Here is a 243,956-nt window from a genome sequence, read left to right on the forward strand (position 1 = left end):
CGTCGTAGCATTTTGGCATCTTCCTTTTTCTAGGCAAAACTGGTTCATCAATGTTCAATTCCTCCGCTTTCCTCATGGTTTCATTCCACAACTCAAAAAAATATATCCCTTTATGAAGCTAAACTTGCATATAATTTCCACCAAAGTTTTGATTTCTCGGTATGACAATGATTTCTTCTGAAAAGAAGAATGAAGTTGTTCAATCCTGCCGAAAACTGAAATTAACATTTTCAGGAAAATAAGAAATCTGAATTGATGTAGGTTTGAAAAATATCCACTAGCCTTCCCACCAAGTTCACTTTTTTCTTCTGACAGATCTTCCAAAAATTTCAAGAGAACGTCATAATTACTTTCCAATGATTGTAGTGATTTTACCCTCACACACCACCTTGGTGGACAGAATGATCGCAAAGTCAGTCTGGAAATGTTTTTTACAACACAATCTTCGTTGTCTTCTTGTAGTGATTGAAACACTGCTAGCCTCTTTGGCGAATGTCTTACAAATGATATTAATTCACAACGAATCACCAGAAAGTCTCGCACATAACTGATACCTTGCATCGCATCTTGCACTACCAAATTCAAATTATGCACCGAACAATGAACAAATATAGCTCTTGGCTCCAACTGAGTAATCCTACTTTGTAATCCTGTTAAATGTCCACTGACATTACTTGCGCCATCATAACATTGACCACGACAGTATTTTATGCCGAGAGATAAATGTCTTATGACATCCTGGATGACTTCAAACAATGTCCTAGAACTTATTGAAGCTACTTCATAGAAGCCCATAAACACTTCTTCAACTTGCAGATTTTCATCGACAAATCTGAAGCATATGGATATTTGTTCCTTCACTGATATGTCAGAAGTCTCATCTACAATGAGAGAAAAATATTGTGCCGCCTTAATAGATTTCACAATATTTTGCTGTACATCGCTGGACAATTTCATTCAGTATATTGTGAGAAACCCACTTATATGTAGTTCGCTGCAGCCAAGATTTCAACTCAGGAGCATCTTCTGCTCTAAGCAGCAGCAACTGATGAATATTTGATGCTTCATCGGTGTGACACCGAATTGCTATTCCTTGCTGACTTAAAAATTGGAGGGACGTTATTATCTTTAAAATCGCCTTGCGTGCATTTTTCATATCTCCTAATTTATGTGTTGAGATAAAAGATGACACATTGGTTCCTTGTTTCATAGTTGCCAGAGCAGCCACGGACGAACGATGAAGTGTACATTTTTCGTGAATCCTGAAACATTCAATTGCCTTTTGCCACTGGGAAAATCCATTTCGAACAAATGCATTACACGAATCCCTGTCTGCAGAAGTAGCAGTTGCGGACGGAAGCACTATACTGGAATGAAAAGCGTTTTTACACACACTACAGAACACTTTGTCCAATTCTTTGTCATAATAAATCCAAGGAAATGTCTTTTTCCATCCTTCATGGTATGACCTGCCTGACAATTTCTTGACTTTTGTTGCTAATGTACAATCAACAGCAAATGAATTAGGAGAAAAAAGATTTTCTCGACAAAAAATGAGTTGGCAATGCTGCGAACACCAAGGCATTGGTGATAAGACGCTTGAGGAGCCTCAAGCAAAGTTTTCTCAACGCACAATTTCAGTACCGAAGGTCATGTCGATTGGCAACTTTCGGGAGCATGTTGTCTGTCTACCTCTACACAGTTCTCCCCAAATGCGTGTTTGAAAATGATCTGGTGTTCACTATTTTTTGCCAACGTAGTTCTGACATTGCAGTAATGTTACAATATTTTTTTTTCTTATTTTGCTTTGTTTTACCATGACACATTTATAATTTGTCGCAACTATGAGGATGGATGATAATTACATTAAATTGATAAGGAAACACTGCAGAGATAGAACTCCATGCTGAGACCAGGCCTCGAACTCTGAAGCAAGAGCGGGGAAGTTTAGTCACATCGTTCTAACTCTCGGCCACGAGTTAGCTTATAATTATTTGTAATTGCTAAGGAGTATTTCATCGTATATTTATACCTAATATCTGTTTCTAGACACTTAATTTATGAGTGGTATTAGATCCAAAATGTGTTCGTCGGGAAGAATCCGCTTTTTGTTTGACGGGGCGTTTGGGGAGGCACATCTCGTTCATATCCGAGAAACAATTAGAGTAAAAATTGACATGTGTGAAAGTTGAAGAAATGTGTGAATGACGGGGATACTACCGAATAGGTGTATTCCTTTTTTAAAAAAACACCGGCCTGGGCATTGTTTTTTGTGTGCTTTTATCATATCATGACTCATCCTCATCGTCGTGATTCTTTAACCAGATGTGTTCACCCTCGTGAGGGCAGACCTCACCCTCACCCTCCGGAAGACTTGTGAGGGTGAGGGTGGGGGAGGGTGAGGGCTACTGCGATCTCGGAGGGTGAGGGAGTTTGATTCCAAATGAACACCTCTGCTTTCAACACGTCTAGTATCCGCATATTCTGCAACAATGCAACATGCGATCAGTAACTAACTGTCACAAATTTTGACTAAGTAATTTTTTTCAATCCACGTTTTGCATAGAAAAGCTAATCGGGACTGGACATACGTTGTAAAGTGAGATCCGAACAACTAAGTGCTTCCACCGGGTATGGAACCCTGGACCGAAAGAAGTAAATAAAAAAGAACGTGGCTCTACAGCCCTGGAAGGGCCTTGGTCTATCTCCCGGCTGCCAGTCTCCCTCCCACAATGAAAGAAGTAAATAGATTAATGAATAGTTCAAAACTGAAATTATATACACAAGTATTGCTTTCAGTTATCTTCACATGCTCTGGAGCAAATTATGGATCTGCATTACAGGGAAGATTCACGAAGACCCACACTCATTTGATATGCAATGATCGAGATGAAAATTTCTGTGAGGTGGATGCTGGATCGATCCTTGAAAACAGGTCGGGGGAGGGGATGTTTAGTGTATTGTTTCGCATAATTTGTAGGTAATTACAAGAGATCTGAGATACAAAAGTAAGTAAGTAATCTCCATAGGTATAAAATACAAATCTATCATATTCAAATTTTACGATATCACGTGTATCATCAGAAAACCAAACATTCCAAATTTTGGAAAGTAGGAGCTAGTAAGTGAAATATATTTCAAGTTGATGATTTATATTTGATATAAATTATATTATGGTGTCAAACCTGAAGCCCATAGTCAAGTTGTATGATGAAAGGATAGAGGATAAGCTTCAATCAAACTTAGTATATGCTCACAAACAAAAATGGCGACTGAGTGACCTAGAGCAACACAAAGCAAAGAAAGCACTCGATAATTGGAAGAACCAATGAGTTACAAGGGCGAAAAAGATGTATTTGCTTTTGCAAACTCGACTTTAGTTTGCCTGTTCCAAACTGAAATGCCATATTTTGAGACCGTTGTCTCACATGCTAAATTAATGCAGCCTTGTGAAAATCAGAAAATAAATATATCGTCTCTAGGGAAAACAGAAAGAAAGAAAGGACACACTCATTCATTCAAACAAAAAATAAACTTGATTTTAAATGTTTCAAATAATGTTGACGTATGTTCAGTAATGAGTCCACCAGCCATTGTTGTCGATTTCCTCACGTAATCTTCTGGGCATAGATTCAACAAGTCTATGACAAATACGTGGCCTGTTCTGTATAGTTCTCCATACGTCTTACACATCACGTAATTCTTCTCTTGTTCTTCCATAGCCAGGTTCCCATTCTCTCACCATAATGGACCATACGTTTTCAATTGGATTGAGGTCTGGTGATTTTGCTGGCCATTCGAATGGCTGAATGTCAGAGTGATGTGCAAGCCATTGCTTTGTTCCTTTGGACGTATGGATACTGCAATTATCATGAACGAAGTTGATGATGGGCATTTCCTCCCGAGGATAAATAACGCGAACTGTCGGTAGCATATGTTCTTCAAGCACTTTAATATATTCTTCGGAATCCATCCTGGAGGATATTTCTACGATATCTCCTGCACCAGCTGCACTGATCTTCGATTGCTACGAACATATCTTGGATCATAACGAGTTCTGTCCGGTCGCCTCAAATTAATTTGGCCATCTTCATCCGAACGAAACACTTTCTCGTCAGTACAAATTACTGTTTCCCAAAAGTCATTTGTCATGGGTAGATATTGTAAAGCGAACCCAAGACGAGCATTTACGGTTTGCGCTGTGAGTTGCACTTTCTTCGCTGGCGTTCTGTGCCGTATCCCCGAAGCTTGTAGACGCCTTCGTATTGAATCACTTGAACACTGCAGTTGTAAATGTCTGGCAACAATACTGGATGGAGAAAATGGATGATTTGCAATGTGTTCCACAATAGCAGCATCTTGCTCTCCCGATGTCACTCTGCGGGGCCCTGTTTTCCTTCTTGTTTTCAGGCCCTCTTCTCCTTCATGTTGAAAACGCTCTATCCAATGACGAACAACATGTTCATGCCTTCCAATGGCTATTGCGATATCGAAAATTGTGCGGCCACATTCGAACATGCCAATTATACGGCCACGAATAGCTTCAGACGTGTATGACATCTTGACTCCGTAGCTCCAATGAACGATTTCTCGTCCTGGCCAGGTTTCCGACTACCACATCGCAAGTCATTCACTTGGTCTTCAATTAAGGGTTGATAACCCTATTTTCAAAAAAATATCGTTGATATGCAAGGAAAATATCAGGGATGGTCACGACATTACGATCCAGCAATTCAAAAACTGAATTTTTCATATCTTGCGAAAGTTAAGGTAAACTAATGCTACTGAATTTCTACTTACGAAATTTCATCGCCGATTCTTGTCATACGAAGTGAAATCTGTATTTGTTTCGGAAAACTTACAGGTGTAAATTATCTTCCCAATAGAGTAATCAGAGTGCTAGGCACGATAATTGTCATTATTATTGTTCCTTAACTAGTAAATGTTAACAAACCTGAAACTTTTGGGGCCAAGTGTCCCTCTTTCAGATGCTAGGATTTGAACCCTAAAATAATAATTCTGAATTTACGAATAGTAGCGTGTTGAATGGCAGTGGGTAATTAGAGGTGCTGTGCGTATTATTGCTTTACGAATTCATTTTAGTTCTGAAGAAAGTTGCCATTTCGATACAGACAGAATATTTCGAAAAGTCCTTAATCATTCTGAGTCTGAGTTTATGCACAAATAGGCAAACCGGGACGAGATCTACAGTTTAAATTAGAATCCGAATCACTATGTGCCTCCACCGGGCATCGAACCGAGAACTCCTTGATTACAATGCGGCGACGATTTCCTTGCGCCATCGTGGAGGCTCTCTTAATCAGTTGCATATGAATAAATTAGAATAAATTAAAGTATATTTCTCATACTACATAGAATTCATTATAACCACAGTCGGGGAAAGTAGTTTTAGAGAAAATTGAAAATAGAGGAATATCTATCGCTCTTCTCGTTTTACTATTTCTTATAAAGTCAGAAGCATTTCATATCGCTGTCACAATCTAGAGCCACTATCGAATGCAGAAACAGCAATACTTCAAACTTTGAAATCGACACCGAGGGTGATATTTTTGTTATTTCACGTCACTGTTCTACCAGTCTCGGATAATCGCAATGATGAAGATTGAAGATGGAAAGATGGAAGTAGAATGCAGACAATGACACATCCTCACCTTACTTCGAAGCGCGTGCGCTAACCAATTAGCCACGGGGTTGGCTTTTTTGTGTTTGTCAGTTCACCAAATTAATTTATTCGTCATTCAAGATCCAGAGGTAGAAAAGCAACGTAAAATAACGAAAACAGAAAAAATACCAATCACTTATCATCCATCACCCAACAATTTCATGCTGACCAAATCCACACACGAACCTCTTTTGTCATTCGTTTTGTACAATAGCCTTGGGGATTAAACTTCGCCCATTTACTGGTTCAGCTCGAGACAATCCAGGTGACCATGTTATCGAAGCTTATATTCAATCCTTCACACAACTTCGCTATTTGCTTCTTACAGGTTTGACATCTTAACAGAACTTCTATCGAACATCGCTCATGGAGTATATTTTACCTATCAGCTCTTAATTAACCTTCTAATTTTCACATATATTTTTATTTTCATTTAGCGTCGCTTTTCTTCCACTTTTGGGCAATCGCGACGACGAAGATGAGTGAAGATGAAATAAATAGAACATTCAGAAACAACACCAATGCCCAGACCGGTATTCGAACCTAGGATCCCTGACGTAAAATCGTCTAGTGCTACCACTCAGTCAATTTTCATATAGAAACTTACACTTACACACCTCTTCCTTACATATGTGTTTTGTTTTACCTGCTGCACTTCTCTTATGATGAATTCTAACCCCTCATTTCAGGTTTATCTCATGTTTATAGCTATTGCTTTGTAGTGAATGATAATCCTATTACGCCATGTGAATCTTACTCCAACAAAAACCCTGTTAGAGGATGGAAACGTTACGGGTGTAATGTTGTTAAAAGTCTGCTTTGGTTAGCTTTTTTAGTGTATTGAATGAATATTGCATTTTCATTTCGTGTTGAGGCATATTTTCGTCACCTAGATTTTGCATTTAAAATATGTAGGTCCAGTATATATTAGTTATTGTGAATTCGAGTCAATTAAAACATTTTGCGTTGTTGCGAGATTATCTATGAAGCATAATGAATCTAAGTAGAGAAAATGCAACTTGTATATCAAAATTGCTATGTCCAACTGATCTCCGAAAGTATTGTTTAGCACGTCACATTTCAAGTATAGTCCATGATTGTATCTACTATATCAACGAGATGTATCCCTCCTCTCAAACAATACGTGGCTTGTCCCCACCGAACGAAGTGTGTCACTTATAAATTAAGTGTATTAAGCAGGTATTAGTCATGAACAGAACAAAAAATACTCCTGAGCAATTACAAATTTTATACTCCAGTTCATGGCCGGGAGTTAGGTTCCGGGTTCGAGTTCTGGTCTGGCAATCTCTTTTTTAAGTGTCTCTTCATTAACTTAATCTCATTATCATCCATCTTCATAGTTTCGATTAATTGTAAAGGTGACATAAAAGCAAAGCAAGATAAGAACAAATTCAAATAATTGTAAAATGACTACAACTTCAGAACTACATTTGAAAAATAAAATGCGAGCAGAAGGTTCATCTTCAAACAGGCATTTGGGGAGAATTGTGTAGACAGACAGCATGCTCCCGAAAGTTACCAATCCACGTGTAGCATGACCTTCGATACTGGAGTTGTGCTTTTCAGGAAAGTGTGCTCGACGCTCCTCAAGCGTCTTATCAAGATTGCCTTGGTGTTCGCAGCATTGCCAACTCATTTTTCGTCGAGAAAATCTTTTTTCTCCTAATTCATTTGCTGTTGATTGTACTACAGGAACTGGCAGAAGACACGTTCTCGGGTTCCTTATTTTTTGACTGAAGATGCTTTTCACTATGTTCAGTGTCAGTAATATCCACCTGTGATGACGATGACAAACGTATGACGAATTTATCCTTAGCGACTAGCAAACCTACTGTTCGAATTCGAAAGTATGTAAAGAAGCAATACTCAATATTGTGTTTCAGCTTTTTACACGCATCCCGTGCCACGTTTGAAAATTGCGAAAATTTTTGCCCGGCGAAGAGCTTTTGCTCCACGCATCCGGTCAGTAGACCCTCTTCTTTGTACTAACTATTAACACAGTAACACCCCTTCTTTCTGAAAATGATAACTTCCCAGTCTAGAATCTAAGCTCCCGCATCCCTTCCAAGCCATTGTCTCTCGGAGAACAAACAAAACGATAACAATCCAGATTACATGAAAACAGTGGTGGAGCGTGACCTTTCCAACAGTGTAAACCTATCATGATGAAGGTTATTTCCCGTTGTGCTTATTTCTGGGCTGACATGGTTAGTGATTTATCCACACACATCCATCCCCCCCCCAAATTTTTTGAGAACACTTCCCTCGAATTTTTCACCAAATTAAAAATTCTGGATAAATCCCTGGCATTGGTGTTTTCTTTGCTAGGCTGTGTATCTCCTACATTTCAACTGATAATTAAGTCAGTCTAATTCCTATCACAATGACTAACGTAACGATAAAAAATATGCAAAGTTAGATAAAATGAATAATAATAATAATAATAATAAAGAAACGAAAACAGAAGGAAACAGAAAAGCGCTGAATACTTTTTACAACCGCATAACCAAGTATCAGCTTCGTACCCTGAATCACAAAATCGGCGCACTTTATTTTTCGTTTCTGTTACTATGCCTGCTAGAGAAGGAAGGGGTGGGCCTACCTACATCCACAAAATCCTTGCTGGATAACGGCGTCTTCAACAAGTTATCCACCCCACCGCACAATCACACTCATTTTATTCCATAATGCACTTCACTATCACACCACAGCACAGGGCCAACAGTCCGCTTTCAATAGATGGAATTCGCAAAAGCATTATCTCGACAACAAGAACGGGGAACCTACATCCACAAAATCCTTGCTGGATAACGGCGTCTTCAACAAGTTATCCACCCCACCGCACAATCACACTCATTTTATTCCATAATGCACTTCACTATCACACCACAGCACAGGACCAACAGTCCGCTTTCAATAGATGGAATTCGCAAAAGCATTATCTCGACAACAAGAGCGGGGAAACAAAAATAAACCAGGATCTAAAATTGGTCACTGCTCAAATCAGTGTTCTTTCAGACTGTGAGGGGAATATCCCTTTCGGATATAAATAAATTCCCTCTCTTGCCTTAAAATTCCCTATAATTAGGAAAAAAATAATTACAATATTATTTTAAAAGAAATGCTCACTAATTGTAGGGACATATCCAGAAATTTCTATCAAAGGACAAGTAAGTGCTTTGTTAGGATACTGTAAAAGCAAATCTAGTACCTAAAAGATCATACACAGGCTTTTCGAACGCTGTTCAAATGCTGTTCGAAGAGTGTTTGAATCACAGTGTGCGTAATTAATAATACTTGGTTCACATTTGACATGAGGTTTGTAAAATTGGTTCAATCTTCAGCTTTCATTAACATTTATTTATTTATTTATTTTTGCACTTTTTAGCTCAATTATTACCAGCTGAGTTTATATAGGGTGTTTTTTTTAGAGTGATAGAACTTTGAATTGAAATAAAACACATAAAAAAATAAGTTTGAAGCCAATTGTGTTTTCATTTGAAAGATAACTTTCTGACATTTACTTTTTCAAAATAATTTCCGGAATATGTCCACCACGACTAGCTGCGATGAACCGGATTCGATCAGTCCAATTTTGAACCACTTTTCCAAGTAATTGGGGATGTACGTCGTTAATAACATGAGTTATGTTGGCTTCCAAAGCGTCAATTGTTGCTGGTTTATCAGCATAAACCAGAGACTTTAGATTACCCCCACACCCCCTAGGGATGGAAAAGTGAGAAAGAAAGAGAGAGAAGAAGGGAAGAGAATAAAAGAAAGAATGAAGAGAGAGAGAGAGAGAGAGAGAGAGAGAGAGAGAGAGAGAGAGAGAGAGAGGGAGAGAGAGATGTATGAGAGAGAGAGAGAGAACTCTCTCTCTATATATATATTTTTCTCTCTCTCTCTCTCTCTCTTCCTTCTCCTCTCCTCTTTCTCTCCGGGCATCGGGGTCGTTTCTCTCTCTTTCTCTCTCTCTTTCTTTCTTTCTTCTTCTCTTTGTTTCTCTCTCTTGTATCTTCTCTCTCTCTCTCTCTCTCTCTCTCTCCTCCCTTCCATCTCTCTCTCCCTCTTTCTCTCAGAGGGAGAGAGAGAGAGAGAGAGAGAGAGAATAGGACCCTTTCTCTCTCTCTCTCTCTCCGCCGAAAAGGGAGGGGCTTTCTCTCTCTCAGCAGAGAGAGAGAGAGAGAGAGAGAGAGAATTTCGGGGGGGAGAAGAGAGAGAGAGAGAGAGAGAGAGAAAATCTCTCTTTCTCTCTCTCTCTCTCTCTCTTCTCTCTCTCCCTCTCTCTCTCTCTCCTCCCTTGCTTTCTTTCTTTTTCTCTCCTTCTTCCTCTTCTCTCTCTCTCTCTCTCTCTCGTCTACCTCTCTCTCTCTCTCTCTCTCTACCACTCTCTCTCTCTCTCTTTTTATAGAGAGAAAAGAGAGAGAGAATAGAAAGGAAGAGAGAGAGAGAGAGAGAAAGAGAAGCATTCTCTCTTTCTCTTCCTCTCTCATTCTAATCTCTCTCTTATCCTCTCTCTCTCTCTCTCTCTCTTACTCTCTCTTCCTTTCCTCTCCTTTACCGCGCACCACTACGACCCCGATGCCCGTGCAGAGAGAGAGAGAGAGAGAGAGAGAGAGAGGAAAGAAAGGAAGTTCCCCTTCTCTCTCTCTCTCTCTCTCTCTCTCTCTCTCTCTCTCTCTCTCATGGAGAGAGAAGTGGAAAGCGAGAGAAAGAAGAATTCTCTCTCTCTCTCTCTTCTTTGGTCATAGAAGAAGAAGAAAGAAGAAAACCTAGAGAGAGAGAGAGAGAGAGAGAGAGAGAGGGGGGAAGGGAGGAGGAAGAAAGAAGAAGAAGAAGAGCAAAGAAAATAATCCAGTGGCGTTAGGTCCCATGATCTTGTGAGGCCAATTCACTGACAGCACCGATATTTCCGAAGTGCTCTATACGTTTGGAGAACAGAACATTGATTTTGGAAATATATTTCCACAATTTGTAAACGATGTTGCGGCGTCAGTCTTTCCATGATCATTTGCCAATGCTCACTGATATGAAATGACAAAACAACATGTCATCAAAACAAAACAAATGACAGCTATCCCTATCGAAAGTTCTATCACTCTTAAAAAAAACACCCTTTACATAAACGGAAAACAGAGATCTTAATATTTCTGATGTTTTGCTCTCCTACAAGCTAAAAACAGAAACAAGAATTTAGCACATCAATGTGTATCTAGTTTTCCCATATCCTGCTCATTTTTAGGTTTCTCCTTTTTCCCCTTCCTGTTAGATTTTTTCTTCAGAATTCCCTGTTCCTGGAAAAAACCTCCTTGAAGCACCACCGGCTCAAATTTCCTTTGCAGTCAACCATTCATACCCGACAACGCTGGAGCCCCTCCTCTTGCAGGACCTGTCTCTCGCTGGCGCGTATACAGTGAAGCCAACCCAAGCATAATGGTGCTAAATCTCGCACAAGTTTAAAAAGTCGTTTGTAAGTTGGGGATATAAATAAAACAAGAGGGCCACTTTTCGTTGTGGTTGAATTTTCTCAAACTTTTCACGTATAACGTTGAACCCATGGCGTTGGTTGAACCATTCGAATTTATATTTATGTTTTTGTTATAAATTAATATTAATAATTTGAAAATCACAGAACAGTTTAGTAGTATGTAGCATAATTTCGGAGTTTAAACGACACCAGAAGAAGCAAGGCAAGGAGACACTTCCTGAAAAATGAATGTCAACTATTTTTACACATATAATTTCATTTCAGTCACATCAAATTGTTAATTATTGTAAGGGCGTTGCAGATATTTTGAGAAGGGAAATATACCTAGTTGACCCCAACATCTGAAAAAAAAAATACTTTGCTTAATCCTCCCTGGTGGAAAGAAATACTGCGGACGTCCATGAACAACACTTTTTCTAAACATGAGGTTTGCAACACTGCTGTAAGCCTGTGGCCGTAGGTTTACAAATCTAGGGTTTGGTTCGCTCTTCTCCCTATATTCCTTGCTCTTCTCCATCCAGATACGGTAGGCACTGCTCCTTCATGGTCAGAAATTTGTAAGGCAACATTCAGACGGCTTACAACTTTCCGCAAGCAGAAGGCGGGAGTTCCCATGTGCCCCTGGTGCTTAAGTGTTGCAATCTAACAAACAGGATCTCGAAGACTGATATCGGGCCGAATTGAACTTTGAAGTTTTTACGAATTTTGCCATATAATTTCATACATTTTACTAGAACTAATAAAGTGTAAGCCCGGCTTACATGGATGCTCCGCGCCTGCATGAAAACAACTTCACTGAAATCGTAAACCATGCTGCTCTTATCTGATTGAAACAACAAAAGAAGAAAAAATCAATTATTGAGGAAGTCGGTCACAATCGGCTTCCTTGTGTTTCGGTTTATTCTTTATTACTGCTCAATATCGACAAGTAGTTATTTTAAAACAATTGTTGACGAATGAAGTGGGCGTATTGTAGTGTGTCACTTGTAAGGAAACATCAAAGCAAGCCGAAAACATGGGATACTATTCACAATACAATATACTTCCATTGTTATTGTGGGGACTGCCTTTGATCGCCAGAGACAGGCAAGGAAGGGGAGAATATGTTGCTTGGTTGCCTTTGCACAAACACATTTGAAACAATTATGTTTTAGAGGTTAGAAATTTTAACTTCCATCTCAATGTTTTAATTGCTTATTATTTTTTGATAATGGCAAGTGAGAAATATTTATTTTATTTTGTTTTTATCAAACGCACCCACAAGATTATTTATGTGGGTGCTTTAGCCCCGGAGCACCCACGTAGTCAGAGCGCATGGCTATCTACATATAAAATTGGGGGGAAATTGAAGGGAGGGCATTGCACGAAATTCGCTCTTGAAGTTAGTAATTTATTCCTCTAAAAAATACATGAAACTATACATAAAAATACATGGTTATTAATACAATCATCTGAAAGCTTATTTAAATGAAAGGTAGTAGTAGTACTTGTGCTATTACCAGCTCGATAAAGGAAGAGCTCTTCTCTAGCAGAATTGTCTACACTTAAAACTAGCTCAACATGCATATATGAGCTTTTTGCTCTAGTGTGGAACCCCATCTAATCCAAGATTTTTGTAAAAAAGCCCTCATGGATTCCATGAGAAAGGAAGAGCCCCTCAGATTGATGTGCCTATACTTACAAAAAGGCACTTTTGTGAGATTGTTGTCTATAAACTTGTCAAAAATTGATATTTTTTGGCCATACCAGAAATTAAGCTAAACCCATACCTACCCATACATATTTACTTCAGGTTTAAGTTCAATTGGATACCAGGTTCAATCTAATATTAAAACAATATAATTCTTCTAGAATTGCTCTGTGAAAAAACCCTTGGGAAATTCTTGTAAAAAACAAATTCCCGTGAAAAATATGCCCCCTCGGGAAATTCTTGTAAAAAACAAATTTCACGGGAATTTCCCGGCTGATGCAATTTTGTTTGCACGCAAAGCTTCAATACTCAGAAATTGCATCAGCCGGGAAATTCCCGTGAAATTAGGGTATATAAAGAGATTTTGCATTACATCAGCCATTATTGTGAGAGTGGCTGAGGAGAACAGATGTGTTTTTACAGTGCTCCTCATACTTACAGGCCTGTTTGATTTAATATTCATATTAAATACAATATTTTGCCTGATATTTGTTACATCTAGCTTATTTGTTGTTATTTAGGGTCAGGCCTATATCTGTTACAGCTTGTTATACAAAAATCAATACATAACACTCAGTGCTGGGTCATTGCCATTCAAGATATGCATGTTCGTGCAGGCATTTGTGCTAGGTCAGTGTGAATCAATATTTATTCTCTTTTTCCACTTGTGGGCTATTGGCCTTACAACCTGTCATAAGATAAGCATAAAGATTAGATTTAAAAACCCAGGAAATTTTATATAAATACCAAAGCGAGAAATATTAACACACACACACACACACACACACACACACATATACAGTACAGTGCTGAACCCAATTGATATTTTTTATTCAGTATAAAGTTTTGAATTGAAACCCAGGAAATATATATAATAAACAACAACAAAAATGCCGAATCAAAAATATTGTGACCAATGCAATAAGAATATATTTAGCTCTAATTGGGCCAGACACCAAAAAATTTGTAACCCCGGCAAATACAGAACTCCCACAAAAATATGCCCCAAATGCAATAGAAAATATAGCATGGAATATTTCACATATAAACATAAAGATACTTGCTCTGCACAGTCATCAACATTGCCCCCACAACCATCTACATCTGGTCTCAAAAGGAAGCATGAAGCACCTCTTAATGCCAGAGCAGCAAAGCAGCCACGCTATGAACCTATCCATAGCAGTTTTAATGCTCAACTTAGGGATTATCGGTTTGTATCAGAGCCAAGATGTGGTATTCAGAATTTCTTGAACAGTGTAAATCCTGATCTGCGGGCAATTCTAAATGCACAAATTGGCTCTTATAAGCTCTCTCTCAAATTGTTTGTGCAATATAAGAAGCCAAACGGCACAAAATTTACACAACCCCACATGACAGAAACTGTACCTGTATATTCAAATGCAAATTCAGACATAATAATAAGCAGTTTAATAGATCAATTGAATATTAAGCACTCTGAATTTGAGGCAAAAGAGTCTGGATGGAGCCTATGCGGCTCTTCATACAAGTTATATGTTAATATTTCTGAATTCAGCCCATTACAAGGTTCCACATATTTACCATTACCTATCAATATTAAAAACAAACAAGCCGTGGTTAATATTGAAAATAATGATGAGAAATGTTTTTTGTGGTGTATTTTAGCTGCTTTGTATCCGGTTTCAAGAAATTCTCAGAGAATAAGTTATTACAAACAACATGAACATGATTTTGACGATGCAATGGAGGGTTTAGAATATCCAATGTCTGTTCAGCATATTGATAAATTTGAAAAAAAAGCCAGGGATATGAATGGCAAACAATTATCTATTAATGTATATATTTGTTCCACTGGCCGTGACAATTGCTTGATAGATCCTCTCAGAATTAGTACATTTGTTGATGATTCTGCTATTCCGATTAATCTGCTCTTAATTGAAGGGGATGGCACAAATCATTACACTCTGATACATAATCTTGAAGCTTTAGTCAGAACACAACTAGACAAATCTAATAGAATATTCAGAATATGCGGAAGATGTTTAACTGTACATGATGGTAGAAAAACAGTAAATGGGGTTTGTAAAGTGAGTGCAGAAATTGCCAAAAACAAGTTAATTGAGCATCTGAAATACTGTGGCAATCATAAACCTGTTCATATGGTGATGCCAATGCCAAGTGAAAATTGCAAATTTAAAAAATTTGAGGCCTTGTTGGAACACCCAGCATATATTGTTTGTGATTTTGAATCGAATCTCAAATCTCTTGCATCCTGCAATCCGGATCCTGAAGAATCTTCAGTTACACCATATCAGCTACATGAACCTTCCAGCTTTTGTTATGTGGTTGTACAGGATGGTGTTGTTACCAAAGAAGATTCATACATGGGGCCAGATGCCATCAAAATATTTGCACATAGAATAGAAAATGAGTGCCGTGACATAGCATCTAACATCTTATTAAAATCAAAACCCATGTTGCCTTTAACAGAGAAACAGATTGAAGATTTCAACAATGCAGAAAAATGCTCGCTATGTGATTCTGAATTTTCAGATACAAATATCAAGGTGCATCACCATTCTCATACAGATGGTCGATATAAACAGGTCCTGTGTAATAGCTGTAATATTAAGATCAAGAGACCAAGATTTGTCCCCATATTTTGCCATGGAGCATCCAATTATGATTTCCATCATCTAATCAGGTACGAGGGGTTTGAGAAGCAGAATTTAAATATTTTAGCTGAAAATGATGAAAAATATATATCTATTAGCAAAACAATTAAAGTTAATGGATTTTCTATTCAAATAAGATTTCTTGATTCTTACAGATTTTTATCTGCTAGCGTGGCTACACTGGCCACTCAATTACCTGATGATCAATTCAAAATCACACGTGCATTGTTTCCAAATCAGTACCTGGAATTAATTAGGCGGAAGGGTGTATATCCATATGATTATGTTACAGATTTTTCTAAATTTGATGAGTGTTCTTTGCCACCACAAGAAGAGTTTTACAGCAAAATCAGAGGATCTGGAATTACTGATGAGGATTATCACCATGCCCAATTGGTGTGGGACAATTTAAAATGCAAGACATTTCGTGATTATCACATGGCATATTTGAAACTTGATGTGAGCATCTCAGCAGATATAATGCAGGCATTCAGAAAATCTTGTATGCAAAATTATGGACTGGACCCAGTGTATTTTTACAGTGCCCCGGGCCTAGCATGGGCTGCAATGTTTTTAAACACCAAAAAGCCATTGGATCTGATCCAAGATCAAGATATGTATCTGTTTATGGAGCAAGGTATAAGAGGAGGGATGGTGCAATGTTCTCAGAGATATGCCAGAGCAAATAACAAATATATGCCTGATTATAATCCAGAATTGCCGTCAAATTATATAACATATGTGGATGCAAACAGCCTCTATGGTCACGCAATGATGCAAAAACTGCCATATGCAGGGCTTGAATGGCTCGAAGATTTCAATATTGAAGATCTTCAGAACTATGATGACAGAGAACATGGCCTCTTCTTAGAGGTTGATCTGACAATTCCTGATTATTTACACAACAAATTTTCTGATCTGCCCCCAATTCCCGAGGTTCAGTGCTCACCTGGCTCTAAACAGAAGAAGCTCATGATGACACTGGAGTCAAAACAGGGTTGTGTCATATATTACAAGAACCTCCAGTTCCTGATGCGTCATGGTGTTCAAGTAACCAAACTTGGAAAAGTTTTGAGGTTCAGGCACTCAGAATGGTTAAAACCATACATTGATACAAACACGGAGCTTCGAACATCTGCAAAGAGCGAATTTGATAAGGGCTTGTTTAAATTGATGGTAAATTCTGTATATGGCAAAACAATTGAAAATGTCAGAAAACATACCAATGTTAAAATAATTACTGACCCCAGCCTGAGCAAAAAATTGGTTGCAAAGCCTAATTTCAATTACAGAAGAATTTATGATGAAGATATGGCTCTTTTCAACATGAAAAAAACAAAAATTAAGTTTGATAAACCTATTTATGTAGGGGCTGCAATATTGGAATTGTCCAAATTACATATGTTAACATTGTATTATGATGTGTTGAAACCTTTTTATGGTGATAATGTAAAATTGATGTACATGGACACGGATAGTTTTGTTCTTGATATTAAAACAGAAGATGTTTATCAAGATATTGCACAGCCTGAATTGTTTAAATATTTTGACACCAGTGAATTGCCAAGCCATTTGAATATTCAACCCCACAACAAAAAAGTGCCCGGCAAGTTAAAAGATGAGACACTTGGTGATGTTATTGTGGAATTTGCTGGGTTAAGTGCCAAGATGTATAGTTTTAAAACATGTAATGCTGTTGTCAAAAAAGCCAAGGGCATTGGCAAAGTAGCTGTGGAAAAAGAGCTCCAATTTGAAGATTACAAAAATTGCCTCAAATCCCAGAATTTAATCAGAACATCGGAATCCAGAATTCAGAGTGTGGATCACTTATTGACTTCAAATGTTGTAAGAAAAGTGGCTCTGGACCCACATGATGATAAGAGACGCATTTTATCATGTGGCATACATACTTTACCATGGGGTCATTGTGATTTGAAAAATGGCAATCAATGCCCAATTACAGAGCATGATTTGAAATAAATAAACATGCCTATGAACTTATTTGGGTTCAAAAAACGGACTGTTATGGACCTGCCAACACCACAAGCCTCTCCTGATATAATATCTAAACTGAGTGGCTTTTTAATTATTCATCTGAACAGCATATTTACAGATGTTGATGAGGAGACAGGCAAAATATTGTACATATTTAACAATAATTTAAATCATTACCAATTACCTGTAGGTGGGCAATTGCAATTTATTACAACTCCTGAGGGTGATGTCAAGATTTCAGTAGGGAGAAATATTTATAGAATTAAGCACTCAAACATGATTTCTGGCACTGTTTATACTGTTTCTGCTGGTGACTGCTTATATATTGAGGTCCCTGGATCTTATGACAAGCTTATACCCTTTTTTATAGAATTAAGAATCAGATACTCTATAATAAATAACTACTAAACAAAATGCCTAATGATATTTTTGGCCATACAAGACATGAAGATCACAGTGATGAGATTCTGATGCTTGATGTCAGAGTCAAGAAATTAAGAAGTGATTTACAAGCTTTACAAACCACACTCAATGCCAGTCTTCAATTAGAAATTACAAATTTACAATCACAATGCATGGACCCTCTTCTTAAAATTGATTCTGAACTCAAGTTGCTGCTTCAGAAATATACTGATCTGGCTACATTGGATAATTTTCAAAGTTTGGAAGAGGCTGTTGCAGCTCTTCAAGCCAAATTTAAGACCCAGGCTAACAACTCTGAGCAATTGAAACAGCAATTAGAGGAGCAAATAAATAATGTCCAGACACAGCTCCAAACAATTGTCAAAAGCATAAAATCACAAGAAGATTTTGATCTAGTGATTTCCACTCTAAAGGAACAGATTCAGTCACTCCAAATACCTAATCTTGACCCTCTGAACAATGCCATAGCCGAGGTTAAAGAAAAAATTGAGACACTTGAAAATTTTATGAACAATTTGCCATCTTCTGATGCTTTGAATGCAATAACTCGGAGTGTAGCAAATATTAAGCTGCAACTTGAAACATATGAAGATTTTGGAAAAATTCAAAGTTCCATAACCCATCTTGAAGGTACAATAGCAGCAGTGCAAAGTGATTTGGCAAATGTACTTGAATCCAGATTGCCCGGGATTGTAGATACCCTTGTTAGTGTCCAGCAACAAATTACAAAGCTTGAAAACCTCAACACTGAATCTGAACTATCTCATTTTCATCACTTGATCGATGATATCCAAACAAAGCTTGAAATTTTACAACAATCCACACCCTCTCAGGCAGATATAGCCCTGCTCCAAAATGCAATGCAAAATGTGGCCGATGCTTCTGAATTACACAATGTAAAATTGGCACTTGAATTTTTGCAAAATACAGTATCAAATCTTCCTACATCACAGGAACTTAAAAATATAAAGAGGGCAGTGAATAGGATATTGAAATCAGAAGATATCAAGAATATCCAGGCAGAGATCAAACATCTCACTCAGACAGTGGCCACTCTACCAACAAATCAACATATTAATGAACTGCATGCCCTGTTTGAGGATATCAGAAGACAGGTCCATGATCTTACAGCTCAAAATTCAAAATTGGCAGTTGTTGAAAATTTGCAACAAATTGTAGCTAATATCAAGCAACAGCTAGGAACCATGGAATCCAATCAAGCAAATGCTCTGTCTGTTTTTGCCACCCAGCTCCAAGAAATTGTGCAACAATACAAGAAACTTGCTGTTGACATAAGAATCAAGCCTGGGCACGATGAGATTGTTAGAACCATCAATGAGCACCTTGAATCTGTAACAAGCAGATTGCTTACAGCAGAAAAAGAAATAACAGGCATAATCGAGAATCCAAAACATTCAGTAATTCTTGAATTGTACAGCATCCCCAACAAAGAATATGATTCTCCATTTACACCAGGAGGCAAAATATATATGCTGTCCCCTGCACAATTTTATTACCAGTTTTTTGTTGGGGGCACATTGAGACCAATCAAGATCAAATATTGGCTTCAGCCACAGGCACACCACTACCCCACCTTATCAATAACAAATGCTAACAACAAAGTGAAAATCACCAGTGTAGAATTGGAGGATTTTACAGATCCCAATACATTGGAAACAGCCTATACTGAAGATGATGGCACTTTGGAATTTAAAATACAGATAGGGGACAAATTATATTTAGAAAATCCTGCAGTCTCAGCTGCTGAACACCCCATAGTTGCAATATTCTTGTTTACATATTATGTCTAGACAAATTATTGTTGATGAATTACACAGACAGGCCCGACATAATTTTAAGAGACTCCCAGTAGTCACAAAGGGCATAGATGATTTATGGCAGAGCGACTTGATTGAAATGGCAAGTGGGCAGTTGAAAAACTTAGACAAAATCAACAAGGGCTACAAGTATCTACTCACTGTAATAGACACATTTTCAAAATTTGCCTGGGCTGTGCCACTCAAATCCAAGACTGGAACATGTGTTACAGAAGCTTTTAGAACAATCATCAATCAGAGTGGAAGATCACCGCGCTATTTGCAAACAGATAATGGCAAAGAATTTTATAATTCAGTGTTTCAACAATTTATTAAAAGCCAGTCGATAAAACATTATTCGAGTTACAGTGATCTCAAAGCCTCAATTGTAGAGAGATTCAACAGAACCTTAAAAAATCTTATGTATAAACAATTTACCCTCCAAGGTAATTATAAATGGATTAATATTCTTCCAGAACTTCTACATAAATATAACAATTCTGTCCATTCTACAATCAACATGAAACCCTCTGAAGTAATAAGCTCATCTGATGAGCAAAAATTGATCAGCACTGTTTATTATCCTAAATATCAGCCAACAATAAGAAAAGCCAGATACAAGATTGGGGATCAAGTAAGAATAAGCAAATATAAGCACTTATTTAAGAGAGGCTTTACAAGAAACTGGAGCACTGAATTATTTACAGTGGTTCAAGTTAAACCCGGGACCCTTAACACATATATAATAAAGGATCACCGAGGAGAAATTCTCAAAGGCAGGTTCTATGAACAAGAGCTCAGCAAAACTAAACAGCCTGACACATATCTCATAGAAAAAATCATTCGCAGAAAAGGCAACAAGTTATTTGTCAAATGGCTGGGTCATCCGGAAAACAGCTGGATCGATGCAAACAAAATAATAATATGAACACCTGGGATGTTATAAAGAGGCTGCCAGAACCTGAACAGCAGAATAAGAGAAATGGAAAATTGTTACCTGATAATATTAGGTGTCTTATTGTTGGGCCATCTGCTTGTGGTAAAACTACACTAATGGTTGATAATTTTTTATTGGCACCCAACTGGTTAGACTGGAAAAACAGGCACTTGTATATCTTCTCTAAGAGCTTGGAACAATTAAAATATCAGCAGCTGATGAAGCTATATGATGGACTGGATATAGCCACTTTTGAACCAGATGTTAAGCCACTTGATGAATGTCTCGATAATTCTGTTGTTGTGTTTGATGACATTATATTGGATAATCAAAACAAAGTTAGAAATTTCTTTACACAGGGCCGACACAAAAACATTGATTGCTTCTACCTGGCACAGACTTTTTCAAAAATACCCAAGCAACTGATCCGGGACAACAGCAATTTTATATGTGTATTTCATCAAGATCATACCAACCTCAAACACATACATGATGAATATGTAGGTGGGGACTTGAGCTACAATGATTTTTCTAAGTTTTGCAGCAGGTGCTGGAACCAGGACAGTTATGGGTTTGTTACAATTGATATGACAAGAACACCTAATACTGGTAAATACAGAAATAAAATCAACAATTTTCTAGACGTTGAAACGTATATAAATAACCATGAAAAGGCCAATCATTGATGATCTTAAGTTAAGAGATTATCTTGTAAAAAGATTTAAGGGATGGAAATCAGAGAACCGTGGAATTTATGAAAAACACAAACAAACAGAACAGCCTGTAATTGATGCTATTAATAATTTAGGTAAGAATATCAAAACTGTTACAGAGCAGAATCAAAATTTACTCACAGAGCTTGTACCTGTAGCTGCTAGGAACATATTAGATTATCCATTCACCCCACTTTCCAGTATTCATACACCTAGTCCTCCTCGAAGAATTGAGGCTAGTCAGGATCCTATTGAATTGGGTCTTCTTGCTCAAAAATATTTAACAACACCTAAAGACAATAAAGATGAGGTTTTTGGCTTATATGCTGACACAGAGCTTGATGGCAGCATCATACATAGAATTGGCAATTTCAGAGTAACATTTATGGGAGATGATATAATTGTTTATTCAGAATCTCGTCTCGGAGAAAAAGGTGCTTTTGTTAAGTATCTCGGAACACCTGGATTGTGGGAATTGATGACTAGGAAGAGACCTGGCAGCTATACAGATCAGGATTATGAGGATTACAAAGAAATATTAATAAAATCAGATGCTCTATACCAGAACAATGATCCCACACAAAAAAGAGTCAAGTCGAGCAGTGGGGCAAAATACAACAATTTAATCAAGCCCATATGGTCACAGATCAAGACTGGCAGTGGAATCAAACAATACAACACCCTGCCTAAAGAATTTGTGTGGGTTGATGATGTCAGGAAACTTGTAGATAGGTTATTGGTGATAGCTGGGGAGGAAAATGCTGGCAACAACAATTTTTACAATGAAAAAGTTGGAATTATGGACATGATAAGCACAAAATTGTCTAATTTTATAGTGAATGACACTAAGGGGATTGGATATCTTATAAAAATTATTAATACTCTACCACCTAAATTTTGGAATATTTCTGAGGGTCGGGGGCTTGTTAATGACATTATAAACAAGCTGCCATTTGAACTACATATTCCAGGTTATCAGTATTGTGGTCCAGGCACAAAATTGGATCATAGATTAAACAGAGGGGATCCTGGTGTTAATCCATTAGATGCTGCTTGTAGAGACCATGATATTGCATACAACACACATTCTGATCTTGACAAAAGACATGTTGCAGACAAGAAATTAGAAGAGGCTGCATTTGGTAGATTTGTAAGCAAAGATGCTTCTTTGAGTGAAAAAATAGCAGCATTGGGGACCACCATAGCTATGAGCACCAAACAAAAACTGGGGTGGGGGTTGTGAATATGTATATAATAAACCTACAATGAAGGCCAAGGGTGTTATGTATCAAATACCTTATGCAGGTCTCAAATCTCTTAAAACTATTGACAGTCTCTTAACAAAAAAGCAGCGCAAGAAAAAAAATTCTTGTATTGCCAAGGGACATGGTATGAAATTGTTGCTTAGTACCCCCCAATTAAAAAAATTACAGCAATCAAGAAAAAAATCACATGTGGGGGGATTTATATTTACCATCCCTGCCATCTTAGCTGCTCTCGGGGCTGTTGGGAGCTTGGCTGGGGGTTCAGCCGCCATAGCAAAAACAGTAATAGATGCCAAAAAGAATAAGGCAGAATTAGATGAGCAGAGGCGCCATAACCTGGCAATGGAGAAAAAAGGCAAAGGTATTAAGAGAGCCATGAATAAGTTTAAAAAAAACAAGAGCCGCTTACAAACCAAGATATTGAAGCTTTAATCAAGCCATTGGGCATCAAACATTTTAGAGGTGTGTACATGTCTGATTTTTTGCCAGAACAACCACTCAACAAAGAGTGTGGCATTGTTAATTTGGATAAGTACAAAAATCAGGGCACTCACTGGATCTGTTATCTTAAATATTTAAAAAATGAGGCATTTGTGTTTGATTCATTTGGAGGTGTTCCACCTGAAAATTTAATAAAATATCTAAATTCAGCTAATCTTTATTACAATAATGCCCGTGTTCAAAACTTCAAAGATGTTAATTGCGGTCATTTGTGTTTATCTGTTCTTAGATATATGTCTCAAATAAATAAACCATCAATTGAAGATTTTCAAAAAGCCTTGTGGTATCTGAAACATCATGGGGGTATTCCATCTCACCAGCCAAAATTCAATATTGAAACTCAAATTACATGATGACATTGTATATCCCAAAACAATAGCTCTCAGGGCATTTTATGGCATGTACCTAATCCCCAATATTACACACCACAACAACACAATTGCAGTAGGGGATGAAAAAATTGTCATCACTCCAGGGCAATATAATCTGTCCACTCTAAATGCTCAATTACCCAGAGGTGTAGTGTTAAGTCAAAATTCTGTCACTCACAGGGTAGAAATTGTATCTGCTACAGAAACAGTGGATCTGGCTACGATAGGAGAGCTGTTGGGCTTTGAGAACAACACAAAACTTGAAGCAGGCATTAAACACACTGCTATGAATATACCTAAATTCTTAGCCATAGAGACTCTGAATATTCACTGTAATGTGGCTGAGGGTATGATCACCAAATCAAATGGCATAGGCACTCACAAACAAACAGGGATCATTGCAACATTCAAACCTAATTCTGAATTCATGGAGCCCATCATCTACAATCCATCCCCAACATTATATTTTCCTGTGTGTCATAATAGAATAGATTATATTGAATTGATGGTCACTAATGAAAAAGAAGAATTAGTTGATTTTGCTGGAGCCACAACAACTGCTATCATAGAGATTAACATTTAAATAAAAATACATACAATGGAAAATATTGAGAGTTATGAGCTACAATCATTCCCCCCAAACAGGAGGACATTTGCAAATTTAAATCAACCCAACACAGAAATCGAGGTTGATCTTGATGTAGGGGATGGATTTATACACCCCCACAGAGCAGATCTATACATCAAATTTGATGTTGTAAAGCTCGATGGTACAAATTATCCGGCAAATTCAAATATAAGACTGGTAGACAATTTTGTGCCGCATCTGTTCTCTGAAATTGAGATCAGAAAGCATGGTGTTGTTATAAACAGAGTGGATTATCCCGGCATTACCTCCACAGCTTTGGCCACACTGAAATTATCCAAAACCGAGGCTTCATACTACAAAATAGGAGGATTCGAGGCTGGTGATAAGATATTATCTAAGAACCACACAGTGCTGTTCCCCATGCGCCTATTGCCAGGATTCTTCTCAGATTACAAAGAAATTATGTGGAAGGGTGGGTTAAGAATCACATTTAGAAGAGCTGCAAATGATAACAATGCTTTGATGAGGTACAGTACAATAAACCCCACAGGAGAAGCTCTGCCCAATACCCTACCAGATGCAGGCAAATGCATTATTCAGACCATGGAGCTAAGAATCCCTGTTGTTGAGTATGAAGCCAGTTATGGTCTTAAATACAAAGCTGATATAATAAAAAATCCACAAATTCCTCTGCAATTTTATACATATCAATGCGTACAGAAGCCCGCATCTGGTACATATTATGAGTTTGATGCTACAAACTCATTCTCCAGCATACAATTTGACATGCCTGATTTTGTGGTAGTACTGTTTCAGACTGGGAGACACAATAATCAGGAAAAAAATTCAAGTAAATTTGATAACTGCAACATCAAGAACATATATCTTAAAAATGGCAGAAATGAGGTCTTTCCTAGAGAAAATTACAATTTAGACATGTCCAAGGATGACTTCCTGAAATTATATGAAGCTTTTTCTTCCTTCAAGCGTGTCACTACTGGCAATACTGACATGTATTACACACCTGATGAATTCAAAGCACAGAGACCCATGTTTGTAATTAACACTTCAAAAAGAAAACAGGTTGTGGTGAATGACAGAACAAATATTAAAATTATCTGTGAATTCCACGAGGCTTTACCTGATGACACCATATGTAGTGTTATTCTCATAGGAGAAAAATCATATGTTTATGATGTAAGAAATGAGAGAGTCACAGAGCAATTCTAGAGGGTCTCTGCATATTGCATTGTTTTTAATATTGGATTGAGGCTGGGGTCCAATTAAACTTAAATTGGAAGTAAATACGTGTGTGTATGGGTGTGTATGTGTGTGTGTGTGGCCTAGTTTTAGGTATGGCCAAAAAAAATATCAAGAGGGGCATATTTTTGACAAGTTTATAGACAACAATCTCACAAAAGTGCCTTTTTGTAAGTATAGGCACATCAATCTGAGGGGCTCTTCCTTTCTCATGGAATCCATGAGGGCTTTTTTACAAAAATCTTGGATTAGATGGGGTTCCACACTAGAGCAAAAAGCTCATATATGCATGTTGAGCTAGTTTTAAGTGTAGACAATTCTGCTAGAGAAGAGCTCTTCCTTTATCGAGCTGGTAATAGCACAAGTACTACTACTAAAGGTTACACTATTTTCAACAAAAGAAAAGAAACATGAAGTTTCTACGGCAAACCTGAGGGAAGATATCATCATTTATAACCTAATGCATGTCATTCAAAGTGGAGCCGCAAGTGGCATATACAGAGATTTTAAAAAGCGTGTAACTTCTGAACCCCTTGACCAATCTAAAAAAATTGTCATTTTTGTAATCAGCATTAAAAATTCTATAAGTATAGCAAATTTCATCAAAATCAGGGATGGTGGGTGGCATGGTCTGGATGAATTGATGTGGAATGACCCATTTGTGGATTGATTTGCAGTCACAACATTTGGAGAGAAAAGTTAAATAAAATAAACAAACAGTATGTGCAACACAAACAACATTGCAATGTGATGCTGGACGTCATGTGCTAGGTTATGTAGATAGTTATTTTATCTATGTAGATACAATAGTATCCTGAAGGAGAAAGTAAAAGTTTCATGTAGTACGCAGGATGAAATAAATTTCCCAAAGTGAAGATATTTGAAAGATTGTATATTCCCATTCTAATTTAAAAAGCTGTCTATTATCCAATGGCCTTAATTAACTGTCATTCCAAAGTACCATGAAAGACATGCCACTTGAAAATGAACCTTCAGAAACAAATGCAACATTTCATCCTGAATTGAAATGACAAGTTGCACGTCACTTGCGTGCCACTTGGACTGGGTCACTTTCTTTAATTTCATGCAACAATCGTCATCATCATTGCAATTAGCTAGAAGTGGAAGATAGCAATCAAAAATACATCTACGTCAGTGTATAGGTCTTTAAAAATTGGCCAATAATTATGACACTATTTGTATACTGCATAAACAATTTTGATTTTTGAGTCAAATTCCCATATAAGATTTACAAGGAATATTCCTTACCTACACTTTCTCCCATATTTTTAATTAAAAAAATACTGCTGTTCAGAATGCCCTTTAATATCTTTGTGACCACTGTGTCAAATATGGCAATTTTCATATTTGTAGAAATGTTGAAAGGGAAAGAATCAGACATTGCAAAGATAACTACATTTACTTCCATTGTAAACAGACAAATTTCTCATCCCATTAACAATGCCAGTGTGTGTATCAGATTTAATCATGAAGTGGTAATGCCAGAAAGTACAGAAGTTTTCCGTTGCCATACAAGCCCCTTGTAGACATTGAACTTAGTGGCATTTATTCTTTTTCTACTGACGCAAAGAAATTGATGATCAAGCAGTATTGCTACATAAAAAAATTACCTCAAAATGATGAGGAAAATTTTGCTGTAGCGACGCTTATTCATTTCAACAAGAAAATAAATAAATATATTAGAACCTACAAGAACTCACTTTAAAAGGATAACTGGGTCTAAAATTACAAAGTTTTATTGTTTCAGATTCAACAAATGATAAAAACATGAAATTGTGTCCACTGTGAGCATTTCTGTCCACGGAGGGGACAAAATGTTTTCATTCCTTGCATTACTCCATGGAAATACAAATTAGGCAAACATAAATTTTCAGATGAGTTCTGTACATGATGTTTATCACTCAAATCATAATAATTAATGATTTGCAAAATTTCTCACAGTGGACATAAGTTCTCAACAAAGTTGGAATATCAGAAGTTAATCCCAAAAATCTCGCACAAAAGGCAAGACAAGCACCTCCAACTGTCCCTTGAAATTGGAATAGCTTTCAGTCCCTTCAATTCCTGATGTGGAGTTAACAGTGCTACACACTGGATTTTTATAGGAACTTTTTATCAGTGTCCATGGAGTAGAAAGCTCCCCATAGGACATTATATTTTAATATTTCATTTTTCTTCATTAAATAAGTTTTTAATATTCATTCTGGGTTCTATAATGATTACTGCATTAATCATAATTTATTAAAACTTAATTTGTGTATGGGAAAATATATTATAATAATCTACATCATAAATTTTGAATTCGGAGAGTCCACAGAGGGGAAAATCTACATATTCTTTGTAAAATTCTGAAGAGAAAATATTAATTTCTGGAAGAAAAAAAGATGATGAATCTTGTAACTAATAAGTAAATTAACTCCTCCTGAAAAAAAAATGTGTAAATATATTTAAAACATTTTTTATGACTCCCGGACAAGGTTTCTACTCTTTTTTATTTTTATTTGAGAATGACCCATATACACAGAGATATCATTTTATTCTTGAATTAATTTTGTTACTCGTATCAGAAAGTGTATTGATATAGTTTTTTTCCCCCAATACCGTGAATGGTTTCAACAGTTTCTAAAGTAAGAATCACGAACCTTCCGACCTTCTGTAAACAACCCTCTCACTTCGAGTAACGTATCACTCCGCACCAGCTGTTCGTGAATGGTGCGGCCATCATATGCTGCTCACTTGCAACCTTTAATTTTACGTAACATGGAAAAACATATTCTTATTTTAACTGATAATCTACACATTGAAGTATAATACATTTTCTACAAGTGTTTAAATACGTGTTCTTGTTCAAGAATGAACATATTTTTATATGACAAAAGTTCAAATTATCTGACACTGGGTTAACAGATCCCCCTTCCCCCCTCCTCTCTCAGTATGACAGCGCCAAAGTTATACAGGAGAGAGAGAGAGAGAGAGAGAGAGAGAGAGAGAGAGAGAGAGAGAGAGAGAGAGAGAGAGAGAGAGAGAGATATTCGTTTCAGTAATTCAAGCCTTTTGGTTTTATTTCCACCAAATTATTGCCCAACATTGTTGACATGTAGAGTATTGTCTTCTCCTTTGTGCAACAAATATACCACCAGTTTTAGCAGAAGCTAAACAAAGATAAGCCGGGGAATAAAAAGAGATTGTTTATCTTTCTCTCGGTTTCTTGTACACTACAAAACAAGAAGACGATAATAAGCACATTATATACGGCTCTTTGATTGAAAGAATACGAAAGGCATTGTATTGAGCTTATCTCAAAATCGGTGTACTTGTTTATACGAGCAACAACGTGTTTTTTTTCGCGGGACTCACAACTTGACCGGTCGTTTTCCTTTCTTTCACCACACCGAAAACACAAAGATGCAGACACACAATTACACTTGGACACCAACTTCACTGCTTGCTCAGGATAACACCGACACAACGTCACATAAACGTTAAGAACAACCTGCTTCTTGCCACTTTTCAAACGGCTGTATTTCCGAAAGACTACTCTGAAAACACGGGAGACCTTCCTGCACACATGGAAGTCGCCATGTTCGAAACTGGCGCTATTTTCTTGCTGTTCACGTGATCGATTGTAATTTATACAATAATCACGTATTATTATTATAAACAGAAACCTTTAATGAAAATATATTTTAAAATGTATAATCCAATGTAATTTACACGTTTTTCTTCCATTAGCGTACTTTCATAGGACAGACTACATGATGCGGAAGAAATCCGTTATTAGGCTGTTGCCAACCGCAATACTTCTCACTAAGTCAAGTACAGAAATGGAAGTGTCATGTCGATTGTCTGCATATGATAGTGTGATTTCACATTGTCAGTGACGATCCTCCGGGGATGGGGAAGGGGGTGGGACGCAGGAGTCGATCTATAATCCAGAGGTATTCACCATCAGGATGGTGACATCCTCACACTCCGGAATACTTTTGCGGGTGAAGGAGGGCAGGCCGTAGGGTGAGGGAGGTTGATTTAAAATGAACACCTCACAACAAGAGAGAAGAAAAATGTGACAATATTTAAAAATTCACCCCCAAATATGCATTTTATTTTATATGTAGCGTACAATAAAATGTGATAAAAAAACAAAGGTAAAGTGCTCCCCTGTGCTTAGCACCATGCCATGAAGGCCCCACACTTTCTTGATCCGGTCGTGAGTTGGGGTGATGTGATCAGCATCATGCCCCTGACCGCCTTTACCCCCCAGGGTTTCCCCCAGGTACCCATGTCATTCGACGCTGGGTGGGCACCGGAGCCGCTTCCAACGTTAGAAAAGTTACCGGATTTGAACCGGCCGGTGATCGAACCCGGAACCCCTGGCATTGTAGCGCGCTGTGCTAACCACTCCGCCACGGAGGTCGACACTGACTGATCCACCGCGGCCAAACAATAAAATGTGACTGCCTCAAAATATTTCTGTATTCTACAGTCTTCTTTCCCCACTTTTATGTTTCTCTAAGTTGCTGTTTTAGTTTCCCTTGGTGTCTGCTGCATAATTATTATTTAGTCAATCAAATCATATGTATTAGCTTACTTTCATTATCTATAATAATAAATCATAACACTTTCCAACATCAAATAAATTTAATGAAGAAACCCCGGTTTCATAACGTAATTTATCTCATGTGTCACATTCTTCTAGCAAGGTTTTTTTTAGTAAAATATGAGAGAAAATTAATCCTTTGGTACGGAATCGTCTTACCTCTGGGGGATAAGATGTACATTTTGTATTTTTTTAATTTACCCTTGCTTTTCTTCCACTTTTGGCTAATCCCGTCGATGAGAATCAGGGTAAAATTTTCGTATCCCCAAAACGTATTTCTTCAATTTTACAGGAGAAAGTACTTACCGAAATGGGTTTATTTATACTTTAGGAAGGTCTTGGAAGTTTGCTTTCAACTCGTTGAAATTTTTTTGCCGATAAATCATGTAATTTTCGACATTAATGTCGCTCGGATGCATGAAAGCTGTTCCCTTGATGTCCGTCTACTACGTGAACCAAATATTTGCGAGCGTTTCATGACGTAACAACCGGTCAGTGTTTCCAAATGCGTGGTTTTGTAACTGTGTAACAGTTCTAGAACGTAAATAAACGTGAGTTACTGTTCATCATTTCTGATTACGAACTTGCGACAACATGACGTGCACAGGATCAGTGGCGTGCTCAATGTGAGGTTGATGGGGGTGACAACCCCCCCCCCTTTCGCCCAGTATCTCTAAGGCTATTTATGAATGGTTCGTGGGCTATTTATGTATGGTTCGTGGGGCTATCCGTGAATGGTTCGTGGGGCTATCTGTGAATGGTTCATGGGGCTATCCGTGAATGGTTCGTGGGGCTATCCATGAATGGTTCGTGGGGCTATCCGTGAATGGTTTGTGGGGCTATTTATGAATGGTTCGTGGGGCTATCCGTGAATGGTTCGTGGGGCTATCCGTGAATGGTTCATGGGGCTATCCGTGAATGGTTCGTGGGGCTATCCATGAATGGTTCGTGGGGCTATCCGTGAATGGTTTGTGGGGCTATTTATGAATGGTTCGTGGGGCTATCCGTGAATGGTTCGTGGGGCTATCCGTGAATGGTTCGTGGGGCTATCCGTGAATCGTTCGTGGGGCTAGCGCCAATGGTTCGTGGGGCTATCCGAGAATGGTGTGTGGGGCTACGAATATTTTTTTCGAAACCAATTTTTAACTATTGAAACCTTTGCGTGGCCCTACTAACCTATCCACGCGCCAATGGTTCGTGGGGCTAGCGCCAATGGTTTGTGGGGCTAGCGCCAATGGTTCGTGGGGCTAGTGCCAATGGTTCGTGGGGCTATCTTCTTCACTATTGAAACCTTTGCGTGGCCCTACTAACCTATCCACGCGCCAGTGGTTTGTGGGGCTAGCGCCAATGGTTCGTGGGGCTATCCGAGAATGGTGTGTGGGGCTACGAATATTTTTTTCGAAACCAATTTTTAACTATTGAAACCTTTGCGTGGCCCTACTAACCTATCCACGCGCCAGTGGTTTGTGGGGCTAGCGCCAATGGTTCGTGGGACTAGCGCCAATGGTTCGTGGGGCTATATTTTTAACTATTGAAACCTTTGCGTGGCCCTACTAACCTATCCACGCGCCAATGGTTCGTGGGGCTATCTTTTTCACTATTGAAACCTTTGCGTGGCCCTACTAACCTATCCACGCGCCAATGGTTCGTGGGGCTTTCTTTTTCACTATTGCAACCTTTGCGTGGCCCTACTAACCTATCCACGCGCCAATGGTTTCAGTTGCTTTGTTTTATTTCAATCACTTATCGCACAACACTCTTGCTACGTATTCTCCATACTAGTACCTAGATATTTTGCTATGAAGAAGGTCGCAACACTGCATAACCACTGATCATGGACTACGCTAGTCAAGATTTCTCCGCCATATCGCGTGTAACGCAAGCAAAAGCGAAGAAAATAAAAATACTCCATATTTCGAAAATTGAGATTATTTGCGTGCAAAAAACGAAACGCGAAATAGAAGAATCCTTACCAATGCAGAATATGTAAGTATCAATGTGAAAAATACGAAAATAAGGGAATTAGACACGTTTGGTGGTTACCGAAATTTTAATAGAATCAGTGATCGTCAGATGAAATTGATGAAGGGATACTCACAAATAACACCCATGCCGGGATTCGAGACAGGGAACTTTGGTAATGAGTCTGAAAATCGGCCACCAGGCAAGATGTACATTTTTTTAAATTTCTTTTTAAACATACATTCAATAACTTTCAAAAACAGATCATCACTCAGTGATACACTGCTTATTCTGCATCTGTTGACAAATGGAATGTTTTTACACCTTGTAGGCTATGTGGATTATTTTTTTTCCATAAGTTTGCAACACTGTTAGGGTACACGTGCTTTTTTTTACAGAAGGTCTTAAGTTCTATGATTCTCACTTTAGCGGACAATTCTGATGATATTTTGGACTATGTTTTCTATACCGATGAGGCATGTTTCCATTTATCAGGGTATGTGCATGCACAGAACTCATGTTTATTGTCTGCCAACAACCTACATGACAAGAAGATTGGGGCGTGGATTACAATATCCAGGAGAAGAATAGTCGGCCCAATATTCTTCACAGAAACAATAAATTCAGCTTGTTATTGTGAAATCATTCACAAGTTCATGGGAGAGCTAACCGAGGACGAGATTAATAATGCTTGGATTCAACAACAATGCACATACAGAAAGGCAGTCCATGAAGTTACTGCAAGAAGTTTTCAGAGATCGAATCATTTCTAAGGGCTTGTGGCCACATCATTCTCTGGATTTTTACTTCTGGGGTTATGCAAAAGTAATGTTTATCGAGGAAACCCCCACAGCCTCCAGGAACTTCAAACTGTTATTCGTGATTTCACCAAGAACATTCCACATGAACAACTGATGCGAGTCTTCGAGAACAAGAAGAAACATGGGCAGATATGTTTGGATATTCATGGGAACCATTTCCAACAACTACTGTAAGGTAAGTCTATGTTATGTATTGTTTTACTAGAGCATGACAGGTGTATAGTTACTTTTCGAATGCACTGTATAATCAATTTATAATAGTAATGTATTGTGTATTAAGTACTCTGGAAAAAAATTGAAAACTCAGGAAAAATACATTTAGAGTTCATGTAGAAACACTGGACACTGTATCCACCTTTGGCCTTTTTAGTACGATCAAATGATTTTTAATTAAATTTTGCAAGATTGTAGGTCCATCATAGTGTTACATCCTAACATTTTTCTATTCAGTTCAGTTTTTTGTGGGAGCCACAAGGACTTGCTGAAGGTTTCTTTTTAAATTCCCTTTTAAAAAACAACTCACGATGACAAATAGATCTTACTTTAGAATTAGTTTTGTACATATTAGGGTGGTCCAAAAATATATTTTTTCAAATTTAAATTCGCATAGTTGCTAATTTTGTTCCTTTCCCATGAACATATTTTTCTGCAAAAAATCAGTCCAATCAGAAAAAAGTTAGGTCAATCAAACAACCTAATTTTTGACATAAGGATGCATATGTAATGTATATAGGATATATGGGACACTTACAACATTCAGTAATTAATAAGGAAATTGTACTATTTTCACTATGAAATAACTTTTTATCACAAAAATACAATTATTTATTACAGAATTGCAATTCCTTAAAAATTTAAATTAGATAAATTTAAGTATTCAGTCGGTGTTCATTTCAAAATCAACTTCGTTAAAATCTAAAGATAATCCTTTTAAGGATGTTGGTACATTTTTAAAATACCCTTTCAAGCATCTAAAACATGACTTCCATGGTCCCCGACGACCTGAATTAGGCTCTGCATTCACTTTCTTTCCTTGTTATTGACTCATATAAGACACATGGAACGTTCAACAGTATCGTTGACAACCTTCAGTGACTGAACAATTGTTTTGACGTTTTAGAATTTGTGAGTCACTCCAGATCTTGGGTTCATTTTGGAACCTGAAATCAACATCAGTTGGAAGCAAACCTAAGGTGCAAATTGAATAGACGTTTTATATCTAAGCTTTGGAAGTCTGTCATTTTGATGCATATTGAATTCTTCATCACAAGCGTTAAGATGGGTTGTTATTTCTTGTTATTCCTTGGAAGGTACATTCTCTCTAACCAGCTCAGCTCCAACATACAAGTGGGCCTCAAACTTGTCCCTTGTAGTTTCCAAAACTGTTCTGTACTCTTAGGTCGACCTGAATATAGGCAAGTCATTGACTGAGGGAGTACTTACCTTGGGTCACAAAATCCACACTTTCACACAGATGAGATGTGCAAAGAGGTGCATTTCCCTTATAGTTTTCTTCTCTTTGGATGTAAGCTTACACATTTCACTGAAAAGGTATATCTTGAAGCAATATATTACATTTTCCATCCAGGGGGCCATATGGTAAGCCCTTGGTGATTTCTAATTGTACTCTTTTTTTCTGGAAACTCGCCGAATACCAACAGCCAAAGTTCTATCATTTCTTATAGTCCTCACAGGGAATGTAGTTATCATCATTGTTATGTATAATATTTTGCAGATATTCTTGTATATAACAAAGATAATATTTGTATCTACTTCATCTCAGCTTTTGTGCATGTGGCATGTTAAGTCGTTCGTCTCCCAGCACCTTACAATTATACTGCCCTGGAAACATTGCAGAAGTGTAATGTTAGGAACTCTGCTAGACCCAAATAATGGGCAAATACTGCAAAAATGAAAAGTTAAATAAAGTAAAGTAAAGTAAAGTGCTCCTCTGTGCTTTGCACCACACCATAAAGGCATATAGGGAGTGTGGGGTTAGGGCCCCACACTTTCTTTTCTTATCTCAGTCGAGCTGGGGGTGATGTGATCAGCCCCAGAGTTTCCTCCAGGTACCCACGTTATACAATGCTGGGTGGGTGCCAGAGCTGCTTGAACAGGTTGAAAAAGTCCCGATTCTCCTCCGCCGGGGATCGAACCTGGGTCTTTCACATGGTAGTCATGTTAAATGAAAAATTAAATACTACAAATTTCTTGCAATATATTGTTCCAACAGAATGAAGATACTTCTCATCTGTCCTGTCTTAGAAGTTGTATCGAAACAAAACTCACACCCACAATGTCATTCAACACGTCTCAAAAGAGCAGCAAGCTATTTTGTCAACTTCATAACCTCAAGTTGTGACGATTTTCTACGCGAACTTGATTTTCAAGTATAATGTTAAAAAATCCCGCGTCGAATATCCTCACATTTCTCCTCATGCATTCCGGTATGCTTCGCGTCAGTGTGTTTTTCAATTCTACTTAATTGATTGACCGCTAGAGGTCTCTAGTGAATTCCCCTGCTTTATGAACTCGATCGACGAAAACGGCAGTTCCGTTTCAGCTCGCGAGTCGCGAGGGATTTCCTGGTGTGACGTCATGGGCTACGAGAGAAGTTGCGGCTCGTGGAACTCAGTGCTTCTCTCTCTCGTCGATCGCAAATTGTAGCACGGCACGCACTAAGTTCTTCGAACATTACGAGGAAACGCTGGATTGTTCGCGTATAGTGCTAGTACGGCTGGAAGGTGTTGGAATTTTTTGGAACAAACGGACGTCAAAATACGTGGATGGCAAATTGGAAGTTACTTGACCGCTGACCATTTTGACCGAGCACGACCTTCTTTGGTTCACCTGGTGAAATTCGAAATACGAAGGACAAATGGATCGGTTGCTGAGAAGGAAGGACAAGAGGGAATAGAGGACAATACCATTCAACGTGCGTGAAAAGCGGCCAATTGGATGACGTTCCAGTTTTCCCTTTGATCCAGAGGAAGTGTCCAGTTAACAGAGGTGAACCGTTTCCAACGAACTGAGGTATGTACCCAATGACTCCTTTCTAATAAGTGAACTGTGAATGCGTGTTTTGGACGAGAACGTCACTTTACCCCTCTTTTTCTATTCTTTTGCCACGGAGTGATAAATTGAATCAACAAGTAACTCATGACGAACGAAGAATGAATTATACGCAAAACAACTATCAATTCAGTTTTGCATGGTTAGACGTTGTAATGTCGCTGTCGGCATAGTGGAGAAAGAAAGTGGCACTTGGTCACGCCCCCCCCCCCTTTCCCCCCATTTTGCATAAAAGAGAAAAAAGACAAATCGTTCAATTTAGGTTACATGAACACAAGTTGGGGAATGCGATTAACATGACAGCAACCTGAATCACGAGCTGAGATAACTTTCGCGCAATGTACCGGATGGGTTTAGCAGGAGCACCAAAGTAATTAATATGTCAAATGGGTGTTTTTTTTTTGGATAAGCAGAATTGATGAAAGAGTTGTACAAAAATGCAATTATAGATTTGTCTTGACGTATTTTAATATATTACATTGTTATGTCATTCGTAGTTGCCGGATTTTGTTCCAGTTTTATTATCTTGTTGATCTACCGGTAACAAAGAATTGTTGATCTACCTTTAAGTCAGTTAGGTGGAATGAAATAATTGTTACGAACCATATATGTATATGTTGTTCTTGGAAACGCCCGCCATTCTACGCTGCGAGGTTTGGCGTAATAAATTTTGACTTGGGTCGTAAAATCAAATTAAGTGTATGTAATTATCCCTTAATCCACAAAATTGGAGAGTGTTATCTTAAATTTTGATTAAACGAGACGGGAAAATCCATGCTTAGACGGACGAGCGGTTTACCTTCATTGATTGAGAAAAGACTTAATTTGACTTCAGTATTTTTGCGTGTATTGTTCACGACTTGTTTTGCCAAGGTCAAGTTGGTTCTCAGTAGAGACTGAGGTGACGGTCCAAAATACTGTCATTAGCCTCAACCACCCCTGACTATTGTAACTGATAGGTTTGTTTTCTTAATCGTGCGAGTAATTGAATATCCACGGACCTCTACGCTTTCCTTTCAAATCTTGACTACTTCGTTACGCACGCAACCATCAGGTTACAAAGTCAAGTTGGTGTTTTAAAGTCCACTTTATGGACAGTAAAGCTAATTGGGACTGGACCTACAGTTTAAAGTGGGATCCAAACCACTAGTCTCCACTGGGTACCAAACCTGAGACCCTTTGATTACAAGGTGATGATGCTACCACTACACCATTGGGGAGGCCATGATTTCATAACCTGTAACAGGTATGTACTGAAAGTCTATCCACAGTTGCTTTCAAATTAGTTTGATCTTTTATCAGTTTACTATCCCAGTGCAAAACTAAGAGAAGTTCTCCGGTGTCACAAAATTCCTTACACACATGTTCTGTTAATGATTTCTTTACAGGTAACTCGCTTGTGCTTTCTTTGGAACCTTATAGTGCTCCGTTGTCAAGATTCTGGACATTAGCTGTGCAATAACAGAGCTGCCGTGAGCATCATGAACTTTTTGTCTGAAAGGTTGATAGAATTTAAGATTGAAAGAAATTCAAACACTTCAACCCATTCCTGCTCCACTTGTACAAGAAATAAACATACAAACTTGAAACAATGAAGTTGTTGGTAGATGGAGCTCATTAAAATATTTACTTTTACAGAAACCTCTACCTTTATCCTTCTTCATAACCAGTCTCCTATCTTTGCTCTCCTTGAAGCTTTGACTCAAGAGATAATGATGTCAATATACAAGGGTCGTTCAAGGTTGACCAGGACTTTCGTGCGTAAAATATTAATGAATCAATGTAGCGCTGCATTACTAGGGCAGGACAGACCATGATTCCTTGCGAGTAACCATGATCCTTTGCAACACATTTGGCGCATGCGCAGTAGTGTAAACAAAGATGGCGGCAAGTAGTGTATCTGTTGCTGTGGAACAGCGGTGTATAATGAAATTTCTCGTGAAGGAGAAGGTGAAACCTGCTCAAATTTGGCGTAGACTGCAAGCACAGTATGGTGAACAAACACTGTCACGGGCAAGAGTGTACGAATGGTGTCATAAAAGTTCCCCTCCACCCAAGAAAAGCAAAGCGCTGCCGTCTGCCGGTAAGATTTTGGGAACAGTCTTCTGGAACATGAAAGGTGTTATCCATGTGGATTTTGTGGAGAAGGGTGCCACAATTAATGCCAAGTATTACTCAACACTGCTTCACGGTGCTGTACGTGGGTCTGTTCGGAAGAAAAGACCTGGAATGTTGTCGAAACACGTCATTCTTCTCCATGACAATGCCAGGCCCCACACGGTCCATTTGACTCAAACAACACTGGCCAGCGTGCACTGGGAGGTTTTACCACACAGTCCTTACAGTCCAGATTTATGCCTCAGTGATTTCCACTTGTTTGGGGCACTTAAAGAGCATTTGGGCGAGACGCACTTCCAGACAGATGAGGAACTCAAGAACGCTGTCCTGCAGTGGTTACGACACCAACCTACTTTTTTCTACGCCAAAGGCATCAAGGAACTTCCACAATGACGGCAACGGTGTCTGGATGTTCAGGGGGAATACTTTGAAAAACTGACATAGTTTGGTTCTTCTATGTATGTATATTTCCTGTCTAGAAATAAAAGTCCCGGTCAACCTTGAACGACCCTTGTAAATGTTACAGAACTTTTTATCCAGAGTCGATTGCATTGCACAATTGTTTCATCTTATTAATAGCCCAAATAAATTTACTTGTATGCTAAGAAATAATACAAAATAATCAATTTGCTTTAAGTTTTAAAACAACATGTTATTAATGTATGTGAAACGTTTGCTACTTCATGTAGCCGGTATGGAACATTTTTGAAAGCTTTAAGCCTCTAAATATTGCCACAAAATTTTGTACATAGTATGTGTAGATCTAACGAAACAAAAATAGCAACTATGCATTGAAATCGGAAAACATTTTTTTTTTGTTTTGCGCCCATGTTATGATGGACTACCATATGTATGCATTTGAACAGCCTGCACTTTGAAACAGTTTTTTGATGGGCATATCATACGTGAATTGCATTGAAACTCAATCATGCCAAACATTTGTGTGGATATGATGGAATATCAGTAGTAGTTTGAAGAAATGACAAGTATCATAGTCATGTGGTCTTGGCCAAATATGTACCAGATCTCCATAATGCAATTACACATACATGACAGCATCTCTTCATAGTGATGCACATGAGTTTACGATTATAATTTTTTCTATATAATTTGTACCAGTGGTGGCTCGTGGTCTGGGTCTATGGGTGTGCACTTCAGTCTATTGTCCAGAAGTGTTATACCACCACTGTGCAATACTTGCGTACACAATGAAGCTTAATATATTGGCAACCCAAGTTTTGATCACCTTTCACTGAAAATGGGGCTATGACAGAGTTATATGTATTTCATGATTTTTTTAACACAATTTTTTTTATAAATTTCAAATATTTCGGAAATCATCCAGCCAATCACGAGAAGAGCGATGTTATTGTGCAGTATGTAATTCAGCATTCGATAACCTGACAAAATCACTCAAAACGTAGAAATACCGATCTACAATATCAATACTATTGTCGATTTGCAAAATATTTCGTAAAAACTTTCTTCCCGACTCTGCTGATATTAATGAACAAAAAGAATAACAACATTGGCATACACCAAAGAAGCCAATCCAACTACCACATGGAGGAAATCAGTTGTAATCTATCTAGCTGTTGTTTATTTCTAATGGCAGACTGATCAAACCAAGCAAATCAAGTGAAATCAAGAGAATAATAAATGTTAAAGCAAATAACAGTACTCACTAAGTTCACACTGCCCTGCTTCGTAATCGTACTTCAGAATTTTCATTCTTTTTCGCCATATCCATATACGAGGGGAGTTCAACAATTATTGTCCCTAACATAGAAGGAATGATCCGAAACAACTGAAATTTTTTGTGTCATGTATAACTCTTTGAATGATTACACACAAAATTTCAGCCATGTAGGGTCCATAATGTTAATGTTATGTTTTTCAGGACAAGGTGAGGCCTGACTGAGAAAATGGAAAAATTGGAAGTGATAGCCGTCATTAAGTACCACTGTTCAGAGACAAATTTGGCCTTGTTTAAGAGAAGTCTGGGTAACTTTCTTGGTAGATGTGTGACCATAGATGAAACCTGGGTACACCATTATGACCCTGAATCAAAATAACAGAGCATTAGTTCCATCTTTCTCTCTTAGAGAGAAAACACCTTCCTCCACCCCCTCCCAGGGGGATCCATGCAGTGGTGGCACCATGATTCTCTGCCCCCAAAGAAATTCAAGACAATGCCATCAGCTGGCAAGCTTATGGCCACCATTTTTTGGGATGCCAAGGGAGTATTGTTAATTGACTACCTCCAGCGCCAAAAGATGATCACAGGTGACTATTATTCGCAATTGATTCCAAAAGTGAGGGATGCAATCATGGAGAAATGCAGAGGGATGTGTCACAAGAAAGTACTGCTGCTGCAGGACAATACTCCAGCTCACAGAAATCAACTTACAGCTGCCACTGTTGCTGTATTTGAACTAATCAAGCACCCTCCCTACTTTCCAGATCTTGTCCCGAGTGACTTTCACTTGTTCCAAAAGTTGAAGCAGTACTTAATGACGGCTCTCACTTCAGATTTTTTCATTTTCTCAGTTAGGGCAGGGCACACCTTGTCCTGAAAAACATAATATAACATTAACGTTATAGAGTCTACATGGCTGAAATTTTGTGCGTAATCATTCAAAGAGTTATACATGACACAAAAAAAAAATTCAGTTGTTTCGGAAGATTCCTTCTATGTTAGGGACAATAATTGTTGAACTTCCCTTGTATTACTGCCGTTGCTAAAGGCTTTGTAGCTAACTTAACTCCAAAAATTCTGCTTTAGCTATGTAGAGTTTCCCTATTCATCATGAAATCAAACACTTTGCACTGAAACAGGGATGACCTTTTGACAGCGTTAAACAATTTTGTAATGTAGTAACAGCCACACAATGCAAAACAGCTGACTATTTGATGCACACTTCCTCTCGCGGGTTGATAATTCGGCTACTGCACCACAGAGGCCGTTTATTTTGACCAAGATGCACAAAGCAAAGGCATGCTTAAAACACCCATTTTGGTTTCACTTGCCTTCCCCCCTCTCCTCCTTTTCTTTCCCTGTTATGCTCGGGACAATATACCATTGAAATTTTCCTTTCATAAAAAAAAATCCCTCATTTTGTGATGATGTATGGGTTGCATTGACTGCGTCACACGATCTCCAATGGAATGGGTTTGCAACACTACGTTCGCTCGCACACAGATCACTGCATTCACAGCCTTCCTACATGATGCAACCTCCCCTCACATGGCGCTCAAGCCAAAACACCCAATCAGTGTCCTCTACGCGACTGCTGCAACAGCGTCATAGTGAGCGAAACTTCTCCACCATCTCTCTTGGTGGAGCAGCATGGCAACACTCGATGTTTCGAAGGAGATAGAGTTCAATAAATAAGTATAATAATAATGATTTGCATTACAGATTTATTTGGGTGTGGACGTGCGAATAGGCAGAAGCCTCTACTGATTTGTACCAATTATATTAATAAATAATGTAAAGCACATAGAACAAAATGACAGAGTTCCGCTATAATCTATACTTTCTGATTAAATTTTTTGGACCCAGATTGTGAGTAAGTATCCTTTTTAATGCTTTAATAGCAAAATGTAAAGCAAAGTCACTTAATCGCAAAGTAACAAAGTCACATTAGCATTTCACACTACATTCTGAGAAAATAATGCACTGGCACATGATTTGAGATCAAAGTTTATTGGGTAAAAAAATATACATTTTCAACAACAACATTCATTCATTAGTCATACAAAAATTCAATTTTTCATATACTGTAATTTCACACACTCAACTACAGAATGTGAGGTTTTGACTTCTATACTATATTTACCAAAAATACATTCACCCAATATTTCAGTGAATTATACAAAATCACTGGTTAACAATATCACAGACTTTTGATTAAGCACCACTTTAGTAGAACGAAGGCATGGAAGGCCCACTTTTAGTTTCTATAATACAAGGATACAAGAAGGAATAAACATCACAAAGTAAGTAAAACACCAGATCTCAAAGTTGACAATCAGAATTTATAAATAGAGCTTGGAACACAATTTTGGGGGAATAATAACTAAGTCGAAAAAAGATATAGGAAATTTTTGAAGAAAAAAAAATACAGGCACTGATCTATTTCAAAACATTTTACATGGAACATAGCAAATGTAACACATGAAATATCCATGTAAGCAGACAAATACTTAACTGTAGAGATGAACAAATATGAAATATTTGTAGACACTGACATAAAAATTACCAATACCAATTCAACCTAAAATTGAGAATGTTCCATGAAGAAACAGAATGGGTTTTGGCTCTGAGCCTATTTTCTTACATTAGTTGTGTGCATGCAACTTGAAAATGACAAATATTCTTACCTCAAATGTTTCACAAACATACATTAAAATACACACAGCAAAACTTTGTCATTTTTTAAAAAAAACAAACCTTACAATGACAACGTAATTTTGAAAACTTGCAGGTACAGAAATTACTGGTAGAATAAATAATATGAATTCATGTACCAAAATGTGAAATTTTTTGTTCTGTAACAAAGGAACATAAAAATACAATAAAATTACAGATTAAAACTAATTGTGAACTTTCTCCAGTTTACATCAAGCAAAATGCACATTTTCCCTATTATTACTGATAAGTCTTCGCGACCATCAAATGTCCTTTCACCATGAAATTTTATGCCTTTAGATCTCAAAAGATCTGGCAGTGACCTGTGTTCTTGCAATGGCATACTTATTAGTAAACTGATGTCTATTCAAACTTTTAGTCAATGAAAAAAGGAGAGAATATTACAATGACATTGTAATTAAAAAAAAAAATTGCAGATACAGTAACCACAGATACAGTAATACGAATTAATGTACCTAAATGTAAAAGCTTTCTTCTGCAACAAAGAACTAAATCTTACAATTAAAATTTAATTTTTGAAAACTCAGTAATTACAGGACAATTAATTAAAGTATCCAAACATGAAAACCTTTTTCTTGTAACAAAGGAAGAAACATAAAACAAAATTACAGATGGTGAACAAGCAAAAATCAGCAGGTTCACCAGTACAACTATCAGTCTTCCCCTGCATAGCAAACAACTTTCAATCAAATGTTCTTTAACCACTAAACTTGAAGCCTTTAGACCTAAAAAAGTCTGGCAGTGACCCATGCTCTTGCATTCTCATTGCAATTAAAAAAAATGTCACTCTAGAGGGCCATCACGCCCAGCCACAAATCTGCGGTAGATGATGGTAATATATACACATATCAAAAAACCAACAAAGGCATCATCCAGGAATCCAAGCACTCCAAAGACAGTTTCTGGGATTATATCTAAAGGAGAAATCACGTACACAAATCCCACAACAAAGCAGAGAATGATTCTTATGCGGAACATAATCATGAGCCCTCCAATTGAGAAAAATTCATTCCACAAATGACGAAGGAGAGTGGGCATATCTCGTAGGTAATCCAAAAGCTTTATGTAAAGAAAGAAAGATAAGAATTAGGAAATAATACTACTTTTTAAATATTTATTTTAAAATTCTAATTCTAATCCTTATACAGGCTGGGAAAAAGTTACAAATTTTACTTACACACACACACACATACCTACTGCCACCCACCCCATGAAAGTTTGGATGTTGTTAATTACAACTTTCAATAGGCAAAGTTGTTTTTGTCATGTGTAGTCAATGTTTCTATTTGTGTTTTGTAAGACAGTGTTGATCCAGAATCGTCTTGGTGTGGTATAAAGTGCAGGTATGTTATTTCATGGTGGGGAAGAGGGAATGGATAGATAGGCTTGCTGGTGAACTAAATGCCAAATATGAGTAAATTATGGTGCTTTGGGAAAGTGCATTACAATGGAATCCCAATTTTACATTTTCCAACATTATACATTCAATCTTCATGGTCCTCACATAGCACAATATTATAAATTTTCCTGGATTTTACTTTACATTTTCCCACGTTAAATCTTTTCAAATTTGGCCCCTGAAAAACATAAAACCAAGGGTTCCTGCTTAGCCTAATGGTTAGCACTCTTGCCCTTGGTGCAAGTGGCCCTAGGCTCAATCCCTGGTGGGAGCTCAAAAAAATGCCTGTTGTCACAGCATCATGAGGGCAATCGGAGAGTTGCTTGAAAAGAAGCAGCAGGCTCCGGTCTTGAAACCAGAAAACAGAAGCAATGGGACTCAATGCACTGACCACGTTTTACCCACCAAAAAGCTGCTCTCGAAGGCCCATGGAGTTTAGCCACAGATAGGCTAATCAGGACTGGGCCTACAGTTTACAGTGCCTCCACCAGGTATCAAACCTGAGACTCCATTTTTACAAGGCAACAATGTTACCTCAAGATATTGGGAAAGCCCTGCTGGCAGAAAACAGGAAAAACAGCACAAGAAGCCATGACGGCAATTACCAAATCAAGAATATGCTTACGGCTCACTCCATATCAAATCATACAAAGAAAGTAAAAAATGGTTTTCTTCAAATTTGCTACATTTGTTCCTTACATGGTCCATACAAACATGCAAAATTGTAATATTCTTTGATATTAAGTTTAGGAGATATAGGGGTTTAAATCACTAATCCAACAAAAATTGGAATCATGCATTTATTACTTCAAGACTTCATTGCTGCTCACTCAATAGTTAGAATTTGTTCAAAATTTGCATTTGTCTTCAGAAATGAGTGAAGTTGCTTGGAAATCTATAATTTAATGAAATTTTGAAACCTCAAAAATTCTCTGTAGGACTAAAGGAAAATTTGTGAATAATTTAGGGGTCAGTTTCAAAATAGTTTTCCACCTTGAACCTCACTTTAACAATTGATGTAAAATTGTTAGTGATGGCTTAATATATGTATGCTAACAAGGCCAAAATGCACAATGGAGAAATGTGGAGAAACAAAACTGCACTTCAGCTCCCCCCAGTGTGGCAAATGAGGACCTAAACACTGAGCTCCTAAAGTGGTACCAAATTTATTTGGATGCCTTCCAACTCAGTCACCTCTTATGTTGTATAACAATTTACAAATAACTTTCAAGTGAATACATCACTATTTTTCTTGTTAATCTTATTAAATCATTATGGATTCTTTAGAGAAATAATCACTATAACATAGGTTAGAGGTTCATTCTACAACCCATAATGTTAAATATTCCCAAAAGTGTCTTTATTTTTTTTTTTGTTCTTTCCTAAACCCCTCTACGGCATCAGTAGGTGACACAATCTATTATGAAAAACACATTCAAATACAATTGTAATGCCACGTACGTATTGTCTGTTTGTTAGATAAGTACAACATTCAGGGCATTCATACGGGAATTTCACTAAGAATATTCATTGGCATTTACCCCATCCTTGAAAGACCCCATTTACTTTGCAACCTCCTCAGTGATTTAATCATACCCCTGTAACCAACCACCTCTCAATTATTTCACACCACCCACCCTTTTTTTTCATTACCATTACTTGTGGTAATGTTGGCTCTACATTTACCTTTGCACTTTTCTAGGAGCATTCTTTTCAACCTTCTAGAAGTATTATTTGTGCAAATAACATTTACCAACTTTGCCACTGTAAAAATAACTCCTTTTTAAGCTGCATGCACTATGACCAAACCCGTCGAGTCCAAAAGTTGATATTTTTACTGAGTTAGAAACATGAAACGCTTCCTATATGCCCAATTTTGGACTTTCTTGTGAGGACCAAGCTCATATATATTTAAATCCGAAACCTGGCAAAATCCAGTAACTGCAATGTTTGGGTCCAAGCTGAAAGGGATGTATTTCTAAGCAACTATTTTGTTATTTGCAGATACCGTGTAAGGAGGTATCAAGCCTTGGATAAACCAAAGGTGCCCACAGAGGGGGGGGGGGGGATATCTGGAAAGACTTAATATAATTCAAATGGTGAACTTGTGATCATTTGATTTTGCTTATTTTACTTCACTTTTATGCCACTTTTGGCTAATTGTGAAGATGGGGATGAGTGATGATATGATGAAATTGATGACAGGACACTCCAAACACGAGGGGTGTCATGAAAGACAGCAGATTGAGTACTTATACAGATTATCCTAGTGCTGGGGATGCCTTATGAGAATTCTCTTAACTGGGGGAAAGCATCACCTAAATTTCCCCACTTTAAACACTGCTGTCACCCGAAAAAATCCTGCAGTTGGTCTAGAGATAAATCCCTTCATTTAAAAAATCTGGGTTAAGGATTTAATTTTATAACAATTATTTCATTTCTTGCATTTCCGGGATTCAAACCCGGGACCCCTGGCATCGTAGCATGATGTGTGCATTTAAAACAAATACATGAGTGTTCACGTGCTCATGTGAACATTATTAGGCGACGCGACATGCCTGCATGAAAGGCCTTTGAGGTGGTATTTTTAACTTACTTGGTGGATCTGAAAGATGGGAGGGATATGTTCGTGAGACTATTAAAAGTTTAAATGATAAAAGTGTATTGAGTGACATCTTGTTTGATATCCATTAATTTCAAACATCTCGTATGAACAACCTTTTCGTACTGGCTACGAAAACCACTTTCTAGTTTCATTGCACACAAAATTTCATTCAAAAAATTTTACAATTTTGTGTTGCTTTTTGGTCACTTTCGGATAACCTCGATGTTGGTGAATGATAATTGGAACAAATTGATGAAGAGACACACAAATGAACATTCTTATATAAAATCTAGGACTCGAACTTGTAAATATTTGTGGAGAGATCATGAAACAACACATTGGCTATCTAAGCTTTATACCTCATGAAGAGTTTGGTAATATTCTTAACTTGTACAATGTTGCAATTATTTAAATTAGGAATTATTGTTCTGACCACCCATTGGAAAATTGCTATCTATATAATAAAAAAAAAGGAAATCCCAAAAATGAAAAATATAATAGACCTATGTCTTATCTAAACTAATAGAGTTGTCACTCCATTCTGTTTACTATTTAAGGAATTCAAAGTGTCCCTAAAAAAGTTCTAGGTTATCACCCTGGAATTTGTACTATTGAAATTTAATACAGCAACATTGGAAATTTTATTGTTTTAGAAAGTATCAGCTTGCCACAAAATCTCACACTGTACATATACTCATACTGGATTCACCATCTTGATACAGACAGCCTGGTCTGAGTCCTGGTTTAGGCATGAGTGTTCTTTGTGTGTATTACATTGAATCCAAAGCACAGAAAAAGATGTGAATTGGATGTATTAAGGATCAAATTTTCAGCAAGTAACAAGTTTAATTTTATATCAAGGAATATAAATCAAGTGCATATAAAATGAAATAAAAACACACACACACATACTTTATGGTTATGATTCAATGATAATGCTTAAACATTTTTGTACTAGCAAGTAAGTTCAATGTTCATTTTCTTTCGCGATGTATTATTATATTGTGCTCAATCACCAAATTCATTTAATTGCCACTCATCCTTAGAGTATTAATTGGACTATATAAACAGCAAAACAATGTAAAATAAGAAAATTTGAAACTGGAATTCGATTCATTGTGCAATGTGCCAAAATATCTTGATTGCAAGGCAACAATATAAGCCAGCACACAATCGGAGAAGTTCGTGCTTGTAGATTTAATTGAATTGAAAATATACTAACTAGCCAATTATTATTTATTATTTTACAAACCAAAGAACCAGAGCTTTAATATGATCAAAAGAAATCCCAGATACAAGTCCACACATGAAAACCCTCCTAAATAAATGCTGCACGAAATAATATGTGCACCGCTAAACAATCTGCTCTATGGCCTGGGCTTACTCGGGCAGGCTGAAAGTTCCGGAATGAACCACAAAATATCTGTCTGCCTGTACATGACTCACTATTTGTCAACAGCTGGGAGGCCATGGCTGACGCTGTGCTTGCTTGACACTGGATACCGGAAGAATAATTCATAGCATGAACACGTCTGGATATTCTGAGCAGATCAACCTGCACACTGCAGACCTCTTGTCTTTTTATCAATTTTATCTCATCATCACTCATCCTTGCAATTATCCAAAAGTGCCAAAAGGCAATGTAGAATAACAAAATTGCAATACAGAATACAAGTACAGTGAAACCCCGATTTTACATTCCTCGATTTTACATTTTTCCCCATTATACATTCAATCCTGATGGTCACAACATAGCAAAATGTTAAGAAATGTTCTTCGATTTTATGTTCTCCGCATATTAAGTTTTTTTCAGCTTAGTCCCCTGAAAAATGTAAAATCGAGGCTCCACTGTAACCAGCATATTGAAATTAAAATTTTAAAAATATCCACATATAAACTTACTGGTCTTGGGGCACCAGAAAATCGCCTGTTGTAGTGGCCAATCCTCAGAAGCAAGTTCTGGACAACTTGCCCTTCTTCAGTTTCTGGGCCTGGTAACATTTCTTCTGCAGTAAAACACGCAAACAAAATGGTGACCTAAAATAAACATACAAAAATGTATACAGCTACTGATGCCAACTTAAGGTAAATACAGCACAACATACTAAAATGCAACAAGTGACGAAAACCAGTTGAGCAACTAGCTGAATGTATAAGGTGACAGTGTTAAGACAAGTATGCAATAATGATTCTTACAATAAGATGGAAAAATGTGTATATTATATTGAATCTTTATAATGCAGGAACATAAAATATTTGATGTTTCAGATAATTTCCTTTATATTTCTTGGGTCAATCAATTTTATACTTCTCTAGCTTGATTGCGACCATTAGTATAGATGTACTCCTGAATTCAGTAGAGAACAACCAGGAAGAATTGTAATGTAATTGTAATTTAAAATGGAGGCACTCATTCCTTATGTTGCCAAACAGCATACTGTGATGTATAAACAGGTTTTTGAAATGTAATGTTGACAAAAATAAATATTTCAATGCAAAATGAAGGAATGTCTAAAGTAAATTTAGACTGTATTAATTTTATTTCTCATGCTGTGATTCTAAAAAGTGTGATAAATAGGTTTCTGATATACACTAATTTTTGCATTATTATGACTAGAGACCGGATTTTAAAGGAAAACTTTTCCTCTAGAAAGGACAAAAAAGGGAAAAAAAGGATGGTAATTTTTTTGCATTCCACTAAAAATACTATTTTTAATGAAAGTGCAATATATACGATTCATATATAAAATACATTCATATTAATGTATCCCTTTTTATGTGAATGGTATATATTGTGCTTTCATTTTAAATAATATTTGTAGTGGAGTGCAAAAATAAAGTATAGTCCTTTTTCATTTCCTTTTTTGGAAGGTAAAGTAAAATGAATAATCTTACCATCCATTTCAATGAAATCTACTTTGTAACAGCTTACCATATTCCATAGCTTGCTGCCACTTGTACCTGGCTTTGCCATTTCACTGACACTCAATACTGTCATCACTGTCACACAGCTAAGTTAAAACTATTAAAAAAAAAAACTTCACAATAAAAGTCTAAATCTAGCAGATAAGTATCGTTCAACCCAACAGGGGTGCTGTTGTTGCTGCATAAGCAGAGATCACATTGTTTCAACAATCGCTGCAACATACTCCCAACACTTATGGAGGGAAGGTAAGGTAGAAGGCGCTTGTTCTTTCTTTTTTCCTCTAAACTGCACCAAATAGACAATTGTTGAATGATTTGTTCATGGAAAAACAGTCTTACCAAATATTTGATATCTTGGCAATAAAGGGACCAAGGAAGATGTTTAATAAAAAAGGGGGGAAGGAATATAGGCTGAAAAACTAATCAATAAAGAGACCAGAAAGGAAAAAGTTTTAAAAAAGGGAAAAAAAGGGAATGTGGGCTGAAATAGGAGCTTCTGTACTAGACCAAGTAATGCACAACAAGAACAACCAACAAACAAACCTGGAACACCCAGACAACAAAGAAGAGAAGATAGCCATCATCCCATACACTGGAAACCTCTCTGCAGTCATCAGCCACATTCTTTCAAAACACAACATTAAGACGATTTACAAACCACCACAGAAAGTCAGAAGCCAACTTAGAAACCCTAAAGATGACCTAGGACAGAAGACACCCGGGGTTTACCATATCATCTGTACCTGCAGTAAAGCCTACATCATCCAGAAAAATCAGAGTTAGCAGAACATTCCATCCAAGAGGGCCATAGAATCGACTTCACAACCACCAAGATCATCAACAAGTCATCCAATTACTGGGACAGAATCATCAAAGAAGCAATAGCCATCCACGGGGAAAAGGAAGAAAACCTCAACAGGGACACGGGACTAGAACTGGGCCTGCTAGTGATAGTCGACTGGGAGCGTGGGCATCATAGAGATGACACCTGATTGGCCCCCTCCCACACCAAATACATATAACCATACCCTAACTATTCTCTGCACTTCAATCCCTGAAGATGAGAGTGAAGCCTATCTGGAAATCACCTGGCTGATATCCCGAGAAAACTTCTTCATCACTGTTATTATTTATTCCATGATCCATGTTGAAAAATAAAAAAGGACTTCCCTTTAAAATCTGATCTCTAATTATGACATATTCATATTGAATCACATTTAGCGACTAAGTTGTCAGCTTTGGTACCTAAATATCTAAGTTCAGGTGAGAACACAGAGTTCAGCCTAAATGGTCAGATATCTTGTGAGGTGGCAATGCAGCAAAATTGGGCTTCTTTTGCAGTATTTGCATACCCTTATGGTGAGTTACAATGAAATTCTTACACATTATAATACATGGTGTCCGGCTTAGCCCTTTAACATTACAAAAGAGCATAATTTTGCAGAGAAACACATTTTTTTCTTTTTACCAAAATTTACATTTTGGTAGAAAAACTTGTGCATTATTATGTCCCAGCACCAGCACTTCACACAACCTCAATATGCACCCCCTGTGGAATGGCGGATGTCGAACCGATATTCCAATTCTGTACAGGTATTCACTAGTATTTGAGGGGTCACATTGTTAATCGCCTGACGTATTCTGTTACGCAGATCTTTCAAGTTTTCGACAGGCACACTGTAGATTTGGTCCTTGATGAATCCTCAAAAGAAAAAAGTCTAGGGGGGGAAGATCTGGCAAGTGCGGAGGCCAAGCAAGTGGTTTAGATCCTCTTCCTATCCATCTTCTAGGAAAATGCTCATCGAGAAATTCTCGTACAATGATAGCAAAATGTGCCGGGGCTCTGCATTGTTGGAAAATGGTTTCTGGAGGCATTTGAGGCACAGCGTAATGCTGAAGAATGTCTAAATAATTAGTTCCTCTCACTGTTTCTTCAGCAAAGAAGAATGATCCTATTATGTTCTCTTTCATTAACCCACACCACACATTAACTTTTGGCGAGTCTCTCATAATTACACGAAACTCATCAGGATTGTCACTTCCCCAAGTACAGCAATATTGCTTGTTAACTTTGCCACACGTGTGGAATGCAGCTTCATCAGAAAAGCACACCTTGTCAAGAAAAGCATTGTTGTTGTCAATTTTGGTTAACATTTTGCCCGAAAACGTCTGTCTTTTAGGTTTATCATCAGGAAAATTCAGAATTTGTACTATGCACAACACCATAGTAGGCCAACCAATATTGAGCTCTAAACTTGCACGTCTTATTGATTTTCTTGGACTTCTTATGAATGCAGTGCGAATCACTTCAATGTTTTCCTCTGATACCTTTCGCTTCGCATACTTTCCGCACACTGACGCAACACTTCCAGTTTGTCTTAGTTCTTTATCCCACTTAACAATACTCACATAGGAAGGAACATTGTCGTGATGTTGAAGATTGAATTTACGCTGAAAAGCACATTGAACAAGCTTCACAGATTTGTTTTCTGCCAATGAAAGAACGCAGTACACTTTCTGCTGAACAGTCCAGTCTCGCCATCTTCGAATTTATGTCTTACAGGTGCATGCGCATCACGTCAACTAGAAGTACTGCTGTTTCTCGCAAATGGCCACAGTTGCCAGTCCCATACAAACAATAAGTTTAATTTGAAATTGAATGTAACTAAAGTTATCCTGTTTTGTAATGTTAAAGGTCAAAGCCGGACACCCTGTATAACTATTATTCTGAACAACTTTAAATTGCTACAATGTTCAAAAATATGTATCAGTAGGAACTGGCAAGAGTTACCGGCACTGGTATCAATTCAGCCAAAATTCTAAAACATAAGTATTGTGTTTATTGTAGCTTAGGGCTTAATAAAGCACACATTGTTGAGTGAAAAAAAACAGCATCTAGTAACTAATTTCACATGGCAGTGATAGAATTTTGGTCAATACAGAATTCCATCAATATTATCAAATACTATGTTTTACCTCACATTGCCATCAAAACTGGTTTCACTCATAAAATCAACACTGCAGTGAGCATGCATATAATGTATCTATGTGCAAGTGCCAACTTGAACTTTCAGCATAAAATGAGTACAAGCACATGCATATTTCTTTTGGTGAATGCATATCTTCAATAAGAAGGTTCAAGAGGTAAAATATTGGATTCATGGAACTGCACATATTAGCCAAATTATGCAAACACAGTACATGATAAGCAGAAGCAAAACACTGGCTGGATGTTTCCACATAATACCACTGAAAATAAAATTGCTGGTATTGCTTAGAGTAAAAAAAAGTGTAAGAAAACAAGGAGGGTGCAGATATAATCCTTGACCAATATCTTGAAGCTGGATATTTCCATCAGCATGCCAAATATTGGAAGAGAAGAGTTTGATATTCAGAAACTACAGGGTAAAAGAATCTGCAAGAATTAGTTAAGGAATTGCTTTCATACTCTCTTCATTTTGCCACATGATGATAAGAGGTATTGGACAAGAGATAATTATCTGGAAGTAAAAGAAAGGGTGCAGGGGAAGAAAAATGTAGGGAACCCTGTCACCTTGGCACCTGGATTTTCAAATTCAGTTCTGAAAAAACATAGTTTTTTTAACATTTCAAGTTTGCTTATGGAAATTTCATTACTAAAAAAAAAAAATAAGTGCAGTATTTGTTTTTTTTAATGTTGGTTTGTTTTCTGTATCATGTGTATCATTAAATCAGAATAATAAATATGCCATTATAAAATGTTGCACTGTAGCTACTGAATTTTAAAATCTGTGGCGATATGGTAGAATCTGCTATATACGTATTAGGATGTATTTCATAGCTATTCAAGCTGTTACCAGTAGAACCTTATTTAGGAGCCCATTCTGGTAAAAAAAAAAAAAAAAAAGTGTTCCCCTGTGCATAGCACCATAGCGTATACCTGACCGCCTTTACCCCCCAGGGTTTCCCCCAGGTACCCATGTTATTCGACGCTGGGGCTGCTTCCACCGTTAGAAAAGTTCCCGAATTTGAACCGGCCAGGGATCGAACCCGGGACCTTTAGTATGGTAGTCAGACGCGTTACCGGCTGAGCCACCGCGGCCACCTGGATTTTCAAATTCAGTTCTGAATTCTGGTGCAAGAATTAATTACTTTTAATCAAATCATGTATTAATTAAAGGAAAGATCATCCACAGACCGCCACTCAAGACCAAGGCTCTTTTCTGATCAGTCATGGATAACCTGGAGCTATGGATTCCAGGAGTATACCGTATTCCTTGTGAGTGTGGGACGCCATACACAGGCCAAACACGACACACCATTGAACGACGACGCAACGAACATCAGCGCAACATCAGATATTCCAACCTGAAAAGTCAGGACTTGCAGAACACAGCATTACAGAGGGACACAGGGTTTTATTTGCTGACATCAAAATAATAGCCAAATGTGCCGGTTACTGGGACCGACGAGTAAAAGAAGCCATAACCATATCACGGGAAAGCACCAATCTCAACAGGGACGTGGGACTCCAGCTGAGTCACGCCTGGAATTCGCTCCTCCATAAAAACAGAGCTGCAGCCAATAAGAACAACAGGATCCAGAGCGAGCCAATAAGAAGACAGAATCCAAATTCGGCACCACAATTGTCATATATTTAACCCTACACTGGTCTCTATTTCTATATTCCCTGATGATGAGAGCAATGTATATGCTTGAAATGTTGGAAGCCAACATACACTTAACCTGGATGGTAACCCGAGAACACTTGCTCGAATAAATTAAATGTTTTAAATCATGTTTCAAAATATGTAGCTTTACTTTAGTTAAATTCATGGGTTTCTAAGATCACATTAAAAAAAAAAAAAAAGCTGGCTCCTGAGATAAAGAGGCTGGCACCTGAATTAGGTGCCAGAAAGGATGCTTGGAATTAGAAACCATAAAGAATGGATGCCAGAAAATGCACAGGAGGACATAAACATTAGACAACAAGCAAAGAATCAAAGTAGAACATAACAATAGAGGGTAACTGCACAAGCAGAGTAAGGAATGAATAAAGGAATGGAGATTTTTAAAAAAAGGTCACATGCACAGATGGGATCTGAACCACTATATGACACCAGAAGGTATCAAACCTTGGACCCTTTGATTACAAGGCAATGACATTAGCACTATGCCCTCAGGGAGGCTAAAGGAGTGAAGAAAATGTGACGTAAGACAGGGAAAGTGACCAAGCACAGGCAGCAGAACAAGAAATGAGAGGTAAGAATTGTAAAATACTTCATGATGCCAAAAAAAAAAAAATGGCATCAAGATCAGGGCTCTCACAACACCTCAATATCACAATCCATTCCATCTCCAAATTCTTACTCAACCCAACTGGTTCCCTCATGGAGAACATAATCAAAGAAATGCATACTATCATCCAGCAGAAACTAACATTAAACTCAGACAATGGACAAGCTCAACCTGACAGCCTGTAATTTACATAATCTCAGACAGTAAGAACAAATGTGGACTGCCCATACAACACCCTATCACCTGCCCAAGAAACAAAAATCATGTTGTGGCTTAGCAGCACAATGCATCAAACAACCCAACCTGCCAGTCACAACCCTCCAATGCCACCACACAACAGAAATCAGAACAACTGTCAGCAGAAATAACAGCTGAGAAACAACCACCAGCACAGCTCGACAGGAGAAATTGGAATTACCACCACCCAGGAACAAACAAAGCAGTGACACACTACGAACTCTGGCCCCAGATTCCATAACCTACATTAATGAAAGCAGTGATCCTTTGAAATGAATCAGAAAAACAAATTTGCAATGTGGAAATACAAACATCAGTTATGCAATACTAAAACTGGATTTATCCACTCAATGTCTGACAAGATTCAAACAAAAAAAATCACTGGAAACAAGTTTATAAGCATAACCTACAACTCAAGACTCCATTCCTCAGGATACTGATGGCCTTGTCTGCAACAACCTTCCTTCCCTGCAGTCTCTTATCAAAATGCAAGAGTAATGAAGTGTTTCCAACTCATTAACACTCCCTTCTGCAAGAGGGGGGATGTTCTTGTAGTGCTACATTTTTTGGAATTTTTCTATTCACTTCAGATTAATGTGGGTGCTGCAGATGCTCCCAAAATGGATTTCTTGAGTAAATTACCAATTTTCCAATTTTGCCTGTATTGAGATAGAATGTCAATATCATATCTTCTGTGAAAGCCTTAGCCATTCCAACCAAAATAAAGCAAACTCTAATGCTTTATGATTAATAGTTCTTATTCTAGGAACTAAAAAAAAAAAAATCCAATACTTATATTGGATTGAAATCCAAGTACGTATATATCACAACTTCAAATATATATATACATATGGGGGAAAAAATTAAATATTTTCTTTGGTCTTTGAAAAATGATGTGTTAAATGTTGCCACATGGCACTGGGACAGGTGTAATTTCAGCCATCCTGAAGGAAAAATTTTCCTGGAAGTACTGTGGCCTGAGCTGCCCACAAGAGGTTAAGATTATTGTTGACGTGCTATATTTTCAGTGCTAGTAAGGATAAAGGAAGGTGAAAAATTCCCAGTACAGTGGAAGTAAAAGTTGACTTAAAATACCGGTACCACAACAGGATTTACCACCAACTTTACTTACTCTTTTAACTATACAATGTAAGGTCCTTTCAAGAATATTTTTTACAAAGAGTTAACAATAAACAAACCACAAGAAACTTGGTAGCTTCTGTCAACACAGTAGCTATGTAGACCTTAGTAGCCCTTCTGTTTCGTAGTGTGTTGGACATTAACTTTGCTGTGCGTGGCACATGTAACGCTCCTGCCTGTGAGTCCGACACTATCATTACCTGCTTGTGGTGCATGCAGGACCTTTGCTTGCAGCCTTACTATGCTCCCACCACGTTACTATGCTGTAGAGTGACAGCTGTGTCATGTGCAAACTTTTGATGGAGTTTCATGGTCTCTGATGACATTCAACTGCCTCGAAACTCAGTCCCCCTTCAGTTTGTCTGTCTCTGCCTGCATAACTTGCAGGCGTGTGCCCCACTTTCTACACCCTGTTTGGGGGGAGGGGGGATTGCAAGCAATTGCAAAATGCCAAATGTTGCACTTATTGTTTAGTAGTTGGTTTATACAGTGCATTTTAAAATTTCCTGCACTCGTACTTTAAAAAAAGGTACCGAGGCAATCATCTTGATGAGTTGGCAAGCCTGCCTGTAGGTATTGGTATGACCATGAAGAACGAGTTTATGTTATATTTAGAGCAGTGCTGCAGTTACAGACCTCGGTGTGAGATGTACAATCACAGTTTGTCAAAAAATGCCTTTTAAGCACATCCCCCACTGAGAAGTAAAGAAATGCGGCAACAGAACTTCTGTTGTCTGCTTCTATTGAAATCAAATGGTGTAATGCCCACTACACGGAAATGTGCAGAACCAAAGCACGGAATTTCTGTGCCACAAGTCTGCAGGTTATCGTAAAGATAATCCTGGAAATGTGTCAGTTGCCACATTGGTCCACGTCTCAGTGAGCGTCAATCTTTACGCGCCCGCAGCAAATTGCTATGTTGGAAGCATATTTTGAGTATGTCATATGAAAGATGTGTGGAGACATGGAGAAGTCTATTTCTCGATGATCTGGCACCAGCTACAACTGCAATAGATGATTGTTTCAAATTTAGTTTCAATATTCTTTTTATGTATTTCAATGAGTGGAAAGTGGTCTGCCATCTTGTCAGTGTGTTACCTACCTCAGAGATTGCAGTATTATTCACATTTAGTTTACAAATTATGTATTTTTTGTGTATTTCAAAATATAGTTAACAAATGTATGTAGTCATTACACTGACAACATCAATAAATTATAAGCAAAAAATTCTCAAACTTTCCGCGCGGGGACTTTTCGAACGCTCTGTATTATTAAACATTTTCTGTATTGACATTGATTTATTTTACTTTGCTTTTCTGCCACTTTTGGCTAATTGCAAAGATGAGGATGGGTAATTTTTTGCTGAAATTGATGAAGACACACACTGACAAAGACGACCAATGCTCAGGCCAAGATTCAAACCTGGGACCTCTGGCATTGCAGCATGCTGTGCTACCCACTCTAAGGGTTATTTTTAGGCTGTGGTAAAATTTTGCAATGAAAGATAATTCAAACTTACTTTTTAAAAATGACCCAGAAATCAATACAAAGCTCACCTGCTGCCTGCAGAAAGGGCACTGCATTGGACTGAGGGCACTACCAAAATCATGGTACTGGAAAATACATTGACCTAGAAACAAATATGAAACACATGAAACTGAAACATGAAATAAACAGCAGTTCATTTTCAAAATATCTTCATGATAAAATATAGCACATTCATAGATGTGAAATTACTACCATAACTATTGTCTCTCTTAAATGAAAATGGAACATAGAAACATACTGACAAATTGTTGTAAAATTTAGCATTATTATAGGTTAATGTGACATTAATCTTACATCTACATTCAAATTTATATATTTTCCAATTTCCGTCATTTCTGATGCAGGTGGGCAAGGATTGATTGAGTTTATTTTAATTCGCGTTTTGTGCCTCTTGGCTAATTTGCGAAGATGGGGATGAATGATGAAATTGATGAATGGACATTCACAAACAACCAAGCCCGACCAGGATTCGAACCCGGGAGCAGGTGGGCAAGGAGGCTGTCAATATGGCCATTTGTCAGTTCAGGAAGCAAGAAATCCATTTGCATTGAGTAATTGCAATGAGGTCTATATTTACTAATCAGTAGGGTTCGGAAGTTGATGACCTAAAAATGGAAAAAGATGACCTAAAACTAATTTTTGCTCCGAAAATGATAGTTCGATTTTCTTGTAAATGTCAAGACAGTAGTTTACTATAAGACCCATTGTTTGGTTCTTTAAACTACTGAAGCAAAGGGGAAAAGCAATTAAGTGTTAATGTAGTTTTGCTCAGCTTTAATTCTTTACTTTACTACATAAAATACACTGCAATGCTTTTTTTTCTTCTGTAAAGTCATTCACCTCCTTTCAGAGTGGGGCTTCCATGATACAGTAGTCAGCTACCATCTGGAAATACAGTTGTGTTTTGCTTACATCAGATATATTTACATCATATATGATTGTATCTTATTGATTCAATTGATTGCATATTCTGTGTAACAATGTGATAATACAAGACACTGTAAATGGGCATTTACCTGTAGTGTCATGTTTATATATATATATATACACACACACACACACTCATACACACACACACACACACAGGGTGAGCCACATAAAGTTACCACCAGAAATATTTCGTGAACAACAATAAATATTAAAAAAACTGCTTTCGCAGATATAAAGGTATGAGAGAGGCTCATGAAATTAGTGAACCCAATACATTCAACTACATAAGGAAGTACGATTTTGAACACAAACTTAGTTTTTTTAAAAATGGAAACCCCATTTTATTTTCAGCTCATTTGAAAGTATGGAAAAATTCATTAAGAATGGCATTTGTTACATTGTAATATGTCAAGTAGTTACCAAGTAATTGTAACGTGAAGTTGACGCTTGAAACACACATTCTCACAAGTTGATTTGTTGTAACATACATTTCCCCCCATTGATGCCATTCGTGTATTGTAAAAAACATGTTACCCTTCTGAATACTATGCGTTGTGCTTCGGAAAGTTGTTACGTTCCAACAACTGCGGGTTACCAAAAAATGCATAGTTTGTACTTAAGTAAGGTTTGGCAAATTATCTAAAACGTTCCGATAAATCTTTCTGAGTTAACAATTATTTGTACATTAAAAAGTATAATTTTTAAACATTCCACCATCAGTTACATACATAAAGGTTAGTACATTAACATCTTTCTAATTTTTAATTGGTGTACATTCATTTACGGCATAATTTTTAGTACATTGGAAAAATGAACTCTTCTCGTTTGGTCATGACAACTTTCAAACTTTGCACCTATACATTTTTCTTTCTTTCTTTCAAAGTGATTTATCAAATTTATCAAATAAAGGAAGGGCGTAACAAAATACACTGATTAACCAGATGTTTGTGATAAGTGTACACACGTTAGAACTGTTGCTGAGAAAATAGTATTTTCAAACTCTGAAAAGGCAGAGATGATACTTGTCTATGGCGAGTGTAGAAAAAATGCAGCACAAGCATGCAGGCTGTATGCATGACGGCATTTGCGCTCAGCTTTGCTGACAGGCATAGTGGGGATGCATCTTCACGCTCAACTTCACGTTACAATTACTTGAGAACTACTTGACATATTACAATGTAACAAACACCATTCTTTATGAATTTTTTCGTACTTTCAAATGAACTGAAAATAAAATAGAGTTTCCATCTTTAAAAAAACTAAGTTTGTGTTGAAAATCGCACTTCCTTACGTAGTTGAACGTATTGTGTCCACTAATTTCATGAGCCCTTCTCATTCTTTTTTATATGCGAAAGTATCTTTCAATATTTATTGTCGTTCATGAAATATTTCCAGTGGTAATTTTAGGTGACACCTGTATATATATACACACACACACAGGCTGTCATTTTAATGGCACCCACAGACCACAGACCCATATAGACATCAAAACAAACAACTTTTCTGTCACATTTTTCTTGTTGGTGCATCATTTCGGAGCTACAGGCATTAAAAAAAGGCCTGTTTTGCCACCTGAATGCTGGCAACCCAACACATTTGATCGCATCCATGAAGTCATTTCCTGCAGCGAAACAGTGCATGGCAGTGTTGCAAGGAACTCACAACTTTTGTGAAAAATGACAGACTACCAACCAACTATGAGCTATAAAACGAAGATAGGAGCACGTCCAGTAGAGCGAACATCTAGGGTAGAATGGCCTACCAGTTAATCCAAAGGAAGAGGGAAGTGAACCAACGATACGAAAAATGGTAGAAAAACAACTTATTCAAAACTAAGTAGAAATATCAGATATTGTCTCTTAGCCTACATGTCAAATATAATCATCAGTACTAAATTTTATTCGACTTACAGTTTACATCTGGCTGTTTACGCCCAGCTACATGTCAAATATTTGCAAATCTCATTGCAAGGTTGATATCTACAGGTTTGTATATTCATTTGTCCTAATACACGTGTTGTGGTGTTATGGTGATAACAGAAGTACCAGAGGTTCACATTGTTACATTATGGCTAAGACACGTACAACCACAGTAATAACCTAATCATGAATCAGCAGCAAATATACTGCCATATTCACAGTTGCAAACTATTACATGTGTATCCGGTGCATAGATAAACACAGTCATCAGAGAGCTTGTTTCACTACTACTTATATCCCTGTATTTTTAACCATTTTCGTCCTTTGCCTCATAATGCCCTGAATATACATTACATTACCTTTGTTACTTACCTTTGGAATTTTGAGTTCTTTCATTTCTATTTTGTCAACTGTTCAGTGTCTTCCAGACAACCAGTATCAGAATGACGAAGTGGACAGACTAAACTGTAGATGGCAAGGAGATCTGAACATAGGCTGAGATAAAATTTGATATTACTACTTCCTCTTTAACACGTTGTATCTGTACTATTTTTCGTATCATTGGTTCACTTACCTTTGGGTTACAGAATGCATTTTCACGCTTTGTTTTAAGGTACAAAATGTGGCTGATTGTAGCCATATCGCTTCACGACAGGAAATGACTTCTCAAATGCAATCAAACGTTGTGTTGGGTTGCCAGCATTCAGGCAGCAAAATGGGCTTTTTTAACAACTGTAGCACCAAAATGATGCACCGAGAAAAAATGACAGAAAAGTTATTTATTTTGATGTCCTCTACACATTTCTGTGGTCCGTGGGTGCCATTAAAATGACACCCCATATACATATGTATATAATGTACCTAGTCTTACCATAAATACTGTCCCAAAGTTGTAAGTAAATAGACACAAAATGGTGAGAGATATTTTAATATCAGAATAACATGAGGTGTATGGATGCATTATGAACCAAAATCACAAATAATTATTCGAAATGGCCACTGACACACTTCTGAAGTCTTCGTGGCCACTCATAAATGGAATTACGCAACACATCAAGTGGAAACTCCGCTGCTGCCTTCTGAAGAGACTGCTTTAAACTGTCAATATTGGATGTCTCTTCTTGCAAGCCATCTCCTGAAGCTTGGACCACAATTTGTAGTCCAAAGGGTTTAAGTCTGGACTGGCAGAGGGCCAATCTGACGTGGAAATGAAGTCAGGAACATTTGCCTCCAACCACTGCTGGGTGGTGCGTGCTTTGTGTGCTGGGGCTGAGTCCCGCTGGAAGCTCCAGTTCTCTCCATGGAAGATGGTGTCGGTAAGATTCTTGCATAGTTTCTCAAGCACTGTCTGCTGGTACACTTTGGCTGAAGTTTTGACCCCCTTTTCACAAAAATGGAGATCCATTGTGCCATAGTAGCTCACACCCCACCACACCATGACTGATGCAGGATGGTGACCCCTCTAGATCCTGGGGGCATTGTCAGCAGCTTCCCGAGAGGATGTGGCATACACCCTGTCATTTTGGGCATTGAAAGTCTCCTCAACACTGAACATTTTTTCATCAGTGAAAAGGATTCGACAGTGCCCATTTGCCACGTAACGCTGAAGTAACTGCTTTGATTTCCAGAGCCTCTGGAGCTTCAGTTCACTTGTCAAGAGATGTCCTTTGCGTCGTTTGTAGGCATGGAGTCCCAGGTCACTGCGTAATGTACGAGACATCGACATTTTTGAAATCTTTAGCTCACGAGCCATCACTGACTGTTTCCGTACAGGATTTCGTCGCACTCGTGCCGCCACTGCTTTCACAAGTTCTGGTGTTCATACTGTGCCTGGTCTTCCTTACTGTGGGCGATCTTTAACAGTACCAGTCTCAACAAAGTGCTGGATAGTGCGGTACACAAATTTCTTGGAGATTTTCAGCTTTTGGAGGGTTTTGAAAATCTCCCCTGGTGATTTGTCTACCTTGTGCAACGCTACCATGGCCACACGATTTTCGTACTCACCCCATTCCATCTTCAACACTTACAACAGACACCTTTCCACTTGACCAGCTCAACAAGCAATGACTCACACTTCACGCTACCGCTCTTGCAGTCTCTCGCTTGTAAAGGGTGGAAGTACAGCCACCCTCAAACATTGGGACAGTATTTATGGTAAGACTACATATATATATTAGGGATGGGACCAATTAATCGGTACTCTATCGGTATCAGCCGATATAGGCATATCGGAGTATCGGTAAAATTACCAATTATTTTACCAATCCAATATATCAATAAATATCTGATAATTTAGTGCAAAATTCTGCCATTTTGTTGTAATTTTTATGGATAATCTAAAAGTAAATGTCTAAATATGCAATTTCTTTTCTACTGCAGTCACCTTAAAACATTTATTAAGGTCAATGAACCTTTCAGGTTATTCAAGGACCATTTCTAATTTCATATCGGATCGGTAGAATATCGTTTATCGGTATCGGTAAATTTTAATTTTATATCGGTACTTTATCGGTATCGGCCAAAATTTCATATCGGCCTATCCCTAATATACAGGGTGTCGCAAAACTCTTTCAACAACGCTTGGGTGCTGGTAGATATCATAAAAACAAGTCACTTTTCCGTATAAAGTTTACCTCGAAAGAGCTCAGTTTCTGCGCTATAAGCGCTTAAAATCTATCCTGTACGTATGCAACCCAACACAGCAAACGCTTGCTCTGACATAACTACCAGGGGCACGTGGCATGGTTGCCACTAGCGTTCCTCGTTAATAGAGACGACTTGAAAACAACAACTTTGGGACTCTTGCCTGAGCAAAATCCAAAACATTAATGATACTTGCGATGTTGTAAGAAGCATTGACAGTATTTATAAACTGACCAAGACAAATAATGGGCAGACTGAAATTCAAGATTACTTACTCATTCTAAAATATCTCCATAATTGATCGATTGATATGGTTTATTTTAATTTGCTGTTCTGCCACCTTTGGCTAATCACGAAGATGAGGATGATATGATGAAATAAAAAGTGAGACCAATGTCTAGACCAGGATTTAAACCCGAGACACCTGGCGCCGTAGCGAGCTGTGCTAACCACATCACCACGAAGTGTTTCGTGTGTCATGCAATATCAACAATTGCAAGGGTGCTTATTAAGAACCAAAGCCAAGAAATGGATACTTATATTAAGTGCTGAACTGTAAAGGACACTCGTATTGCACATTTGCGCATTATTTACATTTGTTCGTTCGTGGATTTTCCCAATCTCACGTGTCCCTTGCAATTGTTGATATTGCATGATACACGAAACACTCTGTGGTGATGTGGTTAGCAAAGATCGCTAAGTCGCCAGGTGTCTCGGGTTTAAATCCTGGTCTAGACAATGGTGTCATTTGTTATTTCATCATATCATCCTCATCTTCACGATTAGCCAAAGGTGGCAGAACAGCAAATTAAAATGAACCAAATCAATCGATCAATATGGAGATATTTTAGAATGAGAAAGTAATCTTGAATTTCAGTCTGCCCATTATTTGTCTTGGTCAGTTTATAAATACTGTCAATGCTTCTTACAACATCGCAAGTATCATTAATGTTTTGGATTTTGCTCAGGCAAGAGTCCCAAAGTTGTTGTTTTCAAGTCGTCTCTATTAACGAGGAACGCTAGTGGCAACCCTGCTACGTGCCCCTGGTAGTTATGTCAGAGCAAGTGTTTGCTGTGTTGGGTTGCATACGTACAGGATAGATTTTAAGCGCTTATAGCGCAGAAACTGAGCGCTTTCGAGGTAAACTTTGTAGGGAAAAGTGACTTGTTTTTATGATATCTACCAGCACCCAAGCGTTGTTGAAAGAGTTTTGTGACACCCTGTATATGTGTGTGTGTGTGTGTATATATATATATATATATATATATATACATATACATATACTAACACACACACAGAGGGTAATTATAAATTATTCATTGGGTTTGAAAGGGCTGCATTATTAAATATATAACACATACAATAAAGAATGATACATGAAAATAAACAGAAACTGTAAAACTTTCAGACATACTTTCACAAATGTTCAATGTGGCTTCCTTTTGTCACACGACACACATCTATGCAATAGTCTAGTTCGCTCCACACACACTTTAGCATATCCCTACTAATGGTCGTAAATGCAGCTGTAATGTGATCATGCAGCTCAACCAAAGTTGTTGGTAGTGGTGGCACATACACTGTGCCTTTCACATGCCCCCAAAGGAGAAAATCACAAACAGTTAGGTCAGGAGATCTGGGAGGGCATGGGAAAGCAATAAGTCATCTTCAGCACATTGTCCAATTCAACGGTGTGGGGGTTCTTCATTCAGGTAGCGATGCACCTCAGTGTGCCAATGGGGTGGTGCCCCGTCAAGTTGGAAATTATTAGAATCCTCTTTCACTTGTGGAAACAACCACATCAGCAGCATATCGAGGAATGACATACCTGTCACAGTGTTCTATGCAAAGAAAAAGGGACCATACACTTTTGATTTAGACACTGCAGCAAACACATTCACTTTTGGAGAATCTTGTTCACGTTGCACTCTAGCATGTGGTTGTTCAGTATCCAAGATATGAACATTATGGCGATTAACCTTGCCACTCAAATTGAATGTCGACTTGTCACTAAACAGTAGAAGCTCAAGAAAACCAACATTCTCCATAGCATCCTGCACAGAAATACAAAATTCATATCGTTTGACGAGGTCGTCCAGTTGTAACATTTGCAATAACTGTATGCGGTACGGTTTCAGTCACAATCTCGTTCACAAAATCTTCCAGACAGTTGGCTGCAGAATATTAAGTTCCCGACTGGCGCTGTATGTTGACTTCTGTGGGCTACGCATAAAACTCACCCTAACTCACTCCACTGTTTCATCAGAAGTGCTTGGACATCCTGTGCTTTTACTTTTACACAGGTAACCTGTTTGTGTGTGTGTCAGGGTGGCTACGAACAAGCAGAAATCAAATTCCCTGACTTTTCCAGGTTTTCCAGGACAAAATTTACATTTTCCCCTGACAATTACAAACTAAACTAAATCAATGTTTTTGCAAATGAAAATAATAAACTCGCACAGATCCAGGTATGGATTCGTTAAGTTCCAATATTATCTTCTATGAAATTTACTTAATTTCTTCATTCTCTATGATTTGAACTCAAAAAGCAAAATAGTGAATTTGGAAAATTATTACAATTCAAAGATAGGGAAGGATTACAGAATTTTATCATGCGCAGTAAGTTTAAAATAAAATACTTGATTATTTTTAAAGTTACGACTAAATGAGATACGAGTGAAGAGTGATTGATTAAGAAAACTACAGAGAAAGGCAAAAATAAACCTCAAAAATTAAGAAAAATGCAACAAAAATGGCAAATAATGACCTAAAAGCCAAAAGGGCTGAAAAATGAAAAATAATGCAAAACAAAAACAAGGTTTTCTGGTTCTAACTGAAGGAAAATGGATTGTTTTCAAGGCTCAGAAAAAATATGATTTTCATCAACTTCCAAGTCCTACTAATCAGTATACCGAGATATTTATAACTCACATGATGTTGTTTTAGTTTCCTCAAGACATTTTAACTCATCAAGATGATTCAAAAATACATGAAGAAAAAGAAAAAAATAGAATTGTAGACTGAAATGCAACTTATTCATACACTGTAAACAAAATTCAAAAACTAGATGGCTTACCACAATACACATGTCCACAATTTGTTTCAACAGCCAATGCATGAGGTTGAAGGCAGATTGGGCAAAGTTCTGAGGTATATCGATGAGGCACAATTCCTTCTTGGTCACCAGCTACAAGTATGAATAATGTAAAAAAGAATTAAAAACAACTAATAAATGGTTCAAATTGGAAGATATTAAAAGAAAAGAGAGTAAAGCCATTTCATATCTAAATTAATCTGTATTGTAATAACTGTTTATGGGATTCGGATAGCTGTAAATCAGTGGGATAGTTGTCATCAAGCTTTATATTCTTTGCTTTGAACAATGACCAACTACAATCCAACTCTTTATTAAATTATTTCTTCATAGAATTTAGTGGATTTTCATATATTACCCAACACCCAATATTCTCTATGTACATTTTCTACCCGAATCCTATTTTAAAAAAGCACTGCATTGTATCCAGTCAAGGTGTCCCAGGTTTGATCACCAGTGGAGGCACATTGCACAGTGATCCGGATTATACTTTGAACTGCAGGTCCAGTGTTGATTAGGTTAGAGCATAATGGTAACATGATTAAGCCTTGTTCCATGAAAAAAGTGATGTTTCAACCCTCTATCAGGGTCTTAACCATACTCAGAAACAAAACAAACTTACTTCTAACTAGTTTGGTTCGGAGTTTGAGGAACATCCTGATAGACGGTTGAAATGTCACATGTTAAATGTTTTTTTTTTTTTTTTTACAGAAATATAGACTTCCTTGGTCAGCATATTTAGTGTTTAGAGCATAAGTGCAAAGCATAAGCAAAATTTACAGATGGGAGGTTTTCAAGTGAAAGCTTTTCACAAAAAGAATCGTAGAACAAAACTACGCAGTTTCTTTTCCCCTCGTGGTATCACACACTTGTGAGAAGGGAAATTATGGTATCTCATTCCCAAAATATACCGAATTAGAAGAAAATTAAAATTTTACATTAAAAAATCTATTTGAAAAGCCCCTGAAAGAAACAGATTGATTGATTTTTGTTACAAGGGCTATCCAGAAAGTAACTTACGTTTTGGTGGAGTGGGGCGAGGCTAACACAGCCATCTTGGTGTCAGAGCATCCCCTCACTCAGTACGCATCCAGCTGTGGTAGTGTGCAATTTGTGTTCTTTCTGCTGTGTTCACTGTGAATGCTTAGAATGTGTGCTGCAATCGAAAATCCTGCAAGTTGTGAAGTGCGGTCAGTGATTAGATTTTTGTTGGTGAAAAACCACAAACCAATTGAAATTCATCAGCAACTTTGTAAGGTGTACGGAAATGATGTAATGAGTGAAGGCGGAGTGAGGCAGTGGTGCAATATGTTTATAAATGGCCGCACTAAGCGAGAACTCCATAACTCCATAACTGTGAAGCTGCGGTTTTCACGAATCTTTGCATTGATTTTTGCCACCAGTTCATCAGTCACAATGCTCGGTTGGCCACTTCGCTCTACATCGTGCACATCGTACATGACCAGCGAATGTATCCATATTATTTTCAATGTGTGCATGGTCTTTCGCCTGCTGATTACCCATTGTTTGTTGTACAAACTGCCAATCTGTTGTTTGTCTCGTCTGTCTTGTTTACAGATGAGGCAACATTTGGAGGAGATGGAATAACAAATTTTCACAACCAACATTTGTAGGAGTTTGAAAATCCTCATGGTACAATTCAGGCTAGACACCAGCACCAGTTTAAGATTAATGTGTGGGCTGGAATTGTAGGTGACTGTCTAATAGGTCCATATGTTCTCCCAGCACGTGTTACAGGTGCTATCTACAGGGACTTTATTCAGAACACTCTTCCAGCCTTGCTAGATGTGCCCTTGCAAATACGAAGAAGCATGTGGTTTATGCATGATGGGGCTCCAGCACATTTCAGTTGCATGTTCGAGATGCACTGGGTGATATCTACCATGACAGATGGATAGGTAGGGGAGGACCATTTCCATGGCCTGCATGTTCTCCCAACCTCAATCCTCTGGATTTTTATCTGTGGGGCCACTTAAAACAATTGATTTATGCAGCACACATTCCTAATGCAGACACACTTCAACAACGTGTCATGGAAGCCTGCGGAACCGTTCGACACAGTGTGGGAGTATGTGAAAGGGTGCGCCAGTCCATGATCCAATGCGTGCATGCATGTGTAGTAGCAAGGAGGAGGATATATTGAACATTTATTATGACTTTTTGAGTTGTTAACAGTTTCAACACTTGCTAATAAGTTGATAATGTCTAACAGATGTGTCATTATGTTCTTTCATTAATAACTGAGAAACTAAGGATTTTCGGACATATGTATATATGAACTTTTTTTCTTGTTTTGGTTTGAGGAACCACACATATTTATAAACATGAAGTGAAAAAAAAACACAATAAAACCCAGTTTTGCCTGGGTTTTTGGGTTTTATCTAAAAAAACACAAAAAAAAAAACAACCCAGGTTGTTTCTTCTCGAAAAAAAACCCCAGGGAATATGGCAATCCTGCAAAGAACACCCATGCCCAAGCTGGGATTTGAACCAGGGGCCACTGGTTGTCACATTGTGAAAACTACAACATAGAGGTTGGCTATAAAAATAAATAGAACGTGAGCAGAAATTTTCAATAAATATTTTTTTTTTTTTAAAATACGTAGTGACCATACAATTGCATGAAAGATTTCCCACGGAGAGGCAAGCAAAGTTTTTTTTTGTCCAGGGGGCAAACAAAGCATACTTATCCTCATACTAGCATTACCCACAAAAAGAAAAATCATTCCTAACACATTTAGTATACTATTTGCCTTACGAAGCCTACAAAATCATGTGAAACTGTATAAACGGGGTAGTCTGCTTTTCAGGAAGGACGTTCAAATGGACGACCTTGTGCAACTTGTTGATGAGAAAGTGCGATCCAATTTCCGTTTCACCATTACTGATCCAGGCAAGGAGTTTCCTGAAATGTCTGATAAAACATTCCACCGAATTGTAATGGACAATCTGGGTTATCACAAACTGTGTGCGAGGTGGGTGCCAAAAATGTTGACAACCACTCACAAAGATGAAAGAATGAAATTAGCACGTGATTTTTGGCCCGCTGGGAGAAGGATGGTGATGACTTGTTTTCTCACATAGTGACTGGAGATGAAACCTGGATATCGTATGTCACTGGTGAGTTGAAGCAGCAATCCATGCAATGGTGTCACTCCGGTTCACCGAAACCGAAGAAATTCAAGTAAACACCATCACTTGCAAAATCATGGCAACCGTGTTTTGGGACTAAAAAGGTGTAATCCTCGTGGAATTCCTGAAACCGGGATGAACCATCACTGCAGATGTGTACTGCCAAACACTGCCTAATCTGCAACGTGCCATCCAAAACTGGCGAAGAGGAATGTTACGGTATCAAATTCTGCTTATTCATGACAACGCCCACCCACACACAGCTGACCGTACTGTTGCGACAATTCAAAAATTTCCGATGGGAACATTTTATTCACCCACCATACAGTCCCAATCTTGCCCCAAGTGATTACTTTCTGTTCCTTCACCTCAAAAAGTGGCTTGGTTCGCAATGTTTCGATGATAGTGAAGTTCTCAAGATGTCAGTTCTCGACTGGCTGCGATCCCAGGCGGCAGATTTCTATGCAGAGGGTCTACATAAACTTGTTCCATGGTACCAAAAATGCTTGGAGTATCATGGTGACTATGTAGAAAAATAGCCAGGGCATGCACTTGTATAGCATCAAAATAAAAATTATCTCGCTCGATTTTATTCTCTGTAATAACCAATCGGCCCTTTTTTTCACATGCCACTTGTATATTGAATTATGGGTCTCATGATAATAAACAATGGAACCTATTTCCTAGTAAGTACAACTGCTAACTATTTTGAATATCTATATGATGGTTGTAACTCTCTTATTCAAAAGTAGTGAGTAGTGTGCACATTTAACAAGCTTGAGGGGCGATCTCTGCAAGAGATACACGATTTATGCAGTTTTAATCAAATATTTACTGAGTAAAGCATATAAGGTGACATAAATAAACATTATTACTCAACAGCTCGGCGCAGAGCGTGGAAAAACAACAGTATGCTGTGAATCGATCTTCCAAATTATAAATTGTCGTGAAATTTAGATGATGTTGGCAAGAAATTTAACCAATACCTTTGCGACTTTTAATTTAAATACTGGTATCTTTTCATCCGACGGTCGATCTTTGGAGTCCTGGGTCGATGATCACTCACACATATAGAAAATTAACAGTTGTATACTGTACCATCCCGGCGTTCTAGACATTCCAGCGACGTTTACTGTAGTCCTTTAAACGGTGGTGTGACGTCAATCCACGGTCCTCCTTGTGACACTAACACTTCCCCACGTTACTTCTTTGTAGCGGCGTTTCGCAAACTTCTTGGACACGCCTTCCTTCTACGCTTCGACATCACGGCTATCATAGATGACATCTTGTCTGCCTCGTGGTGGAGCGATTAATTGCTTCGCATTGTCTCTCTCTCTACTCGGGGGATGGTGAAAACTGGCAAAGTTGCTTTACCGGAGGTATTCATGGTTTCTCACTGCTAATCTTACACGGGACGTCGGCGTCATCTCAAGACACAGTAGGTGTCGCTTCGTCTCTCAATCTTCTCTTCTGGACGGTAGGTATAGGTGAGGGCTGGTGCCACTTCATCTTCCCATTCCTCTCTCTTTCTCACTCTGTAGAACTTTTGTCGAGCGTCGGCATCGAAGTACTCAAGGATGCTGATTCGGATGGTGGCTTTCGGCAGTATCATTACATGGCTTCTTATCGGGCTGTGGATGTCATTTGTGTTGGCGAGGCATATGTGGCATTTGTGGCGGTGTTTTAGTGGTGTGACGTCGAGACGCTGAGCGGCGATAGCTTCATGCAGGCTAGGAAGACCCAATCGCAGAGGTGTTGTCGGATCGAAAACTGGCAGTAGACTGTATGTGTTTGTCCGTTCTGCCACTATTTAAAGACAACTTGAAATTTCGAATTCCACAGACTGACAATTATGTGCAGAAATCTGAAGTTGCGTCATTGGTGGTCAAGCGTCCCTTTTTTGCTTGGTCCAGCGCCTTCAGGCACATGTGTTTCATTAGAATGGAGTGAAAAGAACAGTTCTACCCTCATCCGGTACATAACATGTTCCTCCACTAATTAGCCTCCCAAGTGAAACTTCCCGTCGCCAAATGCACAAGAGTCGCTCAAACAGTGAAAGATTTATCACAGCACATTGTTAGTTCCCAGCTCCTCTGACCAAATGGGGGAAAAGTCGACAAAAGCAGAGAAACACAAAAGGTTCAGAAACGTTGTGTTTTTCTTCCCAAGCTTCAAGAGGATACGAAGGTACAGAAAAATATAAAATAATGAAAACCTAGGATATAGAGTAATAAAAACGTATATGACAAAAACTGATTGTCACAACTCTCTTATTCAAAAGTAGTGAGTAGTGTGCATGAGTCGCTGTAGCAAGCTACTTTTTGATAAAATGTACCTGTAGCTGTACCGAAGCTACATCTTTAAAAGAGTAGCTCTGATGAAGCAACTTGTAAAATTTAGCATTCTGATCCCTGTATACATTACTAATATGAGTATAAAGTAAAAAGAATGGCATTAAACTTAACATGAACTAAGTTTTTGTTTGTACTTACAGCCTAAAGGTGCACTTGCTGGCATAACTCCTCTGTGTCCAAACAATGAACTAGAAAAAAATAAACTGGAAATTAGAAAGCAGAAACATCAGATACTATATAATTTCATTTTATGTTTCAAACCAAACAATAGCACTTACATGGTTGAAGAAAATATAGCCCATTCCAAGTCAAAACATAGACCATCTGACACCACTTCAATTTGGACCAAATTTGAAGCATTTATTCTCTCAATTCCCCTGAACATGCATAAATGTATTTCTTTTATGGGAAAATGCAACTGTTTTGATATAACGGCATTTTTTTAAAATGATATGTTTTTGGAAAACAAGTTACACTTTTCATTTACAATCTCTGCTTCTAAGTGAGACACAAACCTTAGAAAATGTTCATTTTGTTGCTCTTAGACTTGTGCATATTATCTGAAATTTGAAATCATTACAAATTCAATTTCATCCCTAGATATCTCCTCAATACATTCAGAGCACTGTAAAGTAGGCCTTTTGCCTACCTGCTGCATCTTGCCCCTCAAAAACAGGTTAACCTGTTCCCCGGCCCACAGCAACGAGTCAACTTGCATCTTTACCTGGGTTCCTTGTCTTCAAGGCACTCTGCGCTTACAAGGTAACTGGGCATTCAACAAGACCTGGGTGCCTGCAAAACCTGCTGGAAGGAAACAGCCCTCCTGCAGTGTGTTGCTCCAGGCGTTTCTTCACCACGTGGACAGCTGCAGTCAGTGTTACCTACTTACGTAGCTACTAAATCCTCCAAGGAGAATTTATATACTTAGCTATTTCAGTGTAAGCAGTTTTCTTCTTATTTCCAGGAGGAAATTCATGCAATATTACAGCTTCATTTATTTAAATGAATGATCGGGCAAACAAAAAAACTCATCTAAAACTAATTGCTTTTCATTGCATGGTGTCTTAACAAGGCACGCAGTGGCGCAACCACAGGGGGCATTGCTCATTAACCTTGGACAGAAATTAAGTCTAGTGGGGGTGGGCAAACATTAAAGTACAAGAAAAATCAGGCTAGCAGAATTTAAGAGTAGCAGGGCTAAAGGATACTAAAGATTGAATTAGTTTTCATATTTTTCTTGCATTTTCCTTCCAGACTGTGAAGGGCAGCTGCAGAGTGGGATCGGAGGGGCAATTGCAACCCCTTGATTTCAAATTTTATGAAATTAGAAATATATTATATTATGCAGTCTCATCAAGTTCAATGTCGTAGCTAGGGGGTACAGGGATTCGGCCCTGGGCACCGAACATTCTAAATGAAAAAAAAGTATTAAAGCAGAGAATGCCATGGTGGCCCATGATATAATTTGCTATCAATGTTGGTTTGTTACGAGATTGATGAAATGATTATGTAATGTAGGGTGGAGGCACTAGTTAAGGCCATCTTAAGGAAAATGTACAATAGTATACAACTTTTATTTTACTGATGGCTTATAAAAATGACGATCACTGCTACAGAGTCGGTACATTGTGACTAAGCATTAACAAATACATACAAGTTAGTCAGTAAAAAGTTTTAAAAATAATAACCAAACATGACACTATTCTTCAGTTATGGTCACTTAAATTCACTTATGGCCACCCATTTTCCCCACTTATGGCCACCTTGTCTATGAACAAATAATGAAGTAATACAGATGAAACACAATATGTTAAAGGTATATAACATAGTTCTCAATGGATGAACATAGTGTAAATGTAGCTGAACAACATAAATTAACATTTCCAGACTTCAGTCACTCGATAGTAAACAAAACAACAAAATGTCAGTTCCAAAAATAAAAGTAAGGATATGAAAGTTTTCACACATTAGATAGTTGCTTCATATCACAAGGAAATTTATGTCTAATGCAAGTTCACTGGCAATAATGTTAACAGAAAATTACTTTTTTTTTCCAGTGTGTTAACAGGACCAGGAAATTTTGTTATAGTGTTGCCCCTCATGTATTAGGATAGGCTTCGGCAGTTTTCCCATCATGTCATTCACATTTGTTGTTGAAAAATCATTTTCTACATAAACAAAGCATGTCTTTTGCACATTTACACTCTTCAGGCACTGCTGTTTTTCATATTCACTTTTCTTCAAAACCTTAAAATAACAGCCACATACAAAAATATGGTGGAACGAGGAGATTTTTTCCTTTTGCAACTGAATTTAACGAGAAGCTTCTCCCATGCACTGGCCAGGTGGCTCCTATCAGCCGCTTCGGAAGTTTCTTTTATGAAGTTTTAGATTGTGATATGCACAGTTTTAGATTTGTGTGTGGACCAAATGACTGTTTTTATAGCTACAATGCGGGTTCTTCAGTAAGTGTTTTTTACCATAACCTTTAACCTGCATACTCGACTAACACTTTCTTAACGTGACAACATGTTTGGTGCCTAAGAATATGCATTAGCCTGAAGAAGGAGGCAGTCCTGACCTCTGAAACGTTTTGATCGACAAATCGTACTCAGACATGTAAGTAATTGATCTTAGATCTTTTTAAAGTTCTTCATTATTTAGCTGTGAGCAATACACACATCACATTATGTTATTTCTATTTCAGGATGTAAATACAGCAATCCTAACATATGAACTTACCTCTGAACAAATTATATGTTCCTGATATATATAAAAACTGTGGAAAACATTATTGTAGCTCTCTTTTCTTACGAAAATGCATAAGAAATTCTATTGTAACAAGCAGCTTCTTCCTTACAACAAGCTTACTTCCTACAAGAAGTACAAAGAAGAAACATGGATATCCAACTGGAAAGCTCATTTTATACTGATTTATGTAAGCTGTTCTCCGATTGGCTTTAGATCACCTAGGTAGCTACCAATTAAATATGAACAGCAAAGTGGCCATAACTAATGCCTCCACCACATTTAAATAATATATATGCATTAAAGAAACTTTGAATACATACACAATTTAGTGTTAACATGTTGCATATGTATTTTCTAATTTTATGTCGCTCCATGTTGCATATGTGAAAAGAAAATATTGTACATGAAAATTTTACATGCCACATGTACATTCAGAATGCATTTATCATGCACTTTCTTTCTTTCAAAAACAGTTTGTGTGCTTGTTTTCCATTATTAGCTAATGTGAAATTAACGTGTTGAAAAAATATTTCAAATCCTTTGTTTCAACACAAATGCGTTAGAACTGACTTCTACCCCCTTTTTAGCATGATTTATGAGGATAATACTGCCTTTCATGCTACTTTAATACTATTATTGTTACTGTTGTTGGCATGTTTATCCAGGTACTTGTGCCCCAAACGAAAATTTGTGGTTGCTCCTACGCAGGCTCGTAGCCAGAATTGATTGCCTGGGGGGGGGGGGGGGGGGGCACTAATGTGTTATCAGGGAGGGCTTCATAAACCAAGTCAATTTTCAAAAGTTTAATACTGTTATATGAAAGTACATTGTGTGTGTGTGTGTGTGTGTAATCATTAAGTTAATATAGGACACAGAAAATCTAGAAATATCTTTCAAATACTTACAGTATATTTTCAATAACTTCCCACTCATAGCTGAAGCTGAGAGAATATATTCTAAGTACTTCCTGCTACTTTGACTTCGACTTGTAAATCAGATGAAATAATTTTATGCCTATCTGTTCTTTGTATTCTGTGAATTTAAGCTTTATCAAGTTTTGAGCAAAATAATATCTGCAGTCTACATTTTCACCTGTCACTGCAAAGAAATTTTTTAAACTTCAGAAAGGGGGGGGGGGAGGTAATGGCAATGCCCCTGTCTGGCTATGACCCTGGTGTTCACAGTAGAACAGTGTGTTGTTCTACTCACGACCTCGGCATCGAACGTGACATGTTCCAGTCCTGCCCTGGATTATTGGTTGTTAACGACATATTTTTATGGAGCCTATACCATGGAAAACCTATTTCAATGTGTGTAGGGGGAAAAATAGCATTCTTAAATTTCAGTTTATTGGCGATGTGGCTTATGAAGCTTTGAGTTCCCTTTCTAAGTAGTGGAAATCTATTGCAGTTGGTAACACTGCAGAGAAGTGTGCAACCGGTACGGTTTCTACTCAAAGAAACTACATAATCCAGATTGAAAGAACGCATTGAGACCTACTAGGCATCATAGGACTGCTGGTACCCGGAAGGTTTACAATACCTGCCAGGAACGATCTGGGCAGGTGGTCCGACAAGGTGCTCAAGTGAGGGTGTTGCACAGATTGCATGACATTATAGGAGCGATGTCTGCTTCAGGTCTTGTGCACGCCTCTGAATACATTCACAGAGTTTGCTGAATGTAATTTTTATTTTAGATTTAGATTTAGACCCCCCCCCCTTCCATATACTCTATTGAAAGGTCCTGATGTGGAGATTCCGATTCTGCAATCGCTTTCACTCTAGCTCAATTAGGGGCAGAGTGTCCATTTGAATTTTTTTGGGGTTTTATGAAATTTTCAAGTTTTTTTCTTCTTCTTCTTCTTCTTCTTCTTTTTTTTTTTTTTTTTTTTCAAAAATTTAAAATCGCCATATCTCCATTTGTAGTTGAGTTAGGAGGATGGTCGATAGTTCATTGGACTCAGAATGAAGTCCTCTTTCTGACTCTACAATACAAAATGGGGGTTTACATTTAAAATTTCACAATTGCCCCCTGACCCACCTGCAGGGGGCGGGGAATCAAGTGTGATATCACTGAATAGCTTTCTTTCACTTATTGAACACGTATTTTTTTTGTTTTCCGATTCGATGTGTATTTCTCATGATATGTGACCGTTCCGGGACTTTTGGACCACCCGGTATATGTTAAGGTGTGGCTATACAGAGTGTACTAGGAGCAGGAACGATTGGTGTGCAGTGGCTGTACAGTGTGTTGAAAAAAAATGTGGCACGAGAGAGAAGTGCCAAGAGATTGGACAAAGGACTAATAGTTCCCATATTCAAGAAGGGGTACACAAAGTAATGTAAAAACTACAGAGGAACAGAGGCCACCTGTTACCTACCCGCTGCCCGCTTGCACGCGAGGACAGGTATACCTGCTTGCCTGCCCACGGCAACGAGTCGACTTGCATCTTTACCCGGGTTCTTGGTCTTCAAGGCACTCTGCACTTACAAGGTAACTGGGCATTCAACAAAACCCGGGTGCCTGCAAAACCTGCTGGAAGGAAACAGCCCTCCGGCAGCGTGTCGCTCCAGATGTTTCATCACCACGTGGACGGCTGCAGCCAGTGTTGCCTACTTACGTAGCTACTAAATCCTACGAAGTCCTAGGAGGAGCTTCTTCTCCAAGGAGAATTTATATACTTAGCGATTTGAGTTCAGCGTAAGCAGTTTTTTTCTTATTGCCAGGAAATGCACGCAATATGACAGCTTCATTTATCTAAATGAATGATTGAGCAAAAAATCTCCTCACTGAAAACGAATTGTTTTTCATTGCATGGTGCCTTAACCAGGCACGCAGTGGCGCAGGTGTGGGTCCAACATTAAAGTACAAGAAAAAACAGGCTAGCAGAATTTAAGAGTAGCAGGGCTAAAGGGTACTCAAGATGGAATTAATTTTCATATTTTTCTGGCATTTTTCTTCCAGACGGCCAAGCGCACCTGCAGAGGGGGAATGGAGGGGTAATTGCAACCCCTTGATTTCAAATTTTATGAAAGTAGAAATATTATTATAAAATATTATACAGTCTCGTCAAGTTCAATGCCGTAGCAAGGGGGTACCGGGAGTCGGCCCTGGGCGCCGAACGATCTAAGTGAGAAAAGTTTTAAAACAGAGAATGCCATGGCGGCCCGTGATATTATTTGCTATTAATGTAGGTTTGTTACGAGTTGGATGAATTGATTATGTAATGTATTTATATAATATATATGCTTTAATGAAATTTTGAATATGTACACAATTTAGTGTTAGCATATGTATTTCTTATTTTACGTCGCTACATGTGAAAAGAAAATATTGTAGATGGAAATTTTACATGCTATATGTATGTACATTTGGAATGCATTTATCATGCACTTTCTTTCTTTCAAAAACTGTTTGTGTGCTTGTTTTCCATTATTAGCTAATGTGAAATTGACGTGCTGAAAAAAATATTTCTAATCCTCTGTTTCAACACAAATGCATGAGAACCGACGTCCACCCCCTTTTTGCATGATTGATGAGGATAATAATGCCTTTCATGCTACTTTTATTACTATTATTGTGATTTTTGTTGTTGGCACGTTTATCCAAGTACTTGCCCCCCCCCCCAAACGAGGGTAACGGCAATGCCCCTGGCCGGCTACGGCCCTGGTGTTTGCAGTAGAACAGCAGAAGAACAGTGTGTTGTTCGACTCGCGACCTCAAAGTCGAACGTGACATGTTTCAGTCCTGCCCTATATCACTATATATCTATACGTATATTGGTTGTTTACGACATGTACTTATGGATCCTGTGCCACGGAAAACCTATTTCAATCTGTGTGTGTAGGGGGGGGGGGGGAGTAGCAACATTCGTAAATCTCATTTCATTGGCGATGTGGCTTACGAAGCTTTGAGTTCCCTTTTCTAAGTAGCGAAAATATATTGCAGTTGGCAACACTGCAGACAGGTGTGCGCCCGGTGCAGTTTCTAGTCGAAGCAACTACGTCATGCAGAGGGAGGGGCGTGCAGTTGATTGAATGAATGCACTGAGACCTACTAGGTATCTTACGACTGCGGGTACCCGGCGGGTTTTCGATACTTGCCAAGAACGATCTGGGCAGATGCTCAGTCAAGGTGCTCAAGCGAGGGTGTTGCGCAGGTTGCATGGCATTTCAGGAGTGATGTCTCGTGAACGGGTCTGCTCCAGGTCTTGTGCAGGCCTCTACAGAGGAATAACACTTATGTGCCACTCAGCAAAGGTGTATCAGAAAATATTAGAGAAAAGAATAAGGGAAGTAGCAGAGATGAGCATGAGAGAGAAACAGTATGGATTTAGAAGAGGCAGATCAACAGTAGATCTGATATTCACTATAAGGCAATTACAAGAAAGACTGATTCCATGTCAAATCACCCAGGCTTTGCAACCCACCGATTCAGATCTTAATGAAACTTGGTGTATTTGTTAATACTAACAAGGTATGAACACACGCATCGGTCATTGCCGAGGCCATGGTGATGGCTGAGTGCTTAACAGAAAAAGTTATTTCTCTGAGTCAAATCGACATATCACATTGAATTATTTTTTCTAAAGTTCATAGATATATGTGTATTCCATTTAAAAAGTTGTCCTCAAGATTCCTTTGCACTGAGTCAGAAAAAATATTGTATTGTAAATAATGTTGATTTTTTGCATCAACGTCTGATGTCACTATAATTTCATTATCACTAAAAAGCACTGCAGTTATGAAGCCATTTTTTTAAAAAAAATTGAAGCTTAAAGTATGTTCTAAAAGGCTATAAAATAAAATTAGTAGCTTTCTCACTGCTTGTATTAATACATTTTCATTACAACAAATTTTATGTACATTTATATGGGTTATTCCATGCCAAATCACATTTCCACTGTCAGTTTTTGTACTTGTGCAAGGTTGATGTTCTTCATTGCTTCTTCGTTACGCACAAGATTTCTGAAAAACTTGTAAACATTTCCACTGATTATCTTACTTGGTTTTTTAATGTCCGTTCAGCAAGCATGCACAGCACCATTACTTCCACCTGCTAATGTAACACACGTATTATGCTGTTCCCCATTGTTATTCATAATGAATACAAAACCAAATAATCCTTACACAATGCACCAGTGAAAATGAAATTGACCACATACATACAACATGTAATGTGTCAAATGAGCAGCTTAGAACAAGTGTGGCAAACTTGGAGAACCATGGGTGTGGAGGAGGCAAAGGGAAGCTCCGAAAATGCGTGACCTTGACTGGTCTACTTTCGTGGTGAGATTGTGTCATGGCTTGCAGAAGAATAGAAAATTTATTGGAAAGTAAGTTGCAAGTGGTACCAAGCCATTGCTCTACCAACTGAGCTACCATGCCAGCCCCAGTTACACCTCATATTTCACTGCTGCTGGCACAATTAATTGCATGAAATCATGCCTGCTGCCATGATTCTGGCAAACGTTTCAGAGTATGTGAAAACACTTGATAAGAATTGCACTTAGAGTATTTTGTGGCAGTGATTCAGGGTACAAATATAATGAGTATATTCTAAATCTAGTAATATACATTTTGCTTAGCTTCATAACAATGACCAAAGTATCTGAAAAGATAATATTTGCCATAAAACAACAATGTATAAAGGTATAATGTCATAAAGAAATATTGGACTAGGGAGCCTATTGCAGTCACAAGGGATGTCTAGTACTGATTAGTCCATCTGAGCTTAAAGTGAATTATAAGCATTTTCTTTTTTCAATGCACATATAGTGAAACGTTTTGCACGTGTACTGAGATAGACATAAAAGATTTACTGACAACTGCATTTGAATATATGCATAGTGGGAACAAATCCACAAGCAAACTTCAACTATTTTTTGGTGAACATTATCAAGATCGCAGAGCAACCACATACATTACAAAGTATCAGGATGTAAAGAGTATCATAAAATTCATATAATGCTAGCCACAAATGCAGTACTTGACTGTCAAATAACAATTTATACTTCACCCTGGATTGGAAAAATTATGCTATCCTAACCACTGACAGAACTGTATGAAAGTATGATCATCTTTCACAATTAATAACCCCCCAAAGGTGCACGCACGCACGCGCGCGCGCGCACACACACACACACATATACACACACACACACACACACACACACACACACACACACACACACACACACACACACACACACACACACACACACACACAAAAATGCAATAATTCATCAAAAGGAAACTTCATTTTAAAATATCCACTTCAATAAGACCATCAAAAGTGTTAAACAGTGGGTCTATTATCATGCACATAGCATTTGTTTATTTACACAATTGTTCTTGATTACCAGAACATTTAATCTGAAGTAGGGATGGCCAGATCCGGATCCTGGCGGATCTGAAATCCAGATCCGGTTGGTTCCGGATTCTAAAATTTTTCGGATCCGGAATTTTCAAATCCAGATAAGTTTGGCCATCTCACATGAGCACTTCTTTGGAAACTAATACGTAAATATGTCATGGGAAGAAACCATAGGGCCCCTCTATACAGCTGGCAAATTTCATGGAAATCAGAGGGGGACACAGGGGTCAGATACCCACGTCAATTTGTCCTCATCTTGACATTTGAGGCAGGTTTTGCCCCCTAAAAGTTTTTTTTAGCTGAAACAAAAAAAAAACACTTATTTCTTCCTTTGGGCCCCTCTATACACCTGCCAAGTTTCATGGAAATCGGAGGGGAACACAGGGGTCAAATTCCCACTTCAATTTGTCCTCATTTTGACATTTCAGGGGGATTTGTCCCATAAAACAGTTTTTTAGCCGAAACAAAAAAGCACACATTTCTTCCTTTGAGCCCCTTTATACACCTGCCAAGTTTCATGGAAATCGGAGGGGGACACAGGGGTCAGATCATCACTTCAATTTGTACTCATCTTGACATTTTAGGGGGATTTTGCTCCCTAAAACAGTTTATTAGCTGAAACAAAACCCACTTATTTCTTCCTTTGGGCCCCTCTTTACACCTGCCAAGTTTCATGGAAATCGGAGGGGGACACTTAGATGACTTCCGTTGTTAGTCTTACACTTTGTAATTATATAACACTGCATATATTATAATGTTTTATTTTATTTTTTAAAACTGTAACTGTAGATCAATTGTATAATTTTTGTATAACATTTATATCTTGTTAAATGTGTTAAAGGTTTCATCCTGGAATGGAATGTCTCACATTTATGTGTGTTTCCATTTCCAATACATTCGAATGAATACATATTCATTTCAATGGCATTTACAAAATCACCTCTGACATTTTATGTTCAACAAGTAAGATTAATTTTGTGCACAAGTGTGTTAGCTGATGCGTAGCAAAGTATTTTAGGAACAACACTTGAAAAAAAAATCTTGTAGGACTAACTAATGAAAAATTTGGCCATCCCTAATCTAAAGCAGTCATGCAAGTGAATATAGAATGTGACACAAGCCCACTGCTTCATACGTTTTTAGGTTAGGACTTTAGGTTCAACTGATAAAAAAAATCGCTCTTGTATTAGGTTAGGAGTGCTATCATTTACACATGTTTTTTTCACTATTTGAGTGAGCATACAAACTGATTTTATGAATAAAAAATGGTGAAAGTACTCCAAATGTATTTCTTTTTTGTTTATGCAGGCCATATTTTGGGGGTCAATCTCCGCCCTGAAACATATTTTAGAGGCCGTTAACCCACTGTACCCTCTCAAGAATTATGGTGAATTATTTTTAAATCAACACATTTTGAGGTTTTATGAGGTTTCCAGCAGGCGGAAAACACAAATAATGAAGATATTTGGCCATCTCAGAGTACTTTGACTGCTTTTTATTAGTAAAAACTGCCCAAGTTCCTTTTGTTTTATTGCAATTTCATCATGCTACAAATGCAATTTTAACATGGTTCGATTTCGGTTTACTTCTGTTAACACATACTGCGGAGTTTTAGCGATTACTTAAGATTTTCCTGAATATATTCTTTCGTAGTTAGGTTAGGATGCTGTAGGCCAATCCCCTGCACATTCGAATTTTACATGATTAAAAGAACAAACAGAGAGCTAGCCGCACGGATTACAAAGAAGACAAACTGGAGAGAACATGGTACGACAACTTTTGGAACATGGAATGTTAGAGGCATAAATGGTAAAGAGTGTGAGTTAGTTAAGGAAATCAAAGAGATAAAAATAAAATATCTAGCCCAGACAGAAACTAAGGAAAAGGGTAAAGGAGTAGAAGAAATAGATGAAGGTTTCCTTCTGATATATAGTGGAGTAGATCGATAAGAACAAGCAAAAGCAGGGGTGGCATGCATGATTCACAGAGGCAAGAAAGAATATATAAAGGGATGGAAATATGTCAATGAAATAATAATGACTGTAGATATAACTGAAAAAGAGGAAGAGATAAGATTAGTTATTATATATGCTCCAAATGAGGATGAAATAACACAAAATAAAGAACAGTTTTAGGAAACTTTGCAAAGAACAATAGAAGACATGAATGCCAGAGTTGGAAACAAACCAGAGGACTGGGAAGGAGAAATAGGAAAATTTGGGGAAGAAACAATTAATAACAATGGAGAAAGGTTGCTAGAATTTTGTTTAATGAATGACTTAGTCATTGTAAATACTATATTCCCACATAAGCATATACATAGATATAAACTAAAGAAGGCAGATATACAAGAAAAGTATAGAGAAACAGTAGAAGAAGAACTCAAAAAGTGTGAATCCTGGGAGAGAGAAGAGGCCTTAGTAAAGTTATGGAGTCAGCTGAAAAACATACTCATTAAAGTAACAACAAGTTTGTGGAACAAGTAAAATAAATGTGAAAAGGAAAATGACAAGATGGTGGACAGAGGACATTAAAAAGGAAGTGAAAGGTAAGAAAAAGAAATGGAAGATATATTTAATGATAGGAACATTGGAAGCATTTGAGGAATACAGAATTCAAAGAGATAGAGTAAAGAATATAGTCCAGGAAGCAAAGAAAGAAATGTGGGAAGAATTTGGAAGAGCTATGGAGAAAAATTACTCAGAAAATCAAAAGATGTTGTAAAGGGTCTTTCATTAAGAGTGATACTTTTTAAAATTTGAAAAAAAAATAAACCACTCAATGTATCAAAGTAAATTGTGCTTTATTTTGAAGCTTAGACATTGCAGTTATGTTCTGAACAAAATACCGTTCAAATGTCCACCACGGCTTTGAACACACCGACGCACACGATGGCTCCACTGATCCTGATTTCAGTGGAAAAATCATCTTCTCAGACGAGGCGCATTGTTGTCTTAGTGGATTCGTCAATACACAAAATTGTTGTTATTGGATCGAGAAGAACCCACAAGTGGTCCATGAGGTGCCATTGCATTTAGAAAAACTCACTGTGTGGTGCGGTTTATGGCGTGGCGGCGCCATTGGACCTTATTTCTCTCGAGATGATGAGAGAAGAACCGTTACCGTGAATGGCAACCGCTACAGATCCATGTTACGCGAATTTCTGTGGCCAGAACTTGACACCATAGATATTGAAAACATGTGGTTCCAGCAGGATGGCGCTAGGTGCCACACAGTTAATGTTATGCTCGATTTGCTGAGGGAGACGTTTGGCAACCGGATCATCTCAAGACGTGGATGTGTGAATTGGCCGCCAAGGTCGTGTGATTTAACACCCATGGATTTTTTTCTTTGGGGCTACATCAAAGCCCAGGTCTATGCTGACAAACCATGAACTTTGGAACATTGGAGGCGAACATTCGTCAGGCTATCGCAGACATAACGCCACTAATGTTGGCCGAGTGATTAACAATTGGAGCTTCGTGTGCGTCAGTGTGTTCAAAGCCGTGGTGGATATTTGAACGATATTTTGTTCAGAACATAACTGCAATGTCTAAGCTTCAAAATAAAGCACAATTTACTTTGATACGTTGAGTGGTTTATTTTTTTTAAAAAATTTAAAAAGTATCACTCTTAATGAAAGACCCTTTATAAATCCTTAAAATCTATGAGAAAATCTAAAGAATGCCCATTAAAATTTATATATGATGAGAGGAAAAAACTACTAACAAATTCTGAAGAGATGGAGAAGATATTTCCAAGAATTATTGGAAACTACTGATGAACTGAATAATACAGATGATGGCAAAGATTATAGAGAACAAATAGTAAATCAAGAAAATAGAAGAGATGAAGAACAGGAAATCACTGGAGATGAACTTCAAAGAACTATAAAGAACCTAAAATGTTCAAATATATGGGACGAGGAAAACAATTATTATTGAAGATAACAAACATATGCTGGATGGAGAAGAGAATAGTGAAAGACTGGGAAGTCTCAATTATAATCCCTATTTTTAAAAAATGAGACAACAGAGAATGCAAAAACCATAGAGTAATTTCGCTATTGAGTGTCCCCAGTAAGATTTATTCTAGAATTCTAGAAAAAAGATTGAGGAAAGAAATAGAAGATAACTTGGAAGAAACGCAAAGTGGATTTAGGCCAGGAAGAAGTGTGCATAACCATATATTTATTTAACACAGATCATAGAAAAAGTCATTGAATATGATAGAGAATTATACTTATGTTTCATTGATTTGGAGAAAGCCTTTGATAGAGTTCCTTGGCATGTGTTATTGAAAGAATTAAGAAGAAAGGGAATAAACCAAGAACTAATAAAAGCCATACAAAGTTTTTACAAGGAATGCAGAAGTTATGCAAGGACAAGCAATAATAATTCAGAGGAATTTAAAGTTACAGCCGGAGTAAGACAAGGCGATATACTATCACCTTACTTGTTTATAATTTTAATGGATGATGTGCTAAAGAAATTAAAACAAAAATGAAGAAGTTCCAAGTAGGATATTGGAGAATGAAAGCAGTAAATATTTCAGAGCTGCTGTATGCAGATGATATATAGTTCTCTTTGCTAACTGACAAGCAAATTACAAAGAAACTTGAATATTATAAATAATAGCCTATTAAATAAATCAATGAAAATAAATAAAGATAAGATAAAAATTAATTACAAGAATAGCCAAAGAAGAGAAACCATGCATAATAGAGTTTGAAAATGAAGAACTGGAACAAGTTAAGGGTTTTAAATACCTCGGAATCACCATCAACAGCAATGGAAGAATAGATGGAGAATTAAATACAAGAATACAAAACACAAACAAATTATATTATGCTATCAATCAGGGGTATCTAGGAATGAAAGATATCAGCCAGAAAACAAAAAAGCCAATATATAAATCAACGTATTTACCAACTATGCTACATGGGAGCGAATCGTGGGTATTGACAAGTAGGCAGATACAGACAGTGGAAATGAAATATTTAAGAAGAGTGATTGGAAAAACAAGAAGAGATAGCATTAGGAATTAAACAATCAGAATAACCCTAAATTCAAATGAGATGGTTTGGCCATGTTAATACAATGAAGGATGGAAGAATATCAAGGAAATATGGGAGGCAAGATGGTAGGTAACACCTTATTTTAGCTTATTTTGCAATTTCTAGTCATTTCTGACAACTTTTAACTTTAGATTTGTGATTAGGAGGCCTCAATTAGTGAGTATGCCAAATATGAAGAAATCAGAGAGGGTTCGGTCATCTTAAGTCGTTCCAAAGTTATTACTATTTAAGTCTATTGGATGCGCGACCTAAAGGTGCGGTTGGGCTACATAATCAAACTTGCAAATACTTTTTACTCCACGCATCTTTTAGTTCCGGCGCACCAGGGATCTTGATACTCAACAATGTTGGGTTGCAGAGTGATCCTGGAGGCGCCCATTCTCTCACGAAATTTGAACCTTCCTTAAAGTAATGAGCACTATCTGGATTTCGAAAAAAAAGTTATTTGTGTGACAGTAGTATCGTAGAATAGTGGGAATGAATGTAGAAGTAATTTAGAACCATTCCTTACAAAGCATTTAGGGATATTGTTCTAATGCTAAATAACTACACCTGACCCGCCTAACGAAAGCATTCGTTCGTAAGCAAGATGATAGTAAACGAATGGCTGTTGGCAAGTACATAATTATGTGGAAGTGAAAAACCAGTGTCAAGGAAACATGCAGTAAGTAAATGCTAAAACTCTGCAGTATTGTTAACAGAAAGCAATCAAACCATGTAAAAATTGCATATGTAGCATGATGAAATTGCAATAAAACAAAATGAACTTTGGCCAAGAATTCTTCCTTGCATCATTTTGAGTTCTTTTCATTCCCATTTTGGTACTACTTCCGTTTAGTCAAAACACCTATAACTCATTAATTTAGTCCTTTTTAAGATTGCTACTTACTTATTCTGCATTGCGGAACATTCTATAAGGTGTAATTATGAATCTCTCATGAAAATAATTTCAATTTTTCATATAATTATTGTTGTTTGTTTTCTTCACTTGTGTGAGACACAATATGGCGTGAGCATTCTGGATCATTGCGTGTCGTGCTTGTGTTTTGTCGAGTGATGCAGAGTTTCCAACCTTCTAAACCAAAAAATGCCTACTTCCATGTTATTAATTTTCTATTTTTTCCTGGGTAGCCCCACAAAGCATTCACGGATAGCCCCACGAACCATTCACGGTAAGGTTAGGTTAGGCAAGGATAGCTAAAATTTGGTGTCACGTCATCTTCTTGAAAAAACACAGGGTGGTTGGAAACAGTGACAGGGATTACAACATCAAGCGCACGGAACATCCGGTTCGTACAAGGAAGCGACGACAATTGCGATATTTTTATACATAAAAACATGAATTATCTCTAAAAAGGATGAAACTATGACAGAAAATACATTCGGGAACTTCAACAATGCTACAGAAAGTGATTTGCGAAAGTATTTTCTTCTGCAAAAATGAAGAAATCCGTTTTGTCTAAATGGAAGTGTTACCCCATTTTTTGGTAAAATTTTAGTATCCGCAAAACGTATTTCTTCAATTTTAGAGGAGAAATTACGGTAACGGTTCCGATTGCTTTACGATTTCTCCTAGCACAAAGACTAATTATCGTAGAATTTTGGAAATCATTGTCACAGGAAATTTGAACCTTCCTTAAAGTAATAGTTATTTATGTTGAAAAAAAAATCTTGAAAATTTCCTTATGCACTTCACATGGACAAGATATTCTACGTCGACAAGCGACAGTAAATATCGTAGAAGCGTTGGAATGAATGTAGAAATAAATTGGAACCTTAGTAGAATGCATTTAGGGACTTTATTTTAATGCTAAGGGAACCAAACATAACCTGCCTGACCTAAATACGAAAGTATATATAGAATAAAACCTTAAGTAATCGCTAAAACTTCGCAGTATGTGTTAACAGACGTACATCGAAATCGAACTATGTAAAAATTGCATTCGTAGCATGGTGAAATCGCAATAAAACAAAAGGAACTTGGGCCAAAATTACTTACCGAACTGACTTTCTGTACACTTTTGAAAGGTCGTGGAAGTGTTTTTTCCCATCGCTTAATTTATATCGCCGGTAAATCATATATTTTTGAACATTAATGTCTCTCCGATGCACAAAAGCTGTTGCCTCTATGTCCTTCTACTACGTGAGCCAAATGCTGCGTGCGTTCGATGATGTAACCCCCCTGTCAGTGTTTCCAACCACGCCCTTCTTTTTGCAAGAACATGACAATTTTAACTATGTTTGCCTAACATAACTGAACCTAACCTAACGTTGACGTGCATGGTTCGTGGGGCTATCCATGCATGGTTCATGGGGTTTTTGAACACGAAAAAATATACAAAATCTGTAACATGAAAGTAGGTATTTTTCGGTGAAGAAGGTTGGAAACACTGCACACCCAGAGATTATGGACAACGCTAGTCAAGATTTGCCCACCATATTGTGTGTAACATAACCAGAAAATGAATGAACAATAAGTACTCGATATGTGGAAAATTGAAGTTATTGTCGTGAAAAAAACGAAATGCCACCTTCCTGAATCCTTAGCAATGCAGAATACGTGGTAACAGTTCGTTATATCGGAGACACATTTCTTCATTTTTACACAAGAAACTACTTACGGAAATGAGTTTCTCTAAGGTATCTAACATTCGTCAAGGTATTTTCTTTCATCGTGGAATCTATTTGACCGGGAAATCATGTATTTTGCAAAAGAAATAGCTCACCAACGCAGAATTGCCATTGCTTGCGTACGTGAACCGGATGCTCCATACGTTTGATGACGTAACCCCCTGTCAGTGTTTCCAACCCCCCCTTTTTTTTAACTATGCTTGCCTAAACTAACCAAACCTAACTTTATCGGAAATGGTTTGTGGGGCTATTCGTCAGCTACCCGTGCACAATGTGCAATTTGCACATGTAAAGAACACGATAGAAGGTGTTTTTCGGTGAATAAGGTTCGAAACACTGCTTACCAACAACGGCAGTCAATGTGCCCCCCCCCCCCCATATTGTGTGTTAGGGAAGCAAAAAAAGGAATAATAAAACTACTCTCTATGTGAAAAATTGTGTTCGTTTTCGTGAACTACGCTCCGCAATACACAATTCGTAAGTACGAATCATGAGAAACACAAAATATCCGATTTTAATGTGTCTCCGATATAAAGAACGGTTACAGAATTGGTAAGTACCAATGTGAAAAATAAGAAAATAAAGGAATTTCAGACATTTGGCGGATACTAAAGTTTTGGTACTACTTTACTATACCGGAGACACCTATCAATGATTTTTTTCGCAATTTTTTACATTGCTAACGTACTATTCTGCATTGCGGAACATTTCTTTAGGTGAAATAATGAATTTCTAACAAAAATAATGTCTATTTCTTGTTCCTTATTTCCAACAAACCATCCACGGGTAGCCCCAAAAAACCATTGACGTTAGCCCAAAAATTCACGATAGCCCCACGAACCACCACGGGGACGAGGTGTGCCTACTAGGTTAGGTTAGGCCTGTTAGGTTAGGTTCCATTAGCACTCCTTTTGTTTAATTTAGCATATACGGACAATACGAGAGCGTAATCTGCTCTCGTGCAGAAAGCAAATGGCAGCAGCAGCAATAGCGCGTTGGAAATAGATTTTCGTAGAAAACCACATGCATTCGCATTAAATGGATGGTAAATATGCGATATCGCCCGGACGGATTTCTTCAAATATACAGGAGAAAGTACTTACTGAAATGAGTTTCTTTAGCATTCTGGACATTCTTGAAGGTATTTTCTTTCACGGAAAGTAAAAACTTCGTAGTTTAATGCTGCCGAACAAGAATTAATCACTTTTTACGTAAGAAATTGGCATTGCCTGCCACATTATGCCGTTGTTTCCATTGTGTGCGTGCAGCTGGTGAGAGCATTGAAAGTCACGCGATCTCTGCACTGTTTCCAAACGTGCCTTCTTTTTACGAAAATTTCTATTTTTATCTATGTTCGCCGCGCGTTCTTTTTTCGATGAATTTAGGGGTGAAATGAGTGCTAATGGAACCTAACCTAACCTTGTGTGAATGGTTTGTGGGGCTAACGTGCATGGTTTGTGGAGGTAAACATGAAAAAAAAATCGAAATAGTACGTAATTTTCCGTCATGAAGGTTTGAAACACTGCTTGCGCACTGAAAATCGACAAAACACAAGCTGGCGCGTCATGATCCATTACGAGTGCACGCCATATTGTCTAGTACAGAAGCGGAACAAGTAAGACAAATAATCAATCGTAATATGAAAAGTTGACAGTATTTTATGGAAAAAGGCATAACTTCACCTTAAAGAATGTTCCGCAAGGTAAAATAGGTAAGTACCAGTGGTAAAATTAAGGAAATAAATGAGTGAAAGGTGTCCGAGGTTATCGCATATTTACTAAATGGATCAAAACTATATTCCCGAACATCAACAACGCTACAGAAAATGATTTGCGTAAGTACTTTCTCCTGTAAATTTGAAGAAATCATTCTCCGGTATAGTAAAGTGTTACCAAAGTTTTACCCAATGTTTAGTCCATATGTGTGTACACAAATGTTAGTGTACATTAACCGCAGCCCTGTTTATTAGTATTTTAATTTGATGCCTAAACCATTCCCCCCTCCGGAGGAAAGAGGTTGGATTCAACACTAAGTACTTCCTAATACTCAATAAAAATTGCCAAAAATCAATAAAATTTCGGAACCGTTAACCCTTATATTTATTATTAATTTACTTTCAAACGATGTCTAAAATATTTCAACTTACAAACGTCTGCTTATGAAACATCCACCGACAGCCAGAGCGCAAACTGTGATTGCAAATACCAAAATCTCATCTCCAACTCCGTATATCATATTTTGATTCTCCATTTTGTGTTTAGTCCAACCTCTGGCAATACAAAAGTTTAAAAAAATAAAGAAATCACAGTACACTATGGGTCCTTCATGCTAAATTCCCACTTCTGTCTGCACCGCCACATTTGCTGCAAAAAGAAACAAAAGGTGAACGGGTTTCCCTCATCGCACAACGCGAATCCAACATTATGTTCTGACGTCACGTTATAAACAAAATTATTGTGAGTCTAAATGCCTAGGATGTTAAGTTGCGATTGTTAACTTTAACTATTTTATAATAAATAATACACTTTAAGCGTATACATGCTAAGAGAAACAAACCTAGCATATCTAACCTAACAACTGACGTTAGAGCAGCAAGGTGTTCTCTCGTTATGCGATAATGGAGACCCAAGGTGAACGGAGGAAAAACAAAAGAGTATAGATTTATGACAGTATTGCCAACTTCCTTATCTTGAAGGACGCTAAGGCGATGTAGCAAGGGGGACCAGTGCACTTAATCTAACCATTATTTTATACCAATTATAAATAAGGTAGTGATTGCTACTACAACTTTGTCCCGGGACGCCAAAACACAATGCTTTTATAGTGTTGTGCGATAAGGAGACTCATCACCACTACCGAAACCGGAAATTCGTTCACAGGCTACTACAGCATATGCATTGAAATGTAATTTTATCGCACAACACTTGAGGAACCATTTGTTCTAACGTCAGATGAGAAATCCCTACGTTGTTAGGTTACATCTGTTAGGTTTAGTTCTATTAGCATAAATACATTACAAATTTTTACTTATGCTAAGAGAAGTCATTCTAGCTAGCCAACATAGCAAGTTAGGCATTTAGCCCAAAATGAAAAGTTGTCTATCGTGACGTCAGAACACAATTTTCTCAAGTGTTGTGCGATAAAGTAGACTCATATGTAATCTGTGGAAGTGTGGAATGGAGGAAAAGGGACATAAGTAAAGATATGTTTTAGGTGAACCTAATTTTGTGCTAAAGATCTGCTTGACCAAAGAGCATAGATAATTTAGCCTCTTTGTGTTTGACCCGTAGGGTCTCCCTATAGAGGTTAAACAGGATTTCACGTTTGATTGCACAACGTCTTTCAATCACTGCCAATATTTAACGCGGTGGAGATCAATTAATGTAATGAACGAAGAGAAATGATAGGCGATGAGTAAATTGGCTGGAAATTTAATTTAAATGCTATAATCAAATGACTATATAATCTTTACCTGAAAATTATGGACAGGGAACCGTTACGGCTTTGTGAGAGTTTGATGAAATGGGTAAGTATATCTGAATTTTTGCACTTTGTCCTTCTAGAAAATATTTCATGAAATAATATTGCTCTTAAAAATGTACTCGCGAGTTGGTTAGGAAATTTAAGTAAAATTACGAGGCTACGATAATATTTCTCTTTTTAACATTTTTGGAAGTCTGAAACCCATTGCAGCAACTAAAATTTTAGGGGCAACGTACTTATTTGGTACGATATTTCGCCTCAATTTTTGTTTCTCGCTCCTTAAAAACTGGCAGGTTGACATTTCACAAGTTATAACATTAGTCTACACTTTTTAAAAAAGTCAAATGCGTTCATTAGCCTTCTGCACATCCAGCATATGGAAGTCTTGTACACCCTACGGCAAAAGAAATTAGACAAATTGTCCATCACTATTTTCATTCACTTTGTTCTCCCCACCATGATGATAATGAATTGAAATATGAATCAGCATAGGATGTGGAACATAGAAAATGAAAATAGTAATTGACAATTTGCCTACTAGGTATGTTCGCCCCAGTCTGTACACTCACCTCACTTAGTACTCTTCACAGTTTGTTCCTTTACACAACATATTTGCAGAAGATACAATTAAACCTACAAGTATATCAATATACCCTGTTTAAAACACACCTTATTGGGTCATTCCATATCAATTCAACCAAAAAAAAGAGGTTTGGGAACCCACCATCTCAGATTTTTGTGAAACTTGGTACATTCAATCCTTCCATGGTGGTAAGAAACCACATAAAATTTTTCGCCTCTAACTCATCTGGTTTCAGAGTTATGGCCTCTCAAACTTTCAGCCAACTCTCGTTTTCCTTCATTTCCGAAGCCCTCATTGATACCTGCAGTGCTTTACAAAAAAAAAATTTATCTCGCTCACACATGATTCAATCCTTTTGAAATTTCACAACAATATTAACCAAACAATAGGCATTTCAGAAAAAAATATGACATCACATGATATCAATATTTTAGTAAAACAAAAAATTAATAAAAAAAATATTAGCGGGATTTTGTTGCCGAAAACATGCCTTGCTAAAATTTCAATTATCATTAAAAGGGAATGAATTAATACCAGCATAAGTATTTTTAAAATTAACCTGGATATGAATTCTAAGTTACCCAGCAATAAAAGTTATGGTTATTTTATTCCTCCTCTAAATATAATATACTTATGCCTGATATTTGGATGAAATGGCTTCCGGAGTATTAAAATATTTTGGTTAACTCAAAATCAATCAAATAATGTGTTATAAATTAATCAGTGAAGCAAACTCGAAATTCTACACTTTTGTTTATTCTTTGAGCATTGTTGTCTTATTATTTCCTTGCTTATTTATAAAATAATTTATCCATATATAAGCAAAATATATATGGTTCAAAAAAATCTTTGTTTAATGTTGTGTTTTTTGTAAGCAGGAGTTTGTTGATATGTCAACATTACCTGAGACAGAATAGCAATGAAGATGACAATAATGATAATAATAATAATAATTTATATTATTTTATTAATATGAAATCATCATTGAACAATATCAGTTATTATGGTATCCCCTCCTGCTTCAACATTTGGTGTTTGATGATTTATCCATATAGATATTTAAATGTGATTGACCAAAACACAGGTTTAAAAATTACTGAATATTCCATATATTGCCTATATATTAGGGATGGGACCGATTAATCGGTACTCTATCGGTATCGGCCGATATAGGCATATCGGTGTATCCGTTTATCGATAAAATTACCGATTATTTTACCGATCCGATATATCGATTATTATCTGATAATTTAGTGCAAAATTCTGCCATTTTGTTGTAATTTTTATGGATAATATCCATGCCCTACTTTCTAAAAAAGTAAATGTCTGAATATGCAATTTATCTTGCACTGCAGTCACCTTGAAACACACACATATTAAAGAGGTCAGTTAACCTTTCAGGTTCTTAAAGGACACTTTCTAATTTTATATCGGATCGGTAGAATATCGGTTATTGGTATCGGTAAATTTAATATCGGTACTTTATCGGTATCGGCCAAAATTTCATATCAACCCATCCCTACTATATATATTTTTTACCTTTCCATATATGTGCATGCAACATATACAAAAATTTACTTTGTGACACAAGTTGTATTCTTTGACACGTTAGATTATCTTGTCCATTGAACTTAGAACCTTTTGCCATCCAGATTTTGTTTCTGGTGGATCAACAACAGCCAGCACATGGGGAATTGGTACTGCACATATAGCTTTATGTCTTGGCCAATAGAATGATGGGGAAGGAGCATGGGGGTGAAGAAACTTTACAACAACATCTCCTTGATCTTCATCCACTTGAGATACCATTCCAAAATACCACAACTGATCATACTTAGGAGCAATGTTACATCCAGGAAAGAGTTCATGTACGGTTACAATAAAAGATTGGCAGTTTTTCAAACTGTATGTGAGAGATGGGGTCTCATCTTGACTGATTCTTCTAGCCACAATGGTGCCTGCAGAATCCAGAGGTCTGAAATTGTGGAAACTTCTAGTGCCTGGAACTGTTTGTACATCTGTAAACCGGTTTTGAAGTGTCAAATGGGTTGAATGAACTTCACCTTTCTCAATAAAGTGAAATGCAATATTTGTAATTTTTTCCACACAGAAATTGTAAAAATCCCCTGTTGTTGTGATCTATCTCTCTAATCGTCTCTGTAAACTCTCTTTTCGTGCCAAGCGTTTTGCTGTTCTGCCAATCCCATTACATTCTGATTTCCCATGGCTTGTTGCAAATAATGACCATTATGCCTCTAGCTGGAAGTCCTCTTTATGCAGACACAAGTTGAGAAAGTTATATATTTGTATTGAGCAGCACTCCTGTCATGAAAATAGTGTATTTTCTTGACATGTAAAAAAATTTTCTTTCAGAAATTTCATGACTATTCCTCGAATTTTGTAAACCATGTTCACATCATGCTTCAGGTCATTATATATGATGCAGTGTGATGAAACAATCTTTTCCCCAACAGAGTTCTTACAGTAGACTACCACAGGATGTACAGTACATGACTCAGAAGTCCAGTGGTAACCTTGGGCCTCATCTTGGATTGTAAAAGACTGGATTCAATATTTTATTGTAACCGTACATGAACTCTTTCCTGGATGTTACATTGCTTGTAAGTATGATCAGTTGTGGTATTTTGGAATGGTATCTCAAGTGGATGAAGATCAAGGAGATGATGATGTAAAGTTTCTTCACCCCCATGCTGCTTCCCCATCATTCTATTGGCCAAGACATGAAGATACATGTGCACTACTAATTCCCCATGTGCTGGCTGTTGTTGATCCACCAGAAACAAAATCTGGAAGGACATACCACTTCTCGGACATCTGCATGGTGTCAGTGCAGGAAAGAATCATACATTTGGATGGCAAAAGGTTCTAAGTTCAATGGACAAGATAATCCAACGGGTCAAAGTATACAACTTGTGTCACAAAGTAAATTTTTGTATATGTTGCATGCACATATATGGAAAGGTAAAAAATATATACAGGCAATATATGGAATATTCAGTAATTTTTAAACCTGTGTTTTGGTCAATCACATTTAAATATCTATATGGATAAATCATCAAACACCAAATGTTGAAGCAGGAGGGGATACCATAATAACTGATATTGTTCAATGATGATTTCATATTAATAAAATAATATAAATTATTATTATTATTGTCATCTTCATTGCTATTCTGTCTCAGGTAATGTTGACATATCATCAAACTGCTGCTTACAAAGAACACAACATTAAACAAAGATTTTTTTGAACCATATATATTTTGCTTATATATGGATAAATTATTTTATAAATAAGCAAGGAAATAATAAGACAACAATGCTCAAAGAATAAACAAAAGTGTAGAATTTCGAGTTTGCTTCACTGATTAATTTATAACACATTATTTGATTGATTTTGAGTTAACCAAAATATTTTAATACTCTGGAAGCCATTTCATCCAAATATCAGGCATAAGTATATTATATTTATAGGAGGAATAAAATAACCATAACTTTTATTGCTGGGTAAGTTAGAATACATATCCAGGTTAATTTTAAAAATACTTATGCTGGTATTAATTCATTCCCTTTTAATGATAATTGAAATTTTAGCAAGGCATGTTTTCGGCAACAAAATCCCGCTAATATTTTTTTTATTAATTTTTTGTTTTACTAAAATATTGATATCATGTGATGTCATATTTTTTTCTGAAATGCCTATTGTTTGGTTAATATTGTTGTGAAATTTCAAAAGGATTGAATCATGTATGAGCGAGATAAATTTTTTTTTGTAAAGCACTGCAGGTTTCAATGAGGGTTTCGGAAATTAAGGAAAACGAGAGTTGGCTGAAAGTTTGAGAGGCCATAACTCTGAAACCAGATGAGTTAGAGGCGAAAAATTTTATGTGGTTTCTTACCACCATGGAAGGATTGAATGTACCAAGTTTCATAAAAATCTGAGATGGTGGGTTCCCTGGCTTGGTTGAATTGACGTGGAATGACCCTATTACTAACTTCATTATCCATACAACTAGAGTAGAGGTATGGTTCACCTATAATATAACTTGTGGAATTCCAGAGTTCCTTCCAGGTTCATATTCTACAAGCTTTCTTATTAATCTACACTCCTTAAAAAAACTGGTAAAAGTTTAGGTATAATTTAACAATACAGGGAATTTCTCGAATTTGTTTGAAATTTCGGATACTTACTAATTTGGGTCTCCTAATCACGAATCTGCACTTAAAATTTGGTGCTCACGTATAGAAATTCCTGAATTATGGCTAGCCCCACGGACCATTGGCGCTAGCCCCACGAACCATTGGCGTGTGGTTAGGTTAGGAAACATAGTTTAAAAAATTTAGGGTCGTAGTAATATCAGGAATATATATATTTCGTTCTTTAAGTATTCGCAACGGAAAATCTTACGATAAATATTGAGCAATTGTGCATTGTCGGTTGCGATGACTGACCCTCTTATTTTGCAAGTTTGACACGTGAGCGCTAAATTTTAACTTCAGATTCGTGATTAGGAGCCCTAATTTAGTGAGTATGCCAAATTTCAAACAAAATGGAGAAATTCCCGGTATTGTAAAATCGCTCCCTCCCTATTAAAGGCATGTTAGAAATTAGCCGGAGTCACCTCCCCCCAAATGAGCCCCAAACTTTTAAATTTGAATAAATCCGTTTCCAGGAGATGGTAAACTTACCTGAATTTCACATAAAACACCTTCCCGATGTTAGACAATACTACAGGAACTTATTACGGTAAGTAGTTTCTTCTGTAGAAATGAAGAAATCTGTGCGACGGATAGTAGACAAGTACCAAAATACTTTCATTAAAATTTTAGTAAAACGTCTGAAATTCCTTTATTTTTCTTCTTTTTCACATTGGTACTTACGTATTCTGCATTGCTAAGGATTCTTGAAGGTGGCATTTAGTTTTTTTTCACAAAAATAATTTCAATTTTCCACATATCGAGTAATTATTGTTCATTCGTTTTTTGGTTCAGTTACACACAATATGGCGGGCAAATCTTGACTAGGGTTGTCTATGATCAGTGGATGTGCAGTGTTTCCAACCTTCTTCACCGAAAAATACCTACTTTCGTGTTACTGATTTTGCATTTTTCTCTGGGTTCGAAAACCCCATGCACCATGCACAGATAGCCCCATGAACCAATCATAAATAGCCCCATGAACCATGCCCAGCAATATTAGGTTAGGTTAGGCAAACATAGTTAAAATTGTTATCTTCAAAATTGTCATGTTCTTGGAAAACAACGGTGTGGTTGGAAACACGGACTGGTTGGGTTACATCACATTTTGTTCGTGCATTGGAGACACATTAATCTTCAAAAATATATGATTTACCGGCGATATAAATTAAGCGATGGGGAAAAAACACTTCCACGACCTTTCAAAAGCAGAGGCGAAGATATAGTACAAGCAATGCAAGCACTGCTTGCATAATTCGAATATCATTTAATGTACTTAATGTTCTAACCATATTTAGTTTCCATCGCACTCGATTTCGCGAAAAAATGTGGCCGCAAACTCCCCCAGCAGCTCTGTAGCAAGCACCAGCCTCAATGCTTGCAGCCGTTCTGCGGGAAAATAAGGCCTCCGAAGGAGTCGCATGGCGAAGCGTGAAATTCTGGTGGAACCTGTCCACAAAGCTTCTACAAAAAGCTGTGCTTTCCGAGCTTGCGTGATTCCCGAAAATAGCAGAGTTCAACCGAAAGCAGAAGGATTCATCTATGGGTACGTTGCCAGCAAAAACTAGTAACGAATATTTGTCTTCATGAACACGTAAACAAGATCGCAAATATAATAATAATTGTTAGTCATAAAATAACTAAAAGAAGTTATTATCACTGTTCTAAATTCCATATATATCATATTATATTACAAATTATTTTAGATTTCGCAAAATGTAAAACGCGTAAAAAAAGTTGACATTGGGAGTTGGGGCAGTGGAATTTCTGCACCCCCGTGAAGAGTTTTCTCAGGAAGGGAGGGAAGATTGGACGGACCTTGGTCCTGCACCCTGCTTCTTGGTCGGTCCAGCTCAAATTACGCCAGAAGTGTTGACCGCTACCAGTGTTTGCAACTGCCAAATTATTTACGCAGTAATTCAAGTGAGCTCTTTCACAAATTTTACAATCAATAAATTGACTGCTTTTGAATAAAACTTGGGGTGAAAATAAAGCTATCTGAGAAAGAACTATCTACTGATATTTGTACATGGCATAGAAGTAAATCGTATACATTCTGCATATTATGAGCACAAGAATATGTTTTAATGATTGATTGATTTGTTGTTTTAAGTCCACTTTATGCACAGTAAGGCTAATCGGGACTGGACCTACAGTTTAAAATGTGATCTGAAACACTTGTGCCTCCACCGGGTATCGAACCCGGAACCCCTTGATTACAAGGCGACGACACTACCACTGCGCCATTGGGGAGGCCTGAATATGTTTTAAGTTCTATTATTATGACGCAAGTGGTGTTCCCAGGGTCTTTTTACGGTCCCCATTTTGTCATCTTTTCCTTCCTTTGACGTTTTTTCTTAGATATACTGGGCCAAAAGGGGGTTATGTCTACCATCCACCCCCCCTTCGCCTCGGACACGCCATTGAATGACACTTTATTACTTAAATATTAATGTACATACTCGTTCTGCTGAAATGATTCTGATTCCTCCGCGTAATTTTTATCTCCAAACTGATATGTCTTTCCTTTGTGATGGATAAAATTAAGGAAATAGGTTGGTATCACTTTCTGTTGTTTCAGAGATTTTCAAAGTGATCTTGTGTGGATGCTTGCATTTGCAGTTGTGGAAAGCGCGTGGGATAGTGTGAGTGTTGTTGCTTCGTGTTTTGTGCTGTGAATTTATCGGAATTTAGGAACGGTTGATGTGAAGTGCGGGTGTATTATTGAGCAATTGAAAATTTCTTCGTTTAGCTCGAGAGAGATAAGTGTTAAAATGAAAATCGTGGAAGGGGGTCGACCAACACCGCATTTACCAGACTTAAAACAAGTTAGCCCAAGGGGCTTTGTGCGACATTTCCAAAGCAATTTGTACCACAAGTTTATTTGGCTAGCAGGTTGTGAAGCACGCAGTAGGTTGTACTGTTGGCCATGCGTATTGTTCGCCGTGCACAAGACGAACTCCGTGTGGTCAAGTGAGGGATACTGTGATCTGAATAACGTGCACAATGCATTACAGAGACATGAAAAAGCAGAATCTCACATAAGGGCATTTTTAACTCGGAAGGAATTCTGAAAATCTCGTGTGGATTTTGCTCTGGATCACCACAGACTAGTAACAATCGAGAGCCATAACAAAGTTGTTCGTCAAAATCGCGATATTTTAAAGCGTCTTGCAAGTGTAACAACCTTTCTTGGTAGTCAAGAATTATCATTCCAGGGACACAATGAAAGTGAGGCATCATTGAACCGTGGAAATTATGTAGAACTTGTAAATATGTTGGCAGAATTTGATACTTTGCTGGCAAGTCATTTGGAGAATTCTACAACATTTACTGGCTTGTCAAGTGAGATTCAGAATGACCTTATTAAAAGCACGAGTGGTGTCATAACGGACGCAATTGAGGCCGAGGTAAGTGAAATCAAGTTCGTAGCTATTATGATCGATGAATCCTCGGACGTATCACGGAAATCGCAACTTTCGACGATGTTTCGTTACGTGACGAAGTCAGGAAAAAGGAGCGTTTCTGGGGGTTTGAGGATGTCAGCAGGAACCGAACTGCAGCTGCAATTGCTGCCCACGTTGTTGAAACAATTCGAAAACTAGGCTGGGAATCAAAATTGGTGTGTCAAACATACGACGGGGCAGCCGTAATGGCAGGGGATCTCTCGGGGACACAAGCACATTGCTTAAATTTAGTACTTTCTCAAACAGTGAGCAACATTAGTGAATGCAAAGTGTTTTTCTCGACACTAAGTGGCCTTGCTTCTTTCTTTTCGCATTCGACAAAAAGAAATGCTGCTCTCGACGATATAGTTAAAGCAAGGTTACCTGAAGTGGTTCAGACCAGGTGGAACTACAGTGAACGGCTTGTACAAAAAACGTCCGAAAATAGAGTGAAGATAATTGAAATGTTTGAGGACATTATTGGCAAGTGATGCCCGAACTCCACAAACTGTGTCTGCTAGTACTGACTATACCAGCCACAACAGCGTCAGTTGAAAGATCGTTTTCAACGCTGAAACGTATCAAGACATTCGCCAGGAACAGCATGGGTCAGGAAAGGTTGTCAGCCCTTGCTCATTTGTCCATTGAGAAGGAACTATTAAAGGAACTCAAAATGGATGAAACTAAATTTTACGATTGTGTGCTTAAACATTTTCTAGAGAAGAAAAGAAGAATGGAGTATGAATATCGTCACTAAAGGTGGCATCCAATGGACCAAGAGTTTGAAATTTATTGTGGTGAGTACATCATCTATGCATGTGTTTCTTTGCTTTGAAATGAATTTTTTATTGTTTGTGTTTAACTTTTTATTTAGTGTTTAAGTTACTCCAATGCATTTTTTAGGATGCCCAAAAATACTAAATTACATCATGCAGCATAAAATAAACAAATGATTCCCATTTTTTTTTTTATCTAAATCGGTTTGGTCACCGTTTGACCATATTAAATAATAATGAACAAATAAAGGTACTAATAAGTAGGGAAAGGAACTTCAGGTAAATAAATGTTTTTTCTGCGATAAGATAGAGACCCTCATTTTTGCCAAAATTCTGATCATAGCCTTATATGTCAACACAGCAAATTTTATTTTACATAAAAACACATATTTTCCAGTTTTCCGTATGTAAATACATATTTTGCGAATTTTCATTTTAAATACATAAAATCGCTCATTGACTTCATCTACCTCGAAATCCTCGAAGGAAAAATGTTTATTCTCCGCACCTCTTTCATAGCGAGAGTGCTAGGTTTGTTTTGTCTTTGAACACCCTCGCTGGCAGACTTCTGGCACCTCGCCTACGATCCTATTGGGAGAAAATAGCTGTAAGTAGCTGGGGCTGGCTACACGTAACGATAGCAAGGCTTTTTAATGAAGCAATGCAGCTATTGTGGCCAGAAGGCATAAAATTTGACAATGTTCTCTTGACAGATGCTGCAGCTTACATGCAGTGGTCTTGCCGTTAGCTACCCCAAAATGGTGCACGTTACATGTGTGGCTCATGCGTTGCATAGAATATGTGAAAAGATAAGAGCTCTTTATCCCAATGTCGATAAACTGGTTTCAAATGGGAAGAAAGTTTTTATCAAGTCGCCTAGAAGAATAGACATTTTTAAACAAAAATGTCCTGAGGTTCCCCTTCCCCCTACACCTGTAGTAACACGATGGGGCACTTGGTTGGATGCAGATGTTATGCCCAGAACTTTGAAAAAATTGTATCTGTTGTAAATGATCTCGACAAAGAAGAATTCTGCAAGAACTGTTGATGAAGTCCTCCTTAAAAGTCGAATTGGCATACATCTCAACAAACCTGTCCATTCTCTCTAATTCCATACGAAAGCTTGAATCGTCCGCGAACACTTTGGCAGCTTCCATTGGTGAAGTCCGTACAGTAGAAACGAAACTGAAAGAACTCACTGGATTTAAATGTCTAAATGTACAGAATTTTTGGGGAAAAACCAAGGTTTTCAAACATTGTGCCAAATTGCATGTGTTTTGGAAGGAGGTGAAGTAGAGGAAGAGGAAGCTTTGGAAAACTTCAGTGTTAGTGACATTTCGTGCTTCAAATATGAAAGAATTGTTTCTTGTGACGTGGAGCGATCTTTCTCACAATATAAGATGCTTTGTAGAGATAATCGTCACAGATTTACAATGGAGAATTTGGAAAAAAACTATGGTGATCCACTGCAACTCTTCCAAAAAATAGCTCGCTAAGAGATAATCATTTAGAAACTAATTTCAGGTGTTTAAAATGCATGTTATAGTTTGTTTTTGTTACCAAATGTTTTTATTTTTGTCACATATTTTCCTGTTTTTATCACATATTTTCAACATTTATGACACATAAAAAATAAATATTTCTGAGTTTTTTAGCACATAAAGTTCCGTTCCCTACTAATAAGTAAGTAAGAAATTCCGTCTCCCTTTAGTCGTATGCGGAAAGTTCGCATATGCAAAACGTTTAATATCATATGAATAACGTTACCTGGATTTTTTTAAAAAAAGTAAATGTGACGTTTGCGGATCATATGGTTTATTTTTAGTACAGTCACTTTATTACGATATTTTGACAAATCCAGCGACTGGGTAAATGAAGCTATAAACCTTGAATCTTTCCCCTCGGCATGTCGTTGTACTACATGTTTTGTTGTACTGAAACATTGCTTGCCTCCTTCGTAAGACTACGCTTCGCTACTGTTCAAAAGTGTACGGAAATCAGTTCGGTAAGTACTTTCTCCTGTAAAATTGAAGAAATAAGTTTCGCGGATACTAAAATTTTACCTGTGAAGTATTATTACAGAGTTTTCTAATTATAATTCAACTGGACCAGCATCTTTTCCATTTATATATTAGCGTAGTAAATGTACAGAAATATGACATATGCTTACAGAGAGTGAGAACATTACAACATACAAAATACTAATACAAATACATAATAGCATAACATAATTGTATAAAAATGAGAAAACATCATTGTGCAATTTTTTCTCAAGGAGAAAAGGATTTGTTTTATTGAAAATGTAGCAATATCAAATTTTAAATATATGTAGTTTACTTATTTGAAAATGAAAAAAAAATACACACACACAGAATGTCCTAAACTGGTGATAAGGCATTTTAAAGCTGGGAAGCAGTGTAAATGCATATTTCTTTCACACTTGCGACATTGTAGGCAAGCATTTTTTTTGGCAAAATGCACACCTTCCTTGTCCTGCTTCAGTCAGAAAATGTCCATCAGGTTTCCTCATAGCGCCTGGGATTTCAAATTGTGGTCCTGGCCTCAAAGATGTTCATGGATTTTTTGCGAATGAGGACAGTAGCTACTTCTCTTCGAAGTTCTTGGTGAATTTTCCAGGCTGCAACAACTGCCACATTCAAAGCATTGGAAAATAAATTCCACCACCATTTTTTCCCCCAGCTGAGGTCTGTAGCTGGACAGCATATGGTCGAAGACATCGATGCCCCCCCATTCCTTTAAGGGTTCAGGGACATCACTCCTCTTCTTTCATTGCCGAGAGTACCGCTTTGCTGTTCCTAATGGCAAGTGTGTCTGGTAGTTGGATGCCAAGGTGACTACGGAATTATCATTCCATCTACACATGTAAATATCACCATCACATCGGAAGTCAAATTGTCCTCTTTTCTTTTTCTTTATTTGGTACTAGTTTACTATCCTTCGGACACATTTATTTATTTTTACAGAAGAAACTACTTACTGTAATAAGTTCCTGTAGCATTGTCGAACATCGGGAAGGTGTTTTGTGTAATGTGGGAATGTTTCATAGCTGAAATTCATGTTGTTCGTTGAAAATTAATTCTCCGACGGAGAATAGCATTTGGCGCATACACCTTCGTACCCATCACGCGTCGTCGTCTTCTTCTTCATGCATCACTCGTCGTGATTGTGTTTTGTTCATTTTCATTGGGTATCCAGTGTTTCAAACTGTCTGTGTTTGCAACGAGAGTTAGAAGGATGGCGTGTCCGCAAGCCCCACGAACCATTGGCGCGTGGTTAGGTTAGATCAGTTAGGTTAGGAAACATAGTTAAAATTTGGTGTCGTGTTAGTATTAGGATCTAGAAATTGGAAATAATTGCGAACCATTGACGCTAGCCCCATGAACCATTGGTGCTGGCCCCACGAACCACTGGCGCTAGCCCCACGAACCATTGCCGCGTGGTTAGGTTAGTTCAGTTAGGTTAGGAAACATAGTTAAAATTTGGTGTCGTGGTAGTATCAGGAATATATATATTTGGTTGTGAAACAAAAAAATTCGCGAAAATCGACAGTTTCCATTCCGAAAACTAATGCCGTATTTTCTCTTATTTTGCAATTTCTAGATGTTTCCCACTTATTCCAGGACGGATAGCCCCAAAAATGATTCAAAGAACGCGAAAAAAAAATGAAAAAGAAATAGATGTGATGATCTTGGTTCACGGGCATTTCTTGGGTTCCGAAGGTTGAAACACTGCATAACAATTGAAAATCGAGGAAAGACAAGCCCGACGCGTCATTATGTAGGAAGGTGTACGTGCCATATTGTGTGTGAAGCAAGCAGAAAGGCTAGGAGAAAGAAGTACTGGTAATGTGAAAAATTGCTCTTATTTTCATCAAAACAACGTCAATACACCTTCAGGAATGTTCCGCGAAGGAGATACATAAGTACGAATGTCAAAAATTGACGAAACGAAAAAATTAGAGGTGTCCGAAGGATAGTAAATTTTTACCGAGATGGTCGAGGTGTGTGTGTGGTAAAATTTTATAAAATAACTCAATAGGTTCCAGTGGCAGTAATTCTGGGTGTTTGTCGGATAAGCACTGAAATGAATCATCACAATGGAGCAAATTGTTTTCTATAACCGTAGACTTCTTCCATGAAGGTTGTCCTACCTGTTTACTTGTTACCCCTTTAGTCTTTCTTGATATGGTTGGCTGAAGAGACTCCAGAGTAGATTGTTCCAAGTTAGTTGTGACAACCAATTCACCACACACATCTGAAGGAACCACTTCTTCCAAGACGTTGTCATCAATTTTTTCCTCGTTGGTAAGATCTGCAGTTTCTTCTGGAGGCAACTGACAAATATCCACTACATCTCCAATGTCTTCAGTATAGTCATCTAAAATTTCATTCAAATACTGAAAAGCTGCTTCCGATGTTAGGAAACTATTCGATACCATGTTGTTCGTACAAATGTTGTTGAAAGACTGAATTCTATAACAACGTGACGGCATGAATCAACGGAAGCAGCTAACAGAACGTGGTACAAAACATGCCAGGATTTTTGTTATACAATGTAAAAACAATTATTTCAAATGTACTTGTAGTCAACAATAAGCATGATTTTATTTCCATTGTTGACTAAGTTACAAAACAATCTTGCCTCAGAACTGTGAGAAAGGAAAATTTCTCTTCAGTTTTTTGTGCAAGTTATTTGTTGTCTGTAACCATTGTTCATGCAAGATGCCTATGTTCCCATTTGGGAACATGATAATAAACTTAGGTCCAGACTAATAGAAATCAATGAAAAACCCATTCTAATGCATTTCACGTAATACTAGCATTATGTTCTGCCCGATTATGTACAAAGAAGAAAAAAGTAATTGATTTGGGTGTAAATAAAATATATATAATATTATGAATGCAATTTTAACCATTTTGGCATAATTTCATATTATACTGTCCAGACAATAATAATGAAAATATTAATTAAATGTTAAGAGTAAATATACACCCTAAATTAATAGATCAAACAAGAAAACTATGAAAAATTTTGTTTCATTATAGTTGAAATTGAGTCAGGCCATGAAGCTTTTATACAAGATTTGACACTATTTGGTAGGAGGAACAACTTATTCTGCACAGTTAACTAGTCTACCATTTTCTATCTGGAATATTAGACGAATAACTGAGATTAGTGGTTGGGGTAGAGCAAATTCCACTCCACTGTGACTATGAAAGCATTTTCGTATCAGATTGTTTTGTGCATAAGAATTTTGGATTTAGTTTTGTGATGGTTTATTTCTTTTTCATTCTGTACGAAGTAATGTGGTCACATACGTATTTGGGTTTCTTGTTCTGAATTGTGTGCAGTAATTAAAGTTCCAAAAATGTTCTGCTTTAACATTTAACTACTAATTCAGTCTTTAGGTACGGGTAGAATGGTAAGAAAAAGTGTTTTCCATTTCTGTTTTAGTTGGGTTGTTTGTAACTTTTTCCCAAAGGTGTTTCTAATCAATGAAAATACATAAGTTCGAAGAATTTTTCTTGTTCCATGGCTTCTGTTTATCTCTCTACTGTAGAAGACAGTATAAATTTAAAATGCAACTTACGACAGGGAATTCATAGCTAGACATAAGCAATTCTTTCAAAATAACTGGTTTTTTTTTTGAATGGGTGTTTTTTTGTGAGTGCTATCTTCATAATTTGGCAGGCTTATTAAAATATATGGTGAGTGCACCAGTAAATGACCATTCCCAAATACTACAAAGCAAAATAAGGCTTGGAAGAATCTGAGCCATTAAGAATGGCCTTGCATTCATCTACAATCCATACTCTCTTGTGTAGGTTGTGATTGTTTTGTCCAGGTCACAAGGTAGGGAGTTAAAGATGTTGGATATGAGCACACTTGTGAGTTCAGCAGATGAGGCAAGAACCTGGTATTGCTAATAAGGTAAGGATTAATACATCATAATCATATGTGCAAGAAACATTCAAGTTGTGTAAAATTTGTGCTTATGTACTGGCTACATCATCAAATCAGAATAATAGACTATTCAAAAATCACATATTCTCTGTTGCGCATGACATTGCAAGAGAGCAGGGGGGGAGGTCACACACTAGATACCACTTTGACATCATATCCAGTGAATGACTACTGCATTCAGAAGAAAGGATGTTCCACCTGAAATTGTTAAGGCCTTCCAATAATTTGCAACACTGACATATGCCCAACTAAGATTAGCATTTGCAATAGCCCCATCTAGTTGGCTGCACTTTTTGACACACTGTGCAGTGCAGGTGTATCCAATGTCAAGAGTGGTGCAAGGAAATTACGTTCAGCCAACTAGATGGAAAGCGGTGTTCAAGTTCAGAAGATTCAACAAATGCCTGTCTGCTGCTTTAAACGGTCATTTGATTAGTTATCATGCAGCACGTGACCATACACCACACATACACAGATCCAGAAGGTAGTGCAGACACCAAATACACTACTTGACTCCAAATCAAGGAACTAGATGACTCTGTATTGCACCGTGGGAAGAGAGTCAAAAAGTGCAACGAACTAGACGGGGCTAATAACATCAAAGAAATGGAAAGAATATCATGAACAAAAAAACTAGGGAGAAACAGCAACAAGTGAAAATGGATGTTAAGAAGAAATCAAAATCTATCCCTGCGAAGAAGAAGATAGAAGATAGTGAGACCAATACAGATTCAAATCAGATGTCCTTGGCAACTGAATCTGAATGAGATTTACACAAGTTGTCATTATCTGATGTGCAAAACAAGAGTGAATGCAGTGAAAATTGCATTATGCACAATGTTGGTGATTATGTTATAGTGTGTTATGATGGTGAATATTTTCCAGGAATAGTCATTTGTAAAATTGAGCATGAATCTGAAATAAACGTTATGCATAACTGAAGCTGACAAATGAAAATGGCCTAACAAAGCTGATCAGTCATTGTGACATCAAGGAGCATATGCAAGCTCCACAGATATTCTGTCTGAAATGTTTTTATGGTTTTTACTATACAGTACCTGAAATACTAAAATATACAAGGAACAGCCTGTAACTTTTTCAAATTTGTTTGTTCAAGAATCATTATTACATTGTATTATTATTAAAAATGGTTTTGGTCATTCACTGGTACTGAGGTAGTCAGTCATTCACTGAACTTTGCTGGTCATTCACTAGTGTTTTGGTTGGAATTCACCAATCTTTAACTATTACTTTCATATTTATATTGTATTTACTTTAAAATTATTCAGTGAAATCCAACATTATTATGAATTCATTCATTCAATTAACTTCGATTCACTTTGTTTTTTCTTTGACATAGAAATAAAGTTGTGGTAAAATGTTCTTTACTGGTGCACTCACCCTACATTCATATTCACATAACTAGAGTAGTTTTGTACGTTTTTTATAAATATAATTTAGTAGTGTATGGTTTTCAATGTATGAATGTGACATACAAGCATGCACATCTTTTGAAAATCTAGTATCAAACGCCTTTACATAACTGTTAAGCAAAATATATTTGTATTGACTTGCCAGTATATTCATATAGCTAAATGGCTACTAAACCTTGTCACGGAGCAAGTTTGGTGTGATTTGGCTACCTAATTCAGTGATTCTCAACATTTGGGAGACCACTACCCAGTAAATTAATTTTAAAAAGTCCATGCCCTGATCCCTACAGTTTTACTTGTAAATATATTTCTGATAATTTAAACTTTGTACATGAATTAATGTGCATCCTTAACCCTCAGTTGGTATATGTGTGAGCGCGGCTCTCACCCTGGGATATAATTGTAATTTTTTCAGGCCCAGATAATGATATCACTTTCTGGTCTTCTGTAGCTGTAATTTAGAATGTCTATGGCCAGATGATAGCAGTTGTAGCCTGTCATTGTTCTCAGTCTGCACAGACAAGTCATTTTGATGACAGTCCATGTTTTGTGAGTGCCATGCTTATGTATACCAACCACGTAACCATTTTCTACAAACATATTTTATTTCTGTCTACACTAAATTAGTGTTGTCACTGTTTTCAGTTTTGATTCTCCAATAGTTATTTTATTTGCATTCACTTATTACAGCTACTATTTCTAAAGTACATATTTATAAAGTATTTTCAACATGATTAATGTTAAAAGATATTAAGAAAATGACAAAAACGATAAAATTAATTTGAGAGTGCCACACTCACCATCTCACCATGTACCAACTGTGTTACTCTGGAAGCGTATACCAACAGAGGGTTAATATTAATAGATAAATTATATCTAGACTTACTGAAAAAAAATATAAAATTAGATTTAAATTAGTTGTCAAGTGCTGGCTCTAACAGACCCCTCTCGTCACAGTGGTTGAGAAACACTCTCCTAGTGCATAGTGGCCCTAAAACTGAGGCAGAAGCAAATAAGATTGACTGCAAATCGCAAAAAAGTCCATTAAAAATTTGACTTTTTAAGAAAAGTGTTTTTTTTTTCCTTTTTTTAATAAACAGGGTACAGAAATGTCCAAAGTATAAATTTATTGAATATATTGTGGTTAGCGTAGACAAAACTATGAACGGACACTACAAAACTCTCAGGGGTCCCGGGTTCGAATCCTGGCCGGGGCATGAGTGTTTGCAAGTGTTCATTCATCAATTTCATCATATCATCACTCATCCCCATCTTTGCAATTAGCCAACTGTGGCACAAAGTGAAGTAAAATAAACGAAATCAATCAAACAATGAAACTATCGAGCCACACAGAAACTGCTCACGCAGTCTATTCACTGACAGTAACTAGTTTCATATTCTGCCACTATGCGGCAGCACCAATTAAACATACATGTTCAAAATGCAGTGTTTCTTTGTTTCTAATGAATTACAGTGCTATTTTCTGAAGCATGTGGAGAATAGTAGTCATGTAATATTTATTTTTTCTTTACTAATAGTTATTTTGCTATGCATTCTATAACTTCAAATACAACTGGTAGTGCTCTTATTGATCTTAGATCTTTGATGTCGAGAGAGGTAGTAATTTTTGGTATCAGTGTCATTGCCGCTTTTTCCAATCTTCAGAAAATACACCTTGAGAAAGGGAGCTGTTTATGATGCGAGTTAGGCTTTTTAGGAAGTTGGGAAGCAGTCTCTCAACATCTTTAAACTGATGCCATCATGGCCCTTGACATGGGTATGCATTTTTTAAAAAATCTTGCAAGAGGATGACTTTGTTAACCTTCTTCTGCATTAATATTCCAGTGGTCTGCCTTGTTTTATATGGCTTGATTAATTTCTTGACCTCAGTTGTGTTTGTTGATGAACAGAGTTTACAAAATAGTCATTTATTGCATCCACATTAAATACACTTGAGGGTTATTCTTTGGTTAAATGTATTTGTAACAACCCCTTCTTTTTTTAATGTCTGTCAAAATGCTCCTATCATTTTTTGGTTAACTTTATTATTATGGTAGAAATTTGAGTTTCTCACAACTTTCTTTGCACAATTTTTAAAATGTTTGTTAGAGAGAAGTGAATCTTGATTTGTGGCGTTAATATACCTGTAATCATTTAATTTCCAAAATTTCTTCACTTCCCCACTTGTTACTTGAAAAGTTTTTACTGCAAAAATGTTGCTCAGCCAGCACAGTGCAATCATCTTTGCTGCAAATTGACTCTCAATTAATATTTTCAGCATCTGTGTTGAAATCACTTTCATTAAATTTCTTAAAGCTTCGGACTTGAACTAATTTGTTATACAGGGTGTCCGGCTTAGACCTTTAACATTACAAAAGAGCATAATTTTGCAGAGAAACCCAATTTTATTATTAAAATTTACATTTTGGTAGAAAAACTCATGCATTTTTTGTCCCAGCTCCAGCACTTCACACAACTTTGATATGAGCCCCCCCCACCAGTGACACGGAAGATGTCAAACCGATATTCCAATTCCGTCCAGGTATTCACTAGCATTTGAGGGGTCACATTGTTAATCGCCTGACGAATTCTGTTACGCAGATCTTCCAAGTTCTCGACGGGCATACTGTAGACTTGGTCCTTGATGAACCCCCAAAACAAAGAGTCTAGGGGGGAAAGATCCGGCGAGCATGGAGGCCAAGCAAGTGGTTTAGATCCTCTTCCTATCCATCTTCTGGGAAAATGCTCATCGAGAAATTCTCATACAATGGTAGCAAAATGTGCCGGGGCTCCGTCTTGTTGGAAAATGGTTTCTGGAGGCATTTGAGGCACAGCGTAATGCTGAAGCATGTCTAAATAATTCGTTCCTCTCACTGTTTCTTCAGCAAAGAAGAACGGGCCTATTATCTTCTCTTTCATTAACCCACACCACACATTAACTTTTAGCGAGTCTCTCATAATTTCACGAAACTCATGAGGATTGTCAATTCTCCAAATACGGCAATTTGCTTGTTAACTTTGCCACATGTGTGGAATGCAGCTTCATCAGAAAAGCATTGTTGTTGTCAATTTCGATTAACATTTTGCCCGAAGATGTCTGTCTTTTAGGTTTATCATCAGGATAATTTCGTTGATCTAACTGGATCTTGTACGCCCGTAGATGTAACTTTTTGTGCACAACGTCATGGATAGTAGACCGAGGAATGTTGAGCTCTAAACTTGTACTTCTTATTGATTTTCTTGGACTCCTTGTGAATGCAGTGCGAATCACTTTAATGTTTTACTCTGATACCTTCTGCTTCGCGTACTTCCCGTGCACAGACACAAGACTTCCAGTTTCTCTTAGTTGTTTATCCCACTTAGCAATACTCAAATAGGAAGGGACATTGTCGTGACGTTGAAGATTGAATTCACGCCGAAAAGCACATTGAACAAGCTTCACAGATTTGTTTGCTGCCAGTGAATGAACGCAGAACACTTTCTGCTTAACCGTCCACTCCGCCATCTTGGAATATATGCGTTACACACGCATGCGCGTCACGTCAACTCGAAGTACTGGTGATTCTCGCAAATGACCACAGTTGCCAGTCCCATACAAACAATAAGTTTCATTTGAAGTTGATTGTAACTAAAGTTATACTGTTTCGTAATGTTAAAGGTCTAAGCCGGACACCCTGTATTTTGGGCGTATTGCATGAGAAACTGAGTAAAGCTAAATTTTGCCCACGTCTTCAAGTTTTATCTGAAAAGAACTGAAAAACCCACATGTTTTTATATACGAGGTTTGGCGAGAAAAAAACCGGACTGATGTTGCTATTGGCAAACAACGAATGCGCGAAGGTTGAGCAATGCATGATTCTATACTACCATACCCTGCCTACAGAATGACTAATTGCCCTGGGTGCAGGCCTCTCAGTTTCGCTGTGGCACTTGGACAAAGTGGAACGTGCGTCTGTGCTCCGTCGGAAAAATGCTGAGTATTAAAATGGAACAGCGTGTCAATATGAAGTTCCTTTACAAACTGGGGAAATCTGCAACAGAAGCATACGACATGTTAAAATCTGTGTACGGGGATGAGTGTTTATCACACACACAAGTGTTTGAGTGGTTTAAATGGTTTAAAGAATGACAGGAAATTATCCAAGACAACCGACGTTCAGGACGACCATGCACGTCGAAAACGGAAACAAACATTCAAAAAGTGAGTGATGTGTTTCGAAAAGATCGTCGATTGACCATTAGAGCAGTTGCTGAAATCACAGGAATAGACAAAGAAAGTGTTCGACAAATTTTACACGAGAATTTGAACATGAGTAAAGTGTGTTCAAAACTTGTGCCAAGGAACCTGACATTGAAACAGAAGGAAGCTCGAGTGAACATTTGTACGGACACTTTGAAGAACATTGAAACATACCCTACATTCTTAGAGAGATTGATAACCTGTGATGAATCGTGGTTTTTCACGTACGACCCTGCCACAAAGCGCCAATCAATGCATTGGAAGACCCCGAGTTCGCCACGTCACAAGAAAGCTCGAATGAACAAGTCCAAATTCAAAGCCATGATGATTGTCTTTTTCGACATTCGAGGCATTGTGTACGTTCATTGGGTACCCGAGGGTCAAACTGTAAACCAACATCATTACATTAATGTGCTGAAAACCCTTCGTGAGCGAGTAAGAAGATGACGACCTGATTTGTGGCAACGGAAGTCATGGATTCTGCACCAAGACAATGCTCCTGTCCATACGGCCCTGTCAGTGAAGACATTTTTGGTTAAATATGGCATCCCAGTGTTAGAACATCCGCCGTATTCACCGGACCTTGCTCCCTGTGACTTCTTTTTATTCCCCAGAGTGAAGTCCACCCTAAAAGGAACCAGATTTGAGACAGTAGAAGCTGTGCAAAGAAAAGCGACTGATGTAATGAACATGATCTCCGAAAATGACTGGCAACACTGCTTCCAGCAATGGAAAATTCGTATGGAGCGGTGTACAGATCGTGCAGGGGAGTACTTTGAAGGAGATAAAGTTCCTGTTGTACAAAATGCCGAATAAAAGATTTCATAGCATCAGTCCGGTTTTTTTCTAGCCAAACCTCGTGTGTATGTATATATATATATATAAAAATACAACCAAAATGGCCCACCCTAAAGCCAAGGAAAATGCATCAGTCAATATAACATATTCCAAAGAAATAACATTAATCTCAATGATTTAATAAATGATGTTTAAAACACACAAAATGTTATTTCATGTCCAATTCGTATCTGCACTCCTTGCTATTTTCCTACAGCACATGGTGCCATGTAGTGAAAAACCAGTCTCACTCACCACAAGAAAAGTGGGCAACATTGATAGTTTGGTGCAAGTTAGTTCTCTGAATAATAATGGCATATTTTCACTAAATTCAAGTCTTACCTATTAAATTTCAAAGAAACCTTAACTTTTCTGTTACATAGAAATTCTATCAGATATTTGGTAGAGAATCATTAGATTGGCAACCTAGGATAAAAGGTAACTGACTATTAGAGCATGAGAAGCTGCAGTGAAGCATCTTCACTCTTAAATGAAAAATAATGTATTTTGTGGGAGGTTTTCCTGGCATTGGGTGATGAACTTATTCTCTCACTGGTCAATTGCCCAATGAATCTGTTCAACAATGTGTTTTATGTGTTTGGAATTTTTCTTAAATTGCTAACATCATTAGTGTCTCCATTATTTTCATATTTGTCCATTCCTTGTGAAAAACCCAAATTCCTGCTACTATAATCGTATTTTTCCAGCTCCAAACTTTCAACGTGGAAGCACCACATGACACTGTAGAAGAATTAAGCGATGGAGTTGCTATGGCCCAGGTATTGGTACAGATGTAAGTTTTCTATTTTTCTATGTTAAATTATAATATACAAACCCTACGATTATACCTTTCCTCCTACTGCTACTGTTCTTTCCACTTAATTATTGTCCCACTCTTGGGTGTGAAAATTTTTATTTTTTGGTCACTATTGTTGCATTTTCTTGCATGTTTTCTCATTATACAACAATAATTTTAAAAATAAAATGTGACCAATATTTAAATAAAGTCTTTGTTTATTGGATTTTTTATATCTGAACTTCTGGATTCAATTCATTAGCTCATTCTTCTTGTGCAAGGATTTAGTGTGTGAATGACAAATTTAGGACCTTGGAATGATATAGACTTCTTCGCATTGTGAACTTGTTGCACTAAGTTATTTATGTAATATATTTTTCTTTTTAACCAATGGTAACAAATAATTGAACATTATGTATATCTTGATAATAATCAGGATACATGTATTGTTTTCACATTAGTTGGATGTTTTGCCAGTGATTGCATTGATCACATTTGAAAGCACAAATGTTATTGTTATATATAATATATATATATGTAAAGGTGAATCAAGTGAAAGTGGGTCAGCCTTGGCATGTGTCTGTAGGGTGTTGTCTGTCAGGTCTCACTTCTCAACTATGCTTTGAAGCAAGTTTATGTGGAGTGTGAGTTGCCATCATTTGAACATGGGCCTGCACTGAAATAGATTCTACAGCATTAGAACAGCACAGTGTGGTTGCATTTTGATAATAACATGATATACATGTTCAAGATTTAGTTTTTGATACATCGTAGAACTTCATTGTTGGTTTTCACATTTTCAGAAGCTGAAGGGTCACCTATATGTGGGATGCTTACATGCAGGGGGACTTTTATAAGCACTCAGTCAATGAGTTCAAATGTCTCAATGTGTGAGAGATGGTGGTTTGCCATTCTTTTTTGAAACGATGTAATCTTTTTGGTCCACTTTCATATGATTCATCCTCAAACACGTGTGTGTGTGTGTGTAAATCTACAATATTTTCTTTTCCATTAGTGCACCAGAATGGTTTAATAATGAATGGATGGCGAAAATCAATAAGGGAGCAGGCAGCAACAAACATTTAAAGGTTAGTAGTTGTCTCATTTTTTGTTGGTAAAATATCTGAACACACAAATAAAGGCACTGTTTTATCTTAATTCTGAATTACATTGCATCCACAGAGGAAATTCCTAAATGTCCAAGTTAAGTTTAGGATAGACTATGGAGAAAAAGCAGTTAATAATTTGATATTGTTTGTAATGAAAAATTCAGTGTCATTATAATCGTGATCTTGAATTTTTCATTTATCATGAAAAATATTTGTGGTTTTATTGATCTTGTGCCTAATGCAGTATAGTATTTTACATTCATAAACCACACTAAAAGTAGTACTGTGTTGTTCAGTGTATGGAAATGGACTCATTGTTGTCCAGATTGTTGTACCACATGAATCAGTCTGAGAACTGAATCTTAACTCATCTATGCCTCCACTGATTCAGAGTTCCGACTCCACTGGAAATGCATGCACATTTGTGTCGCCTTGGCATCACTCAAGTGTTCACCTATTATGCCTTGCACATTTCAGATGTTCCTTCCAATGTAGTTGAGCTAACATTGGCATTTAGCATTGTACTCAAACTCCTGGTGTGCACAAGGACACGTCTCAATGCCAAATCAACTATGTCGGCAGGACCATTCAAACTCTGCAAGCCAGAATAGGCGAGTGACAACAAGGAGGGAAATACCAAAGACTGGTCTTGCACACACCTTACCACCACAGGCCTTACAATCTCTGCCCCACAGTGAGCACATAGAGAAACTCGTGCTGTCATCCTTCAACAGAAGACTGCGCTGAACTTGGACACCAGACAAGCACATCTAATTTGGCACCTTGTACTCTTCAAAGATCAGAGAGAGAAAGATGAAATACATATCCATTGCAAACCCCCCTATACAATAGACATGAACCACAATTGAGCAGCATGGCCGATGACACAGCCCAGCACTTGACTCATCATCCAGTGCTGCTAAACATTAGAAATCGGAACTCTGCCAGCTGTGTCACAATACTACCTATCTCCATCCTGATGCCATCATGGACATCCCAAAGGGGGGCAAGGGGGCCTTGGAAAATGAATGTCCACCTAAAAATTATATATTTCACACATAATTTCATTTCAGTCACAGTAATTTATGTTAATTATTATAAATTCGTAAAAGAAACATGATAATTTCAGACTGAAATAGTGTTTTTTGAGGGGGCATCACTATTATGGGGAAAAATATGCCTACTGTGCTTGCCCCTCCCTGGAAAAAAATTCTGCGGACATCCATGGATGTCATAACATACTTAATGAAGGCATGAAGAATATTGCATATTGTGAAAACTTCAGGTGAGATTACATTGTTTGTAGTAAATTGTTTTGAATTGAAAAATGCACTGTAACACATTTCTTGATTTTTTTTCCTAAAATCATAAGTAATATTACCTACATGAAGTTTTCATGTTTCCACATTGCACAATTGGATAGGTTTTTTTTCCTGATTAATTTCGAAGGCTCATTACCTTCATTCACTAATGGTACGGTGTCTGGAGTGGAGATGCCATACCCTTAGTGAATGAAGCCAGTGAGCCTTAAAAAAAAAAAAAATCCAATTGTGCAATGCGGAAACACTAAAACTTCACGTAGGTAATACTTAAACTATATTTACCATATCCATCATAAAATCAAAAGTAATGTTTTCTATTTAGATTTTTCTTTGATTACAGGTTAGCAACCTGAGAAAAGTAATTAAAGGTTTACTAGATTACCAGGAAAATCTAGGACAGCACATAACAGATTTCATTCCTCCAGATGCTACAAAAATTGGTAAGTATAAACATTTATTTATTGTGTAGTTTTTCATATACAGGGTAAGTCAAAATGATGGAGCCGATTACATAAATTTATTCTGTGAAATCTAATAAACATATGTTATTGTGAGACATGCGCTTTGAAAGGTTAACTTTCAAAGTTTAGTTTCCACGCAGTGTTCCCACTTTCTACCACTAGGAGTCAGCAGCGAGCAGGAAAATGGCGTTGACTGGAGAACAGAGATCTTTCTGTCTGCTTGATTATCAAGTGAACAAGTCTGTGATTAGTGTGCAACGGCATTTCCGTACCAAATATCGGAGAGAACCACCTATGGGGAAGGCCTTCGTAAGTGGTATGAACATTTCAGAGATTCGGGCTGCATCTGTAACAGAAAATCGACTGGCTGTTTGTCGACTGGGGAAGAGACAGTGGAACGAGTGCACACATGTTTCGTGTGGAGTCCACAGAAGTCCACCTACCAGGCAGTTAGAGAACTTCAACTTCCACAGAAAACTGTCTGGTGGGTTCCGCGGAAACGTTTACAAATGAAACCCTTCCGCTTGCAACTAGTTCAAGCCTTAAAAGAACCTGATTATGCTTTGCGCGCGTCCTTCTGTGCTGATTTCCTCACATTAATGGAAATGGATGGGTTCTCTGAGAAGTTAATTTACAGTGATGAAGCAACTTTTCACCTTTCAGGGAAAGTGAATAGACACAACGTAATGATTTGGGGAACTGTTAACCTCCATGAATTTGTGGAACATGAACGCAATTCTCCCAAAGTGAATGCCTTTTGTGCCATTTCCCATGAAAAGATTTATGGGATATTTTTCTTCCATGAACGTACTGTGACAGGACTTGTTTCCTCGATATGCTGCAACTATGGCTCCTTCCACAACTTGCAGAGGATAGCGCAGATTTCATTCTCCAATTGGATGGTGCCCCTGCGAATTACCATGGCAGCGTTGGAGACCATCTCAATGGGGCATTGGAACAACGTTGGATAGGCCGTGCATCTCCGGAGGATCGACCTCTCCTTCATTGGCCACCTCGTTCCCCCGACTTGACCCCATATGATTTCTTCATGTGGGGTTTTGTCAAGGATCATGTTTACGTACCACCACTTCCAACAACATTGCCCGCATCACCTCAGCCATTGCTGATATTGACCGCAACATGCTACACAAGGTTTGGCAGGAGATAGACTATTGGCTTGATGTGTGCCATGTTACGCGAGGTGCTCACATAGAACACTTGTGATTTGTTTGAAAAAAACTTTGACAGTTTACCTTTCTTAGCACATGTCTCACATTAACATTTGTTTATTATATTTCACAGAATAAATGTCTGAAATTGGGTCCATCATTTTGACTTACCCTGTACAATTATGGAACCACATTTTTAAATGCTTTTTTTTTATTGTACTTCGATTGTCATTCTTCATATATTGGATTCAAAATCTAAAGTAGTTTCAAACAAATACAACAAACTCTGGAGAAACGAGTGAAATAAACAATAGAAATTTAATATTTGGAAGGTTATTCATAGAAGCAATTAAGCAACTAAACTCATTTGATGTGCTACAAATGTTGAAAGTTTATCAGTACCTTGATACATTAGAATTTGTTTTCACATTTATTATTATTTCAGGGGAGAAGAGTGATCCTGCAGAAATGGGGCGCTTATTGCAGCTTATTCTTGGATGTGCTGTTAATTGCGACAATAAGCAAGGTTGGTTCAAGGTTATATTTTGTACTACATAATACAATTATGATTTTACAATCCCAGATTTGACATTTTCCTGGATTATACTTTAAATATCCTGGTCCCGGCATTAGGAATATTTCCTAGGTTCCATACTTTCCTGCAGTTAAGTTCTTCACCCACAGGCACCTAAAGAACATGTAATAGAAGTTCCACTGTATTTAGCTATTAAACCACTGACCTTGAAAAATAAGGACAATCAACCTGTGAGTGAAAAAGTGTGAAAGGTTGCCCCCCCAGTCCCTGGTTTAAATCCGGTCCTCTGGATTACTACCCTTATATTATCCTTTCAACCTCTCCTTTCACCTCATCATGGGTGCCAAGCGAGCAGATTATATTTGTGCCGGAATTATGAAAGGGGGGTTTCATATAGCATTTATATTTTTTAGTCCCTGGTTTGTTACACATTTACAGAAAGTGAATAAACATTTGGTTTAAAACTGGATGGTACTGTAGTTCTTGGAGTTAATTCAGCAAATCATAACATTTCTAGTAGGATTATATTGGTTTATTATACGTTGTTATATATATATATATATATATATATATATATATATATATATATATATATATATATATATATATATATATATATATACACATACATATTTACATAGCGTTTCAGTGTGTGCATTTACATAACATAATCAACCAATTTCTTTAATTCAACATAATTGCGCACCTATGGCTTACACCATCGGCACTTCCTTTACCGCAGAGTTAGCAAAACTATCTCTGTGGGCCTACACTCAGCTTAAATGATATTCCGTTCATTACAAATGCCTTCACTCTTTCTTTTGGGCATCAATTATTCAATACGGAAATATCCAAATATTCAAAATCTTTTCTAAAACGGGACTTGGGACAGCAATAGGGGTTGACTTACACCAAATGCTACATTGTTATATTAAGTCTAGCCACCAAAAGTGGACTAAACTCGAGGAGACGTTCCTCTTTGTCGAATCGATAGGGAAAAATTGTTTTCTGCTAAAGCCCAACTGGCCTTTTTTATAGTCTGGGTAAATGTCCACGAACGTGAACCCCGTAGCACATAAAAATTCCACTGTAACGGTTCTTTGAAAGACAGCTAGCTAGCTCCCCCAACTGGGGAGATTAAAAACAGGGGAATCTAATATCCAGTAAAGCACAATCCAATAAGCACATACACTTACATCCAGTAATAACATAAAAGTACACTCATGGAAACATATTACTTAGCCCTACACCTTGTAGCTGGCCAGCAATTAATTAATACAATATACCAAAACCAGTAATGGTCAATCCAACCATTACAAAAGATAGGTTAAAAATCAGCTGTTTTTGTACTTGCCAGTATTTGGCACACCCACCTCCCTTCACGGATAGGAAGGAAAAAGGCATTTTTTGCATTCCCTGTCAAGATGAAATCAACTGATCCTTCTGCCTCATGATCAGAGAACACATGCACTGTTGCCAAACAGATTCTCACTAAGTTCTTCTTTTCTTAGAGTTTGGGCATAATGTAAAAGTGTGACTGAGGTGTCTTCATTCACCCTTCCCCCCTCCACAAAAATGCAAGTGTAAAATTGACAACAGGGCTTGATCACCAATTGCTTCTTTACCCATGCATTTACAGAATCCTTTCTAGTTGATGGGGAGGAAGGGGTGGGGGCTTGTTTGTGAAAAAAATCATTTTTTCTTGTCTGCTGCGGTGGCAATGGAAAACATTAAGAATGGTGTGCCAACCTCCCTTATCTGATACTAGATAAGAACTGTACTTTTCCTTTTAATGGAAATTCATTTAGATTCCTCTGGAAATAAGATTGGATCTAGTCTATATATCACTGTGATTTATTTTTACTCTGAAGTTTTTTCACAAATACTACTTCATTTGTTTATCAGAATGAAGCTGAAAATGCACATGCTAAAGTTAATCTTCTTGCTGATGGAAAAATATTCTTGTCAAAACAGTTGTTGGAGGGGGTGGGGAAGGGGCTGTTTGACTTCCCCATGCTCGCTCTGGTATCTGGTCTTGCAATTACTAAAAAGTGCCAAGTATTTCAGCTTCAGGAAAGTGGTTGGATTGAACACTGCATCCAACTATTAGTGATTAGTGATCCCCTCTTCCCCAGGTTATCTGAGACTTCTAAAAGTAGCAAATAATACCTGTTTACAGAATAAGTGGTGATCCCACGCAATCAGATGCATAAATTGAACCTAATAGGTGGCAATTAGAAGCAGTTATCCACTGCCTCTACCCATGAAAGTGAGACACATTAAACCACCACTGATTTTCACAGCATTTCTTGCTTTTTCCTTAGGAATTAATAATCTTACTTCTTCCCCATTGTTATATTATTTTTGACACAACACCCTCCCCCCAGTCAATTGTGTAATCCTTCCTCACTGACACTTGAGTTTTCACTCCTCTGTTATACTTTCCTGCTTTTTACGTTCCCTGCATTTTATGTTGTTTTTTTATTTAGGAGCCCCTGTAAAACATAAAATCAGGGTTTCACTGCATATATGTCCAACTGTTGTAAACCATTTTTCTCATTGTGATTTAAAAATGAACTTCAACAATCTTGAGTAACCCTTTTTGTTTGCATAGGACATATTACATTGCTTTTGTCACCACAGGTGTGCATTTGTGTATCAACCAATACCAGTGGTGTTAGTATCAGAAAGTTTTGATTGAAATTTATTTACTTATATCAGCCAATTCTTTCCAGTGTCCTGTTCTTCCTCAGGGTCTGCAAAGATATCACGTGACACTTTCATGGAGTCTAATTATCCTGCAATTGATTTATTTTGGACCAGTATTGTGTGAGAAACTGGAATTTATGATTCATTTTATTCTGATGTAATTCTTGAATGTTTGAAAGCAAAACAAACTCTTGGTAAATTAATGCATACAATTTAGTGGAATACTTACCTATTAATATTTTGAACAACTTCTAAGTGTTACAGTTTTCAATCATTGCTATTGGTGGGAATGAGTAGGGGTATTGGCATCAGCATGGCTTCAAAGTGGTATCGATTCAGCCCTAGAATTTTTTCTTCTTTGTACAGTTTATGTAAGAATTATAAAGTAGTGGTCTTCAAGATTTTTTTACAGAATGTTTTGTATTTAGTTCGGTGGTTTGGTGTTGAATTATCCATGCAGTACACTAAATAAAATGCATATTGTTTAATTTGTGTATTTTCTTCTCTAAAGGTTACATTAAGACTATCATGGGCATGGAGGAATCTGTACAGCAAGTAATAATGCAAGCTATTCAGGAACTGATGACTAAAGAAGGAAGCCCTGCTCCTGTTGGAGGTGACATTGATATGCAGCTGAAGCATGTTATTCAAGAATTAGAAAGATGTTCAGAAGCAAGAGATCAAATGACTCAAAGATGCCATGAATTGGACATACAGGTAATGAATGCCTCTTCATGCGACAGTATAAGTGTAAAGGCCAAATGGGATAAATTTGTATAGTACATAAGAAATATTCAAATTAAAGTGAATTTCTGCTTAAACATTTTGCAATCTTATATTTTCCTGTATTTATCATTCTTTATTCCAGTCTTGGTGAATCTGGAACAATGAATGTTCAACTTTGAAATTGTACCAGCAAATGAATAAACATAACTTCAAACATTTCTGGAAGTATAACTGCCATTTCTAAGAAATTTCCCACTTAGATTTTAGCACTTTAATACCAAACCATTTGAAAATTCATGGCTGTTCATCATCTTTAGGGGATATTTTTTTTTTCCAATCCTACACATCCCCTTAAATCAGTCAAGATCTTGACTGGGACCTCCTTTTTTTTTTTTCCTGTACTGAAGTTTTCAAATGCTACGTAAACCTACAATATTGATATCAAGTCTCAACCTGCAGTGTTACAAACGGTTTCGAGAAAAGTTTTGTTACCGAACAAAGTGTCGGGATTTTGGTGAGGATCAACATGCACCTACTGTCACTGAAATCGTAAGGTAGGTAGTTGTCGTTCCCTTTTTAGGAATACTGGGCCAAAGGTGGGTGTTACGAAATCCTTCCCTTGCGTGCACGACTGTTTGTCGTGCGTGAAAAGTTTTGCGAGTGGCGTGATTTTGTTGAGGATCGATGCGCACCTACCATTGCAAGGAAGTCGTAAGATAGGTATATGTCGTGAGTGGCACACTGAAGATTTTTGAAAGCAGGTGTTCCGTATACTTTTTTTTAGTAATTCGCCCTCATTTTGCCATCTTATCCTGCTTTCGATGTTCTTTTTTTTTTTCTTTGATATTGGGCCAAACAGGGGATTATGAAATCCATCAACTCCCTCTTTGCATGCCACTGTTTGTCGTGTGTGAAGTGTTTTGCGTTACTGAATGAATTGACGTGCATGTTTCATCACATGGGAGTCGTAAGATCGGCACTTCCCATGCAAGAAACTTTTTTTTCCCCCCTTCATTACCGAGCAATGTTGCGCAGTTCTAGCGAAGATAAAGTCCGCACCTATCGTCACACGGGAGCCGCAATGTCTGTATTGCTTGCACAAAAATACCAATCGAAGTGGTGCGATATATGCAGATATAGCCGACCTCCGTGACTGAGTTGTTAGCACAGTAAACTACGGCACTAGGGGTCCCGGGTTTGAATCCCAGTGTTGGCATGGTTGTTCTTTCTGAGTGTCGCTTCATTAATTTCACCATACCATTACTCATTCTCGTCATCACGATTAGCCAAAATTGACAAATGAGACGATAAAATATTTTAAAAAAAATCAAGTTACATGTAGATAAGAGTGGTCACCCACTGTCACGAGAGCGATTACGTCTGTATTTGTTGTGCAAGAAATGTTTAACTGAAAGTAGAGCGATTTTGCCAGAAATCAGTATGCACCGACAGTCAAACGGGAGTAGTAACATCGTTACTTGTTGCACGGGAAATGATTTGCGTAACCAAGGGAAGTGGTGCGATTTTTTCAGAGATTGAGTGGTCCTGGTCCCAGGTTTGATTCCCAGTGGGATATCTAAAATCTCAACGATTTTATCTGACTATGCATCAGACAACGAAAAAGTCAAAAAGTGTCTGGTCTTGGTACTCCATGGGCTATTTACGACTGGGGAAAGGTATTCAGATTACAACTGTAGTCATCCTTTTTTTAATCGATTAATTTTACTTCGTGCACAGCGAGACTTAAAACTGTGGTTTGTATTTTTCACCCCTTTCACACATTCCCCTGAAAGTTGCAACAATTGTGATTCCTAAGAAAGTTGTTAGCATTGACTTCCAATGGATTGCGTGGACTTGTTGCTGGCGCCATGTTGCCGGCTGTTTACATCTGTTCAGTTGCTATGCAGCTGACCGAAAAGGCGTGGAACTGAGAGCATATTTTTGTTTATGTTTTGGCTTCGTGGGAGGGTGATTCATTCTCCAAGCCTTTCTTATCTTATCTTACTTGTCTCAGACAGACTAATCCTGAAATCATTGCTACAGCTAGCAAGCTGAATGTAACTGGCAGCTGTGAAGAGATTATGAGAAAAAAATAAATGCAGCTTGACAAGCACGGCAATTAGCAAAGTTTTCGAACAGAGACTATGTGCATGAGAAATCACAATTTGCATCTTTTTCCGATGTGATCGAAGATATTTTTTTTTGCAACTGCTAACTACAGGTTATTTTAGACAACAGTTTCGTCACAAATTGGCAGTGTAAACACACAGCCTTGATTGCTGGTTTTTGCATGTTTCCTACTTAATTCGATGATATTTCAAATCTATTTCGTGAAAAGGCATTCATTTTGTGGAAAAGCACACATTTCGCGTTACTTCGCGAATAAAACTTGCACATATTTCATCATTGGTGATGTAGTTATTTACAGAATGTTAGAAATTGCAACGTTTCTTCACATTTCGCATTTTCACCCAATAGGTGAGGAAAATTCAATGTCCCTAGTAATTTATTTAGAACTGAGAAATAGGTGCCATCTTGAAAAGTTCGGATAACTTGAAGTCGTTTAATTCGAAGTTGACATTTTTTGGTCCCTTGAACTTGATAAAAATGTATTATTACGTATATATATTCATATTTCACTGTATTAAAATTATGTTTGCACGAGAGCCATTTAAAAGGCCTAAGCACAATTTTAACACTTTTTTGTGTGGGATCGAGGATGGATCAAAATTGTGCAAATTCCAATGATGACCCCTTCGAAATAATGACCTTTTTCCCAGGAACTGTGAAAGGTTGTTGTATTGAGAGTTGATTGTAGTTTCTATGTGACAACAGTTATTTATATCTAGTAGAAGGAAAGCATATGCTTCCCTACTAGGCAATTCACATCCAGGTACAAGAGTAAAATTTACTTCGAAACTGCCATCATAAGCACTGCTTCATGTAAACAATGGTATCTACTGTAGATATCACATTTTACATGAAATAGAATATATGTGGGCATGCACAGTTTTACTCAGCTCTGCATCGGTATCCTCTTCATTTGTTTTTGGTGGTACATATTCCAGATCTTTATGGGAATCATATACACTTTCTAACTCGTTCTCACCTTCGCTGTGGCCTAAATACTCTGGAACTTTGAGACACATTACAATTCAGAAACCACCGATTTCCCACCATCTATGCTATGAGGGTGATTCAAATAAAAACCTTAATTATTTATTATGAGGCAAATGAGGAAATACAGAAAAATTATACATACATAATTTTTCGACATAGTCCCCATGACGTGCGATGCACATATTCCATTGCTTAGGATATCTTGTGAGAAGAATTATTTTGTTTGTGACTGTAGTCACTCGTGCACCATGGTTTTCACCTCTTCATCATTTCAGAAATGCTTTCCTCCCATCACCTCTTTGACCCATCTGAACACCATCTGGTGAATAAGGTGTGTGTGTGAGACATTCAAATTTCATATCCTGGATTGTTGCAACCATTAAATGGGCAGTATGCGGTCAGGCATTGTCATGCAGTAACAGTTCACCTGAAGTCAGAAGTCCTCTTTGTTTACTCCTGATTGCAGGATGAAGGTGACTTTGGAGCAGATCTGCATATGAAATTCTGGTCACTGTTACTACCATTTCCATGTAATGTTAAAGAATTACCCCATTTGCATCCCAGAAGAGAGTGAACATGACTTCTTCTGCTGATGGTTGCGTGCGGAATTTTTTGGGTTTTGGCGACAAGCTATGGTGCCATTCCTTGCTCGATCTTTTTGTTTCAGGTTGGTGATAGTGCACCCAAGTTTCATCACCTGTAACAATTCTTTCCAGAAATCCATCACATTCGACCTGGAAACAATGCAAAAGTTCCTCACAGGCATCGACTCGATGGTCTCTCAATTCAGTAGTCAACTGATGTGGCACCCATCTCGCCGACACTTTACTGATTTACAGCACATCATGGACAACATTGTGTGCTGAACCAATACTAATATCCAAAATGGCAGCTATTTCCTTCACAGTAATACGCCTATTTTCCCTCACAAGCTCTTCCACTGCAGTGATGTTTTTGTTTGCCACCACGCGGTGTGCCTGGCCTGGCCTCTACAGAAGTTACACCACTCGTACACTTGCTGCAGAGACACACATGAATCACCGTACTGCACTTTCATCCTGCGGTGAATTGAAAGTGGTTTAACACCTTCACTACTCAAAAAGTGAATCACAGATCGCTGCTCTAATGTGGTGCATGTCGACAATGGGGTGGCAATCTTTGCACGGATGCTGCTTCCTTCTTCAGTATTGCAACATCATGTTACCATGGTCATTCTTCAACTACAAGGATAACTCCTGCCAACTTATAAATCAATTGTACATCTTTTCGGAATTTTATTGCACTTTTTAATGTTTTAATTTGAATCACCCTCGTACTTACCATACTTTACATGATAGATAGATAGATACATAGATACCATAAATTTCAACACGTCTAGCTCTGTCATCTGTTGATGAAACGAAACAATATGAGAACTGTTAGACTCTATTTATGAAGGACTACAAGATGTACAGGGTGTACATGATGAACCTCCGGGGTTTCAACGCAATGTCAAAAATCAGAAAATAAGTTACGACAATTCAGTCTTTTATATTTGGTGCCATATACGCTCAAGTTTGTGTATGTGTTTTTTTGTTGTTTTTTTTTGCTCATGTTTGGCAGTGCTGTCGTAGCTTTTTCAAGAGAAAGCACACACTGTGGTATGGTTTGTCAATTGTTACGGTGCAGCATAAGTTTCGGCATGTCTTTAACAAAACACCACCAATGGACAAGAGCACCAGGGTATGATACAGAAGTTTTCTGGAAAAGGGGAGTGTGTGGAAGAACCCACGGGGAGGAACACCCACTTTTCCAGATCATTGGATTGGGCGAGGGGCCTTATCCCCTGGCCACCACGTAGCCCAGATATCACTCCTATGGACGTCTTCCTCTGGGGGTGTGTTAAGGATGCAGTTTACTCAATGAAGGTGCCAAACGTGAATGCTTTGCGTGACTGAATTGTTGCTGACATTGATATAATTCCTGATGACGTCTGTTGCATGAAGTGGAATACCGGCTGGACATTCTTCGTGTCACTAAAGGTGCTAACATAAAAGTGTGGTAATTTTTTGTAAGAAACTTTTTGAGTTGCTCTTTGCAATAAAATTACCAAAAAATGTGCAAGTGTGTGTGTTTTAATTTCTCATTACTTCAATATCTCGGAGGTTCATCGTGTACACCCTGTACTTTTAACTTGATAATGACCAAAATGTCACTTAGAATGTTTTACTACCGAGCCCTTGAATTCATAGAAGCATTCTGTCATAAGTTTTGTATGTGTATATATCCAGCAACTTAATCTTATTTATGTTTGGTAGGGTTATGTTGTTGATATGTATTTTATATCCCAATTCAAGGGTTTACAAATGGTAATTGTTGAATAATTCGATAAGATCCATTGTTTGATGGTTTAAACTACCGAATCAAAAGGAAAGAAAAAAATCTTTTAAGTGCTAATGTAGTTCAAGTTTACATAAAATACACAGCAATGTTTTTTCTGTATAAGTCATCTGACAATGGGCATCGATTTTTTTATGTTGTAACTAATTTTACTTTAAAACCTCAGATGAAAGGGATAATAGTGGCCAGCAAGTGAATCTCAAAGTAGGCTTCACCCAAAGTATTTAAGTTTGCCAGAGATAAAATAAATTTCAATTAAATTTTTAATCCATTGCCAAAGATTTTAGTTAAAAAATAATCTTGTACTTTTCCATTGACCATATTTTCAATTAACAGTGTAGGAAAGTGAAATATGTAAATTATGCTAGAAAATGCATTTAAATGTAACAATATAACAGGGAAGATACATGAGGAAAATGTAACAGAAATGGCAAAAAATACTTTAAAATTACATAAAAGCCAAAAAAGGTTCAGAAAATGCAAAATAAGAACAATGTTTTGTGGTTATAACTGAAGGGAAACAGACTATCAGGTTTAGCATTGTCTTCAAGGCCCAGAAAAAGAAGATAATTTTTCATCAACTTCCAAGCCCTAGTTATCATATTTAACTTTAACAAATTTAACTGTTATATTTTTAGGTATTGACTTTTTACAATTTAAATTACATTGAGATACAATCAGATAAGGAAGATTGTGTATTGTAAAAACACACATGTACAGAGTTTGCTTGTGTTATAGGTTAGATTTCTTCTGGAAGAGAAAGGCAGCTTACAAAAGGAAAACAAAGAACTACAAGAGCGTCTTAGGGAATGCGAAATTCATGAAGTTCCTGCTAGTGGAACCGGACAAAGAAACAAAGAATTAAAAAAGCAATTAGAAAGACTGAAAGAAGATAATTACAAATTGGAGAACTGTAAGTTATGTATTTTGTAAGTTATGTATTTCTTACTTACATTAGTTAGAGGTGAATGAACCATTCACATTTTTCATTGAACATTTTCACAATTTTATATCGCATATTCTTTTGTGTGTGTTGGTAAATTTTACATCAGTTTTTATTGGTGTTTGAAAAATTTCTTATTGAAATCCAAGTATCCAATTATCATTAAAGTACCAATATATTTGTGATTGTGTCTGTGTTTCCATGAAACACTATCAAAATTATTGTGCATCCTTCAGCAAAATACACTAAAGCTGCTCCTCAAGCAAAGATTTTGATCCATCAAAAAGGAACATTGAACATTTGTAAATATTGTGGAGAGATTTGTGAAAGGGAAACTGTAATGTTCTAGAATTTGGGCACAATAATAAATTATGCAAGTTCAGCATAGATTTTGTTAAATTTAAGTTTACTTTCAGGTAACTAATTTACAATAATTCTCTATATGTTTAGGATCGGTAAAATTATTGGCACTTTTACTAATAAACCTGTTCACTGATATCATCATATCTTGATATTAATATAACACAAATTAATTTGTTGTAGTCTAAAATACATTTGTGTATGTGTTTATGTTTATATATATATAAAAATATGTATATATAAGCACGAAAAATCTTCTTCAGAGCTAGGCGCCAGCTCTGAAAATCAGGCGCCAGGAAACCACCTACTAGGAATTGTGCATACTGCAAGAAACTGAACCGGCCACTGTAGCGGAGTGGTTAGCACATCGTGCTATGATGCCAGGGGTCCCGGGTTCGAATCCCAGCCTAGGCATGTGAGTGTTTATTCATCATATCATCACTCATCCCCAACTTCGCAAATTAACCAAAAATGGTAAAAAAAAGCAAAGCAAAATAAACCAAATCAATCAATCTATAAGAAGCTGATCATCACTGTATTAAAAACATCACTAAATCATGTGAGAAAGCGGGAAATGGTGGGGGGTTCGTCACCTCAATGAGGTGCAAGGCAGGCTGGTCCCCAAGTGGCTGGCCGAATTCTTGCAAGTTCCGAAGGGCTCTTATTCAGCTTGCAGGCTACTATGGTCCTTGCTGAGCGGCACCTTGGTCAGTCCAAGTGGGAGCCTTCTGCACGGTGTATTGCCTTAGTGAAAATCCTCTTGGTTCTCTCTTGTTCGTCTCCTGAGTTGGGGTTTTATCGATCTTTATTCTGTGCTGGAAGTTGCTGACATTGCCTTACGTCAATTGCTACTCACTACTTTTTCCCGATGATTGCAACCTAGCATTTGCAGCGTTATTCTGCTGAAACAGTGGAATTCGTTGCTATTTCTCTTCTTGGTTTGGGGTGACTGTTCGATGTTGGAGGCTCGGATCTTTCTTCAAGTCTGGTCCTTCATTATTTACTTGGCTGAAGGGCATCCAGTCTGTGATGGTTGCTAGGAAGAAGGTAATTGGTGGGGGTAGCCAATATGTTGAGAACACGAAGGTGGAGTACAAATTCCATTTAGTATGTTTCCTTTTGTGTACCTATTATCATACATTTTGTGTTACATTCTAGATAGTTTCTTTTTGTATATAATTGTCTTAATGATAACTTTCATTATATTTGCATAGCCCGTGATGATTATAGATCAAAAGTAGAAACCTTGGAAAAGGAACTTCTAGATCTTCAAGCTAAACAAGAAGATCTATTAGTTCAAGCAAGTGAAGCTCGACAGTTGAAGGATGAAGTAGATTTTCTTCGAGAGACTGCAGATAAAGCAAGAAAATATGAGTCCACAATAGAATCATATAAGAAGAAGTTGGAAGACTTCAGTGACCTCAAAAGACAGATGAAAATATTAGAAGAAAGAAATACAGAATATATGCAACAAGTAATGGACTTAGAAGCGGTAATATGATTTTTCTCTCATCTTTATGTAGTAGTAGCTTAGTCGTATGCTAGAAAGAAAACATCAAACTGAAATACTTCCTAGTTTAAATTTCTGATAATCCCAGTTTATTTTTTATCAGGTCAGCCATTGATGGAAGATCATTTTAACTTTGTGAAAATCAAGCCTTGCAATCTCCTCCTCCTCCTCCTACATAGAAGAAACTTTTGTTAAATTACTGCATTGTGTAATCAGTGAACTTTTCTTTCTGAATACAAAAACAAATATATTTTTCCAAATAATTCTTCGTCAAGGCATGTAAGCTGATATTGCATAAAAAGTCAGAATCGAAGTCATGATCTAACATATCCCTGCTCTACAGGCAGGTGATTATTAATCTTGCATAGGCATTTTGCAGGTTCCTTGATTTATAATCACTAGAGACATGCATATTTCATTTTTGATCGAAACACCAAATTTGAAATAACATGCTGCAATGTTAATGTTTCGTTGTTTTGAAAGGTGTGAGGTGCATTTTCCCACCATGATTTGTCACAAAGTGATGAGAGATGAACTGCAAAATGAGAAATTGACTCTTAAACATGAGTTTTTGTGTTTATTTACTGACAACACTTTTTGAAGTATGAATTATCCTGTGACATGGAAAGTCATGGAAAATTGATTAATTCTGTTTGTAAAAATTTGAGAAGCAAACATGGACTCCCTTTACACAGGAATAGACTTAACTGATATCTGCATAAATGTGCTATTAGAAAGGAAATATTTATTTTTGTGTAATAAGTATAAGTATAGTTTTCCATTCAAATTTGGGATTTTATTCACAATACTATTTTTATGTACCAATTTTGATCCAGAAGTGTTCCCAGTTTTTCTTCCAAAATCTTTATCTTTTACTCACCATAAATGTGGCTCTAATAATCACGTTGCTAGGAATTATAAGCTTTCATGCTTTAAAAGTAATCAATACTTCAGCCCTCTCGATGCCCACACACATGTGTATTACTACATTTATAAAACCAGTTCTGCAGCTCGCCTCCTATTTCAAGTGCTTCAGGTGGGGCAAACAGTTCATTGGACATCATTTGGCTCATACCTAGTGACAACATCCTACTTGTCTGATAGGGGTTGTACTACTAACAAAAACCTTGGCCCATCACAGATCCTTAATGCAAGCAGTACCAGAAATATGGTTTTCAATACTCAAAACGTAACAACTTAATCCAATTAGACTGTACATTTATTGTATAGATATGTAGCTTCCTTAAAATTCTCTGGGTACAACATTTACTATAATTCAAAAACTTGGTTTCGTTAAGTACATGATTTATGTGATTGAGAAAGCTCATGTGAGAGATCTATTAGACAAAGGCAGTTTGTCCACTGCCAGTGCACAGCATCTTGTTAACCAATCAGAGTGCTTGTGACTTTTCGCACTGTTGCAGTTATTCCTTTAAATTTTTATGCCACAACAAAATGAAGAAAATATCTATGTGATCGAAGGGTTACACTTGCTGTCTAGAATTTAAAATGCTTGCACTGTACAAGCATGCATAAGTGTTTGCAATATTTGTTATATTATGTGCTCTATAAATTTTAGTGCAGTAATCTTTTAGTGTACTTGTATAGATTTAATAAACACATGCAATAAATTCTCAAGGAAATAAAAATAAAGATGTAGGATGTGTGTTAAAATTCATTCTTTCAATTTGATTTAATTAAAAATAAGATGTGTAAGATATGTAACTTACATTTAAATTGTTGGTGAAACATGAATCCCTTGAGCTTTCTTACCTTTGACATATTTTACATTATCTGAATAAACACTAAGTTGCTGACCAAGGCAGTTTATTAAGATGTAAAAACACTTAACACGTAACGTTTCAACCCTGTATCAGGGTCTTTTTTTTAGTTTAGTCCTTCGTCTGAGGAAGACCCTGATACAGGGTTCAAACGTTACGTGTTAAGTGTTTTTACATCTTAATAAACTGCCTTGTTCAGCAACTTAGTGTTTTTTTAGTATGGAAACAAGGCTTAATTATATTACAATTATCTGAATGTTTAATAGAAAGTGTTATCCTATGGAGTCTCACAAACAAATATAGAGACAATGGAGGTACCATTTTCAATAGTATTTTGTTTCTCTGTAGGAAATTAAGAGAAGTGGAACGTGGAAACCACAAATTGAAATGTACAAGAAACAGGTAGCAGAACTTCATCAGAAATTGAGTGAAGAATCTAAAAAAGCTGACAAAGCAGAATTTGAAAATAAGAAGCTTCATGAAAAACTTCAGGCAGTGCAGAGAGAAAAAGAGGTATGTATTTTCCTGACAGTCCTAAAGATGAAGTGCAAGAAGGTAGGAATTTGTAACTATGCTCATTTACATCTATTGTCAAAAATGGTAGATGTTGGTAAATACGTTGAAACCTTGATTTTGTGTGCTTTAAGGGACCAAGCTGCAAGAACTTGAAATGTGGGAAAATGTAAAATGGAGGAAAATTTTATAACATTTTGCTATGTTGGTATCATCAAGATTGAATGTATAATGTGGGAAAATGTAAAATCGGGGTTCCAGTGTGTATTCAATGGTCAAAGCTCTCTTTTTATGAATGAAAACACGATGTGCGCCCATTCCTCCTTCCTCCATGGGAAATTGAGGATTGAAACTTTACAACTGTATTTCTACTAAAAAATGTATAAGCTAGTAATTTTTAAAATTCTATTCGCTCTGGAAGGCTGAATTGAAATGTAAATATACAGAGTACTATGTATTGGGCTACTGAATTACCTTTATATACATAAAATTATGTGAAAGTCAGCACTTTTTATTTTGAAATAAATTTGAACAGAAGCATTATGGCATATATATATTTTGTGTGTTTGTGCATGTGCGTGCATGCATGCTAGAGTGGACCAATTTTTTAAATCGGAAAAAGGTGCATTATGTGGTAAGACAGTTCCAAAAAAATTGAGCATTCTAAAGTAATTTATTGCTGAGGTTCAATGGCTCCCCAAATTTAAAGTAAAGGAAACTGATATTTTCATGTTTGTACTGAACAATCTGCAAAAAAAGTATGAGGGTAGTAGAATTTTAGTCATGTAGGATGAGGATTAGCTGAACTCTTTTTGTGCTGAATATCAAAATTTCTTCCTAAAATGATCAGAATTGTAATATGAAGTGTACTTGGTAAATGTTAAAAACATCATGCACTCTTCAGGAGCAAAGCAAGGGAATATGTTTATAGTTGTGAGGTTGGTAGGCTCTAGATTTACAAAAGAACAGTAGTAATACTACTGACTTCTCATACCCATGTTGTCCTGCTACGATTTCCACGAAGTCACTCCATGAAAACAGTGTGAGATTATTCTGTCATAAGGCTTGCCATCCATATCCACTTGTATGTAGAAGGAAGGTGGGGCACTAGGGGGACAAAGCATTTCTTCCATCACTGTATGGTTTAGACCAATGTTCTTTCGATACCAACATGTGCTGGTTGGAATAAAACCTAACTTTCCCCCCTTGCATTGTCAACGTATTTGGTCAAAGCATTTTCATCTGCATAGCTGAGATCAGTGGTATCACACATTTCACTCCTCCCAGTGGCTGAGGTCATCTACAGTAGTGTCACGGGTGTTTCTTTCTATGAAATCTCACTAAAAATGAGATACCTAAGTTGTGGAGTGGAGAGCTTAAGTGTTTTGAACGAGATCGCAAGTGAAGAAAACATGCCAATGCCCACCTGTAGAGTAAACTCAAAAGATTGTGAGAGCTGATGTCATGATGAAGTGCGGAATGGAGAGAACATTTTCATCACTTTTCCTTAGGTTGGGAAGATGATGGCAAAGTAGATCCTATGTTTAGTTTGCATCTCCTTTTGGTATTTTATCAGAAGTTGTGTACAAATAGCAATCATGAACTTGTGAATGTATCTCCTCTTGAAATGATGACGATCGGATGGGCCCAAGTGCAGGCTGTCGGTCAGAATATGAGATGCCAGCAGACGAAAACAAAATATGCTCCCAAAACACTCAAGGTGGGCGTCAGTACAACACATCACCACAGCGCTTAATTAACAGTTCCTTCATATATCTCTCCCTAAACTTGGAACTGATCTGCAAGATCAAACCCTGTCAGTTGTAATTGTCCTTGAGTAAGTTGCAAATGTCACAGTTTTCACTTCATTGCATTGAAGTCCTCTAGAGTTTTCATGAGTTCTGCTTGGCATGCATGAAATTATGGTGGAGAAAGAAGAATAACAGCATTTGTTATATTGAGTTTCAACAACCACGAGATAACATTCTGCATCATTTCAGTTTCTGACAATTCTGGCCCACATGCTCCTAATTTAAGGTGTCTTCTTTTGTGGTTTGCAGATCTCTTTTTAACTTTAAAACTTAGGGTTTCTTCCAGCCTTCTCCTGCAAAATTATATGTTTCTTCAGAAACTTTTCCAACCTCTATGTTTCCTCTCTATTTTTAATCATCACTGCCACCAGATGCAAAAGAAAATTTACTTAATGTCACAACATGCTTGGAAACCCATAATGCAGGACTTGAATGAATGAATTTTTGTTTTCAGTTCACTTTATGCAATGCAGGGCTTAAGGGGATTCATGCATACATTGAATTGCTCCATAAGGCAACACAAATGAACAGATTTATGAAGATTTTTTTGGCGCACACCTTTAACATGATTCACTGAATGTACCAAAGATGTGATTGGAGGCTAGTTATTGATTCGTTTGCAGAGGGGGTGGGGGGTGGGGGGGGGAGCAAGAACCACTTTGATAAGCTAATGAACAAAATGTGGTAAGAAAAATTTACTTTTTTGAAATCTGCCAATCTAGTCTTTTTGCTGAACCATTACTGTAATTAATAACTATTAGGCTGAAGTGAAAAACATTGCTTAAATATGAGTGGATCACCGACCACGAGTTTCAAGCTAATTCTAGATCTGCTACCATGAAGGAGGAGAATGAAAATATTTAAGACCTGATTGCTAGTGAGCGTAATGGTACCAATACTAAAGCAAAGAGTAGACTTATCTTAGTAAATTAGTACCACTATTACTGCCCATTGATTTCAATGAATTGCCTCTTCATTGATTATTGAAAGAAATATGTACCACAGAGCTTTTTTAATTTTCTATTGTGATAAGATATCAGTGAGAAGTATATGGATACAATCATGTTGCAAGATGAAGAAATTCCTGCAGATTTTTCGTCTATATAATGGAACCAAGCTAATATTAATAGATTATGAAAATAATGGTGAGAATTGAGTGAACCTTCTTGCACTGCATATGGAAAGGAAACAAGAGACTTTAATATGTGCTAATTGTCCTTTTTTGAAGAGAGATGCTGAACTATTGAAAAATCTTCAATAATTGCTCCAAAAAACAAAAAAGTAAACTTGTGTATAATATGAACAAACTACCCTTAAGGTATGAAACTGAATGGAACTGTATTGTAGTTACATCTCCACAGTGAGCTCTGGACAGAGTAGCATAAACATTTATTCATGCCATACTCCCCTAAGCTACTTTTATCATATTCAAATTAGGAAAAAAACTTGTTGTAAGTGTCCTATTTTGTCACACACTACATCAAGGGAAGGGTTTTGGAACAGCAGAATATTTTTGTAAAACTGATTAAAATGTACCTAAGGTCAATGTCTTTTGGCTAGATTCATTTTAAGAAAGTTTATGTTTGGAGGATTATAGGATCATTAGAGGCATGCATATTTTGTTTTTGACAACATTGAATATGAAATATCACACTGTAATGTTCATTTTTCATGTTTTGAAAGATGAGGTGCATTTTCCTAACATGTTTGTCATGAGATGATGTGAAATGAACTGCAAAATGTCAAATGAACTCTTAAACATGAAATTTAGAGTTTAAAGAATGTGACACTTTCTGAAGTCTGAATTATTCTGTGAGTTATGCAATTCAATGAAAATAGATTAATTCTGCTGCAAACATTTGAGAAGCAGAAATGGACTTCTTTTCACAGGAATAAACTTAACTCTGATAAGATAACTATGTAAATGTTTTATTAAAAGGGAAATGCTTATTTTGTGCAATGTGTAGTTTTTAAATCAAATTTAAGATTTTATTTACAATTTCCACACAAAAATGTGATTTCATATACTGTTTTTGATCCTGAAATGTGCCTAGTTTTTGTACCAAAATATTGATATTTTATTCAGTATAAATATGTGGCCCTAATGATCTTATATAATGCACCTTTCTGTACCTATAAGGGTTTTACAAAAAAAATGAAGTTCTGTTTTCAAGGCAAGTAAAAGTTATCAAAATGCATGAATATTCACCATTGATCTTTGGCTAGATATAATTTTAAATCAATATATTTTGTGCAGGCTTATGGTATCATAACAACTTTTAATTCCTATATATATGAATTTGACAAAAAAAAAAAAATCCACCCACTCTAGTGTGCACACACGCACAGAATCTTTGTTACTTGAGCTGTGAGAGCAGAATAACTCATGCTGTGGAACCTGAGTTTATTCATAGTGAAGACTTAAAACAGTATTGGAATTTTAGTCTTATACAGTAGATTTATTGAAATAATATCCATAGTCTATTAACAGTTTTTAGTGCAAACAGTTTACACATTTAATTTACTAGCACTTCAATCAGCCATGTCATATTTTTCATATACACTGCTTAATTTTGTGAGTGATATCACTGCTTCCACAACTAAGCTTTTCACAGTGCTTGCTATAAACACAAATTTGCTCTACTTCATGTGAATTAACTGTGTACCTTTCCTGACAGAAATTTTTCATTGGTTTAGTGGCTCATCTATCACATTGTAACCAATGGCCACATGTGAACATCTCTGTTTGATTCAATGGTTCTCTAAAAAATGGAACCACTTAGTAGTGGCACCCATAAAGAAACTGCACAGACCAATGAAATTTTGCTTAATCTACATATATGAAAAGAGAAAATAATTAGTAACTTCTGTGTCAAAATAATTTCTTGGAAACATTTTCAGGAAATGCATACAGTTATAAATATAATGAAACCTTGATTATGTTTTTTAGGGACTTGTCGTTAAACATTTTCAATACTTATAAATGTAAGAAAATTGAGAAAAATAGATCAGATTTTGCTTTATTGGATTCAGGGAATTTAAATGTATGTTGAAGGAAAATTTAAAATCCAGAATAGGAAAACCAAGTACAGGGTGGCTACTCAGCGGGAATTCTGGGAATTATGTGTGAATTATTGGCTTCGGGAATTATGCATGAATTTGCTTGAATTTTTCTCCATAGACGTGAAAAATTGCAACTTTTATTAATCCATTTACCATTGAATTTATATATATTTATTAATGCCCTGAGGCAATTTTTAACAGTTTACACAGTTTAGCTTTTATTTTCATTGAGAAAGGAAATTAAAAAAACTGCATGGAAAATAAAACAGAATTCTCTAAGTCTGTTTGCTTTGTTGTAGTACAGGTGCCAAATTAAAAAGCTTGTTTTGAGGTATGACTAAATATTTTGACTGTTTTTGAAACCTTATGTTATGTACATGTCAGATAAGATTGATGCCACTCTGTCAACCTTGAGCAATTTGAGTAATTCAAGATGGCATTCAATATAGCGGACATTCCAGTTAATGACATATATCTCAGTAACCAATGGTTATAAGCAGATAATCTTTTTTTAGTCTTGATCCTCATTAGATGGACTATGAAGAAGATTCTGTTTAGTTTTTTACTAATGTCAGTGGTTTTGCCGTAATTTAAAAAATAATCTTCAAAATATGTAATTTTTCTAGCCATTTTTGAAGTTTTTGCCTTGTAACTTTAGACTAAATTAAATGACAGGAAATTGTTTTGAATAAAAGTGGTAACCCAATTTATAAGTTTTAAAACAATGTAAGCATTTTAGCGAAAAATACGCTATAAAATGTGTCCCAAAATGGAGGAAAACTTCAAAAAATGCTAGAAAAATTGCATATTTTAAAAATTATTTTTTAAGTTATGGCAAAACCACTAACATTAGCGAAAACTAAACAGAATATTTTTCGTAGCCCATCTAATGAGGATCAAAACTAATATAAGATTATCTGCTTATAACCATTGGTCACTGAGATATAGGTCATTAACTGGAATGTCCACCATATTGGACGCCATTTTGAATTACTCAAATTGCTCAAGGTTGAGAGATTGGCATCAATCGGATCTGAAATGTACATAACATAAGCTTTCAAAAACAGTCAAAAACATTTTATTCATACCTCAAGACAAGGTTATATCATTTTAAGGCATTTGGCACCTGTACTGTTATACAGGGTGTTTCGTAAGTTCGTTTACAACACTTGGGAGGTGATTGTACGAGTGAAAATAAGGTGGAAAGTTCATATAACGAAATTCCGGAAATGGCCTTGTTGCTGAGTTATTGACGTTTGTAAACGTGGGAAAATGATTTTCCAAAGTGAATAATGGCAAAATGGGTGGAGAGAAGTCGTCGGTGTTGGGTGGTCCACTAAGAAATTGGGTACGCTCTTGTCAAAAAATTACGTGGCAATATTGTGCAATGTCGGCGCATTAGATTCCCCAAAGGACGCGAACGAAGATGTTGACGGGATAGGGGTGGGTGTGCATTCTGCGTGAGCTGGTATCGACGAAAATTGGCACATGTTGAATGGCACCAGAAAACAAAAAAAAAATTCCTGATCAAAGGGCACCATGACGTAAAAACGAAAAAATGAACTGTCATAGGTTGCATACCCTGAAGGGCACACAGTATGCTTAATGGAGATGTGAAGGGAACCTCATCACAGACGGTTTTCAAAGTGTCCACCATGTACTTCCAAGCAGAGGCGATAACGGCGAATCAAGGATTGTCTAGTGCGACCCAACAACCCCGGCGTTTCTGCTATCGATGCTGCAGCTACATTGATACGGGCAACGAGGTCCTCGGCTGACATGACAGGTGTTTCGTAAATGAGGTGTTTCATCTCTCCCCAGAGGAAGAAATCCAGGGGGCATAATATCAGGCGATCGAGGTGGCCATGGCACAGGCCCTCCCCTGCCAATGAACTGGTTGTGGAATACGGTATTGAGGAAATGGCACACATTCCGATCGAAATGTAGGGGTGCACCATCATGTTGAAACCACAGTCTTTGTCTCAGTACCAAGGGCACGTCCTCTAGTAGTTCAGGCAAAACCTCACTGAGAAATGCTTGATAAGTGGGTCCACATAGGCGAACAGGAAGAATGTACGGTCCAATCAAATGGTCATGCAGTATCCCGCACCACACATTCATTGCAAATCTGTGCTGATGATGTGCCACTAGCAGTGCATGTGGATTTTCATGTTCCTACACATGACTGTTTTTACTATTGAACACACCAGTTTTCGTGAAGATAGCCTCATCAGTCCATAGTACCATATTCTGAAAATTGGGGATAGTTTCAATTTGATGAACAAACCATTGGCAAAAGTCCTCACGTGGGCCAAAGTCCCGAGGTAAAAGATCTTGCACTTTCTTCAATTTGTACGGGTGCATCCCCTATTCTGCCAGGACTCGCCACACATTCACATGGGAGGTGTTTCGTTCGTGGGCTAGTGAGCGCGTACTGGTGCCTGGATGATCCATCACTGCAGTTAGCACATCTTCCACAAACAGTCGTGTTCGCACACTTCGCGGTCGTCCAACTTCTCGACGAGGTGGCAACACTGATCCTGTTTCCCGAAGTCGAGTGTCTACAGTTTGAAATAAGGCATGCAATGGTAACACCCTATTTGGAAAACGTGCCCCATACAGACACCTTGCATCACGGCTATTACCTCCAGCCTCCCCATAAATCAGATGCATGTCCGCCAGCTCTTGGGACGTGTATGCAGCCATCCCTTAGACCGGGCTACAAGTGTTTATGGCCGTTAACACTAGTACACTTCACAGAACAAGATGGGCTGTGGCTAAGAATTAACATGTAACACTGCTAGGTCAAATGTTTGCCCAACACTACTGTCCAAGAACCTCACGTCTTTCCATTCAACCATGAATGTTTAACAACCTGCTGCTGGCACAGCACCTGAAGCACGAATGGCACAGACATGTGTGCTCCTTTATGAGGAAACCTACACTGTTGGCGCCCCTAGCGGGAAATGTGGTACTTAACATCAGATCCCACGGACACCCATCTGCCCTTCAGGGTATGCAACCTATGACAGTTCATTTTTTTCGTTTTTACGTCATGGTGCCCTTCGCTCAGGAAATTTTCTTTGTTTTTTGGTGCCATGCAACACATGCCAATTTTCGTCGATACCAGCTCACGCAGAACGCACACCCACCCAATTTCCATCAACATCTTCATTCGCATCCTTTGGGGAATCCCTTGTGCCGACATATCTTGAAGTTGATTAAATTTGAAATTCTTATACAATTACGTTAACAAATTTTTGTACATTACTATATCCTGTAACATTTGGGACTCATGTTTGTAGATGTATTTCTAATCTGAGTATACAAAATCGCAAATGTAAACTCCGCACCTTAAATTAAATACGTATACCATTCAATGAATTGAATTAGAATTTTTAGATACATTGGAATCGCACAGACCCTTTATATTGTATTTGTATTTGTGTGTGTGTTGGGGGGGGGGGGGAGATGGTAATATGTAAGTTTGAAATAAAGAGAAGATCTGCTTGGACCCTTGAATTTTTTAAAAGTTCGCCTTTGCAACCAGAATTATACTTGAATTTTGTCATGGTCCTAGAGTGGCCACCCTGAAGTAGGAAAATAGGTTAATTTAGTAATGGTGTTATAATATTTACTATTTTAATACAGTAAAATGTATGCATAAAAGGAAGTTACTTCACTTCAATCTTTTAATCTGTTTTGGTTAATTGCAACAATTACAATGAATGAGTGAGTGAATAACCACCAAGAAACTGAATTTACAGGGAAGAACATTCCTTTATGTTCATTTAAAAATTACAATTTTACACTAATTTACAGGCTATTTATAGAAACCTCTGACTGGTAAAATTATCATCAATTTATTGATAATATCTGTACAATATCAATATCAGCCAGTACTAATAGAATACCTATTAATCTATCCTATCCCTAGTAAAGAGATAGTAAATATTGTGTTACTAAGAAAGAGGATAAAGATGAAAGACTGTACAGTGTAGTATGATGGACAGAGTGGACAGAAATCTATATAGACAGAGCAACTGGTAATCAGTTTGTGGTTAAAAGTTTAGTATTGTGTTAGTTGTTTGAGTGCTTGACACATGGTCTTGCTGGAGAAAGTTCTGGTTTTGAGTCTTAAGTCAACGCATGATACAATCTTTTTGCATCTTATTAGCATTTATCCTTGTCATGATTAATGCAGTTGCATCTAAAGAAAGGGATTTGATTTGAGAGAAGATAATTGATATGAATTAATAAAATCACAATAAAGCCAGTGAAATTCATTGCTATTTTTGAAAAATCGACAAACAATGTATTAGTTAATTGCAATTGATAATGTAAAGAGTTAGAAATTTCATGTTCAGTAAACAAATACAAACAATACGTGGTATCCAGGTGCAGGGTTGGTATGTCCTTGGTTTAAAACTGAAATACGAATGATTGAGATGTGAGCATTCGCACATATCTGCGCACAAAGGTAGGAAGTTAGGTAGAATAGTTACTTGTGCCCTTACTGTCCAAGATGGCATTGTGGTAACATTGTTGCCTTGTAATTAAGAAGTTTAGGGTTTGATACCCGATAGACACATAGTAGTTTGGATCCCACTTCAAACTGTAGGTCCAGTTCCAATTACCCTATCTGTGCATCAAGTGGAAATTTCTCACCCAATGCTCATACTAGGCCTAGGAGATGGTGGTTTGCATTTGTGCATGCATATGTAATGTGGTGGGTAGGCTGTGATATATCAACCTTCCTGTATTGTCTGATGAATGTTTCGATCCTGTTTTCATCACTGTTGATATTTACCAACTTTTTTATTTTATTACACGATTTCTACCTCAGTTGAAATTATGAAATTTTGTGTGTGTGTGTGCTAAATAGTAAAGGAAATAGAAAAACTTCATTATATTACATTGTAATGTTACCACATCTTCCAATACGTAGAAAAAAGATGGTATTTAGACTGGTGCGTGGTCAGATAAGAAATGAATTTGATAGTTGCACAGCATTCTACATTTCTAATTGCAAAATAAAAACATGCACACAACTATTATGTTGTGGAGTGAATGGTGATCTGTGTCAATTGTCATCCAGTTCGAGTGGTTTTAATTTTACAATAATAATAATAATGTAGGTAAAATGTTCTTAACCTATGAAGGCATGGGTTTTCTTTTTCTGAATAATTAAAACTGTATGTTTGAATAAGACATGATGCTTCAAACCTCAGTAACTGTATTATATACTAATGCTATGTTATGTACATAGGATCATTCATTTTATTTACATTCAGTGAGTCTGAAAAATATGCCGAATGTAGAAGAAGAAAAAATTCCCTAATCGGTTAGAATAATAAAGAAAGAAAAAAAAAACTACTTTTAGTTCACAAAATTGAAAAGTCATCGGACCCCTACACAGGAGTTGCCAGGACATGAAGGTACAGAATAAAACCTGCATTGCCTGATACAAGGCACATCCAGAAAGTAAATTCTGTTTGCAATTTATGCCGCAGCTGCACTGCAATTGCAAGAGAGTGCATGCGTGCCGAGTACTTGTGACCCATTGGCAAGACAGAGACGTCAGTGTTAGAGAAGACAGAAGTGCAGATGCTTCGTAGTGGGTTGCGATAATGTTCAATAAAATCGAAACACCCTGTATGTGGGAAGGGCACTCAGTCATACGGTTTTTGAATGCACGGAATGTGTCAGCAGCTGAAATTCACTATCAAATTGGTGAAGTGTATGGTGAACAGATCATGAGTGCCTCAATGGTATGGAGATGGGTGCGACAGTTGAACGAAGGACGGAACAATGTGCATGATGAGTAACTCAGTGTTCAAACCATCTCTGGTGACAGATGAATTGATCCATGCTGTGGAAGAAAAGATTAAAGAGAACCGACGATTCACCCTGACAACACTGTCTGTGCATTTTCCACAAATTTCCCCGGTCGATGCCTAATGAAATTGTGTCTGATAGACTGAACTTCTGCAAATTGTGTGCCTGCTGGGTCCCATGCTCACTTACAGAAGACCACAAAAAGAACCTAATGGGGAGTGCTTTACTGTTTTTGACATGGTACTGTGAGGAGGGTGATCAGTTTTTTAATCTCATTGTGACTGGGGATGAGACATGGGTGTTGCATGAGACTCCAGAAACGAAACAACAGTCCGTGGAGTGGAGGCACATCTCTTCACCATGAAAGACCAAAGTCCATACCGGTTGTTCAATTCTTTTTTGTAGCTTAACAGAACTACATTCCACTCCAGGAACACACTCCGATCCAACCTGGTCCACACTAGACCCCACACCCGATATAAAAACTAAAAACATAATCTACAGCATCCCATGTGAATGCAGGAGGGAGTACATTGGGGAAACATGCATAACCCTTGAAGCAAGGGTGGGGGAACATAAAACAAACCTCAGGCTGGGATACTTTGAAAGATCCAAACTAGTGACCCACACCTGGGAAAACAGCCACAGAATGCAATGGGATAAAACACAGATAATAAACAGGGAAGAAAATGGCTACAACAGAAAATTCAAGGAAGCATCGCATATGACAACGACTGAACCAATCGGCCAACCCAGCCTAGAAATCAGACCAATGTGGACTCCATTAGTCAGAAACTTTTTAAAAAAACAATAGATGGCAGCACTACACCACTGCATCCACATGTCATACATTTACCCACAGAACACAACATAAACACTAAAAATATAGTGAACAAATTGTACAAAAATACAAACTACAAAAATCATAACAACGGGACCAGGGTACACAATTCGGAAACTATCCCTCCATACACATTGCACACCAACCCCAATTTACATCAACATGCAATCCGGGGCAGTCCAGTCCCCGGGGATCAAGGTGGAAACCTAACAGTGCCACACGAAGCCTTGATCGTGACCTTGACATGGTCATCTTAAGAAGTGGAGCCTGGCCACTGATAAATCCTACCTGGCAACTTTGTATATAGAGGTCCTTGTTACTGACAGACGTGGTGGAGCCTAGGCCACCAAGAATAATCCTCCAAGGCAACCATTTAGACATGCTACCCTGAAGAGGGAGGCAGATGCAGCCTCCGAAACGTTGGTAAATCTCTTTTAAATAACAGTGGTTAAAAGTCAAACTAGAATGAATAAATCACCACTGATTAGCTACAAAAAAGACATAATTATAACATTAGCTGTGAACTTATGTTCACTTATGACCAAATAATTCATCCTTGGTAATGCAACTGCAGTACACATCTGTTGACAGGCAAGCTCTACTGGTAGCAGCTGACATGGCATTTCCTTTTTTATTTACTGTATTTATGCATGTATAATGCGCACCCTGGTTTTTGTTGGGTAAATGTGACAAAAATTATATCTCGTATATAAAGCGCAGTATAATCCAGGTTCAAGAAATTGCTTTCTTAGTTGTAAAGCTGTTGCTATGCCAATCAAAAGTGAATGACATCCTACCTATTCAATGAGTCACCTGTTGCTATGTCACCTGTTTTTTTTTCTAAAAAAACTTGAAAATTTATATATTTTCCTTGACTTAACATAACATTTACATTTATAAGAGGCACATTCAGGACCCTCAGACTAGCAGTTAGCAGCACAAGATTTCTTCCATTAAGGCATTTACACACTCCATGCATGTCATATTCTTTGGCCAGTAATACATGTTAATTATTATTTTCTTTTTCCTTATCTTTTCTTTCATCCAAAGTACAATAAAAATCATAACGTTCCTTCATTTTGTGATAAGCTTATTTCAATCTCATTGCACATTAGTGTCACCATCTTGAATGGAATACTGTTGCCATATTCAGAAACTGCATAATTTAAGCTTTACAACAATATATAACATGATAGTTTTCCGTAAACATAAAATCAATGTAAGTGTCACAAAATCATGGAATGACCCAATTCAGTTTCATGTTGGCTGTCCGAATTATATATATAATTGTATAATATGCACCACAGTTTTTGGTAGCAAAAATTTTGGAAAAAAAAGTGCGCATTATACATGAGTAAATACGGTATATATATGGCTTGGAATGTAGAAGGCTGTGGATGGTAGGCATGAAAATGACACTGAGGACTGCAGTGTCTCTTATCTGTGTGTGAGTACAGGTAGTAGATTTGGTAAAACAGACATTTTCAATGGAATTAGTATCCTGAATTTCCACTATTTTCATCGTAATGAGGGATGGTGATAGTTGGTTTTCCCAAATAATACTCTTGGTCAGTCTTATTATTTACCATCTTTACTTTCTTCTCGGTTCCTTTTATGAAATGCAATGAATGTAATCTAATTTGATATTTTTGATCTTGGTGTTTGGACAGATGTTACACAATTAGCTATGAGTATTTATTTTATTGTTGTATTATTCCTTGTAGATCCCTCCTTCCTAATCTCTTCATTAAAATACATGTGTAAATCACATGTAAATTTATTGTAACAAATTTGTGCTCATATTTCTTTTCCAGGCCTTGCAAGAAGCAAATCAGGTAATAATATTAACTGTAGGCTAAATTGCTTATAATTAAATCTTCATAGACTACCCAACTTTGTTTTATGAGCTATTATAAAAATGTTGAAACAAATAGCTTGATTTATAAGCATTGGTAAAGAAGCAGTGATTTTTTTAATGTAGTGCATACATTCTGATTGTTTTGCTTTATTTAATCTTGGCCAAGTTGTGGGTTAAAGTAAGGTATAATTTTGTAGAAAGCTGTATATATTGCATGAATTTCCATTGCCCTTTTGCATGATGCTAATTTTATGTTAGGAGAAAAATCTTTTATGTTTGTGTTCGTGTCTGACTTGGTGTGCGTGTGCTTGTGCGCCAGTTACTTATGCTATGAACTTGATTATTACATCATGTGCCTTTTTTTCTGGTAGTGCCTCATTCGTGATCGAGATAATTTGAAGGAAACAAATGAGGAGTTAAAATGTAGAATCCAGATTCCTTTTGGTGACAGCAGTGGTATGACAGTAGAATCTGCTAAACCTTCTGATGCAATACCTGAAACTGAATCAGTCGAGATGATACCACCAAAAATAAAGTAAGTTGACTCAATATCTGTTAATATGAACTACTATTTAATTTGAAGTTGTTTACCTTCCTCTAGCCTTAAGGTAGGTACAAGATACAAGAAACATTGTGCATGCATTGTACATAGCCTCAGTTCCCTTCATTGGGATCTTGCACACTTCTCCCAGCATCATTTCCACTATTCAAAACATTATGCAAAGTTATCTGTTGGAATCACAAATAACTGCCTCGTCGAATTGGCCTGAATCCCATTGACATCTGGAATCTCTTCCCTTTCAAAGGTGATTTAAGCTTATGAAACAGCCAGAAGTTGCAGGCCTACAAATATGGTATGTAGGATGGCCAAGTCACCTGTGTGATGCAATGTTTTGCCAAAAAAATGTACAAAAGATGTGATGAATCGGAGGGTGCATTGTCGTGATCAAGTTGCCCAGAGCTGTGGGCATTTTCATTGTATTGCATCTCTCAACCAGCAAGGAACATCGAGGTAGTACTACTTATTAATTGTCTAGCATGGAGGAGCATACTCGTGGTGAATACCTTCCCAGTCAAAGAACATGGCTACTATTAACTTGACCTTTCTGCAACTTTTGTACACCTTCTTTGGATGTAGCAAACCAGCAGATTTCCACTGGGACTACTGAGCCTTTCTTTCCAGATTGTATCCATAAACCCATGTTTCATCTCCAGTTGTAACCTTTCTGAGGAAATCTGGTGCATTGGTAGCAGTCTGAATCAAGTCATTAGCAACTGCAGCACAATGTTCCTTCTGCTCTGGTAACATCTGTTCTTGAACTCATGTTACATGGAATTTTTGTGTTCTACAGAGAAAGACTTATTATAACTTTGTAGGATAAGTGATATACAAGAGAAATTCAGTTCCATTTAATCATATTAATTTTGTTGTGGACAAAAAACAGCAATTCTAAAAGTGTGCTCCGCAGAGCTCTAGGGTTCCTGAAGGGCTTTGCAGGGGCTTCACAATGCTTTCCATGAAAAAATTCTCACCGGACTTTCATACTTGCAAAATTGGATCACTGGCAAATGTGTGAGGTTGCCATGGCATTTTTGAACTGCAATGAAACTGCTTCTGAAATAATAAATTGCCATGAAGCGGCATTTCCCTGACACACTTTGGTGATGCTCGAGTGTTGGAATTTAAACACATGATTGCACCATGACATTTACGCCAGTTTCTCATTGTCTCTTCAGTTTATTTGACTTCAATTGATTCAAGGATAGTGTCATATTGTAAGTCTGCACATTTGTGGTAGTGTTGAACATTTGCCGTGGATCAAGGACTCAAGACTGGAACATTGAAATTCTCACCAAAGGAAGCTCCTTCTGCAGTGGATGTTTCAGAGCCAGTGCCATGCACTTTAAGACCAAGATGAGAAAGCTCAAGACTCCACAAATGTATGAGTGATATGTACACTGGGCAGGAGGAACAAAGTGCTGCTGGAAACAAAACTCTAAGAATCGTAAATATGATCACATTGAGGTCGGTAATTTTTCTTATGAATATTCTTTGATACCATATTATGAAATAATTCTTTTTTTTTTTACTAGATGCCTAAAATATCAGAAACGCAAAAAGTGTACTTATGGTGTTAACTAAAACAAATACTTCTCAGAAACTTAATTCCCGAAATCTTATTGGCTGTAAAAATGCAATTTTGCTCTGATGGTCATGGAAAAAATATTGGGGTTCTGCAGCCTCATCTTTGGGTGAAAATTACTCTGTGCTTTGAAAAGTTTGAGAACTGCTGCCTTAAGACTATTTGCTTCACTTAAAAGTCTGGGATATCTCAGTTTTACATTTTGATGAAAACTTAACACCCCAAAATATTCAGGCAACCCAGTACTTTGCAAATAAATGTAAAACTCAGATTTATATGTTTTATGCAGTTAATAACAAGAGAGTATAATGTTGCTTCAGTTGCCATGGATGTTTAGTGTTTGATTCACAATCCTTCTACCAGCATGCCCATTTCTTTGTGGGTGTTTCTTCCTCAATCTTATCCAATCATTATCTCTCTTTATATCAGAGCAACATAAGATACAGATACTGTACATAGAGCATAAAAGTCACAAGGTAAATATGAGAATGTAATCATGATATGCAGGGTATTTTCATGACCTTGAATCAAACTGGCAGGGTTGATGGAGAATTTTTGCAAAAAAAAAAAGAAGAATAACAGGGGGTTTTATGAAATTTCCAGGGTTTTTTTTTTTTTTTTTTGCAAAAATTTAAAAACGCCATCTCCGTTCCTAATTGAGCTAGGAGGATGGTTGATAGCTCGTTGGACTCTGAATAAAGTCCTCTTTCCGATTCTACAATACAAAATGGGGGTTTCCATTTCAAATTTCACAGTTGCCCCCCACCCCACCCCCAGGGGGCAGGGGTGGGGAATCAAGTTTGATATCATTGAATAGCTTCCTTTCACTTATTAAACACACATTTTTTTCATTTTCGTGTGTGTGTGTGTGTGTGTGTGTGAGAAAATATTGTGGTGTAGCTGTCTGCATTGTTTGTTGATTCAAAGCATATCACACCAACAGATACATGAAAGAATGGGTAAAAGGCCATGAAATATTCAATGGAGAAAAAACATGTATTTCGTTTGATAAAAAATTTCTATAGATGTATAATGCATACACTCCTCACAAAAAGTTTTAAATATTGTTATATTTGGCACAGGTTTGGAATATTATATTAGGCTATAGGTGATAAGCACGGTAGCATATGTCTGTGAAAAGACGAGAACGTCCACCAGACAGATACCATGTGTTGTTGAATTCCAAGGCTGTCTCTATCACCTATTGTCTAATATAACAATATTCCAAACTTTTTGTGAAGACTGTATGAATGCTACATATATTTTTCCTTGCAGGGAGAAGTTGTTGAAACTGCAACATGAAAACAAGAAACTCAAGGAAAATCAACGAAGTCCAGATGATGAACAAGTCCCAGTTCTTTTGACTGTGATCGATGACCTAACACAGCGTGAAAATGAACTGCGAACTGAAAACAGGTGGGCTGATAATAGTGTGATGTGTGATGGTCCTAGTGTTAGTCCACAAATGTCACCACCAGTTGTTCATTTATCTAATCCACCCACCATCTATGAAATTAAATTGTGTTCGTCTTTACAACATGAAAACATAAATTCTAGCAATTCAACTTTGCCTCATTCATTGTGCCAAGTTATAAATGAAGCTATTTCTAACTACTTAAGCAGTTCTGATTCATTTTCAGAATCAGTTTCACAAATAGGAGTTCATAACCCATGTATTAGATGCTCTGTATGTGCTCATTGCTCAGTCACAAAGCAGGTTAGTAAAACAGATTCAAGAAGTCCACCATCCAATGTTCATATTTGTAGGTGTGCAACACACAGATACTTATGTTCATTTTGTTCTGAAAATATAAATGAGGATTACCATTTGTGTACAAGGGAAAATTTAACTGAGAACACACTAGATGATGGGCTCCAAACTGAAGTTAGTGAGGGTTATTATTCAGATTCTCACACCATGTCCTTTGTGACAGGGTCACCTTTCATACGAAGAATTGACAGTCCAACTTTCTTTATGGAAAGACGGAGAGAGAATTTACAGACACATGAAAAACATGCCAGTTCATATGTAGGTTCTCCTTATACACATGACTTCTCTGATTGGTCAATTTTAGGAAATGAAACATCAACACCTTGCACTAGTGATGGTAACACAGATGTTGAAGAGAAACATATTACTCCAATTGTTCAGGTTGCACTAGCAAGATCTGAAACCTCTTCATTAAGTAGTAATGTTGATAGTTACGTATCACTGCATGATTTTAGTGACCTGCGTGCTGTTAATGACATTTTAACTGAGGAGGTAGCTAAAAATTCCTACAGGAGTCCTGTTCATACACAATCTGCAGATAACAACACAAATTTTGCATGTACAAATAGTAAAGGTGGCAGTTTCAAGAAGATTTTTGTTGGAAACTCATCTAAAAAGAAACGTAAAAAAAAACATAAAACTCGTATATTCCTTGCTGATGTCTTGAATGGAGTGATGAGTTTGTGCGCTCCATAGTAACTCTCAGGGAAGCATGTTTTTTGTGCTTTTATGTTCCCTAGTTGTGCTTCCAGCTGAATTTACCCAGTGATAATTTTTTTTATGTAACTATTCTATGTGATATTTTAAAATTAAGCATTGTGATGTTACTCTAGTGATTTTTGTGTTTTTCTGTACAATTTGTTATTGTAATTTTAATGTTTCATGCATTTCAACATTTTTTTATAACTCGTGCTTGCATGTAATATTATATAATTTTAATATCATAAGACTTAAAAGCAAGCATGCATGATATAATTTGCTTCTAGTCATAATACACATTTTATTAACATAACATGTATGTGCTCAAATTGAGAACTAGAGGTTAAAGAGTGCCATATTTACATTAGCATCCTTACTTCTCACCTAGTAATCATTTATGTGACCTTACTACTTATATTTTTTACATGTTCTAGTCTGAAACATGACAATATATTGCAGCTAATTATAGTTTTATTTTGAATATTGCAATAAGCTATAACGTGCATGTTCATATATACATTTATGTATATAAGAATGTTGCACACTATGCAGAATATTTATTGATAGAGATTTTTCTGATACATTTGTGGCATGCAAATGTTATTTCAAAGAAAGTTAAAATCAATATTTGTAAATTTTCCTAATAAGTTTTTTTTTATAGAAATAATTCAATTTAACCAGTGTAGAATAATGTGCTGTTGACCGACATTAGATATATAGTACACCTGAGTGCCATATAGTATGAGATTTATTTGTGCCACGGGGCTTGGATGTTTTTGTTAGGTTATAGGGTCTTTGAGTAAGGAAAAAATTTACACTTTTGGGCAAAGTTGAAAATTGTGATTTTTTGAAAGGTTAGGGAGAAATGTTCTCTATATTACATCATTACATTTGCACAATACGTTTGTTTCAAAGGCTAAGTGTGCATGGAAATTCTTATCAAGTTTGATAGCAAGAACAGACATATTCCATATGTCATCTTTTAAAAGCACTAGTTGCTATGTTGTCATTTCACTTATCTCTTTACCATCTCTCATCTCTGACTGTAAGTCCTTAAAGGGTGAACAATCACAGGTGTGTCCTTCCATTCAAGTGTCATAAATATGATTCTTGAAATGAGTAACAGTAGTGATAAAAATCTTTAATCAGTGCACTGTCAGCACCCCAGATTCAACATTAATGCCATTTTTATCCCATAATATAACCAATGCATGATGATTTTTCTAACATCCAATGTAGAGTCAGTGATTTGTAACTTCCAGTTCCAGCCAGTAGTAAGTATAGTTTCAATATACTGTTGGCATTTGCATGCTACTAGATTCATGGCTTTTTTGCTTTCTTGGATAATGTGATATTCATACAATACAGTAGCAGTATAAATACTGTAAAACTACTTAATCACCATATATTTTTCCCTAAATTTATTTTTATGGGCCTCCCTGATCATGTAGTGGTAACATCGCCACCTTGTAATCAAGGGGTCCTAAGATCGATACCTGGTGGAGGCACTTAGTGGGCTAGGTCTCACTTTAAGCTGTAGGTCCAGTCATGATCAGGCTATCAGTACATAACATGGACCGAAAAAAAATAATAGGACACACATATCATGTCCATATCAGTAATATAGATTACTGAACATGTCTCTAATAATACCTTTTGTTTATATTAATATCTTAACACATCTAAATTCCAGTAATGTGAATGCTTTTTATCTTCTTACTAATAATTTATTTATGCATTTAAATAGAATTGCTTCTGCATCAAGCTGTCGTATCCCTACCTCCTTACCTGAACCATTGCATTACCATGCTTGATGCAAGCTTTAAAATTACAGAATAACAGTATGTGGTCTTGTGACTCTTAATGCAGGATGTATTCTCAAATTCTTAAAAGATTCACAGATAGGTATAAATCACCATATATTTTTCCCTAAATTTATTTTTATGGGCCTCCCTGATCGTGTAGTGGTAACATTCGCCACCTTGTAATCAAGGGGCCCTAAGTTCGATACCTGGTGAAGGTCCCACTTTAAACTGTAGGTCCAGTCACGATCAGGCTATCAGTACATAAATTTCCAAGAACTCCCACAAATTGTGATTTATTTCAGTACAGTAAACTAAAAGAGAGATTGCTTTTCCTTGAAGATAAGTGAATATTTATTTACACTGAAACACCATGTAGAAATTTAAGCCAAAAATGCTGTGTCAACCAGGACTCAAAACAAATCTCTGGCATACTGTGCCATTGTTCTATCAACGAAGCTACAGAGCAAGCCCTAGCTTTGCCCATTTTTCCCTTTTGTGTGGATATCTGTCAGTGATACTGCAATGGGATCTGTTGCATTTGAAAGATTGATGACGTTGACAGTGCCTAGTATATTCCAGTATGGCGTTGATATTACCTTAGGATTTGGTACATACGGGAGATGTACTATGTAGTCCAAATCCTCAGATAAACCTACAGTTTTACTTTTCCTGTTTTATATATATATATAAAACACAGGAATAGGATCAGAAAAGGTGCCAGAAGGGCGGATAAACACTAATGATGAAGGAGACAGTAAACACTTACCACACGAAGAGAAATTATTCAATATTTCGCGATCTATGTCGCATTTTCAAGTTGAAGAAGAAAGATCGGCGTTACTAAGAGAAGAGGCACAGAATACTGACCGTAGCGTCTCTACGATCAGTGTTGCCAGAAACAGTTGATAGATGACGAGAAGTACTTTCACCAGTGTTTACTGTAAGGTGGGTGGGTAATTTTGGGAAGGAGAGGAAAGGGTTACTGGTTGGCTAGGTTGAGTCCGGGGGGTATAGTGGCGTGCATGCCTGTTATGTAGGCCCTTTCCCAGCGCCTGTGGAAAGATGTGTCAGAGCGGGGGGATAAAAGATGGATGATGGCAACACGGAAGCAGTTATGAAGGTGGTGTTATGGCTGTTGGTGTGGATGGCAACAGTGAAATCGGAGTTTTGGGTGGAGGAACGGTGATTATTAATCCTTAGGTTCAAGGGGGTTGAGGTTTCGCCTATGTACAAGTTGCCGCAGATTTGACAGATGAGGGTGTAAATTAGGTTGGATGAGTGGCAGGTGCCCTTAGGGTGAAGGGTGAACTCGCCTGCCGCTGTGGGGATCGGGAGGGTGGGGGAGGTGATGAGTATGGGGCAGGTCTTGCATCTGGGTTTGTTGCACCTGTGAGCTGGGGGGAGTGGTGTGGATGGGGTGGGAGTGTTCCAGACCAAGATGTTTTTGAGGTTGGGGGGGTGACGGAAGACGACCCTGGGTTTATCCCGAAAGATGTCCCTGGTATCAGGATCACTCTGCAGGATGGGGAGGAGGGAGTGGAGGGTATGTCTGATTTTCATAATATGGGGGTGGTATTGGGTGATCAGGGTTGGAGGGTTTGTTTTAGGTTGTTTGGTGCGGTTGTGGGAGTTGGCTCTGGTGATTTGTTTGTTGATGAGGGTGGAGGGATAGCCACGGTTGGTTAGGGCTTGGTGCAGGCGTAGGTTGTAGTTATGGCGGGATGAGGGGGATGAGTTGAGGTGCTGGCCTCTGTGGGCAAGGGAGAATGGGATGGCTTCCTAGATGTGGACATCCACATTGCGGGAGATCACTTGGAAACTTCCATACATATTAAACCGACCAACCACCTCCAGTATCTCCACTACTCCAGCTCACACCCCTACCACACCAAAAAAGCCATCCCATTCTCCCTTGCCCTCAGAGGCCAGCACCTCAACTCATCCCCCTCATCCCGCCGAAACTACAACCTACGCCTGCATCAAGCCCTAACCAACCGTGGCTATCCCTCCACCCTCATCAACAAACAAATCACCAGAGCCAACTCCCACAACCGCACCAAACAACCTAAAACCAACCCTCCAACCCTGATCACCCAATACCACCCCCATATTATGAAAATCAGACATACCCTCCACTCCCTCCTCCCCATCCTGCAGAGTGATCCTGATACCAGGGACATCTTTCGGGATAAACCCAGGGTCATCTTCCGTCGCCCCCCCAACCTCAAAAACATCTTGGTCTGGAACACTCCCACCCCATCCACACCACTCCCCCCAGCTCACAGGTGCAACAAACCCAGATGCAAGACCTGCCCCATACTCATCACCTCCCCCACCCTCCCGATCCCCACAGCGGCAGGCAAGTTCACCCTTCACCCTAAGGGCACCTGCCACTCATCCAACCTAATTTACACCCTCATCTGCCAAATCTGTGGCAATTTGTACATAGGCGAAACCTCCCAACCCCTTGAACCTAAGGATTAATAATCACCGTTCCTCCACCCAAAACTCCGATTTCACTGTTGCCATCCACACCAACAGCCATAACACCACCTTCAATAACTGCTTCCATGTTGCCATCATCCATCTTTTACCCCCCCCCCCCCCCCCCCGCTCTGACACATCTTTCCGCAGGCGCTGGGAAAGGGCCTACATAACAGGCATGCACGCCACTATACCCCCCGGACTCAACCTAGCCAACCAGTAACCCTTTCCTCTCCTTCCCAAAATTACCCACCCACCTTACAGTAAACACTGGTGAAAGTACTTCTCGTCATCTATGAACTGTTTCTGGCAACACTGATCGTAGAGACGCTACGGTCAGTATTCTGTTCCTCTTCGCTTATTAACAACGATCTTTCTTCTTCAACTTGAAAATGCGACATAGATCGCAAAATATAGAATAATTTCTCTTCGTGTGGTAAGTGTTTATTGTCTCCTTCATCATTCGTATATATATATATATATAAAAAGTAAAAGTAAAGTGTTCCCCTGTGCATAGCACCACGCCATGAAGGTGTATAGGGGGTGTGGGGGTAACGCCCCACACTTTCTTGATCCAGTCGTGAGTGGAGGTGATGTGATCAGTATCACGCCCCTGACCGCCTTTACCCCCCAGGGTTTCCCCCAGGTACCCATGTTATTCGACGCTGGGTGTGCGCCGGGGCCGCTTCCACCGTTAGAAAAGTTCCCGGATTTGAACCGGCCGGGGATCGAACCCGGGACCTTGAGCATGGTAGTCAGACGCGTTACCGACTGAGCCACCGCTAACCACATGTCCATCAAAAACATTATCCTAGTTTCACTCTATTTATAGTGTTTCCTATGGAATGAGATGACATATCAATGTTTTAAAGCATTTTATTGTACATATTTTTTAAATATTCTGAAGAAAAAAATACTTACTTCTCCGCAAAACTAGTTAAGATGTTGTATTAATTTTGGTAACCATGGCCACCATCTTCCTGGTAACTTGTGCTGTTGCTTGGTGAGCAACGAGAAGCCAGAACTATTAGTACTACTGTACTAGAAGCTTGCTTGGCAAGCAACAAACAAGTTCTTTAGAGGATGGTACCAGTTGCCACTGATATTAATAGAACAATCATAAAAAAAAGCAGTTTCGCAGATAAGTACTTCCTTTCAGTGTAGCATCTTTCATTCCCCAAAACATGAATATAAATTAATTTGTAGAATTTAGACATTGGCTTCTAATGGCATATAATTAAGACTTATATTCTATACATGCTGCTAAATTGGCAGCCTGAATTATTGTATACCACATTAATTATATTTTTGTCCTTTTTCATATTTGAACATGAACCTGCATAAAATGTTGAATAGTTTGCTTGCTTCTTCAATAAGGGTGAAATAACACTGCATGGGAACACTTGAGTATTGGGTTTATAGTTACTCAGTAAATATAACTATTAATTTTTGTCCTACCTTTCCTTCATATTAAATGTTGTGCTAAAATTATTTCAACAAGTGCTTTATTTGAGGGCTTATTACCTTTTTCATACATTTTGCATCTTACACTTGGAGAAATCTTTTTTGAGACTCTTGTGTTTTGTAGCTGGAATAATTGTGATTTATTTTTCCATAATTTTCTGTTCTGTTTATCATAAAAGCAAGTAGCTTGTTTCCTTGCGAAATCTTGAATTGTTCCTGTGCCATAATTTTTTGTATGCTCATTCACTTCTTGTGATTTGTGTAGAAAGTTCCAATTGAAATCTGAAATTTGGGAACTATACGTAGAATATGAATACTATGCAGATAAAGTTCACTGTATCAAAATATCAAGCCCAAACTAAGATGCAATCCAAGCAATATTTGCTAATTGTCAGATTTTTAACAAGTGCTGTCTACCCTGCATATTGCAGAGTTATTCATGCATATTCATTTAAATCCAATAATCTGCCCTCCAACTCACAATTTGCACATGAGAATATTTTTATCATAAGTGAAAACTGGTGAGAGGTAAGGAAGAAGTAATGTGTTTACGCTACACTTCAAATAGAACTATGGAGGCCATATTTTGTATAAATTTCAAGTGATTAAAATGTATAATTTTATTCACATGTTGTTTTATTTCTTCATCATGTATCTTGTTCCTTGAATCTTGGGCTTGATGCTTTGATAATTTAAATTTCCTACATTTAATTATAAAAGATTGAAAACTAACATGACCAACAATTTGAGATGGTTGTTAAAAGTATCACATGTAATTCTGAAGAGTAGTTATATGTCTCAAAAGTGTCAACAGCTCAATGAATTTTGTCATTTTCAGTTTAGTTTTATTAGAGTTGAAAATTGTGTTATGTAGGAAAAAGAACATTAAATTATAGGAATAGTCAAATTATCAAATGGAAGATAAAAACGAATACCAAAATATTTTCCTCCTTTGCATGCACACCTTTCTGCTTCAAGCATATTTCTTTTATACTTTGCATACAGTTAGTTATTTTTGCACTGGCAATCAAATTCTATCCTTCGACTAATGTGTAGAAGGGAGCACTTTTATATCGTGTGCTAAGTAAAAGGGTGCTGGATTAGATTGTAAGTTGAATCACATTTCATTGGTTCAGATCTCACTTTTTAGCTGCTCTCTAGTGGCAATTAGTCTGTCTGTGCATAAAATGGACTTTCTTTGCAAACAGAAATGGCTTCTTATGACAGATGAATTTCATTGCAACTGTTTTTTTGGGAAATGCTACTACTATTTTATTAGTGAAATTCTTTGGCACATCTCCTGTTTCATACATTTCACAAGTTACTTTATACAGTTCTTCTATGATTATTTCTCCTGACTATCTTAGAAGCTCTACTTGAATCTCATCCACTCCTGAGACCTTTCCTTATGCTGGAGTGCTAAAGCTTTTTCAAATTCTGACCTCATATAATAATGATAACTATTACATATACTATCTGATCAAAAGTATCCAGTCACTTACCAGAAACCATAGTCACACTTTACCTATTACTCCCCAATACTGTACATTAATATGGGGTGGATCTACCATTTGCCTTGATCACAGCTCTCTGGGGAGACTTGCCACCAGGCATCTGAACATTTCTGCAGGAATGGAACCCCATTTTCCGTGAAAGGCTTGATGAGTGATGTTGGTTGAGATCTAGAGTGAAGTCTACATTTTAATTCATCTCATAGGTGTTCTATAGGATTCACATCTCTACTCTGGGAAGGCAAGTCAATTTCCCGAACCTGATTGTCCACAAACTATTCATGCACAGTCCCCACTTGGTATGAGAGGCAGTATTGTCATGCTGGTATCACCAAACTGGTCTGCACCATAGGATGTACACTGTCCTTGTACCCTGCCACATTTAGAGTGCTGTGCAGTGTTACAAGAGGGCCTGAGTCCATTCCAGGAAAAATATCCCCACACCATATATAATACCATGTCCTCCAAACTTCACTGTAGGCTCTAAACATGAAGTCTGTATATCATTCTCCATAAATGTGCTACACCCAAACTATACCATCATACCACCACATTGGTAAAGTGTGATTCTTCATGCAGCGTTTACCATTTACATGGAAATGTTTGATACATGGCAGCTGCTTAGCCATGAAATCCCATTCTTCTCAGCTCCCAACACAGTCATGGTGCTTGCTGTACTGTTACTAGCAGTGTGGAACTCATGGGTGATTGTTTCCAATGATTTCACAGTATAAAAAGTATAAAAAACTTACGTGAGTGAGTATAATGGTCGTAAAACTCCTTGCAGACGACGTTTTGCGAAGCTACGCTTCGCTTCTTCAGGTATTTCTTTTCAGTATATAAAATACTTCGTCATATATGTAAAAATAAATCCAGGATTAGGTAAAAAAAAAAAAAAAAAGGGTATTGGGATATGGAATTTAAAATTACATGAAGTTAAAAAAGCCATGTAGGCTAAGAGATAATTCTAAAAGAACGGTGTACCCATACTACCATGCAGAATGAATGACTACTGTAGCGTACGAATGCTACATCCCCTCGAATGAGAACTCCACAGATTCTAAAGCAGTGCAGGTCACTTCCAGCATGACATGGAATTTAACAGACTCTTCACTGTTTTTCCCCACCGTTTAAACATGTTGATCCAGGCCTCATTCAAGTTACCGTCATCCCTATGTAGTTTCTTCCCCCTATCAACACAAATATTTGCAGCCTCGTGAACGTTCATATCAGGTTGTTTAGGAACTCTTTTTACCACTTTTCTTTTTCTAACCTTATGATTTAATTCTAAAACATGTTCAGAAAGCCAGGTCTTCGGAGATTATTCCCTAGTATCTTGTAATAAAGCATATATTGGACAAACTGGAAGAAGCATGGGAACTCGTTGGGACGAGCATGACAAGGATATTATTATTTCACCGTTATAGTGGTGAAAAAGCAGCATATAAAATGACATTTTGGTTTTAAAAATGTGAATATAATCTCAAATTAGACTTAAAACTGCACTATTACACAAAATAAACATATCCCTTCTAAAAGCACATTAAATCATTACCAGAATATTAAGTTTTTCCTGTATAAAGGGGTCCATTTTTGTTTATCAATTGTTTCCAGCAGAATTAATCAATTTTTCGTGAATTGCATAGCTCGCAGGATACTTAAGACTTCAGATAGTTTTGCGTTGGTATGTAAACTGTAAATTTCATGTTTAAGAGTCTTATTTTGCATTTTGCAGTTCATTTTGCATCATTTTGTGACAAAACAGGTTAGGAAAATGCACCTCACATAGGGTTACCAGACGTCCGGATTTTCCCGGACATGTCCTACATTTTAGCCTTATGTCCGGCGTCCGGGCGGAATTGGAAAAATATCATAAATGTCCTACATTTTGAGCGTCACATAATATTAATTAAGAAAGTAGGTAACAGAAAAAAATCATGCAAGTTACAAGTCTATGGACTGCGCTTCCAACCTCAGTAGTGAAATTTATTTTGATTCAGTCATTGCCCAAAAAGAAAAAAAAGTTTGTCCTGCTATTAAAAGTAGGGAAAAACGGAAGCACTTAATGAACAAAGTTTTGGGACCACTTTCTGATAACGTCACTGTTCGATGCCTGAGCAGAATCTCTTGCCTTAGGGATTATACTGATGGAACCAGGTGTTGCCATTCTTATTGAATATAATTTGATCATAATGCAGGGGTATAGAGAACAAAGTTATTCAGGGTGTCTACCAGTCAAGAAAGTCATGGTAGTCAAGAAAAAGTAAAGAAATGAACAAATAGGTCAATACAAAGGCAATAAATTATTATTGTGGTCAAGAATTTTTGCTATCATAATGACTGATTGGTTGATTTAGTTTATTTTACTTAACTTTTTTCTGTGCCTTTGGTTAATCGCTAAAATGATAATGAATGGCGGTAAGGTAAGATGGATGAAGGGACAGTCACAAACATATAGGGACAACCGACACAAGCTCCACATAAGATTATACTGGCTTGAGTCCAGACGCCAAAGCCTTGCTTGTCTGCCAAACACAGTTCAGGATGCATTAATACGAGAAAGCAGATCTAATTCTCTTCTTAAATTCAGCTTCAGTTTTCATCTCGACTAGCCCTTTGGTAGGTGTTTTCAATAAATAAATATTTACTTTCTGAATTACTAATTTTCAATTTTACCTAAGTAGGGGTCAGATAAATAAACGTTAAGAAAGACTGGAAAAAGATCTAGAAAAGTCCAGAAAAAGTCAAGAATTCTGGATGTGTTATTTTGGTAGACACCCTGTTATTGAACTAAAGACTAGCCAAGATGAAACTTCTCGAACTTTAAACTTCTCGAATTTTAAATTACGGTAATTGCTGAATATTTGTTTAACATTACAGGTCATAATTCAAATGTGCAGAGAGTACTTTTATTACTATCAGCTCAACAGACTAACGAGATAAATTATTTTTTCATGAAGTCTGTAAAATGTCTGTTACTGGTCCCTATAATTTCAAAGAGTTGGACTGTCCGCTCTAACATAAATATATTTTGACTAAACCTGAAATTTTGATAAAAATTGTCTCCTCAGAGAAGTACCACTTAAATCATGTAGTAAGAGGTGCATTGATTAGTATGATTGCAAGTCTTGAAATTTTGCATTTAAAAATTCATTAAGAATTCATTTTTTTAAAACTGAAAAATGTAATTTTTCAACTACTTTCTAACGTGCTCTATAGAAATATGTATTATTTATTGAGAATGTTTTGTGTCCTACATTTTGGGACAGCATGTCCTACATTTCCCTTACAGCGATCTGGTAACCCTAACCTCACACCTTTCAGAAACATGAAAAATTAACATTACAATGTGTTATTTCACATTTCGTGTTTTTGTCAAAAACGAAATATGCTTGCCTCTACATATTACCTTCTTGCATTTCATAGGTACATCCATCCCTGTTCCATATTAATATTTGAATCCTTTGATAAGAGTCCACCACCCATTTGTCCTCTTCTGTTGACCTCCTCATTTATTCTTCCACTTCTCTCAATTATGCTTCCTAGATATTTGAAGCTCTCCACTACCCTCAACTCTTCCATGTCCATCTTTATTCTTGGTACATTTCTGGCTCTGTTTCTCATTGTTATTAGCACCTCACTCTTTTCTGCACTGAATTTCATTACTGCTTTTCTAATTTCCTCATTCCAACTATCAAGCTCTCTCTGTACTACTACTTCTCTGTTTCCCGATATTACTAAGTCATCAGCGAACAACAGGGTCTTCATCTCTTCCTCTCCTATCTTCTTCCCCACCTCTTTGTTAATTGCATTTATTGTTATTATGAAGAGCAGTAGAGGGAGAGCACTTTCCTGTTTTAGCCCATTAATTATACTGAACCACTCTGTTCTTCCCACTGGTGTCTTCACACAACTCTGATTGGCCTTGTATTTGCTCTGCACTTGACACACTATCTCTTCCTCGACTCCTTTCTCTCTTAGAGCATTCCAAATCTTTGTTCTGTTCATGCTATCGTATGCCTTTTCTACATTTAGGAATGTCACAATCAAATTATTTCCATACTCATAATGCCTTTCCTGTAATTGCCTTGTGGTGAATATCATTTCTATTGTTGATCTGTATCTTCTAAATCCATACTGTTCCTCTTTCATGTTCAGCTTTGTTACTTCCTTTACTCTTTTCTCTAATATTTTCTCATACACCTTTGCTGAGTGGCACATTAGTGTTATTCCTCTAATTTTTACATTCCTTTCTGTCTGAAACAATTAGTCCCTTTGTACTTTCTGTCCAATCTCTTGGCACTTCTCTCTCTTGCCACACTGTTTTCATCACTCTGTGCAGCCACTGCACACCAGTCGCTCCTGCTCCTAGTATCATTTCCACTAGCACTGCCAGTATCATTAAATGTCCCTGTCTAAGCTTGGTTGTACTTTAAAATTTCAGAATCACCATGAGAAAATTGAATGATTGGAAAGTGAGTTTGCTAATCTTTGTGATCTGTTGGTTAACATAATATGCAGGCAAACCAAAAAAACATGGGTTATCTTCATAATTGAAGATAGCATGAGTTTGTCATCTCATTATCATACATTCACATTATTATAATTAATATAGCAGGTAAAATGAAAGAGCTGCCAAAAATAGTTGGATTCACGTGCATTCTTATTATACTGATTTGATGGCCAATGATATTTTTACTGTGAATCTAATTCAGTGTCTGAAATAAATGCCATGAAAAAGGGAAGGTCCCACAAGTTGAATAGATTTGAATCCCTTGCAATATTAGGATATTTGCTTATTATCTTCCATGCATAACTTGTTCTTTTTTATGTGGAATTTTATTCCCAAAATAACATCTGGAATCCATCTGTCTAGCCTTCTTAAGTGCTCAACTCTGAGGTTGTTTTGGTCAATCTTTCTTCCCCTCCCTTAGTAAAATCCACTACTCCCATTTATTCTCCTGCTCACTTCGTATTTTCCTTCTATCTTTCTTTGTTTCACATGTCTGTGTTGACAGAAGGCAGACTGTGGTACTCTTAATTTTTGCATTTCTCAGTTTGTTTATTTTTTCTGCTAATGTTTTCATTCTCTAAATATGTTGCGATTTAAATCTTGAGCAATTTATTTGTCTACATCCTGTGACTGCCAGTGTATTTTTCCCTTTCTGTTATTCCCTCATTTACTGTTTTCATCATTCTTTCATGTCTCACGATATGTCCTAACTTCTTATATCATCTTTGAATCAATTACTGCTAGGGCTGAGCTGATACCAATATCAATGTATCTGTATTAGCCAATACCAGTGGTATCAGTATAGGTTGGAATTTTATCATCAAATCTAGCTGATACTTTCTGAAGTTCGAGTTTGTCACTGAGTTATGCAACACTTTTACAGTGTGTAAATATCCTGGAAACTATCCAAAAATGCAGAATTTTCATAATTTTTCCTTTTCCAACAATAATGTAGGGAGAAGTGGATTTTTGATGAAATAATTATTTCGTACAAAATAATGATTATTGTAAATAAAAACTCTGGCAGATTGCCATGATATAGCTCGAATGGAAAAAATTCATATTAAAATTATAAAATTCTGAACTACTTTCAGTTGTTTCAATTTTCAAGTATCACTACATTGGCTTCTGGCATTTACATTGACTCAGATCTAACTACCACAGTCTTATCTTGCTACATGCATATCTCAGAACATCTTCATTCATTACACTTCAGTTTTCTCTGGTAGCACCACATTTCAAGGATTTCAGTTTTTTTATACCCTGCCACTCCAAGGTTTACAACCGTATAGTTATTTGCTCCAGGCAAGTCCTTTTTAGGAACTCTCTTATGCTATTTAGCACCCATGTTTGTACTTTTCTGCTAAAAGATTCTTCTTTGCCTGTCCTATCCTACTAATTATCTCTTTCCTATATCTTTCATCATTGGTTATTGTACTCCCAAAATAGCAAAATTCTTCTATTTCACTGATTCTATTCTGCCCTATCTTTGTTCTTAGGGAATAAGGTTTCCTCCAGTGTATTATCTTTTCAGCTATGTTCATTTTGTAACCACCCGAGTGGATTTCTTCTGCTCTTTTCAATTATTATTTTGTTAATTTTTTTTTCGTCCTCAGGTACAAGAGCTATATCACCTGCAAATTGGAGAATACAAATTTCTTCACCTTGAACTTGAACTCTGACATGTCATTTTTCTTTAACTATTTGCCATGTAAGTTGTAACTTCTTGCCATGTAAGTAGAGGCACATATTTCTGGTAAATAAAAAAGCAAAACTTCGGTACAAAAACTGAGTCAATTTCGGGTTCAAAAGCGGTAAATAAAATAAAATATCGGTGATATAGCGGTGAAAAATTGGATGAAAAGTGGTATATAAAAAGACATTTTGGTTTTAAAATTGTGAATATAATCCTAAATTTGATTTAAAAACTACACTTATTCCACAGAATTAACATTTCACTTCTAATTTAATTTATGTAGTTATCAGAGTATTAAGTTTATTTCTGTGTAAAGGAGTCCATTTTTGCTTCTTCAATATTAACAGCAGAATTAATCAATTTTCCGGGAATTGCAAAACTCTCAGGATAATTCAGACCTCAGAAGGTGTCGCATCGGTGAATAAACCCTAAATTTCGTGTGTAAGAGTTAATTTCGCTTTTTGCAGTTCATTTCGCATTATTTCGTGACAAAACATGGTCACAAAATGCATCTCACACCTTTCAAAAACATGAAAAATTAACACTACAATGTGTTTTTTCAAATTTCGTTTTTTCGTCAAAAACGAAATATGCATGCCCCTACATGTAAGTTATCAGTGGTGACAAAGAACATCTTGTCTGACTTCTTTTATTGCCTCTTCCTTTTCTCCATGTTGATATGGCTTTTTGATTTCTATGTAGGCAAATAATTTTTCTGTCCTTAAAGTTGATTCCATCCTTTTAATAGAATTCAGAACATAATTTCAATTACATTGTCAAATGCTTTTGCTTTCTTCTATTCATAATCCTTGTTAGTATTTTTGAAGCATAGGATGTCATTACTTGATTGACTATCCTTACATTTACATTATTTTTTTTGCACCTGATTATTTGGGTATTGTCATTATTATTTCATTAAGAGAAATCCTGTATCTGTTTCATACATTTCACATGTTTTACACCTCTTCTGTGGATTTTTTTTAGCTCTCCAACAAGGCTTACTTTTAGTTCTGAATTTTATCTTTGGTGGTGATTTCTTAAGTTTAGATGCCAAAGATGGATCGCCAGTTATTGACTGCAGTCTTCTACCAGCAAGCCAGTCGAAAGCACCATTCAATTTACCAAACTCGATCATAGAACAATGCTTTCCTACAATATCCCAGGTTCAGACCTAGGAGAAACTGCTCCTCTGGCTGAAGGTCATACCATGCATGTTTGTTAAACAAGTTAAACAAGGATGTACTTTTGCAGTAATTACTTTTTAGTGAGAGATGTAAGCTAGTGAAGAGGGATTTAAGAGGAAATACGATTGGTATTTCTACCTTCACAAATTCAAAATTCCCAAGAAATAATGATGTTGCACAGGAAACCTCATTACTTTGAAGTTAAAGATCCACATAATGTAAACTTCAAATTAACAAGACTTGAATATTTTATAATCACATGAATTATTCAAGTTTGAAGATAAGTTAGGTACTGCAAACACCTCACAGACACAAGGAAATGTTGCATGTCAAAAACCTTTTCACTAATATCCCATCCACATCAAGGGCCTCCTCGATGGTGCAGTGGTAACATCATTGCCTTGTAATCAAGGGGTCCCAGGTTTGATACCCTGTGGAGGCACATAGTGGTTCGGATCCCACTTTAAACTGTAGGCCCAGTCCTGATTAGCCTTACTGTGCATAAAGTGGACTTAAAACACCAACTCAATCAACCCATCCACATCAAGAGGTAAAAGAAGAAAGTGAAGGTAAGGGAAACAGAAAAAATGCTCTCTCTCTCTCTTTCATTGTATCTTATTCTTCCTTTGTTATGTATAGTACTGATTGAATTTTGACTGTGTATTGATTGCAATAAGTCCATCTCAACTAACCAGTGTTCAATGTGTCATAGTAATAATGAGAAAGTGTAGTATTTAAGTTACATTTATTAGAAGCCAAAGTCTATTTTTTAAATATCTACTTTGTATAACTTACAGTTCCAGTATATTTTCACAAGGATTTGGCATGCCTTTCCTCCTTCAAATTAAGTTTTAATAATTGATCAGTAGTAACGAACTATGATAGAACTTAAGATTTTCTGAGGAGAGGAATCTTTTTTTTTCTTCCTGGTTGGGAATGAATTTATAAAATGTAGAGTCTTCTGAGGAAAGTAATGTAGAGGGTGGAAATTCCCCTGCCCCTTCCTTTCCCTAAGTTTGTATCCTAGGATGATTTTTAAGATTCAACCATCCTAGGATGCACACAATTTTATTCCCTTACCTTAAGTGCACTGATTGTTGACACGTCAAATTCTCATCAATCAACATACCAAGGTGAGTAACTTACTTTTTACTTTAAATTGACATGATCATACAATTTCCTCTTTAGAGAGAAATCGAATGTTTCAAGTAACTGCTAATTTTTGTCCATTCTTTGAATCTTCACATTCTAGGGCTGATGTGATGTATGCGATAGATTTAATTGCTCACACCTGCCAATATTTTTCCAGAATGTACAAAACTCTCAAAGGACAGCACAAAATTACTATTGTCATGAAATGCAGTGTTCATTAGAATGCTTTTCCCACTGAAATCAGTTGAACCTGTTAGTTATGAAAAAGAAAATTTGCCCAGAAAGTATGCAGGAGTTCAAAACAGTGTAGCACCAACAAAATTATTTTTAGTTCACGTACTGGCAATAATCAACATGTTTAAGTGTGACAAGTACTTGAGAAAGGCATGCAATCTGAAAAATTTCTGAATGTTTTAAGTTTTGTGAATGTGAATGCATTCTTCAGTTCTGTTTGCATGGTCTTTTATTTGAAGCTTGAACATTTGAATGTTATTTTTATCACCTTATTTATGTTGGTATGCATGACAGGAAAAGGACTTTCTAACAATGAAAATGTGTATGCACTAACTACTTTTTGCCCTTTACTGTATGCCACTTATGATCATGATATTTAATGGATATGGCTTTTTTATGAGGTCTATTCAAAAAGTGTCCCGACCTTTGGCCAGGAAACGTACAATTACTCACCTGAAGGTTAGAATCTCTAATCCCCAACCTTGCCCAACAATTCTGCCATTGTTGGGAGCATTTTCGAATAGTGTCTGGACTGGAGTAAAGCTGGGCTATCACATTCCACATAATGTCTTCTCATGATTCAGATCAGGCCACTAACAGAGGCATTTTCAGCTTGGGGGAACAGTCAAAACTTCAATTAATATTAATTTAAATTAAAATTTCATGATTAATATATTTATTGTGAATATATTTGTGCACTTTATGTAGGTGGAAATAAGGTCTATTGTTAATTTTAATAATAATGTCCTGGAAGTAGATATGGAACAAGAAGACCATTTTCTTCCAAAAAGCAGGAGGAGCCATGTTGGGAGAGAAGGGAGGAATGTTGTGTTTGACCAAGAAAGCCTGAATCAGATGTGAGTTATTCTGCTTTGACATGAATTTCATCGGGCAGGCCCCCATGGCAGAGTGGTTAGCACATCACTCTATGATGCCAGGGGTCCCGGGTTTGAATCCCAGCCTGGGCATGGATGTTTGTGAGTGTCCATTCATTAATTTCATCATGTCATCACTCATCCCCATCTTTGCAAATTAGCCAAAAGTGGAAAAAAAAAAGCAAAGTAAAATGAAGCAAATCAATCAATCATGAATTTTGTGGGCACACTCGGCATGGTCAAATCCCATCTCAAAATGAATGTACCAAACCAGTGCCTATTCTCACCTCGTCCGCAAGTTCTTGGATGCTGACATGATGGTCCTACAAAGACCACACTTGGTCAATCATCTTGTCGTTTCAGCTTATTGTGTTCCTATTGGAATGATGTGCAGCTATATTTGAAGCACTTGTACCACTCTGCATGTGATGCCCATGGCATCATCACCAAAAGACTGAATCTTCCGAATGGTTTCAACTTTGCTATCAAGCTTTCACCAAAATTTGATACAATGCCGCTACCCAAGTTGTTCGGCCACTTCATGCCAAATTAAAATCTGACAGGCTGACTGCCAGCTACTGATGGTCTCTGCAGATGGGAAGAAATTCACACATGCACATGAAGGTGCCCAACACCTCCCACTAGAGTACACCTTCCATGTCTCATTTGTTTCCATGTGGAAAATAAGTTCGGATACTTTGTGAATAGATCTCGTACACTAATGTACCAAAGAATCATAGTGTTGAAGGTTGTTTTGAAAAAAAGAATTAAGTTCTTTGAGGAAGTAAATTTGGAAATTTATCTTTGACAAGTCTTGCTATAAGCCTACAATCATGTAAAGTTATGTTGAAAATCATTTGATAGCTCATCCACATCCCAAAGGAAAATTGTTACACAGTACTAATAAAAGCAGGATTGGTGCCAACAATTACTTCTGGTTGAACAGTATATTAGGTAAACTTTGCTTGATTGTGTGTGTGTTTCGCACCTCCCCCCTCCTCCCAAGACCCTGCTGCATCATCATGTGCCAAATATGGGACAAGCAAGACAGGGACAAAGCTTAAAATTTCCCTCAAAGCATAATTTTCTCTTGATTTCTTTAGCAAAAAATTCTGACAAAAGTAATATTGTGTATGTACCATGCCTACCCATGAAAAGTAATGTGTTCAGTGTGATTTTTGTGGTACTTAAATTCAAGCACCTGGCCTACATAACCCCAACCGATTTTTTGGAAGATTTGGCAACACTTTTGTTTTGTATTGTATAACACTGTTTGAAAAAAATTAGGATGAACTATTAAATAATTTTGCAAGATTGTAGGTGCACTTCTGTTCACTTTGGTGTAATTGTGGTGCCCATAGTGACTCACTGAAGGTGAAATTTTTGGTGTAAAATTTTGATTTCTACCTGCACATGAGGTTTTTCAGAACCTCAGTTTTTTTAATACAACTTTTTGGTAAAGTGACACTACTCATATTGTATTGTAATGCACATATATAAGTGAAAACCGATTAATTATATATATATATATATATATATATATATATATATATATATATATATTAGGGATGGGACCGATTAATCGGTACTCTATCGGTATCTGCCGATATAGGCATATCGGTGTATCGGTAAAATTGCCGATTATTTTACCGATCCGATATATCGATAAATATCTTATAATTTAGTGCTAAATTCCGCCATTTTGTTGTAATTTTTATGGACAATCTCAATGCCCTACTTTCTAAAGAAGTAATTGTCTAAATATTAAACTTCTTTTGCACTGCAGTCACCTCGAAACACACATTTGTTAAGGATATCAAGGAACATTTCATGTTCTTCAAGTACCATATCTAATTTTATATCGGATCGGTAGAATATCGGTTATCAGTATCGGTAAATTTTATATCGGTACTTTATCGGTATCAGCCAAAATTTCATATCGGCCCATCCCTAATATATATATATATATATATAATATATCAAAGAAGGTAAAAGGAAACACTCACCGGACAGTAGAAAAATTCAAAATTTTCGCTAACTTCGTAGCATCGTTGGTGTGAGGAGAAAGAGAGAGAAAGGGCATGCAAATATTATATTCATGTGTTCCCGGAACGTTATGTCCTGGCCATGTCTCAAATGTATTAATTCTGAAAAATGCATTGCAAAACCATGGGTGGTGGTTCAAGTCCCAGATGAGATGATATTCTTTATGGTTGTTCGTTTATCCATTTCATCATTTCACAATTCATTCTCCTTGTTACAGCTAACATTTCACCTAAAATAGTTTTATCCTTGTCTTCATCACTTTTCTTTTTATCAAATGTCAAATGAAAGCAACATATGTCATAGGTAGAAACCTAAGCAGTATGATTATTCTGTCTCATATAATAGTATGACATTTGTTTTAGGTGTCTTTGTGTTGTAGCAACTGATTAATTGAAATTAAAATTAAAAGTTACAAAAATGTAGCCCACCCAAATTGAGATGTTTATTAATAAATGTCAAAATTGAACATTGTCCTGTATGAAAAACACACACACACACACACAAATTCTTATTGAGTCTGTAGTAATAATTACTTCATAGCATTAGAAAACTTTATTCTGGTATCACCCAGGCCCTGACTCTCTCAATGCATTGTTGTGCCACAGAGATTGTTTTTATCAAAGTAATGCTCAGATAGACTAGTAAGGATTGGATGGTAAATGAGATCTGAATCACCTGGGACTCCTTGACTACAAATCAGCATTACAACTATGCCATTGAGGAGGCCCAACTTGGTTCAGTTTTTAGTAGGGAAGTGCATGTCTAATTACTGATGCTGAACCATTGTATTTTTCCCACTAGCATTTGAACACAGCTCTGCAATCTACTAGAGATGGTCAGAAAATCCATATAACTGATATCCAGATTTCAAATTATCCAATATCCTTTTTGAATGCAATGGGTAATCTGGGCATCTGAATATACAGATAATCTGAATATCTGAGTAATTTGGATAATCTGGATAAAACAGATTTGATTAAGGATTTGTGGAAAATACATACAGCGAAATACGAAAATGATGCATAAAGAATATGTGAATAGCCCGTAAAACAGATAAACAATAAAGCTGTCTGGGTAATGCACACATTCGGATATCCAGACATTTTGGATAATCCGGATAAAATTTTATCCCGATTTGGCCATCCCCACACTCTACACACACTTCCTCCCTCTGCATGCTGGTGTATGTCTTTTCGATATTGAAGAATACAGTCATTTCCATACTCATAATATATTTCCTGTAAATTGTGTTGTGAAAATCAAAAACCAAATTGCATTCTCTCTCTATAAATTCTTGGATAATTGTTTTGAAACTAAGGTGTCCTGGGTTTGATGCCCAGTGGAGCCACATAGTTGTTCAGTTCCCACTTTAAACTCTAGGTCCAGTCCCGATTAGCCTATCTGTGCATAAAGTGGACTTAAAATAAAACTCTCAACAAACATTTTCAAACAAGTATTTTTTTCTTTCCTCCAGGAGCTCGGTCACGCAAAACCAACAGTCCTATTAAATGTAATGAACCCTTTGAATATTTACTAGAGCTCCATTGCATACCCCCCACACAGCCATATCTTCATGGATTACTAGACTATCATCCCCACTCTATTTTGTGAATATTGACTAAAAACTTTTTGCATGCTCCTACTACGAGAGAAAATACCAAACTCATAACATTCCTCACAGAAACATTGATTTTACTAAAATTAGTACATAATTTTCTAACTTGTAACTGACAATGAATATCATGTGTTTTACTGTTTTTCTCTTAAATGTATATGTGCAACTACATCTGGATATGTATATTTCACTCTAAAGGTTAGCTAATCAAAGGATATTGGAACTTGAAAGTCAAGTAGAAGAATTACAAGAAAGATTGGGTGCAGGTGATAGGACTGCAGTTGGAACTGAAGGCTCAGGTGTAAGACAAAGACTGGCTGAACTCCAGGGCCAGGTTGGGGTTCTTCAAACTGAGAGAGACCGTAAAGCTACCCAGCTTGAAGAGAAGGAAGCTTCATTAGCAGATTATAGTGAGTATACTTACTTTCTATGCTATAACAGAAATTGTTCATCAACAATTCTAGTTTTGTTTTCCAGAAATTTGACACTTGTTTAAAATAAAAAAAGAAACTAGCTTCTCAATGTCCATATGTGTTTGTGAACAGGAAAAACTTAACACAGGCATCACATGTTTGAGGTAGATACTGCCAATCATCACTAAAATTCCAGCAGCTAACTGGTTCATTTGAAGATGTCTGTGGGGGATATGAGAAAAATCTAGGAGCTCCCATCTCATGATATTTTTCCTTCTATAAACTTTTAAACAAAGAACTTCTTGATGAATAATCTTTGGAAACTGGGCAACTTACTGCCAACGAAAACTGTGACCTGCTTGTTCTGTTTAGCTACAAATCCAGAATGATTTTCTGGCATCCCTGAAGCTCCATCTGTAAAATCAAACTAATTTTGATAAGGGAAGACTGTACTTTTGCAAAATGGCCTCCACTTCCTTGAAAATATCTTCTCCTCTTGTCATTTAGGAATAATGTCAAGTAGTTCCAACACATTGAGACAAGATTCACATCCACAAATGAATACTGCTGTGCTACCCCACAGACATACATATGTACAGTGCTTTTTACGGTCATTTGAGGTCTATGGCCTGCTTGACGTCTGGCCAGACAGCAACTCCCAGCAAATTGTGTGTAATATCTCCACTATGGAAACTGCTAGCTTCAAAATGACTTCAAGTTCTTAGAATTACCTGCATCCACAAATTTCTGGCATCTTTTCAGGAAATTTCCATTTACACGCAACAGTTCAGCTTCTGAAATTGCTTCAGTTTCTCATTTCCCTCATAGATAAAAATCACATACAGTGAGATCAGGGTACCGTAAGGGCCACAATCCTTTGGAAATGACCCTGTCTGAATTTTCTGAATGAAATCCAATTACTCTTGAGCTGTGTGGGAGGTGGTAGTGTCTTCTTGGAAAACCCCTGACTGACATTGAATGTCAGTTAGTTGTTCGAAGAATGTTGTGAATATGTCATCCCTGTATCTCTGTGCATTTATGGTATTTTCGTAAAATATGGGCCTTATAACTGTATACATTTACTGTGCACCAAACTCAGATTTTATGGTCATTCAAAAGAGTTTCATGTATAAAATCAGGTTTATCTGAGCTCCAATCCCTGTTATTCTGTGATGCAACATGGCCTCGTAAATGGAACCATGCTTCATCAGAGAAGAATATTAAACGTGGATCAATTACCCCACCATTAACATTCCCCAAAATCCAGTTACAGAATTTTACCCGACACTCATTATCGCATGGTAGCAGTTCCTGGACAGCAGTGACCTTGTTCAGTTTGTTTTAAAAATTTGGTAACTCCATGCTGTTTTTACGGAAATTTCTGTTTCGTGTGCAAGTCGTCGGGAGTTATTTTTGAGGAGTATGTTCTAATCTTTCTCCGACTTCATCCAATTTCTCCTTGGTCAGTACACACAGTTTCACCATTTGCTTCTTATTGAGAATAGATCCTATTTCCCTTGATTTGTTTACAAGGTTTTACATGCTATTTCTGTGTGGAACAGGCACACCTGGGAATTTTGTTGAATATCATCTACAAACATCTGTGCAAGAATTTGTAATTGCATACAAATCGTACATAAAAACTTTTTGTTGTAATCTGTGTATATGCGCCATTATTAAAACTATAGCAAAACACAAATAACAGTTGGAACACTAAATACTTAATAAACACTTTATGAAAAAATAGAAAATCACAAGAACACTTGTAACACACAAACACTTTAAAAATACAACTGAAATGAAGTTGCTAAGTTACTGAAATGGAAAGGGGGTTAAGAAATTCACAAGTTATATGCAAAGCCATGTGTTTCAGTTGCCGCTCTGGTGCTGCAAGCTGTTAGGAAATGAAACTGCCCTTTTATCATGTTTTGTTACCAAAGCTCTGCAAAATTTCCTAAAAACATGCCAGAAATGTGTGGATGCATGAAGACATTTCCAACATCCCCTGTGACAATTAACATGCTTATTTTGATTGTAATTGTAACTGTAATTTTGAGAACATGAAGTCATTTCGAAGCTTACAGTTTCCATAGTGGAGATATTACATGTGATTTGCCAGGCCAGCCAGCAATGGTGAAACGTACTGTACTTTCAATTATTTTGAATGAAAATGCAACCAAACCAGGAAATTTTGCTTTCAATTGTTTGTTGATGGGTCATCAATCTTCCCTGCAACTGTATTTCATGACAATGAAATGTTTCTGAATTTTTTTATGAAACCCTTTGAATTTTTTGCCAAAAGTTCTGCCACTACATAGCCAGCTTTCACTACTCTTTTCACTTGTGCCTTGTGTATGGTTGCAAACACATTTTGTTGTTTAGTGAGCCCAGTTTTAAGTCCCTTAATTTGCCTTCTTGTATTTTACCCTGAGATTGTTGTTGTAGTTGGGTCTGGTGCAGGTCACACCCAACTTGCAACAAATGCCAAAACTAATTGCTCAGAGCTCTAATCCAGGTCGTCCTAATCTAACCATATGTGCATTATTAGACCTAAGCAGGTTGTTAGGTTAGGAGAACAAGGTTTTAGAGCTCTTAGCATTTAGTTTTAGCTTTTGTTGCAAGCTGGGTGTGCCCCACACCAGACCCATTGTATTTTTGTTTTTATTGTTACTTTCCTGCAAATTTTAGCTAATCGCAAAAACTGGTTGTAGAGAATGAATTAAGCAATTGGAAATAAGTGGATGAGTTGTAAGCAATTTACACATTTTTATGCCATGTATTTTATGTGGCAAGATAAATCACAATGATGGTAAAAGTGAAACGGTAATTGAATCATATTTGAGAACATTGTCTTACATTGGATCTCTCTTTTAAATATACATGGAGTTATTTTGGAGTAGCTTCTTCATTTTGTGGGGGAAAAATCATGCAACTGGGTCCATGTGCAAGTAACACATCTATTGCTATCAATAATTTGATTTTTTTTTTTTTGTGATTATCATCTTAATTTATTTGTTGTCCATTCCTTCCTATTCCTCAGTGCTGACAAACACTACTTCCAATAAAGCTTGATAATGGTTCTTCACTGCAGTAATTGTCATCATCAGCTGAGTTGAATATTTGTTTTGTCAGAATTGTGTGGACATTTTAAATATTTTTGAATAATTAATTGTTTCAGAAATGAAAATTGAATCCTTACAAGTTGAGCTGAATACTAAGGAATCAGAAATTCAAGCAATGGAAGAAAGATACAAAAAGTATATTGAAAAAGCAAAGAGTGTCATCAAAACTTTGGATCCAAAACAGAATCCCAGTGCAGCTGCTGAAGTCACCGTCCTTAGGAACAAGCTCATAGAGAAAGAGAAGTATATTGAAACTCTCGAGGTAATTGTCTTTTACTTTCAAACTTAATATGTATGCAAAGATATAGTTTGTTATTCTCACTAATATTGTAGCTATGGCTTCTCCAAAACTATTGTCATTCTAGAAATGTGAGTTGACAAAAGATAATTCATACTACAGTCCTCTTCACTTATATTATACTCTGTATTCATTAAGAAGTATTAAATTGCACATTCATTAACATTGGAATGAAATTCTTCTTACTTTTACCTGTTTACAGAAATGTGGTAATGAATATATTTGTGCAACAGTAGTACTATTGTGGGAACATTTTAAAGACATTTGTTCAAGATTGTTAAAAAGAGTGGATTAAATTTTCAATAGTAATGTGATCATGTGATCTCTTGTAATTCACATTATATTAAGTTTTTCATGATATTGCCATGCCAACCAGCTGTATGTGTGCAGTTGGATACTACTACTACAAGGTCATTTTATGTAGACTGTCAGCTTGACAGAATTAATAGATTGAATTAAATCAAGCCATTACATCCTGAAAAGATGGAAATAAGCACTTAAAGGAATCAAGATATAACTAGTCAATTTATAAACAAATGAAAGCAATGCATGCAATGAAATAAGCAATTATGAAACTAAAAAATAACAGAGGAAATTTTCATATATTACTGACAAGTGACTTACTCTGATAGTTCATGTGGGGGGCTATGATAACCACATAGGCGTGCGCAGACCCTCTGATTAGGTGGTTGATGATAGTTCAGTTGGAGGGGGAAACTCATTTCATCTCACTGTTTTAATTTCATCGCATTATTTGATCGATGTCTGCGTGCGTGTGTGGGAGCACTCGTGTATGTATACATATATGTATATATGTAAACATATTATTTAAATACATTACATAATAATTCGCCCCATAACAAACCAACAGCAAAACTTATGTAAATTGTCTCTGAAATGTGCATGCTCCTTTTCCTCCAAACAATTGATAGATTGATTGAGTTGGTGTTTTAAGTCCACTTTATGCACAGTAAGGCTAATTGGGACTGCATCTACAGTTTAAAGTGGGATCCGAACCACTATGTGCCTCCTTGATTTCAAGGCGACGATGCTACCACTGTGCCATTGGGGAGGCCCCTTCTGAACAATTGTTCATGCATTTAAGACAAAACTGTTTAGCTGTGACAGTCCGAACTAGTTAGTTCTCTCTCTTATAATTTACAATGCATTACAGAAAACAATTAAATTGTAAGCAAAGCGAGCAAGAAAATTTTTTTAAACTGAAAACATTATTGATTTAATAGGGTGCAAAATATTTCATGGGGCACCATGGCATTTTCTTTTACATTTTTCTTATTTAGATGATCCTGTGTCCAGGACCAACTCCCTATAAAATTTGAAATTGATTGGTCATTTGCCCCTCTGTGCCCTTTGCAGATGCTCTTGGTAATCTGGAGGAAATGATGCAAAAGAGACGTTAAAATACCATCTTGAGTTTCCTTTTTTCCTGCTACTCTTAAATTCTGATAGTTTTGCTTCCTTTTACTTCAATGTTTGCCCCCCACCCCTTGCATTGATTTCCGTTCAAGGTTGGGGGGAGGGATCAATGCTCCCCTGTCCCCCTATGGTCACTCCACTGCAACACCTTCCCCGTAGTTGCTTTGAACTTTCATCGGATTAAAAATACTTCATTTTCTTTAAGAGTATAATATTGTTTAATAACGGCGATAAGATTCCTCTACACAAAATTTGTAGATAATAATAATAATAATGATGATAATAATAATAATAAATTGCCTTTATTGAGAGGGTGTGTTTCGGCCTTGCGGCCCATTCTTACAACAAACCCTTGTGAAATAGATATTACAATTGACACTTTACACTTCCTGAAAATCACTGTTGCAGTAAGAAAATAAAAATAAAACATTCATACTTATAATATAAATAATTAATGTACTGAAGGTACAGAGTTAAATCTAAAACCACAATTAGAATACATTTATTACAGAGCTAAAACTAAAACTGAAACCAATACCTCATTCCCATTCATTACAAAAAAGACAAAGCCAGGCACTATTGTTTGGACAGTAGATTCTTCTTTAGGTTTATTTTATGTGCATAATAATATAGGGGCATGGACGTCTGAAAGGAAGTGCAAGGATGGCCACACCTCCCCCTTAGAAAACTAATATCAAACTAAAAGTATATATTTCACAAGTATAATATGATTTCAGTCATAGTAATTTACATTAATTGTTATAATGGGGATGCAGGAATGTGATAATCTCAAATTCAAGTCATGTTTTTTTGAAGGGGGCAACACTATTATCGGGGTAATATGCCCCATGGAAAAATATCTTGCTTGTACCTCCGTGGAAAAAAATCTGCGGACATCCATGATTAGGGGGCAATAATCCCCCCCCCCCTGTATTCCGTAAATTCTAATTTTATTTGTAATTATTTTGCAATCAACATAACTTTTGTTATAACTAGACCTCGGATTTTAGGTTTTTAACCTATTTTTTCCTTTGCAGGTAAATAAGAAATAACAAGTTATATCAGCATTTCATTAAAAAATGAAACAACTGACAAAGTTTTATAGTGCCTAAAATAACCTATTTTGCTTTTTAGAACCTATTTTAGGTTTATGTGCCTAAATTAAACCTTTTTTTAGGTTTTTATATTTTTTTTAGGTTTTACTGGATTTTTGTATATCACAGAGGTATTTATTAGGTTTGGTGGCAAAATAATTCAATGACTGGCATGTTTAAAATATGTGTTCTGTCGATTTCCCTCCCTCCCAAGTATATGATGTTTATCAAAGCTTTAAACAAAACAAAAAAAAATGTCTGACGTCACTGTTACCTACAGACAGTGGCGGCAAAAGGGGACAGTTCTCCCCTACGATAGTTCTTCCCTATGACAGTTCTCCCCCTACTTTTTACCCCTGCACTATAGACTCTTAATGCTAAGCCTTGGCTACTGAGATAAAGTAAACTGTGCTTGCCCCCTCCCCCCTCCCAATTCTCAGTTTTGGCACCCAATCGTCTCTACTGCCTGCACAGTCCAAAGTGCAAACTTCTGATCTGTGTGGCCTTGCTCACTCTTGCATCAGTTTGGTTCTTTTGTGGCAGTCATGCCTTGCGAAGGAATGTTTCAGCATTCAAATGTGCACTACTGACTATGTTTCTGTTTGAAAGATAATTTTGAAGTGAAATTTTCTCTTATACGATTGTATCTAATCAGTATTTTTCAGGAATTTTGTACCAAATTCAGTCTTTTTGTAACCTATTTCATGATTTTTCGAGCCTAATTTAAGGTTTTAAGAACCTATTTTACGATTTTTAGGAACCTAAAAGCACACTTTTTAGAAACTAAAAATCCAAAGTCTAGTTATAACTTGAATATAATAAGGGAAAGGAAAATGTTTATATTCAAGGATTGTTTGTTTAAAGCATAATGACAAAAGTTCTAATAGCATATATTATTACACTACTCACAGAGTTTTCTATTTTTTATTTTCAGAAAGAGAGTGAGAAAGATAAAGCAATTCGAGATACAGAAGAGAAGCTAATGGTGTCGGCATTTTATAAATTTGTAAGTATAATAATATAGATAAACATATGTACTTAATTGGATCAGCTCAGATTCCCTCTTGTTCCCTAATTATTTCTGATTAGTAATTTTATCCTGGTAGTCATTTCTGTACTTCTTGCTGAAAGTCATTATTACTCAGTTACTCAAATGTAAGTCTCTCATTCAGCATTTTCAAATTCCAATGTTTACAAGTCCACACTGTGTGTACAGATGTTAATTTAAAGTCTTTTGAAGAATCCGCATTCTGTAAATTTATGGCTCTATGGGGAATCTAATGCAAGAACTGTTCATTATATGATAATTGTCTCGTGTACAAGACCATTAAAGATGCTGTACAACTTTCATATGAAAGGGTGTGCTCTTTTCACTGTTTGAAAGACTGCAATGCAGATAATTATTCTAGGTGCATCTATATACAGTGAAATGTTGATTTTACATTCCCAAACATCACAGGTTATACATTTTATCTTTCTGGTTCCAATGAAGAAATATATGTCACAGAATTTTTCCAGATTATTCACCCCCTCGCCCCCCCCCCCCACACACACACACAAAAAAAACAACCTTATAATCGAAGTCCGATGTCCCGCACCTTGGCCACATGTCTAGGGCATCATGCTTTGAGCTCCGGCTATGGGACATGCCCAGGTTTGAGTCTCCTGGGAAGCATAGCAACTTTTCTCCTGAGATTTCTGCCAGTGTATGGGACCAGTGGTCATCCATCCACCATCATGAGGAAATTCAGCAGCTACAAATGAGTAGCGTAACCCAGTCATGGAAACTGACAACTATGATGAGGGGTTCATCATGCAGACCACACATCACCCCATAACTGGTTGGATGATTGCCCACCTCTGCTGAGTCATGCGAGAGTGAGGCTGGTAGTCAGTAGGTAGGCCTTGGCCCTCAAGGGCTGTTGTGGCAAAGTTCCACTGTACTGTTTCATCCTAATTTAAAGGTACCAAATGAAAATCGAATACATTATACAGCATTGGAGTAAGGTTTAACTCTGTGTAATGCTTCTAGTCACATGTTTATAAATTAGATTACACCATTGTATCTTATTATTAAAAGTATTAAGCATTTTGACACAAAATTGACAATTTTGAAATTCTGAATGTCAGATTTGAATGATATAAAATATTTTAAACTTTTATTTAACAGAAGCTTGTGAAAAAAAATATTTTACTTGCAATAAAAAGAAAGACTGACATATCTTTCTTTGTTAGGGATTGCAACTGCATCGGCAAGCTGTGGAACAACGTCTTGCACAGTTGAGCACTGGTCAATCCTTTCTTTCTCGACAACGTCAAGCTACAAGCAGAAGGACAGGAGGTGGATACAATTCCAGGTAAGACATTAGAAACCACTAACAAATGCTAAGAGAGAAACAGCAAAACAACAAGGAAAGACTTCTTAGAATTTGTGGAAGGAAAGGTATCTTTGCATTAATTACTTTGGAGGAAGCACACAATTAATGAAAGTAAAAATTATAATCCTTTTAAAATACAGATTTGTGTTTGTAAAAGACTTGTACTCATATTTTTCTGACATATTAGATATAATATGCAACTGCATAGTCAGTGTAACCCCCAGCATTCATTGTATTTGATAGATGTTGGCAACAGTTGATAATTACAAGTCTTACACTTTCATGCAATTTAATGGAAGAGATCACAACATGTGATAAATAATATTCAAATGATTTATCCAAGTTGGATATTAGGTAAGAATTTTTCATGTGAAGAAATTGAAACAACTGAGTCATGTAAGCTTCACAGGACTCTAAAAGCACCTTCTGAAGGCAGAAAGAGGCTTCTGCGATGCCGTTTACCTTAAAAATTTGTGCCTGATAATTATTGGTAATCAGATTTGATATATTCATCAGATCATACATTAATCTGTAGTTTTTAGTCTCAATGTAGTATACTTGGAAAAAAATCAAACAAATTTGAACATTTTATTTAAAAGACAATTTCCACACAATTACTCTTAGGAATGAATACATACTTGCTGGTGAGGGGATTTTCATTTTTCATCTGGTTTCGTAGAAACCACTCATTTCTCTTACTTTTTCTCTGATAGCTAGAGGCATGCAAATTTCGTTTTTGACGAAAACACAAAATATGAAATAACATGCTGTAATGTTCATTTTTCATGTTTCTGAAAGGTGTGAGGTGCATTTTTCTACCCTGTTTTGTCACGAAATAATGCGAAATGAACTGCAAAATGCGAAATATACTCTTAAACACAAAATTTACTGTTTATATACAGACAAGACACTTTCTGAAGTCTGAAGTATCCTGTGAGTTATGCAATTCACGGAAAATTGAATAATTCTGCTGTAAATATTTGAGAAGCAAAAATGGACCCCTAAACACAGGAATAAACTACATAAATGTGCTAATAGAAGGGATACGTTTATTTTGTGGAATAAGTGCAGTTTTAAATCAGATTTAGGATTATATTCACAATTTTAAAACCAAAATGTCATTTTATATAGCACTTTTGATGTGATTATTCACCGCTATAACACCGAAATTTTATTTTATTTACCACTTTTAAACCCGAAATCGACTCTGTTTTTGTACCAAAATTTTGCTTTTTTATTTACCAAAAAGTGTTGCGTCGGTACATAAACAGTAAATTTCGTGTTTAAGAGTCTATTTTCATGCAGCTCATTTCGCATCATTTTGTGACAAACAGGGTAGGAAAATGCACCTCAAATCTTTCAGAAACATGAAAAATTAACATTAGAATGTGTTATTTCACATTTCGTGTTTTCATCAAAAATGAAATATGCATTCCTCTACTGATAAGAAAACCTGCATGGGTATGGTGGCACCTGTTATCTTCATGGAAATTTTGAACAACAAGAACAGCATTCTATTGAGCAAGCACAGTTAAAAACATACAACTGAAGTATTTTTCCTTGTTGGGACTGAAATCATTGAACATGTAACTCAAAAAATCGTATAACAAATAAAATAGTACACAAGTTATGGAAATTGGCAGGGACCACCAGAAAAAATGTACTAATGAGAAAAACTTACTATTACGAAATGTATAACTGCGATTTCACTCAAATAGAATGTAATGTCCTCAAAAATGATTTCAAACATAGGATACTGACATGAACAGATGTAGGTAGGCCATCTGACCTACAAATTTAAATACTAGTTTAAAAACACCTTAAGGTAAAGTTTTATGTATATTTGGCAGAAAACTGGGTTGAAATAAAAATGCATGTTTTTTTTTGGGGGGGGGGACAAGGAAAAATTGACTCCATTAATGAGATATAGCGATTAGAAAATTAGATTGTTTAACCTTCAGTGGTTGGCTACTTGTGATGCTGGCTAGCTTCTCGGGATGGGAGATATTCAAGTGTACTTTTTTCAAAGGTGCAATGCTGCACAAAAAAGGAGAAGGTGGGGGGGGGGGAGTAGAGCAAATTGTCATAGAGGATGATTTTTTTTCCTTTGCGAAATGGCAGGACTTCTCAGTGCTGGTGCAATTTAAGAGCCATTATTTTGAAATTCGAACAAAAAAGGGATTTTTGGATAGTTGCATTTTTGATGGGCTTTATTTTTTTATATGTTGAAGTAGGTCATGGAAAATGAATATTGTGCCATTTTGAGACCTTGAAAATTTTTTCCCTCCCCTGTAGAAAATGTCAAAGTTCAAGGTCAGACCGCCCATTTTGCATGAAAAGTGAAACATGGGTAACTTCGGAGTGCTGGTATCTTTGGAAATCAACAACATCCCAAACTTTTGTTTTGATATACTGTTAATATAAGACTGGTTGCGTATATACATTCAATTGTTTTGATGGGACATTGTTGGTTTTTTTCCATTGGTATGCAGCAACAAAGAGGGTCCAAAATGCAGTTTTTTCCTGTTTTCGGCCCTTAATATCTTGGTTAAGCAACAGTACCCCAAAGATTTTCTTTGTGGAAGCTAATGTATTCGTAAGCCACACAGAAGACATTTCTGTGCATATAATGTTGAATTATTCCAGAAAGGAGAACATAAACATTAAATACATCATTATTTTTGACATACCATGTGGTAATTTTTTCTTTTCATTTTGTGATCTGTATCATCAGAGTTTGGCCACTAATAATAATTTTATTCACAACAGTAATTTGATTTGAATGCTTTTTATCTAGAGTAATGGATAATTATCTGAAATGAAGGTTGGCGAAGATTACGTAAAATAAAAATAGTTCTCCTTGTTATTAGATAGCATATTTGAAGAATAAGACAATACCTTTTACATTGTAGTTACTAAGTAAGCAATTAAGTTATTGACATGCATTAGTACTTTTTGATTTAATTGGTAGTGCTAGTGTTGAAAATCAATTTTGACAGAATTCAACAATTTCATCTTGTCTTGATAGTAAGACTAGCTCATAACATTCTGATCTTTCAATGTACATGTAGCTCTCTCATCTGATGGAAAGGTATAAGAGGTAGGATATGGATTAAACACTGCACATTACAGTTTCACTGTAGGAAAGCTTATGTCACAATTCACTCTTTATGATTTTTCTATGATACCACTGATTCAGCATTTTCAGTAATAATATTGTGGTACAAATTAGTGAAAAATGTAAAAAGAAAAAAAATAGTTACATGTGGTTTCTTCTCATTATTTATAATATTCCAGATCTGTTATCAGATCCTTCATCAGTGGAATTTACAGGAATGAAAAATACAGGTTGTTTCATAATGTTTTTTGGGGTTTCATTGCGGTAAGTGCACACTCTTCTTGTAATAAATTTACCTAACCCTGAAGAATATTATCAAATACCCTGTATGTTGGAATGTACAAAAGAGCATGTAAAGATGCCCCTGCTGGTGAAGCAACTGTTGTGAAAGTGCATTGTCCTTGGCCTCCTGAATTCAACCATTTGTCACACTACATAAACAATGTGCAAATAGACAAAAAATTGTCCATGAGACAAGGCATGGACATGTTCTTAAAAGATCTTTCTAATCCTGTTTTTAACAATTTAAATTGCCTCATGAAGGATCCTCTAACAGATTCAAGACATTCGAAATAATAAAGAGAAACCACATGTAAGTATGACACATACATGTATATATTTGTTACAATTAGAAACAATTGTTGCATTTATGCAACATCCAGTAAATTATGTACAAAATCACCTTCTTGCATTAGTAAACAAATCATTATTTTCAATGGCATCAAAAACTTACTAAATGCTGTAAATATGCCGCAAATAGGTTAGATATGAAAATTGGTTTGCAACGTGCCAAAAACTACTTCTATGCATGATAAAGTGTTACCTTGATGTAACAATAAATTTGCCTTCACTTTAAAAATATTCTTGTTTTATCTGGTTTCATAGGTGTGCACTTACTAAATTAAATCATCTCTAATTATTAAAGAGAAATGAAATTTTGTGTGACACTGAAGGGAAGGTTGCAAACACATGTATTGTCTCATGTTATCATGGATTATTGTTGACTTTCAGCTATCTAATTCATAATGCTTTGGTGAATGTCATCATATATAACAGCTCTCTGTAAGAGATAGCATTGTCATCATTTGTTAGGGCTGGACCAATATGAAATTTTTGCCGATAACATAATTACATCAACATAACATTTAGTGATAACTGATACTTTACCAATCTGATAAATTACAAATGTTCCATGAAGAGCATGCATTGTTTATTCATTTTAATTAATGTAATAGCCAAGGGATGTTATTGGATTTTGCCTTAGAAAACAAACTCCATATCTTTAAATTTGCTTTACAAAACCAGAATATCTGTATAGCCACAACAGTAATAACAAAATGCCAGAATTTTGCAATGATTTCAAGCCTACTTTTAGAAATGACAGCAGTAAAATTATTGGTACACACTGATATATGTATATTGGCCAATACTGATAAAGTAGTGATTAATCTGTCCCATCTCTAAAATATGTGCTAAAGCTATGCTATTTTTTTGTGAATTCTAATCTTAAGTAAATTTAATATTAAAAAAGTTGAATCAAATTAAATTAAAATGGTTCAGACCAACCAGAGACCAGATGATAATGGCATTTTTATGATATTTTTTTTTAAAACTGAGTAAAAATAATGTATACTGTAAAATTTGAAACAGTAATATTTGAAAAGGCACAATTTTGATTGCTACGCCAATAGGCTAGTACAGAAAATTCTAGATACAGAAGCAGGACATATTGTTTTCATTATATGTGCCAGTAGTGCAAACAAGATTGTTTACTAAAATTACTCTACAGTAGTGATTGAGAATGTCTCAATTTTCTGGATTTGTGGTCAGTCTTGCTGTTATTTATGCAATTTGGAAACTTTACAATTCACATCAAATGGATTGCTCACCATACTCAGTGATGGAGACCCCATAGCACCAGTCTATTAGTACAGTGGGATCTACGAGTATTACCATGCAAATTGTCCACGACTATTTTCATTAATTTTTCTCTTACATCCTGTGTGTTTTTAAGCGATGGATTTTTGTGTGTGCTGGTGCAGAAGTTGTCAACAGCTTGTTTTGAGTTTTCTTTTAATTTGTGAAGCTCTTATTTGGTCAAATAAAGTGCATGGACATTGTGAAAGGGAAAGGGGAAACATTTGTTACTTTATCAACTACTCACGTTTTGAGAAGTGCTAAACACGGTGAAATATTTATAAATATGAAACTCATATTTATAATTACTATGCATCTATTTATTTGACATTTTATTATTTTTGATGATAGAATACATCAAAATTATTAGAATACAAAATTCATAGTTTTGCAAGTACATGTTTGATGTGTAGCATCTATATTATAAGTAATTTCTTATTCATAGTACTCTGCTTTGTGGTAGGTTTAAGTATAGAAGAAACATATAGACTTGTTTGGGATTTTTTTGTTGCTTACAATGAAGTCTGTTTAATGTTGATTAAATATGAAATTAGTTTTTAGAAACTTTCCACCAAAAAGTTGAAAAAATATAAATATAGGATAAAAACTAGAAGAATTGAAGCCTCTAGCAATATTTTTTTAACTCTTATCATTATTATATAATAGTTGTTTTTCATGTATGCATGTGTGTGTGTGTGTGTGTGTAACTCAGTGTAGAAAGTAAATCTAGGTATTGTATGAAATAGTCATAGAAGAACTCTAAAATACAGTTGTACAATTAACCCAGCTAAATAGTTACAGAAGAACTCCAAAATACAGTTGTGCTAACCCAGTTAGTAAAAACACAATGTAGAATTAAAAGAAAAACATTAATATTAGCACAGAAATTGACATTAGTATTCATATAGTTTGCTTACATTACAGAGAGTTAATGCAAATCTAACAGTTCAAAATTGGCATAAAATTAATTTCAGAATAACTTCTCTGTGCATTAGTATCCCAGTTTCAGTGTTTCTTGTTGCTGAAAACAGTCTCGGAGAGCACATTCTGACATTCCTTCAGTCATAAGAAAGATCCAAAGACAAGAATATTGTGTACAGCTGTCATTGTTGAAGAGAAACTACTTCTCTAATGGCTGCAACTCAGGATAGTGCTGAGTGTTCTGGAGCAAATGTTGCACATTTTAAGTAGAAGTTTTAGTTTAGGATAAGTTCACTATACAGTATCCTTGATTTTTGTGTTTTTAATATTTTACATAAATTTTCTGCCACCCTTGTCTAATTGCAATGATGAGAGCAAATGATCAGATGTGAGTGATTCATGAAGGGGCAGTCACAAAGGAACATCCGTGGCCAAGCTAGGATTCAAACCAATAACCTTTGGTGGCAAAGTTGTAAGTGAACCACACAGTATGCTCGAGGCAGCTTGTATGTGTTGACTTTCAATGATGACATTACAACCCAGAAGTGCCTGTGACTAGTATCCTTGGGAAACGCGTGGTGCATAGGTGGCAGAATTGCATGTCACATTTCACTTATGGTATACAAAATGCATAATATTACATAGATATAGCCAAATGGTTGGTGCTCTCACCTTTGGTGCAAGTGGTCATGGTGTATTGATTCCTGGTGGGAACCCCCAAAATTTTGGCATTGACTCCACATCATCAGGACAATTGGGGAGCTACTTGAAAAGTAGAAGTAGTAGTAGTGGGGTTTTTGGAAGAAAAAAAAAAAAACATTGGCAGGCCCTGACCCTTTGAGTTTAATTCTGGGCATCCTTACCATTCATTCTCATTGTTGATATTAATTGAAAGAGTTAAGAAAATCAACATTAAATAACAAAAGTAAAATCAAAACAAACTTTTATATTCCAAATCAAATGGAATGTCCACCATACTCAATGAAGACTCCCGTAGCACTTGTGTATAAGTATGCATTCATTTTATGCTGTCAGTCTTGGATCAAGGGTTCACATCACAGTTCCTGCCAATATCAGGACAGAATAAATTATGAATTGAAGTTTTCCTAGCTGTGAATATTGAATAGGTTCTCATGTGTTAACGACCAGGGATCTTGTCCAAAACTTACGTGAGAGAATCTTTTCACATGAATGAATTAATCGAAGTATTTATTTTGCAATGCTTCATTGATTTTAGTTACATTTTATTGCAATGTTAGTAACATTTTAGTAACAAGAAAGATATAATTTTTCTTATTGTTTCAATCTGTAATATTTTCTGTAACTAATCCTGGCAAGCATCTATTACAAGAACAGTATTTTGATGTTTATTTCACAAAATGTGGCATGGCATGCATGTCCATTGTACTTAATAAATTAAATCCTTTGTGTATCATTATATTTTGAACCCAAGGTTGTATGTGTCAGTAGTGAGCATGGCATGGCAGATGGCATGATGGTTGTAGAGGTATGCCTAAAATATTTAGAAATACCTGAAAAAAGATTCTTAAGTTGAATTAAATTCTTTTATTTTCCTTATTTCTGTAACTGAATGCATATGCCTAATAACATGTAGGATAGCATGATCTACTCATTTTTATTTGTTTTGTGGCAACTTTTTTATTTGTTTTGCATTGGCTTTTCTTTTCAGTGAAATCTACAATGAATACTAATCTGTGAAATGAACCCATCCTGACCCATTTTACACTGATGCTTGGGCAAATCAAGATAAACACACACAGGGTAACTTCTAACTTTGTGTCACTCTCATTGCTTTATTGTGACATAAAATGCAAAGGTTTTTCTTCCTCTCTTTTTATCTATCTCTAGGCTTTCACAGCAACGGAAAGCACAGCAGTTTGAAGACATGAAGGTGATATGAATTGGAAACAACAGGATATATTCTTTGTGATCTTTATTGCTCCGAATACCTCCAGATCATAGTAATGATCATAAGAGCTTTGAAGTGCCACATACATATATGTGCACATATACATTTCAACTGAAGAATGTTTAAATAGTATGTTTATGTTATTTGTTTATTTTCTATATACATGTTTGAAACTTTATTCTTTTTTTAATAAACAAAATTTGGTTAATTGTAGATCTTTCTGTGATGCTCTGTTTGAAAATTTCAACTGGAATGAGTGGAAATTTACTTTGTATTAGGTATAACAATGAATTATTTTAATAGTTGAATTCCAGTAATGCATAAGGGTTGCCCAAATGAAACTAAGACTTTTGTCATAGCTTAACTATGCAGAGCTTTGTGTTTGCTCTGGTAGGTGGCATTGTATGCATGCCTGGTATGGTCTGATGGTGCAGTGTGTTGTTTACATGTGCAGAAGCACATTCACAACATGGATTCGTCCAAACGGGCCCAGCGAGCAGTTATTCAATTTCCTTTCCACTGGGAAGTCCTCGACCATCCTCCCTACAGCCATGATCTCTCACCCTGCGACTACCACATCTTCGGGCCACTAAAAAAACATCTGAAGGGCTGCCGGATTTCCAATGATTCTGAGGTTCGTGACGCCATTGAAGATTGGTTCCACAGTCAACCATGGACGTTCTTCGCTCAGGGTATCCATACACTTGTGAAGTGGTGGGACACTTGTTTGAACAGACTATGTGCGGAGGATATGCTACCCATGGATCACTTTTACTTCCTGTATGTTCATATATTCCAACCAATAAATCATTACAGAAAAAGAAAACCAAGAGTCTCACTTTCATTTGGGCAACCCTTATATAAAATTTTAAGGGATTATTTTATGCTAGTTCAATCAAGTTTGTGCACAGATTACTCAGGTTAAGTAAATTTACCTCACCTACGCGTGAGTAAAATATGAAAACTGTTATCACTAACAATGAAACTTAAAAGGCAGATAGTTTTCCTCCATAGTCTTGCAGTAAAATTAACCAAGAACACTGTTGAAACAACAATGTTTACAGAATTGTTGCAAATTATCAGTTAAAAATGAGTAGTGATTAGAACAAAAAGTAAAATTTGAATTTATTCCAATTTATAGAAATCGTTCATTCTGTTGTTCTTGATGTGTGTGTGAGCTAAATTATAATGTGTGCATGAAATGTTTTTCTTTTCTACTCAATTTTGTTTTCCAAATAAGTCATTGTTTGGATTCACAGTGAATATAGTCCTCAATTTACTTTATTCTTTGAAGCCATGCAAAAAACCAATTATATTACATAAAGACATAAAAAAATTTAGCAATATTTCAAACAATAAAAAATGAAAACCAGTGAACTTTGATTGTGTATTTGAACCAATACCAGTGCTGATACTCTTACCAATTCCCACCGATGCTTAAAAATTTTCATTTTTCATAATTTCCAATATATTTAGATTCCGTAAAAGCCTCACAAAGCAAGATGCTCAGATTCCAGAAAGTATTGGCCGGCATCTGTGATTAAATTCCAACCAATACCAGTTTATATAAGACACTATGAATGCAAAGCAGGGTCTCCACTATACTAAATGTATAATGAAAGATTCTACCATCATTATAAGAAATAATTTTGGAACATCATCAAAGTTAGAAGTTATTCAGGTTTGCCACAAGAAACTCAATTTGAACAATGTTGAAGAAAACTTAAAATTCTGATAGTGTTATTTTATTATCCTGAGAACTGAGCATAAAAAGAAACAGGTCAGTCATCCTACATACATTGATTTTTGAAGAACATAATCCAGGTCATGTATGGCAGCATTGACTGAAAGTAAAAATACCATCTCTCTCTTACACATTCATTTGTTCTGGTATTTTTGTGGCTTATGATTTTCCCTTGTGAGACTAGAGCCCAATTATCCGTAAAATCCTTGCAAGGTATTGATATTAGTACAAACGCTAGGGCCTTAATATAAGTTACTAATAGTCCTCATTTTGAGTTTTTGAAATTTTGCATGAAGTAATTATATTGTATGAATGCAGTAAATTATCTTATAAAATTATCCTGTATCTGCTAATGACATCAAACTTAACTGCTGATTCAATTTCCTTTTGCTTGTTTTAATCTATAATTTTTTTTTTCATATTCTGTTGATGCATCTATTTTCTTCCTGCTGTCTCACCACGTCTTTCTCTTTCATGTCAAGAAGTTTACTACGAAGGAGTTTATATTTGTTTGTAAATTCAGCCATGTCCTACACATTCTTCTCATGCTGAGTCTTCATGAATGTGACTATTCTGATTATCATCATCTGACCCTTAAGTTCTAGCAAAGGGAATGGAGGATGCACACTGATAGTGTGGCCATTCTCCCCTTCTTTTTTCTAAACCAGCTGGAATCATTTTCTGACTTCCTTGTTGACCCTCCTCCTTACACAAATAAGTGTGCTCCTTCATTCATAAGCTAACATAGAATATAGGACATTGAATAATCCTTTGAAGGTTTGTTGAGAGATTCTCTTCATACAGGTTGAGTTGTAAGCAGGTGTTATTAGTACAAGTAGTAGAGAAATTGCAGCTGTTTTTTTAAAAGTCATGTCATATTTTGTGTTCTTGGTTGGTTTTTGTGGTACGCTATTCATGTTGAGTACATTCAGCCTACCACTGGAAGAGCAAACAAGATCATCTCTCCATCCAACATTCCTATTTTCCACATATTGAATTTCTTGCTGAGTTTTCATTTTTGTCTTACATTTTTATGTAACATTTCTGTGCTAAACAATGGAACTATTTGCCCCAAAGTATTTATTTTGGTTGATGAGTTTATTTCAAAGTCATTGATGCCCGTTGAACTTCTCTAAATCTCTTACAAAGTATATCCTCTCATCATTTCTAATTATAAATGCCTTCTCTATCCCACAGTATAGATTCACAACACAAAAATTAAATTGTAATTCAAGGTTGCTGAAACTAAAGATAATTTTAGAGTATGCTTATGGAGACAGAATGAAGATCATAGAGTTGACTTGGGGGAAACTTTTGTTATTTATGACACCTTCAGCTTAGAATGATAGATTGAAAATTGGATACAGGTGTCTAATAACTGGTCTGTGTGTGTGTGTGTTCATGTATAGTTGTACAAATTGCAGAAATGACAGAAAATTTGATTGATTGTATTATTTTGTATTCATGTAAGTTTATGGAACTATATATAAAAGAAATCATGTGAACAACCTTTTGTTTTAATTTATTAGATCATATGAAAATTTCAATATATTATCCTGTATATTTGGTCTATAAACTGTTGATGATTTATGTCAACATAAATGCTGTAAAACTGACTTATTTAATACTTTAAGTTGTGATACTAACTGACATGTAAACCTTAAATACACAAATATCAAAGATGTTATACATATTTTTAAAAACATATTAACTAATGTTAAGGTAATTATTCAGATGTTGAGATGCTTGTTAAAATCTAAGATAGGTGATACCTGTGCCTGAAAATGTTTCAAAATGTTTGAAAATAATTGGATTATGTTACCATTACCCTTTTTTGAGTTGAAAATTGAGTGGATGTATGTTCATAGAAGAGAGTGTTATTTGTAAAATCTTCATAGACAAAAACAGAAAATGAAAAAATGAAGTTGTAATCTCAAATGGTGTGTGCGTGGATGATAAATGTGCTGTCTCTGTTGGATCTTAAGGATTTTCTGCATTTCGTCCAGTGAAGTAGTAAATTAACAGTAATGTAAACATAGTTTTCTGATTGCTGTTGATGTCTGAATGTGCTTCATAAAACTATGTCAACTATATCTTCTCTAGACAAATGAAATCTTTTTATACAGCAGAGTCTAAAGTACCTGTCATTTATAATTGTTACTAACTGCTACTAAAGACATAAGGAGTAAGACATTGCTTGGCATGTAATTGAAACAATTAATGCCTTGAGTAAGTTGAAACTGCATTACAAGAGCACATCCATAATAAACATTAATGTAGTACCTGACTGGAGAAAGAGGTAGTCAGATGTTAATTAATTATTTACTCTCATACTGTTGCCAACACTTCACCTATTTATGAATACAGGAATTCAATTTTCAAGAAAAAGGAGTAAATAATTTTTGTACATTGCTGTGTCCTTCATTAATTAAGATAATACTTTGTATAATGAGCAAAATTTGTTTAGTGTTTGAAATGGTTGTTTTCTATGTCAGTACCCTGTAAAATATAAATATTAAAAATTTAAATTAAATCATTCCTTAGTAAAGAAAACTTAGCCATGGAAGTCAATAAGGTTACCAGCAGCTACTGTAATGATGCTACTAGGTATGTTGCCTCCTTTACAAGCTCAAGTTCTATGAAAAAATATTTTTCTAATGAAACCAAACCACAAAAAAAATATTTAAAAATGATAATAGTGCATATTTTACAAATAGCACAATGAATGCATTAATATTAATTACATAATTTAAAATTTGAAATATTCTAACAATCAGTTATTGTAAATTTGCACCATCCTATGTCTGCATGCTCCACCATACTTTTTAAAATTTATTACCAATGGGTGATTCCAAGTCAAACTAGCCTCATGTTGACCCCTTTAGTTTTGACCGTTGTTAGGAAACCCCGCTACAACAGTTTTGGATAAAAATCAAATTTGTGTGATTTTTAGGGATTTTTAAAGTATGTTTATTTTCAAATACTTGGTAATGAATCCAGCTATGAGGCAAGACTGGTCTTATTTTGAGTATAAATATGTGAAAACTTTGTTCATTTTAAATTATAATTGGCAGTTAGAGCTCCAATAATGATTTGCAACTAAAATATCACATCTTTTAAAATTTAATTTCGTTAATTAATTCATTACTCTAGAGCTAGATAATGAAACATGAAAATGTAAGAGATATGCAGATAAAATAGTCAGAAGTTAAATGATATCAGCTTGCTGAATATTTAATGAAATTGCTTTGGTTATTCTGTAGAGATACATTTTGAAATAATGAACATTGTTTTTCCAATTATAAATTGTTCTATGAGTGAGAAAGTAAAGCTGTTTGCATTAGTTTTGGAAACAGTTAAGAAAATAATAATATAATAATTTTAATAGAAAGTAAATGGGTTTGATAGAACATTTAGTTGGCAATATCAGTGAACTTCATGTACATGCTCATCTAGGTGCAGAGATGGATGGACAAACTCAATATATTAGCAATACCACATCCAGCATTTCATCCAGATGTCACGGTATTTTGCTTACATTTACACTGGCATAGAAATGACAAACACGTGAATGTGTTAATAATTGTGAAAGCAATAGGTTCATATTTACTGTGCTGAATTGTATTTAAGTGAAGTTTGTGCTGATAGTGTATACAATAAATAATTATTTTATAATAAAAGCGATTAAACTTCCAAGTATATAATTGTTGTCTTATGATCTGTAAATGGTTTGTCTGTGACTCCCCTGCAGGAAAGGGAATCTTTTGATTGCATATCCTTCAGGGGCAAAGTAACACAGTCCACTCTAGTAGGAGTAAGATCATAACTGCTCACATTTAACGTTGCGTTCATATTCACTCTTTTGGTCACTTGCTTAACAAACTTGGCAAACGTTTTCACCTATGATTTTGATATTTTATTACTTGCCTTTATTTTATTCTGATTTGTTTCTAGGCTCAAATTTCCTATCCGTTTTCAGTTAATAGGTTGATGGTTTACAATCACTGAAGAAAAAATACACAAAAGAGTCTTTCATTGTATTTTCCCCACACAATTAAGGCAATTCAAATTATTATTATTATATATATATATATATATATATATATTCAAACTTCCTGGTGAGTATAGTATTGCAATTAGGTTCTAAAATAGATTATGAAAAATTGCAAAATATTTTATATATGAAAGTAGGAAAAGTGTACTTAATCAACAAGAAATATTCTTCAGGTTTATTTCTGAAATATCTTTACAAATTGAATGTTTACATTGTATGTTGTGCATTTTTGTTTTAATTTTGTATGTTGAATTTGAAAAATTTTAATTTTTTTGTTTTAATTTATTTTTGTTATTAACTAGAATGGTCATTGTGAACAATGTACAGGGCTTTTAATTTTTTCATGCCGTATACATTATGCAGGTTTTGGGTGATAGCTTTAAGTTGATATTAAAAGTGTGTTTCTAATGGATTATATAACCATTCTTTATGTTGCATCGATTTTATCGTACCAAAGAATTTTTTTCTGAAATTACATTTTGTGTATTTGTATCTTTTCATTGTTTATAAAATATTTTGTCTTAAGAGATTGTATCACAGACTGAAAACAAACAAAAATAGAATGATTAGACTTCCATACACTGAATTTGATGTAATCTGTCTTAATGTGTAACACTTGTAACTGATTTGTGCATTCCCAGTATAAATTAGTTAATATATATGGATTAATATATTTATCATTTTCTTTTATTTTTCAAAGAGAAAAATTAAAATAATCTCCCACATTCAAAAATGCAAGTTTCTCTCACATTTATCCTTTAGTGGATGGCTGGCAAGTATATTGCCAAAACCTGTATTGCACTAGAGATGGCTGGGCAGTTTATTGCAGCAATTATGTGGCAGCAATTGAGCAAAGACCCATTTTTGAAACTCTCCAAAAATACAGCATTCAGAAATATTGCAGTTTTTTTTAATGGTCCGCAGGCATTACATATTCTCAAAGAATGGTATTTTATCATGCTTCCCTCCAAATTTGCCCCATCCATAGGGCTGACATAAGATGCAAAATTCCAGGAATTGTTTCCGTAAGGTGGCAACACTCCCACTCTTATAGAATATTGTTTTTTTCCACAAGAAGTATCAGCCTGTTTTCAATGAAATTTTCATGGTTGTAGGGATATACCACTGCTATGTACATTTTTCATTCACTTCAGTCTATTGTGGGAGCCATTGGGGCATGCCAAATTTTCAGTTTTCATCTTGCTGTTCAGAGTTACATTTTATAAATTTTACCTCCTCTAAAACCCCTTTCTTTAAGATAGAAAACAATTTCAATTCTCTATGACAATTAGTTCTCGAGTTAGGATTCTTTTTTACTTTGTGACAAGTTTGAAAAATGCACGCTTGAAAAGATCCTGTCTGCAGAAGCTATGCAGGTGTACATGGCTCCGTCCGCTAAAGGTATACTAAGATGCTTTTCAAAGGTTACCCTATGTGCATATTCTTCTAGCAGTTTGCCGTAGTTGTACAAATTTGATACAAAAAAATTGTCATGTGATGCCGACATGTCAAATGAGTAATTTAAAGGCTTTAAACTTTCTTCATGTTGACCATAGTGCTGATGGCATGATCAACACCACCTTTCATCTGCCCCTGGGTAGAAATTGATGAAAGGCTGGATGAGACACTTGAGATTTCAGACCAAAGTGACAATTCTGGAATGAGCCAATCGGCAAGAACGTTTCACGCAGTAGCCGCATGACAGGTTGCACAAACCTGCATTCGATTGGTAAGATCTTCCTCAGAGCCACTTATGCAGATATGTTGACAGTTCTTGCAATAGCCTAACTTGAAAGTCAACCAAGATTCCCAGGTGGTAGTCAGGCATTCTACTGACTGGATTACTACTGCTCATTATGTTATGTGTAAACTTAGCACTATTTTACACAGCTCTCTCTCTCCTATTATTTTCTGGGATGATGGTTTCTTTAAAATGGCACTGTCAAAAAATGTAAATTCCAACTTCGCTAGAGCATTTTGCTTTTGCATATGATCAGAACAGCAAAAAAGTTGAACATTGCTTCTAAATTCTAGAAAGATAGCATTTTCAATTTGACAAAGACATAAATTGTGTACTAATTATCCACATACAATACAAAAACACATTTATTTTTAAAAATTATATATCAAGTCTTAATTTAATCACTATTTTGCATCGAGCAAACTTTTGTGGCAGGGTGGTTAACATCGTGTACTATTCACCAGGGGTCCCAGGTTCGAATCCTGGCCTGGAGATGGGTGTTCTCTATAAATATCCCTTCATTGTATCATCACTCATCCTAATCTTTGTGATTAGCCAAAAGTGACAAAAAGGTAAATAAAATAAACCAACTGAATCCTTTGCATCAACTTGTTACTATCTTAGTAACTTCAAGTATGTAAGTGGGAAGTGGTTTGATCCCTTGCAAACAAAGGGTTAAAAAGATTGTCACCACATGCACATATCATCTCGGAAGAAAAGAACTAAAAATTAATCAAAATTTATTTATGTAGGGAAACTTTAAGCACAGCGAAAGCTATTTTAAATCATAAAAGAAACAATACCAAAGCAGTAAAGTAAATAGTGTTAAAGAAAACAAAAAAAAAAAATATGTAGCACCAAGATTAAACATCTGTTGAATGCTCACAACAGCATTATTTGTGCACCATTTTCTGTAGGTTGGTGATAAAAGATGAGCTGTTTGTGAAGGGTGAAATTACCTTAACTTTCCCCAAATGATCTTGGATAGTAATTTCATATCTCCAGTGCATCTACAAGATTCTTGGATATTAATGTGTAAGTTTTCAAGCAGAATTGTCTTGGGTAAGTGTCATGGGACTGGTATGCTATGTTGAAGGATGGAGAGGAAAGAACTAGGAATGATGTGTCTTGGAAGTATGAGAATGGAGATCTCAACACTGTAACACGGGTGCCCATCCCCCCCCCTTCCTTAAATCATATCATATCATTCACTCCCTCAAACCTTATCGTAATCCCCACAAAGAATTTAATGAAATCGGCACGTCTACCGAAAGTAACTTTTTTTCTTAGCTTTACTGAACACTATACTTGATCTGCCCCTCCTCTCTAAACAGGAGCGCCCATCACTCAACACCATCCCTAAAATCGTTCATCATAATCCCCACAAAAATTAGTTTGGATGAATACGTAATAAATTGTCTTATTTGAATGAAATACCATGTTAAACCAGGGACGACTGATTCTTCAGTTAAACTGTCCATATTTTTTAATTGTTCGATTTTCGAAAAACTTAAAACTAGCACATTGATTAGTTAAATTTAGTAAGTTAAATTATGTAAATATGGATATAAATGGGGTTTGTAAGTGGGTTTATAAAACTCTCAATTTGAGTATTTAACACAAATTGTTACACAACTTAAGATAAAGATAGAAGTTCAACCTTGGCAAACAAAATAACATGCTCCAGTCACATGACCGATTCAATTATTGTTTCACGAGAGATTAGAGAACCCTAGCTAGAAATTCTTAAGCTCAGGACAATAATATAATGGTTCCTCTTTCACAGATCTCACCCCCACCCATTTTCTTGGGGTAAATATAATTATTTTAGTAACCCATAACAATAATTACGTGTATTTTATCTTCAGTGCAAATTTAACTTGTTAAAGTGAAATTTTCCTGTGACAAGAAGTTAGAAATGCAGATTCGATATTATGTTTGTTCCCAATGATGCACCTGCTTTAAATTTAGCAATATACCAATACTAAGCATTATATTTTAAGAAGTGATGTTATTAATGAATATTGAGAATATAGCTTATGTTTTGTAATGCAGCTATAGTATAAAACCTCACATTCACCTCAGTAAAATGCCAAACATTCATATTTGTAACACTATTGCAAGTGAAGCAATCAAGAAAATTTTGACATCCATTTCTTTGCAGGCTTATATATACTACATAATATTAATTTAATGGTGTGTCAATACTTTCTTAGGATCCCGAGATATTTAGTCTTTTCCAGCTTCTCTTATGGCATGTTCAGGGTCGAAAACGTGTGGATACCATATTGCTAAATACAGTCGCCAAAATGCAATGCTCAAGCTCTCTCCACTACAGAAATGACTTGACAATCTAAGATTTTACACTTTATCAAGAGCTTCCTATCTCTGCCTTTCAATTTAATACTCAATCCTGCCACCAAATTTACATGCCAATTTTATTTATTTATTTTTTATTAATGCCTTGTTTTAAATGGCGGAGTTAAGGCCATACAAAGCCTTTTCTTTCACTCAACCATACACACAAAATTATACATTATTATATTAAACACAAAGTACATTAAGTATTTTCATATAGGTCCACACACACACAAGTCTTAACGCCCTGAATATAACACACAAAATATATAAGTAACTACAAGGCATTTTAAGAATTCATGCACTTGTATATGCCCTTTAGTCTGCTTGATAGGGGAAGATCTAACGAGTACTCTGAACATGTCGGCTAAAGGAAGTGACTGAGCATACTGTTGTAGTGCTTTCTGGCAACTGATTCCATAGTTTTACAGCCGATACGGAGAAAGAGTTGGAGAAGAAGTTTCATATGTGGATAGAGAGAGTAGAGGAGCTGTGTGATCTGGTGTCGCGATCGTGAAATTCATGAAGAAATTGGAAGCGAGAGAGGAGATAGGAAGGTGACTTGAGGTTGAGAACTTTGTAAAGTAAAATCAGTGTGTGCAGCTTTCGTCTTTCTTGCATACGTAGCCACCCCAATTTGAGAAAATAAGGTGATAGGTGGTCCCAATATTTTAAATTCAAAATGTATCGTACACAGGCATTTTGAACACACTGCAGATGTCTAGCTGACTCACATGTTAAGCCAGAATACGCTACGTCACAATAATCTAAATGACATAAAACTAGGGACTGACATAGTTTGGCTTTGATAGAGGTGGTGAGGAACTTACCCATGCATCTTATAGAATACAGAGATGCGAAGGCTTTCCTACACGCGGAACTTGTGTGATGTGACCATGATAAATTTCCATCTAATATAATTCCCAGATCTTTAACAGTTTCGTTAAATGGAATGCGAGTCGAATCTACAAGAATGGAAGGTTGAATGTTAAGATCTACGTAACGTTTCAGTTTATCAGAAGCAATCAAATTGGCTGGTGTTTAATTAGGGTTAATATACATGCCATTGTCTAGTGACCAGTTAACAATCCTCTCTATATGTTCATTAACCTTGGAAATACCATCATTTAACATTACTAGGGGTGCAGAATAGTACAACTGGAGGTCATCGGCATACAGGTGATAATGTCAGTGTTTTGAGATATTTGGCAGGTCATTAATAAATAAAGAAAATAAAGGGCCGAGTACGCTTCCTTGCGGAACGCCATAAGTGCGAGAATGCTGTTGGTCATCCATCACTCATTTTTTCTTTAGTGGGGCATGTTTGTCGAAAAGGTGTAAGATTAGACTATTTAATTCATTAAGTTTATCATTAATATTAGTGAAGCTGTGTATTGTATTCCATGGGGTTCTTGTAGCATCTTCGTTTAGATCAGCGAGGTTAATTTTCTTTTAAATCGCGGTATTGAATTATGTTTGGCTTGGATTTCGGAGCATTGAGTGAGTAAGCAACGTAAATAAGGTTGTGGAACGAGAGACCACAGGTGCTCTTTTGTCCATGTTTGGTGATTCGAGAGCAGTCTCCTGTTAAGATTACATCTAGCCAAGAATGCGAGGTAGCCATGTGGAAAGTGGGATTGAGCTTCAAAATATTTATATTGTAAGAAGAGATAGCAGCGTGGGATTTATTTATTTCAGGTTTGTCTGTTTCTAAATGAAAGTTCACATCGCCCAGTAATAATACATGGGAATTAGTTTAGCCAGTTCCTCCCCACAATTTACAAAGCACGTTCCAGGTGGACGGCATGCAACAGCCAGCAGTAGCTTCTGTTTGTTGATGGTGAGTTCCAGGGAAAGATATTCTGTCATTTGTGCATAGTTACTGTCAGATTTAGCCACAACCACCATGGAAATATCCTCCCTTATCAGTGCCATCACCCCGCCACCTCATTTCACCTGTCGTTTCGGAAGACGTTGTAGCCTCGAAAGAAGACTATGCTGGAGGGTGTGAGGAGATTAAGCCACGTGTCCGATACAAGAATGCAGTGGAGAATTAGGGGGGGGGGGGAGAAAATAGCTTTGAAACTATCGAGGTGTGCTTTGATGCTCTGTGCATTCACACGTGACACCAACAGTGAGTTCGGACAAGTCTTCAGCTCGTTTCCTAGAATTTGACTGTGCTGACCACAGGGGGCAGAGTGTCATAGCAATTAACAGAGTGATGACCATATTCAGAATTTCGTCCACTGTCACCAAGAAAGTGTGGGGCGTTACCCCCACACCCCCTATACGCCTTCATGGCGTGGTGCTATGCACAGGGGAGCACTTTACTTTACTTTACTTTAGTCACCAAGATACGTCGTTGCCAGATTAGTCATTTTTAGAATTGGGGTTTAACAGACAGAAACAAGATGGGAGAAGAAACATTAACATACCAAAATTAAAATTAGAATTTTTACTTACCCTGTCAAGCAGAATAGCATGGAGGAAGGCATCAGGGAATAACACGCGCACACACACACACACGCACACGCACATTAAAAAGCGATAACATAAACAAGAACCTGGACAAAAAAACTCGCACTAAACACACATGATTTGAACACATCACACACACACAATTATTCGTACACAGTGTATCATAATGACAGAAGTCACATATGCTCTTCATTACACTTCATACTCAGTTCGCGCTGCACCCCATCTCAAGGGAGAACGTAAAGATCCTCAGGGGAAGATATAAGGTAGTGACGACCTCCGTGAGATACAAAAATGCACCCGTCTTGGCTCCAGGCATTGCATGTCCCTACGTGATCCTTTGCCACCTGCAAAACCCTCTGTCTATAGGGAGTTAGCGACTCCGTAATTAATAGGGATGAGTTCTTTAGCATCCTCTTTGACTTCCACACCTAGTTCCTGGAGTGATAGCTTACAAATTTTACTATGATGGGGCGTTTTCCCAATCTCAAGACTTCCACAGACGATATTTTCAGAGGGCCAAGCCTGTGGCACTGGTCAACATGCTCGAGCTTGATGTGCTGCAACTGAAGCTTATTTTGAAAAGTCTTGAGCACAATGCTGTCCACATCTTCGTTGGTGGCTTCGGGGATCCCATGCAGCAAAATGCAGTTCCTCCTAGAGTACTGTGCTAGGTCATCGATTTCAATGGTGTTAGTGTTATCTGCTTGTTCATTCTCTCTAGGTCTCGCCGCAGTGCTGTCATGGAGTCACTCGTCGATCTCTTAAATTGCACAAACTCCTCTCTCAGGTTTAGGAGCGAGCCTCAGCTACTGGGCGGGTCGCAGGTGGTGGATAGTGAATGGCCCCCAGATATGGGGGTTAGCTGCGAATAAGGGGAAACCCGAATAAGCAGTCCCGGACCGAGGCAAACTGCTGCCTTGCAGTGAGAGGGAAGAAACCCTAAAAGAAAATCTAGCAGGCCGAGGGCTATAAGGGAGGCAGCCCCTCCCACAAGGCTTTGGAACTAGGGCTGATAACCCGAGTGTCCGAGATGAAATTATTAAAAGAAACTACAGAGGAGAAACCGGACTGATTAAACTGTTGACGACCAAGAAAGGGAAAAGGATAATGAGAGTGGCAACTTGGAATGTACGTGGATTTGCTGGAAAGGAGTTTGAATTAATGAAGGAAATGGTGAGAGCAAAGTTGAATATATTGGCGGTGACTGAGACCAAGAAAAAAGGAAATGGATATGAACAAATAATAGAACCAAATAGTGGTGAAAGGTTTCTAATGTTTCATTCAGGCGTAGGCAAAGAACAGAGAGCAAAAGGAGGAGTGGCTATAGTAATCTCAGAGTCCTACAGACATTATGTTAAATGCTGGAAATTCATCAATTAAAGAATAATCTTGGTAACTTTAACCTTTAACAGTAGCATAAATGAAGACAATACTTTTATTGCTATATATGCACCAAATGAAGATGATATAGCAGAAGAGAAAGATAGATTTTATGAAGAGCTGCAGAGGACAGTGGATGACACCATGGGAGCTGTCTTTGTATTAGGTGACTTTAATGGCAGAGTTGGAAATAACACAGAAGGAATGGAAGGGCTGCTAGGGAAATATGGCGAGACACACCAGAATAATAATGGGAGAAGATTACTAGATATGTGTGCGGGAAATGATTTTGTAATTACGAACACAATGTTCCCACATAAAGAAACACATAGATATACAAGAGAAGTCCCCAGCCGAAAGGAAAAATCTATTATTGACTACATATTAACACAGAGGAAACAGTGGAGATTTATCTTAGATGCAAGAGCATATAGAGGTTACGAGATTGGAAGTGACCACTATTTAGTAATTATGCAATTACATGTTAATATCAAGACCAAGGACCCTGGTGATAACAAAAGGAAACCTAAAGAAAGAATAAAGGTATATAAATTGAGAGAAGAGGCAAGACAAAAAGACTATCAAGAGGCTGTGAAACAAAGGGTGGAAACATTGGAATGGCCCACTATGAGAGAAGATAAACTGGAAGAAATATGGAGTTTATATAAAGAGGCAATCTTAGGAGCGGCTTCCGAAATCAGCGGAAAGCAACAACAGAGAAGAACAGCATGGTGGACGGAAGAGATAAAAGAAATAGTAAAGGAAAAGAAGCAACGGTGGAAAAAATACCTACTCACAAAACATTTAAGTGACTATGAAGCTTATAAACATCAAAGATTAGTAGTGAAGAATATAGTGAAAGATGCAAAACAACAGTCATGGGAAAAATTTGGAGAAGCAATGGAAGGAAACCTACAAAATAACCAAAAGCTGTTCTACAAAGTATTAAAATTGATGCGAACAGAGAAGCAATGTCCTCTTAAGTTCATAAAAGACAAAAGTGGTAACCTCCTCCGAAGTGAAAATGACATTATGGAGCGGTGGAAAGAATATTTCCAAGAATTGCTTGGAGGAAATATGGAAATTGGAGAAAAGGAGAAAGAACAGACTGAGGAAGAAAAACAGCAACACCAAGAGGAGGGAGAAACTGAAGAAGAAATAACTATGGAGGAGCTAAAAAGAGCACTAAAGAAAATGAAACTAGGCAAAGCAGCAGGACATGACCAGATAATACCTGAGATGCTTAAATTCATGGGCAAAAGTGGTCAAGACATACTACTTAAGATTATTAATCTCATTTGGAAAGCAAAGAAGATACTAGCTGAATGGGAGTGTAGTGTCATTGTGCCAATATTCAAAAAAGGAGATAATAGAGACTGCAAAAACCATCGTGGGATATCGCTATTGAGTGTGCCGGGGAAAGGATACTAGAAGATAGAATAAGGCAAGTGGTAGAGCCACAGCTAGATGAGGCACAGTGCGAATTCCGACCAGGAAGAAGCACACAAGACCTCATATTTACCATCAGACAGATCAGTGAAAAACTGATGAGATATGGAAAAGAGGCACATATGGCTGTCATAGATCTAGAGAAAGCCTTCAACACCATTCCGAGGGATGAAATATGGAAAATACTAAAACAAAGAAATGTTAGCAATCAATTAATTACAGCAACGCAGAGTCTGTATAAGAAATGTAGAAACTATGTCCGCATCTGCAATGCAGAGTCTCAAGAGTTTGAGACTATAGTAGGACTTAAACAAGGATGTACCCTTAGCCCACTCCTCTTTATTACCTTAATGGATGATGTTATTAAATCATGCAATGGGAAGGTACAGAAATTCAAGCTGGGGTATAGGTTTTTAAAACCAATATATATAAACCATTGTGCCTTCTCCGATGACATATTAATATTGGGAGATTCCGAAAGAAATTTACAAAAGAACGTGAGAATCTGGGAAAAAGAGTTAAAAAAGAGGGGTATGAAGATAAATGATAAAAAGACTCAGACCATGATGATGGCACGACAGCCAAATATACATCAGATTGCTTTGAATAATGGAACGACATTAGAACAGACTACAGATTTTAAATACCTCGGGGTTATAGTGCAGCAAGATGGTAGAATAGATGGTGAAATTATAGCTCGATCCCAAGCCTCAGGGAGACTCTTTAATGCGCTAAAGAGAAATTTCCTAAATAATCCATTAGTGACCAAAAATACGAAAATCCGTGTGTATAAAGTGATATATTTACCTACATTACTTTATGGTAGTGAAACCTGGACATTGACAAATAAACATAGGAGTAAAATGCAGGCTTCAGAAATGAGATTTCTCCGCAAAATAGAAGGGAAAACAAGAAGAGACAAAATTAGGAATCAGACCATTAGAGCTAGCCTGGGCGTATCACCAGTGCTTGAGAGAATTGAACAGAACAAGTTACGATGGTTTGGGCACATACAAAGAATGGAAGACTCCAGAATAGCTAAACAAGCCTTGAATGCAAAGATGCAAGGAGCAAGACCACGCGGGAAACCCAGAAGAACATTTGAAGAAGATGTGAAGGTAGCTGTAGAGGCCAGAGGAGGAGAGCAAAGGAGCTGGCCCAAGACAGAATCCGATGGAAGACCCTCTGGGAAACCTCAACACCGCAAGGTAGAAGAGGATCGACTAAGTAAAGTAAAAGTACACTTCATACTCAGTTCGCGCTGCACCCCATCTCAAGGGAGAACGTAAAGATCCTCAGGGGAAGATATAAGGTAGTGACGACCTCCGTGAGATACAAAAATGCACCCGTCTTGGCTCCAGGCATTGCATGTCCCTACGTGATCCTTTGCCACCTGCAAAACCCTCTGTCTATAGGGAGTTAGCGACTCCGTAATTAATAGGGATGAGTTCTTTAGCATCTTCTTTGACTTCCACACCTAGTTCCTGGAGTGATAGCTTACAAATTTTACTATGATGGGGCATTTTCCCAATCTCAAGTCATCCACAGACGATATTTTCAGAGGGCCAAGCCTGTGGCACCGGTCAACATGCTCGAGCTTAATGTGCTGCAACTGAAGCTTATTTTGAAAAGTCTGGAGCACAATGCTGTCCACATCTTCGTTGGTGGCTTCGGGGATCCCATGCAGCAAAATGCAGTTCCTCCTAGAGTACTGTGCTAGGTCATCGATTTCAATGGTGTTAGTGTTATCTGCTTGTTCATTCTCTCTAGGTCTCGCCGCAGTGCTGTCATGGAGTCACTCGTCGATCTCTTAAATTGCACAAACTCCTCTCTCAGGTTCAGGAGCGACTTGCAGAGGTCAGCATCTTCTTGCACCGATCCATGGTTGTCTAGCAACTCATCAAGCCATTGCTGGAATGCTTCCATAGTTTTGCCTATTTCTTCCACTTTGGTCGAAACAACAGATAGTGTGGGCTTGGACATGTTAACAACCCTGAAGATCCACAAGGTGAAGCTCTTGACCTGGCGGAAGATGTGGCAACGTACAGCGATGGAGAATAGAATGCCAGGCTAGCTGAGGGGTGAAAGCACGGAGCTCTATTCAAGCATGTCCGTCCACCACAAATGCCAACTTAAAGTTGATATTGAAGAGAGAATATTGCCTCCTCCAAAGAATCAATTCTGTGTCTCCACACCATAATTTCTGCAACAGTCTAAGACAACAGTAATACACAAGAATTGGATACCCCCTCAATTTAATGCTCAATCCCCCTCTAACTAAAACACTAGCCATAATCTAAGACCTAGAGTTGGATACTGCCCCCCCCCCCCCAACGTTTAATTCAGAATCCCCTCCCCAGAACCCACGTGTCAATTAAGGCTTAATGTGTAAGAGTTGGAGGATATTTCTCCCTCCCTTCGATAATACCCTTAACCATAGAATACTACCGTGTTCCAATATTACAGTGTAACTACCGCTATGTAAATTTTACGTACATCAATGAATCTATTTTTAAAACAACCTCTACATCATGGAAAAAAAAAATCTATTCATTGCGAACATTATTTTGTTTATTTTTCCTTATATTGGAATTTTATTCTTAATTTTAAAATGTTTAAACATGGTTTTATTAAACATAGAATATTTTAAGAGAAGGTCTTGCTTGACAAGCCTGTTCGTACATTAAGAATGAAGGCAAAAAGTTCGAACAATGAAAAGCAAACAATAATAATATTCATAATGCTGTAAATAAGGAACAAATGTAATTTTAAAGTCTTACATGAAAATAGTGCATGCTTCTAAACTTTAGTTTTCAAAATCTAAGTATCCAAATCGAATTTACAAATGTCAAAATTATGTGAAAGATTTTTCTCGTTTTACTGCAGCTACGTAAAATTGACGTACAGTGCACAACATAACAAACCAGATCAAGACGATCAGCACTTTCACCCTCCTTACCACAGCGTTGCCTTATGTCCGACAGACAACTTGAGGAGGCACTGCTAGGCAGGGGTGAGTGGGTGGGAGGTAGGGGAGGGTTTGAGCGCAAAGCATACGTAAATTTTATGTACGGTAGTATTCTAGGGTTAAACGCATTCTTTTCTTCATCTAATGGATTAAATATGGTTCATTTAAGGTGTAAAATGTTTACATATATTTTGAAGAAATATATAAATGTTGAATTTTATATTATTTGAAGGAAAAAATCCCTCCTAAAAAATCTTGATGGTTCAACATAATGAGGGCTAGCCTCTAATAATAACTTATGATAGACTAATTTTAGTTACAACTGTTATACCAAGTGATGCCATGTGGTTATTTATTTCGTTACTGCACACACACACATATATATTTTGTTTTTCTTTTTCCGGTCCCTTTCAAACTATTTTTTTCCTTCCCTCCTTTTCAAATGGAGGCACAGGGCTGCCCTTTAAATGCAATCCTGGAAATGGTGCCTGTTCTCGATGTGTTCCACGACTTGACATTCGATTTCTGATTTTGATGTGTGTGTATGTGTGCTATGCTGTTGAATGCACTGGTGCACGCAGAAGGAGGGCTGATGGGACACAGCCTCCTGCGAAATTTTGAGAAAACCAACATTTACAAATAAAAGCAGTGAAGAACTTGGGAAAAGTCAGAGTGGTAAATGTTATCCTCTTTTTTTAAATTATTTTTGAGAGTGGAAAATTATATACGAAATATATTGTTTATGCCGTCCTTATAGAAAGTGGGCTGTGTACTATCAACCTTTACAATTCCAACCCCTCCTGAAAAAAGAAAATCCCGGATACGCCAGTGGTTGCACGAACCAGATATTTAACAAAACAAGGATGTCCTTTTTAATAAAGGGAACAGACAAGCGAGTTTGTTAGCTGTGCATTGAAAAGAAAGCAAATCGCTAAGTATCGAAATCTACAGAACATACTCTTGTTCCATCCCATACTAAAATAGTGTGTTGGAATAGTAGATGGCGAGTGGTTTTTGCTCCAGGCCAAGTGAAATAAAATTTCTCCAGAGTGGTTTACCAGTTAATTTAGGGAGAGGTTCCTGATGCTGAATAATTTTGTATGGGAAGGCAAAGAGAGATTTATTATTTCTGTGGTTTGGTCACATTCAAAATATATGTACATATTTATAGTGTTTATGTAATTATCAAGTTTGTTTCTTGTGTTTTGAAGAGGATCGGTTTAGGCTGATTGACTATGTAGGCGTTCATCCATTCTCTGGAGTTGTTGGGTGTAATTGCCCCACAGGGACGCTGGGCATAACCCATGTGTGCCCTATCTCGATTACGAACAAGGACGTATTTAGAGGGGGCTTCATGGGGTCCGGACCCCCTTTACAATACTTATCATGGCTTAATTTAAAGAACTAGAATACGTGTTTACTGTTGTATAATATGAAGTTGATTTATTTCTGTAGAACTTTCATAAGGGCAAGAATTAGATTGTGATTATACAGCTTTGCGTTGACTGTGACTGCTAAAATTTATGAGTACCACTACTAATAATATGCATGTAAATAATGATCTGGGGGGGGGGCTTTACTTTTCATCAGCTGGACCTAATAACTTTTTTGGTATTCAATAAATAATGCAGACCCTCACGAAATATATGACTGCTTCCAAAAACCCTCATTCGGCACCTTTTAATTCATATTTTTCTAAACTCAGTCACAAATATGGCATTCATGGGGAGGGATAACTTTCTTTCATCTCCTGTGTGTGGAAGAGGAGGTGTTTGAAGGAAGATTGCTGAAGGAAAAGGGTCACAAAACCCTCAAGAATAAAATAAATTGAAAAAGAGTACTTAGAAGTTGCGAAACCCCATGAACGTTTTTGTGCCCTATTAGAATAATATTGTTGTCTGGCTGGAAAGAAATAATTAATAAAATTTTCTTGCTCACTTTGATCATTGCTCACTGTCTTGCATAATGTTGCTCAAAAGCAGTTGTTAATATGATTTATTAATGAAAATCTGCAACCGTCATAATCGCAAGCACACATCCGGATTTTTATTAAATCTTTGTTATTCACTTTTTTTTAACTTAATTACATATAAATGTTTCATCGTGACATCCTATAATGTTTACAGCATATTAGCTATTATTATACAAGGTGCGTCTGAAAAGTTCGGTGAATGATCCCATATTTGAAAAACCACGCTGGTTAGGATGACGCGCCCGCGCATGCGCATTGAGAGACATGTCAACAAGCGCCCCCTATCGTGCAAATCACCAAAGTGAAGCAGTGGTGCACGCTACGACCAAGCTAACGGAGTGAGTGATCGAACTCGTGTCATTGCAACATGGAGCGCAAAATGGAGCAACGCGTTCACATGAAGTTTTACTTCAAATTAGGGAAAACGGCGACGGAGACTCATGGAATGTTAGTTCAAGTGTGCGGTGTTGAAGAGTGAGTAAAAATTGTGTGTTTGAGTGGTTTAAACGCTTTAGAGACGGAAAGGAAGGTGTCGAGGATGAGCTGCGTTCGGGTCGACCGTCAACAAGCACAATCCCAGACAACATCGAACGAGTGCGACGGATGCTTGCGGATGATCGGCGACTGTTGTTGAGAATGATCGCAGAAGAGTTTGCAGATAAGCAAAGACAGTGTACCCACTATTGTTCACGAACATTTGAAAAAGTGAAAGATTTGTGCCCGGTTTGTACCGCACACGCTGACAGACGAGCAGAGGCAAACTCAGATGGAAACGTCTGGAGATGTCATCGACATGTCTGACCGGAATCCACAGTTTTTGCAAAAAAAAAAAAAAAACATTACTGGAGGTGAGACCTGGTGCTACCAATACGATCTGGAGACCAAGCGACATGGTGTTCATCGTCTTCCCCACCTCCCAAAAAGAGTCGGCTGACAAAATCCAAGATTAAGACGATGTTGTTCGCCTTTTTCGACATCAAGGGCTTGATCCATCATGAATTTCTACTCGCGGGTCAAACTGTCAACACGAAAGTTTACGAGGGAGTTTTGAAACGGCTGCTGCAACGCATCCGGCGGGTTCGGCCAGAACTGTACCGGAGTGGACAGTGGACTTTCCTCCACGACAACGCCCGTCCGCACACTGCGATCCGCGTGGTCAACTTTCTCGCTCAACGCCAGGTGACTGTTCTTCCACACCCTCCGTATTCTCCAGATTTGGCACTGGCAGACTTCTTTTTGTTTCCCCGCCTTAAATTAGCCCTGAAAGGCTTCCGCTTCGCAGACATTGCGGATATCCAACAACACATGACCACGGTGCTTTGAGCGATTCCACAAGAAGCGTTTGCTGCCAGTTTCCAACAGCTTTACAACCAATGTCAGACATGTGTTGTAGCTAATGGTGATAACTTTGAAAGCCAGTAAAGGTATTTTGTTTGTAACTCTTGTTTCCTTTATTTGTTGAGACCATACACCGAACTTTTCAGACGCACCTTGTATAATATGGTTATATTAAAACGTATTAACTTTTTCTTTTTGTGGTAATAATGAATAATTTTCCTCAATATACCATGTCAAAGTCTCGCACTGTGGCTGTGCGGCCTAGACGTCATACTTTGGGCTCTGGCTACGGGACATGCGCAGGTTCGAGAAAGCATAACAACTTTCTCCTGAGAATTTGGCGTATGTATGGGACCAGTGCCCACCCACCATCGGGTGGAAACTGGAAATTGGGGAGCTACAAATGAGTAGCATAACCAGTTATGAAAACGTACAACAATAACTGGTGGTTCGTCGTGCCTACCACATTGGTAGGATGATCTCCAACCTCAGGTGAGTAATTGAGTAGGATCAGGCAGGAGTGAGGCCAGCAGTCGGTATGTAGGCCCGGGTCCTCAGTCGACTGTTGCATCACGAGTTATTATTACTATACTTACTACATCAAATGCGTATTTCAAACTTTCTTCCCCGCAAAATAGTTTTGTGGAATCCGAACCACTATGTGCTTCCACTGGGTATCGAACCCGGGACCCCTTGATTACAAGGCGACGACGCAACCACTGCATCATCGGGTATAAGGAGATTGGTGATATTCCTAAATTTTTAAGAACAGTGTCATATGTTTTGAAATTTGAATTTGAAATTTAGATAAAGTTCAGAAGTAGGATATGTAGTACGTAGTCGTATAAAAATTACACCACATTGTTATCAGGCACGTATCCAGAAGGGGGCTTCGGGGGCTCGAGCTCCCCCGAAAGTTTTAGGTTTACACTAGATAAAATGAGTTGTTTTTTTTTGTTTCTTGTGGTGTGAAATAAAATAATGTGACAATAACACTAGGGAACATGATTTTTGCCCCCGTGAAAGTAATGACTGTTTCTAATGTGTTTTGTAGTGTAGTAAGCGAAACTAATCCTCAAAATTCTCCTACACGTAAAAAAATATCATAATGTAAATTTTTATCAAATACAATTTAAGGTATAAGGTATACGAACATTGGAAAATAAGGCTAGATGTTTACCTGGAAAAGAAAGGTAAAGAATTACGTCATTGGAAAAGTTGTTATGTAAATTTATATATGAGAGACCGGTACACCACAGCGAGGAACTACCAGTTCCAAAACACCCACGCACATGGGTTGTGCAAGCACCAGAAGATACCGCAGACGAGCCGTCAACATCAATCGACGTAGAATACCATTGTGACGAACAAGATGATGGTGTGCACCTCATTATGCATGATGAGCTAAGTGATCTTATACGCGATTTAAATTTTGGAAAAAAGGAAGCAGAGATTCTTGGTTCAAGGTTTCAGCAGTGGAAACTCCTTCCCAAAGACACAAAAATTTCCATTTATCGAAACCGTCACGAACAGTTATCCAAGTATTTCACAATGAAAGAAAATATGTGCTTCTGTGTAGATATCGTTTCCTTAATGAATTAGTTCGGTGTTCGACATTCAGTACCCGATTGGAGACTGTTCATAGACTCCTCAAAATTAAGTATGAAATCTGTATTGCTGCATAATGGCAATGTTTTACCTTCAATTCCCTTATTCCATGCTCTAAATACGATGGAATCATTCGAAACAATGTCTGCTTTGTTAGCAGCTGTAAATTATAATAAATATGAATGGGAAATCTGTGCTAATCTCAAGGTTATTGCCTTGCTCACAGGATTGCATGGAGGTTTTACGAAACATTGCTGCTTTTTGTGCCTGTGGGACAGTCGCGACACAAGTCGTTATTTTGTAGTTAAAGATTGGGGAATGAGGGATGAGTACTAAATTGGAGAAAAAATGTGAAATATGTGGCGCTTGTTGATCCAAAGAAGATTCCCACCACTACATATTAAATTAGGATTGATGAAGAGCTTCGTGAAAGCCTTGAATAAAGATAGCAGTGGATTTCGTTACCTCCAAGACCTTTTCTCGAACTAGACAACAAGCAAAATTGAAGGAAAGTATTTTTGTGGGTCCACAAATTAGAAAACTCCTGGAAGACAAAATTTTTAAATCAAAGCTCCAAGACGTCGAGCAGGCAGCGTGGCCTTTCTTCAAAGCTGTGGTGAATGGATTCCTGGGAAACAAAAAATAAGAGAACTATGAATTTCTAGTTTCAGAGCTACTAAGGTGTTACAAAGAAATGGGTTGCCGAATGTCTTTAAAAATTCATCTTCTACATTCTCCTCTTGAATATCTTGAACATTTTCTACAGAATTTAGGTAATGTGAGTGATAAACTGGGGGAAAGGTTCCATCAGGACATTTCTGACATGGAACGTCGTTACTAAGGTTGATGAGACCCAGCCATGTTAGGGGATTGCTGTTGGAATTCGAAACGAGAAAGTAGCACTGAATATAAGAGACGTTCATTGAAAGGTAAACATTTTTTACCTATTCTGAAGTAAACGTATGCTTTTATATTGTTCAAATATCCTTATCTGTAGCAAGCTAATTACTTTTGACTAGTGGTTGATTACTAATTTCCTTATAAAATGATTCTTTATATTATTTACATGTACTTACATGATGAGCAATTCATGGCTCGTACATCTGTTACGCATATTTTCATGTATACTGAAATCTACCTGTAAAAATAAAATCTTGCGTGTTAAAGCATTATTTTTGTTATTTTTGAATTCAGCACACTTGTTTCCAAAAGAGGCAACTTATTTCGCTCTGGAGGCAAAAAAAATATTTCATTTGTTCCCTAGTATAATTTAAGGAGAGAAATAATTATCAAGGCAAGACGGAGAATGTTCCGTAACCCTGTTATTGATAATAGCACGTATCCAAGATGGGGCACAGGGGGCTCGACATTCTCCCCAGGAAATTTTTCGGTTAACGTTAGATAAAATTATGTTTTTGGCTTCATGAATAATGTGAAAATAATTTAAGGAGAGAAATAATTATCGAGGCAAGACGGAGAATGTTTTATATACCTGTTATTGTTAATAGCACGTATCGAAGGTGGGGATGAGGTGGCTCCAGCCCCACCCCCCAGAAAATTTTTAAATTTACACTAGATAAAATTAGATTTTTGACGTCTTGAATAATGTGAAGATAATAAATTTATAAATCTGAGAGAAATAATTATCGAGACAAGACGGAGAGTGTTCTATCACCCTATTATTTTTAATAGCACGTATCCAAGGTAGAAATCAGGAGGCTTGAGCCCCCCCCCCTGAAGAGATTTTTCTGTTTACACTAGATAAAATTAGGATTTTGGCTTCTTGAATAATTTGATGATAATTTGAGAAATAATTATCGAGACAAGACGGAGAATGTTCTATAACCCTGTTATTGTTAATAGCACGTATCCAAGGTGGGGTTGAGGTGGCTCGAGCCCCCCAGGAATTTTTTATTTTGCACTAGATAAAATTAGGTTTTTGGCTTTTTGAATAATGTGACGATGATTTAAGGAGATAGACAATTATCGAGACAAGACGGGGAATGTTCTATAACCCTGTTGTTGATAATATTGCACGTAAACTTTTCTTGTGCTTTCGGTGTTTTCGCAGCGCACTTGAGCACTATGTAGAGACTTGTCAGCATTTGGAAGCTGCACAACAAAGGTAGCGCAACATGTAAGGCGATTCGTTGTCATTTCTAATATCTGGAAGGCGGGAGAGGGTACGTTCTTGAATGAGAGAAGGAGTCAATCTGGCAATATTAACGAATCGTTTTATCTGCTGAACGTTCTAGAATATAATGAGGATATAAATACGCGGATTCAATTTTTCGGTTGATCTGTACAAAGAATCGGTTCATGGGACCTCTGGTTTCGTAGCGTGTTATACTCAGTGGAATTCTTAGGAAGAAAAACTGTAAAAGTAGGGTGAAAAGAAGCAAAGATGCATAAAAAGCCATGTTTAGTTCTTCTAAAACCTTCCAATTATCGAGTTCGTGTTTTAAGTCCACTGTATGCACAGTAAGGCTAATCGGGGATCCGAACCACTATGTGCCTCCACCGGGTATCGAACCCGGTACCCCTTGATTACAAGGCGACGATTCTACCATGCGCCACCGAGGAGCCCTTTGATCCTTTTCTTTCCAAGACTATATATATAATCAAAATCCTCTGATTGTGTATTGAATACTTGATGAATGAAGAGATCATCATTATTCCATACACAATCAGATGATTTTGATAATATATACACCCTGTATAATGCATGTATACAGCATAGGCCTATATGGTGTATAAATAGTTTGTTAATTTATAATAGTTTGATAGAAAAAAATCTTACGCCCACCCCCCTCCCCCCAAAGTGATCAACCTAGCTAAGTCCCTGATTCGTTGTAATTTTTAATCTCTGGAAAGCGCGAGAAGGAACGTTCTTGAATAAGAAAAGGAGTCGAACTACTTGCAATATTAACGAACCGTTTTATCTGAGGAAAGTTCTAGATAATGAGGATATAAATACGTGGATTCAATTTCCCGGTTGATCTGTACAAAAAATCGGTCGGTTAATGAGACTTCAGAGGTAAGTGTGACAGTTCATACAGTCGATTATTTGTCAGTGTCGATTGGTAGCTTTATAAGATCTAGTGATTCGAAATTGAAAAGGACTAAATTCCATAAAGTAACAAAATCTACTATTTGTTCCAGTTCGAGTCCAGAGCTGAAGACATTGACGACAGTGGAACTTCCCGAGCCCCAGTGTAGTGCTAGTTCAGATCGAGGGCCGAAGAGATCGAAAGTCTCTCTCTATAAAGTGAATAGCCGGATCCTGTGGCCGAGTGGTTAGCACATCGCGCCGCGACGCCAAGGGTCCCGAGTTCGAATCCCGCTCGGACTTGGTTGTTGGTGAATGTCCATTCATCGTTTCATCACTCATCCCCATCTTCGCAAATTAGCCAAAAGGCACAAAACGCGAAGTAAAATAAACTAAATCAATCAATCAATCAATCTAAAGTGAATATTTCAGCAGTGCCGGGTATTGGAGCAGTTTATTAAAAAAGAAATAAGCTGCACAGACCAACTGAAAATCAAAGTTTTGAGTGATGACTTAGTTGTGCCCAAACCAAAATTCGTGTATGCAGTCCGAGAATTTCACGCATTAAAAAATACTTTTGTTTAGCCTACTAAATTCGACACACACTCAAACACTTAACTACCATAAAGGGACAGCCGAAAATTTTATGAATGTCGAGAAGAGAAAGCAAGAGGATGTTGCATATGCAGACATTTTAGCGGGAATTGCAGGCTCTACCAGGACCCGAATCAGTGCTTTGGCATACCAACTAGGTTGCTCTACCAACTGAGCCACCTAGCCACCCTTGACTTTGACTGATTTTTCGCTAAAATGTATACATAGTACATGTTCTGTGTATGTCAAATCGTGAGATGTTGCCTTTATAAGGAATAAGCACAGAAAATAAAGGACAAAGAAGAAAACTTAGGGGCATTCCCACCGGTTGATTGATTGGATTGATTGATTTGGTTTATTTTACTTCGCTTTTCTTCTACTTTAATCTAATCGCGAATGAGAACCGGTTTTACTTCTGTATCAACACGAGCTGTCGCTTCGAGGTGGCCTACTAAGGGAGATTTCACATCGTGTCGCCTGAGGATTTCACAAGTCGAACGTAGGTTTGTGCGGCCTTTTGTGTCGTTACGGTGCGAAACGTTGCTGTTGATTGACTTAATTACAAACGACGTGTATCGCGTGTCCCTTCGGTCTGAAACCTTCCTAAGTCTTGAAGATTCAAGTCCCAAGGAGGGCAAATTAGGGCTTCGTTAAGGTTAGTTGGGAAGGCAGGCGACAGCACCCAAAAGGATAATATCCAAACCTGCAGGAAGAACGCATCTTACTTCAGTCTCCGATACGAAATGATAAAAACTTCTGGTGACTTGATTTGAAAAAAAAAAAATGTGTCCGAGATGAAGAGTGGCGTGCCCAGGATTTTTGAAGGGATAGGGGTTATGCCAGGCGCGTGCCCAGGATTTTCGTAAGGGGGGGGGGGGGTTATGAATCCAACACATTTTCCAGTTCACAGGTCAAATTTCTTGTAATAAATTAGATAATTAATATACTTGGATTTTACCCCAATGAACGCAATCAATGTATTTGCTATGGATGCTTCATGTTTTTATTGCATAATATAAAAGCACCTACTTGAATATTTCCAAATTATTAATATTTTATATTTAATTGCTCAAATATAATTTTTAAACAAAAAATATGTACACTCAACATTGTAACAACATTAAAGAGATTAAGACTACTTGATGTCTTAAAGACAGTAATAAATAAGGTACCACAGTTCAACAATTTAAATTCTGAAATTTCGGCATCGAGGTTTCTGTGCGAGTTCTGACTATGTCGTCACAAGTAACTTTTATATCTCGGTGAATGTTCAGAGCAGCTAACTCATTTAATCTTTCTTCGCAAATGGTATTTCGAAGATAGGTCTTCAACCGCCTCAAAGTTGAGAGTGATTTCTCATTTGATGTTGTTGTTACCGGGATTGTACATAATATGCGCAAACGTGTGTTTACCCAGGGAAATATTACTTCACTGCACATATCAATTGCTTCAAGAGCTTTTACTGGACGTGTTTGCATTGCTGCAAGATGACCATACCACAGTCTCATTTCAGTGGGATCGTCGTCGCCTTGTAATCAAGGTATCCCGGGTTCGATACCCGGTGGAGGCACATAGTAGTTCGGATCTTACTTTAAACTTTAGGTCCAGTCCCGATTAACCTCACTGTGCATAAAGTGGATTTAAAACATCCATTTAATGAACATTGTACTTGTTGTGGAGATGATTTTGCTAAATATTGTGTACATTTTTGGCATTGTATATTATTATATTATTGGTCAAAACATTTGTTTGACAGTCGACAAACAAATACGAACCCTTTCAGTAATTAACATTTTCTACTACAGTGTCATTAATATGTCATATTCATTTTCATATTAGGTCTATGGAGAGGAATTTTGTATGTTGTTAACGTTATGGAACTGCGAAACCAACTGTTGAAGGGGCCACTCCCCCCTTCCCCTCCGAAGCCCAGTACCGCACCGCAGGATCTGTCACTGAGCCCGAAAAATCTTGCCAGACAGTGCTCGAAATGGAAATTCCTAGCCGAAAAGGGAGGGGATATTTGATCGATTTTGGAGATACGAGGGGGTACATCCTTTAATGGATCAACATGGAGATGGAGACAATACAGTAGGTGGAGGATGCTCAATATGCAAATTATTCTAATTGGGGGTATGCTTTGTGAAACTTTCTTAACTGGAGGCAGCATTTCCTACTTCGACCACTGATGCCAGAAAATATGCTTTCAGAAAATGAATTTATTACTGCACACACATATTACTTATTGTATTTGTTGCGTTTGTACAAGAGAAATATTCAGAAGATTTGTAAGGAATATTTACAGTTCATAGGATGCCTACCTAGTCTATCCCGTGTCGTAATACAAAGTCTATCCCTTTCCTACAAAATAATAAAACTGTCCATGGCAACCGTGATTTTATAATGTGGTTGCATACATATACATTGTATAGTAGCACCAAGCTTTGTGGGACCTCGGAAAATACGTGAACCACAGGCTTCACCGTGGCTTTAACTAGCGACACTAGTGCCACTGCTCCGACGCCAGGGTTTCAAATGCCTTGGTGGATCTATAAGATAGATAATATCGTTTTCCGAGGGTTCGTGAACAAAACAAAAAGTAAATCGTTTTAAAGTCCATTTTATATTCCGATACGTTAATCGGAACTGGATTTAAAGTTTAAATCGGGATACGTACCATTGTGCAATGCACCTTCATAGGGGATCAAACCCAGGACCTCTTTGATTACACCACCGTCGGTGAGGCCCCTGAAATCATTGAGGTAACTTGTTCATCTTCTTGTTCTCTCGCCCTGTGAAAGTTTATTGGTGATATAGGGTGACATCCTACACACGTCTTCCAGACATACACACGCGGGCACCCCCCTCCCCTGCATACACACGTTTGTATGTTTACAGCACATGCTCTGCCCTCCCAGAAAAACAATTCTAAATCCGCCTATGGATATATGTGCTATCAAATAATGAACGTCACTTACCTCGAGAGTTCCTTGACATAATTTTGCAACAAGGTTTCCAATATCTTCTGTTATGCCTTCTTGTTGAATAGAGTCTGAAAGTTCGCACGTTTCACTCTTGCAATTCGGATGGAATTCTCCTCTGAACTTAAATCGACCTTTTCTGACGTTCTATTTGTGGAAGGTGAAGCTTCAACTTCCATTTTTTGTTTCTTTTGGAAATAATCTAATAATGTATTTCTCCTCTTTTCTCTATCCATCTTTAGTTCCACGTCAAAAATATATTACACACGCAGAAACGTAACACACAACCAGTGGCGCAGGAACGATTTTCATTTGGGGGGGTACAAAATTCAGCCTCCCATATATATATAAACACAAATACTACTGCACCTAGAAATACATTTCGGGGGTCCAACCAAGTGTTCCAATAATAATAATAATAATAAATATAATTATATTTAATTAAATTAAAATATTAATTAAATATGTAAGTTAATTAATATTGTATTGTTTTTACATGAATAGGTAAAAGATAGTAAAACAATAGATATAAAAGCATATATTCATTATCTAGCTTACGTGTAGTTAAGATCGCCAAGATTTGCATAAAAACAACTGCCCTGGCAAGGAATTTAATGACAAATAGAAAAATAATTGAATATTTATTGAATACCAAACAAGGAGTTAGATCCAATTAACGAAAAGTAAAGTTTCTGATTAATATTTTATGGATATTATCATTAGTTGTGTGCATAAATCTTTTGGAACCCTTCAAAGCCGTTTGAGCCAAATTCCTTGCCTTCCAATACGTTCAGCGGAAATAACCATCGATTATATAACAAATGCTAAACAATTATATTTTTATTATTTACTTTTATTTCTTGGTAAGTCTTTCAGGGGAGTGTCCGGACCCCCCCCCCTAAATACGTCCTTGATAGTTAGGTATAATGTGAAGGCATGGGAAATATTCTATTTTAGAACAGCACACACGAATGTCCTGTTATTTAATGCAAAATTTACATAACTATTTTTTTCTTTGTTTTTCTTAGAATTTTTTTTAAACAGATTTAAAAACCAGATAACAATTCTGAAACATATATAGCTCTGGACTTCGTTCTGGCCTTATTTCAATTTAACGGAACGGAAAATCAGGAGTTCGAAATGTGAAAATTGCGAACAAAGATACATCTATTCATTTTAATGCAGGTTGAGATTAAAGCGGGTGAGGAGGTTCTTGAGCCACCCCAACCAGGAATAATCATCTCCCACCCACTGACTATAGAAACCACATTATGAATATATCATACTTATAGAGTTCCACTTCAGTTCAGTTCATTCTAATTTTAAATTCCCATAGCTACGCATAAAAATATCTTTAAACAATTTATGGCAGATGTGTACCATATTTGTGAAACATTTAACAAAGTATTTATTTGTTATATAATTAGCTGTACCTGATGACACTCTTCAAGCACTGAAAGTACTATCATTACATATACAAAACCGAAATACTTCAGATGTCAGAGGGAGCAAGGAAAGGGATACGCTCAATTTATTTTTTTTCGTTTCAATCTTTGGTGGACAATATGAAGAACCGCCCAAGGTTTCCTTTCGTATGTAGTAGTATTAAATGCAGATACATGCGTGTGTTTTAGGGTGACATGTCAATTTCTCTTTTATGTGAAAAGGTAAACTTTAATGTCACAGTTAAAGATTTTTGCATCTACAAAGAAAATCCAAAACACTTTCCCACCTTGGCGGCCTCCGTGGCGGAGGGGTTGGCATAGGGCGCTTTGACGCCAGAGGTACCAGGTTGGGCATGTGAGTGTTCATCAATTTCATGATATCATCGCCCATCCTCATCTTTGCGATTAGCCAAAAAGTGGCAGAAATGCGAAGTAAAATAAACCAAATAAATCAATCAAACATTCCTATCTCACTCCAAAGACCTTGCGAATCCAATCCAAAGTCTACCAATAGAACCTGCAGTGAGTTTCATTTATCTCGTGCATTCTTACAGATTGACTTTAGGGTTTAACTTAAAATTGCGTTGTGTTTGTGTTGCATTCTAATACATAGGTAAAAATAATTCCCCCTCTGATAATATCGCAAATTGCACCTTGTTTAAATGTCTAGGAAAAATTTCATTTCACCTAGGAATGATATCACGATGAAATAAGTCGAAAATTGTCACAGTCTCATCTCACCTCCTGTGTGGCGAGGTCCTTCTCGTTCTTGTTTGTGTTAATTTTTGTTTCGGTTTCCACTCGGAAGTCATTAAAACTTATTCTAGATTCACTTCATGCTCAGATAGGCTAATTGGGACTCTATTTTCAAAATATCTTAATATATAGGTTTAAGTATAGTTTTCCGAACACCCCCTTACAAAGTTATTAAAAATATGGGTGAGGTACAGCAGTACATTGTACCCCCCCCCCCCCAAGTTGGTCTGTAGTATCTCGTCTCGATCGTGTAAGTATTTCGTTTTGGAAAATTCCATTTTAAATATTCAAAAGAAAATGGGATCAGTCATATACCCTTCGAATCGACGCGACCATTTCTTTAGAAAAGTGAACCCCACCCCTCCACCGACCTTACGCAAAGGAGCATTCGTCTGCAGCGTGATTTTCTAAGAACAAATCTGATTCCATCGTTCCACACACATTTTAAACAATTTTCATCTCCTTAAAGAGGTTTCCAAGAACTTAGGTCAATGAACTAACTAGTAGCAACCACAATGTATAATGGAACTACAAGCAAAACAACCTGAGCACCGTACTCCCGCGAGGAGGGGAGGGGGAGGGTGGACCATGCTTCCTTATGGCCCAAGCGGAACGGAAGAAGGGAAAGCTGCGCGGCGACTTTTCGTCCAAGGTTTTTTCCTTGTGGTCTCTCAATAGTAGAATAAGTTTAGAATGGTTTGAATTTCTGTGGTAAGGAAGATAATGTTTATAAGTTATAAACAATATACACTTTTTTATTGGGCGAACTGAAAATAGGTTCTTTTAACAGTAGCACCTTGCGTCTGCTGTCAAATTACCAAGGGGGGTACAGGGGGTACAACTCGATTTACGGATTTAGGGGGGTACAGTACCCCCTTCAATAATTTAGGGGAGTACAATGTACCCCTGTACCCCCCCGTTCCTGCGCCACTGCACACAACACAACCACTTCGACTTGCTACCTTGCAGACTGCAACTCGCTACAACCCTAGTGAACACCATGACTTGGGACAAAGATACCGGGCGAGTGTTTGTGGTTCCGGGAAGTGGAATTCTCAACCATGCATCCAGCTTGGTCCAGCTCAAATTACGTCACCAGTGTTGACAGCAACCAGTAGTGTCAGTGTCAGTAGTGTTGGCAACTGCTAAATTATTTACGCAGAAATTCAAGTGAGATCTTTCACAAATTTTACAAGAAAATTTAATAAACTGAAGGCTGGAAATTGGTTGAGAAAAAAAATATCTAATTTGTAAAGAGCAAGAGTAAATCGTATAATATTTTCGCATATTAATTGTTTTTATTTTGTTTATGAAACTGACTGGGCCAGTTGGGCTATATAACGCATCCCTCACACCTCCCTTCCTCCCGGCATGCTATTGTACAAAACATCGCTTGCCTCCTTCGTAAAACCATGCTTCGCTACTGCCTGCAACAATTATTATTATTATTATTATTATTATTATTATTATTATTGATATTTTGAAATAAATATGCATCCAGGTGCGATATAAGATTTTGACTTACTTTGCCTACTAATTGTAGTGATTCAAATTAGGGATGGCCAGATCCGGATCCTAAAATTATTTGGATCCGGATCCGCGGATCCGGTACTTTTGGATCCGGATCCGTTTTGCCATCCCACATGCGCTTCTTTGGAAAGTAAGAATGTGCTTATAACACATTGTTACCTGCTAATATACATATATATATAATATACATACATATATAATATACATACATATATAATATACATACATATATAATATACATACATATATACATATATATATATAGTGTGTGTGCGCGCGTGCGCGATTTGTAATTAATTAATACACTTACTAGGGAGGTCTAAGTCTCCCCCTCCGATTTCCATGAAACTTTTCATTTATATAGAGGCCCCCCCTCAAATCAAGATGAGGAGAAATTGAAGTGGGGATCTGGCCCCGAAACCACGTAAATATGGTATAGGAAGAAACAGGGGACATAGGGCCTCTCTATACACCTGTCAAATTTCATGGGAATTGGAGGGGGACACAGGGGTCAGATGATCACCACGTCAATTTGTCCTCATCTTGACATTTGAGGCGGGGTTTGCCCCCTAAAACAGTTTTTTAGCCAAAACAAAAAAAACACGTATTTCTTCCTTTGGGCCCCTCTATACAAGTGCCAAGTTTCATGAAATTCGGAGGGGGACACAGGGGTCAGATCCTTACTTCAACTTGTCCTCATCTTGACATTTGAGGGGATGATGCCCCCTAAAACAGTTTTTAGCTGAAACAAAAAAACACGTAATTCTTCCTTCGGGCCCCTCTATACACCTGCAACATTTCATGGAAATCGGAGGGGAACACAGGCGTCAGATCCCCACTTCAATTTGTCCTCATCTTGACATTTGAGAGGAGGTTGCCCCCTAGAACAATTTTTTTGCCGAAACAAAAAAACACGTATTTCTTCATTTGGGCCCCACTATACACCTGCCAAGTTTTATGGAAATCGGAGGGGGACACATAAGTCAAATGCCCACTTAAATTTATCCTCATATTGACATTTGAGAGGGGGGGGTGGTTGCCCCCTTAAACAGTTTTTTAGCCGAAACAAAAAAAAACACGTATTTCTTCATTTGGGCCCGTTTATACACACACCTGCCAAGTATCATGGAAATCGGAGGGGGACACAGGGGTCAGATCCTCACTTCAATTTGTCCTCATCTTGACATTTGAGGGGGTTTTGCCCCCTAAAACCGTTTTTTAACTGAAACAAAAAAACACGTATTTCTTCCATTGGGCCCCACTATACACCTGCCAAGTTTCATGGAAATCGGAGGGACACAGGGGTCAGATCCTCACTTCAATTTGTCCTCATCTTGACATTTGAGGGGGGTTTTGCCTCCTAAAACCGTTTTTTAGCTGAAACAAAAAAACACGTAATTCTTCCTTTTGGCCCCACTTACTGCCAAGTTTCATGGAAATCGGAGGGGGACACTTAGATAACCTCCCTTGTTAGTCTTACACTTTGTAATTATTTAACACTGCATATAATGTTTTATTTTAATTTGTAAAACTGTAACTAGAAAAAAAAAGTAAAGTAAAGTGCTCCCCTGTGCTTAGCACCACGCCATGAAGGCGTATAGGGGGTGCGGGGGTAACGCCCCACACTTTCTTGATCCGGTCATGAGTGGGGGTGATGTGATCAGCATCACGCCCCTGACCGCCTTTACCCCCCAGGGTTTCCCCCAGGTACCCATGTTATTCGACGCTGGGTGGGCGCCGGGGCCGCTTCCATCGTTAGAAAAGTTCCCGGATTTGAACCGGCCGGGGATCGAACCCGGGACCTTGAGCATGGTAGTCAGACGCGTTACCGACTGAGCCACCGCGTTTTATATAACATTTCTATCTTGTTATATGTGTTAAAGGTTTCATCCTGGAATGAAATGTCTCACATTTATGTGTGTTTTCATTTCCAATACATTCGAATGAATACATATTCGTTTCAATGGCATTTACAAAATCACCTCGGACATTTGTGCACGAGTGTGTTACCCGATGCGTAGCAAAGTATTTTAGGAACAACACTTGAAAAAAATGCTTGTAGGACTAACGAAAAATTTCTTTGTAATCGAAGATCATAATACCTTTTAAGGTGTGGTAATATAACGTATAATGGGATTGAGATACGAAACTCTTGGATCCGGATCCGGATCCGGAACTTTCGGATCCGGATCCGAATGGATCCAGATTTTTCGGATCCGGATCCGTTTGGCCATCCCTAATTCAAATCTCACAGAACTTTCTCTGCTGGCATAAATGGTATAAGAAGGGGAAAGAAAGAAATGGGAAGTTAGCAGCACTGTCGTAACAGGAAAGAGAGGGTCATTCAACTATATTATATACTTACTTTGGGGTCATTCTCCTAAGAGGGTCATCGTGGGTGAAAGAAAGGGGAGGAGGGATTCCTTCAGTTCGCATTCCAAGGGTTATGGCTCTTTTCTTGACCATACTGAGAAGGAAATTATCCTTCCTTTTCAGTGACTAAGGAATGAATGAATGCCTGTGCATTGCTGTAACTCAACTCCAATATTATCAAAAGTAATTGAAGTAGCAAATACATTTCTCATTGCCAAATGTAAACATTTTACAATATTGGCGATTTGGTACTCAAACACATTTATGAAATAAAATTTATTTTTGCTTTGAATTTTTTTTTAAATGACGAAACCAATGGGGGGTTTAACCCCCAACAACCCCCCCCCCTGGGCACGCCACTGGGTTATGCATACCATTTTTAGTGGTCAGTCCTCATTTTGACATCTTTTCCTGTGTTTGACGTTCTTTTTTTTAAGGAATACTTGGTCAAATGGGGTTATGACTCCACCAACTCCCCCTTGGCACGTCACTGAAGATAAATGAGTAAGCATTTCATCATATTGAGACGAAACATGAGATGTATTGGGAACGAAAGGGTTTTCACTGTGCATTAATTGTTTCGCGATCCAGCTATATTCGAGAAAACTTCCTTTGTTCATGCCAATACATGACAAGACTGCTGTGACACAATTTTGAACACTTGTGAACGCTTAGGCCTGAATATGAACAATTTGGTGGGTTTCAGCTTTTATAAGAACTGCAAACATGGGAGGACAAGACACATTAGTGGTGTTCAGGCTCAAATCGGAGATAAATATTTGAGAATTTTGTGCATCCAGTTCGCAGCCCACAGTTTGAATCTCGCGTTGTCGAGTGGGTGTCCGGTGTCCGGTGCATGTGTAACAGCTTCGTAAAAACAGGTTCCTTGCAACCCCCCCCCCCTCGGTTTGGAACCCAATCGCCACCGCTGGCCTTAAACATACAATTGCGAGGTTCTATCTATACCCTTTAAAAATATGGTGTTCAGCCCCCCCGAAAGGAATTCCTGGATACGTGCCTGATTGCACTACTTGCCAACTGGTAAGTCTTATCGCAATGAGATGGTAAGAAATGGCGCGTGTAGTCTTTCTTCTGTTGTGATATGTGAAGATGTGGAGTTGGTCAAGCTTTCTATGTGCTTTCCATATAGTGCCGTCTTTTCTTCAAATGTCCTACAAGCAAATGGTTTCTGAAGAATGTTGGCTACACAGGGACGTCGTTAGGGGGGGGCCTGGGGGGGCTTTGGTCCCGGCAGTTGTAACTCTGGCCCCCGCAAACAAAATTTTGATCGATTAAAAATTATCCTAAATTAATACTACATATTATTTTCTGGTAAATTTGTAGCAGAGTTGGAAACACTGTTCCGAAGAAAATCTTCGGAAGCAAATGTAGGACAGCAAAATTCTACCCTTTCGTTGCTTACCAGTTTATAACCAAAGGCATAAAATGCTTTGAGGTTATTACCTTTGCCCTACCCTAAGTTTGTGAAAACCTTTTGCCTTTTGTTGCAAATGACCCTTCCGTTACAGATGGAATCAAAGACTCCGCTGAGGCCGAGCGGTCAACAGTAGGGGGTCGAGCGACATATGGAGAGAGTTCTCCAGTACTGACATTGTTCTGAGATTTAAAATTGCTCCTTGCTTCAGCTTCAGAGCCACAGATTAGCTTTGTGTTTTTGCTTGCGAGCAAGGTCTGCTATCGGGTTGCTACGGTCACTGTGTATTTGTTCGTGTGTGGGAAGAGTTCTAGCGTTGTTGTGCATTTCCATTTTGAATGGATAAATTTGTCAAAACTGGATATTTTAAAACTATCTCAAAACATGTGGAACATGACGACAATGAAGATGATGTTGATCCAAGTTCTGACGTTCCAAAGTTGGGCAAAACAAGTGAATGTACTAATGTGAAAATAATTACTGATCTTTAGGTAGATAATCCTAGGCAACCACTTTTGCAAAACTATCCAAATACTACGTTCGGAAAGCGAAAGCGATTATTTCAAAAATACTGGTTTGCATCTGCGCCGTGGCTAGAATATAGTGTGGAACTTGACGCATGCTTTTGTTTTCCATGCCGTAAATTTGGCACAGATTCAGGATATGTAGAATCAAGTTTCAGGAAAATAGGGATTCGCAACTGGAAGAAACCATGTGAAAAAATTAAGGAAAACGGAGGAACGTCCTATCATCTAAAATGCATGGAACTGTGGGCGAATTACAAAGTGAGTACCAATCAGTTTTGTAAAACAATTATATATGTGTGTGTGTGTGTGTGTGTGTGTGTGTGTGTGTGTGTGTGTGTGTGTGTTCGTAGTTTAACTTAAATAATGAAATATGTATATGTCTGTATATCGAGTGTTCAAATTGAAAAAATGCTGAGGAGAAAAGTCATATCAACTTCCCTTTTCAAATTTTGAGATTTGTACCTAAAACATACGGACTGATGGTTCAAAGTAAATAACACAAATTTTCCAATTAATGTACAAGAGTTCAGTAATCACTGATCTCGTCTCAGTGGACTTTTAATTCATATCAGAATTATTTTTCTTAGAGGAAGGCAAATTAATCAGGAAATATTTTCTCATCAAATACATATTGTAATTTGCAAACCAACAACAGTATTAATTTTAATGTAAAATTCAGTACAGAAACTGACAATTTATATGCTGATATTAATGTAATATTTACTTGAAGTTGAAACAAATGATTACGTGAAATTCTTAGCAATAGCAAAATATGATCGAGAATATTTAAGAGGAAAATTCTTTACCTGGTCAGGAGTTAAATTAAAAATTTCAATTTGAACACTGGATGTACTTTGATTTTCGTTTCCTGATTTTACATTACTTTACTGACACTTCTGGCTAATGTCAAAGATATGCAACGGTGATAGAAGAAATTAATGCATGGACAGTAACAAAAAAAGCGCCTGCCTCTCCAGGCGAGGACATCGCTTAGCGGTAATGTCGTCACCATTTAATTAAGAGGTCCTGGCCTGGGTTCGATATCTAGTGGACGCACATAGTGGTTTGAATCCAACTTTAAACTGTATGTCCAGTCCCGATTGGCCTATCTGTGCATGAAGAGGACTTAATACAAAAACTCACGGACTCGAACTTAGATCAATTTGGGACAAAATCGTAATTCGGTAGCTAACGTGCTCAGCCACTGAGGCGGCTAGAACTCAATAGGTTTTCATTTTGGCTATTTTACCTTTTTTCCTACCTCGTAGGTTAATTTTTACAAGTCGATGTGGACGGATGGAAAGGTGATGGATGGGAGCATAGACAAACAGAATGAGTCACCAATGGCTGGTGGAGGTTTGAACATGGGATCTCTGATTCCGTAGCCCTTTACGCTTACCACTCCGCTACGAACACTGGAATAAATGAAATAAGTAATGCCACCATTGTTTAGAATGGATGTCGGGGAGAGTGGAAGCCTATCTAATAATAATGTACACTAATGCATTTTTGGCATTGCCAGCAGATGTTAACGGTCTACCGATACCTCACACAACGGAGAAATAATCTTTACCTATATTTGCATTGTTTTAAAAAATATATATAGCAATGACGAACGAAGGAACAAAGCTAATCTCTATGGTCTAGAGCAGGAATTTCCAAACTTTTTCGTTTCGGCGCGCCATTAGTGTTTCAAGATTTTTCCACGGCGTCCAAATCAGAATGTAGGCATATCTAATACTTGCTTTGATTGATTGATTGATTGAATTGATGTTTTAAGTCCATTTCATGCACAATAAGGCTAATCGGAACTGGACCTACAGTTTAAAGTGGGATCCGAACCACTATGTGCCTGCACCGGGTAACGAACCCGTGACCCCTTTATTACAAGGTGGTGACTCTAACACTACGCCACCGGGGAGGCCCTATCTAACACTTGTAACGCTCTGTTAGTGTGTATAGGTTGCTTTCCTTAAGTTAAAAAATAAACATATATTTCAAATTCAGAAACATTTTTTATGTAAAATGTTCTAAATAAGAACATGTATTTGGAACAATCATATCAATGACTGAATTTTAGTGAAAATATTGGAACATCTCGCGGCGGCCCCGTACGCCTACCAGGGCGCCGCGACGCACACTTTGGGAACCACTGGTCTAGAGATTACAATTTCTGTAAAACTGAGTCCGAAGTTTGAATCCTGAAGGAGATATTATTTTCTTTCACTATTACAATAACTGATCCCATTGTCGTCGTAATCAAAAATAGTTTAAAGTCCATTTTATGCTCAAATAGATTAATTGGAACTGGATTTAAAATTTAAATTTGACTCCGACCCATTGTGCAATGTGTCTCCATCGGGACTTGAACCTGGCACTCTTTGGTTACAAGGCAACGTGGTAAACCACACCGAGGAGGTCCACCGTGGTAAACGTGACGTTATAATAAATATGCAATATAAAGCAAAAACATGAATTTATTCTTAAGAATGTTAAAAAACAACAACAACAAGAAACAGAACATTTGAGTCGCCAATAATATTCTGCATATTACATATCATAATTGTGATGGCGATTTGTGAGTTTTCCTTCATTAATTGCCATTCATGATCGTCAACATTGCGATTAACTAAAAGTAACAGAAAATCGGCACAACATTTAAAAAAATATAATACATGTAGAATAAAAAAAATAGGTGTGAAACTGAAAAAGAAAGGTAATAACAAGTTGATATTTACTACCTATTTTTTGTGCTTTTTGAAGTTGTCAAATTTTGTCATTTTTGGCGCCAATTTACCTGTCTATTTAGCATGCTTTGTGGCTATTATAAACCCGCTCCCTACTGATAACACGAACTCAAGACAGAAATAAACAAAGTGTGAAAACACCTACTTCACTGTCTTTGTGCATGATACTTGCACAAACCATCAACGTCGTTTTGCGAGAATGCAGGGTGCAAGTTAAGAGGTGCACAATTTTCGAAATTGCCGCAAAAAAAGTGGCACGCATCTATTTTTCCTACTACATCTCGAGGCACTGGTGTACACATGGGGGAACTGATGCGGCTATAACTCTCCCGAAATTTCTGTCTTTGAACCACTTTCAAAAGGAAGCTTAAAAGTTGTTAATTATGAAATATGTTATACTGTCTCTCCCCCTCCCCTCTGAAAAAAAAACCTGCACACGTTAGTGTCTAGAGGAGAGTTACAAATCACTCGCATAATTTAAAGTGATGTTTGCGCTGGAATACTACTAAATGTGCTAGAATTTAAATTTCGCAATAATTTCAATGTTAAAAGCGTCATTATTATTATTATTAATGTTTTTATAACGTCCTGTTATTGTTATAATTACGTCCCTGCCTAAATTCACAGCCAGAAATAAGATTGATTGATTGAGTTGTTTTAAGACCACTTTGTGCACAGTAAGGTTAATCGGGACTGGACCTACAGTTTCAAGTGGAATCCGAACCACTATGTGCCTCCACCGTGTATCGAACCCGGGACCCCTTAATTACAAGGGAACGACGGTACCACTGCGCCATCGGGAAGGCCCAGAAATTAGAATAAAACGCGAGCTTCTTTCTTCAGGAAAGCAACACCTTGACAGGCGGCCCTAAGACCAGCACAAAGCTTGAATGGAGACAATACAACAAGCTTGTTCAACAAATGTTGGCGAGATGGTTGCGGACAACCAAAGGCGGCACTGCATCCCAAATACTCTCTGAACTGCCCGTCATAAAATGTTCCTGCGAGACCTATTTCTAATCTGCGGTCGTCACTGTATGACTAGACCCCTTTGTGTCGAACCTGACAAATTGCAGGGAGCGGTCTTTCTTGCTTTAAGGGATTAAGGGAAGGAAATGGCATTCAAATGGCAGGGAAGACTTATCCCTGGGTTGAGTTATTGTACCCCTGCTGTTTCAGTGCACCGTTTCTGTAAGGCAATACGCAAATACGGTTAAATTTTCCCTTCCCCAGTAAACCTTTGTTTTCGATTCATTCTGCTAGATTGTGCTTCTATCCAGGGTGCCAAGTACCAGAACAGTCCAATGACCTCGCTGCCTTCGAGCAAGCAATAACTTTAGTGAGGGGGTAGGAGGGCTTGGGGAGGGAGGAGGGGCAGATGCAAGAGGACGAAGAAAATGTAGCAGTTTACTTACATGATGACTCGTGAAAGTATTTGTTATTGCCTGTTTGAAAGAATGAAAGGTATGAAATTAGTAATATTTTTCTTGTTCGCTTCGCTTTCAATATAAGCGTTTCTCATAAGTAACAAGTTATAATTGTTACCCCAAAAAACTGTGTATATGTGTGCGTGTATGTAATATGATTTGTTAATGATGACGTACTGGATACCAAATAATGAAAAAAGTAAAGTAATGTGCTCCCCTGTGCTTTTCGCTATGCCATGAAAGCGTATAGGGGTGTGTAGTTAGGGTTCCACACTTTCTTGATCACGGCCGAAGTGGAGGTGATGTGATCAATCAGCACCACGTCCCTGGCCTCGTTTACCTGCCAGAGTTTCCTCCATGTACCCACTTTATACGTACGACGCTGGGTGGGCACCGGAGCCGCTCGAACAGGTGAAAAAAAATCCCGGTATCCTCCAGAATGAATAGGAAAGATCCTACACAGAGGGCCCGTTCCGAAAGTCGCACGAGTTTAACGCGTTAAACGAGTTATGGTAACTGGCCGTTCCATAAGTGCTTCCGTGCGTTTCGTGAGTTTCATTATGCTGTCCCAAAAGTCGCATTCCGTGCGTTTCGTGCAAGAACGAGATTCACCAAACGCACGGGCCAGGATGCTGGTTTGTTCCGTGAAAATCGTCTGCTCCTCGCAGACAAAGCGCGTGCTGATGGATTCAAACTGCACTAGTTCGGAAAATGTATTATAATTTTAACAGATAGCGATATGAAGCAACATGCACAAGATAAGTATGCCTTGACCGTTCTTAGAATGTGATTAAAATGAGTAACAGTGTCCACAGTAGAGTTTATTTTTGCCAAAAGGACATTCCTTCCGTTGACGCCATGCGGAAACTTTCTCTAAACAAATCGCTGCGCCTGCGCTTTCGCCTAGCGTGTCCCATAAGTCTGTAAAATAACTGGTTTCACCAGATTCACGAGCCCAGTTATTTTCGTAGAATGCGTTCGTTTCGTTAAGACTTTCGGAACGCACCCAGAATAATTTATCAGTTTAGCACTTCCACAGGGGATATAGTTTCGATAAAAAAGAAGAGGTTGTCATTGAGACAAGCAGAAAGTAAAATACATTAAGGAAAACTGTAAAGTAATAGTTTAATAGTAATTACATAAATTGATTTGCTTCCTGAAAATTGTTGAACTCTAATTTTTATTTGACCTCCAGTATTCACATATACGTATATTATATACACTTCTTAGTAGTTTAATATACCAATGCACTATATATGTAGCAATATTATAATGTAATATAATATTATATATATATATATATATATATATATATATATATATATATATATATATATCTGTGTGTGTGTGTGTGTGTGTGTGTGTGTGTGTACATTACACACACAGAGTTATTTACCTTTACTGTCTGGAAATATTTACATAGGAACAAATTTCAGATTTGGCCCCCCCGAACTGATCAACCTAGCTACGTCCCTGTGGCTACATAAGGGGGTGGGGAAGGGAGGGGATTATGGTGCAGACTGGGCAATCGAAATTTTTTAGGGTGATTTTTCTTTAAAAGAACATACATTTCAACATTTGTACATTTCTCTAAAATATATGTAAAAAAGCTTACACCTTAGGTGCACCATATTTAGTTGATCAGATGAAAAAAAGAAGTATTTAGGGTCAGGGATACCTACATGCAAGTTTATCAACTCACTTTCGCAGCTTTTTGTTGGGGAGGGGGGTTTCTGTGACGGAAATTTGACTGAGTGAACAGTACAGCATTAGACACAAGTTGAATACGTTATCAGTTAGCTAACCATTGCTACTACATAAATAGAAGTAGACTGCCAAGGGAATTGAAACGGGTCATATTTTTATCAGAAGGGGGCAATGTCCATCTTTTACATATTAGACCTTAATTTGACACGTAAATTCTGGTGAGCGAATGAGAATTAAACGTTGGCAGGACAGTATTCAACCCTTGAATATCAGTGTTAAGTCTTAAATTATGACGGAACTTTTACCTTGGGGGGGATTTACCATTAATTTGGGGGGGATATCCAACTCTTGTGTATTACTATTACGTCTTACACTGTTGCAAAAATTCTGGTATGGTGACTGAGAATTATTATTATTATCGTAATTTGGGGGAGGGGCAATATCCACTCTTCAATATCAACAGTAAGTCTAATATTGGCATGGAAATTTTGGAAGGAGGATTGAATATTTAATTTGAGGAGGGAGATATAAAGCTCTTGATAAAGTTAATATTGTCAATGGATTTTTGTAGTTTGGGATAAAATATATAAATAAATAACATATTTTGGAGATAATATTTATCGATATGGTATGCACACGTTTGTGGCGCCGAACGCGCGAAAAGAGAAAGTATCGCGGGATCCTATGAAAGTATTGGCACCCCATTAAATTAATATTCTTGCAAACTTGCAAAGAAAAGGATGTAAAAATTTTCTCTCTCGCTTCGCTCGCAATGATGCGTTACAAAAAAAGCGTGTTTGGCGTTTTGATGAGATGATTGTCAAGAATTATACCATAACTACATTACAAAGACATAAACAATATTCTCGATATTGACTAATAATATCATTTCTTAAACTTGTGTTGGTATGCTGCTTAATTTAAAGCAGTTGCATTATTTTGATGATGTAGTTTTATTAGTTCTATTGCATTATTAATTCCCTGTATGCTATAATAGGTGTGCTAAGTATACCTCATATAGTAACACCTTGCACATTACTTGATAAAACAGAAAAATAACATGACAATTTCACTTTAGCAAGAGGAATTTGCGCTTAAGATAAAATCCATGTAAATATTGCTATGGATTACTAAAATAATTATATTTATCCCAAGCAGAGGGTGCAAGTTCTTTGAAGAAGACCTTATTAAAGTCTCGTCCCGGACTTAGGAATTTCTAGCTCAGGTTCTGTAAATGCCTCGTGAAACAATAATTGAATCGGTCACATGAGAAAGCCAGTTTTAGTTAACAGACAACTGCAGCACTTTATTTGGTTTGCCCAGGTTGAATTTTCTATCTTAACTTGTGTAACAATTCGTGTTATATACTCAAATTGTGGATTTTTTAAATCTTAAGCCTGGTTTACATTGGTCGAGTAGACGGGAGAGTAGCTGGAGCGAGTAGGGTAAAGCGTGCTACTCTCCCCAGTACTCGCTCCAGTAGTCAGGACAGTCGAGTGGCTGTCCACGGAGGACAGCGACTCGACCGAGTTGCTTCCTCCCCCATCGATTCTTCACTCGCGCGTAAATTTGACAGACCACTCGATCAATGTAAACGCTTTCTAGGGAGAGTATAGCGTCTGTGTTGTGAGTTTGCTTGTGTGTGTGTGTGTGTGTGTGTGCAGTGGCGCAGGAACGTTTTTCATTTGGGGGGTACAAAATTCAGCCTCCCATATAATATATATATATATATATATATATATATATATATATATATATATATATAGACACACCCTGCACTTATGTAGAAATACATTTCATCTTAATGCAGGTTGAGATTAAAGGGGGTGAGGAGGATCTTGAGCCACCCCCAACCACTAATAATCATCTTCCACCCACTGGATCCGTATATAACACTTATAGAGTTCCAGTTCAGTTCATTCTGATTTTAAAGTCCCATAACTACGCATAAAAATATCTTTAAACAATTTATGGCAAATGTGTACCACATCCAATGCCTTTTAGAAGCCATGTATTTGATATTTTCTCAGACATCTATAGGGCGTTGTATTAAAAAAAGAAAGAAAACAGTTGAGATGGTTCCCGATCAACTCGTAACAAGTCTAACTTTGAAATATTTGAGAAACATTTAACAAAACATTTATTTGATATATATTTAGCTGTACCTAATGACACTCTTCAAGTACTAAAGTACTATCATTACATATACAAAACCTAAATCCTTTAGATCTCAGAGGAAGCAAGGAAAGCCATACGTTCAAAAGTTTTTTTTGTTGTTTTTTTTCTCAATCTTTGGTGGACAATATGAAGAGCTGGCCAAGGTTTCTTTTCGTATGGAATAGTATTAAATGCAGATGCATGCGTGTGTTTTAGGGTGACATGTTAATTTCTTGTTTATGTGAAAAGGTAAACTTAAATGTAAGCAAAATCATGCGCGTCACAGTTAAAGATTTTTGAATCTACAAAGAAAATCCAAAACACATTCCCGCCTCGCCGGCCTCCGTGGAGGAAGGGTTAGCATAGCGAGCTATGACGCCAGAGATCCCAGGTTTGAATCCCGGGCTGGGCATGTGTGTTATTTGTGAGTGTCCATCAATTCCATCATCCCTCATCCTCATCTTCGCGATTAGCTAAAAGTGGCAAAAATGCGAAGTAAAATAAACCGACTAAATCAATCAAACATTCCTATCTCACTCCAAAGACCTTGTGAATCCAATCCAAAATCTTCCAATAGAACCTGCAGTGAGTCTCATTTATCTCGTGCATTCATCTGACTAATGGAATTTTCTTACAGTTTGACTTTAGTGTTGAACTTAAAATGGCGTTGTGTTTGTGTTGCATTCGATATCAAATTCAGCCGGACCCTGTGGCCGAGTGGTTAGCATATCGCGCTGCGACGCCAAGGGTCCCGGGTTCGAATCCACATCGGGCCTGGTTGTTTGTGAATATCCGTTCATCAATTTTCATCATTTCATCACTCATCCCCATCTTCGCAAATTACCCAAGAGGCACAAAACGCGAAGTAAAATCAACTAAATCAATCAATCAATATCAAAATCAGATTTTAAGCAATTAATGTCCAATTATAAGTATATACCTAATACATAGGTAAAATAAGTCCCCTCTCTGATAAAATCGCAGATTGCACCCTGTTTAAATGTCTAGGAAAAATTTAATTTCACCCAGGAATGATATCGAAATGCGATGAGTCGAAATTGTCACAGCCTCATCTCGTCTCCTGTGTGGTGAGGTCCTTCTCGTTCTTGTTTGTGCTTATTTTTGTTTCGGTTTCCACTATGAAGTTATTAAAACATATTCTAGATTCACTTAATGCTCAGTTAGGCTAGTCTGGACTCTATTTTATAAAAAAATCTCTCAATAGGTATATAAGTTTAAGTATAGCTTTCCGAACCCCCTCTTACAAAGTTATGAAAAATATAGGTGAGGTACAAGAGTGTATTGTACCCCCAAGTTGGTCAGTCGTGTTTCATCTCGTTTGTGTAAGTATTTCGTTTCGGAAATTCCATTTTAAATATTCAAAAGAAAATGGGGTCAGTCATACACTCTTCTGATGAAGATTTGTATCTTATCTTCGAATCGACGCGACGACTTTTTTAGAAACGTGTACCCCCGCTACGCAAAGGAGCATTCGTATGCAGCGTGATTTTCTGAGAGCAAATCTGATTCCATCGTTCCACACACATTTTAAACAATTTTCATCTCCTTAAAGAGGTTTCCAAGAACATACGTCAATGAACTAACTAGTAGCAAGCACAATGTAGTAGAATAAGTTTACAATGGTTTGAATTTCTGTGGTAAGGGAGATAATGCTTATAAGTTATAAAAAATATTCACTTTTTTATTGGGTGAATTTAAAATAGGTTATTTTAACAGTAACACCTTGCGTCTGCTGCCAAATTACCAAGGGGGGGGGGGTACAGGGGGTACAACTCGATTTACGGATTTAGGGTGGTACAGTAACCCCCTTCAAATATTTGGTGAGGTACAATGTACCCCTGTACCTCCTCCCCCCGTTCCTGCGCCACTGTGTGTGTGTGTGTGTGTATAATATATTTATTTAATCATTCGTGAATAGGAGGTGGTCCAAGTCCGACAACATGAAGTTTGTAGAACTCTACCATATAATTTATGTCGATTGTAGGAACAAACAAAGAAACTACGGGCGTATGAGGCCATAAGTGTAGCATAGGACTTTATTTATTTGGCGTGGGAGAAAAAAAATTGAAAATATTTTAACTAACCCCGGGTCGCCCTTTTCAAGGGTCACAAGACGTCGTTGTCAATATTTGTCTCATTTCAGTGCTTCTATATTTTTAAAACCAGTTCAAGTATAGAATCAACGAAATTTTCGAATAATATATCTTTATTTTTACTGGATTACTAGATGTACTGCACAGAATGGTATTATGCAAGTTTCTATCCGGACGGTGATTCTATAAATTCCGTAATTTTGAAGAAAAAAAAAGTCCTATAGTTGGCAACCTTTTTAAAATTTTACTTGTAAACTGCGGCATCTTTCTTCTCTCTTGTCCAGTGATGTTTCCCAGGGACGCTTGTTCGTTGGCAGGAAATGAGTAGGAGAGCGGGGAAGCGGAAAGGGGGAGGGGGATGATTCACTGTGGTTGCAACGCTTTGGTATTTATGCACCTAGGAAAACAACGTTCCTTTGATAACGCGTCGAATTCCATTACGGCTATTTCCGGTTTCATAGACCGGAGCCAATACTTATTCTCAAGTAGCTCCCAACACAATCAACACAGACACTTGGGGTTCCCATTAGGAATCGAACCTATTAGCGATGATAGCAAAAGCTGACTACGAAGCCAGAGATCTCGGGTTCGAATCCCGGCCTGGACATGTGTGTCCCTTCATCAATTTTATCGTATCATCACTCATCCTCATTTTTGCAATTAACTAAATGTGGCAGAAAAGCGAAGTAAAATAAACCAAATCAACGTTTTGATTTGATTTTTTTGCCACATTTGGTTAATCGCGGCGACGAGGATGAACAATGATATGATGAAATTGATGAAGGGATACTCACAAAGAACACCCATACACAGGCCGGGGATCGAACCTGGAACCCCTTGTCGTATCGCGCTGTGATAACCACTCTGCCACGCGGTCGACAACAAAGACGAGAAGAGAGCTCTTCGGATACGTGGGTATCGGCAAAGAAAACTGTATTTTTTTGCAGTGCTATTTTTCAATTGGATTTTTGAAACTCCATATTTGCATGTGATTAATGATTGTTGGAAGAGTTTTGCTTTATTTCTCTAATTCCTCCATTTAACGGTCGTACTCGTTACCGAAGGATCCGGGCTTGAGCCCTGGCCTGTGCATGAATGTTTCTTTGAAACCACCCTCCACCCGTTTAATTTAATCAACGTTCATTAGGTAAAAGTGATGGAAAAGCAAAGCGCATCTGCAGAGCACTAGTGTTGCCCACGGGACGAGACGGGACAGGCTTTTAAAAATTCGAGACGAGACGAGATTGACCATGTGTCATAAGACAAGCGAATATTTTCGAGACGGGACAGCTATTCTACGAGACTCCACGAGACGAGACAGGCCAAAATCTCGTCTCGTGGGCAACACTACAGAGCACTGTGAAATCAGGAGTCCAGAGTTCTCATTTCGTGTAGAGTATAAATGTTTGCGATTATCCCTCATGACCTCCATGACTTCATTAGATACTTTTTGTCATGATTAAATTAATACAGCTAGAAAAAGTGATGTGAGGTGGCAAAAATTCAATATAGTAAAGGGGAATAAACTGGATACGTTTTTCACTCTTAATTATTTCATTATTCACTGCACGAACAAGAACCCGCGTTCGTCACGGGTTCGAATCCCAGCCTTAAAGGTTATCGCCCACAGAGACGCCGGAAACGGGTCTGTAACATTCTGTTGCCGCGTTTCTCTGCGTCTCAGTGGGCGTCAAGGTTTTCTGCTGAACTTATTTGCTTTTTTTGCCATTTCACATCACTTTTATAGTTTTCGAACTTCAATTGCAACACTAAAAATGGCTAACCAACTCATGGAAGTGACAAGGGACAACAATAAACAAATAGTTATGTTTTACTCAATACCTTTCTTGCACGTGTTTATTGTTTTCAAAGAGCGCTTTCTTAAAATGCCTTGAGTCTCCCTCTCTCTCCCTCTCTCTTTCTTTCTCTCCGTATGTGTGCGTGCGCGCGCTTACGTAGTCTCAACCAGCAAGTTGTTAACGGAGATCAGGCTGCTGAAAAGGTATTCTGAATGTCAATATTCGTAGGGAATGCAGCCAAATAATCATAATGACTTAGTTTTTTGAAGAAAATTAAGTCCAAAAGGAGGGTTATGACCCCCATAACACCACTTTTTATTTTTTTTTATTTGTTTATTTTGCATATCAGTTCTATCTATTTAATTGCGACGGTAAGGACTGAGCTATTATAATGTTATATGCACACAGTGTTTATTTTTTGAAGTGTAACTTCGTAGAGGATTCTGGCAGACGGGATACAGATAGCTAAAAAAAAAATATCAGGATTTCGTGCTAAATTGTCGTGGCCATTGAAATAGCTAAATTCTTGCGTCCAGTGCTCGAAGTGGAAAATCCTAGCTTGTGTGAAACAGGTGGAGAGGATGCTCATACAAATTATCCTAGCTGCGGGATGCTTTATGAAAATGTTCTTAACTGGGGAATAGCATCCCCCGTGTTCCCCCTTTGACCATTGCTTTCGTTCTGTATTGAAACAACACTGCAAAGTATGCATCTGTGTGGGGGAGAGGGGGATGCGGAATGCTTTAAAGATTACCCATAATAATCAGTCGCTACCCCCAAGTTTCGCCTTCCCGCACGCCACTGTTATTAATATAGTAAACTATTTGCTATTGTCGCATCGTGTACACAATCAGAATCAGGGGTGCCCAGAGGGGGGATTATGGCGCAGGTTGCGCAATGGAGATTTTTTGGGGGGATTTTTTTCCTTTAAATAATATAAAATAACATTTATATCTTTTTCCAAAATATATGTAAATATTTTACACCTTAAATGCACCAAATTTAATCCATTAGATGAAGAATAGGAAGTGTTTAAGGGTATTATCGAAGGTAGTGGTGGTAGAGGGGGGGGGGGAGATAACCAACTTTTACATATTTTGACATATGGGTTCTGGAGGTGATTGTGAATTAGATTTTGAGTAGGACAGCATCCAACTCTAGGTCTCAGATTATGGCGGGTATTTTAGTTAGAGGGGGATTGAGCATTAAATTGAGGGGCTATCCAATTCTTGTGTATTGCTATTTTCTTAGACTGTTGCGGAAATTCTGGTGTGGAGACTGAGAATTAATTTTTTTGGAGGAGGCAATATCCACTCTTCAATATCAACAGTAAGTCTAAAATTGATTGAGTATTAAATTTAAAGGGGGAGAGAGAAAGCTCTTGATAAAGTGTTAAACCTTAGATTGTCAAGGGATTTCTGCAGTGGAGAGAGAGTTCGAACATTACATTTTGGAGACTGTATTTAGCGATATGGTATCCACACGTTTTCGACCCCGAAAGTGCCAAAGCAGAAGCTGGAAAAGATTAAGAAAGTATTGACATCCTATTAAATTAATATTATTGAAAGCATGCAAAGAAATGGATGTAAAAATTTCCTTGCTCGCTTCGCTCGCAATTCTATATTACTAGGATGCGTGTTTGGCGCTTTAATGAGGTGAATGTGAAACTTTTATACTATAGCTGCATTACAAGACAAGCGATATTCTCGATTATGATGAACGATTTCAGGGGTGGTTTTGAGTGATGGGCCCCCTGTTTAGGAAGGAGGAGTAGATCAAGTATAGTGTTCATTCAGTAAAGCTAAGAAAAAGTTACTTTTGGTAGACACGCTGTCGTAATTAAATACTTTGTGGAGATTACGATGTGGTTTGAGGGCGAGAATCATATGATTTGGGGGGTACGCATGACATGATTTTGGGGGGATGCGCCATTGGCCTTAGGGGGGATGGGCACCCCTGACCAGAATAGCCTATCCATGTTTCTTTTGGTTAATTCACAACACACTCATATGTTCGTAAACATTCTATGTTCTGCCTACAACTCATTCCGAAAAGCTCTGAAACTAACAGAATAGTGATATGCACAAATTATTGTTCACGGGAGAGTAAATGAATTAAATTTAAAGATTAAACTTTAGAATCATAGGTCATTACAACAAGAGAAAATACACCTATTCATTTTCCAACACTTCTTGAGTACACTGTTTGCATTATAATGCATCATAATAGCATTTCGACTTTGCCGGCACTTGGGACTTGGTTTTGTCCTGTTGGTTGCAGATCTCCGAAGAAAGTTTCATTGCGTTATCACCTCCAAGTTCTATCCAAAAATCACTACTTCATTTAATTTGTTTGTCTAGCAACTCACTGTAAATATTGTGTAAATAATTTAGTAGCTGTCAACACTGTCGTTGTAATTTGAGATGGAAGAGGCAGAGGCAGGAGACGCCCAGCTCTTCTGCGAATTCCAACGCTCCAGATTCTGGGAACAGTAACCTTGTTTTAACACCTGGCGTGTTTTCAAATCGTGAAATAAGGCCTCCCCGATGTCGTAGTGTAGCGTCGTCGCCTTGTAATCAAGGGTTCCCTGGTTCGATACCCGGTGAAGGCACATAGTCGTTCGCTATTCGGATCCCACTTTAAACTGTAGGTCCAGTCCCGATTAGCTTTACTGTGCATTAAATGGACTTAAACCCAACTCAATCAATCAAATCGTGAACCTTAAAGCAATTGCATTAAAGTTTGTCTACATGGAATTTAGAACGGTTATAATATTTATTTGAAACATTCTGTTTGTATTTTTAAAGAAAGCAATAATTCATTTTCGTGACCGCGTAAACACTTGTAAGCTAAGCAGACCATAAAATTAATTTCACAATTACCTCACCGATGGTGCAGTGGTAGCGTCGTCGCCTTGTAATCGAGGGGTCCTAGGCTCGATACCCGGTGGAGGAACATAGTGATTCGGATCCCACTTTGAACTGTAGGTCCAGTCCCGATTAGCTTTACTGTGCGTAAAGTGGACTTAAAACATCAACTCAACACTTTCACAATTTTTTTTTGCGCGCGGGGGGTGTACTATCCTCCATTTGGAGACACATTTTACGGTGTATCTTTCATTAAAATACATTGAAACTAATATAGTTTTAAAGCTTATGAATTGTGCTACAACTTTTATTCCAAACAATTTCCTGTCATTTACTTTGTTCAAAAGTTACAAGGCAAAAACTTTTAAAAATACTAAAAAAAAACTTTTTGAAGATGATTTTTTTAAATTACGGCAAAACCACTGACATTATTGAAGCAATGTAGATAACTGTTTGGTAGGCCAACTAACGAGGATTAAACTAAAAAAGGTTATCTGCCTGTGACCATTCGTTATGGAGATACAAGGCAGAAACCACAGATAAAGATATAGCTAAGCAGAAACTGAGAGTCTGCGAAATGTATGTTTTTTTTTTTGGAGGGGCGCTGAGGAAAGTACCGCGGGGAGAGGCGGGGAATTTTGGAATTTTTCACTGCTAGTACTGTTCTAACAACTGGCCAAAATTCAGCTTTTACGGAATTATTCCAGACATGAAACCTTAATTGACTGAGCTAATTCGCTTTGTGGTTCCACCGCTTATGATCCAAACATTGTAAATATGATGCATGTTCTTTCACTATGTCTTTGACTTTTGTTTAAAAATCCGATTTTTGGACAGAAAGGCTAACAAGGCCTGGACCTACAGTTTGAAGTAGGATCCGAACGACTATATGCCTCCATAGGATATCGAACTCAGGAACCCTTTGATTATAAGCCGATGACGTTACCACTATGCCATCGAGGAGGCCCAACAAACACCAGGTGACCAAGTATTATTTCATAGCTGGTATTACTAATCAATGCTGAGAATTGTTTTGTGTCTTGCAATGCATCTATTATATAATGGCTAACACACTTTCATAATAAGCACTTCATGGACGCCAGGGTCCCCGGGTTCGAATTCCGTCCTGGACATGGGTGTTCTTTGCGAATGTTCATTATCTGTTTCTTCCTATCATCACTCATCCTCATCGTCGCGATTAGTCAAAAGTGGAAGCATAGCGACGCTAAATAACAAAACCCAGATCAAATCAATTAATCACTTCATCAAAACGCCAAACACGCATTTACCGATTGTGACCATTTGCGATTTTCAATCGCCCTTGCACATACTTTTAGTTATCTGTTGGTCCCATGTATATCACGTAATCATGAACAAATCTCATTTCTAAATCCACCCCCGGCCCACCCCATTGCTATGGTCGTGGAAGTTTCTTCGGCTTCTTCTTTTTAATAGTGGGGTTAGTTCTTCTCTACTAATACGATTTGGCAACGTTGTGTTGGCAACGCTGTGTTCGTCATTCCTCGAAATGATCCAAAGTCCGCGACGCAGGACGCATAGCTTCTAGAAATGAATGTATCGCATTTCTAGAGCCTTTGCTCTACGCGGTATGCAAACATGAAAAGAATGTCACATTGTTCTCACCTACAATACAATACCAAATTATATCTACTCTGAACATCCATTGCTCACAAACTGGTCGTAAATTACCTGGTATGCAATGACCGTACACAGTGGCAAAATCAGATCTGTTCCACGATAGGGGTGCGTACGGGGTGAGGCAAGGGGGGCAGTTGCCCCTCCTATAGCCTGACAAGTTAAGTCCCGATATGCGCAGATCGCTGCGGAGCACTTCCTATTACGTCATCCTCCCCACCTTCTTCTACGTACTAGTCTGGTCTTGAGAGTACGAGTGGTGCTAACTCAGCAAAATTAAGCTAAAACAAATATGACAAATTTTTGCTGTGTAGATTGACGATGCCAGCTCATATCAGTTTATCAGTGGTTCATTTGATTTAATCCGGTCTTTGAAAATGCGTGCGGTGCGCGGATCATAAACTGTAGTATTACGCACGCACCTTAAGGTTTATAACGAAGAGAAATTACTGGGCGAATGACTTCATTTTTTGAATGCGACATCGAGCAGTGGCCTGGTTTCTTTTTAAAGCCGAGTGGGGGTGGGGGGTTATTTTGTTTATCGTACAACAATCGCTACGAGAAGGCAATTTGATAACATGCTTGCCTGTGTTCTTTTTTAAAGCATTGAAATGTTCTTGCTCTTTACTCTTGGCTGCATATTTTTGAAATGCAAAAATCAAATCATGCCGGATCCAACGAAATCCACAATCTGCTCTGAAAAGCCCCTTAGAGGACAGGCCAGATAAATTGTTTACAATGTTGCGACATATTTGCGAAATCAGAAGGAGTTACATAAACTTAAGTATAATGTTGTCGAGTCCAGAAGCGCCGCCACGGGAGTATCGTATCTAAATGGATGGTTTCTCAAGTTTTAAAAGAATTGGATTGGATTGATTTGTTGTTTTAAGTCCACTTTGTGCACAGTAAGGCTAATCCGGACTGGACCTACAGTTTAAAGTGGGATCCGAACCATTATGTGCCTCCACCGGGAATCGAACCCGGGATCCCTTGATTACAAAGCGACGACGCTACCACTACGCCATCGGGAAGTTCAAGTTTTAAAAGAAGGAAAAGAGTCGTTGGCGAAAGGTGAGCTGAATTTCTGTACTCCGACAGGTAGAAAACAGCCCAGGAAAACGCGAATACAAATTACGTTGAAAATCCTCAGACCATTCCACCCCCTCCAGGTTGCAACACTGCGAACCAACGTCGCTGCGAAGAATGGGGTGGGGAAATGTGGGGTGAGATGCGCAACAGCTATTTGCAGCGTCTTGTTTTCAAACTTGTCAAGTTATAATACTCGCACTTGGAAATTTAGTGTAGAGAAATCTAATTACCTCTATTAAACAATATTATTCGCTTTGAAAAATAAATTATTTTCAAGATGACGAAAGTTGCCAGCAACTACGGCGGGTTTATTTCCTATGTAATTGGAGTATCTCACTTCGTTCTCCAGCAAATTACTTGTTATTAAGTTTAAGACTCACGCATTTTATTCGGTAGCCTAGTTGTGTTACACCTATGTGGTCGCAGAATAAATTGGTCACACATGGGTAATGATT

At 37.3% G+C, this 243,956-nt stretch overlaps 4 protein-coding genes across 6 annotated transcripts; 2 read left to right on the top strand and 2 right to left on the bottom strand.

The window, feature by feature from the left end:
- Positions 1-3,987: 3,987 nt before the first annotated feature.
- LOC145981901 (uncharacterized) lies at positions 3,988-4,560 on the bottom strand. Its single transcript, XM_083115397.1, has one exon. It carries the CDS (start codon positions 4,558-4,560, stop codon positions 3,988-3,990), a length of 573 nt encoding a protein of 190 aa, XP_082971523.1.
- A 37,156-nt stretch (positions 4,561-41,716) lies between these two features.
- On the bottom strand, positions 41,717-91,081 carry LOC145984424 (E3 ubiquitin-protein ligase RNF170-like). Its single transcript, XM_083118087.1, has 7 exons — positions 91,063-91,081; positions 90,639-90,855; positions 71,797-71,846; positions 66,134-66,244; positions 57,573-57,646; positions 48,340-48,474; positions 41,717-43,492 (listed from the first exon to the last, which is right to left on the bottom strand). The coding sequence occupies exons 2-7, from the start codon at positions 90,740-90,742 to the stop codon at positions 43,217-43,219; spliced, it is 750 nt and encodes a 249-aa protein (XP_082974213.1). The 5' UTR covers positions 90,743-90,855; positions 91,063-91,081; the 3' UTR covers positions 41,717-43,216.
- Positions 91,082-91,668: 587 nt separating this feature from the next.
- On the top strand, positions 91,669-188,479 carry hook (hook microtubule tethering protein). 3 transcript variants are annotated; one of them, XM_083117330.1, is made up of 17 exons: positions 91,669-92,018; positions 114,198-114,283; positions 115,302-115,374; positions 117,058-117,157; positions 118,793-118,873; positions 122,103-122,308; positions 128,555-128,729; positions 130,334-130,611; positions 132,759-132,923; positions 146,706-146,869; positions 149,754-149,894; positions 171,726-171,937; positions 175,119-175,324; positions 178,826-178,897; positions 180,127-180,248; positions 183,341-183,369; positions 188,095-188,479. In XM_083117330.1, the coding sequence occupies exons 1-16, from the start codon at positions 91,974-91,976 to the stop codon at positions 183,351-183,353; spliced, it is 2,139 nt and encodes a 712-aa protein (XP_082973456.1). In that variant the 5' UTR covers positions 91,669-91,973; the 3' UTR covers positions 183,354-183,369; positions 188,095-188,479. The 3 variants fall into 3 exon arrangements, with proteins under 3 accessions (XP_082973456.1, XP_082973455.1, XP_082973454.1); XM_083117329.1 differs by lacking the exon at positions 183,341-183,369 and having other exon boundaries at positions 187,916-188,479; XM_083117328.1 differs by lacking the exon at positions 183,341-183,369.
- A 13,578-nt stretch (positions 188,480-202,057) lies between these two features.
- On the top strand, positions 202,058-203,344 carry LOC145981908 (uncharacterized). The gene has a single exon (XM_083115405.1). The coding sequence runs from the start codon at positions 202,058-202,060 to the stop codon at positions 203,342-203,344; it is 1,287 nt and encodes a 428-aa protein (XP_082971531.1).
- The last annotated feature ends 40,612 nt before the right edge of the window (positions 203,345-243,956 follow it).

This window comes from Lepisma saccharinum, chromosome 2 (assembly GCF_977018435.1).
Source record: "Lepisma saccharinum chromosome 2, izLepSacc3.1, whole genome shotgun sequence".
Classification (NCBI taxonomy): Eukaryota; Metazoa; Arthropoda; class Insecta; order Zygentoma; family Lepismatidae; genus Lepisma; species Lepisma saccharinum.

Coding starts and splice junctions, on each gene's coding strand:
- LOC145981901 (XM_083115397.1), bottom strand. CDS start 4,560: ATGTCATACACGTCTGAAGCTATTCGTGGCCGTATAATTGGCATGTTC.
- LOC145984424 (XM_083118087.1), bottom strand. CDS start 90,742: ATGGAGAATCAAAATATGATATACGGAGTTGGAGATGAGATTTTGGTA. Junction 48,475..57,572: donor GCCCTTTCTGCAGGCAGCAG/GTGAGCTTTGTA, acceptor TGTTTATTTTAG/GTCACCATTTTGTTTGCGTG. Junction 43,493..48,339: donor TTTCTGGTGCCCCAAGACCA/GTAAGTTTATAT, acceptor CTTTACATAAAG/CTTTTGGATTACCTACGAGA.
- hook (XM_083117328.1), top strand. CDS start 91,974: ATGGACAGGGAACCGTTACGGCTTTGTGAGAGTTTGATGAAATGG. Junction 118,874..122,102: donor TAATTGCGACAATAAGCAAG/GTTGGTTCAAGG, acceptor TCTTCTCTAAAG/GTTACATTAAGACTATCATG. Junction 149,895..171,725: donor GAACTGCGAACTGAAAACAG/GTGGGCTGATAA, acceptor TTCACTCTAAAG/GTTAGCTAATCAAAGGATAT.
- LOC145981908 (XM_083115405.1), top strand. CDS start 202,058: ATGGGAGCTGTCTTTGTATTAGGTGACTTTAATGGCAGAGTTGGAAAT.